We start from the raw sequence: 288,358 nt of genomic DNA, 5'->3' as shown, positions 1-288,358 counted from the left end.
TCTGGCCTAGACATCACCAATAGATTATGTAAAAAAAAATCCATTGCACTGTACTGAAAAAAGAAAATCATTGCTTAGAAAAACAGGGTGATGAATCTTCATTCCTAGAATCCCAAGCTTCCCATTTTCTACATCATTAGCAATATACCTGATAAAAGGACCTTCACTTGCTTCTCTGATCGATGATAGGGATCTTATTCTGAGTAGCCCCCCCAAAAAAGAAAAATATAAAAAGCAATATCCCTGCCCTGTGATCATAATAGAAGGTAGTGTAATATTTGCACAATTTTAAAATGTAAAGAATATATAGTGAAACAAAATTAAATCAACAGCTGCATAAGGTACTCAACTGATTCTTTCTAGGGGACATCAGGCCTTGATTTAAAGAGCCCTGTCCCTTTTTACAGCTAAAATGAAATTGTAGAAACAATTAATAGACAGATATATTTATGGTTCTAAGTCTAGCTTTTAGACAGAACGAGGCAAGTTGCCCCAGCCGACTCACCCCAGCTAAATTGCCGCAGGGCAACCATAGGACAACTCGCCACCCATTCAATGTGGGATTACTCAAGACAGAGACAAGTCAAATTACAGATCGCTATAGACTCCTAAATTGAGAAGGTTCAAACCTAAAGCAAGGCAGGTCTCTGCAATTCTCTCTTGAGTTATCCTGCATTGAATTGACCCATGGAAAGTTGGCTGGAGCAAGTTGTCCTAAACCCACTTTTGGATGGTTTGACTATAATGTATTATGTTGAATGTTTGAATGTTTATTTTATTTATATGCTGCCCTTTTCCCCCGAAGGGGACTCAAGGTGGCTCACAACTCAACCAAGGGAGGGGGATGCAGACAAAAATTAAAACGACACACAACAATACATAATTTAAAACACACAACAGTCATACCATTCGAGAAGGGGGTAGAAGCTTTTTAGCCCCAGGCCTGTCGGAATAGCCAGGTTTTAAGGGCTTTGCGGAAGGTCTGGAGGGTGTTGAGGGTTCGAATCTCCATGGGGAGTTCGTTCCAGAGGGTCGGAGCGGCCACAGAGAAGGCTCTCCTCCGGGTAGTCGCCAGTCGACACTGGCCGGCGGATGGAATTCGGAGGAGGCCTAATCTGTGGGATCTAATCGGTCTAGAGGAGGCGATTGGCAGCAGGCGGTCTCTCAAGTACCCAGGTCCAATACCATGAAGGGCTTTATAAGTGACGACTAGCGCCTTGAAGCGTATCCGGAGACCAATAGGCAGCCAGTGCAGCTCGCGGAGGATTATCTGAATGCTTTGTAAGCACTGGTTTATGATTTGGCCTTAGAGTGATACTTGAAGTCATCCAGTTATGCCTTAGCCAACAAAGTAAATTGTGGCTTATCACAATGAGAACAGAGGCAACAATCTTAATAGCTCATCACCTCTGAGGACACAATCCATCCGCAGAATACATGTCGATTATCATGTTCTGAGGGATTTGTACCTGCCTATTTTTTACAAGGAAGCAGCTGTGCAATTGCACAATGTACCCATTCCTAATGATGGCATGTCCACAGTTCTTAGAACCTGATCTTCATGGTCTTTGTGAGAGGAAGACAGCGAGCAAAACTTTTAATCCTTTCAACCCACACAGTTCTTACTTATTCATGTACTTATTAAATTTCCTCATCTCCCATCTCACTGTTGTACAGCTCTGGGAAGCTTACAATTCGATAAAACTATAGTATAAACATTAAAATGTAAAGGCGAAAAGTTCCTATTTCCAGTTGTGTCAACTTTAGAGGACAACGCTCATCTCCATGTCTTAGCTGAGGGAGCCAGCATTGTCCAAAGACATTTCTATGGTCAGGTGGCCAACATGATTATGTGCCAATATGCAAGGAATGCTGGTATCTGCCCACCGAAGTGATACCTATTAATCTACTCGCATTCGCATGCTTTCAAACTGGTAGGTGGGCAGGAGCTGGGGCAAATAACGGAGCTCGCCCCGTTGCGCAACGCTCAGATCTGAAACTCGGGCTGTCAGCTTTTCAGCAGAGTAGCTCAGCATCTTTAACCACTGAGTCATCGCACCTTCTCTTGTACAGTAAAGCAATAAAACTAAACATTAAAATTAACAAGAAATAGCCAAGGTAGCTGGGAGGAGGATAATAGAGTGGAGGTAAGATCTTCCAATTAATCCAGTAACCAGGATGACACTCCCCTACCTGGGCCACAGGCCAATTGGCAGACTCGGGTTTTAAGACCTTTACTATGGAAGGCCAAGAAGATTGGGGGCAGATCTCACCCAAAGGATATAACGTTCCAGAGGCCAGACCCTGTGGCAGGAAAGGCTTTTCTTGGACACTGCCATGTGGTCCGCAGCATGCCCTTTCTGCCGGTGCACATGGGATGGGCCAATCCCATTAGGGTGAGACAGTTCCTCCGGTAACTTGGCCCCATGCCATAAAATAATAACTAACATCTTGAATTGGAGGTTGTATTTATATATAGAATTCTATTTGTGGTATTTATACGTTTGCATTTGATCACATTAAAGCAAAAAAAAAAAAGATATTTTCCTGCTTTTTGAATTTATTGTTTTCACTGAATAAATATAAGATAGGAGCAGTTTATACGAGTGTCTGTAATTCAACAGGCTACTTTGCTGGGCAAATAAAGTGAAGGGGTTGCAGATATTATTCTCTTAGAAAAGTCTGAGTAAATATTTTTGAAACCAAAACATGAAGAAATCCAGTAATCAGTGTGGGTTACTAGATTGCCTCTATCAAGCATGAGTCAAAACAAGGAGGATAAAATGAGAATGTTTGCCGTTACCTAGGAAATAACATTTCAAAAACTGTAGTCAACAACTAATGCTACATGCACCAAGCAATGGCTCTGTGCATTTTTGGAACTGTCACCAAAAAAAACACAGCTATGGGAATTAGTAAATTGTGATTTATGGCTTAAGTGCAGGACAGGCAATTTTGGATTATGGAAGAGTCACATCATATTTTTGTGGTATGTTAAAGACTATACCCCAAAAGTAGTAGAATTGAACATGAAGCAGGGCAATTTTTCTCTGTTTTGTGCTTACAATTTATTTCTGCTATGTTGTTTTAGGTGCAGTAATAGTGAATTGCTTTTAAAACGCCACTTTTCTATCAACAGAGGGAGCTGTGATTTTGCTTGTTATAATCCTCACTTCTTGAAAATTACATATAATGTTTACATTTCTGGTGAAGAACCAACAGATGCATAGCCCACCTTTCTTTCAAGAATTGAGGATACCTTACAATGTACTTCATCCTCGCTTTTCCCTCCATCACAATGTTGTGTAGCAGACTGAATGTGTGACCCGTCAAATGCGCGCCCGACAAAAGCGCGCCGACAAAACCGTGGTGAGAAAACTGTGAGGTCGAAAGTGCTCCCACAAAAGAGCGCCGACAAAACCGTGCCCACAAAAGCACTATTAGGGTTAAGGTAAGGGTTACGGTTAGGGTTAGGGTTATTACGTTGTTTTCATTGTTTTTTATGTTGTCGGCGCTCTTGTGGGCGTGATTTTGACCTCGCGGTTTTCTCGCTGCAGTTTTGTCGGCACGCTTTTGTCGAGCGCGCATTTGTCGGTGAACCGACTGAATGTGCCTAGCCCAAAGTCACCCTGTGAGCTTCATGACTTGAAACTGGATTTCCCCAGTGCCAACTGTAAACTGCTACTTGCTACCGTGTTATTAGTAAAGCTGGATGTAATTGAATAGGTTTAGTTGAAGGATTGGGTGGGGGGGGGAACTACTCAGACAGGTTTTACAAAGTAGCCTGCCAGAAAAGAACAAGATTAAACACATTCCTACCTGTGCTGAAACAAATATTTGAAAATGAGCACAGGTGAAATTGCCTTTGAAGTAGCTCCTTCCTTTTTCCTATCTCAAGAACAAATGTGATATTCCGTAAAAAAAGAGGAAGGGTTGTTTCTTTTTTAAAGCAGGCAAGTAGAAAAAGACTGTAATACAAATCACACATTTTGACATACTGTATGTAAAAATTTGATTTAAACTTATATTCATTCTCTGTGGACTACTTCATATAATGTTGTGTTTTCTTTCGTTTTGATTCAGTTGAATGTTCCCACCCAATTATGTTGATTCAATAAATTGTAGCTTTGGCACAATAGATTAATCCGGCCAAACTTCCTCATACTAGAATCAGCAGAATCTCCAACTTATTGGGGGGGAAAGGGATCACAAAAATAAAATAAAGTATCACAGAAATAGGGGGGGGGGAAATCATTCTGATCTGCTGATACCCTGAGGTAGCTCTGCAAAACTGGCCTGGTAATCTGATGTTTCTTTCCTGGTAATTTTATTAAAGATTATAATTTACAACAGTAAAAACTAATGCAAACTGAAAAAAAGATAAAATAAAAAGGAAGCGTTGAAGGTACAGAAAAGAAAGAAAACAAGGGACAAATAGTAAAATAGAAAAGAAAATAAGAGTGCCAAAAGGAGAAATAAAACAAATACATACAGGACTTTCTATCTTCATTTCAACTATTATAAATTTTAAAAACTTATTGCCTTCTCTTTAAATCTAGCAAATGACTTCTTCCATATTTCATGTCTAATCTATAAACAAATCCATAAAACATCATTTCAGTCTTGATGTCAACAAAGTCTATTAAGAGTTACCAGAAATAACAACATATCTATTTTAACTTTGATCAAATAAACCAACTTTTATTTCTTTCTTTTACTACTAATCATCTTAACATTTTTATTTGTATTGCTTCTAAAATACTAACAGAAAAATGAATAAACACAAAAATAATTATAATGCAGATATATGCATTCTCAAAAAAAGAGAACAATATATAAAACCTGTTTTAAAAAGGGAAGAAAGAAAAAATGCAACAGAAAAAATACACGGTTGTAACATTTACAATGTTACGGAAGGTTCTTTGAAACATTAGCAAGCCTCTTTTGTAAATCCAATATAGGAAAATTAGTCAGGTGACTCTCTTGGTTTATTGTTTGCATGTCTCTTTTAATTTAATAATTAAGTACGTCGGTTTCTTTTGTACATACGGTGTAACACTTTTCCCATGTCATATCTGTAGCCTGTCATTTGTAAATCTTTCAACTCAGTCTTAATCTTTCAGGTAGAACATGTTCCTCTTTCAAAACAACTTTTAGAGCCAGTGTCTCCACCATCCAGAGCACAAGTAGACAATCTCCTGTACTCTCCTTATCCAAAGATAAGGAGATAAATGCTACTTATAAAAGAAATATTTCCAAATTAATGTTATTATTGTGGTAACTGTTAACTCAGTGGTTATTATCTCTACCCAAGGAGTGCTAGTGACTGGAGGAATTTGAATAACACTATGAAACATACAGTACCAAAACAATCAAACCAAACTATTCTTTAGGAAAGAAAGATCTTTCAGGAATAGTTACTTTAGCAACAGCAGTTAGACTTATATACCGCTTCATAGGGCTTTCAGCCCTCTCTAAGCGGTTTACAGAGTCAGCATATCGCCCCCAACAATCCGGGTCCTCATTTTACCCACCTCGGAAGGATGGAAGGCTGAGTCAACCCTGAGCCGGTGAGATTTGAACAGCCGAACTGCCGAACTAGCAGTCAGCTGAAGTAGCCTGCAGTACTGCACTCTAACCACTGTGCCACCTCGGCTCACTTTAGGCTAAGTGCAACCCACACATTTGGAAAGTACTAGTTTAGAGAAATCTGTGTTAATCCTTGCATGGATGTAATGTTTCTAAAGCTTTCCTCAGACCTCTGCAGGTAGTCTTTTGTTTAGCAATCAGAATTGGGACTGGTAATTCAGTTGTTAAGCCACGTTAAGGGAAAACATGACTGTACTTATGATCATTTCAGCTTTCCTTTACAGATCTATGAAGGTTGAACATATCATCATAAAGTTACTTTTTCACCACTTTTCTAATTGCAAGTAGTCTCTAAAATAGGCCTATCTGTACTTTAGTGGATATCAATATTTATTGCTGTTGATCCATTAGTAAACATTCAGCTTGATGAAAAATATAAAGATATGCTACTGCCTTTTCCATTTTTACCAGATTTTGGAGAATATCTTCTATAGATATTGCCAAACAGTAAGGATAATTTCCTTTTCAGCATTGTTCAGCTGTTAGACCCACAATGATGTTGACATTCTCTATTAGAGTACCAATGTGTCTGAAAAATCAGGTCCACCATCTTCGGCTTGGCATCTTGTTGGCATCCTGCCATCAAAACACCGGGGAAGGGAGGGGGAACACATGGGCAATAAATATGTGCCTATGGTGGGAATTAGGGAGGGAGGAATGGAGAGCAGAGCATTTTGGTCCATGCCGGGCATCTTCAAGGCCATTTGCCTGAGAGTGGAATTTCACCAGCCTCAACACCTCAGCATTTCCCAAAACATCTCGGCAATGTCAGATTGGCTAAAGATGGACTGGTCATGGGGGGAGGAATAGGGAACCAAGGAGCATAGTTCTGTATTGTTGCTCAGGAACTTTAGATTCCGGCTGGCTATTGCAACAAGCATCTCTTAGTAAAAGCGTGACCCGTCAAAACCGCGGTCCACAAAAGCGCGATCGACAAAAGCGCGCATTTGACGTCATCACAGCGCAACGAAAAAAATTAAAAATTGAAATAAAAATAAAATTAAAGCAAGCCGATTCACATAAAGGTAAGGGTTAGGTTTAGGGTTAGGATTAGGGTTAGGTTAAGGGTTAGGGTTAGGGTTAGGTTTAGAGCGTTAGGGTTACGTTTAGCGTTAGGTTAAGGGTTAGCGTTAGGTTTAGCGTTACATTAACGGTTAGGTTTAGGGTTAGATTTAGGGTTAGGTTAAGGGTTAGGGTTAGGGTTAGGGTTAGGGTTAGGTTTGGGGGGGTTAGGGTAAGGTTTTCGCTTTATTTTTACATTTTTCGATCACAGCGCGATGTTTTCGTCGCGCTGTGATGACGTCAAATGCGCGCTTTCGTCGACCGCGATTTTGTCGTCCGCGGTTTTGTGGTGGAACCAGTATAAGTGCTTTTCGCTTCAACCAAATGGAATCAAGAGTTTTCCTTCTCTAAGGGATCAGAGTGGGGCAGATCTGACACAGGGCTTCTTGGAAGACATTGGGATGCCTCCAGTGAAAGCAAACTGGTATTCACCTAATTCTATAAATTGACTGATGACTAACCCTTTTTTCACAGTTGGGATAGAATAACATCTATCACTCAACTTGAAGAAAACAGGATAGCTGAGTGTGCAAGACAGATGCTGCCCTCAGCTTTCTCTTTCCACAGCTGCTGCCATCTCCCAGCATCTGAGCCTGAGGCAATTGCCTCAAACTGCCAAATGATAGAATCATCCCTTCTGAGGATGGAAATGCATCAAACAAATATTTGGGAATCAAGCTGTACTCTCAAAATTACACAGAAGCTATAAATAATATATGTCTTCTTCATTCTCTTTCTCAAGTTTCTGTCTATGATATTATAAGATTAATGAATGCATTCTATTCCTTTGCATGCGTTGACTAGGTTCGAACATAAAAGATAGGGGAAAAAATCTGATAGATATACAAATAATAGATCACGATGCATTTATAGGATCAATTTATCTCTGCTTATTTTCTTATGAGCTCCCAAAGAGGGAGGAAATGCCCATAAGGTATTTGCAAAGGAAAACAAAAAGTAATGTATGATAAGTTTGTTCATAGAGAATTCATTATTTAGCAGGGAATCACAGCAAAATATAACTATCAGGTCCTAAAGACATACAAAGTATCATCATTGCCCACCCATTAGTACATTAGATCTCTATCTATAGCAGAGTCACTACATGGAAGACAAATGTGTCCCAGTAGAAATGCCAGTTGTGCCACTAACACAATATGACCCACTAACTGTTCTTATCCCCCAAATCATCGTTCATAGATGGTGCAAATGAAACAAATGAAATGTTAAAAGGTGATTATTTTTATGTACCGTGTTTCCCCAAAAATAAGACAGGGTCTTGTTTTCTTATGACCCCTGAAATAAGCGCTTGGCCTTATTTTCAGGGAGATCTTATTATTTTTGAAGTGCAGGAGGCGGTGAGCGTGGTCACCTCATGGCTGCTGCTATGTTGCAATATTTTCAGGGAGGGCTTATTTTCAGGGGAGGGCTTATTTTAGTGCATTTGCTCAAAAGCCCAATTGGGCTTATTATCCGGGGAGGTCTTATTTTCAGGGAAACAGGGTAGTTACATACCAAGCACATCTAAATTATATTAAAGTAACCAAAATATCTTTACAATCCCCAAGGCACTTTTGAGCAATTCTAATATTTGGAAATTGAAAGTTGAAAGTTTTTGACACGCCCTAAAATTGGCCCAATAGGAAGAGAAAGAAAAGTGCCCTCAAGTTCCAACCCTTCAGATAGCCCAAAAAGACGCCATGGTCAGGATTGTTCCCCAAATGTCTTCTGTTTACAAAAAAATAGATTACTGCTTCTTCAGATCCAGGATCAATGGAAAGACTGAGGAATCACGGGAACTGTTAAGGAAGAACTGCAGGGAAACACTTCATGAAAAGCAGAAACAATTGGTAGCAATTCTTTCTGGTCCTAGAAAACGGCACTTTCTCAGGCTGCAGATGGTGTATGGCAGAGGGTTCCACCACAAAACCGCGGTCGACTAAAGCGCACTCGATGAAACCGCGTACCTGACGTCATCACAGCGCGACGAAAAAAGCACGCTGTGAGCTGTAAAGCTAAAATTAACGCGTAAACCTAAACCTAACCCCCCGAAACCTAACCCTAAACCTAACCCTAAACCTAACCCTTAACCTAACCCTAAACCTAACCCTAAACCTAACCCTAAACCTAACCCTTAACCTAACGCTAAACCTAACGCTAACCCTTAACCTAACCCTAACCCTAACCCTAACGCTTAACGTAACCCTAACCCTAACCCTAACCCTTAACCTAACCCTAACCCTAAACCTAAACCTAAACCTAACCCTAACCCTAACCCTAACCCTAACCCTAACCCTTACCTTAACGTGAATCGGCTTGCTTTTAAAGCGCTTTTTAAAGCACCCTTTTTTCTCCGCGGTCGTATTTGTCGCGCTGCTGACGTCAGGTACGCGCTTTAATCGGGCGCGCTTTAGTGGACCGCGGTTTTGTCGTGCCACAATGGCAGAGACCGTCCAATCTGATTAACCAAGTAGCATCTGGGAAAAGATGCCCAGCCTGGTTGATTTAAGCAAGATCATTGTACATTCCCACTATTGTTTGGACATGAAATCTTTTCTTATCATGGCTGTGCACATCCCACATCAAGGAGACATTGATCACCTCTCTCACTTAAGCATGAGTCCAATAACCCCTTGGACAATTTAATTAGCCCCCAGGAGCAAGCATATGAGTATTTTAAAGGAAATATTTACTTTAGATTAAACCTCTTAGAAGGTGATCATGATGAAGAAGCTGAGCAAAGTTGCAGATTAAGAAATATAAATATAGTACAAAAAATATTGGGTTAACTAATTCAAGAGTCCCCCCCCACACACACACACGTTTGTTTAAAAACAGATGACGGATATTCCTCAAGTTATGATGATTCATTGAGCAATCATTTGAAGTTTCAATGGTACCAAACGAAAGCACTTGCATTTGGTCCTTTAAGTTCCAACTGTTGCAGTTTCCCTGTAGTCACATGAACAATATTTGGGATCTTGGCCACCAACTTTCACTTATTATCAGTTGCAGTATCCTGCAGTCATGAATGATCATTCACAGTCTTCCCTGCTGGCTTCTCACTAGCAAAGTCAATAGGAAGTTGGCTCAGGTAAGTCTCCCACATCCCAGCTTGGGCTTTTTTTCTCCCTTCACTTTTATGTATGCACTACACCCTCCTTTTCCCCTTCGTTTGCACATCCATTCACCAATGCTTACTTTCCCTCGTGGCACAACAAAACCGCGGTCCACTAAAGCGCGCCCGATTAAAGCACGTCGCTGACATCAGCAGCAGCGCGACAACAGCGACCGCGGAGAAAAAAGAGCGCTTTAAAAAGCGCTTTGAAAGCAAGCCGATTCACGTTAAGGTAAGGGTTAGGTTTAGGGTTAGGTTTAGGGTTAGGTTAAGCGTTAGGGTTAGGTTTAGGGTTAGGTTAAGGGTTAGCGTTAGGTTTAGCATTATGTTAAGGGTTAGGTTTAGGGTTAGGTTTAGGGTTAGGTTAAGGGTTAGGTTTAGGGTTAGGTTTAGGGTTAGGTTTCGGGGGGTTAGGTTTAGGTTTAGGGGTTATTTTTAGCTTTAGCGCTCACAGCGTGCTTTTTTTGTCACACTGTAATGACGTCAGGTACGCGGTTTCGTCGAGCGCGCTTTAGTCGACCGCGGTTTTGTGGTGGAACCCTTTCCATGGGTTTTCCTGTACTTATACGCACACATGCACCCACCAGTGCCTTCCTTCCCTGGGGCCCCCTGTGCTTGCACATACACATGTAACCCATGCTCTCTTTCTTGGGCCTCCTTACATTCACACGCACTGTGCTGCCCCAGCAGTATATAGCTAGTGTAGGAATTAAGAACTGTCTTCTTTAAGAAGCTACCTCATGGGAAATGCAGGCAGAGACTGCCTTATGGGAAATGTAGTTCCATGACATGTGATCACATCTCTGTTTATGATTGGCCACCGGGGCATCTTGCCCACATGCAAAGTTTATAGCCGGGTAGTTCAATTGCTTTTGTGAACCGGAATAGTAGCTTTCTACATCTCCACTCAGCATGGGGATAAAATCATCATCTTTTTACACTACGTGATGGGATAGATCGTGGAAAGTCAGAAGAATCTTAACACTGAACTGTAAGTTTTGTTATTAAGGATGCCTGATAATAAACGTGGTCTGAAAGAGATTCCTAAGCATGGAGTTAACTGGCTGCCCGAGCAGAACCTCATTGCACGGGGCAGAACACGCATTCTACATCTGGACCCTCCTTTCTGGGCCTCCCTATATTTGCATGCACCCCCCCCCTTTCTTGGGTCTCTCTGAATATACCATGCACCCTCCTTCCCAGGTCTTCCTATACTCACCGACAGACACACCCTCCTTCCCTGGCCTCCCTGCATTCCTATGGGTTGTGCCACACTGCAGCAGCCTTCTCCCTCCACTCACATGTGGCCTGTGCTGGCCCTCTTAGGGTCTCCCTCACACCCTGAGACATTGCCACAGCTCCTTATTTGGGACAACCATTCTTCCCACTTGATGACCCACACATCTCAGGTGACAATGACACTAGAGACTGCCTGGATTGCCCCCATTAGCCAATGTGGTCACATGACATCATGCTTTATGACCACACTGTTTAGCAATGGTCCCCATTGCATCACAACTCAAGGACTACCTGCAGTCTAACTGCTATTGCATTTTTGAGGGTTTTTTTAAAGTCTATTATTGTAACAGAGTGGGGAAATAAGGAAATTGAAACAATGGATTTTATCTTGTATGAAGCTTTTATTATAGCTAGATGTTTTGCAAGTTTAACTCAAATCTTATAAAAAATTTTCCTAACATTGCTTATGTGTGCATGAAAGTCGATCCTGAAAAATCTGTTTTAACTAAACCTGAGGATTACAAAAATCATTGTTGCACTTTGAAGCAAAGCTCCCTCTAGCGTTCACATGAAAAAAAATTCCATTCAGACTATTCATAAACACAAAATCAAAATGTCAAAAATTCATACAATGCCTCTTTCTGTCATTATAAGTGATCCTCATTTAATGACCACTCATTTAATGACCATTCAAACTTGCAATAGTACTGAACGAGTGACTGGACCTTATACTTACAGATAGCACAGTATCCCGTAGTCACAAGATCAGAAAACCAGATGTTCATCCCACCAATCGTGATCATGACGTTAGAGCATCCCAAATTGCAATTGGTGACTTTCTCTGCCAATTTCCCACAAGCAAAGTCAGTGGGGAAACTGATAGGTTGGAAGTCATAGTCAGGTGCTCTGTCCCCACTTCTCCGCTTGTTAACAGACGACAGGCAGACAAACGTAAAAGGAACTCACCTTATCAGTTCTCGGCTCAGACTGGCTGCGAGCCCAAAAATAAACATAAATAAAGTCTCTGACGAGATAACAGAATACCAAACAAAAACTCTTACAAAGCAATGCACTTCTCCAAGTGTCTCCTTGAATCAGGGTTACAGAAAGCAAATCACTTCTCCAAGTGTATCTCAAATAAACCACGACTGATGATCAATGAATGTTGAACGTTGACTCCTGCAACCAGGGCGTGGCATCATCTGTCCTTTTACCACCAGAAGACCCACTAACGGGCCCCAGCTGCATTGGTAAAACTTGCATCCCGAAAAGACTCACAGAAGACTGCTGCTGAGTCACAACAGTCAGGTAAGATCCTTGTTAAATAACCTTCATGGTCCTTACTTAATGACAGCAACTGGGACTGGCTGAACTGCTGTGTGACTGAGCAACAGTCCCTTGGATTTTCAACTTATGACTTCATGCTTAACCACAGAGTTCCTAGTCCCAATTATGTCCAGTAAGTAAGGAAGACCTGTATAACTAAGCACAAGGCATGGAATAATAAACTGTGAAACTGTTCTGAAGGATCTGGAAGCCTAACAGCTCAATGAGAGGTTGAGAGCACTGAACATGTTCAGCATCAGTTAAAGAGTGGGGGGAGGATAGCTCTCTTCAAACACAAGAGGGATCACATAAAGCAGATGTGTCCAAACTTGGGAACTTTAAGACTTGTGGACTTCAACTCCCAGAATTACCCAGCCAGCATGGTTGGCTGGGGAATTCTGGGATTTGAAGTTCACAAGTCTTAAAGTTCCCAAGTTTGGACACCCCTGACATAAAGGAAGGTCAAGATCTTGAAACAGAAGATAAAATGTTTAAAAAGCCCATGGTAAAATGGACTGCATGATATATGAACTTCAAATTTTGCTTATAAATATAGATACATGGCGAAAATGTGTGATACTTGTGTTAAATTTATGCCATGTCACAATTTAAGATTTTTTTTTATAAAATGATATATCGTTGAACACTAGTCTGTTTCACACTAGCTGTGAAAATTGTATAAAGGAATACCAAACCTGTGTTGGGGGAGTAAAAATAAAAAAAGGGGATCTTCTCTCATGCATGGTGGACCTGTGAAAAAGGAAAGAGATCTGGGTACAAATCCTAATTAATATAGCAAAGTAATGGTACGATGAAACCAGAATTGTTTCTATTGGGTTTTATGGACATTGAATAAGAAAAGAATTATGAGAAATCAGTACTGTGTATGGCATTTGCGGCAAGATTATTATATGCACAAAAATAGAATAATGAAATGGCCAAAGTGATAGATTAGATCAGAGGTGTCAACCTCAAGGCCCGTTGGCTGGTTCTGGTTCATAGGGTACTTAGATCTGGCCCGTGGGGACGCCCTGGGAATAGCAAAAGACTGGCCTGAGGTGCCTCTGTCAGTGAAAATGGAGCTCAGGAGGGCCACACATGGTCTTCCTGAGTCCCATTTTTGGCTACAACGGCCTCCTGCAGCCCTCTGCCAGCAAAAATGGAGCTTAGGGGCCACATGAAGCTGCCCCCAGAGCCTCCTGCAGCACTCTGCCAGCGAAAATGGGACCCGCCTACCCTGGCCACACCCATCCCAGCCGAGGTCAAACACAACCCTGATGCGGCCCTCAATGAAATTGAGTGGTTAAATGCAGCACTGCAGGCTATTTCAGCTGACTGCAGTTCAGCAGTTCAGCGGTTCAAATCTCACCGGCTCAGGGTTGACTCAGCCTTCCATCCTTCCGAGGTGGGTAAAATGAGGACCCGGATTGTTGTTGGGGGCAATATGCTGACTCTGTAAACCGCTTAGAGAGGGCTGAAAGCCCTATGAAGCGGTATATAAGTCTAACTGCTATGGCTATTGCTATTGCCACCCCTGGATCAGATTATAAAAGAATCTGGAAGAAGGTGTGAAAATGACAACGGTGATCAGTTAGTTTAGAGAAAAACAATAGAGGCTTTTTGTTGAAGGAGGACTGAATTGATGATTTGGGGACCAGCTACATAATTCTATGGGCTAAATCTTTTCACTTAGACTAGAGCCAGTGGTCTCCAACCTTGGCAACTTTAAGACTTGTGGACTTCAACTCCCAGAGTTCCTCAGCCAGCTTTGCTGGCTGAGGAACTCTGGGAGTTGAAGTCCACAAGTCTTAAAGTTGCCAAGGTTGGAGACCACTGGACTAGACACACCCAATTAATCTTTGCTTTGTGCAACTCATTTAAGCATAGACCAAACCAAGAATTCACTTATCCGCTTCTTTGGGATAAGTTTCGTTTCCCAAGCTTTTCCTCCTCTACTTATTCCGGGTAAATAAATCACGTACTTCCCCACGAAGTTTTAAAGGGGGAGGGGGGGAAAAAAAGCTAAGCCCTGAGAAACGATACCCTGCCTTCCTCCATTCTCTGGATTTGGAAGGGAATGCAAACTTCCACTTCACAATTAAGAAGGGGGGGGGGAAAACGCGCGGGGAACTGCAAGCCGCCTGGCGAAGCTCCTCACCCGCTTCAGACAGCCTTCCGGCTTAGCGCATGCTCCGTCGACTTTCCTCGAAAATTCCTCTCTTTGACTTGCTCTCCTGCCCATCACTTTCTAACCCCGCCTCTTCGGGACTACGCCTTGAGCAGCTATTGGCCGGCCCTTTCCCGCTTCCTTCTTCCCCTTTGACAACCCGCCATTTTGAAACGTTGTTGATTTTCTTGTGAGGAAAGCCAGTAACGTCAATATCACCCCCTCTTCTTTTAAACGTGCCCTCCTGAAGCAAGTTTTGTTTTGTCGCCCGTCCGGGGGCCGCCTCCGTCGCTGCTGGGCCCGTTTTCTTAGAAGCGCCCCGAAGTATCCGAGGTGGGTGTTGCGGTGTTGTTGGGATAACGGCCGAAAAGAAGATGCATGTGACAGGCCCGGCGGGTGTGCTAGTGTCCGAAACCCGGCCGGGGGAGGGGGGACGGCCTACCACGATGCTCCATAGAACCGTCAGGGAAGGGGAACAGTCCCTCAGCGCCTTTCTTCCCTTCTCCCCTCAGAGTGGACTAAATTCCGGTCAGCGCGAGGCCTGACGTTTTCCGCGGCTCCAACTGTTTTTCCCGCCGGAATTCTGCTCCCTGTCACAGTCCTCAGCAGCTGCCCGAGGCTGGGTGCTCTGCCCTCTGAGGCTGCAGGAGCCTATGCTCTTTAAGCAAGCAGCGGTAGTAAAATGAGATAAATCACGGTAGAAGAGGAAGGCGCCTAACTGATCAGTTCGCCTCTTGGGGACGCCGTGTAATTTCTCGGCCGCGATATTGTGTTGTTATTATTCTCTTCCTCATTCGTGTAATTCCTTAGCCTCGGTGCTCTTCCTCTGCTTCACGGCCCTGTAATCCCTTGCCTGCAATCTCCTCCTTTAAAACTCAGGCGAGCAGACTTAATACTCCTAACCTCCAATTTTCCCCATAACAAACAACCCCCTCGAAGTAGGTTGGGCTGAAAAAAAAAGCGACTGGTCAAAAGTCATCCAACCGACTTTCCCAAGTTACTGGGGTTTGTAATTCTGAGGGGAAGATGGGGGTGTTTTGATTTCCCATTTGTAGAGCCTTGATTTTTTTGAACATTATTATTGTTGATGTTGTTATTATTATTATTATTATATACTTTATTCATTAAACGTGAAACTCAGTCAATTGTACTTTCAAAAATGCATCACAAATACCATTGACTGTGCTAATGGTTGATACGGATTGCTGCCAGTCTCCTAGGAACCAAGGAACCAAGTTCCTTCTTAAGATGTGCGATGTTCCAAGTAGTAATAATAAAATTATTATTACTACTACTACTACTACAACAACAACAACAACAACAATCATTTATGGGCAGCCTATCACATCAATGTGCTACTATCTCCAAGTATTAGCTACTGGAGAATTTGTTTCAAAATAGCTGCTAAAAGTTAAAAAATTGAAGCTGAAAAGTACTGTGCAACTCAGAAACTTTCCTTTAACTAAAAGTTAAAAAATTGAAGTTGAAAAGTGCTGTGCAACTCAGAAACTTTCCTTTTTGGTGTTATTCGAAAAAGATATTTTGTTTCTATGAGCTGACAATCTGCAAACATCAATACTGCATCAGAAAATGACCAACTGTATTTTACTGAAATGCTGTGAGAAATGTACCGGTATAGTTAGTTTATGGTATGGAATGGAGTATTACGCAAGACCAGATGATTGGTTATTTCCATTACATGATCCAGTTGGTAAGGATGTTGTACAAATTCATCTGTTGCACACTCACTCCACTAACTGCATGAAGTGGCCTCTTAAAATAGTCTGCTTATTGCAGAGATAGCTAGAATTGCCTACTTCAGTGAAGAAAACATGTAAGTGTGAAAATCAGACACAGAATGTCGTATTGGTGTTTATTATTAGCATTATACAGAATTCTCCTGTGTCCTTATTCAAGCAGCTTGGTTTTCAGAGCTAGTAGTTTGAATTGTACTGCCTTATCCAAAGTAACCATTGAATTTTATGGCTGATGCAGTTTTTAAACTTATATTTCACTTCTCAAAAGTTCTGAATATTGTAAATAAACTACATTACTTAATGCAAAGCTTCATTAATTTAGACAATTTTAAAAGGGGATAAATGCATTCAAGGAACATAAGGCTCTCATCACTGCAAAACAGTATCCCTCTTGACTATCAATTTTTGCATGGTGTCCATATGTATCCAAGTGATCATGGTCTAAATTGATCTTTATTATGTTCTTATGTATAATAGTGACTTGGTCAAAATGAAGGGTTTTTAAGTCTATCTTGGTTGCTATATCTATACGTCTGAAATTTTTTGGTATTGATTCTATACATATTAGTATATTAATAAAGCCAAGAATTGACTAATTTCAGTATAAATATTTATTTGGAATTCTGTCTGTCCCTATACGAAATTTACCAAGCAGATATATACCAAATACCTACTTAAATATGTATTGAATACATTGCCATTTTTTATAGTGAGACCAAAGTCTATCTAGTTCAGAAGTATTCACAAAGTTACAGTACAAAACACTTTTGACTTGCTTTATAAAGCAAAAATTTCCTAACTTATTTTTCTGGAAGTAAATAAATAATTGGTTTAGTAATAGTTTTCTACGTCATTTTGATTAATTTCCTTTCATATGTGGGAGTCATATTGTCCAATTCTATTTAAGTACAGTAACTGGAAATCTTTAGAATCAGGATATAATAATGTGAAATTGTATGCTAAAAATTATGGAAAGCATTATTTTGAATGCATTTTTCTGTTCTTTTGTGTGTTTAATGCGGAATTTATTTTACTTAATTTGCAGAACAGCTTACTCTAGAGCAAAATTTAAGTTTTTGGATTCCATGACGTATTTGGGTGCTTCCATCTTCCTATATGACAGGATATATGCTTGCAGTGCCCTAGCCATTAAAGATATTGTTCATATTTTGTTTGTTTGTGAATTGCATGTCCCTTTTAGGCTTCAATATTTTCAATCCATATGTGAAAGGATTGCCCACTGGGACTTGAATCTCATATGGTCCTATTTCCTCTTAGGCTCTAACATATACATTGTTAGCAGAACTGCTAAGTTTACAGACAAGGCAGTTCAGCTCAGAAATATATTAAATAAGTCAGGGTATCATGCAGAACCAATGTATTTCGATTCAATTCAATTTTCTTTATTGGCCAAGTGATTGGACACACAAGAAATTTGTTTCCAGTTTTTTCCATTACCAATAATAGAAGGTAATAATTGATTCTTTATTTTAGCATACTTGTGGTGAGATGGGGAACAAACAAATTTAATATATAATAATGTATTATATTTTATTTTATCTAGTTTATCCTGAAATACACCTTGTATTTTACCTTTGATGTGGTCATAAAACTATTCAATAGATTATCCATCTGTTTTATTTACCAGTAGTTTGTCTTTATCTGCATGTTTATTAGCTATATGATTTACCTACCAGATAATGTTGAATTTATAGCAAAATATTTACATGAGATTTGGGGCTGTATTTAATACATATCTATTCTTAAGAAAAAACTACTTCTTATGAGGTAAGAAAATTTGAAAGGCAGTAACTGACTTTATATAATGGTAGAGCAGGACTTTTCAATCATTGTTTGTTGAACAAATATAAGTGACCTAATAAGTGTATAACATTAAATGGTAATGAGTAGGCTCACATATAATTCTAAGCCAAAAATAAACCAATTATGACTATGCACATTGTATGAACCTTTGTGCTAGAAGGTGCAAAGTCTCAGTACTACTAGTAGTAATAAAATGCTTCATACTAAGTGGATATTTTCCCCTATATCGTCTATGCAGAAAGAAAGCAGCTATGTCTTCTGTTTCTGAAAAAGATGATTTACTTTCTACTGAACAAAAAGAAAAAAGAGAACCACGAACTGAAAACAAAGCTGAAAATAGTGAGGATGATGAAGAGGAAGAAGAAGAGGAAGAGGAAAAAGGTGAGTGGAAATTATTCTGAACAGAGATTCAAATGACTATAGACAGCAAGCTATTTTCAGATCCCATCCTCCTTTGGCTCCTTGTCACTTTCAAGTGGAAACTCTCCAGAATGGAGTTTATTGTAGATTGTAGAGAACAGTGAAGATTTTTTTTCATTTATTTTCTGTTCATTATATATTAAGATGAAGAACTTCAAATTGTGAGATGTGACCCTCAGTAGTCATGTTTAAAAGGTGAAGGATCATGCTCATTCTTTGGAGAAACTGGCTGTCACTTTGTCCTAGCTGAGTGGAAGTATGGTTTGGCATTGATAAATAAAGCTGTTCATTTACAAGCCAAGCTTGCACAAAGAGAATTGCTACTTTTAGACAGGGGATAGAAAAGAGAAACAGTAACAGTAAATCTCAGTGAACCTCACCAGATTTGCCTGAAAGGGAAAGCACTTTTCAATGGGGAAAGAGAACAGAATATCATTTCTGCTTACATAAGAGGAGCAAAGATACATTCCTGGTACAAGCTCCAGCCTCATTTCACTGTTGATGCTTGCAGATCTGCCATAGGACCAAGAAAAAAAAATCGACAATGTTTTCCACAGGTCTTTCCTGTTGCTAAGTTACTATCCTACTGCAACAGGTACTGGCATGCCCAATGCTTATACAGCCTAGGAATGGAGACAGGCTATCTGGGAAGAAATGTGCTGAGGAGAATTCTGTAATGTCAGCGCCAATCCATCTGTGCAAGTTTCATCAAATCATGTCTCAGGTCAAGTGCCAGGCCTGGATCTGATTGCTATCTTAATTTTGCTTGCCTGTGTGGGCTGACTTCTAAGCTAGCTAAGCTTTCCGTTAAGTGGTCATGCCCTATTTTATTACCTTTTTTTGCCGCATTTGTTATGTGAATCACTGCAGTTGTTAAGTGAATTATATGGTCACAATGAATCTGGCTTGGGAAGGTCACATATGGTGATCACATGACCCTAGGACAGTTCAACCAACAGAAATGTATGCCAATCTAATTTTTGTCATATAACCACAGGAATGCTGCAATGATCATGTGAGAACTGGTCATAAGTCACTTTTTTTAAACTGGCTTTCGAACAGTCACTAAATGAATGGTTGTAAGTCAACTACCTTTAAATAATAAATGAATGTATACAACTCACTCTCCCTGAATAAGATTGTCAGTCTACATTTTGACAATGCTCCCATTGTCTGGCCTTGTCCAGGCATATGAACCATGTCACTTTGTTATGATAGTTCTGTTTATGGAAAGGACTTGTCACACAAATGCATTTAATTTAGCAGGTCATGGCACCAGAACATTTGAGCTTTGCATTATGTTTCTAATAAGTTTAGTCTTTTATTTGAACTATTTATGTAAATGCTTAGTTGAATGTCAAGCAATATTTGATTACATATTGGGAGGTAATATTTTCATTTCCAGTGATTTAATTCAAAACATTTTTATTAATTATATTCACGCATCATGCTTAAGAGAAATGAAGCATGACTCTATAAACAATGTATTGAGAAATATTTTGTTGCTAGTTGTTCATTGTCTTCTAACTAAAAAAAGCTTTTGAATGTATAGTAATTCACATTGGTGTTCAGTATTCATTAAATACCTGCTAGTCAATTTGTGATTAAAGATTCATCTGTTGACATTGCATCTATCTACAAAATCCTTTGGTTCCCAAAAACCAAACAATGTACTTCCTAATTTGTAGGCAACAGTGAAGAAAGTATAAATATACTTGAGGTATTTAAAAAATTAGAAGTATCAAAACAAAGTAGAGAGTTTTACTCTTATAGAATTGTTCAAAATTAAATTTATTCACTTCTAATGCCTGGAAATTATTTTGTTAGTTATGCAAATATAATAAAATTATTTTTAAAAGCTTATCAATATTTCTACTAGCATCCCCAGTTTAACTTTTTAAGTTTCTTATTTTAAGTTATACTTTTAGTTCCAAACTTTGTTATAAGAGACAGTATTTTTAATCTATGCTTTGATGTTTTAAAGTATCAGAACATACAGAAATCAGCATTTGATGTTAAACTACAATAATTATTTTCTGTATGTATAATGCCAATGTTGAGTCATGCAGAAAAATATGTTGATTTTCATTCATTTATTGCATAATCCTATGGTTGACAGGAGATTCATCATACTCACTAGATTCATTCTATGGTGTAGGATGCAAACATCCAACCAGAGGACCTGTTACTTGGTTAACATAACATCATAAATTATGCTATACTTTCATGATCCTTAAATTTCAATGTGTATTGGAAGTGCTTGATAGATAATGCATAAAAACCTACTGAATCATCAACTGAATGTGTTCTAGTGTTGGTCTGAGAGGAGATAACTGTCATCTACCGCTACCTTCCCCACCTCATACATACCAACAGTACCCACATTTTCTACACCTATCTCTATCCCTCTGGCTACCTCTGATGAGCTTAGAAAAAGATGTGTTCCTAGACAAAAGATCAGAAAAGCACCACCCTCAAATAGTAACTTCTTGTTTGAAAGCTTGTGCTGAATAATTGGCCCCCATCTTCCCCCTGATCTTTAATAAATCACTGGAGACGTGTTATGTCCTTTCTTTCTTCAAACTCTCTACCATTATCCCATTTCCTAAGAAATCCTACATCAGGGAGCTGAATGACTTTAGGCTAGTTTTTCTGCATCTGTAGTTATGAAGACATTTGAGAGATTACTGCTGGCCCACCTGAAAGTCATCACGGATCCACTGTTAGACCCCTTGCAGTTTGCCTATAGCAAATAGAATGACAGATGATGCTGTCAATATGTAATTGCACTACTATTGCAACACCTTGAATCTTCAGAGACTGTGCACAGGTCCTTTTTGTAGACTTCAGCTTGGTATTCAATACCATCATTCCAGAAAAGTTTTCTTCTAAACTGATTCAGCTCACTGTGCTTGTCCATACTTGTAAATGGATTATTAGCTTTTTGATAAATAAGAAGCAACAGGAGAAGGTAGGGAAAATTACATCTAGTACCAGAGCTATGTGCTCTCTCCATTGCTCTTCTCTTTCTATAGCAATGACTGCATCTCTAGGGATCCTCTGTTAAAGTACTGAAGTTTGCAGATGATACAAGTGTCATTGGCCTCATTCGAGACTGTGATGAATCTGCATATATAGATGGGGGTTGAACAACTGGCCATGTGGTGCAGCTGGATTCTGTTGCTTTGCATGTACACTTAGAGCTTCTGAACTAGAGACAAATTCCTTCTGTGTGTGTAATTATAGTTTATCAAATAAACCTATTATATTCTATTCCATTCCATTCGGTTCCATCTGTGGATAAATTGTTAAATTATTTGAGCATCTGACTACATCTGGCTCTAATTTGCCAGTATTTTAGGCTAGAATGCTTTTTCAAGTGACACATATACTCTTACTTAGCCTACATATTATATTATTTTTGTTTATTCTGTGCAGTAATTTCAACCACTTTCCTGACTGCATGAAACTATCAATTGTCTTTCAGAAAAGAGCCTCATTGTTGAAGGAAAGCGAGAGAAGAAGAAAGTAGAAAGATTGACAATGCAAGTGTCATCATTACAGAAGGAACCTTTTACAATTACACCAGGCAAGCTTTTTGTTTTGCATATTACATTTTTCTTTCTTTAATTGAAGAGAAAACTTTTGTGTATATAATATGAAAGATCACATTTGTAATTTTCTAAACTATCCTATGTTTAGGGATTTGGGACATTTAATGTTTATTTTGAAACAGTATTGCAATAAATGTGGGGATGGGCTTTGGTTAAAGCAAATAACAGATTGGCTAAAATAATTAAGTAACTTTGTTTATAACATAATATTTGCCTTTTCAGGAAAGGGTCAAAAACTTTGTGAAATTGAAAGAATACAGTACTTTTTAAGTAAGAAGAAAACTGATGAACTTCGAAATTTGCACAAACTTCTTTACAACAGGCCAGGCACAGTAAGAAATATCATAACATGCTTTTCATTCATACTGTTTTAAGTTGATATATAATGATTCTATGAAATCACACCATTTCCTAGATTGATCACATTTATATGCTGCATATTACCATCAATGGAGGCCTACAGTAATTTAGAATATAATCCAGTAAATTCCAATCACATCCAAAATTAAAAATATAATACATAATGCAAACAAAATAACAAAACCATAAATAGTTAAAATTATCAGAAAATGGCTCCTAAAAACATATCATTCTTAAAAGCAGATTGAAAACAAGTCTTCTACAGGGAAATACTTAAGCTATAAAAGTAGAAGCAAAAGCTATACAAGTACATTCCTCATAAAGGCCCTAGTCCTGGTAAATATCAGATGAGCCTCTTTCACTTGAGGCACATATTTTATTTATGCCTCTTAGAATTACATGGTTTATCTTTAGTCCTTGACTTACAATGAGTCACTCAACAACCATTCAAAGTTATGATGGATTTCAAAAAAGCTACTTATGTTATGACCCATTCTCAATGTTAAAACTGCTGCACCTACAACCCCATGTTTGCATGATCACATATTGGGTGCTTGGCAACTGACTCACATACACAAATGGATGTGCAGAGTTGCCCAGTTGTGTGGCTGTGATTTGCAGTATTTTCCAGTAGAAAATGGCAAAAAAAAATCCCATTGGATGTGTTGGATTCTTTTAATGACCACACAATTCACTTAATGACTGCAGTTACAAGCTTTACAATCATTGTAAACATGGTCATGATGACAGTTATATGTGCTTCAACCTACAATTGCAACAACTTATGACCAAAATTGTGGGCTCCACTATGGTCATAAGACAAGGACTACCTGTATTTGCTCCCAGTTTCCTTTCATTTCCAAAACAAATAGTGATTGTGACGAAAATTGCGGTTCAAGAGAAGTAAGTGTTCATACTTATTGGCAATGCAAAATTGGCTACAGGTTGAATCCTTGTCTCTAGGCTTTCAGATAAATATTTTTTCTATTTATAAAATATTTTTCTGTTATTAAATGTAATTTTGATAAATATGGGATCTGCTGGTGCTGGGTCAAAGTACAGTTCAATTTTTGTTACAGATCCCAAATATTTTTTATTATTATGGTTCATCACGCAGCCAGATGTTTAGACTGGATTTGGCATTTTTGTCCACCTATCGAGTCCTTCCCAAGGATAGGCAGATGTTGTTTGATGATATTAAATGTAAAAGGTATTGTGGCAAAATGTAAGCTGTTCTGAGTAAGGCTGCCTTTTGCAATTGGCTGATGGTGATTTTGTCAAAGCTGATCCTCTTTTGTTCAAATGGTATTCCAGATTTTTTGGTACTGCCCCTAAAGTGTCTTTTACTATTCATACTATATTTGCTTTCTTTTGCCACAGTCATGCTATTTCTATTTGCATATGTTTCTATTTGTTATTTTCTCCAGTTCTTTCTCTTCTATTTTGCTGTCTCCAGGCACTGCCATGTGCACTATCCAGACATTTTCATGTTTCTTATCCACAATGGTTATGTGGCAGATGCTTGTCTGCCAAAGCAATTTAACTTCTTTTAACTTTTTCATTTTCTATTACATTGTTTCTTTTATGGTCCTAACAATTCCTGCTTGCAAATGGTATTTCTTGGAGATCTTCCTATGTATTTGTTGCTACTTGGTCATGTCATTTTTTGCAACAGCTAACTAGGTGGCTCACTTGTTTCTTCAGCTTCTTTGCAGAGGCAGCATTTGTATCTGTTGCTCTCTTTTCAGTTCTGTCACTGTGTGCATTTGTTCTTAGGCTTGATCTTGTGCAGCCAGGTTTAGCCCCTCTTGTCTTGTTATGGATGGGCAGCCTCTATTATGATCATTTATCAAGGACCTCTCTGTAGTTCGATTGTTATATATTTAGAATTTAGTCAAAGTTGACATGACAGTTTGCTGTCTGATTTTAAGGCTACACATTTGTACTTTGATATTTTGACAATTAGATGAAATAAAGAACATTGTTTTATACTGACCAATTGTATTCTTTTTTAGGTTACTTCACTGAAAAAAAATGTAGGACAGTTCAGTGGCTTTCCATTTGAAAAAGGAAGTGATCAATACAAGAAAAAGGAAGAAATGCTGAAAAAGTGAGGCTTTAACATATTCAATCAGTATAATTAATGTTCAAAATATTTGGAGCCTAAATGTGTATTCCCAGGACAAAATTCAATTAGTAACTTCACTGTACAAGTATTTCAAATCATATCTGTGAATTTAATTTTATATAATTTGACATACTCTAACAGAGCATGTTTTAAAAATTAAACAACTAAAATATAATCATTATCTTAAATTATATTAAAATATTACATTGTTGCTGATATGTTTATAGCAGCATAGCTTTCAATATAATTTATTGAATAAAATACTGAAGGTTTTTACATCTGTACATTAAAATGCAATCTAGTCTAAAGAGAACATATTAGTTCCTTTTGTACTAGGTTTGGAAATTTTAGCTTTGTAATTTAGCATAATCATATTTGTATATAAGGATTTGATGAAAGACCAACTTTTCTTTTGAAGGAAATATATGGTCCTCTACTGTCAAATTGTAATGTTTTCTCTATTTATTTGCATTAACTGTAAGGTCTTCCATAGTTTTCAAGTTGCTATTGATATTTATGATTAAGAGAACTTTTTGTGCAATTTTATTTCATGTATAGGAAATGTAACAATCAGAAGAATTGTTAATATTTGAATTTTCATTAATTTTAAGAATACTTGATTAATGTGAGTGATTTGGATATGTTGTGTGGAGGCTAAAAAAGAAGCATAAAATATTAATCTAGTTGTCTATCTGCAAAATGATGGTTGGTAATACTGATAAGGAGTGTTGATTAAAATGTGAAAGGACTTGGAGCCTCTGCATTTTAAATACATTGGTCTACCAAGGTGTGTGTGTAGAGAGAGAGAGAATGTGCATGAGTATGTGTATATAAATCTATATACATATGTATGTATGTATATAAATCTCACACTTTTATATTACCTATATTTAATATATTGTCTATTTGTATTATATATTTAGTAATTACTTTTACTAAACGTTTTTAAAAATGTGTTTCTCAACAGATACAGAAATGCAATGCTAAAAAGCATATGTGAAGTTCTTGATTTGGAAAGATCAGGAGTTAACAGTGAACTGGTAGCAAGAATCTTAAATTTCCTAATGCATCCAAAACCTTCAGGCAAGGTGAGAGCTATGCTTAGATCATTGTTTTGATCTAAACTAAAATGGGGTTTAGGACATAATTTAAACATATTAGCATTAACAAAAAAGATTTTGTGCCTCGTTTTTTACAGCTGTTCCTCCTGAGCCTAGCTGTTAGCATAAAATTACACTAATGTTTTACTTATTTCATGTATATCTATGTGCCATGGCTTAGGACACAGTTATATGAGTGAGATATTTGAGATATTATTGATATTAAAGTTACTTAAAGTAACTCTCAACCTTACTGGCCTCAGTAAGGTTATTAAGGTTATTAAAGATTGTTACTTTCAAGAGTTGCCCTGCATCTATAAATGCTTATCTGAATGTGTTGATTATGTCTTCATGATTCCATTAATAATACAAGTATATGATTTGAAACCATTTTAATTACTGTTTATTTTAGATATATTTGTAAGGTCATATTTTCTGAAAGCAAATGCAACAAACTGATAACCTATAGTAGTTCTGGGGAGTGGAAAGTCATCTAAATATTGAGGGCAAGTGAAGCTCTTAGGGTTACACTAACATCCCTTGAGAATTAAAACATTTTAGTGGACCCTATTTTCAAACTATTAAGTTATCTTTTTATTTTTCCCTTTTTAAAAATGGAAAATACTGTAATTTTTGCACTATAAGATGCTCCGGACTATAAGACGCACCTAGCTTTTGGGGAGGAAAATAAGAAAAAAAAATCTGCCTCTGCCTCCAAGCATCCATAAGTATTAATCTGGCTAGTGTCCTTGCAGCAAGCAGCCTGGTCAGTTTCAGCATGTTATCAGAGCCTGATTTAGCACGAGCAGCTCATTGGTGGCTGGACCGGCCTCCCGGAATACTGCCAATCAACTATTCCAGGCTGTGGGGATCGCCGCCGCCCATCGTCGTTGCTTATCGCCGCCTCTGCACATTCTGTTTTCAGCCTCTGCACCCCATTTTTGGCTGCGTGTCCCATTTTTGGCCTGTTCCAGGCAGGGATCACCGCCGATTGCATTTGGCAGTGGTGGCGATTCCTGCCGCCTGAAACGGGCAGAAAACGGGACGTGTGGAGGCAGAAAATGGGCTATGTGGAGGCAGAAAATGGCTAAAGGGTGGGGGCCAGCAAGTGGGCGGGACTTCAGCAATATTAGCTCTATAAGACACATTTCCACCCACTTTGGGGGGGGGAGTGTGTCTTATAGTGCGAAAAATATGGTACATGCAAATTGAAATAGCCAATTACAACAAAACCACAATTCATTAAGAGTTGTTAAGATTCGTTCTGTAATAACATTTAAATTTTATAAACCCATATTCTCCTTACCTCTTCAATCTTCCCTAATCTCTATAAATACAAAATATCTCAGATCACCAGAGTCCATGAGACTGAGGACTAAATGCAAATTATAAAGAAACAATCCTCTTCAACAAGGAAATAGAAATCCTTAAACTCTACTTTCAATAATTAATTGCTGAATTTGGTAGAACCGACTCTGGGAGTTACTGCCAACTTAACAGAGCAGCTCTGAAAAATGTATCAAAAAGGTCACAGATATGTAACATTCAATATTTAATCTGAATAGGAATTAAATTCTTACTCAGTTCTATTTCTTTTTTAAAAACGAATGTGTTTACTCATCTAATGTATATCATGACTTTCCATAGGAAAAGAATTAGGAGTCTAACACAAAAGTAAAAATAAGTTGAGAATTTAAAAAAAATGAAAACACAAAATACATGATGACGTTTGTCCATGGTGACCGAAGAGGACCTTGACATCTAACAGGTTATGAGCTGTCCACAAAATATATAATATATATTAAAAGCTAAAATTAGCACAAAACAATTTATAAAAGCCAAAACAATGTTGATTCACTTAAAGTAAACCTATAATCCTATGAAACTATTTTCTGAACAAATTTTCAAAATAGGAACAATCATTAAAGTTATTTGATAATTTTTAAATAAATTACTTCATTTTCAATATTTAATAGCCATTGCCAAAATCCAAGAAAACTCCTAACAAAGGTGGTAAAAAAGAGCGTAATAGCTCTGGAACAGCACGGAAAGCCAAACGCACCAAATGTCCTGAAATCCTAACAGATGAATCTAGCAGTGAAGACGATGAAAAGAAAGGGAAAGATGAATCATCTGAGGAAGATAAAGAAAGTGAAGAAGAGGTAAGAATTTCAGTATAAATAATATGTGCTAAAGAATTATACTCTCACCAATAATTTAAGTTAAATGGCAACAGCATGGAATCAGATTGTTACAGATAGTCCCAAAATTCCTTAAATTTATCGCTTATAAGCTATATTAATTGTTGTGGCCCAGCAGGATCTGGTTGAGCTGCTGATGGACTTGGATAGCGAGGAACCATAGAAGTCTGCCAGGGAAAATGTGGAGGACCCTGGGCAGGGTTCAGACTCAGAGCAGGGACCAGAGAGGCTGGTTGGCCACCAGGGGGCGCCTGAGGCATGGAGCAGTGGGGAGGTCTCAAGGCAGTTTGTTCCTGATGCCAGGCAAAGAAGGGCAGAGAAACGGAAGCAGCAGCTGCGGAGGCAGACTCAGAGACGATAATTAAGCTCAGGTGGTTGTGGCTTGGCCCCTCCCAAGAAAGTATATAAGTAAAGAAGTGGGGAGGAGTCATTTGCAAGACCCAACTGTTTGAAACTGTATTGGAATACTCTGTCTGTGATGAATGTGTGCCTGTTGGATTTTCAACTAGTCTTGCATGTTGAGTCGTGTCTGGGCCTTCAGCCAAAGGAGTTGATAAAGCCGTGATTAAAGAGTGGCAAACAGCCAAGCCTGTGTCTGGGTGATTTGCAGGTCGGAGTGGGGAGGGTCAGAACAATTAATGTTATAAATGGTTCTTAAGAGAATTGGCTGAATAATAGCAGTTATAAACTGCAGTTTATATTGTTATAATATTGATATTTTAAGGTCATAATTTAAAATTATCTGTGTATCAGATTTCTAGGCATGAGTCTACATGTTCTATAATGTATCTTTTGCATACTGAAAAAAAAAGAAACACCTCTTTTAACAAGCCACAGATATTTGGGACAGGTAGAGCATACATAACAGTGTTTAAATGGGTTACACTTTTATTTTATTTCTTTAGCATTAAATTTGCATTAGTTCAGTATGTTTAAAACTGATATTGAAATAGATTTTACTCTGCTTTCTACCTACTTCATAGCCACCTAAAAAATCAACAAAGAAAGAAAAACCCAAACAAAAAGTAGCTTCAAAAAGCAAAAAGGGTTCAAAAAACGCTTATGTCAAGAAAGCAGATAGCAGTACAACCAAGAAGAGTCAGAACTCTTCCAAAAAAGGTAAGTTCACCACTCATCAAATCTCAGTTATTATAATCTGACAAAAAACTAATTTCAAACTCTGTGGGTTTTTTGAGGAACCAGGCATCCTTAATATCTCAAAACATTTTGGACTATTTCATGGCTTTTAATGTTCACTTTGGCTGTTGGGATCAAAAAGGAAATATCCTGGCAGGCCAGTTAGAAATACTAAACTCAGTTTCTATTAAACAACTTCAGTCACATGATTTGGACTATTGTATGGAAACTTAGGGCACTTTTGAATTTCATATTTTATACAAAAAGAATTTGTTCCTATGTTCTGTCAAGTTAAGAGGAATTTTTTTTAGTGCAATCAGCCATATTAGAAACATTATCTTGATTATCCTTTCTTGTGTATATTGGGTGGAAAGAACCAGAGATGACTGGGATGAGAAATAGTAAAGTTGGAGGATATGAAAACAGGAGAGAAGAAATCTAAAACAGTAGTCCCCAACCACCAGGCCGCAGCCCACTACTGGGCCTTGAGTAGCAGGCAAGAGTGTGCACCACTTGCATGGGCTTTGGGAAAACACAGGCATGCCAAATGGAGCTGCTTGTGTCCATGCACTTGCCCGCCACTCGCCCCTTTCCCCCCCTTCCCCCGGCCAGTCCGCAAAGCCAGAACGGTTGGGGTACTCTAATCTAAAAGATACCTTTTTACTATCTGAATCTTTCTCTTTGAAAAATCCCAGTATGTAAAGCTTTCTTTAGTATAAGCTAATTCACAATTTTATTCAAAGTTAAATTTGACTGGTGGAAGGAAAAACCAGTTATCTGCATTTTTAACAAAATATTTTTCATTTAGAAAGTGAATCTGAGAATAGTTCAGATGATGAGCCTTTAATTAAAAAATTGAAAAAGCCACCCACAGATGAAGATTTGAAAGAAACTGTGAAAAAACTACTTGCTGATGCAAATTTGGAGGAAGTTACCATGAAACAAATTTGTAAAGAGGTATATATTTGCCATTTATTTTGTGTACTATTTACTGTGTACATTTAGTTTTCAAGGCTGCAAATAAAGATCCATATACAGTATTTCTGTAGTTTTTGCCTTTGCAGCAAGGATATAAAGTCTCTTCCTCCCTAAACCCAATCAGCCCAATGAACAGCCGAAATTTAATTAGTTAACCAAACTTTATTACAGATTACAGACAACCCTACATAAAAGAAAATACAGTACAAAATAAAATGCAGCATGCATGATAAAAAGGCCTGTACTTCTGTTGTCTACTTTGCCATCAACAACAGATGAATTCTATAGAAATTAGTATGGTTTTGAGCTGAGGTACACCGACAAGCCCAAGGTCATTAATGAGGCTCATAATGGAACAGAATTCTGAATATGAGCCTTCCAGTCCTAATTTAACATTTTCATTGAAAATATTTCCTCTTTCATAGCTCTCCTGTAGCACATACTAGAGTTTTTTTAATATAGGATTCAAAATAAATAAATATTTTTAATGAGATCTCAAGCAATATAAACACAAATCTTCATTTATTTTGTCCCTGCAGCAATTAGCTTCTGTGGTAGATTAAATGGAGTAGTTGGCCCAATTTCTGGCAACAACTTTGTGTGTTAACATCTCCCCGCACCCTTTTTGTCTTCTTTTATTTGATGGACTCCTTTGGTTTGTACAGTCTCAGAGTCAGCTATACAAGAGACGTCTAAGGAGTCCAGCAGTACAGCATTTAAAAGATAAATATCTAGGTCGTATGAACCCTGCCCTTTTAAGTTATAGGGAACATTAATCCATTCTTAAATGCCTTTGTCAAATCAAGCAAGAGTAGTAAAACTTCAGGGTAAGCATTTATTTCAGTTTTCTCTTTTCCATATATGAAGATGAGAACTGGAAAGGATTCACTGTGAAATAAAGTGCAAGTCATTACTAGTTTTCCTCAGTTTTGTAGTAATGGTTGTGGACATGAGTACTTTTTATTTTTATTGCATAATTTCCTTAATGCAAATAATTGAGGGAACAATTTTAATAATGAAAATACTGAAGGAAATCGTTCTTAAAACAGAATCCTTCCTTTCTCCCATCATAAGTAGGTTCATTCCATTTCACCTGATTAAACTTGTTTTAAATTGATCATTACAGGTATATAAAAGCTATCCCAGTTATGACTTATCTGACAGAAAAGAATTCATCAAAAAGACAGTGAAAGAGGTAAATACTTGATCAATGAGATATCATATATTAAATTTCAGTTATATGTCTTGCTTTGCTAAGATGGGTTTGGTAAATAAATATATTTAAATTTTAGAAATCTTAAAAACTGAATACTAAACTCTGAAACTCAGTTCCTCAGGCCCAAATTTTATTCAACTTTGTACTTAATACGCATCTTGGTAATTTGGCTTTAATGTTTGTTTAATCACTTGATCCTATGCTATAGGATCAACAGCAAAAATCTTAATATTAATTGAAAATCCTGTTGAGTTTTTTGGAATTTTTTCTAAAGTAAGATGTTAAAATTTCAGCCTGAGCAAAGTGTTCATGGAAAGGTGGATTTATATAGAAGATGAAATGTTTTCTTTTCTTTTTAGCTCATTTCATGATCTAATGGGAAGAAAATGAAGGCCACGGACTTGTTCTCCTGGATTTAAATATTTTACAAAAACCAGCAAATTGTAAAATTTATTTTGGTATAACAATATTGGTCGGAGATGACTATTGGCTTAATGTTCTGATGGGAATTACCAACTTTTTAAAAATTGAGTTTAATATAATTCCTAAATTTTGCATGTTAATACATGTCCTCTACTTTTGTTTTGTACATTATGATATTTCTTTGTAAAAATAGTCATATAGCTATTATAGGTTTTAGTGTTTGTAATGTAGAGATTTTTTTAAAAGAACAATATGAAAACTGTTGTATTAGTACATACACATGCAGAGACTGTTAAATAATGCAGTATTGGGCATTAAATTTATTTTGAATACACACCCATTTTCTATCAGGAGCTAGTCACATGCCCTGACTAGGACTACTGTTATGTTTTACTATCTTGCATGTGTATACAACTGAAAGTTGTAAAGCATGATCAATCACGAATAGATATTATTTTTGTACTTTTAAAGGCTTTTGTATATAAGCTTATTTCAGATTTCTTTGCTTAAAACCAGGTTAAGAAAGAAAAATATGTTTTAGATTTATGACCAGTATCAGTGTTTATGAATCATGTTGTGATTAAGTAGGAAGTAAGTATAATCACCATACAAAAGATAGCACATTTCTTTTTTTGTAAGGAATTTCTTAATTGCACTCTAAAGACTTAATGTGATACCCCATATTGTTAATTCATAAAAAATAGATTTGATTTTGATTTCTAAAATACTTTTTCCAAGGTGGTGTATTGACCATTTATCTGGTGTCTCTTAAGCAATGTAGTATTCTTGCAATACTATATCCTTGTTTTGGATTCTCAGAATCTATACCTTGGGAAAATACATATTTAAATATGTATCTTACAATTAATCTTAGGAACTCCTGAATATTATGAACTAAATTAAAATCTCAATTCTGCAAATAATTATTTATGAATTTTTATTCAATTCCAGAATGAAGTATCTGTTCACAAAAATCCTTTAAGGGATCAGATCATCATGTTTTAAAATTTCCAGCAAATGCCAAATAAATGTTGTCATAAAGTGAAATCAAGTATAACTAATTTCTCCATGACTGTATTGATTAAAATGATTGCAGGTTTTAAATAAGGTATTAATATGTAGTTACAGAATCATAGATCTATATTCCAAAATATTGTTAATTGATTAACATATCATTTTTATCACTTTCTTTGCATGCAATCATTTTTACTAAGCTGAGTGTAAATTTTTTATTCAATAAATGTCTTTTAAGGAAAATGTACACTGATATTTTAGTACATGTACAGTAAACGATACAGAATGAAAGGTGCTTGTGTGTCATCTAGACAAAATATTCCTTGTTTATGCTAATTGGAGCAAAATTTTAAGAATATTATTTTTGTGTAGACAATGCGTATACATTTCCCTAAGCAAAAATTATTCCAGCGGTTCTTAACCTGTGGGTCGCAACCCCTTTGGGGATCGAATGATCCTTTCATACGGGTCGCCTAAGACCATCAGAAACACATATTTTTGATGGTTTTAGGAACAGCGTAGACTGAGCTCAAACTACAGCTCCCGGCGTCCCCTTCTGAGCCAGGAAAAGGCTGGGTGTCAGCTGGCTGCTCCTGCTCGGCAAAGCTTCTGATATGCTCTTTGGGAGAGCCGCTCTGAACCACAAGCGCTGAGCGGTCATCCCTCCTTTCCTAGAAAGGGAGCCTCGCTCGGCCACGGTAGCCCCTTGTGGTCCGGCAAAGATCTCGGGTGAGAAGAGCGGGCTGTGAAGGGAGCGGGGCTGGGACTGATTCCATTGATCTGCTGGGAGTTTAGAGTGCCCGGCCCGGGGATTGCCATTCAAATAACAACCACTGAGGAAGGCCAATTTGAGTGTTATCAGCCCCAAGTCAGCCACTTTCTGGTCCCTTCAGCCCAAGCCATAATCAGTATTAATTCTTGCCTTAGCCCTGTATTCATACATTGTACTAGTGATGAATCAAACTACTGTTGGGTTCGTGGCAAACTGAATTATAAACTATATAATTTGTTATGTAGTCCTGTACTATGGTAGCTAAGTACACTGTGAGCCATAATGATTTTGATAGTGGCTGAACTCATTCAATATGTTGGTGACAATAGAATTATTATTACAGGGACGAGATTTTGCAATTGTTTGTGATGAGTTTAAAAAGGGTAGCCTTCTAAACTTATAAAAATTTTTCCAGAAAGCCTTCTTTCTTCTAGTTACATACGTTTAGTTTATACAGTATGTAAGTGACCTGTGAAAAGGACCAGTCACATCTGTTGATGCTATACAGCCGAGAAGAGCCGAGGTGGCACAGTGGTTAAATGCAGCACTGCAGGCTACTTCAGCTGACTGCAGTTCAGCAGTTCGGCTGTTCAAATCCCACTAGGCTCAAGGTTGACTCAGCCTTCCATCCTTCCGAGGTGGGTAAAATGAGGACCCGGATTGTTGTTGGGGGGAATATGCTGACTCTGTAAACCGCTTAGAGAGAGCTGAAAGCCCTATGAAGCGGTATATAAGTCTAACTGCTATTGCTATTGCTATTACAGCTGAAGTTCAACTACTCTTGAATCTGAGTGGTTTCATTATCCAGAAGTCATAAAAGTCTTCACAGTGGGCCTTTCAGACTTTATGAAAATCATCTTTTCTGTCTTTAATCAGATGCAATGATGTGGCAAAATATCTCAATTTGATGGTTGGATTTTCATTGTGTAGATACAAATGTGAACTCTTACTAGTGGTTGGACTCAAAATGGGTCTTTAATTATGTTCAATTTGTAATAATGAAAATACATCCTGCATATCAGATATTTACATTACGATTCATAACAGTAGCAAAATTACAGTTATGAAGTAGCAACGAAAATAATTTTATGGTTGGGGGTCACCACAACATGAGAAACTGTATTAAAGAGTCACAGCATTGGGAAGGTTGAGAACCACTGAATTATTCTGAAGAATAAAAACGAGTACTAATGATTAATTCTCCAAATATTTCCAAGGAACTGACTCTTATCCTATTTCTCAGTTATATCCTTTAGTCGTTTGTAGGTTTTGCCTGTATATAATATTAATAGTTCTAAAGTATAATTGTTTAAGCAAGCTATAGGATTAATTAAAATCAGGACTTCAAATTGATTTATAATCTTGACTTTTAAGTATGCCATTCTAAGAGAAACAAAAGGCATATTTCATTTGTCTGTTTGGTCAGTAAACAGTGACAAATGTTCAGTTTGGAGCTACAAGCAAATTATACTTAAATAAAAAAGAAGAAATGAAAGCTAACTTACATGGTTACACCAGTATGCCCAAGTACCACTATATCCAACTCTTTTTCTAGTCTTTCTCTAGTCTTTAGTCTTCTATTTTCATGAATTAATGCCAGCAGGTTTTCTTTAAATAGCTAAGAAGCTGGTTGACTTCTTATACTATTTCTATTTTCCAAACAGCCCAAGCAGAGAACAGGTACAAAGTCACATGTTATATACAGACACTGTACAGCTAGTCCTTAACTTAAAACCATTTGTTTGATGACAGTTCAAAGTTACAACAGGACTGAAAAAAGTGACTTATGACTCTTTTTAACACTTAAGATCGCTGCAGCATCCTCATGATCACATGATGCAAATTCAGATACTTGACAACTGGCATGTATTTATGACGGTTGCAGTGTCCTGGGGGTCATGTGATCACCTTTTACAACCTCCTAACGAGTAAAGTCAATGGGGAAGCCAGATTCACTTCACCACCACATTATTAACTGCAGTGATTCACTTAACTGTGGCAAGGAAGGTCATAAAATGGGGCAAAACTCACTTAACAAATGTCTTGCTTAGCAACAGAAATTTTGGGTTCAATTGTGGTTGTAATTCGATACTACACCTGTGTTAACACAGATGAGCATTTTTTTCAGTTACTATATTGCTCTTAAGTCATTTTACTTATGATCACTAGTAAATACTTCAAAATGTTTTACAAGGCATAATTTGCTATATGTAAATAAATGAACAAGTTTCAAAAGATCTTTGGGATTTTTCCCTGAATATTTTAGCTCATTTAAATAAATGTGAAAAATATTCATAACTGATCTTTCCTTGTAAAAACAATTCAATATCTAAAGCAGGAGTTCCACATTAATGACAATAAAATACCTACAGATACCTAGTCCTCAGTATGTAAATGCTCCACATTATATAATTTGGGTTTAAGATGTGTTTCCTTTATTTGCTAATACCATTTGTTATTTTTTTTAAACTTCACATAAAAGGATTAATAAGTACCAAAGAAAATAAGTTTTAGGTAAAAAAAAAACCAGCTAAACTGCTTTAGATAAACATTCGCATAATTTGAGCATTTTAGATCAGACAAAATTTCCAGAAATCATGTTTGTTTTTCTTTATATACATGTTTTCATCATTATAGTTCATTTAATGTAGTAAAATTTACAATATTATAACTTGTCTATTTTAAAACAGTATTTTTTTTCCAGTCTGTCCTCTACTTTTCAAGTCTTCATAGAATCACAAAGCTGGAAGGGGCCCTGGAGGTCTTCTAGTCAACCCCCCTGCCCAAGGCAGGAGTCGTAATACCATCTCGGACAAATGATTGTGCAATTTTTCTTGAAAATTTCCAGCAATGGAGCACTCAAAATTCCAGGAGACAAGCCGTTCCATTATATATTTAGAAAATATTGCATATTGCATGTTTGTAGCAAGTAAAGAAAAGGTGTTGATGCTGGCATAATGAAATTGTCACACTACATGTTATTACATCATCTTAAATTTGCTTCTGGATAATATCACATCCTTTAACTTTTCAAAAACAAACCAAGCCCAATTTTAAGACCCAATTTTTTTTCTCGCAGAGTTGCCTACTACCATAATATTTAATTAAAGTTCTGATTATTAAAACTAAGTGCACAGAAAGGAAATGTCCACATATTTTTATTAGGCCATTTACATGATGAGCAAATACTAGCTTCATACAGAAGCTTTTAATGTTATTTTTTGCAGGTCAGTAATGAATGTTATTGTTTATGTGTACTATATAATTGAATGGTACCAAAGGCCTCCAGGTTTGTATTTCTAACCATTTCTTAGACTTTTTTTTTCACCCTATACATGATTGGAGAAAACCTATCCTTTTGAAGAAACATTCAACTACTATTTGACAATCCATCTACCACTATTTAAGGTTCATTACAGTTCCACCTTTCATAATACAGACTTCCTAGTGAAAAAATAAGGGATGAAGTGTGTGAAGTGCATCTTCAAGGCATAAACAATGAAATCGCTTTTGTCTTCACAAATTTGAGCACCACATGGATTTAGGATTTGTTTTAAAATGTAAACTAGTATTCAAAATGCTGATATTTTGCTTGCTTCTCGAACACCACTCAAGTAGGCTCCTGTAACAGTCTGCGGAAAGTGCCGATTTGTGGCCTGTTTAAAATAAAAAAAGTATTAGTATATATTTTGAGAGAAATACAAAAGGCTCTTCTAAATTGCACTTTTATGTCTGCATTGCTTAGCAACAGTAATTCCCTATAATAATTTCAGGAATCCCACAACCTATTCAAAGCGTGAATATGTCTTTAGAGTTTTCAAACTTCATTCTGATTTGAACAAAGCTGTATTTTTTTTTAATATATGTAATTTGAGATTTCACCTCTCCAGCAAAGAAGATTTTTCCCTGTATGTCTTCAGCAAGTATATCATATGCTTCACCGCTGCCCCCTGTCTTTACAAAACTATATGCCATTTGGATCCAAGGGTCTTTGCTCCATCTTGTAATAAAATATTTGATTGGATCTGGCACTTCCTGAATTGCAAAGATAAGCAAAATTAATACCAATAAAATGAAACTATCTGAATCCAGACACTTGTTTAAAACATATTGAATGTTTTAACATCTTGTTAAAACATAAAAATGCATAATTGTCTCGTGAATAATTAACAAAGCAGACTTCATTAATCATGTACTCTGAGCTTCATTCAACACAAAATACAGGAAAAAACTAGAGTATTATCATTCTTATATAGTTATGATGCATGGATTCACAGGTTTTGTCTTTGTGGAACAACTATAACCTAACAAATTCAATCAGTCAGTCACTCCAGTCATTTCCTGCAAATTTCAGTTTCTTAGGCATCCATGATAGTGTTACGTGCAAATCTCAAGTTGGAGTTGTGTGTGTGTGTGTGTGAAATGCTCTTCCCTAGTGTGCTAAAAATAAGCACAATTTTAAACTGAAGTCATGTAGAAGTGGACCAAATTGAATACCAAACGTTTAGAAAATGACAGATCATATAATAAATTCATCCAGCCCTGATTTTTTTTTTTTAAAGTCCTGGGAAGTCTCTGCTTTCCACATGTATGGAATGGATGTTATCATCTCTGAGAAAGAAACCAACCTGTTCCTTAAACAATTCCCGAAGCACGGCCATGCACTGTTGCAGCACTTCCTTGTCATCTAAGTTCCTTATTGTTCGCACAGCATCTCCAGTTACGACAGACATTAGAACACTGCATTTACGCTGAAAACATAAAGGAAGGATCAGCTATTGTTTCCTCTACTGGTGGCTCCCTTGAATGCTGGCCAGCCCATAAAACTGAACTACTTAGAACATGTGCCGGTGCAGAATAATCACAGTACCATTTTTTTTAAGTGCTTGCCTTCTTAACAACAAAACACATTCATTTTAGATGACAAAAGTCAAAATTGTCAAATGTTCTTAGCATAAAATGTACCGTAAAGGAGTGAGATATTATATAGGAGCCGAGATGGCGCAGTGGTTAAATGCAGCACTGCAAGCTACTTCAGCTGACTGCAGTTCTGCAGTTCGGCTGTTCAAATCTCACCGGCTCAGGGTTGACTCAGCCTTCCATCCTTCCGAGGTGGGTAAAATGAGAACCCGGATTGTTGTTGGGGGCAATATGCTGACTCTGTAAACCGCTTAGAGAGGGCTGAAAGCCCTATGAAGCGGTATATAAGTCTAACTGCTATTGCTATTGCTATATTGGGGGGGAAATGCCAATCTACATTAAAACAAAGAGGAAAAGTATTCTGAAAAGTATTTTTTTTTCCAAATCTGAAGAATAGGAAGATACCGATACCTGTGGGTCCATGTCATAGAAAACACTGAAGAGCCCACGTTTGCTTGAATTAGGTGGAATATGGCCAAAGTAGTCGGCTCCTTGGATTTTGCTCTCCCAGAATCTGTAAGGAAACTGTAGTGCAATCTAAAAAAAAAACAGTATTTATCCTCTTTGTTCACAAGCACTGTCATCCTGCATAAATGTAGTATATAGCAGCAAGGAGTAAAATCCATCTCTTTCCGTAAATACAGATCCGGTTATAGGGGCGTAAAATCAATACATTACTTTCAGATATTTTTTTCTCATCCAAACTAACATCAAATAAATTTAATTTGAATAGTACAGATTTAACATCTGAGTACCTTACAATTTTTAGGAATGTATACAGAGAAGTGGATTGATCTTAGCTTAGCTCCAACTTACACCCAACTAATGATGTCAAGAAATCTCAAGACTGGTTTTGAAAAATAAAGGGTTTTCCTCCTACTATGGATTAGTTTTTATGAATACATACATGTGGAATCCATTCTTACTGGAATAAAACTGTCTAAACCAGATTATGTAAAGAACATAATTTCTAAAAATGTTATGAAGGAGTCCATAGGAACTCAAGATTAGTTTTAGGACCCTTTACCAGAAATATTAATACAAGTATATGGACCTATATCAGTATTCAAATACCGTATTTTTCAGAATATAAGACGCACCTTTTTCCCCTCAAAAAAGAGGGTGAAAATCTGGGTGTGTTTTATACAATGAATACAGCATTTTTGGCCTACCAAAACCCCGCCCCCTTTGCGAAAATGGATGTACAGGGGGTTTGGGAGGCTTGCAAAGTGCTCCTAGGGCTAAGGAGGGCAAAAAAGAGCAAAACATGGGCCATTTTGTCCCCCCCCCCCCAGCCCTCAGGAGCACTCTACAAGCCTCCTAAAGCTCTGTATGCCCTTTTGGGTTGCAAAAAAGGGCCTTTTTTGCTTATTTTTTAGGGGGGGGCAGCCCCCAGGAACACTAAGAGCTTCCCAAAGTTCTGCTTGCCTTTTTTTTTTTTTTTTTTTTGCAAAAAATGAGGTGTGCAGAGGGTTTGGGAGGCCTGCAGAGTGCAAAAACTTTTTTAAAAAAATTTACCTCTTCAAAATCATGGTGTATCTTATACTCCGGTGCATCTTATAGTCCGAAAAATATGGTAGTAATTTATCTACAGCACAGAGTTGGAAGGCCTTCACTGGCCTCTACACATTTCTATTGGAACACATTCCCTGCAAATATTTGCTGTTTGTATTCTATTTTTTAATAACAAAAAACAATACCTTACCTTCTCAATAACCCCAGTTCCTAAACTGTTGATAGCTTTCATTTTTCTATCTGATAAAGCTGGCTTGAAATGAATTGCTGGTTTTTGAAGAATAGTTAAAGGTACAGCAACTAGAACCTTTAGAGAGAGAGAAATAGCCCAAATTATATTATAATAGAATGCTAAAGGATTCTATCTCTAATCCCATATTTTAGCCTAGAATTGGGCTAACAAATTAGTCATGAAAATAAAAGGGAGAGTGGCACAGAATAGGTTGAGTTTTCCCACTTCTGAACTATGGTTTACATTTGTGAGGGCAGGTTGCAGGATTTTGAAACACAATAGATATTAAAAACTGCAGTGCATATTTTCTACTTCTTGCAAAAACATTTCTCAAAAGCACAGATCATAAATCAGAGGCACACAATATTTGCTCTAAAAAGTTTTTTTTTAAAAAACATTTAATTCATCAACTGCATTTAACTTCCCTGCTCCTCCACCCAGGAGGGAATGAATAAAATCTGTTGGCTCCCTCCAGTATGAAGATCTCATGATATCAAATATGCCACCTTCAGCTGTCAAATGGAAAAGTACGATAATAACAAAATAAAAATGTTTTTTTTTTAAAGTTTGCCACTCCAACATGGGCCAGCCTGATCTAAACTACAACCCCAAAGAATGGGAGATCACCTTTTGTGCTGTCCACAGAGTTCCATCCTTTGTGGTCACTTTTACCTCTTCTCCTGAGTAATCGATGCTACAGACCTTTTAAGAATGAAAAGGAGATGGTAAAACACTTACTTATACTGCATATCAAGACATTAACACAGAGTTCTCTTCCCTATATATTTCAGCTGACATTAAAGAAGCTGAAACATTGTCCACAAAGAAGCAGGAATATTTCCAGCAAAGGGCACAAGAACAACACAAGGAAGACCTGGATTAGCAGGAGTACAAGAAAAGGATCAATTCAATTCAAAGCTTTATTGCCAGAGTACAACATGTGTACAATGAGATTGGCTGAGCCTCCCTTCGTGCTCCCCCCACCAACCCAATACAACTCACAGTGAAAGACCAAAAATCTCTAGCCCAGTGAATCCTACTAACAAACACCCAATCCTATTGCACCATGTACTGCACGTCGCGCTGGCTCCGGAAGTCAATCATACTATATTGTTGTAGAGTTATGTGTCGGCGTTCCAAATATCATGCAGAATTAAATCAGAGTCCAAGGCAGATCTATCCTTAAGGTTCCAATTTAATAAGACAGACATGTTGGCATCATGCTATGGATCCCAATACTGGAAATGACATCACAATTCCACCTAGTTAAAAGTTCATGATCTTGTCCCCACACCCACAATCCATCACATGGTCCAATCTTCTTCTTCCACGCTGGCGTCCACACCCAGCTGCTTCCGATCAGGTGTGAAAGTACGGAGACAAAAGATGACCTTGAGCTTCTAGTAAAGAATGAAAACAATAACACATTCCACAATCCTACTCCTTCCATTCCCCCCTCCCATCAACTATACTAAAGAAACAGCATAATGAAATAAGAGAAAGTGTGGCAGGCCAAAATTCTAAAAGGGATATAATTGCAGGCCTGGCATTATGTTTCATTCAGCAGTCTGACAGCCCACGGATAAAAACGGTTCTTCAGCCTGTTTGTGATCCTGATCTGTGCCTTCTAGTACAACATATGTTGAACATGAGCCACCGGTGTGATTCAGCTACTGCAAAAGCAAATGCTATTTCTGATGAATCAGCAGAACTTTAAATGATGGAGAAGCACTGAGAAAAGTCAGAGTTGAAGTTTGGAACAGGGTGGAAGATGAGAGCAACCGTGACCCGTCAAAACCGCGGTAGACAAAACCGCGCTCGACGAAAGCGCGTACCTGACGTCATCAGCAGCACGACGAAAAAAATTAAAAATAAATTAAATTGAAATTAAAATAAAATTAAAGCAAGCCGATTCACATAAAGGTAAGGGTTAGGTTTAGGGTTAGGGTTAGGTTTAGGATTACGTTAAGCGTTAGGGTTAGGTTTAGCGTTAGGTTAAGGGTTAGCGTTAGGTTTAGCGTTAGGTTTAGGGTTAGGTTTGGGGGGGTTAGGGTAAGGTTTTCGCTTTAATTTTAAATTTACCGCTCACAGCGCGATGTTTTCGTCGCGCTGTGATGACGTCACGTACGCGCTTTCGTTGAGCGCGCTTTTGTCTACCGCGGTTTTGTGGTGGAACCGAGAGCAACAAGCTAATTTGGTTTGAGGTTGTAAAGGCAAGCAGCATCTATAAGTTGACTACAGGAATGAATACACAGTGAGTGCACATATATGAACAAAGGAAACTATTCTATGTCTCCTTCCCCCTCCCTCATCTACACCACCCTGAATAGTGGCACTCAATGGCAACATCGAGGCTGGACCTAAAGTAGAAGAAAGGAAAAGGAAGAGTCCTTGTGGATTTTAGTCTGCTAATCATTGCTAACTATAGGGGGCAGCACTCACCTCCATTTCAAGGCCATCGAGCCAGCGCTGTCCAAAGACATTTCCGCAGTCATGTGGTCAGCATGACATCACAGAGTACTGTTTCCTCTCCATGGAAGTGGTAGCTATTCATCTACTCGTATTTACATACAGTAGAACCTCTGGTCACAACCATAATTTGTTCCATAACTTTGGTTGCAAACTGATTTGGTCATAACCCGAACCTAATTTTGGAAATTTGGCGCTTAGAAGAAAAATGGCGCAGAAGGGGAAATCGGCCACAAAACAAAAACCTGTGAATTTTTGGGTCAGAATCCGATTTGGTCGTGGTCAGAAGCGTTCGTAACCAGAGGTTCTAATATACTTTCAAACTGCTTTGTGGGTAGGAGCCAGGCGAAGACGTGATTGGGTCTTATAGGAGAGGCCTGGGCCTCAACTTCAGCTCTAGTGCCACAGCTGTCATCAAAAGGCCACCTCATACTGTCTCTGCAATTCCAAGCACTTCCCGGGATCTGCCATGTGCCACTTATTTTGGGGTAATCTATCTGAGGCTGCTCTGGGTCGCATAAGGCCTTTGCCCCTAAAGAGGCTTCAGACCTCTTCTGCAAACCACATAAAACATGCCCTGTTCTCACACACTTTCTGGAGGCTCCAGAGGCCTTGAGAAAGCAGGGCCCTTCTGTGCAACTTCTGGAGTGTCCAGAGCCTCATTCTCAAGCAGCTTCAACAATTTCCAAGCATGGAATGTCCTTTTGAGAATAGCTATCAAGTGTTGATGAACACTGACTTCCCATCCAAAACATCATGGTGTTCTCACCTGTGACACACACTTTAATACGTTCATCATCACTGCTGTAGACAATTAAGAGGCCTAGTATACATTTAAAATAGGCTCTACGAAGCCCTATTTATATTTCTTTCAAAATGTCTATTAAATTGGGCATTCGTACAAGCAGTTTTGGGAAGTTTGTGTGTATACTATAATTCAAACAAAACTAACTTGAACATCAGCGAGATGAAACACCCCATGACAAAGCAAGGAAAACGATTCTTCCATGTTTTGATACTTACTGGAACCTTTAACCGAATATCCAGGCCTTCGGCTAATTTTTCAGTGAGGGCTGAGTATCCTGAGCTCAATAAGGTGTGGTCACCAGCAAACTGCGCAAAAAATTCATTATGATCCCAAGACCGTGCAGAAACCTATGTAGCAAAAGAATTCTTCATTCAGGTGCAATTCAAGGTAACTCTTTTTAGCATATTTTCTTCTCCCCGTGTACATAATGAAATCTCCCCATTCTCCTGACTGTCCTATATGTGAAAGGCTAATTGTGCTAGGTCGTAGCCATATCATCCCTTCTTGCAAGCCTAGCACTTAGCACATTTAACACTGCAAGCCAGTTACCTTTTTCCAGCTTTATTTGAGCATGAAATTATATTTAAAAAAAAAAACACCTTCCAACACGCAGTACTGTTTTTTAAAGCATTTTTATCCTTTTCACCCACAGAGGCTCCCAGAGTAACTTATACGGAGCCAATGAAGGGTAATTTACAAATTAAGAGAGAAAGCAAGGCTGACAATGAAAGGAAAAATGTGAAGAAAGAAGGAAAACACCCCCATATTCAGCCACCAGTGGTCATTCCTCTACAAAGAACAGCTGAGGTTCAAGGAGAATAGGATAGTTTGATGTGGGTTTTCAGCAGGGCAGATACAATGATCTGGCCTATCAACTCATCTCCCTTTTTTTTTTTGCAAAGGATGAAATTTGCACTTGCCAGAATTTTGCAGTCATATAAAATGGATTCTACTGCTTACTCCGGCGAGTCCCTTGGACTGCAAGACGATCAAACCGGTCAGTCCTAGAGATCAACCCTGACTGCTTTTTAGAAGGCCAGATCCTGAAGATGAACCTCAAATACTTTGGCCACCTAATGAGAAGGAAGGACTCACTGGAGAAGAGCCTAATGCTGGGAAAGATTGAGAAGAAGGGGACAACAGAGAATGAGGTGGCTGGATGAAGTCACTGAAGCAGTAGACGTGAGCTAAAAATGGACTCCTGAGGATGATGGAGGACAGGAAGACCGGGAGGAGCATTGTCTACGGGGTCACGATGAGTCGGACACAATTTCTCTGGAACGAACTCCCTGTGGAGATTCAAACCCTCACCACCCTCCAGGCCTTCTGCAAAGCCCTTAAAACCTGGCTGTTCCGACAGGCCTGGGGCTAAAGAGCTGTTGCCCCCCTCCTCGAATGGTATGACTGTTGTGTGTTTTTTTAAATTATGCATTGTTATTTTTTGTTTTATTTTTTTTTGTCTGTACCCCCTTCCCTGATTTGAACTGTGAGCCGCCCTGAGTCCCCTTCGGGGGGAAAGGGTAGCATACAAATATAATAAATCAAATCAAATCAAATTTCGCAATTAACAACAATAACAACTTCTTACTAAGCTCTGGGAGGCGAGTTCGCTAACTTTCCCCCTCCAATCATTTTATAATTTTCTTATAGGATGTACAGTTAGAATCAGCTGGTTGGCAGTCCCACATTAATTAAAGCCCTGAAACATTTATAATTTGGAACATGTCTGCTTAATAAGAAAATATGGATCTGGATACATTGTTATGACAATTGGCAAGACATATTTTAACCACATTGTTCTGTCACTGTAAGAAAAATATTTCCACTCACTTCATGGAGGTTACTGCCACAGGCATATTCTAAATTGCTAACATGGAACTGGAGCACTTTTTCCTCTAGTTCATTGAACTGGATACCAGATTCCTGAATAAAAACTTTATAGATCTCCTTAATTTTATCTGCAAATGTTTTAACAATCCAACAGTTAGTAAAAGTATCCATTTATCTCAGTGTCCCGTTATTCCAGCAACAATTTAGCACATGTATTTAAATAAAGTCCATAGACACATACATACTTCTCTTTCTACAGCCAAAATGTAACAAATTTGAACACGTAAATTGCAGAAATTCCAAAAAAAGTTAAACTAACTAAATATCACTAACCTGATATTTATACCAGAATTTTAAAACTCTCAGGTCTGTGAAAGTGGTGGGTTCCAGATCCCGTTGCAACCGGTATGGTGCAATGGGGCCCGGCATCTTCCACATGAATGTGCGCAGCGTGCATGCATGCATCCTTACCTATGACGCTCCGCAATGCCTCCGTGACACTCCAGCTGCTCGGCGGGAGCATCGCGCAGGCACCGTATAATACGTGCGCATGCACGGAAGCCCCAAAGAGCTCAAATACAGGTAAGGATGGTGAGCGGGCGGGTGGGCCTTCCGGAGCACCATACCAGAACGGTATCCGGTGCTTCCGGCAGGCACCGGTACGCCCGTACTGGGGCGTACTGGTCGTAACCCACCACTGGTCTGTGACCATTTTATGGTAGCATTTTACTTGCAAATGGACAGGTCACACACAGAGTCAACTGCCTCCACCAATACACACATTCATGTGTTAATCTGGTCAATATAAGGCCATAGCAAATCTAACAAATGCAAAACCTTGCTTATTTTCAAGTTCAAGATACTTGTTACAATTCTACCAGATCCTGTACAAAGGTGCAATTCTGCACTTACAAATGTTGTATATTTTCCTAGCAATGCAATAATTCAATGAAATCTCTTAACAACTGGCCTGGTTGAGTTTCAGCTGTTCATACATGCAAATGATGAATTTAAAAAGTTTGGAGAAGGGACTGTTTTTATTTTCTCCTCAATAAACAACACATGACCAAGCTTGTATTCTCGACATTAAAAGTATTTTGGTTCCCCCACCCCTACTCCGGTATGTTTTATAAACTTGGCAAACTATCCTTATTCAATAAACCATGTACACCTAGCTAGGATTCAAACCGGCCCAATTCATGAGTTCCAAGTGATTATGCAAACATATACATTAGACAAGCTAACACACAACAAATGCATACTTCTAATGGATGCAATATTCTGCTGCCACTGTTGCACTTTTTTTTTACTCTTTCATGATTCTTTCTTACCTCCAAGAGGAACGTCTTGATGTTGACTTTTATCTTTTCTCCAATTTGCCACAACATCCAGGATAGAATTGAAATGAAAATCCATGCGCTTATCTATTGCAGGATCAGTTATCCTTCCACCTTCTTGGATCAAGTCACACTTCTCTCCAATTTTGTGCATTTTAATGCCCAACTTTAGAAAAAGAAATTTTAAAGGTGGAAGCATGTGAGTAATTCAAATTTCATTTTCATCGGTAGCAATACACAACAATCCCAATGTTGCGGCCCACCGGCAGCCTGTGAAGCTGGCAGCAGAGTCGGAGAGTGAGGTGGTTGGGGAGGAACATGGGCCAGTCTTGGAGTCTGGGGAAGGCTTGGCCGAGGGCTCTGCGTCAGAGGCAGAGAGGGGGCCAGGGCCATCTGGGAGTTATATGCTGCCTCCAGAGCTTCCAGAGTCAGAAATCAGTGAAGCAGAGGAACAGGGGGAGCCTGCTCTCAGTGTGCACATTCGCAGAGCTGCCAGAAGGCAAGAACAGTTAAGACAAAAGGGACGACTCAGGAGTAAGGCTTGGAGGTTATTGGCCCCTCCCATAGGACATAAAGGAAGAGCAAAGGCATGGGACCCTTTGCAGGAAACAACTTTGTTCGTTCTGGTCAGTTTAAATTCTGAAACTCCGTTTTGACTCTTTGCACCGTATGGCCTTGCAAGATAATTGCCAATTAGATCTTTGGCAGCATTTCAAGGAAGACAAAAGTGGGAGCTTATCAGCCTTTTCCCGAAAGACTGTGACAGACTACTATCAGACTCTTTACAAACTATTTGTGAAGGTGGAAGCTTATCAGCCTTTTCCCGAAGGACTGCGACAGACTACTATCAGACTCTTTACAAACTATTTGTGAAGGTGGAAGCTTATCAGCCTTTTCCCGAAAGACTGTGACAGACTACTATCAGACTCTTTACAAACTATTTGTGAAGGTGGAAGCTTATCAGCCTTTTCCCAAAGGACTGTGACAGACTACTATCAGACTCTTTACAAACTATTTGTGAAGGTGGAAGCTTATCAGCCTTTTCCCGAAAGACTGTGACAGACTACTATCAGACTCTTTACAAACTATTTGTGAAGGTGGAAGCTTATCAGCCTTTTCCCAAAGGACTGTGACAGACTACTATCAGACTCTTTACAAACTATTTGTGAAGGTGGAAGCTTATCAGCCTTTTCCCGAAAGACTGTGACAGACTACTATCAGACTCTTTACAAACTATTTGTGAAGGTGGAAGCTTATCAGCCTTTTCCCGAAGGACTGCGACAGACTACTATCAGACTCTTTACAAACTATTTGTGAAGGTGGAAGCTTATCAGCCTTTTCCCAAAGGACTGTGACAGACTACTATCAGACTCTTTACAAACTATTTGTGAAGGTGGAAGCTTATCAGCCTTTTCCCGAAGGACTGCGACAGACTACTATCAGACTCTTTCCAAACTATTTGTGACTCGTTACAGGCTGTGAATGAACATAATTCACAGTCTTTGAAATAAAAAGAGGGTTTGGGGGACTAAGCGTGTGCTTTTTACTGCATCAGGAAACCTAGGTCAGAACTCCCAACCTATTGGGTATTTGCTATTGCAAACAAAAAATATTTATCGATATTTTAAAGACAAGTCATCAGAATGGTATCAAAACAGGCAGCAAACAAAAACTAAGGACACGTTTGAAATCTTGAGAGTTTTCTATTCTCTGAATCAACCATTTAATTCAGTGGTTCCCAAACTTGGCAACTTTAAGACTTGTGGACTTCAACTCCCAGAATTCTCCAGCTAGCTCTTCTGGCTGGAGAACTCTGGGAGTTGAAGTCCACAAGTCTTAAAGTTGCCAAGTTTGGGAACCACTGATTTAATTCATCATAAAGTATTTGTAAGCCTTCCGTGTGTTTGAAGGATAGGCATTCTAAATGACAAGGGTTATTCATAGAAAAAGAATAATCTGTTATTTACTGCAAGAGTGACATAATCCATTATAAATTTAAATACATGATGCACGAAGAAACTTTGGATACATAAGAGCCATGGTAGCACAGTAGTTAGAATGCAGGTCCCCTTCCCCCAGAGATGGCAAACCCCCATCGGGGTTTGACAGCAATATTGCAGGCTAATTCTGCAAACTGCCAGGAGTTCGATCCTGACCGGCTCAAGTTTGACTCAGCCTTCCATCCTTCTAAGGTCAGTTAAAGCGAGGAGGCTGATTGCTGGGGGCAATATGCTGACTCTGTAAACCACTTAGAGAGGGCTGTAAAGCACAGTGAAGCAGTATATAAGTGCTATCGCTATTGTTAACGGTATCTTAATAGCAAAATCTAAAATTTTAAAATATGATTTATTTGCTCTTAAGAATTGTATTTACCACCTCATATTCCAACTCCTTTATACAAACCTTCAGATCAGTTGGATGTCAAACTGGCGGCTTATGGGGCAGATGAGTCACGCATAGGCCACACACACCCAGCCCCGCAAAGGCAAAAAAAAAAACCCCATTGTGATACATCACGTGACACGATCGTATTTGACACCTGTGCTTTAGACAAATCCTTGCTCTTTTCCAAGTGATAAAACTAAAGAAACATTCCCAAGCTTCTCAATAAACCTACAATTAGAACACCTTCAGACCAAATCCTTAAGTAGAACATGAAAGCCCTTGTAAAATGTATCCAAAATAGAGATGTACGTTTACAGGGATCAATACATAGTAAGCTATCTGCAATGTGTCATCTTCAAAAGTGCAACCCACTTGCTCACACATTAGTGCTATAGGATTGTTGATACAGCCATTCACAATCTGAGCTCCTTTTCCCACAATGAGCCCCTTGAAGGTCTTATCGTCCCAGACTCGTCCACCAATTCTATCCTTTGCTTCCAGCACAAGGACCTGTAATATACAAACAAGGTAATGGAAGTGGTGAGAAACATTTTACTCTGGATGGGGTGTTTTTTTTAGCAGATAGTATAACTTCTCAGAGTCATCAAGAGGATAGACGATATTATCTAATCATATGGGTTGTTTAGCAAGCTTTTGATATTAATTACAAAAAGTGAGATGAGAACTAAATAGGTGAGCCGTGGTGGCGCAATGGTTGGAATGCAGTATTGCAGGCTAATTCTGCCAACCGCCAGGAGTTCGATTCTGACAGGCTCAAGGTTTGACTCAGCCTTCCATCCTTCCTGAGGTGGGTAAACTGAGGACCCAGATTGTTGGAGACAATATGCTGACTCTATAAACTGTCTAGAGAAGACTGTAAAGCATTGTGAAGCAGTATATAAGTCTAAGTGATATTGCTATTGCTAAATATAGGCTCTTGAAGTGTTAAGCAGAGACATACTCATATGAAGTTTTTCTTAAAGAAGGAAAGTGTAAGAAAATAATTGAATCTATCATATCCCAATATTGGCTAAACTCTATGTTACATATTGAAACCACACCATAACAACTTCTAAGTCATTCTTTAGTCTCTCCAACTAGATACTAACTCTGCTCATAATTTTGCAATAGAATAATTCACTAGAATACTTTCTGGATTGTAAAGGTTCATATTCAAGTAATTGGAATGTAATAAAATTATGCCAGGAGACAACAGTATTACAGTATCTTGATTTATATGATTAGGTCTTACTTTAATTCCAAAGTTTTGAAGTTGTCTTGCAGCTGCTAATCCTGCTGGGCCAGCTCCAACCACAATGACAGATCTCTGCAATGAAAGAAAGAAGGAACTACAAATTACAAATACTATTTCTCTAAAGCTAGTCAACCTTAACAAGACTTCATACAAGTTGCATAAAGTATAGAGATAATATTCCCACTGAAGCGAGCTATTGCCAACTAAAGAATACAGGTAGCCCTCGACTTATAACAATTCATTTATGTTGGACTCAATTATGGTTGTTTAGTCAAGGATTTCCTAAACTTAAGAACGTACCAGAAACGGTTCCACCACAAAACCGCGGTCGACTAAAGCGCGCTCGACGAAACCGCGTACCTGACGTCATCACAGCGCAACGAAAAAAGCACGCTGTGAGCGCTAAAGCTAAAATTAACCCCTAAACCTAAACCTAACCCCCCGAAACCTAACCCTAAACCTAACCCTAAACCTTAACCTAACCCTAAACCTAACCCTAAACCTAACCCTTAACCTAACGCTAAACCTAACGCTAACCCTTAACCTAACCCTAAACCTAACCCTAACGCTTAACCTAACCTTAAACCTAACCCTAACCCTTAACCTAACCCTAACCCTAACCCTTACCTTAACGTGAATCGGCTTGCTTTCAAAGCGCTTTTTAAAGTGCCCTTTTTTCTCCGCGGTCGCTGTTGTCGCGCTGCTGATGACGTCAGCGACGCGCTTTAATCGGGCGCGCTTTAGTGGACTGCGGTTTTGTCGTGCCACGACCAGAAACATATTTTTTTACTTTGGAAATCTTTGTGGGAATTTTTCTGTGCTTTCAGAATATTCTGACATATAACCAATTTAACGATATACTAAATTTTAATAGACCTACATTGTGGTAGTCTTTGGGAAGCAGGGCTTGGTCTCGATTAAGTGACAAAACTCCTGTATTAATCAGACCTTTCCTGGTCATAAAATGAAGAATTCTTTCTGTCTCCCGAACACAGCGAATGCGTACCAGTCCTCGAACAATTATGTGATGAGTACATTTCTGTGGGGATAGAGGTGCCTGTAGAGTGAGGGAAGAAATCAAAACCCAAAATGAGAAAAAGAGTCAGGAAATAGCTCCAAACCATGCACCAAATTGTCTTGCAACCGAGGAATACTGACTTATAATTATCTATATTTCTGAAATATAATGACAGAAAACCTTATGACACACTCAAGTTTTACTGCATAATATTGACATCACTAACTAGATGTTTCCTGACTTTTGGAGCAGAAAGGAGGACCTATAAAGCAGGGGAAAATTAGCCCGATTCTGGATGTTTTCAAGAAATGGAACCAATTCCTTAAGATTGTGCATGACTTTTTTTCTCTCTCTTACAACCCCCCTTTCCCTTCCCTGGGAAACAAAATTTTGGTTCAACCTATCCTGGAGATACACTGAAAACTTTATTGCAGCTTGTAAGCCACAGGTGAAATAGACCAACTATAGATATGATGGTGAAATAGACCAACTATAGATATGATGGCTTCCAAAGTTGTTGAAGTGTAAAGCATTATTTGAAGTTGTAGGAATCATCGCTTCCACACATGTGGAGGACATCACAAAAAGAGCCGAGGTGGCGCAGTGGTTAGGGGTGCAGTACTGCAGGCCACTTCAGCTGACTGTTATCTGCAGTTCAGCGGTTCTAATCTCACCGGCTCAAGGTTGACTCAGCCTTCCATCCTTCCGAGGTGGGTGAAATGAGGACCCAGACTGTGGGGGCGATATGCTGACTCTGCAAACCGCTTAGAGAGGGCTGAAAGCCCTATGAAGCGGTATATAAGTCTAACTGCTATTGCTATTGCTCTTGCTATCAGGTTGGGAAAGGTCGTGATGTAGCTTTCATGTGAAGAAATTATTCAAGTATATAAAGTGAGATTATCAGAATTAAATGAGTGGGAAACACATGCTTCAGAAAATAGTACTTTGCACTCCTGTATTTCCTATTCTGCAAGAAATATATCCACCACAAAAACCTCATGAATAAATCAATAAAGTAACCAGTGAAAAACTTTGAGATTAAAAACCTCTGCGTCTAATGAATGAAGCACAAAGGAACAAGAATTAGCTTGGTCTTCCTCACAAGAAATTTCAGAGTCCAGGAACAATGACAAAGAAGATGATGGCATGGACAGACAAGTTATCAAAATATTAAACTGGTGTTCACTTGATCAATCTTTTTGAGAGTGTGTAAAACGTACTTTGCAGTTTGTGTACCACAAGGCCAGAATGAGATTTCGCAGCGCTAGGTACATGGTGGGGTCCCGGGAATATTCTGGAAACTCATAGAGTTCATCTAATTCCATGACATCTGGCCTTACACACAAGGCTTTACCGCATTCATTGGGCTGATAGAAAGGTTGGAAGTATTTGTTCATCCCTGAAACACAAGAAAGAATCAATCTTCCATGGAACAGCAAAAAGTCTTCATTCGGTAAAGATAGTGCGACATTTCTGCTATGCCCCTTCTGAAGCCAATATAAGCCACAACTATACTCAGGGGTGGGCTGGTTGGGGTTTGCAGGGGTTTAGGAGAACCTCTGGCTAAGGTTCTGTGCTGTTCAGAGAACCCCCCAAATCCCACTCCTGGCTGGCCCTTCCCACTCCAACCCTCCCCTTCCAGGAGTCCCCATGAGGCATTTTGTGCAGGTAAGGTGCTAGTTGTTACTTTTAAAGCCCTACATGGTAGTGGACCTGGCTACCTGAGAGACCGCCTCCTGCCATTTACCTCCCAACGACTAATAAGATCACACAGGTTGGGCCTCCTCCGGGTGCCGTCAACCGGACAATACCGGCTGGCGGCCCCCCGAGGAAGGGCCTTCTCTGTAGCTGCGCTGGCCTTATGGAATGAGCTACCCGCGGAGATCCGGACCCTTACCACTCTCCCGGCCTTCCGGAAAGTGACCAAGACTTGGCTGTTCCGGCAGGCCTGGGGCTGTTGAGTAATATTCCAGCCCCACGTGACTGAATGGTGATTTTGTTTTAAACAATTGTATTTTTAATATTCCATGTCTTTGCTTTGTTGTGAGCCGCCCAGAGTCCCTAGGGAGTGGGCGGCATACAAATAGCAATAGCAATAGCAGTAGACTTATATACCGCTTCATAGGGCTTTCAGCCCTCTCTAAGCAGTTTACAGAGAGTCAGAATATTGCCCCCAACAATCCGGGTCCTCATTTTACCCACCTCGGAAGGATGGAAGGCTGAGTCAACCCTGAGCCGGTGAGATTTGAACCGCTGAACTGCTGATCTAGCAGTAGCCTGCAGTGCTGCATTTAACCACTGCGCCACCTCGGCTCTAATCTTATTAAAGTTACAAAGTTACAAAGTAAGTGCAGGGCACGCGCAGAAGCTCGGGAAGGGCAAAAAAACTGGCCTACCAGAAGTTCGGGAAGGGTGGAAACAGGGCCATTTCTGGCCTCCAGAGCCTGGGGTGGCCATTTTCACCCTCCCAGAGGCTCAAGGAAAACCTCTGGAGTCTAGGAATGGCAAAAACACATCTCCTGCCACGGTGCAGGAGGCCGACTAGGCTACGCCCACCATAGCCATGCCCACCCAGCAACTGGGCAGAGAACCCCTTGCTAAAAACTTTGAAGCCCACCCCTGACTATAGCCACACAAAAAACCAAGATCAAGTGGAATGGAAAACACACAAATGGCAGTGTTGACTGATCACTGGGAGAATAAATCTGCTTGAACCGACAACTGATAACGCCTACTCCCAGTCATAATTCAGTTCTAAATACAGAGTGTTTAAGGGAGGACAGAGAAGAAATCCTGGCTTACCAGTTATGGAAGGTGGAGTCTTTAAGTTCTCCATTTTCATCGGACTAGATTCACTGACCGATCGGTGAGTACTAGTACAAGAGGGGCTCATGCCCACACAGTCCGGGTAGTACGCAGACAGTAGTGGAGCAGCCACACTGTCCTTCAACAGGGGAGGAAGGATAAGCATGGAATACCACCAAGGATCTGAAACTTCAGCCACTCTCTAGAAAGAAGCATTAGAGAAAAAAAGTCAAGAAGAAAAATCTTAGGAACTAATCAAGTTTCTTCCCCATCCCCAGCATTATTTCCCAACCCTGACTGAATTTCACATTAGAAGATAAATTGGACCTGTGCATGTTTGTGTATATAATTATATATGTAGGTATGTAATGATCAATGTGGGAAATTGGGCATTTCATGGAATTAGCAGTTGGGCAGTTAGACTTATATACCGCTTCATAGGGCTTTCAGCCCTCTCTAAGCGGTTTACAGAGTCAGCATATCGCCCCCCACAGTCTGGGTCCTCATTTCACCCACCTCGGAAGGATGGAAGGCTGAGTCAACCTTGAGCTGGTGAGATTAGAACCGCTGAACTGCAGATAACAGTCAGCTGAAGTGGGCTGCAGTACTGCACCCTAACCACTGCGCCACCTTGGCTCTTTCCTAGGAATGCCTAGGACATCTAAAGAATGCCAAAAGTGGGATGTCAAAGGAGGAGATGTTTATTATTTTACACATCCCCTGGGCATTCAACGCAATGCCAAAAGGCAAAGTGGCAAAATACAAAAAAACTCCCGCAAAAATCCCATTCTAGCCTTTCTTATTGCAACGCCGGTCGATACTGGTCGTTTTCTCTTGTTTGTTTTTTTTCCCCAGTAAGAAAGTCCTGTACTTTACTTTGCATTTCTTCTTTTTAATATACATCTTTTCAATATAGGGTAAGAGTTAAGAACAACTCCCGCCTTAACTCTTTTCTCACTTTGCCGAAATAAATCTTGCCATTCTGCATAAGGCCTAAATATTATAAACTGTAATTACACTCAGCTGATGGTCATTAAGCTCCTCTCCCAGACTATAAAAGAGACTGCTTGTGCCATGCCCTTCTTGCAGAAGTCAATGCTTTGACTAAAGAGAAACTAACTTGGCAGGCTGGATTGCCAGAGTTTGTTTGCATTGCTGCCAAGGTTTGTAGGACTTGCTGCCAAAGTCCTTACCTGTTTGTTTATTTGGCTTTCAGCCACCGACAGTCTGGTCTTGTTATTAAAAGACATTCCATTTTACCCTTGTCTCAGCTTTCGTTATTGGATGGAGAAGGGGGTCAGAACACAAACATATAACAAGAATACTAACCACATCACTGTAATTCAATAGCTCTGCATTCTCAAAAAGTAAATCAGTTCCAAAATGCAGGCAGTCCTCAACTTATGATAGTTCACTTAGTGACCGTTCAAAGCTACAACAGCACTGAAAAATGTGGCTTATGACTGTCTTTCCCACTTACAACCTTTGGTTGTAAAATTCAGATGCTTGGCAATTGATTCATATATATGACGGTTGCAGTGTCCCGGGCTCATGCGATTCCCCCTTTTGCCACCTTCTGACAAGTAGTCAATGGGGAAGCTAAAGTCACTTAACAACTGTAGCATGAAAAGTCGTAAAATGGGGGCAGAGCTCACTTAATGCATGTCTCATGTAACCACAGAAGTCTTAGGTTCAGTTGTGGTTGTAATATGAGGACTACCCGTAGAATTGTTTGACCACATCATGTATTCATGGCTAAGGCTGCAGCCTCTATTAATCCATCCATTTTAATATCACAGGCATTGCTTACCAGATCCTCAGGCATGGCACATTGGTCCGAACCTTCCACCTGGAATAAATATAAGTAGTGTGAATCTTCCCAGCTAGAACAAAATGCCCACTCTGACCAGCACTGTAAATGAAGCAGCTTTTTAAAAAGTTGGATAATATTCTGTGACTGAAGCAAAGGTATTTGTCAGCCTCTGCTTTGCTGCTGCTTCGGCTGCCATTGAAACGGGGAGGGGGGGCATGGTATTTGGGAGGGGAATCATTGATGTGCTGGAGGAAGTTCCTAGATGCTGAGCTGACCACCTTACTGCGCATGTGGAAGAAGGGAGTTTCCCGCCAAGGCCAACGGTCCAGCATTCCATCCTGGTGATGCCTTTCGAAGTTATCTCACACCTGACATTTGGGGGAAATATGATTGGACTATGCACAGGGATGCCAAGGGGAGGGGAATGAATTATACATTATAATCTTAGCTTTCGCGCCTAATTAACCAGACTCAGCTTTGCTTCGCAACTGTTCATTTATAATTAGTAAAAGTACACTTGATTTCAACCCAAATGGAGTCGAGTGGTTTCTTTCCTGATTACTGAATGAAGTCAAGCTGACAGTATTGCTGATGTCCAATATCACACAATATTGCACCTGACACTCAAAGCTAAGGGTGTGGAGTGTTGTTTTTTTCTAAGACACGGGAAGCATTTTCTTCAGAAGGACAGAAATTTTAAAGAGAAACACTTGCAAGCAAGAAACAAATCAACGATTACGCTCAAAAACAACTGCTGTGCCACAGATGGTCCCTGGAACAAGTGCCAACGTAATTTCTTACAGCGGTCTTAATATAGTGGGGGATCGCTTAAAATCTCACAAGACTTTTTGGCATCCCAATATTAACAAGATTTCCAAAAGGAACACTAAAATCTCTTGGCTTTTCCTTTTGTAAAACAAAATAAAATTCTGATTTAATCTGTGAACTTCCTCTAAAATACACATTAAGTCATGTGCCTGTAACACACTGTTGACCCCGCAGAGACCCTCAACAGTGGGAATGACCACTTTGGTGCAAACTACAGGAGCTGCTCCTGTGAAGTCATTGGTGTGAATGGTTAGTGAGTATGAAGAGGCGCAACAATGCAACTGTTTATGGAGCCACTGAGCATCAGATCCATGTATAGTACATTGCGTGGAACTGGGTATGTCTAGTTTGATGAAAAGAAGGACCGGGGTAACATGATAGCAGTGTTCCAATATCTCAGGGGCTGCCACAAAGAGGAGGGAGTGAAGTTTTTCTCCAAAGCACCTGAAGGCAGGACAAGAAGCAATGGGTGGAAACTAATCAAGGAGAGTAGCAACCTGAACTAAGGAGAAATTTCCTACCAGATAGAACAATTAACCAGTGGAACAACTTGCCTCCAGAAGTTGTGAATGCTACAACACTGGAAGCTTTTAAGAAGAGTTTGGATAGCCATTTATCTGAAGTGGTGTAATGTTTTCTGCCTGAGCAGGGGGTTGGACTAGAAGACCTCCAAGGTCCCTTCCATTATTCTATTCTATTTTATTGCCATCTACCTAAAGGCAAGCTCACAGAAGCACCATATAGCTGGGGTAGAAGTAGAAATAACCAAGTCACAAGCCTATTCCAATTGAAATGGATATTGAGGTACCTTAGCAGAATTGTTCAGTTTCATGCCACAGCGATATGCTTCGGCTATTTGTGAGGTAAGTTGAATTTCCTTTGTCAATTGACGCCACTTCCCACACTCTGCCTTTGTGCACTGAACCTATGGGGTTAATAAGTGACATTTTAAGAATTACAAATGTAGGCAATGAAATTGGTTGAGACAGTTCAAACAAACCTGAATTACATTTAGCCACTTTCTTTCAGAAATATTGCTGGAAACTACTTGAAGCTTCAACAAGAGAACAATACAAAGCAGGCACAAAATATTCAGGAGCAGACCTCATGCTTTCCATGAAGAGGTCTTTTGAGTCAGGCCCTGAGTAAGGGCTGAGTAAATCCCCTGCTGGAAACCTTAACAGCCTGTATAGCCCACCTTTGTTCTGAGAGCTCAAGGCAATGTGGGGATCTTTATCTTCTTAAACAAATTAATTTTTGCAGAAGGTTATTTTATCCAATGGCAAAATTCTAAGACACTCTAGGATTATTTACGGTGACACCAAATCAGTGGTGGGTTTCAAAAATTGTTCAAACCTACTCTGTGGGTGTGGCCTCCTTTGTGGGAGTGGCTTGCCGCCCATGTGACCGGATGGGAGTGGCTTGCCGCCCATGTGACTGGATATGAAGATGCCGACGACACTTGTCAGAACCACCTTAAATTACCTCACACACAGCACTGGCTTGCATAAGAATATGATGTAAACTTGTTTTTTAAAAGGCATCTTTGGTTTGCCTTAAAACAACTTCGACACACGCAATGTTCTGATTGCACCGCAAACGCAGTAGTCATCCTTACCTTTCACAGAGGCACTGAGTTTTATAAATATGAGCATGATAGTGTAGAATAATCATATCCAAGGACCAGTGATGGGTTTCAAAAAATTTTGGAACCTCTTCTGTAGGTGTGGCCTGCTTTCCGGGTCCACTGGTGGAACCTCTTCTAACCGGTTCGGTAGATTTGACGAACCGGTTCTACCGAATAGGTGCGAACTGGTAGGAACCCACCTTTGCACCAAATACATGTATGCAGACAGTGTTTATCCATCCCTATTACATGTTCTAATGAATTGAACGAGTTACCTATTCTGATTGTTCACTGTAAGAACTCAAAATCTACAGCACAGCACTTGTATCAGGAAGGGCTACTGAGAATCGATTAGGCGTCAACAAGTTTTTCTTTACACCTTGCAATCATGTGGAATTTTTTAAAAAATGAAAAAATGTGCTTGCAGAAAGATGCATCATTATAAACAAAAAAAGGCTGTTACCCAGTAAGGAAGCTGTTGATCAGCCATAAAAGCTTTGGGGCTGGGTTCACTTTTCCCATTACTGGTCCAGATCCTTTTCCATGCGGTGTATTTTTCATAACCATCTTTATGACTAACAAAAGTAGAAAAAGTAAATGATGAGTATAAGGAATAAACAGACCAAGATTTCTGTAGCTTATTGAAATGGGCAATATTCATGAAAAAAAGGCAGTCATTAAAATAATAGGACTATAGTCATCAGGGTTTTCCCACAAGGCATTATTGTCTTCTTTTAACGACTCCATAACCCCATGCCGAGTGGAGTCTGGGCAACTAAATGGAGCTAGCAGAGTGTTTAATGGCCGGATGCCCTTCCTGTCGCCAATGCAGAGTTTTTTTGTTCAGCAGATATATTCTCATTGTGCCGAGAGAGAGAAATATCTGCCTCTACCTAGGATCGAACCCACAGCGTCCAGATTGTGAGGTGAGAGCTCCACCTCTAGGCCATCTCACCACTCAGGGTTTTCCCATAAGAAAATGGGGGGGGGAATAAAGTCTCCACAACAAGACAAATTTCTGGTGACCCCCCAGAAAGATCTATTTAATTTTCTTAGTAATAAAACAAAATAGCTTTGCTATTGCTGCCATCTGGCATTTTATTTTCATTTTGACTCTGTTCTAGACTGTGACTGGGGTTCTCCCAGCCAAACATTAACCAGACCTGACCCTACTTAGCTTGTGAGCTCCAACAAGGCCACTCAGGTATTTCCACTTGCTGAGGCAAAACTAAGCAAAGGTTCTAACAACTACCGTATTTTTCAGAGTATAAGACGCACCTTTTTCACTCAAAAAAAGAGGCTGAAAAGCTGGGTGCGTCTTATACACTGAATACAGCATTTTTTGCCTCCTGAAACCCTGCCCCTTCACCAAAATGGCCATGCATAGCTTGTAGGAGGCTTTCATGGAGCTCCTGGGAGCTGGAGAGGGCAGAAATGAGCAAGAAAATGGGCCGTTTTTTGCTCAATTGTGCCCCCTCCCAGCCCACATGAACACTCTACAAGCCTCCTAAAGGTTATTCATGCTCTCTTTTAAAAAGGGGGGGGGGCATTTTTGCAAAAAACAGGTTGTTTTGGGGAGGTTTGTAGAGTGCAAAAACTTTTTTTTTAAATTTGCCTCTTCAAAACCTTGGTGAGTCTTATACTCAGGTGCTTCTTATACTCTGAAAAATATAGTATTTGATGGCAATACTATGTTGGTTAATCCAGGGGTGGCTTTGAATTACATCTCCCACAATCATGGATGTCTAAATCTACACAATGATTCCTCTGTTAGATTTGGTCCTGTCAGAGTGCACACAGCATGACTACTATTTTGAGACAAGCCAGGAGCAAAATACAGTACACAGAGGTTTGTCTTTTAAACAATGGTTTATATACAAGACTTATATATACATACATGTGCTATACCAAGCAAACAAGCAAGCAATCTTCAACTCTACATGGAGAACTACAATGGAGAGAGATACACAAGGAGAGAGATATACCCTCACCTGGCCTCTCTTATAAAGTCAGCTTCTTAAAGTGGCAATACCTCCTCTGACTCATCCTCATTTCATCATCTTAAGTTACAGCCTTATGTTGGCTGGTCACAGTGATAGGATTCAGCCGGTTCGCACCTATTCGGGAGAACCGGTTTGTAACTTTCTAAGCAGTTCGGAGAACCGGTTGTTGGAAGAAATCTTATATTATTTTTTTCCCACTTTACAGGGCTAATCCTGTAAGGAAGGCAGGAAGGAAAAATTCTGGTGTTGTTTCTAGCCTCATCTTTATTGTCCTGCTTACAAAAACTGCCTCTCCAGTTAACCCTTATTACATTGCAACAGCTAAGGCGAAGCGCCCATCGACATGAGTTGGCCAAGGCCACATTGTCACATGACCACCGAGCTATGCCTACCCAGCTGGTCATTATGGCAGAGAACCGGTTGTTAAATTATTTGAATCCCACCACTGGCTGATGAGCTTTAACCAAGAGCCAAGGTGGCGAAGTGGTTAAATGCAGCACTGCAGGCTACTGCTAGATCAGCAGTTCAGTGGTTCAAATCTCACCGGCTCAGGGTTGACTCAGCCTTCCATCCTTCCGAGGTGGGTAAAATGAGGACCCAGATTGTTGGGGGCAATATGCTGACTCTCTGTAAACCGCTTAGAGAGGGCTGAAAGCCCTATGAAGCGGTATATAAGTCTACTGCTATTGCTATTGCTATTTAAATCATCATTACCCTGACAGTTTCTTCCAACTATCTTGGGTCGTAGCCAACTTCAAACATCAGCCAGCAGAACTGGACTTCCTAGTAGATCAGATTTTTTCTTTCTCCTCTGTAACTGGGGTCCACATGACCCCAACCTGCTTGGAAGGGAAGGTTCCTGGGGGGGGTACAAACTGAAGCACCATGGAAAACATATATTATAGAACTCCGTGACCCGTCAAAACCGTGTTCCACAAAAGCGCGGTCGACGAAAGCGCGTATGTGACGTCATCACAGCGCAACGAAAAAGATCGAAAAATTGAAATAAAAATTAAATTACAGCAAGCCGATTCACATAAAGGTAAGGGTTAGGTTTAGGTTTAGGGTTAGGTTAAGGGTAAGGGTTAGGGTTAGGTTTAGAGCGTTAGCGTTACGTTTAGCGTTAGGTTAAGGGTTAGCGTTAGGTTTTTCGTTAGGTTTAGGGTTAGGTTTAGGGTTAGGTTAAGGGTTAGGGTTAGGGTTAGGGTTAGGTTTGGGGGGGTTAGGGTAAGGTTTTCACTTTATTTTTACATTTTTCGATCTTTTTCGTCGCGCTGTGATGACGTCACATACGCGCTTTCGTCGACCGCGCTTTTGTCTACCGTGGTTTTGTGGTGGAACCATAGAACTCTACTGTTTTGATTCTTGATGTTGCTTTCATAAACAGCCAGGCTTTAAAGCAGATGATTATCTCCAAACACTTCCAATTGAAGGAGATATCTGAATACTTTATGGTCCCTCACAAGTTCTAGTTGCAAGTATTTGTTATGTAGGGCAAGGTTGCAAATGAAATTAAGCTCTATTAAAGTCACCTGTGAGTGAGCTGGGAGCAGGTGCTGCTCCTGCTTCCCATGTGCATTCAATACATACTTAGAAACAGTGAGGTAAAAAGGACCAAATTCTAAAATATGTTTTGCCTTTTACTGTGACAGCTTTGGACATAGTTTTGAAAGAGAATATCTATTAATATCTTAGTATTGCACCTTCTAAGTACTCAGGTTGCCCAAGGCACCCTGAAATGGTACTTGCAAAACACCCAAAATTTCTGTTAAAGGGCAGATTGCCTACTATCTCCCAAGAATTTAACATTCCCACATGATAAAAGATACTAACATTCTTGCATTAAATTCATAAACTCTTAGCAATAGCATTTAGACTTATATACTGCTTCACAGTGCTTTGCAGCCCTCTCTAAGTTGTTTACAGAGTCAGCATTTTGCCCCCAACAATCTGGGTCCTCATTTTACCCACCTCAGAAGGATGAGTCAACCTTGAGCCTGGTAAGATTTGAACTGCCGAACTACAGCTAGCAGTCAGATGAAGTAGCCTGCAGTACTGCACTTTAACCACTGTGCCACCTCAGCTCTTAGGATGGAGATTGATACATTCTCAAAATATTTCTGGTTCTCTTGAGATTGGGCTTTCATGGTATTGGACCTGGGTACTTGAGAGACCGCCTGCTGCCAATTACCTCCACTAGACCAATCAGATCCCACAGACTAGGCCTCCTCCGAATTCCATCCGCCGGCCAATATCGACTGGCGACTACCCGGAGGAGAGCCTTCTCTGTGGCTGCTCCGACCCTCTGGAACGAACTCCCCGTGGAGATTCGTACCCTCACCACCCTCCAAGCCTTCCACATAGCCCTTAAAACCTGGCTGTTCCGACAGGCCTGGGGCTAAAGCTTCGTCGCCCCTTTTCGAATGGTATGATTGTTGCGTTTTTTAACTATGTACTGTTCTGTGTTGTTGTTAAACTGTCTGTATCCCCCTTTCCCGTCTTTGAGTTGTGAGCCGCCCTGAGTCCCCTTAGGGAAAAGGGCGGCATACAGATGAAATAAAACTCGTAACTCAAACTATTGGGGTGGGCAGAATCTGAACCTGAATATAATACCAGCCTGGTTCTAGAAAGAAGCCAAATGCCTGGTTCACAATCTTTAAAATGTTGTGATTGATAAAACAGTACTACAAATGTAGCAGTTACATTTAATCTCTTTATTAAAAATCAAATTCAAATGGGCAAAGCACAGAACTATGGATAATAGACAATCCCAACATTTCCTCACCTGGGAATAGATCCCATTAAACCTAGGGTGGTCCACTTCCAAGGAGTGAAGTCTTGCCAAATCTTATCAATTTTCTTGTTTTAAACTGTTAATGACTGCAGGATATGCACCTCTGAATCATTTCAGAGCGTAGACTCTTACAAATAAGATTTACCTTCTGTAGTAATGATCAAAGCATTCGTTACAGAAATGTTCCCCGCAGGACAGATGATACCACCTTGACGTATAGCCGTTTTTAGCACACCTAAAACAGAAAATATTTAAGAACTCCGTTTACCAAAAGTGATATGCATTGCTCTACAATTTCAGATCGCTTTTTGCATTTAGCCATCAATGAAGCACTTCTACTTATTCGTACTTGAAACAAAAGTCACCAACAGGAGCTGTAGAACACACGTATATGGCAGATTTGAAACCTTTTCCTTTACAGGGAGGAAATGAACTGTACAAATAAAAACGAATAATAAATAAATAAACCCGAACCTTTCAGCGGCACTAGCAAAGCAGACTGGGCAAGTTGCTGTACACCCGGCCTTTTCACATTTCCGGTATTTCTTCTCTGATATTTCTTCGTCCTCCTCAGCTACCTCTGCTGCTTTCCTCCTCACCTAATGTGACACAGAGAACTTTGTGACTAAAGAGGCTTGTGCAGTTGGTTCCACCACAAAACCGCGGTAGACAAAAGCGCGCTCGACAAAAGCGCGTACGTGACGTCATCACAGCACGACGAAAACATCGCGCTGTGAGCGGTAAATTTAAAAATAAAACGAAAACCTTACCCTAACCCCCCCAAACCTAACCCTAAACCTAACCCTAAACCTAACCCTTAACCTAACCCTAAACCTAACCCTAAACCTAACCCTTAACGTAACGCTAAACCTAACGCTAACCCTTACCTTTATGTGAATCGGCTTGCTTTAATTTTATTTTAATTTCAATTTTATTTATTTATTTATTTTCGTCGCGCTGCTGATGACGTCAGGTACGCGCTTTCGTCGAGCGCGCTTTTGTCTACCGCGGTTTTGACGGGTCACAGTGCAGTTGCCCTGTCTGTTTACCAGCACATAGGATGACAGCCGTGATTGGCAACCATCTGTATTCATATAGAAATGCTGCATGAGTAGCTGGGCACAGAAGAAATTTTTAAAAAAAAATCTGCCAAGACTTGGTAATGTTGTGCATACAGTATGTCTTACCTTGAGTAAAACAATAATAAACAGCAGCCTAATAATCCAAAGATCATAACTAGTTTTCAGAGGGAAAAATGAGCCCCCCCCCCAAAGTAGTATTCCCGATGTTAGATTAGATTAGATTAAGAGTTGGAAGGGACCTTGTAGGTCATCTAGTCCAAACCCCCCCCCCATGCAAGCACGCTATTGAAGCATCCTGGTCTTCCATAACCCCTCAGCAGTGCCACAGGCTGATAGCTTCCATGCCACGCCGCATTGAGGCAGTAATTGCTGCAAAAGGGGCCCAAACCAAGTACTGAGTACATATGCATGCGTATACTTGAGAGACCGCCTGCTGCCAATTACCTCCCAAAGACCCATCAGATCCCACAGACTAGGCCTCCTCCGAATTCCATCTACCGGCCAATGCCGATTGGCGACCACCCAGAGGAGGGCCTTCTCTGTGGCTGCTCCAGCCCTTTGGAACGAGCTCCCCGCGGAGATCCGGACCCTCACCTCCCTTCAGGCTTTCCGTAAAGCCGTTAAAACCTGGCTGTTCCGACAGGCCTGGGGTTGACGAGTTCCCTTCCCCGCTCGAATTGTGTGACTGTTGATTGTTTTTAAATTTTCTCTGTATCCTGTTTGTTGTTTTTGCCTTTTTTGTATTACTCCCTCCCCTGGGTTTGTTAGCCGCCCTGAGTCCCTCCGGGAATAGGGCGGCATATAAATGAAATAAAACTATAAAATAAACCTATACTTTTCATTGTTCTATGTACAATCCTTGTTTTATTGATTGCATGTAATATTCTAATTTTCTGAGATGGTGGATTTGGGGTTTTCATGAGCTGTAAGCCACAATCATCACAATTGTGACAAATCACGGCTTGAACTATCTTGCTTTGCATGTAATGAGTCTTATCTCATATATTAGTTTCACCTTTTAAGTTGCATTACTGAAACAAATGAACTTTTGCACGATATTCTAATTTTTCAAGTTTCACCTGTATATGTGTCTTATGCATGCGTATGGGTAGATATACTTTCTTTTCGAGAGCAGGCAACAGAATTTCATTTTTAATGTTTCTCAGTGTGCTCACAATAAAAAATGACAATAAAGGTTACTTTATCTATCTTATTGTATCTAATGCAAGGGTTGACAGGAAATAATTTCTCTTGCCCCTTCCATCCGTAATTGTTGCCTGGCTTCTGCCGTCTATTTATTTGGGAGATAATGGTCAGCAACAAAGGGTTGTTTTGCGTACACACTGCTGTCCATGCAACGTACATCTATACGAACTCAGTGTTCTGAATCTACTACAAGCCTTCACTCTTCCAACAGCTGGATAGCAGTAGAGCAGTAGGCAACAGATACAGACAAATATGGGGAGTATGAGGGGATGAAAATGTATGCTCAACATAAAGAAGATTTAAGTGATTACCATTTCCATTTCATTTATATATTTTGAAAGACATACAGTTACCTGTCTCCCAGAACTTCTCAATGGAAGATTATCAGATGCTTGATCTAAAGTGGTGACCTTTTTCTTCGTTCGGATTCTGCCAGATGACATGGTACTGAAAGGTTTTAAAAAAGAGAGAGAGGGGACGTTAAGATGTCTTCTTAATGGAGAGTTTGAAGTGCTCTTCTAGGCTCCCTAGGTAAGGCCATATTTGTTTCCTACTTACAGGTACCATTCCATAAACTGATCCATCTGTCAACTGTAATGGGAAGAAGAAAACTAAAGAATTTCTATTTAGGAGCACAGCATATAAAGAACAAGGAGTAATCCTAACAAAGCTCCTCATTCCCATCCCTCAAAAGAATGTAACATCCATGGATTGCCTAAACCCGTGATGGCAAACCTATGGCATACGTGCCGGAAGTGGCACACAGAGCCATCTCTCCAAGCACACCAGCCATCGCCTGTTGCTCTTCTGGATTCCTGTGCACGCATGTGCACCAGCCAGCTGGGTTTCGTGTGCAGGGGAGTGCCGGAAACTGGAAGAGCATCTCCCTGGCATGCATGCATGCACTGAGAAGCTGAGCTTCCAGTTTCTTGCGTGCACATGCACACCAGCCGGCTGGTTTTTGTGCATGCATGCACACCAGAAACTGGAAAACCAGGTGAGTGGCGTGCATGCACACATCGGAAAACTGCCCTTCCAGTTTCTGGTGCTCCTGCATATGCACACCAGGGAGCTGCTCTTCCAGTTTTGGCCATTCCCCTGCACGTGCGTACTCCTGTTTTGGCACTTGGTGCCCAAAAGGTTCACCAACACTGGCCTAGACCTGAAGGAAATCTTTGTTGGTCTTGGCAAGAAAAGGGAAGAATGTTTCTTGAAGAAAATGAAAGAAGCTCCTTTACTGGTTGCATCCAGTAAAACAGATCTAAAAATTGTTGGAAAAATATGTACATTTAAAAAGTTCCTCTGCCGAATTTGTTTTCATCTGCCCAACTTGCAATTCTCAGGAGATCCTACTAGTAGCTTCCTATTTTTGTAAACGAAAGGGGAACCGAAGCCCACAGACACTGTTTCTCTGCTCCTTGGGATGGTGTTTTGGATCCCGTTCCTACAAAAATTCAACCAGCCCCTGTTTTATCAGTTTGGAATGTATTAAAGGCAGAATTATTTAAGAAGGCCTTTAAGAATTATGGATGTAGGCCATCTGTTTATATATCTATTTATATTTTTGACTGGGCTTTTTTTGGCTTTTTATTGTGTTGTGGTTTTAATGTTACTTTGTGATTGTTTAATTTAGACCTAGGTTTAGCCTTCTTTAATGAAGTGACTAAATTATTGGATCAGGGAAAGGCTGTGGTGTACTGGGTCTTCAATAAAGCATTTGACAAAGTAGATCCCAGCCTACTTCTTGGTAAAACAGAACAATGTGAGAATGACTATCACTTAAGTATCAACCAGCAGTGGACTGCAGCTGCCAAAAAAGCCAATGCAGTTCTAGATTGTATCAACAGAAGGGTTGATCAAGTTCACTAGAAGTGATAGTACCACTCTATATTGCCCTAGTGAGGCCACCCTTGGAATACTACATCCAATTCTGGTCACTACCATACAAAAAATATGTTGAGACTGTAGAAAAACTGCCGTGAAGAAGAATAAAAATAAGAGATCTGGATCAAAAACCCTATGATGAACAGTTAAGGAAATTAGGTATATCTATCTTTAAAAAAGAAAAGGATTAGGAATGACAGCTGTCTTCCATTACTTGGGGGGGGATATCACAGGGAAGCGGGGGGATTAACTTATTTGCCAAAGTACTTGAGAACAGGACAAGAAGCAAAGAGCGAAAGCTCATTAAAGAGAGATCCAATACTGGAACTAAGAAATTTCCTGACAGTGAGAACAATTAATGAATGGGGCAGCTTGCCTCCTGGACTTGTGGATCCTCTGGAGGTTTCTAAGAAAAGACTTTGTCTTTTGTCCAGGATGAAATTGACGTTCAGTGGTAGGTTGCTGTTTTTGTTTTGTTTTTAAAGAGAAATCAATATACCATAGAAGATTGTCAGGAACATTTATAGCTCACCAACTCCACAATTCCTTATGGACTATACAAGCGTGACCTGACAAATGCGCACACGGCAAAAGTGCGCCGACAAAACTGCGACATCATAAATGCGCCCACAACAACGCGCCGACAAAACCACGCCCACAAAAGCACAATTTAAGTTAAGGTAAGGGTTAGGTTTAGGGTTATGTTTAGGGTTAGGGTTAGGATTAGGGTTATTAGGTTGTTATTAGTTGTTTGTTGAAGGCGCGCTTTTGTCGGTGCGCTGTTGTCGGTGCGCTTCTGCGCACATTCGTCGGCGCGATTTCAACCTCGCGGTCTTCTCGCTGCGGTTTCATCAGCGCGCTTTTGGCAACCACGCATTTGTCGGTGAACCCTATACAAGTAGTCCTCAACGTATAGCCATAATTCAGTCGGCAACTGTCATAAGCATGAAAAGCATGTCAGTTTTTCTATGACATTGTAACGTCAATGGTCACTAAATGAACTGTCATAACTAAGAAGATGCAATTGCATGAGAAAGAAGAAAATTATGGTTCCCGTTAAGTCACATAATACAAAGGGCAGTTTTCTGTTTACCTAGGACTCCAAGAAGTCAATTTTCAGATGTTCCGTCAAGTCAATCTGTAATAATACGAAAAAGGAAGAAATCACTGTAAAGACAAAGGAAAGTGGCATAAAAAGCACTGAATCCTCTTTCTTGCCTCCCTCCTCCCAATTTCCTCTTTTCTGCAAGAAGTAGAGACATCACATCCATTTCAGATCATAATAATAATGATAATTAAAAAGCTCTATTTATACCCTTTTATACCCACCTGCCTTGATAAATTCTAGGGAATTTATTTATTCTTAGAATCCCCCCCCCCTTTCACTGTCTCCAAGGCGACAAAAACCCTGCCTGGAAATCTTACCCTCCTCTGGTCTTCTCCAAATCCTGAGGAGCTTCTGGTAGAGATTTATTTTATTTCATTTCATATTTTTTTTTATACCATCCTGCCCCTTGTAAAGGAAAGGCACTCTGCCCATGGCTCAGAGATGAGATGCAGTGTGTGTCTGTCTGTCTCTGTGTGTGTGTGTGTGTGTGTGTGTGTGTGTGTGTGTGTGTCTTTGTGTATGTGTGTCTATTTGTCTCTGGAGGGGGGGGGAAGGTTGTTAACAAGAAAGACTGCTGCGCCCCGCACTGAAATTGCGCTCCAAGGCGAAGTCCCCGGCTATCGTCCCTTTCAAAATTCAGCCTCTGCAAGCCAAGGAGCAACCCCCTTCCTTGCGCACATGTCCCCGAGTCGCGCAGGCACGCATTTTATTTTATTTTATTTTTGCAACAGGATCCCCCTGCGGAGGACATGCAGCTTGGCGAGGGAGGGGAGGAGAGACCGCGAGTCAAAGAAAGGCGAAAGACCTTCAGGATCACTTTAACGTCCCCCCCCCACTCCCTCCCCAAGAGGGAACGGCCGCCTCGGTGCCTCCAAGCCGTTCGATCACCGTCCCCGCGCTCTTACCCCCTCCGGCCGGGCCAGCCCTTCCCCGCTGCTCGACCCAGCACTCGGCTCCACCGCAGCTGCTTCCGCTGGTCTCAGCGCGGGGCGTGCCAGGCGAGGGGAGGAGACAATGTTGCCAGGCCTCTCGCTTCCTCTCTTCTCCGCCCGCCCATCCTGAAAGGAGCGGCGGCGGCGGCGGCGCGCAGTGCAGCGGTTGCGCCTCGGGAGGAGCTGAGCCGCGCTTCGCCTTGACTCGCCGTTTACTCCTCGCTCAGGTTGTTTTGGGTTCCCGCCGCTTTTTCTCGGGTTGCAGGTCCGAGGGAGGAGTGGGGGGGGGGGGGGTCCTATGGTGCTGTCTTGAGCCTTGGTGGTTTTCTTGAAGACGTTTCGTGACCAACCTAGGTAACATTATCAGCGTTTATCCCAAAGGTGTTGTTTTTTTTTTCAAGCGGCAACTGGATTTTGGGGGTTTTCTTTGAAGACGTTTCGCTTCTCAGCCAAGAACCTTCGGAAGAGCTGAAGAAGCTTCTTAAATAAGAAGCGAAACGTCTTCAAAGAAAAGCCAGAAAGTCCAGTTGCCTCTTGAAAAAAAAAGGGGACAACCATGACTGAGAATCTCCAAAGACATTTATCAGCGTTAGTGAGGAAAGGAGGTTAAAGGGCAAGGCCATCAACTCAAACTAAGCAGTTTGTTTATTTCTATTTAGGTTTCTATCCCTGGTTTATTTCCGTTTGTAGGAACACCAGGATAGGGTTCAGGATAATCTATGGAGATTCTCAATCATCCAGGTCAGGGTTGTCCAAAATTGCTTTTCCAAGAGGCAACTGGGCTTTCTTGGGGTTTTTTTCCTTGAAAATGTTTCGTTTCTCACCCAAGTTCTGAACTGAAAAAGCTTCTTGGATGAGAAGCAAAATGTTTTCAAAGAAAAGAAGATAAAAGTCCAGTTGCCTTCTGGAAAAGTATCTTTTGGACCCAGGAGAATTGATATAAAATGTACAGTAATAGTAAAATCGGTACAATAAAATTTAAAAACATGTATTATCATCTGAATGTGTGGCTGCATCTGATTGATCTTGGCTGAAGTTCAACAGTTGGCAGGGTCAGTATTTGAATGGTCAACCACCAAAACATTTTAGGGAAGTAGAATAGCAAAGCAAAGCAACTTCCTTAATTTGTCATCTATACTGAAGTTACAGTGGAGTCTTCACAAATTCAGATCCACTCAAGGAAATTTATGCTGGCTTGCATTGGCTACATTTAAATTCAATGGCTGCAAGTTTACTCATGTTTGTTTAAAAAAAATGCAATGAAAGTTTTACTTTTGAGTAGAAAAAGGTACAACTACAGGAATGTTATAGCCTAAATGCAGCTTTCAGTTTTAAAACTTTAGAAATAGTTAATGGATCAATAAAATATCTAACAGCAGGAAAACTATAATCTGAAGTTCGGAGGGTACAACCGGTGTATTTTAATGTGCTGAACAAAGCAGCATTTTAAAAGAAGTTTAACATCTTCTTCCAAAACAAAAGAAAAAAAAGACCCCTGGGAATGTTTTAAATAGTTGGCAGAATCGTACAGGAGGAGATGAGTTTTCAGGTATTTTGTTCTGCAAAAAAACATTGAAGGCTTGCCATGGTTTTCAAACAAGCCCAGTGAACTTTTGCCACATTGTTCTATCTGAACTTTCTGGATATTCTAGGAGAGCAATTCTGCATCGACTGGGACCTTAAATTAGAAAAGCACCCAGGAAAATAGTGGCTAACATCTATCTCTTTAATGTTGGTTGGGGAAAACACATTTTTAATCTATTGGAAGTAGGAAGCCACCCCAGGAAAACAGTTGAAAAGTAGTGCTAGTAGGAAATTGGGAAGGAGTTAGTGAATTATTTGAAGCTTGTCTTCACTATTAAAATGAGCAAGGAGAATTGATCACAGTTTGAATCAATTTAGGATGCTATGAAATTTGTTTGGGTCTGGTAGCTGTTTGGTAGCACTTTTTGTAACACGCTTGGGATTAGAAATCATGCTGGAGTCTTCTAATCATGATTGCAACCCAGAGAATATCATCCTGCCCTTTGTCCTTTCCCTGTCCTGCAGACATTCATTAACATAACCTTAAATCATGCTCTTGTTTTTTCTTCCTTTTCTTCCCCCCCCCCCTTTCTCATACACACACTGTTTTCATTTGTTCAGGAAATCAGTAATCCTGTACATTATTGGATATATGCTGTGAGGTGAACTAGGAGGAAAGCCAAATATAATTCTTTAAATAACTATTTCCGCAAATAGTAGCTCTCTGCATTTTTAGCCTGAGGGTGTGAATCCCATTATCTTAGGAATGTAGACAAAGGTTTTAAAAAGGATGTTAATAATTTATGGATAGTTTTTGAATATGTCAAGCTGTACAAAGGTGGTCTGGACCATGGAAAATTCCTCCAGCTCCTCTAAAAATGAAGATTGCGATGATCCAGAGTTACAGTGGGATCGAGTGATGACTGAAAAAGACTGGCTGAATTGCTGGGAAACAAACAATATTGGATTTCATAAAAAGGAAGAACATCAGTAAGTATTCTGCCAGCCAAGGAATCCTCATGAGTTTCAGCCTGATGGTCACTTTAGAAAAAACATCTCCACTTTGCAAAATGTCTGAAAGACGCTTGGCCCATTCATAGCATAGGTGCCAAGGGGCAAATGACCTCTTTTAAAATGCCAGTTCATATTTTGCCATCTTTGCTTTTGACTGAGCTGCTGTCATCAATTAGGTGTATGTATGTATGTATGTATGTATGTATATGTTTGTGTATATGTATGTGTACACACACACACACAAACATACATACATACATACATACATACATACATACATACATATATATATATATATATATATATATATATATATATATAAACATATACCGTATTTTTCAGAGTATAAGATGCACCAGAGTATAAGACGCACCAAGGTTTTGAAGAGGCAAATTTAAAAAAAAGTAGATAGGTAGGTAGAGGGATAGAAAGAGAGAAATACAGTAGATAGGGAGAGAGAGAGTAGTTAGGTAGGTAGGTAGGTAGGTAGGTAGGTAGGTAGATAAAGGGATAGAAGAGAAAGAGAAATAGAGAAATACAGTAGGTAGGTATGGAGAGAGAGTGTGTAGGTAGGTAGAGAGAGAAATAGAGAGAGAGAGAAATACAGTAGATAGGTAGGGAGAGAGAGTAGGTGTAGATCAGTGGTAGTCAACCTTTTTTCTACTTACCACCCATGGATCTTTCTTGATGGAAAAATTTCCTTACCGCCCACGAGTTTTTGCGCAAGTGTGGAACGTGAGCATATTTCTTTTTTTCAGACATGGGTTCTAAATTTGTTTCACAATTTAACAACTACTTTTACTCTTACGTTTTGATCTGCACTCCACACAGTCCTTTTTCCCCTCCTCTTTTCCCTTTTATTACAAACACCAAAAACAATGCTGTATTAGATGCCAATTTTTATTAAGTGTCACCATCAAAACAAAATTCCTTTGCCTGCCTTCTTCTTCTTTACCTTTCTTATAGTATTTCACTAAATCAAGGATCTCTTTTTCCCTTTTTTATTTTCTCCTTCTTCTTCCTTCACTTATTTCTTTTATTTTATAAGATAACAAAACTTAATTTATGAGCCAGACTAAACACTGCTTACTCTCCTCCTTTATTTTATCCCCTTTTCTCTATTTTTCTTCCCTTTTTTGTTAATTTTTTTTATCTTTTCCTTTTTATTTCCTTTTTTTTACCTTCCTTAGGGCAATGTACAAAAGTAAGGCTGAGCTAGTTAGCTCACTTATTATTATTAGCCAACAACAATTCTCTCCTGCCTATAACTTTTCTTTCTCCTATTTTGCAACTGCTCTGCTCCGCTTTATTTTATAAGATAACAAAACCTATCTGCCTGTCCCTGCTATCAGTTTCCACTCCTCCCCTTCCTCTTCCCATGTGTTTGCGTGCACGCGCACATTGGTTTATTGATGTGGTCACTCGCGCTTGTCCACTCACTCAAAAGGAGGTTTTAACCTCCGAAGTCCCTACCGCCCACCTGGAATCCCAAAACGCCCACTGGTGGGCGGTAGGGACCAGGTTGACAACCCATGCTTTAACTGATTGATGAGAATTACATTGATCAAGTGCTGTGCCAGCAGAAACACCTACCTATCTACTGTATTTCTCTCTCTCTCTCCCTACCTACACACACTCTCCCTACCTACTGTATTTCTCTCCCCCCCCCTTTATCTATCTACACTAGTGGATACACGTGGGAAGAGGACTGGTGGGCGGTAAGGAAATTTTTCCATCGAGAAAGATCCATTAGTGGGCGGTAAGTAGAAAAAGGTTGACTACCACTGAGTTAAAGAGCTTTCCAAAAGGAAAAAAAAAAGTTTTTGCACTCTGCAAACCTCCCAAAAATGGGCCCTTTTTTTTCCAAAAAAAAATGTATGAATAGCCTTGGGTGGGCTTGCGGAGTGCTCCTGGGGGGCTGGGGGGCCAAAAATGAGCAAAAAACAGCCCGTTTTTTGCCCTCAAAAATTGCATGCATAGCCTTATGGAGGCGCTTAGAGTGCTGCTGGGAGCGAGGGGGGGGGGCAAAAGATGACCCCTTTTTTCCTCATTTCTGCCCTCCCCAGCTCCAGGAGCTCTCTGAAAGCCTCCATAAGGGTATGCATGGCCATTTTGGTGAAGAGGCAGGGCTTCAGGAGGCAAAAAATGCTGTATTTGGTGTATAAGACACACCCAGATTTTCAGCCTCTTTTTTGAGGAAAAAAGGTGCGTCTTATACTCTGAAAAATATGGTAAGTTTGGTGGAAATAATTCAAGTCCTAAGCAAAGGCCTAATAATTCTTAAGACAGCATCTAAGAATATAGACAGTTCCAAGCAGGATAGCAGGTTTTTGTGTGTGTGTAAAATTATGTGCTCAGGTCTTGAAATAAATAATATTTCCAGATATCAAGGAAGGTATTGTTCCAAGGGTTCCATCACAATTGGTATAACAAAGGATTTCTTTTTCCCTAAGCATTCAGCTTTGATCTGCAAGTTCAAAATTATATTTTGTAATTTTTTCCAGTTGTTTTTCCTCAATCCTAGTGTCACCCGGAATAGCAACATCAGTGAACCAGACTTTCTTCTTTTCAACACTGTTATATCAAGCCTATTATGAACAAGTTGCCTGTTTGTTTGGATCTTTAAATCCCATAAGATCTTAACCTGCTCATTTTCCAAACCTTCTGAATTTGATTGTCCCAATAATTTTAACATATTCCAATCCAAAAGTTTCCAATGAATAATTCTGGCAACTCAATCACGATGCTGTTTATGGTCTGTAAATTTGACTTCAGCCCACCAATCAAATGGTCAATTCGTTTATCCTTTTTGCTACAAAAGTGACATGTGCTGTTGTTTGTTACATTTTGAATTTTTCCCTTCACGCCAATTAGTTGGCAAAGCTTGTTCTTGAGCTGATAAAATAAAGCCTTCAGTTTCTTTCTTTAAGACTCTTTATCTTAACCAACTCCATGTGGGTTTTTAAATCATTGTTTCTTTCTATATATCCTTCAAGTATTGGCCATATATTTGTTTGTTCTTCCAGTTAACAAATTGCTTTGCAATTGTGTCTTTTCTATATTCAGCCTCCACCTTTGTTGTTTTGAAGAACTTTCCTTGGTTGACTGTTTTCAGCAAAGGTCCTTAGCTTTTCTTAATATAGTTCGTCAGGTTGTGCTGAAGAAAACTCATTATTTGAATTGGCATTTTACAAATTATTAAGGCTGTATAAGAATCTTGAGTGTGAAGATCAATTATTATATGTTCTTTTTAAAAAATAACATTTTATTTTCTCTTTTTTTGTTCCAGGTTCCTGAAGAAATACCTGGATACTTTTGTCAATGGCAGGAAGGAATTAAGAATATTTTTTCCACTTTGTGGGAAAGCTGTTGAAATGAAATGGTAAATGAATTGTCAGATCATTTCAGTTTTATCTAAATTTTCTTATACCACTTCATGGATATAAACAAATAACAACTAATGAAACATGGGGGTGGGGGGAGATTGGGTAATTTTGTGGAGTCCCTCATATATTTTCAGTCGTGTGATATTCTCCTTCACTAGGCAAACTTAAGCCCTGTATAATGGTACCTTGCAACTCATCAAATATCAAACTCATCAATGCATTTTAACACGATAATTTTGTCCCTGTATTCAATGCACAAGTTAGAACTTGTTGGTGTCGGCTGTGACTCACTACTTTACTCCTTATGGGAAAAAATTGTTTGGTGCTCATCATATTCGGTTCTCGTTATGCCTTCTGGAACCAATTGAAGATGAGTACTGAGATACCACTGTGTTTCAAAATCTTCACGTTGCTAAATCGTTCTTCTCAAGATGAGAAATGAGCCAGCTTTCTTCAATCTGTCATCCTTCAGAGCTTTGGATTTTAGCATCCATCATCCATAAACATTAATAGACCAGATGGGACACATGGAGCTGGAATCCAAAACATCTGAAGGCTGTCTGGTTGTGAATATGGATTAGAATTTAAGCAATTTAATCTTAAATCCAATTTAAAATGTCTTCCTTTATGCCTTAATCAATTTATTGAGACACGTCATTGTCTGTTAAAACAAGCAGAAGCTGTGCAGAGACTAATAACCAGTTAAACCCCTTACAGATAGCCAGAGGTGTTAGCTGAGAATGATAGTCAATACGGGGTTGTGATTAGAATAGTCAAAGGCTGAAAAACATGTGACTGTCCAGATATTATGCAGGGAGTCCTCAATTTACAACCATTTATTTATTTAGTGATGTTCTAAGTTACAACGGCACTGGGGAAAAAGTGATTTATGACTGTCTTTCACACGTGTGACCATTGCAGCATCCCCATGATCACGTGATCAAAATTCAGCTGCCTTATCAAGTGGCCTGTATTTTTTTTTCAATTGAAGTGTCCCGGGGTCATGTAATCCACCTTTTGCGACCTTCTGAGAGGCAAAATCAATTGGGAAGCCAGATTCACTTAACAGTCATGTTACTCGCTTAACAACCGCAGTGATTCTGTGTCAAGAAAGGTTGTAAAATGGGTCAAAATTCACTTAACAACTGCCCTACTTAAGAATGGAAATTTTGGAATCAATTGTGGTTGTATGTTAAGGACAACCTGTAGTTCCTAAGCTCCTAAGCCTAATATCCCAACAACATCTAGAGGGATAATTGCCCCCTGTTCCTAGAGTAATCAACAAAATATGGAAGTTTTCTGTTTGAATAATAACGCAACCCATTTGCATGCACGTACTTTATAATGTATTATAGAAGTAAAGTCTTTGTTATTCACAACACCGCTTGTATCAAAATGGATTTTTCTATGTTTGTTTGTTTGATTGATTGATAGTCACCAAAGGAATCAATGTAATTTGGCATGTTTGGGGGCAGGGAGGGGTAATCTCATTTATTATAGCAATAGCAATAGCACTTAGACTTATATACCACTTCATAGGGCTTTCAGCCCTCTCTAAGCGGTTTACAGAGTCAGCATATCGCCCCCACAGTCTGGGTCCTCATTTCACCCACCTCGGAAGGATGGAAGGCTGAGTCAACCTTGAGCCGGTGAGATTTGAACCGCTGAACTGCAGATAGCAGTCAGTTGAAGTGGTGCTGCAGTACTGCACTCTAACCACTGCGCCACCTCGGCTCTTAATTACCTCAGTGCACTGATGGTTTATGATGCCATGTTTCATCAAATGTTCCCCCCTTTATAAGAATTCATCATCGGAATGAATTTAATCAACGTGGAAATAAACTTTTAAAATGTAAGTTAATAATCTGGACCAGTTTTACATTCAAAGCAGATGCTGTACACTCCTTCACGCGTCTACATCTTCATATTCCAATTTTACTATATCGCTATTGGGGGGGGAAATGGGGAGGAAGGCACCCTATGCTTTTAACAATGGGAAAAAAATCCCCATGATATTTAGCAGATTAAAAAGCCTTACAAAAAAAGCAGAGAAGAAAGTAGGACAGTTCAGTGCTGCTTCTTACCATTTGTATTGCATTGTGCTTCAGTTTCTTCAGTCCAAAGTTTTATTTGCTTTACAAATAATAGGACTTTCCACAGACAATATCCTGATTGTTATAATATGCAGTTGCCCACTAACACAAAGAGGACTTTGATCCGTCTTCTTTTATTGTAAAAAAAAAAAACAACACCTCAGTAACACATGAGCAAACATGGCATGTTTTATTGTTCTATATAGGTTAGCTGACATGGGACACCATGTGGTTGGTGTGGAAATTAGTGAAAATGCATTGAAGGGCTTTTTCGCGGAACAAAATCTTTCATTTTCAGAAGAAATAGTTCCAGAAATCCCTGGAGCTAAATTATTGAAGGTATGTATTGAACCCTCTGTTTTCATTGTAGAAATGTAATTATGCTTATTTGTGTAGCTTAGCCTCAATTTTTTTTTATCAGTAGTTAAAGTAGATACGTCTCTGTTTATTGATTTAAAGTATGGATTCTTGAAAACCGTGAATTAAAATAGCAACAATGAGGATTGGGCATCATTAAAATGCACGTAATGAAGTAATGGTGTTAATTTTTCCAAAAGTAGTATAGTAGGTAATTCATAGCATTAGGGCAGTGATGGCTAACCTTTTTCTAAAGGTGTGCCAAAACTGTGTGTGTCTACGCGTGCCCACCATCTGCAAATGCACGAGCAACCTCCATGCAAGGGGAAATTTTCACCCTCCCTAGGCTCCAGAGGCTTTCCTGAAGCCTGCAGAGGGCAAAAACGCCTCCCCCAGCCTCCGAGGGGGAGTCTGGGGGGCATTTTTGCCCTCCCTAGGTTTCAGGAAAGCCTCCAGAGCCTGGGGAGTGTGAAAGACAGGCCCAACGGGCTAACCGGAAGTTTGGAAATGAACTTCCGGTTGGGCCTGTTTTTTGCCCTCTCTGGGCTCTGGAGGCTTTCCTGAAGCCTGGGGAGGGCGAAAATGGCCTCCCTCTGCCCTCTGAAAAGCTGAAAATCAGCTGCGCACCGGAGCTGAGGGCTGCCGTGCCGGCAAATATGTGTGCAAATATGGCTCTCTGAGTGTATTAATAATGAAAGTGAAATTAAAATTATAATTATTATTGAAAGAATAGAATGTCTTGATGATAGAACTGAACTCCTTGATGAAAACTGCAAAATTCATCCCTGATTCTTCTTCTGAAGTTCCTTTATTTAAATGAAATGTAAATAAACACCTTGCATGTTTAAGACTAGATAGTTCACTAATTCTTAAGCATTATATACAATATATGCATATGGACATTTATACCTATTAAAGCTCATCTTAAATGAAAATTAAAACACTGCTTTTTTATGTGAATGCTAAATTATTTTAATGCTTAATTTTGTTTTATGCCTATAGAAACAGTATAGCACGGGCATTAAGAAAAAAACAACTAATAATAAAATAAGATAGTATGTTTAGACGTTAAAAATGTTAATTACATTTTTGTTGCTTTATCTTTTTTTTAAAAATCATTTATTTTTCATTGTAGTGCACATCTCCGAATATTTGTCTCTATTGTTGCAATCTATATGATTTAACCAGGTAAGAAGAAATTAATACTGAGTCTTTCCACACATTTAACATATTTGATGGTTTTCAACTCTACTTGCTATGAATCTATGGAAAATCTTTCTCTGGCTCAGGTGTGTATATGATGGGTAATGAGCTTTCATGCCATGAAAATAGACATTGGCTGAGCTCACACATCGTGCTAATATTTGATTAATGGGCTAGATTATATAGCCAGGGATCTATCATTTTCTTGAGCACTGAGCACTGTGACTTAGACCACAATTGAGCCCAAAATTTATGTTGCTAAGTGAAACCTCTGTTAAGTGAATTTTGCCCCATTTTACAACTTTTCTTGCTGCAGTTGTTAAGTGAATCACTGCAGTTAAATTAGTAACATGTCTGTGAAGTGAATCTGGATTCACCACTGACTTTGCTTGTAAAGCAGTTGTAAAAAATGATCACATGACCCCTGGACACTGCAATCGTCATAAATATGAATATTTATGAAATATTTGAAAATACTTTGAAATGGCCCAAAATTCACTAGTTCATTAAATCTCCTGATACTTTGATACTTGTATTATAAGGCAAGAATTTTGACGTTTTATAAGATCTAGTGCTCTTAGCAGAGTTTGGGGATTTGTGAGAAAGCTTAGTGAGGACTTCCTGGATGCCAGTTAGGGGTTTTGTAAGTGCAGTGGCATATGTCATAATGTGTTTCGGTTCACAAATGATCTTAGGTCAGAATGAACGCATCATATTGCAGCTTAGAATTATGTGCAAATGAAGCAATTATATCAATTCATTTTCTGATTTTTGGATTATCTCAAGCATATTGCAGTAAAATACATTCTCCCTAATTCTGCAAAAGTTTCAGCATCCATATCAAAGCTGTACCTTTTAGGCCAGGGGTAGTCAACCTTTTTATACCTACCGCCCACTTTTGTATCTCTGTTAGCAGTAAAATTTTCTAATCACCCACCGGTTCCACTGTAATGGTGATTTATAAAGTAGGGAAGTAACTTTACTTTATAAAATTTACAAAGCAGAGTTACAGCAAACCCCTACCGCCCACCATGAAAGCTGGAATGCCCACTACAGGGCGGGGCATAACCTTTTCCTAGGGGGTCACAGCAACACTTGTAATAACAACACAAATAATTCATACACCATTCGAAAGCCCATCAAAAACTGAGTTTATTGACACGATTTAATAGTCAGTATGACCACCATTAGCCCTTCGAACAGCATTCAAACGAGGTGGATAAGAACGCAACAAATCTTCAAACAGTTCCGTTCGATTTTCCAGATTTTTCAACACAGTTTCCAAATTCATTCTCAAAGTTTCAACCGAATATCGATTTTGACCTTGCTCCTGAATCATCAGAGCTTCCACTTCATCCTTAATTATGGCCCCAATGTTCTCTGCCGGATTGAGATCTGGCGAATTTCCCGGCCAGACGTCATTGCCCCAAAATTCGACATTGTTTTCCTTTAACAATTGCTGAGTCGCATTTGCACGCATGCAAGGAGCTTTGTCATGAAGAAAGACAGCCTCACCAACCACCAAGACATTGTCTGGATCACTGAGAAATGGAATGACATTCTCCAATAAAATTTTCTCACGGAAATAACTGCCATCCCAGGATTCCCCTTTATCCTTCAAAACCCAATGCAGTTTCTTGGCTGTGAAAATGACGAAAATCCCGATGCAAGTCGGATTGCGAACGATTTGTCGATATCGTTCATGTTTGGCGATGTCGTCGACGTCTTTAGCCCAAATTCGATCGTTCTGGAAATTCGGTTTTCGAATGGCATAAACGAAGAATTCGTCAGATGGCGCCAAATGAAGAAAATCTTCCTCGGTCCATTCAGACAACCAATCGCACAACCAAAGCCGATCTTGAACGTGTGTTTGAGTTTTCAATGGTTTGCAAATGACGTGGAATGGCTTCAAACCTTCTCGTTCTCGATATCGGCCGATTGTCCTTTGATCAACTCGTTTTCCACGAATTTGAAGGATTTCTTGGGCCACTTTTCGGTTTCCTTTTCGTTGTTTGCGACTGCCAGTTGCAATGATGGCTTTGCTTTCTTGGGACAGTTGCAGAGGACGCCCTTCTCCAAATTTTGTGAAACATTCTTGGGCTGTTTTGTTCCAATTATCAGTAACCCAATCCGGATGACGTTTCAATTTGTTTGCAATCCATTTTCGATTGATAAACGTCGCTCCAGCATCGCGAGCCTCTCGAAAGGCAATGCATTTTATTCTGTCAATGATCCTTTGTTCTTCCGAATCGAATTTTCCAGCCATTCTTAAAGCAAATTTAACATTTAATAGCTCATTCAATTCAGTTTTTTATGGGCTTTAAAATGAGGTGTCGCGGAAGTTGTAAACTGCTGTCGATCTTGCTGTGACCCCCTAGGAAAAGGTTATGCCCCGCCCTGTAGTGGGCGGTAGGGACCAGGTTGACTGTTTGTTTGTTTGTTTGTTTATTTGTCTTGTATGCCGCCCACTCCCGAAGGACTCCGGGCGGCTCACAAAAGACAAGGGAAAGGGGGGAATGAGACAAAGACAACATATTAAAAACAAAACCAACATTCACAATTTCTGTGGAGGTAGATGCTTCTCAGCTCCCCCCAGCCTGCTGGAACAGCCAGGACTTGGTGGCTTTGCGGAAGGCCGGGAGGGTAGTAAGGATCCGGATCTCAACAGGGAGCTCGCTCCAGAGGACTACCACTGCTTTAGGCTGTTTCTTGCTCATGTAGATTTTTAAAAGTCTGTGTGTGTCTGTGTTTAATGTAACATTGCTTTTCTGGTATGACTATAAATAGTGCTTACTGTGTTAATGTGACTTTTTTTTCTCTCTCACCCTGTAGCTCTGTCACTGGTCATTTTGATGGGATTTGGGACAGAGGTTCCCTAGTAGCTGTTAACCCTTCTGAGAGAGAACGGTCAGTAATTGGGGACTGCATTTTATTCCACATCAGGAACTACAGTGTTGCTTGTTGAGGCCTCGGAAATTGCTCTTTCTTACTGAGTGATTAACTTGTTCCAGTCATTCTGGACTGGGGTTACCTTTACTAAATAACTTTTGCAATATTAGATGAAATAATTGTTAGGATACTTGACATGATGAGGTCATTACATTTAAATCACAAGCGCACTTTCACAGGTAACATGTAGCATGTGGTTAGGCTTGAATGACAAAAGGACTCAAATATTTTATTCCCCTTCTATTGACAGCATTGCCTTAATAGGAGAGGCAGTGCAACATGTTCGTGCAGTGGACTGAATATACTGAGAGATCGATCAAGATTTTGCTGATGTATATGACTGTTTGCTTCAGAGTTGGTTTCCCATAAGAATAGCTTGGTATCTAAAATAGCTTCTTGTTCTGAACCCCCGACCTGTGAATAAACCAGAACACAGGCTTGGCTGTTTGCCACTGTTCAATTACTGAGATAACGAATCCTTTGGCTGAGGGCCCAGGCAACTCACGTTCAATAGAGTAGCTCTGCAGCAACCCAGATAGTTCAAACGAACAGACACGGCTAGAATACACAGATAGATTTTCTTAACTACTAATTCGAACGGTTGTTTCCTGCAAATGTCCCCTCCCAACGCCTCACCCATAATCTCTCTTGGGAAGGGCCAATCAACAACCACCTGTGCTTAATCATCTTCTGTGAGTATGCCTACGGAATTGCTGCTTCCGTTTCTCAGCCCTTCTCAATCTAGCATCAGGGACAAACTGCCTTTGATCCTCCCCACAGCTCCATGCCTCAGGAGCCTCCTGCTGGCCAACCAGCCTCTCTGGTCCCTGCTCTGATTCTGAACCCTGCCCAGGGTCCTCCACATAATCCAGGGCAGACTCATATGGTTCCTCGCTATCCGAGTCCATCAGCAGCTCAACCGGATCCTGCTGGGCCACAACAGCTTCTCTACAATTCCTTGAAACTTTTCTCCACGATTGTTTCATTATCCTTTTAGCCCCTGTATTGGGTATTGCTCACAACTGGATTTTTGGAGTGTTTTGCTTTTTTAATTTATTTCTAATCACCTTGGATAATGTTACTTGTTTCTGGAGATATTGGTTGCTATCTCTAAACTGTGATCTGTGTCTTCTCTGGACAGTGCTACCTGTCTTTCGTTGCACAGGCTGAGGATAGGTAGTCCTCAACTTATGACCACAATTGAGCCCAAAATTTCTTCTGTTAAGTAAGACATTTGTTAAGTGACTTTTGCCCCATTTTACAACCTTTCTTGCCACCGTTGTTAAGTGAATCACTGCACCTTTTTAAGTCAGTAACATGGTTGCTAAGTGAATCTGGCTTCCCTATTGACTTTGCTTGTCAAAAGGTGACCTTAGGACAACTGATTCATAAACATAAATCCGTTGTCAAATGTCTGACGTTTGACCACATGACCATAGAATAGAATAGAATAGAATAGAATAAGTTTATTTATAGGCCGCCCTTTTCCCTGAGGGGACTCAGGGCGGCTAACAACTTATATGGGAGGGGATACATACAATGACATATAACATAACATGTTATTAAAAAATAAGCAACATTCATTCAGCATTCGGGTGGGGGCGAGTTACTGCAATGGTTGTAAGTGTGAAAAACGGTCATAAGTCACTTTTTTTCAGGCCTGTTGTAACTTCAAACAGTCACTGAATGAACTATTTTTAAATTAATCTGCAGTCCTCATCTTCCCAAACTTGAACTTAGTTAAGGCTGACTAAGTAGGCTGTTCTGTAAGTAGAGCATGGATCTACTATGACATAAGCAGGGGTTTAAACATATATATTGTGTGCACGTAAAATCAAATATGCTGTTATAGCACACAAACCGAGCCAATATAAAGCCTGAATCTGAATATTTAAGTAACACCCTGCTTCTCCCCACCCCCCACCCCCCGCACACACACATATGAGTGAGATCCAGTATGCTGTTGTGCTTTATTTGTTTGTTTGTTTGTTTATTTATTTATTTATTTATTTATTTATTTATAGGGTTTGTATGCCGCCCACTCTCGAGAGACTCAGGGCGGCTTACAGATAAAAAAGGAAGGGGGAACATACAAAAAATAAAAAAACAACATTAAAATTCCACAACATTCATAACTTAGGATGGGGCTGGATAAATCAACAGCCCCAGGCCTGCCGGAACAGCCAGGTCTTGGTTGCTTTGCGGAAGGCCGGAAAGGTAGTAAGGGTCCGGATCTCCACGGGGAGATCGTTCCATAGGGCCGGAGCAGCTACAGAGAAGGCCCTCCCCCCGGGGAGTCGCCAGCCGACATTGACCGGCAGATGGAATCCGGAGGAGGCCTAGTCTGTGCGATTTTATAGGTCTCTGGGAGGTAAATGGCAGGAGGCGGTCTCTCAGGTAGAATGTGCCTCAAATGTGCCACAATGTGTATTAATGTTGTGGGGAAAAAATTGAACACTTGGTATATATGTCCTTCAGCTCTTAGGAAAAGGAAAAGGAAGCTGTAGCAGCTGTGTTGTTTCACACCATGCTAAGCTGCAGCATAGTTTTGGCTTGGCATAATTATAGCAAACAAACCTTTTCAGCAAGTCAGTTGTGCTTTAGTGTGGTTAGCAAGGCAATTGTCTGCCTCAATTGTGACTTAAAAGGATTCAAGAATTATAGCTCATCATGTCGCGTGAATCCAACCTTTCTCATCTTCTGCATTTTCAATTCCTTCTTTGTAATAAAATATCAGTTTTCCCCAGTATGTGTTTCTTGTCTTTTCCTTTTAGCTATGCTCAGTTGATACTATCACTAATGAACAGAATGTGTCGCTGCCTTCTAGTTACTTTGTTGTATGATCCAAGGAAACACAAAGGTAAGACATTGGGATTAAAGTCTCAGCTAGATATTGGGAAAACCCTGCATTCTTTGTAATTGGAAGCAAGGTTTTAAGATTAGAGATTAGCATGGGATTGGTTTGGCACAGTGTTTATAAACTTTGGTGACTTTAAAATGGGTGGACTTCAACTCCCAGAATTCCCCAGCCGGCAAGGGGAATTCTGGGAGTTGAAGTCCACCCATCGTAAAGTAGCCCAGTTTGAGAAACACTGATCAAGCATGATTAGAGGGGAGACTTAGCAAGTCTAAACAGATAGGGGCCCTCAGTGAATGTTGGTCTGAAAACCTTTCTAATCCTTTCCACTACCTTTACTCTATTTGTTCAGCGATTTGCGTATTTTTCATGGCAATAGAATAGAATAGAATAGAATAGAATAGAATAGAATTCGTTATTTGCCAAGTGTGATTGGACACAGAAGGAATTTGTCTTCGGTGCATAAGCACTCAGTTTAAACCAGCTTTTAAACTAGGCAACCATGCTAATTTTGTTTTTTAAATCTATTTAAAGACACGATTTAGTGCAAAAAAAAAAATGATTAAAACAAACCAGATCATGAATGTATAAGAATATAATATAATGAAGAATCAAAATATTCATGATTCTCCGAAGTATGGCAATGGCAATTTAATTTTTTTTTAATCTACTATTCAATATTCTAGGAATCTGCCATAATTTTATTACATTCAGTTCAGAACTAAAACTAGGAGTGCCGTTTCAGATTTAAGAGCAAGCCTTTGCATAAAGTTTCTCAAGTGACTGTCCTTTTTCCCCCCCTCACATTTTTACTGCCATTCATCTATTTTTCGAAATAGAAATTGACTGTTACAGACTGAATTGACATTAAACTAAATAAATCCCTGAATTCTCATTTCTTAAAAATGAACACTTAGGGCTTTGACTGGGTTTTCTTTAACTTCTGGATTCCTAACTTCCTCTTTTCTGTTGTAGGCCCACCATTCTATGTTGCTGATTCAGACGTGAAAAGTTTATTTGGTGAGTCGATGAAAAAAAAAAGCCCAAATGTGCTTTAGAGAGGCACTTGCACTCTTCAGGAATGAAAATGCTTATTGTCACAGACTAGGAGGGAACAGAGCCATGTCAACTATTCCCCGAACCAGTATCTTAATATGGTATTTGGGGAAGGGGCTGCTGTTACCTCCAAATGTCTGATAAATCTAAAGTGAGGGGCATTTGTGTCAACCTACATTATTTCCATAATCAACGTAAATGGCATCATTTGTACACAAAAAATCTAAATTTAATAGACAAAACATTCAGTGCAATGAAACATTTCCGTCGCGTGCAAAGTCCACTAAATTGAGGTCTTTGAAATAGAAAGTTGTTCTGACCCCCCTCATTCCACACCAAAACACACCCCAAGCCAGAGATAAATTACAGCATTTAATTAACAGACAAACAGGTCCTTGGAAGCAACCCGGCACAGTCAAGCTTGGGCAGCAATAAACACAGATAAGGCTTGGCAGCAATCCAGCCTGCCAAGCTCATACAATGTTCTCCGACATTCAATCCTGTGTTGACTTCTGCAAAGAGGGGCGTGTGCACAAATAGACTTTTTATAGTCTGGAGAGGAGCCTAATGACCACCAGCTGAGTGCAATTACCTCCTGTAACTGCGCAACTGTTCCTGACGCCTATTAGCTCTTCGATGCCCTGCGTCCAGGAACAACTCACTACTGTCGTCTGGCTCACTTTCCCTTGTCTCCTCCCCACTGGTCCAAGGCTCAGGTGCCTCCTGGTGGCCAACCAGCCTCCTTGCACCCTGCTCAGAGTCGGAACCCTGTCCAGGGTCCTCCACATCCTCCAGAACCGACTCATAGGGCCCCTCGCTGTCGGAATCTGGTGGCAGCTCCAACGGTTCCTGCTGGGCCACAACAGAAAGTGTACATCAAATAATGCATTCTGCTGATGTGGATATACATTTGCTTATCAAACGATTGTTCTGTTTGGAGGTCAACTACTCAGGCTTATTCTTCTGACCTATTGTTCTACGTACTCTTCTTAGTAATGCCTGGGAGCTGATGTTTAGAAACAAATGCAGCATTTTCTATATTGAAAATATGCAGGGATATTATGTAGGAACATTTATTTCCCATCTAGGAAATCCAAAACAAAAACAAAAGCTCAGGATTAATATCAACGACCTCAAGCTATTTCTGCCAATTTTTTGTGCTAGGAATAAAAGAAACTTGAATCTGCACATCTAGCAAATATATACTGTATCCTTCCAGCTCAAGGTTACTGCTTCCATGCTGAGTTCTAGTAATTCAATCTAGATTCTTGAATTTATTCTAACTCTTTTTAGATCCCAGAGTCATACTATAAATCTAACACCCCTTTGTGTTCACCTTTCCTAACTACTTTGGACAAAATTCATTTTGCAGACTTAAGACAGGAAGTTTTCTTTTTGCCTCAATCCATACCCAGTCCTGTTATCTTGACTGTGCCACATGGAAATGACGCATTTCTCTGCACTGCTTCAAGCTAGTTGAATCTAGAGTGATGCCTGTGGAAAACGTTCTTGTTGCCATGGCCCATGCTTGCAGAAAGCTGTACAAGGGACAGTAAAGAATACCTCATATTTGTGGTAGCCTTGTGTTACCATGTCTCATGACATATTGAGCAATGCTCTGTGAGAACAGTGCTTGGGCGGTTGGACGTTGACAACAAACATGGTCCGTAAGGGATCAGAACAGAACAGAATAACAGAGTTGGAAGAGATCTTGGAGGTCTTCTAGTCCAACCCACTGCTCAAGCAGGTAGTCCTATACCTGTGATGGGAACCTGTTCTGACCCCTCTCATTCCACACCAAAGCACACTCCAAGCCAAAGATACTTTACATAATTTATTAACAAACAGGTCCTTGGCAGCAAACCGGCACAGACAAGCTGGGCAGCAATCCAGCATAGATAACCCATGGCAGCAATCCAGCCTGCCAAGCTCACAAAAAATGTTCTCCAACATTCGTTCCTGTGTTGACTTCTGCAAGAGGGGCGTGTGCACACGCAGTCTTTTTATAGTCTGGAGAGGAGCCTAATGACCACCAGCTGAGTGCAATTACCTCCTGTAACTGCGCAACTGTTCCTGACGCCTATTAGCTCTTCAATGCTGTGCATCCAGAACAACTCACTACTGGCATCCGGCTCACTCTCCCTTGTCTCCTCCCTACTGGTCCAGGGCTCAGGTGCCTCCTGGTGGCCAACCAGCCTCTCTGTGCCTTGCTCAGAGTTGGAACCCTGTCCAGGGTCCTCCACATCCTCCAGAGCCGACTCATAGGGCCCCTCGCTGTCGAAGTCTGGTGGCAGCTCCAACGGCTCCTGCTGGGCCACAACAGGAACCTATGGCACACGTGCCAGAGGTGGCATGCAGAGCTCTCTCTGTGGGCATGTGTGCCATTGCCAGCTGCTCTTCTGGTTTCTGGTGAGCACATGCCAGCTGGTCTTCACAGGTGCTGGAGCACAGGAAAATGGCCCCCAAAACAGGCCAATTTTGGCTTAAAATGGCCTGAAAACTGCCCCAAAAGTGCCCCCAAAACAGGCATGCACACCAGCCAGCTGGTTTTCAGGTTTCCGATGCGTGCAAGCGCAAACATGCACTTCCGGTTTGGGCACTCGGTTCCAAAAAGGTTCACCATCACTGCCCTATACCACTTCAGACAAATGGCTGTCCAGTCTCTTCTTAAAAAGCTGCTGTGATGGAACACCCACAACTTTTGACGGCAAGCTGTCCCACTGGTTAATTGAAATGGTGCAACTGCTTCTACTACTGTGTATCTTAAAATGCTGGGCGAGTCCTTTGCGTGACATGCATTTTGAGAGACTGTCCCAAGGTTTTTGGCATGCACAGTGCTAAGAGAAGCACAGCATTATTTTAAAATCTCATTTCTCATGCAAGACTCTTGTCTTAGTTGGAAAATGCCTTCCATTTATGGAGGGGCTGTCCCCTGTTGGTTGGCTACCTCTGGTAGAAGAGGTAGAATAACATCTCTCAATATAAATGCCCATAATTGTTTTCTCATGCTTGCTGCTATTTGCTATGGCTGCCTGGCTGCATTCATAGTCTTTCATTCAGGGTTTGTTTTTTAGCTCAAAAGCATGCAGAGGAAATAGCTTCACCATCATACACCAATATTGCAAAACCTATTAACAGCCTCCCTATTAATTAAAGCATTAGGTGAGAGCACAAAGTGATTAAAACAAATTTTATCATAGCAGGGTATAAACTTACGAATCCTATTTTGACAAGAGTTATTTAAAAATAAGCACTTTTTTCCCCATATGAGGCATTTATAATGCGCAACAGAAGGGGAAAGAATAGTATATTCAAAACCCAAATAATAATGAATAGCACTTAGCACTTAGACTTACTGTATATACTGCTTCACTGTGCTTTACAGCCCTCTCTAAGCGGTTTTCAGAGTCCACATATTGCCTCCAACAATCTGGGTCCTCATTTTACCCTCCTTGGAAGGATGGAAGGCTGAGTCAATGTTGAATGTTGTCAAAACCATTGAAAGTCATTTTTTTCTCTCTCTCTTCCCTCCCAGGAAACGACTGCAATATTCAATGTCTTGAAAAAGTCTATAGTTTGGAAGACCGACATAAGAAGTGGGGTTTAGATTATTTATGGGAGGTTTTATACTTGATTATATTGAAAGAACCGAGATGACTCCTAGGCCTACTCCTCGGAGGATGAGAAAAGCCACATGGTTTACAGACACCATAATGTTTCTGATCTGAGGATTGATCATTCTTCAGATACTTTCTTCTATTATCAATATCTCTGAGAATAATTTTCTTGAAATTTGCCTTTGCAAATAAACCTACATTGTTAAAATGGAATGTCAAGAGTCACATCCAGATTTGTGCTTTCTCCCCATTTCCCCATCTATTGGGTTAATCCTAGTAATTGGCATTATGCCGAGCTAAATACATTTGTAATATTACACAATATTGACTTTGCTTGGAAAGATTCCTTGGCTATCGGATGCTCAGTAAAACGTTGATTAGAGGCCTCCTGTTGTTTGTGTGTGTTGCCTTTTCCAGTATTTCTGCTTGGTCCACCACCTAGTGTATGCCACACAGCTTTTCTCTTCTTTTTAAAAAAAATAATATTTCTCTTGTATAAGGTAAAGATTTCTGTATAAGGCTATATAAGGTAAAGACTTCACTCAAGTCGAGCTTAAAATTGGATGACTATATGGATGTGTATGTAGTTTTCTGACAAGAGTATGGAAGAGACTCCCCACAGTTGTTTTCCAAGATATATTTTTCCAAATACTATTGTGAGATCTTGATGATCTCTTATCCAAGGATCAGCAAAGATCAGTTTTGCACCGGCATCTGCTTTGAGGAACAAGTTCAGCCAGGCAATCTGAGGCAGGAAGAGAATGTGCCAAAATGAAATTCCAGAAGTCAGAGTCATTGAATTAGTTTGGGCAGATTTCCCTGCATGCAATCCTATTGCTGATATATTTTTAAGCAGTGGTAGGAGTGCAAACGTTTGATCTTGCTTAGGAGAATGAGTCATTTTCCCTGGTAAGAAATCACTAACTGGGTGAGGGAGAGATAAATAATAAATTATTGGCAAGGCTCAGGAGAACCTTCAACTCCAGTAACTTCTGCTGATACTATCCCTGTTTGACTGCTATCACCTGTCACTTATACCAAGCTGTTTGGAAAAAGAGAGCACAATGTGTCAAAAGCTGGTTCATACTTTATGGGCAGTTCAGTTTGTGATTGGTACACAAATAGATAACACAAAGGCCTGGTTTTGTTTGGTTGGCAGTTGTTTATTTGAAAAGTATTAAGAGAGTAGTTTATGAAAGATTTCCAGCAAATAAGAACACCTCACCTGTTTATAATTTGAAAAGCACAATCTCTCTCTATGTAAAAATAGCTGTGTGTGTCTTTCTGTGTTCCAACAAAACTCCGGAACGTCTCGAGCAATTTCAACCAAACTTGGTACACAGATGACTTACTCTCTTGAAAAAAATACTGTGGGGGTAAGACACCCTTAACACCCCTTGAGGGGGGGGTTTCTGTTAAGATACAGCCTGTTGTGCCTTAAAATGGCTTCTACTGTACAGCACAGTGGAGTTGCCATGATAACAGCTTCACAGTACTCCACAAGGGGGGCTCCCTGTGGTAAGGGAGAAAATCCAACATTAGAAATTACATTTGGTCCGGACATTTTCCCCCTATAAATAAATACCCGGGCAACGCTAGTATAAAAATATAAAAGGAGGAAGAAAATAAATGTGAGCATTGGTTTTTTAAACATTTATTATATTTAAAAGAAATGATATATTATTATAAGAGTTTATTGTATTATAAATTACAAATGGAAATAAGGATCAGAAGGGATAAGGAAAAGAAATGTGAGATGAAAAGAAGAAGGAAAAAAAGCAGTGACTTCTGACTCTTCAGTACCGTTGAGTACAAAATACAGTTATGGCCTTCCCTTTTTGCTTTATATTTCTCTTAGAACTGATAAGCCAGATTCACTTAAGAACCATTTTACTAACGTAAAAACTGCAGCAATTCACTTAACAACTGTGACAAGAAAGGTTGTAAAATGGGGCAAAGCTCACTTTGAGTTGGCCTCCTCAGGGTGCCGGCTGGCGACTCCCGGGGGGAGAGTCTTCTCTGTAGGAGTGCCTTCCCTCTGGAATGAGCTGCCCCCGGAGCTTCGCATAATCCCCGACTTCCGGTCCTTCCGGCGCGCCCTAAAAAGTTGGCTTTTTCAGCAAGCCGGCCTGGCCTGAATAGAATAAATAATAGAATAAAATAAATTATTAATTTTAAAATTAATTATTAATTAATTTTAATTAACAATTAAAAATTGATAATTTTAATTCTAAATTTGATTTAAATTGTCAGTTGAAGGTTATTGGATTTCCTATTTAATCTTTTTAAACTTTTGTTATATGTGTTTTTATATTGTACGCCCCCACCCCCGAGTCCTTTGGGAGAAGGGCGGCATATAAGTCCAATCAAACCAAACCAAACTTGCTTAGCAATGGAAATTTTGGCTCAGTTGTGGTTGTAGGTCCAGGATTACCTACCACTCTATGGTAGTCCCAAATCAGAGTCTCACAGTACCTTTTAAAACAGATTTTATTATAAGACATAAGCTTTGGCTCATCTGATAAATCAAGTGAAGCTCACAAAACCTTCATACCTTAGTTTAGTTTAGTTTAGTTTAGTTTAGTTTAGTTTATTTGTCTTGTATGCTGCCCACTCCCAAAGGACTCCGGGCGGCTCACAATAGACAAGGGAAGGGGGATAAATAGACAAAGACAACACTTTAAAAACGCAACATTCACAATTTCCGTGGGGCTGGATGTTTCACAAGCCCCGCCCAGCCTGCTGGAGCAGCCAGGACTTGGTGGCTTTGCGGAAGGCCGGGAGGGTAGTAAGAGTCCGGATCTCCATGGGGAGGTCATTCCAGAGGGCTGGAGCTGCAACAGAGAAGGCTCTCCCCTGGGGAGTCGCCAGCCGACATTGGCTGGCAGATGGAATCCGGAGGAGACCTAACCTGTGAGATCTAATCGGTCTGAGGGAGGTAATCGGCAGGAGGCGGTCTCTCAGGTATAATTATATTATTATATAATTATAATATTATCTTATAATAATTTAGGGTTTTTTAAATCTGCTACTAGACTGAATATGATATGAGCTTTACTCAGTGAAGTCTAAGTGTTGGGAAACATTTTTTGTCTTGCTTTATTTCAGGAAACAATAATAGAGAAGCCACAGAAAATACATAAAAGTGATGTTCTGATCTCCAATATTTTCTTTTAAATGCAGTATAATCCCAAGCCAGTTATTGGCACTTGTGAATGGACAAGATGTTTCACTGCTGGGAGTTATTCCCTCTTTAGTCAATTTATGGGGCATATACTATAGCCAGCTCCTTGCCATCTTCTCCATCCACCTCCTGATGTGTGGTTCTGTTTTAAGGTGCCGTGAAGGAATTTCACCCAGAGAAGAAAGAAAGGTTTGGCTTATATACCACCTTCTTATCATCATTGCATCTTTGATGATGGCACTGGGTCATCAGATACATTTCAGGAGTAATTGGTAATTATAGTACTCTGATCTTGAAATGTGAGATTCAGAGATCCATTTCAGCTTAAGGGTGAATATAGCCAAGTAACAGGAGACACTTTTAATGTTAGCTTCTCATCAGAAGTGGGTTCCTACCATTTTGCACCTATTCGGTAGAACCGGTTCATCAAATCTACCGAACCGGTTAGAAGAGGTTCCACCAATGGACCCAAAAAGCAGGCCACACCTACAGAAGAGGGTCCAAAAAATTTTGAAACCCACCACTGGCAAGGATCTTGTAACTTGACATCTTTAAGACTTGCATGCTTCAATGCCAGAGTTTCTGAATAGCTACTTGGACCGACCTAAGTACTAATTCATAATTTCATATCCGGTCACATGGGCAGCAAGCCACTCCCATCCGGTCACATGGGTGGCAAGCCACTCCCACAAAGGAGGCCACACCCACAGAGTAGGTTCCAACAATTTTTGAAACCCACCACTGCTTCTGTTATAGTGGTAAGTCCACTATCTCCCCATAACAATCTGCCATATTGAATGGATAGTAAAATTGAATTGCACGTGGCCAAGCCTTTCTTGTCCTCTAGAATTAGCCCCTGAAAATACCAGAATTTTTACTTTCTAGCCTGTTTTTTTCTCTCTCTCTAAAAGGCACAATGAGTGCATGTAAAGGTGTGCTTACAAAAGAAAGATTGTTGAACCAATTATTCTGTATATCAGAATGTTGATATTCATTCACTGGATTGTCTTTCTACCTGATCTGTTGCCTAAAGGAATCCAGAGCAGCAGTTCCATTGATCTCTATCCTTGCAGCTTTTTTCCCTAGCAGTCTTCACTACATGAGGACAAGGTGGCATTTAATCTTATGTCAAGATAATGATTCACAATTGACTATGTAGCAGATACCCAACAGACAGAAAGAGCTGGAAGGGTAGAAGATTGGTTGACAATAGCAATAGCAATAGCAGTTAGACTTATATACTGCTTCATAGGGCTTTCAGCCCTCTCTAAGCGGTTTACAGAGTCAGCATATCGCCCCCACAGTCTGGGTCCTCATTTCACCCACCTCGGAAGGATGGAAGGCTGAGTCAACCTTGAGCCGGTGAGATTAGAACCGCTGAACTGCAGATAACAGTCAGCTGAAGTGGCCTGCAGCATTGCACCCTAACCACTGCGCCACCTCAGCAAACTGATATAGGGGAATTTGAACCCACTTACTCTCAGGTCAAATAAGTGTTCTGCAGATCCCAGATACTTGAACCAAACTGCCTTTCTATGTAATAGCAATGGTGAAGACCTTGGGAAATAGGGCGAAGAGATGCTTCCTAGGGAACAGGTTAAGAGGGAGCATAGCAGGGGTGGGTTCTGGCAGGCACTACTGGCGGTTCATTCATGTGTGTGCTTTGCGCACGCATGCACAGTGCAATTAAAATTGTTCTGCGCATGCACAGAACTGAAAAACAAGATGGTGCCATTGATGGCGCCACCTAGGGAACTGGTTCGGGGTGTGGCAGGCCTGAGTTGCTGCCGGTTCCAGCGACCCAGGCCGCCAAACCACTACCAGTACGGCCAAACTGGTCCAAACCGGTAAGAACCCACCACTGGAGCATAGCCTCCAGCTGTTATTATGGGCAGAATAAGAGGTGAGGAGGAACCCTCCCTACAGTATATTATTGGGCGCTGAAGGTAACCGCAAGAGAATTGTGATTCAGACTTGGTAGATTCTATTAATGTAGCATCACAATAAAGGGGAATTAAATTATTTAGTCATATACCCCACCTGATCTACCTGGTAAGGTTGATATCCTATTCTTATCCTATCTGTCGATTTAGCAAGACAGAGAGGTTAAAGGCGGTGTGCTTGCTTTTATTTTTTAACATATACTGCTTCCTAACACAATAAACACTAGGAAGAGCTAGCCATCTTTAGGAAGAGCTTCTGCTAATTCTATACCTTTTTCATGCCAAAATTTCCTTTATGTTTGCTGTAATTCCTTTGGTAGCTAATTTGTCCCAGTGCCTTTTTGTAATTCTGTTTTTGATACTGATCTGTTCAATGGTCAACCAAGTTCTTTTAAAAAGAATATTTCCCTTCTTATAAGTTGTGTAAGGCATCTTGGTAAATAGAACTTTGTTTTCCTCAGTTTAGGTATAACAACTACATTGAACATTAAACTATCGAAAGTACAGGGACTTATTTTACCATTGCTTTTTTCCAATATCTTTAATTATTTTATTTCCTAATTCAAGCTTGGATTTCCTGGTTACCCTATCTTACTAATATCCTTTTGGGATCAGCCAAGAACAGTGTTTCCACCTAGTCATTCCTGGCTTTTTAGATTTGTATTTATTAGTTTGTTTGTTTTTAAAAAGCTACTAAAGTATTTTATAGGTAATGCATTTAAGAAAAGAATCTTTTTTAGCAAAACTATGAATACAAGTACTCCTTGTTTAGTGGCTGTCTCATTTGGTGTCAAATTGCAGTTACAGTACAATGATGATGAAAAAGAAGTTATGCAACCAATGCCCACATTTACAATCTTTGCAGGTCTGTATAAAGTAAAGAAAAGTTGTAGTAATATCATAACCACAGTTGCAGTTTCACATAGCCACCACTTTGCTTAACAACTGAATTGCAGGTCCCAATTGTGGTCGCTAAAAGAGGATTACTTATATTGTTAGTTCTAATCAGCTGAGACTGCCGAATCAACTTTCACCCTTCCCTGTTCTGTCTGTTTTAATCTCACGTGAGTTGTTTGCGAATCAAATCAGACTTGCTAGTTTCCCAAACTCACTGGAACAAATGCGTTTACATGGAGGATAGTACAAATGTTGGGATTCCTCTTTCAGTGATTCTGGTGTATAGCTCTAGCTCCTTTTTCTCACACTACAACCAATAAAGAAAAACTGAATGCATCGATTATTTGCATCCAGATGTTCCTCGTGCAAGAACTTTTGTGAATGTCCTCAAGAGGGCAGCAAATGTCAACACAAGCTTGCATTGTGGACTGCAGCCATCCGTCAAGGCCTCTGAGAGGGTCTTGTGACCGCACCAATGTGACCAGATGGCACAGCACTCCCCCTCCCTCCCTCCCTCCCTCCCTCCCACTCCTCAGCAGCGCGACAATCAATCCTCTTAGACTTCTCCTAATGACTGCCAAAGCCGCTGATCAAACAGAAATCATGACGGAGCTGTTGGATCAGTCTGAGAACAATCTGCTCGAATGCAAAGTGTGCTTCGAAAATTTTAACCCCGAGAAAAAGCATCGGCCGAAGAACTTGCCATGCGGGCATGTGATGTGCCTGGAGTGTGTCATGTCTCTGGCCCACCCTCGGAATTCCAGGCTGGAGTGCCCTTTCTGTCGAAGGGCTTGCAAAGCTTCAGAGACTAGCGACTGCTTGCCGTTGTTGCACCTGATGGAAATCTTGAATCCTTCAGCCAACCGGACTCCGGTTGTTGGGAAGACAGTAGGGAGAAAGGAGGCTGTGGCTGCCCCTGGATCTCAGCTCTTCACCTTTCACCTTTCTTTCGGAGGCTGGGGGACGCTGATCAACCCCACAGGGCTGGCTGTGTGTCAGAGCTCCAGCTGTTTAGCCGTGGCCCACGATGGCAAGAAGCGAATCAAGCTGTTCAGCTTCAGTGGCAGCTGCATACAGCAGTTCGGAGAAAGAGGGCAATCCGGAAATGACCTCCGGTACCCGACTGATGTCGCAGTCACGCTGGACGGTCACATTGTGGTCACAGATAGCGGGGATCGTTCGGTCAAAGTGTTCGATTGTGACGGCAGAGGCAAAATGGTCATCGCGGAGTCCTTTTCCTTGCCGTGGGGCCTTGACACCCTGCCCCAAGACGACATCCTCATGACCGATTCGGAGGCAGGTGCTCTGTACCGCTTGTCGGCTGACTTTAAAAATGGAGAATTAAAGGGAGTGAAGAAGTTGTATTCTAACCTGTGTTATCCGAGGAAAGTGGCTGCTTCGCCCGTCTCTGGAGCCATCGCTGTCATCGAACACTTGATGGCCAGAGGGCCCTGCTACGGCAATACCAGGCTGAAAATCTTCAACAGAGACTTGCAGCTAATCGGTCAGGTGGACAGTTTCGGCCTGAGTCTTGTCTTCCCTTCCAAAGTCCACGCCAGTGCTGTGACCTTTAGCAGGGAAGGGCAAGTAATAGTAACGGATGCTTATAACCAAGCCGTTTTCTCTCTTGGAAAACCCGAAGAATTCCCTATGTGTACACCACTGATAACTCAGGGACTTTCCTACCCTTTGGCATTAACTTTCATATCAGATAATTCTCTAGTCATTTTAGACGGGGGCGATCATTCTTTAAAAATATATGCTCTCAGCTAAGCAGTGGCCTCTGGGTGGGACTCAAACCAGCTGGCAATTTCAAGGAAGATATATACAAAATGCTTAATTCTCTGGCTGGTGGGTTTGAATCTTACCTGGCTTAGCTGTAGTGGATTTTGGTTCCAACAAGTTGAGACGTACTTAGCTCTGTAGCTTTGTACCTCCCTCCCCGAATGGAAGGCAATTTATTTCTGAGTGAAACTGCACCGCAAAATCATCGCCCCGTACTAGAATTAATGTAGTAAAATATATGGAGCCACACGTGGCCTACTTTGAAAATGGATATATTTGGTTCTGGATAGGATGAGTTTCTCTTGGGTTATTGATGGTACAAAGCCTTGACCCTTTCACCGGGGTTTCTTAAAACAAAATAAAGGATTCTTTTATTTTCTACATTAGAAAACAATTCTGATTTCCCTTCGTTTTCCTAACCTGATGCCCTCCAGTTGTGTTGAGCTTGCCAATCACATTATTTCTAACCAATGTGACTGAGGATTCTGGAAGTTGATATTTCATTTAAATTTGTAAATTTAGAAATACATGGAGCAACATGTGATGTACTAAATTTGTAAATTTAGAAAGGGTGGTTTATAACCTTGATGAAAGAAATGTCCTTCTGGGTTCAGCTCCAAGTGGGGAAGACGACACTGGAGACATGGAGGCTGCTTGGAAAGATGGTTTATTGTTGGACAGGACCACATGGCTTGAGCCCTGAACAGAAAAGGTGATCACATGCTTCAATGTTGGTGGAGAAGAAGAGAAGGGCTGAAGGAGGGGCTTGCTAGGCTTCTTATAACCTGTTTAGTCCCACCTCTCTGTTTCCTGTTCCTGTGTAAGAAATGTATTCTGATTGGTTGTCAGACTCCTATGGTGCCATGCAGGGGACTACTCTCTAGGCTGTTTTGAATACAGGTATGAGTTCTCAGATGCCATGTGGAGAGTTGAGTAATATCCCTTCCCCCTGCAGCTGCAGTGGGGAAATCTTTATTATGTAAAGTGGGCTAGCCTGGCCTTCTCAGAGGCCTAATGACAAAGTGTGGATGGGCAGGAAGCTACAGGAAACTATTCTGTCTTTTAAAGCATGTTTCTTTCTTTGCACATCCAGAGAAATATTCTGCCTTTTCAATATTTCCTAGGATATTTCATTTTTCTGGGAGAGGGCTGGATGATAACTTCCCACATAACCAACACTAACCCATGAAACATCAGGGAAAATGATACTTGTTAGTTATTCTGGGAAAAGTTGCCTTCAGTAAATACTTTGCAGTGTCATCGTGTAAATAATTTAAAGTGGAACAAAGCAGGGTATTGGAGTGACATGTTCACAGCTAGTCAAGGCATGAGGATGACTCACTTCCATATAATTACATTAATTTCTTTTAAACATCTTGCAGCTACTTAAACCAGTGCAAACCTGCATGTAGAGAATGTTAAGGATTAAGCAAAGTGTTAAGATAATTTAGTACTAGCTACAGAATTTCTTTCAAAGAAGAGATATAGTTTAGATCAACCATTTCATCAATGTAAGGGACAAACTACTGCACATATAAAGAACTATATTTTATATCACATATTCCTTTAATAGATGAATGAAATATCTAACACATTCAGTAATAAATAGTGATATTTTTAATGCATTCATATTCAGGTAACTTATATCAATGTATTACAGTAACTACATTTTTGTGTGAGAAAGGGAGGGAGGGAGAAATACAGTCTTCAGAACTATTTAAATTTAAATTCCATTTAAATGGAAATCTTCCTTCCAAAACAACAAGGAAATCCTGGCAATTTTCCTTGGAGTTATTTTTCTGCTCGCTATTATGGTTTCTTTCATCCAATAAACATCCAGGAAATTACCTTCAAAGAATAAAATATAATTGGAGACCCATTTTTACTTGGGGAAGGGAGCAGGAGGGGAGATAGCTAATGGAATTTAAGGATTTTCATCCTACCATCTTTTCCTTTAAAGGGTAAAATCTCAAAAATCATGCTCTTTAAAAAAAAAAACAGCCACCCCAAAATAAATATAATTGCTGCTAACATATATTTGACTTACATTTAACAAAAAGCAGACTTAAACGACCTTCAAAATCAGCTGGAGTTAACTTCATGAACACATCCATGGAAAATGAAGGAATAGTTTGCTATTGTTTTGTTTCAGTTTTTTTTTTCTTCAGTTTTCCAGTCGAGTCTGCAACTGGGTTATTCTCTGTGATCTCCCATCCAATTACCAACTTGACCCAATCCTACTTAGGTTTTAAAGTTACACGTGATTAAAGCAGGTGCTGCTTCCTGCTTTTTCAGTCTTGGCGTTGTTAGGATTCTAGAATTCACAACCAGAGGTTCGAACCAGTTTGGCAGAGTAGAGAGTAACTCAGCCGCCCACGGACCCGAACCAGTTCTATTGTCAGCTGCGTCATCGTGATTTTTGGTTCTGTGCATGCGCAGAACAATGTCCATTGCAGAAATGTAATCCCCCCCCTCTTTTCTAATGTTCTGTGCATGTGCAGATTTTTTTAGGTATAAATGTGCATGCATACCAAATCGCCATAATGCCAGTAGCAACCCACCCCTGTTCACAAGGAATGAAGATGTATTCCTCATAACACAAGACACACTGCTGTTGCTGTTTTCTTAACAAGAACATACAAGTGATTCTATGGGAAGAACTTAAAAAAAATCTGCGATAGCAAATAATTTCCCAACTCCTGGGGTGTTAAAAAAAAATGCAGCACATTGTTCATTGGTTAATCTGGTGGAATTTAACTCTTTACCTAGCATCCTTATGTAAATTAAAATTGTTACATATGAAAAGCTCATGAGAGGCTATAAAAACACAATATTCTTGGAAACCCACATGGAAAAAAAATACTGAGTCAAATGACTGAATTGCATCCAGAGTTCTTCTGAGTGGAGGAATAAGAAAGGCAATATTTGTCATTTCCCCCATCTCTTTTATGCTCTGGAAGGCTGGGACATTCCCTTGAATAGAGAAGCACTAAATTAGGACTCACTGCAATGTATGACCCATCCCCTACTCTCAGAGCAAACTGCTGTTAAATCTTGGATCCTTCTGCCAATAGAAGAAAACATTTTGATTCTCCGGATGCTGATCCTGGATCTTTCCCATGATTTGTACAAAATTTACCATCTGGTATGTTGTAGTTAGAAAAGGAATGGAATTAGGATAAAAATAATATTTTCTTTTTTTTCCCCCTTTGGTTTTTGAAGAAAAAGTTGGCAGTCAAGTATCCTCTTTTTACTTCTGGCAAAAAAATACGTTTCACATCAGTACAGACAAGATACTGTCAAAAACGTATCTCCATGTTCATTTACAGAAGTAAAGCTATAGGCATCTACCAAAACTGACAGGATTAAGAAGTATTTTCAATACTAGTCATGCCATTGGCTTCATGTACTGAAAAGTAAAATAAAGATCAACAAATTGACTTCACGAGGCAAGAGAAAGTTTTGTACTGTACACAGTTTGGATTAGTGTGTACATATTGCCCAAATTCACAGAACACGTATTCTGGTTATTTTTAAAATAACCTATAAATAACCACAGTAGCATTTGATTCATTTAATAGCTCTGGGCCAAAAGAGATGTAGTGCCAGTAAACTGAGTTGGATCTCTTGAATGTTGTTTTCATTTTAAGTCATGAGGTTTAATTTTCGTATTTCTGCCTAGGAAGCCTTTCATTCCAAAAATCTATTCTATAAGCAGGGATAATGAAGTGCAGCCTTGAATAATGTTCAATGTGCCAGCATTCCTATAGTTGTGGCTTTCAGAGTCCCCCAGAGTAGAGGGGAACCAAAATTATTACCTCTTTTAAAAAAATTTGCAGGCAGGTAAGGAGAAAAAAAAAATCTTAAAACACAGGAAAAGCTTAAGATACCTATTGCATGCGACAATGTCTCTTGCCTACTTCCCCATATTGGGAAAAAGAACACTTTTTGGAATGAGATTCTTAACACAAAAATTACACCAAGCATTTCCTTTTTCATCTGCCTGCTATAACAAGGTGGACAATCTTTTCCTGTCCAGTACCCATGGATTGTGAGTAAAAATGAGCACCAAAATTGACAAGGCCACCCTTTACTTATTTTATTTCTCTTTCTGCTATCTTCCTTCCTTCCTTCCTTCCTTCCTTCCTTCCTTTTCCAAAATTTCCAAAATTTCCATTTCCAAAATTTAGGAAACAGAGAAACAACATATTGGATGGCTTCCTACAACATTCTACACTAAGCTAAAGTGGAATTTGATTTGTTTGTTGTTTTGAACACTGCAAGAACTTAAACCTTTTATTTTAGCATGTATGAGAAAGGCCAGCATTTAAGCCATAATATTGTTTAGTTGACTGTATGAGATCCAGGTTTTAGTTTTAATATGTTGTGTGAAGTCCTCCATTTAAAAACACCCTTGCAGCTTTTGCTCAGAAACGGTCATCCTGGAAGAGGGGGTAAAACAGGGCACAAATGATGAACAGGAAGACAATATGGAAGAAAGAAGAATTGAAAACAAAAAGCAGATAGATGATTTCACTGGGATTTACAGTCACAAAGGAAATGCAAACAAGGGGGAAGTCCCCTCCCAAAAGAAATCACCAAACAGTGAAGAAGGGAGGATAGGGAAAACCCTGGGGGAAAATATCAGAAAAATAAAATTAAATACCTTGAAGAAAAGATACAAAAACCATAAAAATAGGAAAAGAAAAAGAAGTTAGGAGAAAGGGGGAGAAGAAGAAAAATGATTAGAAGTGGAATTCTTGAGAGCTAAAGAGAAAATGGTTAAAATAGGAAGAAAAGGAAAAAGAGTTACATTAGTAGACTAAAGGGTGTAGGAAGTTATCACCCAGACCTCTCCCAGAAAAATGAAATATCCTAGGAAATATTGAAAAGGCAGAATATTTCTCTGGATGTGAAAAGAAAGAAACATGTTTTAAAAGACAGAATAGCTGCCTGTAGCTTCCTGCCCATCCCCACTTTGTTAATGGGCCATTAAGAAGGACCAGTTAGTCCACTTTACATAACAAAGACTTCTCCACTTCAGCTACAGGAAAGCATGATAATATTGGCCCCAACTGACCACATGGCATCTGAGAACTCAACCAAACCTGGATTCAAAACACAGCCTAGAGAGTTGCCCCTGCATGGCCCCATGGGAGTCTGACAACCAATCAGAATACATTTCTTATGCAGGAACAGGAAACAGAGAGGTGGGACTGAACAGATTATAAAAAGCCTAGCAAGCCCCTCCCTCAGCCCTTCTCTTCTTCTCCACCAACATTGAAGCATGTGATCACCTTTTCTGTTCAGGGCTCAAGCCATGTGGTCCTTTTCTACCAATAAACCATCTTTCCAAGCAGCCTCCATGTGTCTTTTTCCCCACTTGGAGCTGAACCCAGAAGGACATTTCTTTCATCAAGGGAATAGTAGCAAGATTGTTAATGTTATGTAACTAATTAAGAAATAAAGTAACTATGGTATATTGTTAATTGTGGATACAATAATGAAAGAAATGCTCTCTATGTTAAAATTGGATTAGAGGATATATGTTGTTTATAGTAAAATAGATTAATGGAGAAAATATGAAATGAAAATTTGGTGCAACTTTGAAGGGGCAATTGAAGATATTGTTTATATATTAAGAAAAAATAAGCATAAAGATGAAAAATAATGGAAGAGTATAATTTGGCAGAAAATAAAACAGTATTATGATGTAAAATAGATTATTGAAACGAGAGGATGTAAAAGAAAGAACCCGGACAATACTTTGTTTATATAACATGTGAAAAATTGTATTAAAAAATAAAAACCTTGACATTAAAAAACAAATAAACGCTCAACCTTTATGGATGTCCTCTTTTTCCAGTTCAGGGACATCACAATCACATGGTACACAATGTAGCAACATGGTCTGCTTTGTTCCAAAGTTTGCACAGGGCAAAATTAAAGTCAGAACAAATTGCAAACAAAATCCTGCCTGAAACATGATTGTATACAGTGTAACATTGCTGTTGCAATACTTTTACAACACAATACAATACAATAGCAGAGTTGGAAGGGACCTTGGAGGTCTTCTAGTCCAACCCCCTGCCTAGGCAGGAAACCCTATTCCGTTTCAGACAAATGGCTATCCAACATCTTCTTAAAGACTTCCAGCGTTGGGGCATTCACAACTTCTGGAGGCGATTTCTGTTCCACTGATTAATCGTTCTAACTGTCAGGAAATTTCTCTTCAGTTCTAAGTTGCTTCTCTCCTTGATTAGTTTCCACCCATTGCTTTTTGTTCTGCCCTCAAGTGCCTTGGAAAATAGTTTGACCTCAATCTGTCTCCCTCTTCATGCGTTCTAGTGAAACAATCATCCACGTTCAAGAAACGAAGATCATTAGATTTTTGGAATCAACAGATTGTTCGCTTAGATGATGATGTTGAACAAGGGGAATTGATTCTAGCAGTTCTACCCGGAGGAGAGCCTTCTCTTTGGCTGCTCTGATCCTCTGGAACGAGCTCCCCGTGGAGATTCGAACCCTCACCACCCTCCAGGCCTTCCGCAAAGCCCTTAAAACCTGGCTGTTCCGACAGGCCTGGGGCTAAAGAGCTTCTGCCCCCCTTATCGAATGGTATGGCTGTTGTGTGCTTTTAAATTGTGTATTGTTATGTTCGTCTTTTTTATCCCCTGTCTGTATACCCTTCCCTGACTTGAATTGTGAGCCGCCCTGAGTCCCCTTCGGGGAAAAGGGCAGCATATAAATGTAATCAATCAATCAATCAAGTTCTTACAAAATGAAGCAACCAATATCTGGGCCATTCTACATGCTATATTTGTACTAATCTGGGACAAATGCACCCTCTGTGTACTTTTAGCATGCAAGTTCTTTGGCAGTTCTCCAACTCTGTTGTGATATAGGAAAACACAGTAGAGAGTTTTGCAGGGTTAATGTTGGAGTTGTAAGACTTCCATCGGGAACTCTTTATCTTATCTCCTCCCCTCCTTGTTGAAGTCAAAGAACCATAGTGCTCCATCACTCTTTGTGTTCCTTTTTTCCCTTCATTGGAAAATAACAGAATGAGACAGAATGTTAACTGAACACTTGACTTTATATATTTATAGTGCCTTAATCGATGCATCCAATTTGTTCCATTTAGGTCATCAGAATTATGATAGGAAACCATATCCCTGGCCATATGTTGCAATAAATAGGTGCTTCTATCTTAACTAAACTTTCCACTGGTCAGCTGCATAGAAAAACGTGGTTCTATTATTTGCACCAAAATATATTTTTAAATTCCCTTTCACCTTTTTCTAAACGTTGGTCCATCAATTTTGATTGCAACAAAAGATCAGAAATGATTTAAATTGTTTAAAGTTAGTTCAGCAAGAAGAAGCTAAGGTCAATGTAGAATGTCATTAATTTCTTTATTTCTTTTTTCTCAATAGATTATAGACTGTGTTTGTTAAAAATCCATACCATGTACGGGTTCTGGGAAGTCGGGGGGGGGGGAAGGAGGAGGGGGGTTGGGGGGTGGAGGGAGGGAGGGGCATACAAAAAAAAATTGTACTTCAATGTTTTACTGAATGATGAAATATTTGTGTTTTAAAAGAAATCAAACTTATGAATCAGTTAATTTTGATTACCACAATTGCTTCTTTCTGCATTTCTTTACAACTCTATAGAATCCTTTGTAATATACTATATATTCTAGTTAGAACTGCACACATTCTAACTAATGCATTCTAACTGTGGCCAGTCTAGAGATTGTATAAAGGCAGTGTAATACAAGGACTTATTTTATTACTTTTTTGCATAGTTTTATGGAATAGTGTGCCTATTATGTAAGAATTCGTTATTTTTATATAAATCTACAATGATACACTAATGGACTTTGTGTTAACCGAAAGGCATTTTAGTTTTAAACAAGACTTAAACATGTAGATTATCTTGAAATGCAAAGTGCTATGATTTGTACTGTTATGTACAGAATATGATTTCAGAAAGTGTCTTTGAAAATTACCGTATATATTTAAGGAATCTGTCCTAAATTCTTAAGCTTTTTAGATCTTGGCCTCTTTTGTCAGGAACCTCTGGTTTCAATTCAGAATCCATGTTCATAACAGTGTGATGGGGATGTGTATCTTGCATACCAGACATTCTTTTGTCATAATGATGAAGATTGGATGATTTAAGGAGGGGCAAATAATGGAAGTCTTGTTTTCTCTATAGTTCACGCTAATTTGTGTTGAATATGTCAGAAACTGAAAACAGGTTGCTAATGGTTTTGTAGACCAAGCAGTTTATCTTCCGGTTCCAGGAGAGAAATTAGAATTAAAAGTGAAAACAATGACCACCCAATTAAGCTTTAATCATTATGCTTTGCAATAGAAGGAAATAGCATAGTGTCAGTTTCAGTACGCCAGAGGTGGGTTCCTACCAGTTCGCACCGGTTCGGTAGAACCGGTTCGTCAAATCTACTGAACCTGTTAGAAGCGGTTCCACCAGTGGACCCGGAAAGCAGTCCACACCTACAGAAGAGGTTCCAAAATTTTTTGAAACCCACCACTGCAGTATGCTAATTTCTCACCCACACTTACTTTGTTGACTGCCTATCATAAATCATACCACCATAGAGACATACAGTATATGGAATTGCCATAGCCGCGATGTGAACCTATGGCACGCGGGCCACAGGTGGCACATAGCACCCTGTGGGCAAGCAAGCTGTTGCCCCAGTTCAGCTGCACCATGCCTGCGCGCACAGCTCCTGCTGGCCAGCTGGTTGGGTCTTTGCTGCTTATGTGTGCACAGGGACCACATATATGTGCACAGGGGGTAGGGGACGTGTGTGTGAGGTGCATGTGCATGGAAGGTGGGGCAGGGCGCGTGCGTAGGGCCACACATGCATGCACAGGGAGCAGGGCACATGCGTGTGGTCCCACAACACATGTGCAGGAGCTGCACGCGCATTGCATTTTGGGGTTGGCCATTCGGTCCAGAAATGGTTAGCCATCACTGTGCTATAGTATTGGTTAAATAACATAACTTTTCCTATTGTTTGAGAGAATGGTGTATGCATTTGTTTTAATAAACCACAATGCCTAAACCGAGTTTCTTCCTCACCAAAATGCATGGCTTCAAGGGACAAATAGCACCCATGTGTTTTAATGACCGTGTTGACTTTTAAAAAAAAAAAAACCTACAATGTACTGAAAAAGCTCTTGTGGTTTTCTTCATCAAGAAATAAGCTGTAATTTGGGTAGTCCGTTTGGTATAGTGGTTAAGGCACCAGGCTAGAAACCAGGAGAAACCAGGAGTTCTAATCCTCCCTTAGGCATAAAGCAGGCTGGGTGATCTTGCATCAGTCACTCTCAGATCTAGGAAGGAGGGAATGGCAAACTGTTTCTGAAAACTTGCTAAGAAACCTGCAGGACTCGTCCAAGCATTTGCCAGGAGTCAAACCGACTCGAAGATTCACACACACTCATAAGCTATAGTCAGATAATACATAGCCATCAACAAATCAAAACACAGTGTACAGTGGGCAGACCTAGTCATTGTCTAAGTTCCCATACTGTGCTATGACATGTCCCATGCAGTTGGTACTCCTAAGAGTTCATTGCTCCAAATACCTGTTGTTTCAGAGAGAAAATGAGAAGCCCCACTCTGCACTATAGCAGTGTATAACATTGATACATCTCGATTACCACAAAAGAGAGACTATCCACATTTTGTACTAGCTGCGGTATTTCTATGCAAATCTTTAGTTTCACCTCCATCTAATTCAGCAACATGAATCTATTTCAGCAAATATATCAGTCTATGTCAGTTAGGAAACTGTAGCAAATCCTGTTGGTTTTGTATTCGGATTCAGTTTTTTTTTTTTAAATGTAGCTTTGTTTAGTAATGTAAAATTGTACCTACTTAATTTTTAAAAAAGCTATCAGTCCCTACATATGTATGTGGTGGGTTTTGTTTTTCCCTTCTAACTGGATTCATTTTATGAAAGCAAATGATGATATTCAAATAAAACAAAATGTGAAAGAGTAAAAAAAAAAAAACAGAGAATTTGAGGCATTCTGGAGTTTTATTAGCCACGGATCAAAAAAAGAAAAAGATTTTCCCTAAAACGTTTAGGGCAAAACACGGCATAATAATTACTGTAAGGGTTAGGGTTCAGAAGGAGTGGAATTTACTCTACAAAATAGCAACCTTTCAGCTGCATGCATGTATTTAGGAAGGGAACAAATCCACATTCTTCTCCCAATAGGTCAGAATTGAGGGCTAAATCGGAGGTATACAGGCAGTCCTTGACTGATGACAATTCAGCCCAAAATTTCTGTTGCTAAGCGAGATAGTTAAGCCAGTTTTGCCCCATTTTCTGACCTTTCTTGCCATACTTCTTAAGTGAATCACTGCAGTTGTTAAGCTAGTAGCACGGTTGTGAAGTGAGCCTAGCTTTCCCGTTGTTAGAACTTTGCAAAAGGTGATCTCCGTGACTTCAGGACAGTCCAACTATCACAAGTCGGTTGCCAAGCACCTGAATTTTGATTACCTGACCATGGGGATGCCACCATGGTGATAAGAGCCGAGGTGGCACAGTGGTTAGGTTGCCGTACTGCAGGCCACTTCAGCTGACTGCTATCTGCAGTTCAGTGGTTCTAATCTCACCGGCTCAAGGTTGACTCAGCCTTCCATCCTTCCGAGGTGGGTGAAATGAGGACCCAGACTGTGGGGGCAATATGCTGACTCTGAAAACCACTTAGAGAGGGCTGAAAGCCCTATGAAGCGGTATATAAGTCTAACTGCTAACTGCTATCAACAGAAAGCCCATCCTGTACGTCAGGATCCCATTCTCCCTTTCTTTCAGCAACTTTACCAGCAAGGAGAAAAAGGCTTGACAGCAGTTAAGACACAAACATTCCTTGTGGGATGGATAAATAAAAATAAAATAAATCCACCCCTTTCTGGCCGATGGGGGGGAGTTGATCACAAGAAGCAGCGGACCCAGAAGGAGGAGAGAGGCTGACAAGTGAAGAAGGAGGTCAGAGAAGAAAGCAGAAAAGGGGACAAATTATTACGGCCCCATCGTTGCAAACGGGGTTACAGGCGGCTCCGTGATCTCCCAAATTCAGACCAGTGCCGCACCCCAATTTCTTAAGTCAATTATTCAATCCTGACGAGTCATAGCTGAAAAGAAACGAAAAGCGCAGCAGACGGGACCTGTGTCCCTTTCGAACGACAGGTAGAGTCCTCAACTTACAACAGTTCATTTAGTGACCGTTTCAAGTTACAAGGGCACTGAAAAAAAGTGACTTAAGACCATTTTACACACTTATGACCGCTGCAGCATCCCCATGGTCACAGGATCAAAATTCAGATACTGGGCAACTGACTCACATTTATGACGGTTATAGTGTCCCGGGGTCATGTGATCCCCTTTGCAACCTTCTGACCAGCAGAGTCAATGGGGAAACCAGATTCCTAGAGCCAAGGTGGCGCAGTGGTTAGAGTGCAGCACTGCAGGCTACTTCAGCTGACTGCAGTTCAGCAGTTCGGCTGTTCAAATCTCACGGGCTCAGGGTTGACTCAGCCTTCCATCCTTCCGAGGTGGGTAAAATGAGAACCTGGATTGTTGTTGGGGGCAATATGCTAACTCTGTAAACCACTTAGAGAGCCCTATGAAGCGGTATATAAGTCTAACTGCTATTGCTATTGATATTCACTTAACAACCGCGTGACTAATTTAACAACCGCAGTGATTCAGTTAACAAATGTTCACTTTTAACATTTAAAAGTCGTAAAATGGGGCAAAAAGCATTTAGCAAATTTCTCACTTATCAAAATAGGTTTTGGGCTCAATGGTGGTCGTAAGTTAAGGACTACCCGCATTTCACTTTCCACGCTTTGCTGCCGCGCTATTTCACGCCCGTCCATTTCCCCATCTTTCAACGTCGGCCAAGGACAACCCGCAGCCTTAAACTTGCTGCTCCGCTGGGCGGCTCAGGCTGTCCCGTCACCGCCCGCCCCACTTTTCAGTCTTGACCCCCTCCCAGGAGGAGAGAGGAGCGAACACGACACTTCTTCTTCTACCCTCGCCGCTCCACACCCTCCCCCCCCCGCCCCAAAGCCTTAAGAGACGCGCTGGACTGCGCTTGCGCCAGACGCCCTCCCGGCTGGCGACCCTGGGAAACTTCGCGCATGACTTTTAGCCGCCCTTTCGGCCAGTTGGCTGTGCCGGGGAGTCTCCTCCCGCCCCCCATCCCCGCCCGTCGCTTCGCTTCTCAGGGGCGAAGTCGCTCGGGTATTTCCGACAGCGGCCCGCGCTGCCCCTCCCCCCCCGGAATCTCCTCAGGGCAGAAGGGACTGAGGGAAGAGCCGCCGCCGCCGCCGCCGCCGCGGAAGCTGGAAGATGGCGGTGGCGGGGGAGAGGAGGAGGAGGAGGCGGCGGCAGAGGAGCTTGTCGCGCAGGCGAGGCTGAAGTGAGGCGGCCGCCTCGGCGTCTCTGGGAAGCTCTTCTCCTTCTCGACCTTCGCGCGGCTCCCCCCCCCACCCCACCCGTGACTCCCTCCCCCTCCCCTCCCCTCCTCCGGGCCGGGATGAGCCTCGTCGGCGCCGCGCTCGTCGCGCTGCCCGGGCGGGCGCGGGAGAGTCTCTGCGAGCGGCTGCCGCGGCTCTGAAGGGTCGCGGCGAAAGGGCGGGGGGAAAGGAGGCTCCAAGACCTGCGTTTTCTCTTCTGCGGCGAGGATTCACCCTCGCTCGCCGGGAAAGATGTCGGATACCAAGGTGAAAGTGGCCGTCAGAGTCCGGCCCATGAACAGGCGAGGTAATAAATCCGATGGAAGATTCGGAACGGTCCTGAAACGGTCCTCTGTCTTCTTCCTCCTCCTCCTGTTATGTTCCTCCTCCCTGGCCAGGCTCTTTGCAGAATCCACTTGTTTGCAAAAGGGGTTTTTTTGGGGGGGGGAGGGGGAAGCAAAAAAGGGCTGCAGAGTTGCAGCTTTTGGGGAAAAGGGGAGGGGGGGTGTTTTGTCGTCCCACCCTTTCAAGCCAAGTCTTTGCAACGGCGGAAGGTCGTGGGAAGCGGGGTGTGGAGAGGGTGCGAACCTGCGAAAAAACGGAGCTCTTCGGTGTGTGCGAGCGCCGAGCGTTTTTGCAAGCAGGAATTCTCGAGCGTGTCTTGCTTGGGCTTCACCCCTTTCAGCATTTTGGAGAACAACGCCCATCTCGTTTCCTATACTTTTCTCTTAAGTCGCAAATGGGAATGGTTTTTTTGCTAGGATCGGGGAAAGTCCCGCTGGCTAGCGATGAATTGTGTGTATCAATCAATCAATCCGAAGAAAGCTGGAAGGGGAAGGATGCCTTGTGGGGAGACAAAAAGTTCTGAAGTGCCCCTGTGTTGCATTCTAGAGTTGGAGTTGAATACCAAGTGTGTTGTGGAAATGGAAGGGAATCAGACTGTCTTGCATCCTCCGCCTTCAAACAACAAGCAAGGAGAAAGCAGGTAAAGAACAAATCCAAACTTGCCTTCTGGAGCCCAGCATCTTTTGTTATCTGCACATCAGCTGCTTCCATCATCTGCCTTTAAAATGTCAGTTTTGGCCATGATCCCCTTCTGGCTCAGGCAGGTGCCAAATAGAAATAAGGTTACTTAACCTGTGGAGTGTCGGGCTGCATGAACAAAAAGTTAATGCTGTCTTCTAAATGATTTGCACTGCAGTAGTATGTGCATGGTGTTTGGGGTTGATCTGAAGGATAGTTAGAATTTCAAGCAAAAATGGATGTTTTTGGTGCTTAAATGCAAAGGTTCGTAAATATGTGCAGATGCTTCTCCTGGATTCCTTATTATTTGTGGTTTATTTCAGTTGTGAGAATATATCTGGTATTTATTTATAAATCCCTGAAAAGAGCAATTGGAAATAATCCAAAATACTGAAATAATTTTAAAAATAGATTGGATTCCCCCCCCCCCATTCATTTGAGATTTATAAGGAGGACTTACACAGCAAAGGTGCAGAAGGAAAATTTACATTTTTCTACTTGTTGAGAGTGATCTTCTGACTACAATATGAATCTGTGTCTTTGTGTGTTTTTAGTCAGTGGACCTGAGTTATAGCTTTCTTATAAAAAAGGGAACTTATATTATTTGAGCCTACCTTGACATGTCTTAATTATGGAGATGAGAGATAAGTGACTATTAGATGTGTAAGGGATACTTCTGTATAATTTTAGAGCTTCTTGTGATACTTATATATTCCAGTATTTTATATTATCAAGACACAGTTCCAGGGAATTAAAGGAAATATTAGGGCTGTGATAAATTTGGATTCAGAGATTTCATTTGAAGGTTATTCATTTGATTCTTCTAGTTGAATTAGCTTTCCAAATCTAATCAGAATGCCAAAATGGATGGCTTTAAGGTAAAGGTAAAGGTTCCCCTCGCACATAGGTGCTAATCATTTCCGGCTCTAGGGGGCAGTGCTCATCTCCGTTTCAAAGCCAAAGAGCCAGCGCTGTCCGAAGACGTCTCCATGGTCATGTGGCTGGCATAACAAAACACCAAAGGCGCACAGAACGCTGTTACCTTCCCACCAAAGGTGGTTCCTATTTTTTCTACTTGCATTTTACATGCTTTTGAACTGCTAGGTTGGCAGAAGCTGGGACAAGTCATGGGAGCTCACTCTGTTATGCAGCGCTAGGGATTCGAACCGCCAAACTGCCAACCTTTCTGATCGACAAACTCAGCATCTTAGCCACTGAGCCACCTTTGGATGGCTTTTCATTTATCTAAATTATGTCAAAGCCTCAGCATAAGCCCAGAAATATTTTTTTTCATTCAAATGACAATTCAAAGCAAATAGGCCCAGTTAAGGTCAAATAACTGAATTGAATTGATTTTCTGAATCTCTTTGATTCATCACGTCAAATCTGTTTTCTAAATCAGATTCGTTTGAATTGAATCAAATTGATTATATTTTTGAGCAATTGAGACTCTGTCCTCTATATCAATGCAATACCAATTGTATGGATTGCTGTTACTGATTTACAACATACTAGGAATGTGGCATTGACATCTGAATTTATTAAACAGTAGGGCTGCATATGGATAGTTTGCTTCGATGAAAGATTAAAAAAAAAGCTCACTCTGGAATCTGTTTCATGAAGAAACGTGGCTCCTTCACTTTTCAGAATAAACTGAAGTGGCCATATTGCTTTGCTCTCTTCCGCAGCATCCTGCAGTTCCTCTGGCACTCATAATTGGTAGAAGTCTTCCAAGTCAGCTAGTAAAACAATTAGAAGAGGTTTCTACACAAGTACAGTATCTTACAAAAACTGTACTAACTTCTGCAAGCGCTGGAGGAAATTGCAAAGGGATGTGTAATGCTTGTTTGTACAAATGTTAGTTGCTACATGTTACTAAGTACGTCTGCAAATAACTCGCCAGGTAGTTTATACTGTGCTGAAAACATATATGCATAATCCTCCACTCATATTCATTTAACTATGGTTCAAAGTATTGACAGCCTTGGAAAGAGTGTGTCAGGTGTAAGAAACCAGAATCACTAGTGAATATACCCAGGTAGATATTTTTGTTGATCACTTATCGGAATCCTGTCAGATTGACTGCATTCCCTTGGGAATGGTCAGAGAAAGCTTCAGGGATTCTGAGATAGGTCATGTCTGTGGAGATTTCTGCACTGCGAGGATTCTAAGCTTGGCTCCCTCTACCACACTTAATGTTAGAATTAGAATTAGAATACTTTATTTGTATGCCGCCCTTTTCCCTGAGGGGACTCAGGGCGGCTCACAATTCAGAGGGAGGGAAGGACAAAACAAGTTACATACATGAAGACAATACATCGTTAAAAGCGCAACAGACATACTATTCGGGTGGGGTTGAAGTCTTTAGCCCCAGGCCTGTCGGGACAGCCAGGTTTTAAGGGCTACGCGGAAGGTAATCTCCATGGGGAGTTTGTTCCAGTTCCTTCGTTTTGACCTCAGACATTTTCTTTCCCAATCTGATTCCATGCTGGAATGTTTATTCCCCCTAAAGGGACTCCCTCTCCTTCTGTCGGTGATTCCACCATGCTTCCATGCTTATAATCTATACTCCACTTAAAACCGTTGTATCACCTCTACAGTCATGTGGTCATAATTCAGGCAGTTGGCAGCTGGCCAACTGGCATTTACAACCAGTTAGAGTGTCCTGTGGTCATGTAATCATGATTTGTAGCTTTTTTTGCCCATTTCTGGTAAAAAAATGTCTTTTAGGGAAGCTGGATTGACTCAGTAACTCTGTGAGTTGCTTAACAACCACAAACCCTGTGGTAAAATTGGGCCTGATTCAACCTATGACCACAACAAAATCAAAATTCTGATCTCAATTCTGGTCAGAAGGCGAGGATTGTCTATACAGTATAGTGCAGTTTAATAATTGAACAATGAAACTATTGTGAAACAATGAAATAGGCAAATTAAATACTTGCTTTACAGCTTTTTCAGAGAGACAAAGATAGGACTTGCAGTAGGTAATTTCAGAGTCTGCTATCCATTGATGAGAAATATTCACTCCCTCCTGTCCATTGATAGAACTTCAAATGGAAGTAAGCTGTGAACAGACATTTCCAGAATATCATAACAATATTAGGTCTGGCTGCATTTTATACCAACCACGGATTCCAAATATTTCTGAAAGCAGACCTGTATTTGGTGATAATATACTTGCTTTAGTAACAGCTCTAGGTGTAGTATCACCAAAAGCTGAGTGGAAATTTTTTGAGCCATAGTGGCTATTAGCTCAGGAGCAATGACGGTTCCAGAAGTGCTCTCAAGATTCTCATCTATCCACTGACTTTGTTGTAGTTCTTAATTTGTTACCAATAGCCTAATGAAGCCCTAGCTTAGTCTCATCTAAAATTAGATATATCCAAAGATAGTAAAAGTAATAAGCTTCAATATGTCCAATTTTGCTATCAAGATACTACTACTTACTCTTTCTCTTGCTTAGTTGCATGGTCCATTTCTTTTGTATTTCACATGCTCTTCTAGTAAAGCTTACAATGTACAATGTGAAAAGGCGGATTGTTTATCAGATAACTGACATTGATTTGGCTTCTATGTCTAAGATAAGACTAAACTTGGGTCTTTCCACTCTGAGTTCACTATTAATCATTACACCATGCTGGCACTTACATAGAATCAAGTTGATAACAACCAAATAAGTCCTATTGTAACACAACAATTTATATGTCTTTAAGAATTAATAATAATAATTTATGTGTGCTTAAGTCCTAAGTCCTGTTTTCTGTAGACTACAGTGCAGATTGAAATGATTACTATATTTTATGTAGGAATGTGCAAAACATTTTGAGTTGAAACACCCAGTATGAGATTCAAAGTGGGTTGTTCAGACCAATCTGAAAGTGTTTCAAACTCAGAAGAGTTATTTCCACATTCAAAATAATTGCTCTAAGCTTGAAACGAGGGCTTCTAAACATTTCTACGGTGATTAATACAATATATTTTGGACATGAAATATTTTGATTTTAAAATGTGGATATCTCTAATTTTAATCAGTTAAATATTTTGCATTTTTCACAGAGTACATGTTATGCAGATATTTTTAAAAGATATGTTTAGATAACATTTTTAATTATAACTTTTTAAAACCACTTTTTCATTAGAAGCAATATATGCCATTTATAGTGGCTGATGTGGTTATTTATCATAGCTTCAAGCTTTAGACCAAGTTAATAGGTAAAGGTTTTAGCTGTGGTGAGTTGGTAGGTCATTGTAAAACCCTCAGTTTCATCTTATCTAAGTGGAGTGTCTGGTGAAATGAGACAGATACCAACTGTTTCTTTATCCAACATACTATCAGCCAGATAGAAGCTGCTATGCAAGCCCTCTTAAAATCACCTGCCAGAAGCAGCGGATGGAGTAACAGCTGACTGCATCCTTAGCCTTTATTTATAGAAAACTTAAATAAAAGTTATTCTGATTTCTTTTAAAATGTTCATCCTGTTCATTTCTTCAGTTTATAAAATATTAAAATATTGTTAAATATAAACTTTTCCCCATTGACCATGTTGCATTTGTTTCAGATGTTGGGTGACATTACAAGGAATGTTATTCTAAAATTATGAATTATTAAAACCCTGATCCTAAGATGGCATATCTATGTCAATACTATTAAGATATTAAAATAGGGATCCTTTTTAGAAAAACTTTCTCTTCTGGTTGTAGCCCTTATTTAGAAACATCACGGTAGATTTTTTCCCCCCAGCATCTGTGGAGGTAAATCTCAGTTTAAATAAATTATATCTTCTGATATTATCTTTTGAGTTTAATAGATCATTTTCTCCAGAAGTTGCATTTTTGGCTGTATGAAAATTTGATTCATTGAAAGGAAAAATGTTTCACAAATGTTGGAAATACAGTTTAGTTATAAAAGTGCAAGTATCTCACTTTTAATAGTGTTTTTCAATATTTATTTGCAGTTAAGGATGAGTTTGGTTAAGATACAGTGAGATATAAAAGCAAAAATGATACATAAGTCGGGACAAAACTTATCTTACATAGCATAAGGATGATTCTTTTAGGGATATCCGACTTACAATGATGCAGGGTATTTGGCAATAGCAAAACACAAAACAAAACCTTACAGGTAGTCCTTGACCTATGACCACAATTGTTCCTAAGTGAGACAGTTGTTAAGTCAGTTTTGCCCCATTTTATGATCTTTCTTGCCCCAGTTGTTAAGTGAACCTCTGCAATTGTTAAGTTAGTAACACAGTTGTTAAGTGAATCTGGCTTCCCCAATGACTTTATTTGTCAGAAGGTTGCAAAAGGTGATCGTCCCTGGGATATTGCCACCATCATAAACATGAACAAATTTGGAACACATGACCATGGGGATGGTGCAACAGTCATGAGTGTAAAAAACAGTCATAAGTCACTTTTTTCAGTGCTGTTGTAGCTTTGAACGGTCACTAAATGAATGGTTGTAAGTCGAGGGCTACCTGTAATTTGTAAACATTCAAAACAAAACAAAAAATGAAGTGCTGCTCTTCCATTATGTCTTGACTCTGTCTTGAATCAAAGAGAAATAAGTTCTAATTTTTTCTGTTGAAAATACAGTAGCATATGAATAACTGCATCTGTTAACTTCAGACATAAAGTTTCCAAATATAACACTATATTCAGATAGAGATTTTGTGGATCTTCAAGAGAGATTTCAGAAAAGTATTCACTCAATCCAAAATAAAAACTTTTGTTGAATTCTTGGACATCTTGCTGTACATAGACATCTTGCTGTAGTATAACTCTCTTTTTGACCAGAAATTTTAAATTCAGATTTTATATATATCTTTTCTTTAAAACCACTCTGGCATTCCCTATCCCTAAAGAAATTAAAAATTGGATTGAAAAACCAGTGATAGATATCCACCATAGAGAATGAAGCATATATTTTTGAAACACAGACATTACCAGCACATTTCCTTTGTGGCATGTTTTATGGCAAAATTAGTTATGTAAGGACTGGCATTTCAGGAACAATTTAATTTTTGATATCAGTCATAATATCTGTCGGCATGAAAAGTACAGATAAGTCCTCACTTACCAACCTCAGTTTGGACTGGGAACTCCATTGCTAAGCAACGTGGTCATAAAGTAAAAAATGTAGACTCTGCTGACTTACAATATCAGTTCCAGCTATGGTCATTAAGCATGATTTCATGTAACACCGATTTTCGACTCCCTGCTGGCTTCCCCATTGATCTTTGCTTGATAGAAGCCAGCTGTGAAGTTGCAAATGGAGATCATGGGTCTACACGAAACTGCAGCTGCCACTTGCTGGCTGTTTACGACCTGAATTGTAGTCACATGACTTCAGAGATTTTGCAATGGCCGGGTCTTCGAGTACTGGTCACAGATTTCCATTTTCAGTGCTGGCTTAACTTTTGCTGAATGAGTGTCGGTAAGTGAGGTCTATCTTTATGTAGACTTATGTATTTGACACTCCATATATTTTAAAAGGAAATTTGATTTTCTATTACAAAACAGGTATAAATATTTTTATATCTCAGGTATTTTTAACATGAGGTTTTCTTTTTTCTTCAAAATGCCATGATTTGTATCAGCAACGCTGGAAGCTTTTTACTTAGAAAATTTTAACCTCCATAAAATATTATTTCATTAATTCTTCAGAAAGATTGTGCCCATTACTGTTGTAAAATCAGGTGTAACTCAGTTAACTATTGCATTGCAAGTTCCAGTCCCAATTGTGGTCATAAGTAGGGGATTTCCTGTATTCAACTTTTCCTTGAACAGATCCAATGAAGGAAAATCTACTTTTCTGGGTAATTAAGCTACATTATAAATTAATTATCTTCTCTTAAGTATTTTCTCCACCTTCTTATCCAAATTGTTTATGAAATGTTAAAGGGTTCAGAATCTGACTGAGCTTTGTGGCACCCTATATTATCCATTCTTCCAAAAATAATTAATTAATATAGTTTGAATTATAAATTTAAGTCTGCTATGTATTATCTATCTGAAATTGCGGAATTTCATGCCAATTAATATAAATGATCTAAAATTGGTGAAAATTTAACTTAGAAAAACTTTTCATTCAGCAGCAAATAATACCAACAATATATAGTCTCCTTTTGGATAGTGAAGTTTTCACTTTCCCCATTGTAATCTTTTACATGCAGTTGAGTATGGACATATTAAGATATTCTCTAAATCCTTAAAATAATTTAACTTACTAAAAAGCACAGTGGCAACAGCAAATGGCCTATTTAACAAAAAGACACTTGAATGCATGCTTAAAATATCTTCCAGTGTTATAATCTTGTTTCAGAATCCTTTTGTTTCAAGTGTACAGCAACTGAATGTAGCCCAAAACTTTGGACCTGCTGAAACCTTGAACTTCCAAAAAAAGCATTATGTTGTCGATTACATAAGATTGTGGGCCAGATGGACACATGCAGTAAATAATCACTCCCATACTGACATGAGGTTCATTAAATAGTAAGCAAAATATAATATTAGTGTTACTAATGTTAGTTACTGAACAACAAAATTAGACTTGAAGGAAAATTGATGCTTCCAGTGTTATCACCCATAGATGGCAGTACTGACATGCTAGAAACTCTGATGTGTTCTTTCGCTTTAGTTGGCAAGAAGTTAGTGAGGAGAAATTGCTATTATTTGTGAAATTGAAAGCTAGTGAGTACTTGTCAGCTGCTTTAGTGATATGCCATGATTGAATTTTTTACTGCCAAAAGAGGCTCTCTTAATGATATTCATTGTCGAATGAAGGTTATTTATGGTGATGATGATGAGTACTGTGCACTACTGGGCCAAAAAATAAAGATGTGAACCAGGAAGAGCTGATTTGTGTGATTAAGAATCAAGTGGAAGACCTATTATGACAGCTAACAAGCTTCATATGGAAAAGGGTTGATACAATTAGACAGTCAGCAAAACAATCAAAAGAAAATTTGTGTCTATCTTGATATTTCACAGAAAAGTAATGTTTCCATTGTTAATGTTCTTCAATATTGGAAAGTTTGTGCAAGATAGGCTCTTCACATGCCTATGGTAGAGATGAAAGCTTTACAAGTTGAAATTTGCTCATAATTGTTGTCATATTATCAGCATAAATATGAGGAATTGTTGATAGAGAAAGAGAGAGAATTAGACCTCAGGTCTAATTGCATATGGGAGGTATATTGGATATTTTTCACATTGATTTCTTTCAAACTGGCACCACAGTCAAATCAATGCTATATTGCAACCCTCAGAACTTTGAAACAACAATTTAGTAGCATTCAGAAACACAAAAAGGAAATTTTTCTGCAGCATGAAAACACTGTGCCTCACAAGTCACTCAAGAGGCAGTTGTGATGTTAATTTTCACTGCTACATTATGCAGACTGGCTGCCTTACAAATTCTACCTTTTTGCACAATAGAAAAAATACCATTGTGGGTATCTTCTTTGACTCAAATGAAAGACTGGAAGGTTTGTCAGGATCTCGTTGAAAGGGCAAAGTGTGGAGTTCTTTCACTATCGCTGTAAAAAGTTTGTCCTTTGTTGGCAGAAGTGTGGAGCAGGTGGTTGTGATTATGTGGGAAAGTAAATACAGCGACAAAAAGCTTATTTCAAGAATTATTTTCCTGTTTTGTTTATTAACACACCCCAAATTAAAACTAAAGATATGGAGGTGGAACAGTACTTTTCATTCAACCCCTCATATAGTAGTATTTTCTTCTTCCTTTAAATCATGTCTGGTTCTTGTTCACGCTGCCTGGACAAATCCCTGCAGTTTTCTTGACAGCATTTTTCAGAAGTGGTTTGCCATTGTCTCCTTCCTAGGTCTGAAAGAAGTTGGCTGGCCCATGATTACCCAGATGCTTTGTGCCCAAAGCAGCACTAGAACTCGTGGCCTCCGGGTTTCCTGCTGCCTTAACCATTGTACCAAATTGGCTCTCAGTAGTGCTATAGTTACATGCAAATGTTTAAGCACCTCCGAATTTCAGAAGGGCACAGTCATAATGGAAAGCAACAGTATACCCTGTTTTCCCAAAAATAAGACCTCCCTGGATAATAAGCCCAATTGGGCTTTTGAGCACATGCTCTAAAATAAGCCCTCCCCCCAAAATAAACCCTCTCTGAAAATATTGCAACCCAGCAGCAGCCATGAGGTGACTACGCTCGCTGTCTCCTGCACCTCAAAAATAATAAGACTTCCCTGAAAATAATGCCAGGTGCTTATTTCGGGGGTCAAAAGAAAACAAGACCCTGTCTTATTTTCGGGAAAACACAGTACATTCAGATTTACTGAATCACAGCTTGAATATAATTTCTGCTTTAGTAGGTTTCACAATTGCAGCTAATAATTGAAGATAAATAACATGGTTTTTCCCAAGCAATGCGGTTCTCTAAATTAGCCATAGTTACCGAAAGTTCTTGCTGCTCTTTCATTTTAGAAAGCTAACCCAAAGTATAGAAGATAGCAAGAAAAAAAGCTGGAAAAAGCAGTAAGAAAATAGCATGCTTAATATACACATATGTACATAGCTTACAGTTCTTCTTTTCCACTTTATAACCTAAAAATATTGGACTCTGACCAACTGGTTTTTATCAGTCTTGCCTTGGAATAATGTTACAATTTAAAATTTCAGGAGGGGTCTGGCTCTTTTTAAGCAGTTCTGTATCATGGAAGTTCATGTCCTAACACTTGGCACTTTAATCCATTAGTCATACCTGACCAATTTCTGGTTTGTGAATATCATTGTTTCTCTCCACCCTAAGGTGAAAAGATTATTTGCTGGACAAGTCTGCAAAGAGGTTTCATTCTTCTGAAACATAAATTCTCTCTGGTTTAGCTAGCAATGTCCAAAGTACCCTTCCAAGTAGAAGAAGCTGATGCAACGTCTACATACAGTATCTCTGCAAAGCTGAATGCAAACTTACTATTTACTATTTAAGATGTTGAATAAGAAAATAATGAATATGAAATTGCAAAGTTTGAATGCACTCCCAGATAATATACTGTCTACTACTCAGATGAGCCTTTCAAGTCTTTTTGTTGGATTCCCCCCCCCCCAAAAAAAAAATTTAGTTGCAGAAATATTCTTTATCTTCTTGGGTGTACCACATGTTGAGATTGCACAGATTTTCAATAATAATCAAAAAATTCCAAACTCTTTACTTTTTTTCCTTGTAAAATACTTCATGTAGATGTGGAGGCATCTTTCACCTATTTGACTTCGGAAATATCCAATATCTTTTCAGCTTCAGTTTCTTCACTGAGTGTGGGACATCAGCTTCTAGAATAGGTTGATATACATTTTAAGACACTTTTATTTATCTGTGGAAAAATTTGGCCAAGAGTTTTCTGCCAGTTTTCAGTTGAATTTACTATTTTTTTCAGACTAATTTAACCATAGAATACCCATTATCATAGCATTTTTCATAATACACTGTTTCCTTCCACGGAAAAGCTGTCTATCACATTAAATGCCATATGACAAATCCTTCTTATGTTCCATGTGACTCATCTCTCCACGCAAAGTACATACAATATGTACAACTCATCACTAATTTTTCTTCAGAAGGAACAATGAGGGGAAAATGGTTGATCAAATATTTTCTCCATCTGTTAAGCAATCATTAAAATGTAAACTACAGCAGAAGTCATTTTATTGTTCAAAACCTGAGGCTGAGCTTTAATCAGAGGTTCCAGATAGAATAGTGTATTAGGGAGATCTGAAGCACATACAGGTAGTCCTTGACTTACAACTGTTCATTTAACTGTTCAAAATTACAGTGGGTATGTGAATGAAACAGTAGCAACCAGTGATCTTTGCAGCATTTCCCTCTCCCCTTCTCCCTCCCTCCCACCCTCCCTCCTCTCTCATGTGTTCTATTAGTGACCATTTTGTTTCTTATTTAAGAAAGGAATTGTAGTCACCAAATGAGGAGAGGATGTAATGTTACTAGGGTGCTAAGCAGTTATTTTTTTAATCTAAATCTTATTGGTGTTACTTTACCGTAGCTTTTTTCCACTATCAAAACCATGTTTCCATTATCAATAAATATTAAATTCAATTATCTTTCACACTAGAAAAAAGTATATTAAAGTGATTTAATAGTTACCAACACTAATCAGATTTCAATTCTTTTTAATGCTTACTCATCTTCCACTTGAATTTCCACACCACAGAAAATTACCAAAGGTAGGCAACTTATTTCTATTCTCTTTGATTTTGTAATTCCAAATCAAGATCATTTGCTTATGGTGATACATAATACAGGTCTTAGTTTCGGCTGTGACCAGGGGGGCCTTTGCCCAGGTTCGCCTGGTGCACCAATTGTGACCCTATCTGGACCGGGAGGCCCTTCGGATGGTCACTCATGCCCTCGTCACCTCAAGACTGGTTTACTGTAATGCGCTCTACATGGGGCTGCCCTTGAAGAGTGTTCGAAGACTTCAGTTAGTCCAGAATGCAGCCGCGCGAGCGATTGTGGGTGCACCTAGGTACACCCACGTTACACCTATCCTCCGCGAGCTGCACTGGCTTCCCATTGGTCTCCGAACACGCTTCAAAGTGCTAGTCGTTACTTTTAAAGCCCTACATGGCATCGGACCTGGCTACCTGAGAGACCGCCTCCTGCCAATTACCTCCCACAGACCTATTAGATGGCACAGGCCTCCTCCGGATTCCATCGGCCGGTCAATGTCGGCTGGCGACCCCCCGGGGGAGGGCCTTCTCTGTAGCTGCTCCGGCCCTTTGGAACAATCTCCCTGTTGAGATCCAGACCCTTACTACTCTTCTGGCCTTCCACAAAGCGACTAAGACCTGGCTGTTCCGGCAGACCAGGGGCTGTTGAATTATCCAGCCCCATTCTAAGTTATGAATGTTGTTGCAATTTTAAACTGTTGTTTTTATTTTTATATCCCCCTTCCCTTTTTATCTGTAAGCCGCCCTGAGTCTTCCGAGAGTGGGCGGCATACAAAACTAATAAATAATAATAATAATAATAATAATAATAATAATAATAATAATAATAATAATAATAATGCCACTTTGCTCTCAGATCAATATTTTGGTAATCTAATATGATGTAGTGCAACTTCCTGTATTTTGCTAATTTGTTAAATGGGTACACAGAAAGGGCTTCAAGATATATACAAGAGTCTGTGCTTGCCAATGAACAAAGTTTCAAATAATAGTAAATATTGTGATATTTTTTGAGGTGAATGTTCAACCATGTCTCAGTTTGTTCAGTGTATGTACTCGATTATATATTACTCAGGGTCAGTTCAGATGGAATAGCCTCTAGATGTATGTCTATATTTGCTGCAGTGTTCTATGGTATATTTAAATGATTATATGAATAATCTTGATATGCTTTCTTTTCACTTTTGTTTAAGAAATGAAAAAATGGGAAAATACTGTACATTTATACATGTGAATTATGTTCTCTAATAAGCAGAAACATATGTATTTCTACTTGGATTTAATTCTCATCCATAAAATAGAAATGAGAGGCACTTAAATTGGAAGAGCAGACTAGGGAATAGGAATATTAATTTTCAGTTCAAATAGTGCCAAACCTCTGAAACTAATACTGAAAAACATTTTAAATACATATACAGTGGTATGAAAGAGTTTAGGCACCTCTAGCAATATTCCACGTTTTAGCTAGTAATTTTAAAATGAACAAAATCTGAGACAATACACATTTTAATATTAAATATCTTTAATAATAGTTTTGGAGTGCATCTCAGAGGCCACAGATGTGAATATTTTGGAGATTTATAGGAAGATCCCAGACACACAGTATATACCAGGAGTATTAAGAATCTTTTAAGCTAGAAGATTTCTGGAAGTAAGAGTGGGAACAATTGCACAATCAGGTATAGAAATTTTTTTAGGAAAGATTTTGGAAGCTGTTATTTCTACAAAAAGAGATGTGGTGTAAGATACAAATTTAAAGGAGCCTAAACTTTGCTTGTCATATCCAATTTTCTTTCCTTGAATTTGCACACAATTGCACATAAAAAGTAAATATATATTCCAAATTGCAGAAAAATGTTCTGTTTAACTTTATATCATGAAGATCTTACATTCTGTTCACATATGAATTCATTGAAATACATAGTTTTGATTAGGAACTGGATGCCTAAACTTTCACATACACCGGTATTCATATTAACCTCTAAGTATGAAGGACCTTATTACTATCATCCTATACACTGTAGCTATTTAGAGAAGAATATAGGACTAATATGAAATCTTCACTAGGAATAAAGGATATTAGATTGGATTTTAGTGTCTTATTTTTTATAAGAAATTAGTTGAAATAAAGGGAAACTAAGACCTAAGTATGTAAGCTTAATTAACATTTTAAAACATGGTTTGAGGCTCATATAAGTGTGTAGTGATCTGAAGTATATTTACCTACAGGTGTTTGCCTTTGATTACTGTTTCTGGTCTATGGATGAATCAAACACTGCCAAATATGCAGGTATGATTTTTCATTACTACTATCTTTAGCTGATTCAAACATTTCTTTTCCATTCCTGTTTAACATAAAACATTGGTTTCTTGCTTTCTCAATTGTTATGATATTTGGGCTAATATATTTGGGCTGTACAAGTAATCCTCATTTAATGACTACTTGTTCAGCAGCTGTTCAAAATGGTGCTGAATGAGTGATAAACTGTTTCTCGAAGTTTCATTCATTACAATGCTGCCACCACCATATAAGTGTGATTTGGGAGTTTGGCAACCAGCTTACATATACATTGGTTGCAGCATCCTGTGGTTATGTGATGGCCATTTGTGACCTTCCCTGCTGGCAAAGCAAAGTCATTAGGGAAGCCTGCAGGGAAGGTTGAAAGATGATCTGTTAAGTTCTATCAGCCCTCCAGTCATTGGCCACACACCTTCAGCCAAGGATCAATCCTAGCAAACTGCCATTTAAAGCCTCAATTGCAACAAGATTGCAAGAACATTTGCAGGGACTGGGTATGTCTAGTCTGATGAAAAGAAGGACTATGGGTGACATGATAGCAATGTTCCAATTTCTATAGCAATAGCAATAGCAGTTAGACTTATATACCGCTTCATAGGGCTTTCAGCCCCCTCTAAGCGGTTTACAGAGTCAGCATATTGCCCCCACAATCTGGGTCCTCATTTTATCCACCTCGGAAGGATGGAAGGCTGAGTCAACCTTGAGCCGGTGAGATTTGAACTGCAGAACTGCAGTCAGCTGAAGTAGCCTGCAGTGCTGCATTTAACCACTGCGCCATCTCGACTCTCGCCACAAAGAAGGGGGAGTCAAGCTATTCTCCAAAACACCTGAGGGTATGACAAGAAACAATGAGTGGAAACTAATCAAGGAGAGAAGCAACTTAGAACTAAGGAGAAATTTCCTGACAGTTAAAACAATTATTCAGCGGAACAATTTGCCTCAAGAAGTAATTAATGCTCCAACGCTGGAAGTTTTTAAGAAGATGTTGGTTAACCGTTTGTCTGAAGTCATGTAGGGTTTCCTGCCTAGGCAGGGGGTTGGACTACAAGACCTCCAAGGTCCCTTCCAACTCTGTTATTCTGTATTCTGTAACTCATGTGCTAGCTTTGCATTAACTAAATTTTGGCTACTATTAAATGAACTGGTATCAATTTACAATTCACACTAAATTGTATACTATATTATTTGTATTTGTTCCTTCCATATATCACTAGGCTAGCCCAAGCTTTCTGCCAAATTTCCCTCTGCCATCTTTAGCCTCTTTATTAAGCAGGGACAGTGAGGGTTCTATCCTTTTCTTTCCACCAGGCAGTGGGAACATATCAACTTCAGCCAGCAGAGCAGCAAGAGACTATGGTTGATTCTCTGACATGTACACATCAGTAAAAATTAAAAACAAACTAAATTATGGCTCAGCAGAATCTAAGTCACTTAGTTGAAATAGGCAGCATAGAAATACAGAGAGTTCTTGACTTTTTTTGACAGGTTAGTCCTCGAAATACTACCACAATTGAACCCAAAATTTATGTTGCTAAATGAGACAGTTTTGTCCCATTTTAGGACCTTGCTTGCTTGGTTAATGAATTGTTTAATGAGTTGTTTAATGAATCACTGCAGTTGTTAAATTAGTAACACAATTGTTATGTGAATCTGGCCCTATTGACTTTGCTTGTCATAAGGTTGCAAAGCGTGATCACATTACCTGGAACTCTGCAACTGTCATAAATATGAACCAATGTGTTCCAACAGTTAGAATTGCTTTAGGTGAAAAGCAACAGTGGAAGCTCCATGAATGATTGATTGATACAGAGGGAGCAAAGTGCATCACAATATAGATAATTCCATTTCAGTTATTTCCCCCCCCCCCTTTTTTTTTTGTAGATCAACAAGCTGTGTTTAAGTGCCTTGGAGAAGGAATTCTTGAGAAAGCCTTTCAGGGATATAATGCTTGCATTTTTGCATATGGACAAACAGGTAAGAGTTGTATTTATAAATTCCAAATGGAAATGATATATTTTGCAGAGGTTGTCACCATCTTCTGGGAAAGGAGAACCACTCACCAGTGTCTTCTTCACTGTGTGAACCTCTCCTTAAGGGCAGGACTTGGCTTAGGTACAATAATTTCATCCTCCCTCCCCACCATTCTGCCTTAATAGGGCTTTTTAAAAATATATAAACACAAAGGCCCTGTCCTCTCTTGAAATCTCCTTCGTTCAGGGTTTTTTTTTCTGGATTTGTCAACCTGCTTTTCTATTGTTATCTTGCTTTAACCCTGGTGGTTCTCTAGAATGGGCCCCCAACCCACGGTCTGTGGACTGGCACCGGGACGCAACATGCCAGAAACCAGGCTGCACAAACAAGCATCCATGGGATGTAGGCAGCATGGGAAACCGCACTCCCTCTGGTCTGCTGAAAAACCTCACTCCACACAACCGGTCCCTGGTGCGCAAAGGTTGGGGATGCTGTTCTAGAACTCTTGGAAGCTTACAATACAATCAGGCATAATAATTTTCTGAGTGAGCGATCAGGTCTTGGGGGCATAGTTTTGCATTGTTTCTGATCTGCCCAGTTGGGTGGTAAGGAAAAACTGTTTGGCAGGGTTATGTGGAGATCTGGAACTAAAAGGTAAAATGTGATTGTGAGAATGTTTGGACATACATGTAGCATATTTTGGGAACGCTTTAAAGCAGCCATTTTTCCTTCTGAGCTTATGAATCTTCCCTCTGTAGCTAACATGCATTCTTGGGAAATGATACTTTGTTGAATGCTACCTCCTTAACTCAAATACACTTTTTTCTGAGATGGTGCAATTTGTACTGTTTATTATTTGTGACTTATCATTTTTGAAAGAGACAGCAATTGATAACTTGTATTATGCATCTTTACGTTTCTCTTTTAGGCTCAGGAAAATCCTTCTCTATGATGGGAAATGCGGAGCAGTTGGGTCTGATCCCACGGCTCTGCTGTGCTTTATTTCAGAGAATCACTTTAGAACAAAATGATTCACACACTTTTAAAGTAGAGGTGTCTTATATGGAAATATATAATGAAAAGGTCAGAGATCTACTTGACCCTAAAGGGTGAGTGACCCTCCAACCCTTTTTTAATTCTAAATGTATAGTATATTTGAGGGAACTTTGGTACATATTATTTAATTTCACTTTATGGTTTGTATTTTTCATTGTTTTTCTAATAGTATATAAAAGCAACAATGATAATATTTGTTTACCCTGCTAGTTGCTGTGGCAGGTTCAAAAAAGAATTTCTTTTTAATTTGAGAGTCAATTACACATCATGGCTGTGTTAGTCCATCTTTAAACTTAACTTTTCTTAATGGGGAAAATATATATGGACAAGAATGGAAACTATTTTTTTAACTGATAGGTTTAGGTTTTTTAGGTTTTATTTGCATTTGTAGGCCGCCCTTTTCCCTGAGGGGACTCAGGGCGGCTCACAGAAAACCAGGGAAGGGGGAAATACAACATTGAGACAACAACACATAATAAAATAATGAACAACATGCATACAACATTCGGGTGGGGTAGGAATCCTTATCCCCAGGCCTGACGGGCGAGCCAGTTCTTCAAGGCTGTGCGGAAGGCTTGGACGGTGGAGAGGGTACGAATCTCTACGGGGAGCTCGTTCCAAAGGGTCGGGGCCACTGCTGAGAAGGCCCTCCTCCTTGTGGTTGCCAGCCGACACTGGCTGGCCGATGGAATGCGGAGGAGGCCTAATCTATGGGATCTTATAGGTCGTAGGGAGGTAATTGGCAGAAGGCGGTCTCTCAAGTATCCAGATCCACTGCCATGTAGGGCTTTATGGATGATCAATAGCACCTTGAAGCGCATCCGGAGATCGACAGGTAGCCAGCGCAGCTCGCGGAGGATAGGTGTAATGCGGGTGAATCGGGGTGCACCCGCAATCACTCGCGCGGCTGCGTTCTGTACTAGCTGAAGTCGCCGGATGCTCCTCAAGGGCAGCCCCATGTAGAGCACGTTGCAGTATTCCAGCCTAGAGGTCACAAGGGCCCGAGCGACTGTTGTGAGCGCCTCCCGATTCAGGTAGGGTCGCAACTGGCGCACCAGGCGTACCTGGGCGAATGCCCCCCTGGTCACAGCCGCTATATGATGGTCGAATGACAGCTGTGGATCCAGGAGGACTCCCAAGTTGCGGACCCTCTCTGAGGGGTGTAAAATTTGACCCCCCAGCCTGAGTGTTGGATTATTGGCCAAATCTTTGGGAGGAAAACACAACAGCCACTCGGTCTTTTCTGGGTTGAGCACAAGCTTGTTAATCCTCATCCAGTCCATGACGGCTTCAAGCCCCCGGTCCATCACGTCAACCGCTTCATTGATTTGGCACGGGGCGGACAGATACAATTGAGTATCGTCCGCATATTGATGGTATCTGATCCCGTGCCTGCGGATGATCTCTCCCAGCGGTTTCATGTAGATGTTAAATAGTAGGGGGGATAAGACCGAACCCTGTGGCACCCCATATTTTAGGGGCCTTGGGGACGATCTCTGCCCTCCCACTAACACCGACTGCGACCTGTCCGAGAGGTAGGAGGAGAACCACCGTAACACGGTGCCTCCCACTCCCACCTCCCGCAGTCGTCGCAGAAGGATACCATGGTCGATGGTATCGAAAGCCGCTGAGAGGTCAAGGAGGACCAGGATGGAGGGATGTCCTTCATCTCTGGCTCTCCAAAGATCATCCATCAATGCGACCAAAGCGGTTTCTGTGCTGTAACCGGGTCTGAAGCCTGACTGGAAGGGGTCTAGATAGTCTGCTTCCTCCAAGGACCGTTGGAGCTGGAAGGCCACCACCTTCTCAACAACCTTCCCCAGATAGCATTTCCATTTGTTCCCCTCTACCACCACTTTATCTAAATTGTAGAAACCAGTTTGAAGTCACATCTCTGCTGCTGGGATGTGTAATGTAATCCTGACCCTGTTTATTACAGAGAGCTATAACTATTCAAGCAGAATTGCCAAGAGTCTCTAGTGAGTAGTGTTTATTTATTAAGGCTGCTAGTTGTAAGATATTGTCTTAAAAAGTGTATATAGGCGCCAATTTTAATGGAACAGTGGGATTTTTTTAAACATTTATGGAGGTGTTAGAAAGGTTACTTAATACCTTTACAAAATTTGTAAAGGAACCAGATTTTTTTCAAGGAGGGTGTTAATTTCATTGTTTCATTTTCTGTTTCATATCTTTTTACCATGTAAATATGAACATATTTTTAATGAAAATAAACCTTTATATTTCTGTTAAATGAATTTTCCTTTTGAGAACAAATTTATATGTTCAGTGGTCTACAATGAGTTAATTTTACTGATTCATTTTCCTAACAAAGTTTAAATTATAACAACATTTTTGTCTCAAAGGAGTCGGCAATCCCTCAAAGTTCGTGAGCATAAAGTTTTGGGTCCATATGTAGATGGTTTGTCTCAACTAGCTGTTACTTGCTTTGAAGTAAGTACAGTGTAAGAATTTGGTCAATATAACGGCATTCTTGGGTTGAAGAATTAAGCTGCACGTCTATGCTTGTACTGCAGGGTGAAGAAATAACAATGGGAGCTAATTTATATAAGGACAGTATTTGTAAGAAAGTTATTTGTGGTAAGACAGATTCACTTGCATAAAAATATGCATGTGTTAAACATATTGTTAAAAAAAGACAAGGAAAATATGCATTAGAGAAAATATAAGTTATTTATAGTAATGAGTATTTAAACACATTAACCACTAATACATTTTAGATGTACTAATAACTAAACAAATTTTGTTTAAAATTTTTAATTTATATTAATTTATATATTTTGTTAACTAAGCTATTTTGGAGGTACGTTTTGAATTAGGTATATCAAACATTAAACAATTTTGCAAATCATATATGTACAACTGAATTTTAGTTGCAATAACTTTGAGCCATTAAATGAAGTTAATATTAATGTAAGTGGGATGACACATTGTTTTCATCTGAAATTATGAAATGGGTTTGTGTTGGCCTCTTTGATCTATTTTGGAATATGCACTTGGAGATGATTTATAAGTTCAATTAAGGACAGGCAAAAGTGTTGTGAGTTTAAATTTATTTATATAGCACATTATAAGGGCCTAGGGCAAGTGACACAACTCTCTCTTTCCAGTCAGCATAAAATTATATTTACAAACGGGGAAATATCTCCATCTTTCTAGGGTTATTTTGAACAGCAACCTCAGAGAATAGATCTTAACCGTGCTTTTGAAAGTACTGTAGATGGAACTTTAGCAAGTGTAGAGTAGAAAGGCATTCCATAAGAGTGAAAAAATACACATATAATATGCATATAATGTTTTAAGTTGTATTTGTTTATATACATCTTAAATGATAAGTTGCAAATGTTGCAATTGGAAAAAGGAAATTATTGTGTCCAATGTTTTATCTTATTCATCAGGATATAGAGTCACTAATGTCAGAAGGAAATAAATCCCGGACGGTTGCAGCAACCAACATGAACGAAGAAAGCAGCCGCTCTCATGCTGTATTTAATATTATCATCACTCAAACACTTTATGATCTGCAGTCTGGTGTAAGTGAATTGAACATAAAGATATGTTATTATTTGGGTAACATGTTGAAAAATTTAAATCTTATCCAGTTGATTTCAGTGGTGTTTGCCTAAAATTGTATAAATGACAATGTAAAATATTAAGAGTGTTGGTCAGTAATCATATCTTAGGTCTGTGATGGCAAACCTTTTGGACTCCACATGTCAGAAAATGCTGTGAGTTTTTACTTTTGTAAATCGTAATGTCCATTAATAAAATTGAAGTTTTTTCCACCTGCTTAGAACTCTGGAGAGAAAGTGAGCAAAGTTAGCCTGGTTGATCTGGCTGGTAGCGAGAGAGTATCTAAAACAGGAGCTGCAGGAGAACGTTTGAAGGAAGGCAGCAACATAAACAAGTAAGGCACTGATGAAACTATATTATCCAAGTAAATTGATTCCAGCTGCATTTATAGGAAGGCCTTCAAATCAGGTTTCTGGTCATTTTGCTACATGCTAATTGTATTTTTATATCGTGGATGTCTTAATTTTTTTTCTGCATTTATTTTATATTGATGATCTAGAAATATAATTTAGACAGGATCCTTCTGCCTTGAAGCAAATTCACTGAAATCAACCCAAGCAGTTTTTGGTATGGCAAGAAGGAGAAATTAGGTTCATGAATACAGAGTTTTTCAAACTATTCTTTCTAGGGGTTTTTAAAATACAATTATAAAATATAAGAATAATTAACAGAGTACAGGAACATGTTTTCAAAATGTATAGCTGTTAAATAAATGGGAAGAATCATAACTAAAGGGCTCCTTCACACAATTAATGTACTTTTCAGAAACAAGTAAATAAAAGAAACAAGTTTTAACTAAATAACTTTTTTTTTCCAAAAGAAAAGAGTCTGATCCAGAAACTGCCTTATTTGCCTTAAAACTGTCTTATTTGATTCCACTAAAGCTATTTGTACTGTGGTCTTTTTTAAATGAAAGAGGATGGCTGATTAAATAATTATTTCTTATATGCTTTTTAGCAGACCTATTTTATTATATATTTGAACGTGCATGCCTATTTCTTCTTAATTCATTTTTTCCCTGAGCAGTGTTACCGTACATTTAGAATTGTTGCAGAATTTGAAAATAGCCACAGATCATGTTTTCTGTTTCTTCAGCCCTGTCTTGTATGAAAACCTCTCTCCTTCTTGTCTGGGTTTGTTACGATGGCGCATTTTATCTGGATCAGCACTGTCCCAATATTTTGATCAGTATAAGGTTTCTAATCAGGCTTGTAGCTTCTGCCATTATTAGAGGCATTTTCCAGAAACTTGATCAAGCAAGTATTTTCACAGTATAATTCCGTGCATAATTACTTGAAAATAAGTCCCAGTGAGCTCATGCAGGTTTTTTTTTCAGGAAAGCAATTTTATACTACATAGGATTGGAGTATTGCATTGTGAAAGCATTGCATTTGCCAAAAGGCCTGAACTGCTTATGTATGTCTTGATTTGAATTTTGATTTTATGATCCTTTTTTTTTTGCAAGATGAGATAGTAAGTCTTTAAAAGCCTTTTCCCATAATTATTCTTTAATCTAACCTGAAAGTACTTCAAGTCAGCCACAGTAATTAAACTTGAATTATTGAGTATTTATAGCAGCTCTTAGTATTCATTTAGTTCTAAGGATATAATGATAACTGTCCTGGGTTAGCCTAAGGGCATTTTTACCTACTTTGCTTCTTTCGGAGGCTCATAAGCAATAGGTGTATGCTCTACCTGATATTTGAGGGCTACTACTACCCCTCAACTGAAGGTAATGTTGAGGTTTCAGAAACAATAGTCTTCAGTATACTTGTATATCTTTCCAAAGATTGTATTGCCAGATCTTCTTTAATACTACAGGCTGATTATATGGTTCCACCACAAAACCGCAGTAGACAAAAGCGCGGTCGACGAAAGCGCGTATGTGACGTCATCACAGCGCGACGAAAAAGATCGAAAAATGTAAAAATAAAGCGAAAACCTTACCCTAACCCCCCCAAACCTAACCCTAAACCTAACCCTAAACCTAACCCTTAACCTAACGCTCAACGTAACGCTAACGCTGTAAACCTAACCCTAACCCTTAACCTAACCCTAAACCTAACCCTAAACCTAACCCTTACCTTTATGTGAATCGGCTTGCTGTAATTTAATTTTTATTTCAATTTTTCGATCTTTTTCGTCGCGCTGTGATGACGTCACATACGCGATCTCGTCGACCGCGCTTTTGTGGAACGCAGTTTTGACGGGTCACGGATTATATGCTGTATGCTGTATGACAGGCAAAACATTTTCCCTGTTTTAAATTGCTTCCAGGATTTTCTTAATCTGCTACAGATCACTGGCACAAAGAGCAAGTTTGGGGTTCAAAACTCTCCTCCCCAAAAGCTGCTTTATAGAAAATTAAACTATTATATTTTACTTCTTCTACTCTTAAATGCTAATTCTATGCTTGTTTCTATTTTCCTACCTATCTTAATCTAACAACTTCCTGTCACTATTACAACTATTTTTTTTTACCGCTGCATACTGTCTCTATGTTTGTAGCAATACATTTTTCTGCCTTAACTATTTCCTACCTGTTGAAATATTTCCCTTTCCTCCAACTCTTGTCACAGAGTCATTTGAAGACCCTTTCTGCTCCATTCTAGACTTACAAAAAAAAATTTCTCCGGGATTCAATCTGGGCTAGTCACCGGGACCAGAGGTTTTGTCTTCCAAGCCTCTAGACTCATTCTGGAGACCATCTTAAGGGAAAAGCAGAGTGTGTGCTGTTTTTTCTCCACACCCCCAATCCTCAGAGTCCTTACTTTCTGGAGCTGATTTGTGGAGCTCCCTGCCAGGTCGTTGCACCTAATGGGCTTTGTTAGGAATATAATCTAATGGTTGGGTTGGCAATAAATAAATCATATAGCAATGCTGTACCTGTTTCTTTAAACCGTGCTGTAAAATGTGATTGGTTGCTGTTTTCCTCAATCGGCCATAAGAGGGAGCCAGAATGAACTGTTTCTTTTGCAGAATCTGGTCACTTTTCCTTCTCCTTTCTTTCCCCTCTGTCTCTCGGCAGGTCTTGGGGCATCAGGAGTTGCAGTTTTGTTCCTCTGTCTGGAGGCTGCCGCTGAGTTGCTTGCCTCAATGCTTTCTCTGCTGTCTTTCTGGCTTGACTCCTTTTTTTCCACACCCACACACATGCCTGATTCATCTGATCCATTTTATATACAAAGGAAGGGTTGGGGCTGTTTTAACCTTCCTTCCTAGGCAGCCTCAAAGCACTGGATCCCAGGAGGAAAGGAGTAATGCCTGCTCACTCTGGGTGGTGAGTTCATTCTCCCTCCTCAGGCAATTTTATTAGTTGATTTCTGAGCCTAATATTTTGAGAAAGCGAGACATTTTCCATATGGTTTTATATGATCATTGATTTGTGATATGACCTCCCGTCTCAAATATAATACAAATGAAGGTGAGTATACGTGTCCCAGAATAATGTCGGTCGAACCAGAGGTTTTGTCTGCTGAACTTTTGGACCCATGCTGGAGTTCATCTTCAGGGTCTGCTAGAGAGACTCTGCTAGAGAGAAGTTTCCTGAAGATGGGCTCCAGCCCAAGTCCCGAAGCTTGAAAGACAAAACCTGTGGTCCCGGTGACAAACCCAGATTGGATTAAATATAATAATTTAACAGCAGTTGCAACAAAGACAAATAACTTTAATTGACGCAATTCAATGCCATTGGGATCTGAATCAGCCCCTCTTCCTCAGATATACATCGTAAAACCAGGTTTAATTAACATCCTGCCAAGGCCTGGGGAGACAACTAGGTTTTAAGAATTTGCAAAAGACCCACAGTGAGAGACCATCCAGATCACAGGGCAGGCAATGTGATGGAGGAGGCACACTTCCAGGATCCCACATTTTCATGGTCACTTTCTTTGGGTCACTCTCAACAGTCTTTAGTTAGCTTTCTATGGACATAGTAAGAGTGGAAAAATATTTACCTTTTGCAACCCATATGGCCACAAAGTAAGCTTTAAGAAAAATTCCTATCAATGCTTGGTCAAATTTACTCTTCATCTATTCTTCATCTTCTCTCAGTGGCATTCTAGAGCCAGGTTTCTCAACCTTAGCAACTTTAAGAGGTTTGGACTTGAACATCCACTAAAACTGTTCTAAGCATAGGGACTTGGACAGATCACTGCTTACCCTATTTCTTAATTCTCTCCATTAAGGATTCTCAGGTGGATGGCATTTCAGACCCAGGGATTTGTTAATTGTGTAGTGTCTCTCACGATATCCCAAGATACCTTGTTATTTTATTTCTCTGTCATTGTTCCAATTCCCTCCCTGAAAAAGTCAGAACTAGTTCAAGAATCACAAATACTAATGCTTTCCATATGTATTTGAAAGGATATGCATTCCAGTGTATCTTTCCTCTGTTCTATGACAAGCTTATGTGTACAGGAATGTATTAGCGTTGTTAAGCTTTACATTACATATAACAAAGTTTTACTTGGGCAAAAAAGGAGAACAAAATGCGAAGTCTTAAAAAGGCATTTTTATAATGTGACTGGTGTTGTTATACTACAAAGGATTTTTTTCTTATTGTATGCATGCTATATGATACAATTTAAATTACAAATAAACATTGGACATCACACTATACCAAAACTCATCATATTTGTCAATAATTCATAACATTGCTACACTTAAAGTCTTTAAATAATTGATCCTAAAATAGATTCATTTGGATATATTTTTTTGTTATAAAGAAGTCTTAAACTTGCATGTATGAATAATGTCTTATGCTTCCACAGATTCCTGATCCTCTTCAAAAAGTTTATTACATATGTTCAGTCTGCTTTTTTAGACTAAGGCATTGTTAATTGTATACATTTTTCTGAATCGTAGGCACATGCTCAAACTGATCACATTTGCTATTTTCTTAGGTCCCTTTCAACACTAGGTTTGGTTATTTCATCCCTTGCAGACCAAGCAGCAGGAAAGGGGAAAAATAAATTTGTGCCTTACCGAGATTCTGTACTCACTTGGCTTCTCAAGGTAAACTATAAGAATAGAATAACAATATTCTATTCCTATTTAAAAATGGAGATATCATTTATTGCCCTCAAATAACCTTGCACATACGTATACTTAGTAAAAATGGCTAGTATTTAGTAAAATGAGCATATTTAGTAAAAATGAGCAATACTGCAATAAGATCTCTTCGGGGGGGGGGGGGTTTCCTTTATGACCTTTGCAACAAAACTTGTTATTCTAATTTTTACATAGTCATTTTTAATGCTGAATGTTAAAAATGTCTAAGGGTAAGAGGATCAATAACAATCAAAATAGATTTTAAAATGGCATGTGTTAAGAAGAAATAATATATTTCAGCCGTAAGAATAATTTTGTTTTACACATTTTATCTATTCCCTAATAATCCTTTTAGGACAATTTGGGAGGAAACAGCCAAACAGCTATGATAGCTACAATCAGTCCAGCAGCTGATAATTATGAAGAAACTTTGTCTACATTGAGATACGCAGATAGAGCTAAAAGGATAGTAAATCATGCTATAGTGAATGAGGATCCCAATGCTAGGGTTATCCGAGAACTACGGGAAGAAGTAGAGAAGCTGAGAGAGCAACTTTCTCAGGCAGAGGTAAAACAGATAAAAAATTAGTTTTGTTCAGTAATTTGTATATAAAATGAGTAAAATGGAAATAAGAGAAAAAGACATGCATTTTCATTCTGAAATTTATTTAGATAAGATTAATTATTTGGAGTTTTTTGTAAACTTTGTATCAGAAAAGGGTTTGGATGAAGATTGCGGTTCTAGTGCAGGGGTGTCAAACTTGATTTCATTGAGGGCTGCATCAAGGTTGTGTTTGACCTCAGGGAGCCGGGGTTGGGTGTGGGCAGGATGGATGTGGCCAGCTCAATGTCACTCGTGTTGGGGATGCCTGTGGTGGCCCAAGGATTCTGCCAGCGAAAACGGGATCCTGAGCTGCATTTTTGGCTGCAATGGCCTCCTGCAAAGCCCCCCCCCCCCCCCCCCGAGCTCCATTTTTACTGGCAGAGAAATTGCAGGCAGGTCCTTTGCTGTTTTTAGGGCAGCCCTGCGGGCCAGATCTAGACATCTCCCAGGCCGAATCTGGCCTCCAAGCCTTGAGTTTCACACCCCTGTTCTAATGGAAAAGAAAGAGAGAAATGTAATTCAGTATTGATTCTATGATTCTATGAAGGAGAATGAAGAATATTGTCTGCAGTTTACAAATATACCCTAAGAGAGTGATTTGATCTGTGTTCTCTATTTTCCAATTTGTTTAATTATAATTTTGAAATGAAAATATTTTGTATAAACCATTCTGGAATTTTGAGAAAGTTGTAACAAGTGTATTTTGAATATTAAAGTCTATGAAAGCACCAGAATTAAAGGAAAAATTGGAGGAATCTGAAAAACTAATAAAAGAACTCACCATTACTTGGGAAGAGAAATTAAGAAAAACTGAAGAAATTGCACAGGTATTTATGCATTTAGTACTTAAATGAATTGGCCTACATTTGTATTCCTAAACATGCTCCAGGTACAACATATTTTTAATTTTTGTAATAATATTATAGAGCCACTACACAGTGCTGGGGTTGAAGAGACTTTGAATCTTATATATGTTGTAGGTAGTCACAGCGTTTTGAAGGCAAGTATTTCTCATTATAACAGAAAAATGCAACTGTTCATTCTACATTATATTAAAATTAGTATCTGTACAGGTTCTTCAAGGAAAACTGAGCACTTTTAGTTTCTCCACATTTGCTGTTCTTCTCTATCTCTTACTGAAGAACAGTGATTCTGCTCATAGTGAAATTGGGTGTGCGGGTGTGTGATAATTGAACACTATACCAAAAATGGTTCTGCTCGAATGGCAAATTAATACAGTATCTTACTCAATACCCAACACTGTATTGCATGAACTGTGGCGTAGGTATTTATAGAGAAGTATTAGCAAGTATACTTGCAATTTTTTGGACACAGTTTATAATAATTAAGTTCATAGTTGTGAATATAATTAACAGCTATTACTTCAAACTTTCTATGAATTTTACAGGAAAGACAAAAGCAATTAGAGAGCATGGGCATTTCTCTTGAATCTTCAGGCATCAAGATGGGAGAAGACAAATGTTATCTGGTGAATTTAAATGCAGATCCTGCTCTCAATGAATTGTTGCTTTATTATTTAAAGGTAAAAAAACAGTAATAATCCACACTTACAAGTTCTTTAAAGCTTCCTTTTATTGATGTTTGTCGAACAGGATTTGGGGAGGGGGGGAGGAAGATTACCATGACTACTGCACCCAGGTATTACAGGTATTGCTCGACTTAAGATCACAATTAAGCCCAAAATTTATGTCGCTAAGCAAGACATTTTAAAGTGAATTTTACTCTATTTTACGATCCTTCTTGCCACAGTAGTTAAGTGAATCACTGCAATTGTTAAGTTAGTAAATGGTTGTTACGTGAACCTGACTTCCCCATTGACTTAGCTGGTCAGAAGGTCACAAAAAGTGATCGACTGTCCCTGGGTGGGGCATTGCAAGCAGCATAAATATGAACCAGTTGCCAAGCGTCCAAATTTTGATCACATGACCGTGGGGATACTACAGAAGTTGTAAACATGAAAAACAGTCATAAGTCACTTTTTCAGTGTCATTGTAACTTGGAATAGTCATTAAACAAATTGTTATAAATCGAGGACTACCTGTATTTTGAAAGTATGAAACACTAGTTAGTGTTTAATGAATCCCTTATGACAGGCTAGCATATGAAGCTTTCTCATGTGATTGTCAAAGATTTCAAAAGAGCTGTTTCTGATATACTTCCTCTCGGTATACATGAGGCACGGAGGAACTAAATAAGAGAAACTTAAAGGAGTTTAAGGCAGTGCTCTGTAGAAAGATGCAATATCCCCCATTTCACATTTTACAGTAAATATAAACATTTTGAGTTTGGATTAGATTGCACATACATTGTAATTTATAAATCTTTACTTGGGATGATAGAAGCAGCAGATTTTATTTTCACTCTGTTTGTCTTAATCAGGACCACACCAGGGTTGGTGCGGATACCTCACAGGACATACAGCTATTTGGGATAGGAATTCAACCAGAACATTGTGAGATAGACATTGCACTAGATGGAGAAGTTTCTCTCTCACCAAAAGAAAATGCAAGGTAAGGGAATCTGTAAAATTGGGAGCCTTTGTAATTTAAACAAAGGGACCTTGCATTAACAAAGAGAGGAAGACTCTGTAAACTTCCTAAACTTTGAAAGCTACAGTTTATTCTAGCTAGTACTAATTTCTGTTCCTGACTTCTTCCCTCAGAAAAAACTTGACAGCGTGCATACATTTCACAAAGTTTGTGCCTAATGGTTCCAAGTAGTTTGGAGGTTAAGAGCCTTCCTTATTTCACATCATGCAGAATTAGTATCAGTAATTTTGGGATTTAGTGCTGATTTGTGTTCCCCTACACATTTATCTTTAGTTACACTTTTGACACTTTTGAAAGCCAAAACAAAGCAGGAAAGTATTTTTCAGGAGGATTTTAGTATAATTGCTTTAGAGAGAATTTGCACAAATATTATTACTCTTTAATTGGAGAAGGCCTGCTGTTTGGAAACATGTAAATATATAGAAAATTAGTTTGACTGTGGTTTTGTATAAGACCTGAGTTTGTCACCATGAAAGTTTCAGGCTTAACAACAAAAATATTCCAAACAGATGGAATTCAGTGTTATGATAAGAGTTGCATTGTGCAGAATTAGTCATTTTGACTGGCAACAATAAAGAGGCATGTCATTGGAAAAAATGTATAAATAAATAAACTTTGTTTAATTTATGTTTCATCCAAGATTTCTAAATAAGCACAAACTACATTACAGAATTACAATGACAATCAATTGAGTCAGTTCATTGTTGATTCTTATGGAAAAAGCAATTAAGTTCTTTATGATTGGAAAATGAATTTAAAATGAGGATTTTTTTTTACAGTTGAAGTACTAAGGATTATTTATATTGTCAGACACAAAACAAAGAAATTGTGCCTAAATATCATCTGCTTGAGAAAATTAAGATGGAAAATTAATTATTTTCCTGGTTTATGTGCCTCTGTTTATGAGCAGAGTAGAATATTATACAAAAGCTACTTTTTAAAAATTACATTGCAAATTGAAGATTAAAAGGTATATTGTATTTCTTTTAGCTTATACGGGGAATAAACTTTACTTTCACAGAATAACCGCATATTAGAAGAATTCATATTAGTTGAAGTGATTTAAGTAAATGTTTCATTAAGGAGATTTAAACTAGGTTTCTGCAGATGGCTTGCAGTAAACAGCCTGTGACCCAGTTACTTAAATACATGCACTGCATTGGCTATTTCCCCATTTTTTTTATAGCAGGGATGTACCGCAGGCAAATATGTTTTTGTCAGGAAGAATTGAAGTCTTAATTAAATCCTTGATGATTTAACACTGAACACAAAGTTACTATTTTTATTTTATTCATATTTGTATTAAGAAAATGAGTAACATATTAATATGCTCCCAAAACTGGAATATACAAGCTATTAAAAATTCTGTCTCATTAGTTTGCAAAATGTTGTAAAATACAGAAAGATACCAGTAGTGAAAGTTAGTAAGGGATAAAATGGTAGCCTTTGATGGGGGCTGCTCATTATCAAGTAATTCTAGTTGTAATTATAAGACCTCAGTAGAACTTCATACAATCAGCCACCAACAATCAGATTCAGATGGAGCATCTGCAGCATGAGTTTCTCATGACTTTATAGGTCTCATTTCAATGGGGAGTTGGGTGGTCTAATGGAGAAGTATCGTATGATTCTACTATGGGGTGTGTAAGGCCATAATTTATACCTTCCAACTGGTCACCTGTATGTGCAAGAGTCAAATCATTTTTTCTTCAGGACTGCCCTTGTTTATTTATACAGCCACACACCAATTCTGCCCCCCAAGCATGTGCAGAAATCCCTATCTCCACTCCATTGCAACCTTCACTTTGAGGTGGCTTAGAAAGAGCTCTCTATACACTTTCCAGAAGAGCAGAGATATTGAAATTCAGGGGTGTCCTGGTTAAGATATTTTCTAGAAAGTTTACGCAAGTTCTCCTTACCCACTCATTTCCACCCCTTGTGTGGCTCACCAGATGAGCTAAGCAGTTTTCTGATTTTCAGCTTTTTATTTTTCTCTTTGCTTCTACCATACATGCTACAAGCAGCTTTTCTGGGTTGAGTGTAAGCTATTCTAGCATCAAATCAAATCACTTGGATGAAGTCTTGGGGCAGGCAGCCTACAAAGACACTAGGGAAGTGAGAGATTTGTAACTTCTGTATTCCATTACATTTAATGGCCACATAATTGTATTTAGCCTATCAAGCAGTGAGCTGCATCAATTTAGTTTAATATCATAGTGACCCAGCAGTGATTTGAAATGGCTGGTCAATTCAGCACTTACTAAATATAGCCTGTCTAAGGGGACATTTGGAACCCTTCCCAGATTGTTGGGGAATGAGGGCAAATTCACAGCCAAAACGGCAGTGATTATACACTCTTTCACTAAAGGACAAAAGAGGGAAGAGACATAACCAAGCTTTCTGTTTCTCCCATAGAAAGAGGGAGCAAATATCTAGTGCTTACTCATCCTGCTTGATCTTACAGACTAGAATAATTCCCTGGTAGACTGGACTTCGTTGAAGTACTATCCACACTAGAGTGTGGGAACTTGAATATGAAGAGTGATTTTAGTCTTATAAACGTGTTTTATTTTTCAGATCATGCGTGAATGGCACACTGATATGTTCCGTGACTCAGCTGTGGCACGGAGATAGAATCTTATGGGGAAACAACCACTTTTTTAGGTACTTGTTTTTAATGTTCCATAGTAGTTCAGTTGTAATACTGGGCAGCAAAGCAATACCTAGGCAACCCTTTTCTGATGTCATAAAGTTAAGCATGAGGGGAACGGGATTGTACTTTGCACTGATGAGAGACCCCTGAGAATACCAAAGGCCAGACTTTGAAGTCCAAAAAGCATCCCTGAAGAAGATAGCAGCAAAGCACGTATTTTTCCTGTGAAGAAAAATAACGTGGACTTGTCCATGAAACCACCAAAAGTCAAGGTCAATATTTTGTTTAGTTTACCTTATTTATATAGATAATATACAAGTGAATGGTTTTGCTTTGCTTGCAAAGGATAATTCCAAATAGCATTAATTCCAAAGTTACTACATTTGAAAGTTCAGAATTAGTTTTTCTCAGTTTGAGATAGTGGTACAGTATATAAGCTCCAGCAACTATTTCTATGATTTTATTCAGCCCACTTGATATTTTTAAGCTATTTTATAACTCTGACAACTATATAGAAAAGAATTTGAAATTAATTTAATCTAAATTCAGTTAGATTGGTTATCAGCTTTTAATCCATTGGGTGTAGGAAGACTGACACTTCAACACAGTGGTTTTTAGAATGTTTGACCCAATTATCCCCTTTCAGAGATTAAATAATAACATTATCCCCACAAAAAAACCTAGGGGCTTTTGCTTTATACAAGTATCTCCGAAGTAGCAGTTCCAAACTGGATCCTTGACTCACAAGAAACTATAAATTTTTCCGTTATCCCCAGGCTACTCCTTGGGTATCTCCTTGGGGAGTAATTTTCCATGATCTAAGAATCTCTACCATAATACAACCTGGCTTCCTGCTACTAGTGTAAGACTGTCTTCCATAATGATCCTCCATAGCAACCATTTAGTGACATTTCAAGGGCTTGATGGGCAGCTAGTAGTATACTTTTGTATTCACATTTCATAGGATGAGCAAGGACTATAATCACATGTTTTGCTTCCTGTGCTTTGGAGCAAGTATGTCTGTTCCTGCTGCCCCCAGTTTCTTCATATGTTTATTTAAAAATCATGTTAGCAATTTTATACCTTTTTATTTTTCACATAGAATTAATCTTCCTAAGAGAAAGCGTCGAGATTGCTTTAAAGACTCTGAAAAAGAAAAAGAACATGAAACAGAACTGGATTTAGATGCAGCCAGCGAAGCTTCTTCAGAACCAGACTATAACTATGAATTTGCACAAATGGAAGTTATAATGAAAATGCTAAACAGCAATGGTGAGAAAATGGTGTTCAAGGATGCTGATAACCAAACAGGAATAGACAGATTTTTGGTTTGTCTTGATAAATAAGAAAAAAGAGACAATCTGTGATTATAGTGATTTTCTGTAAGTAGATGTTCTAATAGAAAATTTGAAGTACTTTTTCCCAAGGTTATTTTTTCCCCTGATAGATAGAACCTAATTATATTTCCTGAAAATTTATGGGATTTAATCTTTGAAATTGAGTCTGTCTTGTGCATTTTTCTAGAATATATACTACTTTTTTGGGGGAGGGGGAGTGTCATGTCCTTTATTCCACTTTAAAACATTGTAGCTATAAGAATGTATGAAAATGTTCCATGTTAAGTAATATCAGAGCCAAAATATGCAAAATGCATATAGGGATGAGTATTTTAATCAGATGAGTGCATAAGGTGGTGTAGCCTAGGAGGATTTTCAGAAAGTGATAACATTAGATTAAGCATTCCCACAGGAAGTAATTTCTAAAATGGCGTGGATTCATTTCTGTCTAGATCCATTGCAAAATGTGGTCCAGGTATTGGAGAAACAATATTTGGAAGAAAAACGTAGTGCTTTGGAAGAGCAGCGGATAATGTATGAGCGGGAGCTGGAACAGCTCAGGCAACAGCTTTCTCCAGAGAGGCGTTATCAGCAGTGTGATGGCAGCCTTTCAGATGGTAACCAGACTGTTCAGCAGAAGATAAACTTCTGGTCAGAAGAAAGGTAAGAATATTGTTTTTTAAGTAACCGAGAGATTGCGCTGGAGGACCAAAAATAGTCTTGAAATCATTTTGAATCAATAGTGATATGAAAGCTTATCTACTTAATTTGTTGCTCAAATCTGTGGCAATTAATTTTTTCGTATGCTGTGTCTGTGAGGCCTTCTGTGCATTGAACTGGGGGATTTTTTTTTTTGCATGATCTCTTTAAATATTGTGTAATCCAGTTTACTAAGAGGCTGTACCTGCCTTGATTCATTCTAACAGCCCTTGTTTAATAATGGTAATTGGGATTAGCCATCCTGTCGCTCAGCGACATGGTCATAAAATGTGATGTCACCTGATCGCATTGATTTACCAAAACAGTTGCAGCAGTTCCCTTGCTATCATTAGGCAAATCTCGAAGAATTTCAGCATCCTGTAGTCATGTAGTCACCATTTGTGACCTTCTGCCAGCTTCCCCATTGACTTTGCTTATTGAAAGCTGGAAGATCACAAATGGCAATGATCACATGATCACATGATAATTGAGGGCTGGCTGCCAAGTGCCTGAATCACAATCCTGTGACGGCAGAATGTTGTGATGGCTGCAACTGTGAGGAATGATTATAAGTGCTCTTGTTCAGAGTCATCATACCTTTGAATGGTGCAGAGTTAGGCCTATTGTATGTCTTTGGAGGTTCTCAATAATTCAGGTCATGGTTGTCCCAAAAGTGCTTTAAAAAAAAGGCAACTAAACTTTTTTGATGTTTCTTGAAACTGAAGAAGCTTCTTGGATGAGAAGTGAAACATCTCCCAAGAAAAAGACCAGTTGCCTTTTTAAAACATTTTTGGAATTAGCCGACTGTACCATGTGGCCATTACATACTAACGTTTAAAATATTTTATTCTGGTTTGTGGTATAATTTAGAGAGACTTTTCTTGTTTGAAATCATTGAATAAAAACAGATTAAATATTTGTTTAAAAATAGAAAATGCTCTTGATTTTATCAGGAGGCTCTAGTTTGCCCTAAACCTTTGTTCATGTGTTATTTGTAAAATAATAAAATATAGAGTCTGTAGACAATATTGCGTGGTTTAAGTTTGGTCCCATAAATCAAATAATCTAAATTCCAGCTTTCAGGAAAATTTAGTTGTAAATACTGTCTCTTAAAACATCTGTAAAAATATATTACCATATTTTTCAGAGTATAAGATGCACCCTTTCCCCTCAAAAAAGAGACTGAAAATCTGGGTGTGTCTTATACACTGAATACAGCATTTTTGCCTACCAAAACCTCGCCCCCTTCACCAAAATGACCATGCATGGCTTTAGGAGGCTTATAGAGTGCTTCTGTGGGCTGGGGAGGGCAGAAATGAGTGAAAAATGGGCCATTATTTGATCAATTTTGCCCCCCCCCCCAGCCCGCAGGAGCATTCTATAAGCCTCCTTAAGGCTACACATGCCCTTTTTTTGGACAAAAGCGGACCCGTTTTCACAAAAAACGGACCCGTTTTCACACAAAAAAGGGCCATTTTTTGCTTGCATTGGGCCCCCACCCCCCAGGAGCACTCTACAAGCCTCCTAAAGGCTATTCATGCCCTTTTTTGGAAAAAAATAGGCCGTTTTTGGGAGGTCTGTGGGATACAAAATTTTTATTTTATTTCGCCTCTTCAAAATCTTGGTGCGTCTTATACTCCGGTGTGTCTTATACTCCGAAAAACACAGTACTTTATGCAATTTGAATTTTAATTATTAATGCTGCATATATTAATGTTAGTACTATTATGCCAAGGTGGCGCAGTGGTTAAATGCAGCACTGCAGGCTACTGTTAGATCAGCAGTTCAGTGGTTCAAATCTCACCGGCTCAGGGTTGACTCAGCCTTCCATCCTTCCGAGGTGGGTAAAATGAGGACCCAGATTGTTGGGGGCAATATGCTGACTCTCTGTAAACCGCTTAGAGAGGGCTGAAAGCCCTATGAAGCGGTATATAAGTCTACTGCTATTGCTATTGCTTTCCGGATGCATGATTATTCTAATTTTCATCAGAACTCTACATCTGGTGATTAAATTCATGCTTTTTCATGGAGAATTTATTAAAAATAATGTACTAGTCTCCTCAATAGTATTTTAAATAATGTTTAGAAACTGGGTTTCTAAATTACATTTTTTGATATATTTATGTCTTGTTTCCCTTGTAGAGATGAATTATTTCGACAAAGCTTGGCAAAACTAAGAGAACAAATAGTTAAAGCCAATGCATTAGTAAGGGAAGCGAACTTTTTAGCTGAAGAAATGAGCAAGCTAACAGATTATCAAGTCACACTTCAGATCCCTGCTGCTAACTTGAATGCCAACAGAAAAGTAAGAAAATTTACTACTTATATAAAATAGTTTTATATAACATGTCCAAAAGTCCACAATCATTTAGCATTCAAGATAAAATTTAGAGGCTGATTTTGTGCAGGAAGTGGATAGAATGAGAACAGTTATACACCCAGAATAAGCAGCTTCTTTCATTTTTGTCTCTGTAACCTGTACATATCAATATAAATAGAGATTAATACATGTACTGCACTGAAGTACTGAAGTATCCATGGGTAATCACAATTGCACAAAATTAAACTAAGAACTTGTTGGTGATCATTATGTTTTATTAGTTCACATTTGATAAGACTTGTATATACAGTGAGAGCACAGACCACATCCATTAATGAATATGTCTGGAATACTCAGAACATAGAATCTTAACATAAAATGAGATAAAAGCTTTCCTTTTCCATGCCACTTTTCACATGCAGATACATTCTGGTATGGTCATACAAAACAGACTGTTAGAAAACTCTGTGGTACTTTGCCCGCATGTTCAGTTCCCCTAACAAATAGCTGACTGTGATGTATTCAGTGAAGTGGATGTAACCATGAAAGATTATGCCAAAATAAAGGATTCTTTGTTGATTGCAATACATTCAGTAAGGGCGATTTGTATTCATGCATGAAATCTTAAAACTACACTTAATTGCAGTAGTTCCATGTGATTAATTTTGAAAGATTCTCAAATATATTCCTTCAAATATAAAAAGAGAAAGAAATGTATGTTGAGCATCTGAGAGATATACATATTTTTAAAATGCTTTTGCCACTGAACTTTCATGTTTTAATAAATTAATTTTAAGTATTAATGTTACATTGTTATTAAATGTTTTGCTATTATGGTAATGTTACATTATTAAATATAAACAATTTGATCAACATTAATCAACATAATAATGTATTATTTTCTTATTGAGGATGTTTTCAGTGTTGATTCATGATTTTACAACACCAGAATACCTTGGCAGATATTGGAAGTACGCACTTTGAATAAATACTGTAAATAAAATGTTTGTGTTTATTCAGAGAGGAGCAATTGTCAGTGAACCAGCTATTCAGGTAAAAAGAAAAGGAAAAAGCACTCAGGTGTGGACCATTGAAAAGCTAGAAAACAAATTAATTGATATGAGAGAATTATATCAAGAATGGAAAGAGAAATTTCAGGAGGTATTTAACTATTTTTCTAATATGTGATTTATAAAAGTATGCTTGCACAAAGCCCCCTGTAGACTCCCATTTACCTCATTCATTTTTATGTTAGTTTATTCTAAACCAGTGATGGCAAACCTATGACATGCTTATCAAAGGTGACTTGCACCACTATGTTTTGAGTGATGTGATACCTGAAAACAACTGATTTCAAAAGCACACAACATTCTCATGATTTTCGGAAGCTGTAGTGGCTACATGAGAGTGAAATACGGTCTTGTGTAACTCTGGAAGTTCCACAAGAATGGAGCCTCCTTTCAGGTGGTTTTCAGAAGTTGCCGAGGCAGCAGAAGAGCATCCTCTGAAGTTTCTTCAAGGGCAAAGGCCATCTGCAACCTGGGCATCTTCAGATAGGGCCAAGTGTCAGTCACCATAAAGAGAACACTTCCTGCAAAAGGGCATGCAGCAGATCCTGGAGACTGCTAGGACAGCATGCAGCTGATCCTGGGGAACAATCATATCGTTCCACAAAACTCATATACCTTGTGGAATTGCATGAGGTGCCTTTTTGAGTGGGAGTGGTGTCACTAGAGCTGAAGTCAAGGCCCGGGCCTTTGACTTCAGGCCCAGCTTCTGTACTTGCTCCTCAGTGTCGCTGTTCAGGGTGGCCCAAATAGCGCATGAGGGGGAGATAATTGTTCCTCCTTTTGGGAGAGGGTGGGTGACACCCCAATGGACTCAAATTAGAGATTTTCAAAATTTTTGACACATTGTGGCCAAAGGGTTCACCATCACTGGTCTGGTTCAGTATGCTACCTATATCACCTGGTTAGTACTCTGAAATATCACTGTTTTTTGTTGGGCATTATAAGATAAATTGCCTGCCTAACAATAAGAAATAAGCATTATTATTATGTTTTATTATTACATTTACATTTCTATGCTGACAGTTAAAATGATCCTAATTACTACATTGTGTTCTGTATTTGGGAGAGAATAGAGATGGTTTGAAGTCTTTATATTATTTCTGTTTTAAAGATAAATAAACTGTTGGTCCTTAAAAAATTTTTTTAACTGATATAAATTTTGGTGCAAATAATATGTATATTTCTGCTGTGATACATAATATAATTATTACAATGAATAACGATAAAATGAAAATAATGTAATTGTTTACAATAAATGATAAATATTTCAAAATATAGCTTATCATTTCCATGTTGAATCATTCTGGTAAACCCTTCATGCCTTTGAAATTCATATCTTCCTTTAAAAAAAAAATAGATGAAAAGACTCACGGGAAAAAGAGGCGACCCTTTCTATGAAGCCCAAGAAAATCACAATTTAATTGGCGTAGCGAATGTCTTTTTGGAGTGCCTTTTCTGTGATGTTAAGCTTCAGTATGCGTTACCAATAATTAGTCAACAAGGAGAGGTGAGGCTTAATCCATAATAAATATTGCACTTCGTTTGTGAAAGGAGTATTTTTGTTATACATGTACATTCCTGCCCTTTCAGCTTTCTGGGGCGCCTTGAAGACTTGGCTCTTCCCCCAAGCATTGAGCTAGGATGAGGTTTTTGAGGGGAGGGTTGTTTGGTCTGGTGTCTAGGGAAAAGGGTACTTCTGGTCTGTGCCTTTGTTTTATTGATGGTTATGAGCCACACGGAACCATTATATGAGATAGGCAGCCATATACGTCCTGTGAATGACTGCTTTGACTGAATGCATGAATTGCAAATAATGGCTCATGTTATGTATAGCACAGTTGGAATTGCCATCTGCTGTATTCCTGTTTTTCTCTTTGTTTATTTGGTGGTGGTGGTGCTGTTTGCAGTCTCTATTAGCAAAGGGTTGGAAAAGGCAAAGGATGTGGCTTAAAGGAAAAAATGCCAGACACACTACATTGTTGATCTGCGGAGTGAAAAAGCCTGATGGAAAGAAAAATCATCCGTTGATATCCACAAATCAACAGGACGTCTGTGGGACATATGGAGAACAACTAAATTTCATATGCTGACAAATAGTTTCTGCACACAGAGTTCTAGTGTGTTTAATTTAAAGGCCATATCAGTGAAAGAACAGTATCTATACAAAAATTTTAAAATAATTATTTATTTTAGAATGTGTAAATTAACATTAGGTTTAAATACACTGAAATTGGGTATACAATGATATACTGTGAGAATATATGGGACTTCCTCCTCTTCCAAGGTCATTTCCATACATAGAAATCTTTGTAGTATTAGTTTATCAATGTTGTTTAAGAAGACTAGTGTGTCAAACTTGAACATATTAGATATGTATTTTTTTTCTTTTTTTAGTTGCTGAAGATAGAGTTGTATGATATATAAATTGTGTGTGTGTGTGTGTATCTCATCTGCATTTTTGATATTAGATGTTAGGGACCTCTTTAACAAGATACTGTTTTTGTAATACAGGTGGTAGGCCGTCTGCATGTTGAAGTGATGCGTGTCACTGGTGCTGTCCCAGAACGTGTTATGGAAGGAGACGATTCTTCTGAAAACTCTAGTGAAAGTGGAAGCTTAGAAATCATGGATAATAATGGAGAAATTATTCACAGACCAAAAAAATTCACATGCAGGGTAAGGGCTGCATCATCTATGTTCAGATGTTTTTTTAGGGATAGATGTTTTAAAAAAAATACAATTTGGTAATCACACAGCTTAGAATACTGCAATAGGAAATTGTTTTTGTTGTCAATATATTTAGAGCTTCAGTTGACTGACAATATTAAAACCTATGTGATACATGAAGCCACTGGGAAACGTAGTCAGGCAGTTCAGAGCTGTAGAACATTTATGTGCTTGTGTATATCTTCACCTAAGCTTAGCAGCTGATAGTGTGAAAAGTCTTGATGGAGTAATTAGGGTTTGTGTGAGACTAGATAGGAAGAAACAAATAGGGGTTTAATTCCAACAAGATCAAGTGACTGTTGATCCTGGTCTGATTCCAAGATAGGCCAATCTTGAAGAAGCAACTTCAATTTAAGATGTTGGTGATTACTTATAATGTACAGCAACACAGAAATGACAACAGAAAGGATTCCAACCCTACAGGAAATAGGTGGAGCGGAACCTTGGAAACAAGCCTTTCTTTTCTCTTGGAATGCTTGCTTCCCAAAGACGGGTGGCTCCTTCCGCATATATGCTCTGGAAAGTACTGGTTTTCCAGCTACATTTTCTAGGGTTAAATCTATATCCGAGTTATGTTCTGCTAATTGCCAGTTACATGGAAATTGTTAATAAGAGGTTTTCAGATTGTATTCTGTACTGACCGGTTGCATTCTGTGCTGAAGACAAGAGACAAAAATGAAACTTTGGGTGGGGGAGAGATTCATGCCCAACACACATCATTCCTTAGGCCCTGCCCCTGACCATAGCACTGAAATAGAAGAAAAGCTCTGTCTGCTTTGTAATCAAATGGGTAGGATGGGCAACAAAATTATTTTCTCTCTGTCACCATTTAGAAAGGGTTGAAAAATAAGTCAGTTTCTTTGGCCCTGAACTGAAAAAGGAAACTCATCTCACAACTGAGCAAGGAAAAATTTCCCTCAGCTGCTTTGTCTGAGCGAATAGAGAAGTAGGGCTGGAAATATGTGTCTATGAGTGAATATACATGTGTTAACAGGGAGAATATTCATGGTTGCCTTACCTTCTCCTGGTATGCAGCCTCTAGTGACTTCCTCTCGGGTTAACTCAAGTTCAGCTCCTTGATTGGAAATAATTCCCAATCCTGTTCTTATAAGAGTTTTGATTTCTTTCTCTTGGAGATGTATTCATATTTCAACCAACACTTTCACGATCAGTTTTAGAAAAAGCTGCTGTTCTCTGAATAAAAACAAAAACAAAAACACCCCAAACCCCAATTTGAGAGTCCATTTGCTTTAGGGATCATTTTTAATTGATATGTAATCAGTTGACCCTTTCCCACACATCCCCTGCCTTCTCTGTCTTTCTATCTCAGGTTCATGCAACAATCTGGATTCTGTGTCAAAAAGTGTTTTGGAGCACAGACATAGCAATTTTCTGCAGCTCATTCAAAGCAGCTGTAGATGACAGCTTGGGAGGGCAGCTGCATAGTTCCAGGAAAATAAATAAACATTTTAATAATTTGCAGAGAAGGGCCATGTCTGAATCCTAATATGCCAAAAGTGCCTTTGGAAGTACCAGAAGAACCTTTGGAATCAAAACACTAGTACTGTGCATATTTCTGCATTTTTATAACTAAATACTTGTTTAGAAATGTAAATATTTTGGTTTATTAAATTTATGTTTCATAATTGTCTAGGTAAAAATCAAAGAAGCAACGGGACTACCACTGAATCTTTCAAACTTTGTCTTTTGTCAATATACCTTCTGGGATCAGTGTGAACCAACTGTTGCAGCACCAGTTGTCGATCCAGATGTGCCTTCACCTCTGGGCAAAGATGTCCAATTTACGGTGACTTTCTCTCATTGTAGGGTAATTATTTATTTCTCTTTAGACCATCATGGTTATGTTTTCGACTTGTATATTGCATATATACTGTGGGGTAAAGGGATTTGAGTTAGTCCATTTTTGTAAATGCAAAATCCTCAATATTTATTCATATGAAAAACACGAAGAATGCAAATTATTTAGTATCTATTTGCAAGCCCCGTTCATTTTATTGTCTACGTCAAATGAAGAATAGTGTCTCAAAAACAAATACCCACAATGAGCATTGCTTTTGCAACATATGTACTTTTGTTTTTAAGATGGAGGCTTCTCTTCGCTAGTTTTAAGAGTAGTCTATGAAAAAAGAAATTATTTCAGAGAATAGCTCATTTTTCTGCCTATTTAAAGTTATTAATACATTTTTGGGACTGCCTGTATTATAATTAATTCTATGTTTTTCCCTAGATTTCCCATCTAGAAATTCCCTACATTTCCCATCTAGAAACGTTATCAATTGTCGATTTTATTAAACCACCAGAAACTATAAGCTATTACATATATCAAAGAGAGACGTTGTGTATCCTGCTTCTAGTAGGAATTCCTACAGATAGGTCTTGACTTACAACAGTATTTTTGACTGGAATTTACATCATTAAGCAATGAGGTTGTAAAGCATGACCATGTTGCTTAGCAACAGCAATCTCTTCAGTCCTGGTTGACATCATTAACTGAGTCCCATGGTTGTTAGGTGAGGCAAGGAAGGTGCAGGTAAGGGAGGGTGTGCAGGGGTGAATGAGTGCAGCACAAGCACAGAGAGGTGGGGGTGGATGCCCAGATGGGGAAGATTTATCCCAGAGATTTCTAACCTTCCCTAATGGCTTTCCAATTGACTTGATGACTTGACTTGATCAGTAAAGGACATTGCAAGTGATTTGCAAGTGATTATTATGGGGTGCTGTGATTTGTTGTCAGTGGAAACAGGTTGCCAAACACCCAGATCGCAATCTCATGACCACAAGGGTGCTGGAAAGCTGTAACTCTTGAGTGCCATCATGCAGTAACTTTGAATGGTTGCTGAACAAACGGTCATGGGCAAGGATTAACTGTAGGATCATTTAAACTTTTGAGAAAACCAATGAATAAAGGAAGTTTTAAGAGGAGTGAGAAGCCGTTTTTTTTTTTTTTGAACAGTTGGTATCAGAGGATAAACATGAATCCAATGTATTGATTCGACTTACATCTACTGTTCAAAAAAGCTTTTCTCAATTTTCAGTTAGTTTTAAACATATGCAATTAATATAAAATAATTAGTGAAGGGAACTAATTTGGTATAGAGGTTAAAGACCGCCTGCTATAAAACAGGAGGACATTCTCTTCCTGCCTCAGTATGAAACCAATTGAGGGTCCTTGGACCGCAGTCTCCCTCTCAACCCTAGGAAGAAGGCAGTGGGAAAACCACTTCCAATTTTTTTGAGAAGATAAATGCAGGGATTAATTAATACAGTATGGCCAAAGTCAACCCTGACTCAAAGGCACAAACACATGCACAAACACTTCTAGCTAAAACCAACAGAACCAATGAAAAAGATATTTTTATGTTTTTCATTGGTTTTGTTGAACTAGTGAAAAGCTGAAAGAAATCACACATTATGGTGTAATTAATCTTATAATTGTATAATTTAAAAGATAATATAAGTAATCTGGTAATTTGTAAATTAAAGTTTATGGGAAAGGGGTAATAGAGAGCAATCATTTCAAGTTCAGCTTTGTCATTCTGAGGTACAGGTTTTCAATACAAAATATATTGTATCCGCCGCTATAAAAACTTTTTTTATTATTTTTAAAAACATTTTATTGTTATAAAATAGAAATTTGTTAACTATATCTTGGAATCTGCATTGTACAACATGTTGGTGCAGATGAATTGATTCATGGAATTATCCATACAGCTTTAACTGCATTTTCTCTACATTTGCAATCCAGTTTGAGTCTAGGAATTTGATTTATTTCTTCTTTACCATACAGAGCATACATTATGTTTGCTGTGGTCAATGTTCCCATTTTTTTAGGATTATGTAGTGAATGTAACAGAGGAATTTCTGGAGTTCATTGCGGATGGAGCTCTTGCTATTGAGGTCTGGGGTCACAGATGTGCTGGAAATGGGACCTCCATATGGGAAATAGATTCTCTTCGTGCAAAATCTAGAACCTTGAGAGACAGGTATTTTATTATCCTTGAACCTTTATCAGGAATTAGTTGTCTTGAGGCTCTTGAAAAGTTTATTTATTGATTTCTTTTACACGTTTTTAGGTGGAATGAAGTAACACGTCGAATAGAAATGTGGGTTTCAATTCAAGAACTAAATGAAATTGGTGACTATGCAGCTGTGGAGCTTCATCAGGCAAAAGATGTAAACACAGGAGGAATTTTACAACTTAGACAGGTATAGTGGATGGGATTTTCTCTTCTAAAAAAATAATGTTAGTGTGTTAGTATATTTTAAAATATTTCTTCCCCTCTTCCTTTTTTTAATGGTGCAGGGTCATTCTCGTAGAGTCCATGTGGTAGTTAAGCCAGTGCAACATTCAGGAACATTGCCCCTTATGGTTGAAGCTATTCTGTCTATGTCCATTGGCTGTGTGACTGCCAGATCAACCAAATTGCAACGGGGCTTAGACAGTTACCAGGTAGGCCTTTTTAAATATTGAAATATTAAAGCACGGTGCAAATTTAGTCTTTCAGTGGTGGCATGTAACACAGCTGTCAACATGTGTATTTGACATGCTTTCTTGAAGTTTATACATCGTAACTTATAAATGGAAGATTGCATCAATATCAGAATGAGTACTGTGAGTCCTTCTGACTCACTTGTGACTTTCGGATCATTATAAGATCAGTAGTTCTTTATTGGGAGATATGGAATGATAAATAGACAAGCCCTGGGCAGTATGGAAGAAATATATGTGCCAGCCAAGGCAAAGTCATGGGCTCTTGATATTCTTATTTTCTCTCTTGTTCCCCCTTTAAATAACTTGGTGATTTGTAGCTATTTTGAACTAAAATTCCCAGAGTTTCTGACCATAGAACAGAGTGGCTGGGGCTTTTGAAAGTTTACCTCCAAAAACTTGGGGGGAAAAAACAGGTTATCCTGATGCAAACAATGACTTAGACGTTCTTAAACAAATTATGTTAACACTATGAGTACATCTAGCTCTACTTACAGAATACCGTAGGCACATAGGTGTTAGCTTCTTTTTCAGATGTGAATGGTAAAAAGTTAGAACACTTTCATTTTTTATTTAGAATGAGCTATAGCTCTCTACTATGTACATACTTTGAAGTATGGTTGGTACTAAACTACCGTGTTTCCCTGAAAATACAACCTACTCAGAAAGTAAGTCCTAACTTGATTTTTACACGTGCACCTAATATAAGCCCTACCCCCAAAATAAGCCCTAATTAAGACCCCGCCCACCGCAGGGTGCACAGGTAAAAATTAAGCTAGGGTGGGGGTGGGGAGGTGAAGCTGCCCTACTACTTACTTTAGGATAGTTGCAGCCAGACCTCGCACACCTCGGCCCATTTTTTTCTACAGCTGGCAAGGCTTTCCTGAAGGCCTCTCTAGCTGATAACAGAACTTCGGAGAGGAGACATACATGATTGCTTCCTTGCGTGTTAGTCAACTACTAAGATTAATTTGGTGGGGGTCCCCCCCAAAAAAAATCTGTGTTGCATGTATCTTGCATTTGTTGAGGTGTGTTACCAATAATGCATGTTTTATGTGTTTATAAAGCTTGTTTTTTTCCATCAGAAAGGAGATGATGATGATGGTGATATGGATAGTTATCAGGTATTGCTGCTGTTGCTATTAAATCACATGGCATGGGGCACAGCTAATGCTAATTGTCATGAAAGCATTTCTAGAATATTAGCACAAACAGTACTAGCTTTTGAAGTACTCTCTGACTTTAAAGACCTTTTTAATTATTTAGATTAAATTTGACCATAAACTATATTGTTTCACCTGACATCTATAACTATCAATATACCATACACTTGTATTTGTTTATGGAAAAATGCTTTTAGCTAAACTTTTTGTTAAAAATTCTCTTAATGACTTGCAAAATAATTAGAACAACAATAAAACAGCATATAAAATAAATGCAATAGATTGAATAGGTGCTTCTTTTATAGATAAAAAAACATGAGAGGTTTTTGTACATTGATGGAGTTCAGGCAAGCAGCACTAGTTTTCTTATGAAAGCTGCCTATATAACCTAACCACAACTCAACAATATTCTCAACAATTTCCAACACCATTCAGATTTAGTGAATTGCTTAATAGAATAATTCTTGCACAAAGTTGAAAGCTTTTTAAATGTATGGATATCTACATTTTTAATCTCATACAAAATCCTATTAGATTTTCAAACATAGTAATCATCCAGAATTTATTTTAAGTTTTATTCTGATTTTAATGCTGTACAAATCCAATTTTTAATCATATATTAACTTTTTAAGATATCAATGAATGCTTTAAAAAAAACACCTATAAGAGACTTCAGAATTAAATAATACATTTTAACGCAAATCTAAGAGAGGCTTTTAACTTTTAGGAAGCAGCAGAATTAGCCCAAGTATTAGTTTCAACATATCCTCCTAAAATAGTTTAATAGATTGTACAGTTACTTATTATTTGAAACTTAGCTTAACTACTTGTAAATCTTTTTGCTGAGACTCAGATTTAACTCTTATCATGTACAAATCTGGATCTAATTTAAGGGGTTTATAGGGAATGAGATTGGAACCCCATTTCCTTCCTCCAGTGCAAGGTATTAATAAATTTCTGCAGACCTTTCCCTAGTCAATCCTCTGTGATTAGATACCTTCCTGATTCTAAAATAGATTGAAGGGAAGGTGGCTTCAGAGTCAGAATGTGGGAAAGTAAAAGTTATATACTTTTACTCCTGTTTGATTTGCATAGATCCAAATTTAAATACACAACCAAGCTGCTCTCACAAGTAGTCTGAGCCCAAATTAGCTACTAATGTGCTTCAAGCTGCTTCTTGATAATATATGCTAAGGAACAGATGAAACATTCCAGTAATGTCAAAAAGCATGAATGACTGCATGGTTTTTGGTTTTGCATGGGGATGGTTTAGTTGCATTGGTAAGAGCCAAATATGAAAATTGATGCAGTTTTAAGGGTTGTTATATTGATTTAATCAACACTTCTTAATGCTATTAAATAATTTGTTGACTGCTGTATTACTTTCCTGCTTAGATTGAAACCAAAAGATTTACAAAAATAAATTTGAAATAGAGAAATATTTTTATGAAAAATCTGGTGCATTTTCCAGCTTTTCTTTCTCTCTGCTATTTGCAATTTGGGTGAGCTTACCTTTTGGGGCAATTTATTGTGACTGTTGTAACTGAAGTATTTATTCTTTCCTGTATCAATAAAAAAATGATTAAATAATCTTCTCCAATCAAACCTGAAGCTGCAGAAAACTAAATATGTATATTTTCATTTCAAATTTATGCTTTTTTCTACTAGGAGGAAGATTTGAACTGTGTAAGGGAGAAGTGGTCAGAAGCGCTAATCAAACGCAAAGAATATTTAGATGAGCAAATTAAAAAAATCAACAATAAAGAAGGTTTGTGAGTCTTGTGACTTAGCTTCCTTTATAACCCTTTATAATTGTTTGCAGATGGTGCATAGTGCTGTCATGGCCTCCTACAAATATTTATTTTAATATTTCAAAATCATATAGTTCAAAAAGAACTTTTAATATGGCAACCATGATGTTGTTTAGTTGATTATAATCTGAAACAGGATAGCTATTTCAGTGACAATCATTATCATCATCATCTTCATCAGAGTTAGAAGGGACCTTGGATATCTTCTAGTCTAGCCTCCTGCTCAAACAGGAAACCCTATACCAGTTCAGACAAATGAATGTCCAGTCTCTTCTTAAAAGCCTTCAGTGATGGAGCACTCACAACCTCTGAAGGCAAGCCATTCCACTGGTGGATTGTTCTCACTGTCAGGAAATTTCTCCTTAGTTCTAGGTTGCTTCTGTCCTTGGTTAATTTCCATCCATTGTTTCTTGTTTGTGTTCTTGGTGCTTTGGAATGTAGCTTTACCCCTTTTCTTTGTGGCAGCCCCTCAAATATTAGAACTGATACCATGTCATCCTTAATCCTTCCTTTTCATTAGATTATTCTAGGGCAACCAACAATTCCTGCAACTGTTCTTCATGTTTTAGTCTCCAGCCCCCTAATCATCTTTTTTTTTTTTTTGCTATTCTCTGCACCTTTTCATGAGTTAGGTTAGAGCTGAGTTTTGTCCAGGATTAATTTAAAAATAATCTGCCATATCTCACTCCACCATATTAAACATATTGTTATCTTTTTTTAAAATTGCCTCTAATATGCTGTCTCTTGCCTCTGTGTGTTGCTTTGCATTATAGAGAAAACAGACGATGACATAGAAAGAGAAGCCAGGCTTGTAGAACAATGGGTGGGATTTACAGAGGAGAGAAATGCTGTGCTGGTCCCAGCACCAAACAGTGGTATTCCAGGTGCTCCTGCAAACTGGTAGGTGGAGAGAGTCACTGTCTCACATTGCGCATTCAGTGTAAAATAAGTTAACATGAGTATCGAAATGCGGGGATAGGAGGTTGCTGTGTTACAATGCATGTGGGATTATTTTTAATGTTAAATTTTATATCACATCAAGCTGAGAAAAGTTAGCAGCATAAAACAATGCAAAGACAAACAGAAGCAACCCAATTGCAATAGGGTAATATATCATCATATAATAAAAAAATAAATCATTTGATCTCTTTTTTCTCCCGTTTTCTAGAAGTGCACTTAGGTCTGGTGATGTTTTTTAGTGCTTATCTTTAGAATAGTTTTTACAAGTCTGATTGCAATAGAAATTTGGGGGAAATAAAATATATATATTTAATTAATTAATTTAAAATAGTTAATTAGTTACTCATTCACCAGTTTAGTACAGTAGTTATAAATTTAGATTTATTCTACTTTGTCATTCGGGCCGGTGTGGTATAAGATGTTGGACTAGGATTTGGGAATTTCAGTCATGAATGGCTTTGGCTAATCACACACTCTCTGTCCAACCTATTTTACGAACTTGTTATATGATAAAATAGAAGGAGCAAGCATCTTTTGGGTGAGACCTTAATTTATTTTGAGACAAACAGTAATAGGCTCATCCAGATGATTTGATTGTCTTTCATCCAGTAATTCAAGATGACAGCAGGTTCTGCATAATGTACTCTTTGTTAATAGTTAAAGGAAGTGTTACTACATTTTCTAAATAGTCCTATAAAGATCTAAGGATCATGATTTTCAAAATGATTAGAATTTAAGGCTGTTAGAAAGAATTTAGAGGAAGAATAGCAATAGCAATAGCAGTTAGACATATACCGCTTCATAGGGCTTTCAGCCCTCTCTAAGCGGTTTACAGAGTCAGCATATTGCCCCCAACAACAGTCCAGGTCCTCATTTTACCCACCTCGGAAGGATGGAAGGCTGAGTCAACCCTGAGCCGGTGAGATTTGAACAGCCAAACTGCAGAACTGCAGTCAGCTGAAGTAGCCTGCAGTGCTGCATTTAACCACTGCGCCACCTCGGCACAGTGGGGGGAAAAGAATTAGGAATGGAATGGTCAGGTTTGAGGCATTAATGGCTTATTACCTAAGTCAATGGTGGGGCATCTGTATAATTCCTAAGTGAGAACATAGCTGACATCTATCTGATGAGCTGATCAAATCTCATCTGAAATTCCAGAGTTATTGTGAAACCTTTTATTAGGCTGCCCATTAGCCGGGACTAGTCGTTAAAAACATTAAATCAGTGCTCCACGCTCTGAATTGATATCCCCCATGTTTCTAAGTGCCTTTCAATATGTTGGCTTTAACCCACAATTTTTATGTAGCCTGCATCAAGATAGTGTCATGGTTTTAAACTATTCAGTACATTTATTCCAAGAGAAAGTTTTAGTGAGTACCTACTTTCATGAAGTTGGAGATGCTTTACTGTTCTAAGGTCAGGAGATAGTGTGTCTTTATTATCGGCCCAGTCCCTCCTGTCCCCAACCTATGGAGGATTACATCTGCAGACTGACAACCTTGTCCAAGTAGGGAAACTTGGAGATTGGACAATAGTTACCAAAAAGCATTGGGTCTAAAAATGCCCTTTGGAGGAGAGTGTGAAGCATTGCCTCTTTCATAACCCAGGAGACCTATAATTTACCATTAAAATATCAATGCAAATTATGATTCAATCTATTGATTGATATGTTTCTTTCTTATTAGGGTCCCTCCTCCTGGAATGGAAACACATGTCCCTGTACTTTTCCTTGATCTAAATGGTAAGTTCCATTTTGGTATTCATGATACTGAGCTGAATTCATGATATAGTTTAGTGCTGCATAGAAAATAGTAAGTTTTCAACTGGACCTTGGACCTGAAGTGACTTGGCAAGTACAGCATTTGTTGAGAATAGTCCAGTCTTGGGCAATGAAATCCCTTTCCAATATGGAAAGATATACTTAGGAATCTTAATAAAAAATATTGGCCATCTAGATGTCTTTCTGTTGAGGCAGTGCAGTGAAATAAACTATGGTAACTCATAAATAAAAAAGTAGCTTATGGAACATAATAATTTAAAAAATACAAATCTGTTCAAAAATTGCATGTAGGTTTTCAGCTTCTTCATAAAGGTGGGTGATAAATTAAGCAAGGAACTGGCTGTTGTTGAAGAAATCTATTCTGCTATATTTAGTTGGAATATGGATGTTTAGATGAAACATGGAAGGATTATTATAGACATTTGAATCAAGTTTTATCAAGTATTGTGATACATTTAGATTGCACTTAAAATAACTTGAATACCTCCCTATCAGCAATTGTCCTCATTCAAGAATCCAGCTGTTGATATTGATTGCCAATCAAGCAGAAATCTATTTCTCAGCAGTGCAATTTGTATTTAGGATTTATTTTACGGTTTTTGTGTGTTTTTATAGTTCTACCCACATGATGCTGGGTAGAATTTAAAATTAGTTCTGCCTTAATTGTAACTTCCTTTTCTTTGTGGGTAGCTGATGATCTTAGTGCCAACGAACAGCTAATAGGTCCACATGCATCAGGAGTGAATTCAATACTACCAAAGGAGCATGGAAGTCAGTTTTTTTATTTGCCGATAATAAAGCACAATAAGGATGAGGTAAATAGATTTATGGTTATTCTGGTTCTATTACTAGTGGTCTGTTATACAAATAATATTATTTCACTCAAAACTCTTTAATACTCATTATTTTCTTGCATTTTATTTGTTGAACAACTATTCCTTAAGAATAAAATTTAACATATCGAAGTTTAAAGAGTATCCTAAAAAAACTCTGTAGTTTTTTAAAATCTTATTATTGTAGCCCTTTTGATGAAGAAAGGAATGAATGAATGGATGGATATTAAATTATTAGTTATAATGACTTCACTCAGTTCTCTCAACATCTGACTGACTGCCATGGAAAATAAGATGTAGACTAAACTTCATTAATCTTCTGTTAGCTAGATATGTTCAGACTATATAACTTTTCAAAATACAGATATTATGGCCAATAGTTGGGAATTCTGGGAGTGGCAGTTCTAATAAGAGGACACCAGATTTACGAAAGCAGCATTAGTTAGAGCTTCACTGTAATCCAAATGACGTTGTATTACATTATGTTAAATAAGACATACGATAGCATATTTTTCTTAATGTAAAAATACGTAAAAGATCTTCCTTACACTGCAGAAGGATATCCTAAAACTAAGTTGCTCCTCCCACTTGGCCTAGACTTTTCAATGAGGATATGATAAATGTGAAAGCATTTAGGTCAACAAAAGAAGAGAATATTTGTAGTTTAGGGTTGAACTGTGTGGGGTTCTTGGTGCTCTCTTGAGCTTTGTTGTTTTCTTGCAGAGTTTTCATTACTAACATCAGTTTTAGAAGGGGGGGGATTAGCTCTCATTTTATATACAAATATATATTGCCCTGTCAGTGTTGGTGGGAGTGGTCTTAGAATGGCAGTTAGAAGCATAATTATGAATTCTAGCACCAGCCCCCTCTCAACTTTAACAGGTAATGGGGTATTGCTTTAGTTGTCTGTTAGATGTCTCAATGTACACTTCATTATCTATGATAAATGATTTTCTTCAAGAAAAGGTATCTTTACCCTTAAGATCCACATAGGAGTGAATTGCATTTTCTATTTCACCTTCAACCAAACTATCCCTTTAGATTTCAGCCACTGCAGCCTGGGACTCTTCTGTACATGATTCAATTCACCTAAACAGAGTAACACCTCAAAACGAGAGAATATATTTGATTCTGAAAATTACAGTCCAACTCAGCCATCCTGCTGCAATGGAATTAGTGTTACGTAAAAGGATTGCTGTTAATATTTATAATAGGCAGGTAAGTGATATTTTATATACCCTATGTTAGTGATGGCTAACCTTTTTCTAAAGGTGTGCCAAAACTGTGTGCGTGTGCTCACACACCTGAGCATGCGCAAGTGATCCCCCCCCACCGCTCAAGCAACCCCCGCGTGTGGGGGGGAATTTTCGCCCTCCCTGGGCTTTGGAGGCTTTCCAGCGGGTTGGGGAAGCCATTTTTGCCCACGCCAGGCTTCAGGAAAGCTCCCAAAGCCTGGGGAGGGCGAAAAACAGGCCCAAACAGAAATTTGGGAATGAACTTCCAGTTGGCCTGTTGGGCTGTTTTTCGCCTTCCTCAGACTTCAGGAAAGCCTCTGGAGCTTGGGGAGGGTGAAAAACGGGCCCAACGGGCCAACGGAAGTTCATTCCCAAACTTCTGGGTGGGTTGTTGGGCCTGTTTTACTCCCTCTCTAGGCTCCGGAGGCTTTCCTGAAGCCCGGGGAGGATGAAAACGGCCTAAACGGAAGGCATGTGCACCAGAGCTAAGGGCTGCCATGGGTTGCTGTGCCGGCAAATATGGCTCCACATGCCACCTGTGGCATGCGTGGCATCACAGCCCTATGCCATTTCCCATCATACATTTTAACATTATAGTTAAATCTCATTCATCCTTGAAAAGTTCACATTTAACTGTTTTATGTTCTATTACTTACTCTTTCTAAAGGTTCATAAATGTGCTGTGCCTGAAGTAGATTTGAGAAGAAATAATCAATATATCTTTGATCACTAGTTTTTGCTCAATTGTGGTTTAACTTTTTCCTTAGAGTTTTACACAAAGTCTCAAACGAAGAATATCTCTTAAAAACATATGGTATGCTTGTGGTGTGACCTATGAAATAGTATCCAACATACCAAAGGTAAGTACAGTTGTGCTCCGATCAAGAAAATGGAATACCTAATTGTTTTTTTTTTCCATATTAAGTCATTCTGAAATGAACCTTGTTGCAGACTGAACTATGTAAGGTTGGAATCATGCATTAAACCTAAAATTTACTTTTTAGGCCACAGAAGAAATTGAAGACCGAGAGACACTAGCTCTGATGGCAGCCAGAAATGAAAATGAGGGTACCTCTGATGGTGAAACATACATTGAAAAATATATACGTGGGGTATTACAAGTGGAGAATATTTTGAGTCTTGAACGCCTGAGACAGGTGAATAGAAAAAAAGCTTTAGGCTTTATTGCATTTGGTTGTTAGGTATGAGATGTATTTGAATCTGAATCAGAAAAGGTCAAGGGTTCATGGTAAAGAAGCACTCATATTTGAGACAGGCCTGGGCACAATGCTGTTAGTGCCTCCTTACTCAAACATGCATTTTCATGGGAGTGAATGGCTACCATGTGAACCAAGATAGGATAGGGTTTCCTTGAAGGAGGTGTCAACAGGTGTGGCATGTCTACCCATGAGCCCTCCAAAGCATTGTTTCTCCATCTGATCTGAAGCACTTTGAATCCTGAATGTTTTCGTAATGTTGTCATAACTCTGGTATCAGGTAGTCCTCGACTTACAACCACAATTGAGCTCAAAATTTCTGTTGCTAAATGAGACATTTGTTAACTGAGTTTTGCCCCATTTTACGACTTTTCCTATCACATTACTTCTGCTGACTGCCGGCTGCCTGCAATTTGGCAGTTCGAATCTCACCAGGCTCAAGATTGACTCAGCCTTCCATCCTTCCGAGGTCGGTAAAATGAGGACCCAGATTGTTGGGGGGGAGGCAATATGCTGACTCTGTAAACCACTTGAGAGGGCTGTAAAGTGGTGTATAAGTCTAAATGCTATTGCTGTTTGTTAAGTGAATCCCTGCAGTTGTTAAATTAGTAACATGGTTGTTAAGTGAATCCGGCTTCCCCATTGATCTTGCTTGTCAGAAGGTTGCAAAAGTTGATCACATGACCCCGGGACACTGCAACAGTCATAAATATGAACCAGTTGTCAAGCATCTGAATTTTTATCATGTAACCATGGGGATGCTGCAACAGTCATAAATGGGAAAGATTGTATAAGTCACTTTTCTCAGTGCCATTGTAACTTTGAATGGTCGCTAAATGAACTGTTGTAAGTCGAGGACAACCTGTAGATGGCAGATCACCGTAAAAACTTACTTTTTGAAATATATTTTAAAATGATGAGCAGTCATTGCTACATCTTGAAGTAATAAAAATGGTTATCACTGGAATGCAACAGCAAAGAAAGAACATGCTATAAATAAATGAAGTTCCTATTTATTCTGAAATATGATTTATGTTGCAATCTTCATATATTCTGAGAATGGAGCCTTGTTTCTAAATAGATATATAAACATATAATATTGCTTGTTAATTGTCTAGCTCTTTTTAAAAAAATATTTTTTTTCTTTTTTGGTTAAGCAGACAAACAACACACACCCAAAAATTCATCTTTCGTTACATATTGTAGAAGTGTGTCAATTGGTTACAAATAACTTTCGTGCATCTTTTCCACAGTCATTACTTATAGTTCATATCACATTGTATATTTTAAATCAAAAATCTTTATATATCTTACTATCAACATCCCACAATTCTCATTTGACTATAATTGTTTTAACGTCCTTTTGCATGAAATAATCCAAAATTAAAAACACAACCACATAATGACATTTCATTAATTATTTCTAATATCATCCAATACACCTTTATAACATGTTCTAAGTAAGAATTAATTATGTTTGTTAACAAAATGTCTAGCTCTATTAAAGTAAGTAGAATTCAGCATATTCCTTCTATTTTAACACAGGCAGTCACTGTTAAAGAAGCTCTTTCTGCTAAGACTCGACACCTGCAAAGGAGCATTAGCACACCAAATGTTCACAATGTAAGATAATCTTCTAAAACGTTGCACTCCTGTATTACTATAAATGTTAATGTCATAGTCAAATGTGTACAAATTTCAGATTGTGTAATAAGTGGGAATTTCCTGCAATACAAAATTAGCAATTTCTGCTAGTTTATTTGGGACATTTTATTTATTTATTTACTCACTTTCTAAATCTGCCCAAACCACAGAGCAGCGCAAGGTGGTTTACAGAGGATTAAAAACACATTGCAATAACAAGGAATAATAACAAGAATAAAAAAGATAAAGCATTTATGCACAAGAAAGAGAGAAACTTCAGTTATATCACGTCCAGCTGGTCCACAAACTGAACCTACCCAATATCTGCCAGCTTTTTGAAGGCATTCTGAATTAAAAACAGGGTTGGGGTAGGATAAGCATACTCCTGGGCTCATAACATGTTGTTTAATTGATGGGACCTTTATGTGCAAACTTTGCCTGCTCTTATAGGATGGGCATTGGGCAGAAAAGTGGTCCTGCTAATATCCAGATTAAGTTATAGAATGGAAAAATGGTTTAAGATAAGTAGTAGTTATAAGAAGAGCTATGGTGGCGCAGTGATTAGAATGCAGTATTGCAGACTATTTTGCTATTTGCCAGCTGCCTGCAATGTGTGTAAAATGAGGACCCAGATTGTGGGGCAATATGCTGACTCTGTAAACCGCTTGGAGAGGGCTGTAAAGCACTATGAAGTGGTATATAAGTTTAAGTGCTATTGCTATTGCTATTAGGAAATTTGCCTCTAAAATAAATTGCTTTCTAAGCCACCTATAATCTTTCTGTCAGTGGTTGTCTATGTCAGTTGAATAAATGTTTTAAAAAGTCATTTAGAAATCTCAGTTGTATTTTTTAAAAATCCAGGAACTATTTGGTAGATACGCTCAAAATTACATTTAGAAAAATCAATGCTAAATATATGATGAATTGTAGATTAAGCTTTGTTTGCTATGAATGTTAGTATCATGTACAAATATGTCCAAATTTAGTAGTAGATAGCCCGGGAGTGTACTGCAATTTCATAGCAGGTGGATAACATTCATTATATTAAAATTTGTTATGGTTGTTATTTTAGGTATCTTCTAGTCGATTAGATCTTTCTGGCTGTGATGAAGATAAGGTATTGGAATTATTGGCAATATATTTAGTATTTTAAAGTATTTTGAAAATATGATTACAAATCCTTTTTTTCTTCATTTTTAATACAAGATTATATAGTATCGTTTAAAATCTTATATAGCAACAATTAGGAAAATGATTGAAGATTGTTTAGAATAAGTATTTGGTATAAGTAGAAAAAAATTCAGTGAATACTTGTTAAATTCAACAGAATGTTTCCTTTTGATTGATGAGGGAAATTATAAAAATAGCTACAATGCAATTGTACCAATTACAAAGATACCTAGAAGGTTTTTTTATTTCTTACACACCAATAGTTATAGGATGTTTTTGCACAATAAGCCACTGTAAAGCATTGGATAGTTGGAACCATGTTTATTCAGTCAGTGCTGAAGGATAAGTCTTTTAGCTTGCAATAGCATTAAAACAGTTAAAACAATATAAATACTTGAATTTTTAATTGTTTCATAGGTGTTAAAATATATAATCAGTCACAGATTAGTCCTTGTTTAATCACCATTTGTTCAATGACTGACCACTCAAAATGATGATGGTACTAAAAATAGTAGTTATGGCTGGTCCTTGAAGTTATGACCGTTGCAACAATCCTGTGGTACTTGGTACCCTACCCATGTTTATGACTACAGTGAACACTTCAACTCCCCCTAGCCCCATGTCTTTTGGCCTTGTGAAGGGACAGTGGTTGCCTTGGCTGGGCACACCTCATCAGCAATGGAATCTTTGTCGCATAAAATATAATCTAAAATATATTGAAATGTTTGACCTTGATATCAATACTTCCCATGAAGTAGGTGAAATAGGAAGCTTTAATTTTTATTCCATTCAATCAATGAAAATTGCATATAAAATTGAATAATTGCTAACAGTGTTTTATAGAAGCAATTTTAGATTTCTTTGTATCATAAGATTTAATAATCACTTGTAATAGACCAGGGGTTTCCAAGGCTGAAAATGTTACAAATCCAGACTGGGATTATCAATAGGTTTTGTAATTGTAAATACTACCAGAGAGTCATACTAAATAGGCAACTTTTGTCATTGGATGGGATAATGATAAATATTAATCACTATTAACTAAGCGGTCCCTAACTATTTTGGCACCAGGACCGGTTTCGTGGAAGACAAGTTTTCCACGGGGCGGTGGCAAAGAGGAATGCATAACTTGGATCCCTTGCATGCACACTTTACAGTAGGTTTCATGGCCCAATTTCTAACATGTATGGACTGGTTCTAGTCTGTGGCCTAGGGGTTGAGAACCCCTATATTAACTGATCCAAAGCCATACAATCATAAAACATGATGTACTGCTCCAATCCAGCAGTGATGTGAAACTAGAGAGGAAAGAGGAATTTCTGTTGAAAGCAAATTAAAATGTTGCTATTTTACTTGAAAAGTAATGTATTTTTTTCTTCGTTTACCTCACAAGGTTTGGCTGGAAGGTCATCTAGATGCCATAGACTGTTCTAGTTATCAAGATATATCATGTTATGGTACTTTACCAAGGGATTCGCCTCATAAAAATAAAGATAACAATGGTAAGGTTTTCTTTTGTTTCATTTACTAGACTATTGATGAAATTATAAACTAGTAAAAGAGAATTAATAGTGTGAAATATAAATCCTGTTGCAGTTGTTTCATGTGCAACTTATACAGGCCAGACAAGTTTTATACTGATGTAATCTAAGCAAATAATATTTTTGCGCAGCCACAAATTTAGGACACTCTGAATTCCCAGATTAATCTGTCTTTCTAGGATTCTGTTGGCAACCTAACCCTTTTCAAGAAATAATGTTGCTAAACATAGAAAGTCATTTCTTGTCCGCTGTTTTTTTTAACAAAGCCATACCATACAGGATTTTAGATTCAAAGTTGAAAAGATCTTTTAAAACACACAGCTTTTCCCCCTAGCATCAATCTAAAACTCCTAAAATGAGCTGTATCTCTTTGAGATTGTGTAGCTGCCCTCCATGGCTGCAACATAATCACAGGAAAATATACATTTGGGGCAAGGAGTTGCAAATAGATATTGCACAATTACTCCAAAGTGCCTTTTGTCTTTGAATTCTAAGTGGTACACAGCCCTATTTCTTACCTTATCTTGATATATCGTTATTTCTCAGATTCTATATTTGATTTTTCCATATCCCATCTCTGGCTTAGATACAGTTTTCTAGATACTATTTTCTGATGTTAAGGGTGTGGTATTAATATGTACAGATCTGAATCTGTAGGACTCCAGAGGATTAATGCTTAAACTATGCCTTTAATTAAGGGAGGTTTTACATTCATATGCTCATCCAGCCAAGCAACACATCCTCCAGGCATTTTACGTTGATAGTATTATCTTATAAAGTTAATGAAGTAATAAAAAAGATGCATCACTGTTATCCTGGTCTTTTGCTAAAACATTTGAAATGGTAAAAGGCAATCTATTGGGGATCACTTAAATAGATACAGAAGGTGATCATTTAAATTAATAAATACAGAAAAATTCTTTTTATTATCTCATTATACATATGAGTATTTTACTGTTTCATAGTAGGCAATGCATTTTTGTTTTTATACTGTTCTTATTGCCCACAATGTTACTTTAATATAGGAATTTACTTATTTTTTAATTAATAACATGTAATATTTGTTGCATTTTCCAATGCGTATAAATGCCCCCCAATGATTAGCACATTTTATATAAGGCAGTTTCCATATTCATTTGAATTTGAGAACCTGGGTTACAACTTTTTCATTGTTTAACAAATTATTAGCAAATTATTCTGCGTTCTGCCATTAGTGCATGTTGCATTTGGCGTAATAACATTACTACAAAGAGAGAAAATTCTCTGTGAATTCTACAGGAGAAAATTCTATAGAAGGGAAGCATAGGAAGAATGTGCATATTTATGCAGTATGATTTCTTAAAAAGCTATTTAAAGAAAAAAAAGCTAAAGCAGCATTGTCAAAGATAAATGTTATTGTGGTGTGTTTTTAATTACCTATGTAGATAATATCAAGCTCCACATAGGTGACATGATAAAGGAAACAAAACCACAAAAACATATTTAATGAAGGTGTGGGGCAAAATACATAAATAAAAAGAATAGTGAGAGAGCATATTTCCATTCAGGACCATACTGAGTTAATTAAGATGAAATCTTTCTGAAAAGCTTGTTCCTGCAGCTTTGTGGTCTCTTCTCACCTTTAAATATTACTCCTCTTTTGTTCCTTCCCTCAGTGCTGCACACCACAAATGTTACTTTAATATGCTCTGGCTACCTAGTAACAGTTTAGTAAACTGAATACAAAATTAGAGGATGTTTTGGTGAGAAAGAATCTTATGGTTCAAAAAGTATTTGCTGTACAGAAATTTCCCAGGTGTTGGATACTATTCATGGAATATTTACCATCTGTTTGCATTAAAAACAAACTTTGAAATGGTGCTTATCAATTTCTGATGCTGCTCATTCTCCTAGAATGATAGGATGGATAATAGGATTAGTGAATCTGAGAAATGTAAATGATCAATATTCCTCTGTTAGTTTTCTGAATAAACAGTGCGTTGACTTTAAGAACAAAACCACTAGAGACATTAATAAACTCATGACCAGATATTTTGTGCAGCTTTATTTGCCTTTCACAACATTTGCTGATTTATTTTTAAATTGATGTTCAGATAATGAATGCTTGTGGTGTTTTTATTTTGCAATCAGAGAATCTACAGACATCAAGTATCAGTTCATTTAAAGCTTTCGCTCCACAACCACCCAAATTTTTCAAACCATTAATGCCAGTAAAAGAAGAGAACAAAAAAGCCTCTCTGGAGACGCAGCCTCTACTTAGCAAAGAGGTAAGTAGTACCTCTTTGTAGTAGGAAGAAATATAGGTATTAGTAACATTATATTAGTAATAATATTAGACCTTATATGCGGATAGTAATTATTTTTACCTAGGAAGAAGCTCACAGCTTATGAAAGCATTTGGAATTGGGTGTTAAACTTGGTCTGTTTATTTAAATGGGGTACTATTTCACTGTCACCTCACTTTGGTAAACATTCTTGCATGTATTATATTTTTGCTTAAACATGTTTGCATGTATAAATGTCTAACCTGAGCTGTCATATCTGTAGCATTGTGTTTGAAGCAATGTTTTTAAAGTCAAAGTTCATTTTGCATGTATTTCTATAATTAATTTAACTGCTACGCCTACATTATTTTAATAAGAGAATAAGATCCTTTTGTGTTGTGCTAACATGCATGGTTGAATGTCAGTATTTTCTTTGTGTGATGTTTTGTGTATCTTAACCTTTGCAGAGCATGCCATCATCTCAGGTATATAATGCTGATTGTGTTGTGTTGTCGTCAGGAAATAATGGCAATAGCATGCCATTAGAACTCAATAACATACAAGAGGCAAAGACTGTAAGTGTTGCATTCGTTTCTGACTTAAAGCCTGATGGCCATTGTAAATACGCATTTACGCTCCAGCTATAAAGGGAAAATGCATGTATATAGTATTCTTTATTGCATGGTGGTGCTTATGAAAGTGATAAAATGCATACATTGATATTTTAGACCGATCATTTATTTATAATATTTCACTTTTTAAAAAGAGGATATGATTTAAATATTTTTTTCATTCCCCCCCCCAAACTAGGAATGAAATCTGAAAAATTGACTCTGATTCAACTTTTACCAGTCTTCTAAAACTTTTCATTTTTAATTTATAGAGTACTTAATTGAAAGTGATAACTTACTTTAGGCTGAGCACAGTTAGTATTAAAAAGTATGTAACAGGCAGGTTTGGCGTTCACTTTGCATTCACTTTGTATGTATGTATATGTGCACACATTCATGCATGCATGGACCAACTCAATAAAATATAGAAGGCAAAATCCAGATTTAACACACATAACAGGGCGTTAAAATAGATTTTCCTGCTCTTCTCACAACCGGCCTTTTAATTCCTTGATAATAGTATATAGAAAGTCAAGGGACACTATTGAATAAAGATTGATGTGGGGCATGGGGCAGAGTGAGAAGTGAAAAGTCCTTCAAGAAGCAGGGTTCTTTCTTCCTTCTCTTTACCTTTGCTCTAGAGAACTAGGAATTTTTTTGACAAGTGTTTTTGGAATTTGAGAGGTTTCCTATCCTGTTTTTTTTTGTTGTTGTTTTGTTTTTGGTCAAAACCAACAGAAAATATATGGCAAATCTGTTTTAAGGCTCATCAACTCTAAACATACTTCAGAATGCTTAAAAGAACAATTAGAACTGTGATGGCAAACCTATGGCATGCGTGCCACAGGTGGCATGTGGAGCCATTTGCCAGGGCACCTGAGAACTTCCAGGTTGCTCGTAGTGTCGCTTTATGCCATAATGTCGTTTTCACCATCACTGAACTAGAACATGCTTGTTCTCTTCTATATTTAAAAATCTTAGCCCTATCTTTCTAGTTGCATTCCATTATATTAAACAATTATACCAGTGGTCCCCAACCTTCCCAACTCCATGGACTGGTAGTGGTGGGGGTGGCAGTTTTGGGCATGTGCACACTACTTGGAAATATGGAGCTTCATGTACCCACCCGTTCTGGCCACTTGTTCTGCCCAGTCCATGGACCAGGGTTTGAAGACAATAGTATAACTATATATAACTATAATCTATGACTATAGGTAGTCTTTGACTTACAACAGTTCATTTAGTCACCGTCTGAAGTTACAACAGCACTGAAAAAAAGTGACTTATGATCATTTTTTACACTTATAAACGTTGCAGCATCCCCTGTGGTTATTTGATTTACATTCAGATGTTTGACAACTGAGTCATATTTATGATGGTTGCAGTGTCCCAAGGTCATGGGATCCCCCTTTGCAACCTTCTGGCAAGTAAAATCAATGGGGAGGCCAGATTCACTTAACAACCATGTTACTAACTTAACGACTGCAGTGGTTCACTTAACAAATGTGGCAAGAATTGATGTAAACTGGAGCAAAACTCACTTAAATTTCTCACTTAGCAACAGACATTTTGGGCTCAATTGCAGTCCTAAGTTGAGGACTACCTGTACTACATTTCCTATTACATTTATAAGCGAATTTCTAGCTGAAGTCATCTAGCCATTCTTACTCAGTGTCTTTTTCTGCATAGCAATTCAGAGTATTACTGCTTAATGTGACAGGAAAAGCTGAATATAAAATGCCCAATAGATATTACAGCAATACATTAAAAATATACTTTTACAAGAAGTATATTTTGTATATAGCCATGTTTTTGCAATTTAAGATTGAGATGCATGAGATTTCCTTTAATATTTTTTATTTTTAGTGTAAGCATCCAGAATCCTTTGGGAGCTGGGAGCTCTAAATTTCATAAATAAATATGTTGAATATTCCATGTGAACATTTCAGTTCAGTAATATGAATATTGATAAACCCTTTATTCTTAAACTGTTATAAAAATCGGATGTGTGCACCAGCTAACTATTATGAATAGCAACCCTGTGACATACATACAAAGGTAACAATACATTTCTGTTAGAATCTAAATATATTATAGAAACGTGTAATGTAACTTAAACTCATATGGAGTAACCAATGTTCTAAATTATCATTCTAAATTTATAGACAGCTAAATATTATAGCGTATACCACAAATTGCGTAGTTCCCTTTTTATTTAAAAGCATTTATCAAATAACATCTTGGTCAAGATTCAGTGCTTTTATCACGTAAAACCACTTTATTCATGCACAAAAAATGTGGGTTTTTATTGTCTTGTTGATACAATGCTGCCAAAAACTAATTTTGCCCTGGCTTTTATTTCTTCTTTGGAAGGATTCTTCAGAGTAGAAGAGGGTTGCCAGGAATTTTCCCCTTGTTCCAGGACATTGATTGGATATATTGTATTGTTGATAACTTAGCTAATGAAGGATAAGACAAGAAGATTCTGAAATGATTAGACCATTTTGGACTAGTTTTAAAAAGTCTGTTGAATGGTGAGCCCATTTTATAGATTACTGGATCTAAGACATTGAAATAAATTTTAGTAACAGTATGACTGAAGTTTGGCCAGTATGTTTCAAACCACTTTTAGTACTGATATATTTCCAGAATGGAGTATTGTATTTAGATTACATAGTGTTGTTTTGACATGCTCAGATAGTTAAAATAGATAGCTATAATGTGTAACTTTGAATATATCAGAAAATAGCAACGTCTGTTATACTAATAAGTGAACAGTATTGTCCAAAAATCACTTGACGGGGAAAAATTGTTGGCCAGAGAATGTTGCTTTAATTTTTTGAAGCTGTCTCAGAAAACAGCACAAGATCTATGAGACTTAAGCCTTAAGACAATCATAATGTCCTTTTTAAAAATACAAGAATCCCCTCCCAGTGATAATAGTCAAGAGGTAAACAAATATAAAATAGGTAAAATGCAGTAAAGAAGAACTTAGCTTTATTATTGATCCTGTTCAAAAGGCCAGATTGAAAGAGAAAATTTGAACTCTTTTCTTAAAAGCTGAAACAGCAGATAAGGGCAACTTCTAGCTTGGGATTGTCTCCTCCGTGGCCACCCAACAGTAGATACCTGAACTACTGAAGGAAAGTCTCTTTAACAGTAGTGCCTTCATATTGAGACAAATTTGTTTGGAGCGTTAGAGATTATAGTTAACAGCATACATTCTATGTGAATTATCTGTTGATGGCTGCTGCTGATTTAGCAAAAATACACAATGATATTGTAGAAACAAAGAATCACTCTGCAATGGAAATTCTGGAGCTAAATCATAGATTAGCGGGTGTAATTTGCTTTGGTGGCCAAAGGCATAATTTATGTCTTCTGTCATGATAGAAGCTTTTACGTAAATTTTAATTTCCTTGCAATAATGATGGTTGCAAAGCCATATAAAAATTACACATTATTATGAGAGGTAGGAACATTCCTTTTATCTTGATTGCCTGTGGTTGATAATTGCTACCTACTGTTCATATAAGGTTTAGGTTTTTTAGCAACTGATCTTTTGAATAGTGCCATAGTAAGTAATATTTCACTTTAGGCCAGTTTAGATGGTAGCACCTAGCCAAGCTAAGCAAAGCTGGTTCCGGTTAGTATTAGCAATAGCACGTAAACCTATATACTGCCCTGACTGATATACTGCTCCACAGTGCTTTATAGCACTCTCTAGGAGTTTATAAGATCAGCATATTTCTCCTAACAATCTGGGTCCTCATTTTACTGACCTCAGAAGATTGGAAATCAACCTGTCAACATCAGCATCGAACTCCAGACTGTAGGCAGAGTCAACCAGCAATACTGCATTCTAACCACTGTGCCACCAGGGTTCTCACTGTTAGTCCCTAGATAGGAGAGAACTAGGAGGCCCCAGACCAGTGTTTTTCAACCTTGACAAATTTAATCCATGTGGCATGCATGCTGCATGTGGAAATCTGACAATTGAAGCCCACACATCTTAAGATAGATTAGGAAATTGAAAGAACCAACCTGGAAGAAGATAATGGCAGACTATTCATATTGTCCAGAAAACTGCTAGGTCTTATTTCTGTATTCACCAGGAACTGAGTATGTTATAAGACTTTTTTTTTCTAAAGCACTAAACATATTTTTGGAAGTGTGCATTGCTTTTCAAACTATAAATTGTAGAACAAAATTTCATTGGAAAAAAGAAAAATTTTCTAGTATCTGAATATCCATTAAATACTATAGTTTTATGAATGCCTGATTCATTGCATTCCTTTTACAATTCAGATTTTTAAAAGTGTGATCTTCTGTACAATTATGTTAGGGCATAAAGTTGTAAAATGGGTATGTTGTAAAAGGTGTAGGCATTTATGTTAGATTTTTTTCCTGGATTTTCCATATTTTATTGTAATTGTCATCCCAATACACTTGTGCTAATGGTTTTTTGTGATAGTTAATCGCATATTTTCATTTAATTCCAGCATTAATTCTGATTGTGTTGTTATCTGAATAAATAAGTTATAGGTACAGTTAACAGATTATTTGTATTTTTAGAGAATGATATTAACATCTATGTTGTGATAATAGTTTAATCAGAATGAAATAATAGATGTTAAATTAGAACCTGATATTATTCAAACTCTTAGATGCTGGAATCTGAACTTAGTTTTGCACCACATAGCTTCATGTTCATTTTTCTTAAATCATACTGTACACCATGTACCATTCTGGCAAACTGTTAAAACAGAATGAATATATTTTTTTTTTAAAGTATGGGGAGTGAAGGAATATCAAACATCTTGATGGATGCATACCATTTTCTGAATAAGCTTTATACAGCTTTGTAGATTCCAGCTGTAGAGCTTCTTAGACCTGGCGAATAGCAACTTTCATTAATACAAAAAACACATGTTGAGTATAATATGAATAGCAGATGCTCTTTAAAAGTAAGACTAATAAATTCCACCAAAGTAAAATAAAATGAAATTAATGCCAGGAGATTTTAGTATTTGGAAAAATAGCATTATTTTCCTATGTTGTTCCATTGTAACAAGGCTAACGTAATAAAGAAATTATTCTTCATTAAAAGTGAATTTAATGGGAGGTACCCATTACTGTTATTTATAAAAGAGTTTCAGGCATATATTAAACCCTTTTTTAAAGTTTACAACCTGAATATTTAATAGCTTCATTCTGTTTTACATAATAGTCATTTATAATTTTATTAAAATATAAGATTTTTTTTCCTTTTGTTTCTACATGTTGGAAACTGCCATAACCCAAAGCCTCAATTGAATTGAATTGAATGATAATACAATTAACAAAAGTAACCGTTTCTTTAGATCAGTTGTAATACTTGCATGCATAATTTGACGTAATTACAATTCAATATAATTATAATGAATGAAGTAAATAGTTACTATTCATGTTGTTTTATCTGATGTAATAAATTGCTAGTTTTGAAATGATAAGACTACTAGAATTGTTGAAACATTACACTAGGTTCTCACTATATGCTGACTAAACAATTAATCAATGGAACAACTGCCTCCAGAAGTTGTGAATGCTCCCACACTGGACGTTTTTAAGATGATGTTGGATATCCATTTGTCTGAAGTGGTGTAGGGTTTCCTATCTAAGCAGGGTGGGTTGGACTAGAAAACCTTCAAGGTCCCTTCCAACTGTTATTCTATTCTATTCTATTCTAAACAATATCACAGTAACTTCTTTACTTAGGCATTAATCATATCCCTTGTTCATTGATGACTTATCTTTCCTTTGTTTAAAATGTAGGAATATTGATATCACATTCTTATTCTTTAGCAGGACTCTGAGGAAGATGATGATTTGGAGATTAATAACAAGAAACCCTATGTGCCCGTGGAATTTGCTGACTTCAGTGTTTACAATGCTAGTCTGGAAAATAAGGAATGGTTATCCACTAAAGGAGATTGTACAAACTCTTGTGTTACTGAGAAAGAAGTATCTCGTAGCCCCACCACAAGCAGTATTACAAGTGGCTATTTTTCTCATAGTGCCTCTAATGCAACTTTATCAGATATTCTTATTCCATGTAGTGAAAGCACGGACCAACTAGCCAATCAGACGAGGGATTTGGATTCAAATGACCATTCTGTAGCACACCTAACCCATGTTTTAAAATCATCAAACCAAGGAGCTTCAGAGGGAGAAAGGGACTTTGCTAAATGTAAAAAAACAGTATCGCCAATCACAGGAACTTGTGCCTTAGCAACAAAAGTTCAAGTGTCTGAAAGCACAAGTGTAAATGCTCCAAGGTTACAGTGTTCCTCTTTGGATTCCTCCACTAACAAACTTGAGATTGAATTTCCATCTCGAGAAGCAACAGTTGAGCACATTTCAAATGTTTTTGAGGATCATGCATTTACAGAATTCATGGGTGTTGATGACGCAAAAGAATTTGAATGTTCTGCAAGTACAACTTCTAACAGAAAAAAAAAGTTCTTAGTAGCTGGAATGAACTCTGTCATATCTTTCTCAGAAAATGTTCATGACCAAGATAGTGCTTTCAGCTGTCTGGAATCCGGATCGGTGGAATATGAGCTGTCAAGTAGTGTTGAAAATCCTTCGTTGAACGCCAGAGAAAAAGAGTCTTCCAATTGCCAGCAGTGTGCAACTCTCCCAGCAGGTGATTTCGTTAGAAAAAATCATTTAGATGTCCCACATTCTGAAGATACTATTTCTGAAGGACATCCTAACTGGTTGACAGTAGGGGAGCAAGTATATATTGATGATAATAAGACTGGCACAGTAAGATACATTGGGCCTGTGGATTTTTCAACTGGTACTTGGGTTGGCATTGAATTACACATTCAAATGGGTAAGATTTCAATTATTTCTATAAAATATTTAGAATCTTATACCAGCAAATTATTTAGTAATACAGGTAGTCCTTGGCTTACAATAATTCATTTAGTGACCGTTCAAAGTTACAATGGCACTGAAAAAAGTGACATGACCGTTTTTCACACGACTGTTGCAGCATCCCCATGATCACATGATTAAAATTCAGATGCTTGCCAACTGATTCATATTTATGACAGTTGCAGTATCATACGCTTACCTTCTGCCAAGCAATGTCAGTGGAGAAGATAGATTCACTTAATAACAGTGTTACCAACTTGAACCCTGCAGTGATTCACTTAACAACAGTGGGAAGAAAAGACTTTTGGTGATTACACGGGCGTATACATGGAGATCTCTTGGCAATGTTTTCAGAACTGATACTTTCTTCTTAGGATTGAGAGAGTGAGTGATTGACTAAAATCAACTAGCTAGATTTGTGCCCAAGAGAGGTCTGGAAATCAAGATCCCTTATTTGTGGTCAGCACTTCTCATCTGCTAAGGCAAACTGGCTCTCTCATGTTGTCTTAGTAGAGTGGAATTATAAACTTGTTAAGAGACATCTTCAGCAATAAATTCACTATCTACTAAAACAGTTCTTCACACAACAGTTCTTCCTTTAGCTGGAGAATCTCAGTCCAGAGACGATAATATTTTAAGGAATATTTGCATAGTTCTAGAAATCAATTCCTCTGATGGTTATAAATCTTTCAATCTAATTCTTACCAAAATTGCAGCATAACAAGGTGATAGTGTAACTTTTATTTGCTTTCAGGAAAACATGATGGAACTGTAAAAGGCAGAGAATACTTCCATTGCAAGCCACAACATGGGATATTTGTTCGTCCCGAATGCCTTGCTAAATCACCAGCTCAAGTCAAGTTACGCAGTAGAACTTCACAATCTCAGGTATTGTCCAGTGTGGAAAAGTTGAAGAGTTCAACATTTCAAGGATCATCCTCTCTCAAAGCAGAAGCCTTCTGTCAATCAGGAGATGCAGCAGCTTCTGCTTTTTCTAGAAAACAGGAGATTAGGAAATCTTGGATTAACTGAAGTTGGTTTTGGTTTTGCACTTGCTGCACATATCACTGGGGGTTGGGGGGGGACACAGTTTTTTTCAAAACAGTTGTAGTTTTAAGATGTAATTGAATGTTTGAATCACAGATACAATTCTATGGTTCTTTTTTTAAAAAATAGACTATGTTGACATTGTATCATTTGTCTACCCGGTTGCACACTAGAGTACAATCCTACCATAAGCTGGATATGTACCCCGTTGAGCTCAATTGGATTCCTGAGAATGGATGTATATCAATGCACTGTTTGTAGATAAAACTGTGAGTTTTACTGAATGTTGCTGAACAAATTGGGTTACATTTTATACAGAATATTTTATTGGATGGAAAAGGTCACGGGATGTAAATATACATCTGAGGGAAAACCTACCATATGTTAATTACCAAAGAATTTGTATTAGATTAATACACATGCTGTTTATATCATGGTTTAATGGTATGGATACGTTTTAACTGACAGCTTGGTGCCATATTTCTAGAGATTAACACCTGGCATCACGCTACCGTATATCTTTTGTTTAATATGAACACTGAAGATACTGTTTTCACTTTGATTTTATGTTTTGTCTTCCTATGGGCCTGCCACTGTGTCAACTTGACATTTATTGGAAATATTTAAAATGCCTAAATATTGTACATATGGCATTTTTGTGTGTGTACATGCCAACCAGGCATTCTAAATGCAGGAACAGTATTACTGCTTTTTAAAAACATGGGCACAAGAAAGAAAATAGCAGTACAGCATCACAAGTACAAAAAAAATGCACTGTTTGTTGCTGGCTGTGTGACGAGATTTGGGTAAAATGTTCTGAGGTGATTTCATCTGTAAATATATTTTTATATGAACTTGTATTATGCTTTGAGGGTTTTAGGGAATTATTCCATGTATAGATACTATGTTGGATATATGTAAAGTAGCAAATGGTTCAAGAAAAAGGAAATATGAATGGCCTACTGTAGTTTTGACTTTTTAGAGAGTAATTGAGATAATGGGACCTTATGGACAAGCTGCTGCTACTGCTGTTTGATTTGTATGTATAGTAAGCTAACTCCTAGTATTTTGCAATTATTGTAAAGAATGTAATTTATATTCTATTTCTGCTATACTGTATTTAATTGGTATAGGACAATTGTGTTAGAATACAGAGTGTTACTTCAGATTTTTATAAATGTTTTTGCTTATTTGATTTTATATTCTGTAACAGACCATTTTATTAACTAAACTGTTCAGTAATTCAAATTTTAGCATATTCTATACTTTCGTCTGGATACACTTTTTGAAGATGATGAAGTATTAAAGTCGTAAAGTATGTTCATTGATAATTTCGTCATTCTCCTTTGCAAAACCATCATTCCTCACGTTGACTATGAAGCATATGGTCTTCTGTACCATTAGGCAGCTACCAGTTTATACATGAAAGCTGCTTCATCACACATAATTACCGAATTGAGTCCGAAATTGTGGATTTCTGCTGGTGATGAGAGAAAGAAAGTAATTTGGCCAATTTTTCCTAATCCTTTTGGAGAGCGCAAGGAGGATACTCATCAGCACAAAGGAGTATGGGAGGAACTGGTGATAATCATTTGGGATTGTGGGCCCCTTTAGAAGTGATTCTGCAGGGGTGCTTCACAGCACAAACAATAGCACTTGTCTGCAACTTCCACGTTTTTCTCAGGATTACATGCAGCAATGGAAGATAAGCACATACTTTCAGAAAAAGATTCAGCTGTATTAAAGGGCACAGACAGCTGCTCTTCCCACATTGAAGCACTTCACATATCTAATAAATAGTTTGTGAAAAAGATCATGAATAAGCATGAGGTACAAAGCACGATAGTACATTTCTTTGCTGAAAAACAAGGATAGCTTTGAAGATTAAACTTTTATTAGCCAGTTGCTTGACTAGCAAACAGAACCATTTTATGACTTTTAAAAACAGCTTGTCTTTTCTTTCCATTCTTATTTACCTACCTTTCTCCTTGCCTCACCCAGTTATGTACCTTCTCCATTTTCACTGCAGCTACTCCCACTCCTGAATGCATTAAAAGAGGGAGGGAAATGTGTGTGTGTGTGTGTGTGTGTGTTTGAGGGAATGGTTTGTATATGCTGGTAGAAGTTCACTTAATTTTATAAAGGGGATATATTATTGTACAGGCAATTTTAATCAGTAGTTTTGAGTTCTGTTTTGTGTGGATGTGGCTTCTAATGCTATACAGCTAATACACTTTAGATTTATATATTGCTTCACAGTGCTTTTACAGCCCTCTTTTATGTTTATATATACATAAACTCTACATACAGACACATAAATGCAATACCCCAAAGCAGTTATTAAGGAGAGAAATCGTATTTCAACTAGAGGTTTACAGCAACTATAAAATGCCATTTAAAAACTATTTTAGTATTCTTAATCTGCTACTGATAAACATCATTGTGAATGCCATATACTGTATGTATTTGTGGGAAGGGCATAAAGTAAGCTGGATACTGTTACCGTATTATGAAGACATTTCTTTGCGGTCACCCATCTAGCCTACTATCCAAAGAAGGACATTGAATATTTTTTGGCATGGCCCTACAGAATGAAATACAGTATCATTTAGTTTTTTTTTATTTAGTTTTGCATGTTTTTAAATTTACAGTATATGGCTACTTGGTTAACGTGTAGCTTTGCCCTTTGCTGCCCCACTATATTGTGCCAGGAAACCCACTGGGAATCAGTAACGTGCTGATATCAAGATTTTTGTTGAGGAAAGGAGTTGTGCAAAGGGCTGTAGCATGAGCAAACAACTCCATTAATGTGTTAAAATAGCCACATTTAAAAGTTCTTGTGTTTGCTTTTGACATTGTCTCTATATGAAAATAGTTCTGCCTGGGACCAAAGGACATACAGAAAGCTGGAAATGGGTTCCAAAGCCCTGCTTTTAAATGTTTTGCCCCAACCCTGTTAAGCAGTGTCAGCAAGTAACTTGGTAATTTCTTGTGTATTCTAAATTCAGTTTATCCTAACAACCGGTGCATAGAGCCTCACCAAAATGTTCAACATTTCTAATGAATTCTAGACTTCTTTTAATGTAAAAGCTACTTGCAGGTTCTATTTCTTCAGCAGCATTTATCTAACAATAATTCCCATTTGAACTGTTGGAAGGGAACATACATAATATATAGTACTTGATGAGTTTATTTAAAATATTAGTTCCTTAACTTTCTAACTTAAAAGTTCAATGGTAAGAAATCAAGACAATACAGAAAGAGTAAAAATAGGGTAAATATCAATTGCTTGTGTCTTTTTTTTAAAGAATAATAGACCTGAGTAGATAAAAGTATGAAAACAACAGGGAGAATAAATAGCCTTACAAAAATCACTAACAGTTTAAGGCCTTCCATAAAAATAAGATGTTCACACTGCAGCAGTCAATTTGCAAGAGGGAGTTTCACAACTGAAGGCTTATCTAGCCTCAATACATGCATAATTTTCTATAAAATTCAATTTTTTTTTACTAAATGTTGTATTAAATGTTTACTAAACTTTTTACTTTAATCCTGTATTCAAAATGCAAACCACATTATCAAGTTTAGCTTTGAAAACTACTAAAGTTTAGGGGGAAAAGTTATGATATATATTGCCTCTCAACACTAATAATCCTAAAAGTATAATAGTTATAAAACAGATTCAAATGAAGCAGATAAAAGAAATTGATACTGATAAAAGTTTAATGGATTTTAAAAACATGTTTTTTAAACATGACATTCAAAAATACTAGCCAGGCAGTTTTATCAGATTGGAACCTGAATGGTAGTAGAATTATTCCCATTTTGAAAAACAATGACAAGCATTTATCTGATTAAACTAACATTTGGGAGTCTGGAATGAAATACTTTCATTCTCTTTCATCAAGAAAAGAAAGTTTTGCTTTTCTTAAACAAAGCAAAGTCTGTCCTCTCTATAAGATAATCCACATTTCTCTTGGTTTCATGTCCAATCACGATTTCCTGCTAACTTCTTCAACATAGTATTATGGTAAGTTGCACAGTCAGTCAGATGTTTAGACTGGATTTGGCATTTTTATCCTTTTTATTATTATTGTTCATTGCACCGTCATTAAGTAACTTAAAAGTAGTGAACATACATAATACTCTCCTATATTCCCACAACAAGCCTATGAGATGGGTTGACCTCAGAGAGTGACTAACCCAAGATCATTCAGGCAGTTTTTGTGCCTAAGGTGGGGTAGAATTCATAGTCTCCTATGTTTTTAGGCCGTCATCTCTTCATAGTACATATCATTAAACTCTGTGTCATGATCTCAGTTTGATGAGCAAGTATATCAACGAACCAGAGGCACACCACACTCGGGACTCATAGCAGAGACTATAATGTACTATAGAAACTATAGTACTCCCATACAGGCCCACCAAAAACATGGATCTGATATATAGATGACACCTTAATCATAATAAAAAAAAGGGACAAGTAGAGAAGATGCACGAAACAAAAACATCTCCACTAAATAAAAATTCAAAAGGGAAGAAGAAAAGAACAGACAAACCTTCCTGGAAATCCTCATCAGCAAAAGAAATAGCAGCAAATTAGAAATGCAAGCCTATTATTAAAATAACAACCTCACATTATATACTCCATTACCAAAGTAACAACCCAACCTCCCACAAGAGGAGCAGTGTAAGAACATTATTTAGATCAGTGGTTCTCAACCTTCCCAATGCCGCGACCCTTAACTACAGTTCCTCATGTTGTGGTGACCCCTCAACCATAAAATTATTTTCGTTGCTACTTCATAACTGTAGTTTTGCTACTGTTATGAATCGTAATGTAAATATCTGATATGCAGGATGTATTTTTATTATTACAAATTGAACATAATTAAAGCATAGTGATTAATCTTCCAATCCTTGTTTGGGAGAAGATCAGCCAGGTTGGGATTTTCCAGGATAAAATGACCACCCTGCCTGCCTCCAGCAGCAGTTCGTGGTTTACACGAGTTTCACTTTATTGAGTTGATTTTTTAACATTCCGTTCCATCAACCCACCCACCCAGTTTTCTTTCTTTCTTTCTTCTTTCTTTCCATTCTCCCTTTTCTTCTTTCTTTCTTTCCATTCCTCCCTCCTTCCCTTTTCTTTCTTTCCTTCCATTCCTCCCTCCCTTTTTTCTTTCCATTCTCCCTCCCTTTTCTTCTTTTTTATTTTCCATTCCTCCCTCCTTCTCTTTTTTTCTTTTTCTTTCTTTCTTTCTTTCTTTCCATTCCTCCCTCCCTTTTCTTCTTTCCATTCCTCCCTCCCTTTTCTTCTTTCTTTCTTTCCATTCCTCCCTCCCTTTTCTTTTTCTTTCTTTTCTTCTTTCCATTCCTCCCTCCCTTTTCTTCTTTCTTTCCATTCCTCTCCCTCCCTCCCTCCCTCCCTCCCTCTCTTTCTTTCTTTCTTTCTTTCTTCCTTCCTTCCTTCTTTCCTTCCTTCCTTCCTTTCTTTCTTTCTTTCTTTCTTTCTTCTTTCTTTCGAATCATTACAACCAGGCGTGGGAGTGCGTAGCGGTTAATTCGTGCGAGCAATCAATTTAACACAGATTAAGAAGTTGCCCTTTAAATGGGATTTTAAATGGAGGCTTAAGCTACATCGAAGTGTGCTTCCATCCCGAGTGGAATTCCTCGGGATGGAAGGTCTGGGTGAGCGGGGCCTGTCCTCCCCTCCGGCCTCTCCTGACAGCCAAAAAACCTCCAAGCTCAGTTTAGCCCGCAGGATAGGACCGGCGGCGGGGGAGGCAAAGGCAGCATCCAGGCCCAAGGCGGCTTGAATCCCGGCATGTGCCTGCCTGGGCGAAAGCCCACCCCGCCAGCTGAAGTGGGTGGCCTGACTGCCCCGCTGGTCTCCTGCTCTCCGGGCACCTTCGAGCCCCTGTGCAAGTGGCTGGGTTGCGCCCGGAGCCGGGAGGAGGCTGCTTCGCCACCTGGCGTCTGCCGCTTGAGCATGGGCAATGCCGGTGGAGGTAGATGGTCTTAGGCAACCCCTGTGAAAGAGTCATTCGACCCCCAAAGGGGTCGCGACCCACAGGTTGAGAACCACTGATTTAGATGAATGCAAGTGCACTGCAACAACCTCATAGGGTTGTTGTGGGAAAATAGGAGGAAGGTGGGTTGGATATATGGGATATGATTCACTGCTTTGAGTTATTTGTAAAAATATTAAAGGTGGAATCAAGCAAGAACACAAGAAAAGGGAAACCAACTACCTATACATTTTCCAATAAAATAGAGAGCCACCAGTGGTGTGGTGCCAATTTTTTTACTACCAGTTTGGGCGTGTGCACACTGGTGCAGAAGCGTCCGGGTGGGTGGACGGAGCCTCCTACCGCTGCTACTACTGGTTCGCCCAATCCGGGCCGAACCAGGAGCAACCCAGCTCTGATAGCCACACAATTTTGTTAAAATTGCCTGACCATTCAACCCACTATAGCAAAATTTACACAAGCTATGAAAAGGATAACACTACCATATTGGAGGAACGTCGTCCATGGGGTTGCGATGGGTCGGACACGACTTTGCAACTAACAACAACAACAACAAACAACCATATGTCAAAAACATCTCAGAAACAACCAGCAGACTATTACAACCACACACCATCCCCCATCACTGTAGGACATAAACTTACTAAAGCTCTGCAAAGCATCTTATGTAAACTAAAGACCTCAACAGCCAAAAAAATAAGTTGTCTACAACATACAATGTAAGAATTGTAATAGCTACTATGTAGGACAGACTAGAAAAAGACTAGCAGAATGCATCCAGTAATTTCAAATAGCAGTGAGGGTTGAATGAAAATCTTTAATCTCAGAACATATGGACAGATTCATAGTTTCAACTGGGAAACTGTGAACGTCCTAGACCAAGCTAAATCCAAACACAGCCCAAGGTTGGCATTCAGACAAATTGGCCATCAATAGATACATAGAGATAAACCACATTTACATACCATTCAAAAAAAATTCCAAAGGCTAAGGAGGAAACAAAAAGATCAGAACTATATTCGGTATATTAGGTATAGTTGAATAATAATTGATAATGATAGTAATGTATATAATGTTGAGTTGCTATGATAAATAATAATTGGATATGAGAAGGGAAGGTTAGAAATATCTTTGGACTATATATAAAGGTTATTAATCACAATAATAATTATTATAAAAAAATAAAATAAAACTATATCTATATACAGTTAAATCTTAACTAATACGGGGAAAATGCTATGATATAGGATATAATTAAATAAAGAAAGGAGAATGATAATAAATTATATACATGGAGGATGAAATTTTTGGTATTAAATATTATGGATGTTTAGCTGAAACAGGATATGAGGATTTGATGTTAATGGAGGATTTTATAAATAAGTAAATGAAATGCCAGCATGTGGTTATGGATTAAATCTTTGGTATATTTAAGGATGAAGGATGTTTAAATAACTGTAGTCAATTAAAAGTGGAGGTATAATGATGTTAATATAGTAAACATTTGAGTTAAGATATTTGAATTAATATGAATTAATGGAAGAGATGCACAAAAACTTGTTATAACCAGCTGATATACTTTTATATAACATATACTTGGTTTTTTTTGTTTTTGCTGTGAGTGTGTGTTTTTCTTTTTTAATTGTTGTGTATATACAAAGTGTGTCTCTGGGGGGAAATATAGTTAGGATAAACTAGTAAAGGTAAGGGAATAAGAAATGATACTAAATTATACCTATTAAATGAAATAATAAATGTATAAGAATGATAAATGTTAAAACACCTGTAACCAAATGACATGCTATATGTGATGATGGTTTTTTCTTCTGTTTTGTTTCTTGTTCTTTTTTGCTTGTTTTTTTTTTCCACTGTTGTGGGTATGTATTGTTTATGTAACAAAACAAAAAAAATTAAAAAAAAAAGATCAGAACTATCCTCTCCAAAATCAACACTCAGATAACCAGATATTGACACCCCTCAAACAATCAAGCAGAAAACAATATCACAATACCACCCCCAGCAGTTAAAGATACTGAGTTTATCAGCTGGGAAAGTGACAGTCAGGGTTCAAAAGCTGAGTGCCATACGACAAGGTAAGCTCCTGTTACTTGTCCCAGCTGCTGCCCACCTGGCAGTTTGAAAACATGCAAAGCAAGTAGATAAATAGGTACCAAGAAGGTGGAAAGATAACAGCACATGACCACAGAAATGTCTTCGAAAAACACTGGTTCCTTCACAACACTTGACAAGGTTAACTTTCCCTTCAACTCTTCTAGGATTGGAATCTTTCCCTGAGCAAACCTAGACCGATTTCTGCATATATTTGCACCAAACATAGTTCAGCAGCTCCCTTCAACCGCCTACAACATCAAAGGACTCCAAAGGTGGCTACTTTAAGACTTTGTGGACTTCAACTCCCAGAGCTCCCCACGGTGGCTGAGGAATTCTGGGAGCTGAAGTCCACAAAGTCTTAAAAGTAGCCAAGCTTGGAACCTGCTTACCTAGACCAGGGCTTCTCAAATTTGGCAACTTTAAGCTACGCGGACTTCAACTCCCAGAATTCATTAAAAAAAAAAAAGGATCCCATAAAAGCCCGGCGCTAAACCCCGCCTCGTTGGCGACGCCTGTCAGTTCGAAGCGAGAGCGACAGAGAACGTGGCCGCCCGCCCTCTGCGCGCGCCCCCTCCCACCGCTGCCATAGCAACCCCAGAAGGGCCACTCGAGGGGCGACCGGCGCGCGGGGGGACGTGCCGCCCTTCACGCAGGGCGCGGCGGGGGGGTCGCTCTGGCGGCCGGGCCCGCTTGCCCACTTCCTGGCGGGCTGAGGTGGCGCTGGCTGGACGGGGAAGCCTGAGGTGGGGCTCGGGGGTGAGTATAACGCGGCCGCTCGGTCGAGACTCGCAGTCTCGGGGAACCGGGAGCGGTGGGGTCTCCGTGGGTTTCGCCAGTTGGCTCCTTCCCCGCTTTCTGACAACCAGGTGCGGCCCGAGGCGGGGAGGAAGGTTTTGTTCCTGGCTTTTCGGCTGCCTCATTACTGGAGGAGGAAGAACCAACTCCAGCCCCTCTTGGGCGAGTCCAGAAGTGCTGGCTGGCCTGTGTTGAGGGGGTGGGGAGGGTGGAGGCGGGCGCTGGTCTGTTTAGGCCTGCGTTATCTTTGAATAGCTATGGATATAAAGTTGTGACTGAAATCTAAAAGCCGTGCTAATCTGTGGACCTTATTTATGAAGTTCTTTCTTTGATGTATTAGCTTGAATATTCCACTCCAGACCTATTCAAGGAATGTTCTTGTTGTGGAAAATCGCTGTTTCATTAACTACTTGCATGAAGCAGGATCCATTTCCTATCTGTCTTCGTTCCTTTGCTATAGTTTCCTTGCCTACTGCCAAATCCTTGTAATAATATTTTTTATTCATGGTCACAGATAAGAGACTAGTGAGCATTTCAGAAATTCTTAACTTGGAATTATTTTTTCGCTAAAAAAGAAACGTTCATTTTGAATTGTATATCAATTGATTGTACTGTCAAATCAATAAAGAAATATGGCTAAATGAAAAAAAACACACAGATTAACAGAGTTGGAAGGGACCTTGAAGGTCATCTACTCCAACCCTCCGCCCAGGCAGGAGACCCTTCACCATTTCCAGATGGCAGGCCAATCTCTTCTTGAAAGCTTCCAGTGCTTTGATTGTTCTGCCTGTCAGAAAATTTCTCTTTATTTCTAGGTTGAATCTTTCCTTGGTCAGTTTCCATCCATTGTTCCTTGTAATAACAACATATTTATATCCCACCTTTGTAATACAGGTAGTCCTTGACTAGCAACCATTCGTTTGGTGGCCGTTTGAAGTTACAATGGCACTTTCTCACACTTACGACCATTGCAGCATCCCCGCAGTCATGTGATTGACATTCAGATGTTTGACAACGGATGATGGTTGCAAGAGCTCGGGGGTCATGTGGTCATCTTTTGCAACCTTCTGACAAGCAAAGTCAATGGGGAAGCCAGATTCACTTAATAACCACATTACTAACTGCAGTGATTCACTTAAAGATGTGGTCATCTTTTGCAACCTTCTGACAAGCAAAGTCAATGGGGAAGCCAGATTCACTTAATAACCACATTACTAACTGCAGTGATTCACTTAACAACTGTGGCATGATGGGGCAAAAGTCACTTAACAAATTTTTCGCTTAGCAACTTAAATTCTGGAGTCAATTGTGGTTGTAAGTCAAGGGTTACCTGTATGTATGTACGTATGAATTGTACGTCCCTTCAAGGTGGCAAATGTACGGTTATGCTCTGGTGTTTTCCTTCTTTTCCCTCCATTAATTACGTGCAGTAGGCAGAACTGAAAAAGATAGGACCCCACATAAAGGTCTGTTGAATTTAAATAGTCAATTAATCTAGTTTTTTTAAAGGTATCAGTTGTTCTTTGGGCTTCAAGGGACAGCTGCTGTCTCTACCTCCAGTCCTGTTTTATTGATTAGGAAGCTTTGAGTGGTTCAAATTGGTTTGATCAAAACATATCTCTCTGTATAATTTTTTTCTTCTTAAATTTTGTTATTTTTGGCTTTTAGAACTTCAGTTGGAACTGAATGGGATTGCAGTATTATGTTCCACTGGGCCATTACTCTCCCCACCCCATATCTCAAAACAACTCTTCCCCCTACTTATTTTGGCAATGGGCTTTCTAACTAATAACATCAGCATTCCTAGTTAATTTTCAAAACTAAAAGAGAATGTATGAATGCCTTAATAACGGATACATTGGGTGACATCTGGTAAGTTGTCTTGTAAGGATCTCTTAACTTGAACAATTTGCTTTGAGTCACTTATGACAGCAAAGTCCCTTTGAGTCATTTATCATCACAGCAAACTTTAGTCTCCCAAAGGTGCTTTTTCAAGAGGCAGCTGAACTTTCTGTTTTTTTCTTTGAAGACGTTTCATTTCTCATCCAAGAAGCTTCTTCAGCTCTGACTGGATGATGGAGAATGCAAGGATTTATACTGCTTGCAGACAGCTTCCTAAACCACTTCATAAACACATGGCACAACAAAGGAGAACAAACCCATTTGAAAGACAAAGGCCACTATTTTGAAAATAGCAAAGCCCATATTTTGGACAGAGAGGACTGCTGGTTTGAAAGAGGGGTCAAAGAGGCCATATGTGTCAAAATTGAACAGCCTTCTCTCAACAGAGAGGGAGGGATGCAACATGATCTATCTTCAGTCTACAACACAATCCTTTCAACAGTTCCCAAAAAACTCCACACCTAATTGCACCATTCAGGTGACCCTGACAATACAGATAAACTTCTAGGTGGCCTTAACAACTTGCTGTAATAAAACAAATGACCAGCTGTCTGCAAGGAGTATAAATCCTTCCATTCCCGACCATCCAGTCAGAGCTGAAAAAATTTCTTGGATGAGAAGTGAACGTCTTCAAAGAAAAATCAGAAAGTTCACTTGCCTCTTGAAAAAGCACCTTTGGCACCACCATAACCTGGATGACAGAGAATCTCCATAGGCAAAGTTAAATCTAGCTTTTGAGAGCAATTTGGCTAAATTAACTATTAGTTTTTAAACCATTTCTAAATCATGCTAAGAAAACTGCAAGGATGTGTCCATATAAATCATCATGTAAATCATCCTGATTCAAATGTAAGTATACTAGGCATTGGTTTAAGAAAATATGCAGTAGATCTTATAGATTTATAGAAAGGTTTTCTCGAACACAGTATGGATTTTAAAAAATCATGATAATAAGAATTTTATACCAAAATAAGGGAAGATGAAAACTATGGCTGCAAAGCAAAAAAAGTGGGCCAGTCTCTCTCTCAACCCTATTCACTTCACGGAGTTGTTCTTGTGAGGAAAAAGGAGGAAAAAAGGGTATTAGATATGCTTACCACCTTCAGTTATTTATAAAAATAACAGAGGAATTATTATAATAAAAAAAAACATAGCTAGCACCAGTACACTGATAAGGCAGGAAATGTGAATAATCTTATCTGAGTTGGTAGAATGTACAGTATATTGAGATAAATATTAGCATCAGATTAAAAAAAGGTTTTATAAAAAATTAAACCTAATTTGAAGGGTAGAATTTAAAAATTAATGCTGTAAATTGCATTGAACTAGTCCTTCAGTGAATAAAATTAGACTATTTTCTCTTCTGTGAGAAAAGATACATTTCAACAAATATGTCCAGTTTCAGGTATTCTGTTTACTAGTGTCAGTGGTGAATAAGCTTTAAAAAGCTTCACCAACTTCTATTAGCAGGAAGGCAATGGGCAAAATGAAGAAAGAAGGATGCAATCTTTGTGGAAAATTCTATCACAGAAGAGCTAACGTAAAAAGCAATGTATTCTATAATACATTTATGTGCTCTGGACAAGAATGGAATGTAACTCATAATGTATTAGGCCAATGTATTAGGGTGGTATTTACTATAGTACTATGGTAATGTGAAATATATTCAGGATAAATGCAGGCAAAAGCATCTTGCTTTTTTATTTTGTCAGATGGCTACTTTTCCACTTTACTCTTTTCAATCTCACTTAGCAGAATACAGGATCCTAATGAAGCTTTTCAACTTTACCGTGAGGAACGTGGTTTCTCAAGTATATTGCGGGCTTAAATTTGCTGCAGCCAAAAAAGAAAGGGCATACTTTGAAATGTCACGACCCAGTTCAAGTAAGATGGGATTCTTTTATTTATTCAAAAGTTTAAAAATATTGCTTCTTGTATAACGAAGGAATTGTGACATCAGAATTTAATTTATTTTCTGTTATTAAAGGAACATTTTGGGTACATTTAAGGTACTTTTAAAAGTAAAAATGGCAAATGCATTAGCTTGAATTTATTACCTTGAATGAAGAGAGCAAAGAAATTGTTTTTGACCATATTAAATAAGAGGGGAGGTGATTCCTTCTCCTGTGCCACTATATCTTCCTCATAATTTCTCTATCCATTCCTCTCCCCAAAATATCCAAAATATCCTCAAAACAATAATTGGGAGATTCATCTCCCCAAATTTGCCTGCTTCTTCCTTTCAGGTCAAAAAATGAGATTTATTTATAATATAAAATCTGGATGGGGGGGCATATTTCATACTGTATTAAACTATCCATATGAAATATCCTTGTTTCTTATTTCTCATTCAATTTTTAAAGCTAATCAAACATTTTTCTTGACTCAGGTTTGCAAGTTAACTATAGAAAGTTTCCAAAAACCAACTTTTCTCCTAGACCTTAAATTAGTGTGGGTGGCAAGCCCTTGTATCCCTTTATATGTTAAATGTAATGGTTTTTTTTTTCCTTTTGGATGTGCTTCATTCTTTTTCTTGTATTGTTTCTATTTTTTAATATTGTACATAACCCAATGATTTTACAGAGTTGGACCTCCTAAATTTGACAAACAAATAGCAATTAACATTAGCCCCAGAAAGAGCATTTTTAAAATAAATTGATTAGATATGCTAGATAATCACAGAACCAAGCTGTTATTTCTTTGACATATTTAGGTAAAAACAAGGAAATATCAATACAAATTGTTGAAAAGTCTGTTTCTAATTTTTAGGACATGTATGCCAAGCTACATTAGATTCCTTGGATTTTACCATGTAAAATAGGTTTCATATGTATCTAATTTTGAGTATAAATTATGTATGCTCTTTTTTAGCTCCAGTTTAAACACTCAAAAGACTAATATGCAAGCACAGTTTACCAGACATATTTGCCTGTCCTCCTCCTCATAAATGTTAAGATTCATATCTAATATTTAGGCAGAGCTTATTGGATTGAATTCATTTAGGGCCACCCAGAACAGGAACTTTTATAGTTGAAAAATAATTTCACTATAAATTTTCCACACACTAATCAAAAAGTGTGTATTAAGAACATGTTTTAAAAATGTACTAATTGCATTTTTCTTATATTTTTAAGACATCGCTGAATTTCGAGAGATATTTGCAAAAGCAAAACATATAGCAATTATCACAGGGGCTGGAATCAGTGCAGAGAGCGGCGTTCCAACTTTCCGAGGTGCAGGAGGCTTTTGGAGGAAATGGCCTGCACAAGTATGTAGTATTGGTATACTTTCAGGATGCTAAATATTATTTAAAAGCCTTAATACTTTTTAAGAACCTAATATGGCATGTGTTAAACAACAGTTTGCTTTGAGTCTGGTTTGATATTGTGGCCTGGCTCAGTGTTCTAAGTCAAAACCAAGTCCTTTGCTTAGAATGACATATCACTCTGTGGTAGACTTAAAATCTTGATAGTTAGCTAATCATTCAGTGTATTACTAGATGAAACACAACAGTGTAAAACAAATTATTTTCATTGGAATGCTTATATGTAGTAAATGTGAATGTAGTTCTGTTAGAATTATTAACTTTGATTAACATAATATAAAATCTTATTTTAATTGATTAGTTGAGAGGAAAAGGGTTCTCATTATTTATGAAAGACACTAACCTGGGGGTAATTTGCATAATATGCATAATAATTAAACTTGTATGCTGTGCAACTCACACTTCAGTCAATATTCCTCATTATACAAATGATGCAAATGATGCAAATGACAAAGTATTCAAGAATGGTAATGACACAAATGGTGTTTTCATCAATATATTTGCAAACAACACATTCTAAGAATTAGTCCATTCTAAGTGAAGCTTGTTGTATTAGGTTTGGTACATTGAGATTTCACCGAATTGACAGTATGATTTGATGAGTTATAGTAATACACCTTTTTGGACTCTCCCCCCCCCCCCCCCCCAATATTTGTAATTTCTTTAAGACTTTCAATATCATAAAGGAAGGACAGACAATTTTAGTGTCATTGAGATTGCCTTATTTGTGTACCTGTCCACAGATTAAATTTTTCTCAATGTATTTGTTTCTGATTTTAAGAATAGTTGATTAAGTTAAGGGCTAAAAATAATACAGTTTAAGCTATTTCAGATTTCACCATATCTACAATTTCACTGTATTTATTGAATTTTATTATGTATTTATTGAATAATGAATATTATTTATTTATTGAACCAATCTTATTTTCACACAGCTTCCACATAAGTTAGTGAAGATAGTCCTATCTTTGAACTATATGCCATTAAGTCAGTGTAGACCCTTATTGAGCACATGAATGGATCCTCTGCCTACGTGTGATCTGTCCTCTTAAAGATCCCTTAAGTTACTCCAATAGTGCATCTATTGTGCTGTAATCTAGTCCATTTAGCTTATTGCTGATGGTCCTCTTTTTCTTTCCTTCTACCTTTCCAAACATTATAAACTTCTGAGGAGAGCTCCTTTTAATTTGAGGACTACTCATGTTTTGTCTCATTTTCACTCTGTTCCTTGACTTTCATTACTGGAACGTCCAGTTACTTGCTTTTCCAGCTTTCAGAGTAGTAGTATAATGCAGATTGATGTTTCTTCCTCCAGTTTTAATACTATGCTCTCCTTCTTCCAATCCAATCTTCTTCAGCCAGTATTTTGCACAGAGGTTAAATAAATAAATAAATAAATAAATAAATAAATAATAAATAATGAATGAATGAATGAATGAATGAATGAATGAATGAATGAATGAATGAATGAATGAATGAATGAATATAATGGAAAAAGGTTAGTACAACTTTAGCCTTCTTTTGTTTTCTTTTGTTTTGTTTTTTGGATCAACCTAGTATCAATCAATGGGTTATGACAGGAATTTACTGACTGGTTTGTCACCTGAGCCTGACATTGTCTTAATTGGTTTTTCTAAGTGTAATTAGTAAGTGAATAAGTGTCACAAAAATCTAGTTCTTGAATAGACTTTGAGAAACTGAAATGGAAGTTACTGCAATGGAGATTCTTTTGATCTAAATTCTACATTTTGTAACATCCATTATCAATAGGCTTTACAATTCTATATTTTAAATGATACTATATAAACCTTATAAAAACATGCTTTGATATAATGTGTGGTTTTCAACAAACAGGCCAAAGTTATACTAACCTTTCCCCATGATATTCATAAAGCATTTTGAACATAGGAGTACACTGTATAAATGCAAACTGATTTTATATCATTGCAACTTCATATAATGTTGCCAGTCTTCATAGTCAGCTATGAATATTTCTTTCTTTTAGCAAAATAATAAACCATTTTTCTTCTTACAGGAACTGGCTACCCCAGAAGCTTTTGCAAGGAATCCCTCTAGAGTGTGGGAGTTCTATCATTACCGTAGAGAACTAATGATGACTAAACAACCAAACCCCGCACACCTTGCCATAGCAGAGTGTGAGGCTAAGATAAGCAAGCAAGGCAGGAGCGTTGCGATCATCACACAAAACATTGATGAACTCCACAAAAGAGCAGGATCAAAGCATGTTTTAGAAATTCATGGTAAGAATTCACAGAAAGTGCTCATTTAACCATATTTTATATTAATAAATCACTAGAAATAATTGCCAGTATAAATTCCACACTAAGATCTTGCACATGATATGACTGGATTCTTTCTTTGTCTTGATTCTCCCTCAGGAGAGTACCAAAATAGCTTTTATGCTTATATTGTAAAGATTGAGAGGGAAATTTTTCCCAATATTTTAGCTTGTGAGCAAAAATAATAAGGATTTTGATTAAGGAAATAATATAGAAGAATAAGATAATACAGGTAGCCTCAACTTACGACCACAGTTGAGCCCAAAATTAAGCAAGAAATCTGTTGAGTGAGTTTTGCCTAATTTTATGACCTTTATTGTCATAATTGTTAGGTGAATCGCTGAAATTGTTAAATTAGTGTCAAAGTTGTTAGGAGAATCTGGCTTCCCCATTGACTTTGCTTGTCAGAAGATCACATGACTATGATAGCCAAATAGCCAGATAGTGTAACCGTCATAAACATGAATCAGTTGCCAAGCATCTGAATTTTGATCACATAACCATGGGGATGCTGCAATTGTTGTAAGTGTAAAAAATGGTCATAAGTCACTTTTTCAGTGCTGTTATAACTTTGGTCACTAAATGAACTGTCAAGGACTATCTATATTACTCCTTTCCCAACACCTCTGCTCAAATAAATAGGCAATGTTACTGCTGAAAACAATTGTTTCCTTTAATATATAAGCTGAATATAAAATGTGGATTATAAATTAACATCTGAAAATAGAGAGTAAGAATTACATATATAAACTCATGTTTCAAGGATTATACACATAACAGAATATACAGAACCATTGGGGATCCTTTTATTCTCTCTGAAGCCCATTATTCCTGTCCTACCTCCAGCAGATCTTGAAGGGAGCCATTTCAGCAAGAAAGGGAAATGGGCAATATGGTAGCTCTAGAAATATGCATCAGCATTACATACACCCAAATTACAAGTATGCAGGAACTTAAAACATCTCAGTAAGGCAAGCATTTTTAATATCTGGAAATGTAAACAAATTTTTTTTGGCTATTTACCATTCCTTTTGTAGTAGTAATTTTATAACTTGTTCATGTTGGCCCTTACATTCCATTTTTCAAAATATTACAATTAACTTTGATTTTGTTGTATGTTGAAATTGTTACTTCTCATTTTTATAGGATGTATCATGTTCCTGTTGTTTTACCACAAATAAAAGTTTAAAAATTAATATTGAAATCTGATATTATTGCTTAATGTCACAGGTAGCCTATTCAAAACACGATGCACCAGTTGTAGAAACGTGGTGGAGAATTACAACAGTCCAATCTGTCCTGCTTTAGCTGGAAAAGGGTAATTATTTGTGCCATGATAGTCACAGTTTTTATCAGTGAAGAATGATAGAAATACAGGATACCATTAAATAGGAAGGCAAGCTATACTGTATGTACCTAGAGGGGGCAAACTGCTACTCTGCATAGCTCCCTATGTCATATATGTAGGATTTTACTGTTGCTGCTAAGTAGAATTGTTAGTGGCTTTATTAGTAATTTTGGGGCACTATTCCAAGAACAGTTGGGGAATATAAACTTCTGCTTGAGCATTTACACAGGTGAGCAGTTACGAGGACTGTGCAAATACTTATATTTTGCTGACTTACTTCCTTAATTTTTAAAATTTCAAGAAAATTATATCTCAAAAAATAAGATATCTAAAATAGGGAAAAGGAAAGGAAAAAGGAAAAGGAAATGTGCAAAATATTGTATTCATTTCCCATTAGAGTAAAACTTTTCCTTGTTGTTGCCAATTAAGCCTATTTCTTAAAATCATTGTTGCTTTTTTCAAACTAGGGTTCAAGACAAAAAAAATGTGCATGTCGTCGGTTATCTCACTAAAATAAGATCAAAACTAAAGATTTTATAGTATCAGGAAGAATATGATACTTATTGGGTACTTTATTATAGTAAAATGTTTGTTATTATTATTAACAATTCTAGCGCTCCAGATCCTGAAATGGAAGAAGTTACTATTCCTGTGGGAGATCTCCCTCGGTAAGTTTTGATCTCATGTCAGTCTTCTAAAAAAAAAAAAAAACCTCTCTGTGTGTGTGTTTATCCATGATACTATGATTTGCCCTCCAAGATCTGTGTTTCAGTTGAATGACCACAAGTTTGCAGCTTTCATGTTCATTACCGTAATATTCAGAGAGGGAACAGAATTATACATGCTGCCGCCTCTGTTCTGTAAGAAAATTTGTTGGACAGCATAAAAGAATGCACATGATGTACACTCTTGTTTAAACAATCAGAAAACATTTGCATTGACATTAAAACGCTTTGTACTTGAAAGTATTAGTAACATCTAACTTAGTGTCACACTTATGATAAAAATAATCCATCAGTGATATTGCAATTTGAAATGCAGTTGCTTAGAATTCAGCTGCTATTCTTGTTCTGTTCATTCTAAGAAGTTTTAGGATTAGAATTTTATCAAATAAAATATAAATGAAATCACATTTGTATTTAGGCTATCGTAGATCAAAATGATGAGTTTCATCTTAATATTATAAAAGTTCAACCTTTTGTTGTATGACTTATCTACGCCAAGTATTTTTTTTTTGTCCCAGTAGTTTTTAGCAGCATTATATGTATAATTTTCTCTATTTTAAAATCCAAAAACTTAGATTTGGTTCATTGGCTGGAATATTTATTTGCATAATAACAATATCAAGATTGGTGAAATATTTTGAATAATTTATCTGGATTAAATATACTGTATAAAGTATGAAGATTTTCCTAATGGATTTTTCTAGAATTCAAACAATATACAATAATTTTGCACTGAAGTTGATACATGTGCAACGTATTCTAAAGTATAGCGATCACCTCTTTTAAACTGCTTTACTAATCTTTCTGCTTTGCTTCAATTGTGTATGTATGTATATATATATATATAATTTCTCCATATTTGGGGGGAGACAGATGCGAACTCTGCAAAGGCCTCTTGCGACCTCATGTTGTATGGTTTGGAGAAACTCTGGATTCTAATATCCTTACAGAGGTTGAAAAAGAACTTGAGATATGTGATCTTTGTTTGGTGGTGAGTAGTTTTTTTAAACTTACTTGCTTTTCTTACTTGATTAACTTTGTATCCCACTTTTAATTCAGGAGTTAAATATCTGTATACATTGTACTCCCTCCTTCTGTTTTCCCTTCCACTAAACTTTGAGACAGGCTGGGCCAAAAGAGAACTCAAGGAGTTTTCATGACTGAAAGACAACTAGGACCCGAGTCCAACATTTTAACTACTGCACCTGTTTCTTGGTGTGTTAGGACATTTAACTATGTAAAAATGTATATAGTTTTTAGGAGAGAAATCTCTCAATAAATATTCATTGACAACAATATGCATGTAGTCCTTGATTTACAACAGTTCATTGCAGCATCCCCTTAGTCATATGATTAAAATTTGGATGCTGGGCAACTGGTTCATATTTATGACGGGTGCAGTGTCCTGGAGTTATTGTGACCTTCTTACAAGTAAAGTCAATGGGGAAACCAGATTCACTTAACAACCGGATTACTAACTTAACAGCTGCAGTGATTCACTTAACAGTTGTGGGAAGAAAGGTCATAAAATGGAGAAAACTTACTTAACAAATGTTTCATTTAGCAACAGAAATTTCGGGCTCTATTCTTGTCATAAGTCGAGGACTACCTGTAGATGATACACAGCTTTCTTCTGGATTGATTGTTTTTCATTTTTCCAACCTAATAACCAGCCCTGGGTTTTTCTGCTCCAGCCCAGCTTGATTATGTGCCATCAAGTCATTGTCAACTCTTAGCACCCATAGAATTTTCTCTGTGGTGATCTGTCCCTTTCCTGGGATTTCAGGTCTTCCAGCAGGGCACCCATCACCACTGCCTGCTGGTTTACTTCTTCTTCTCTTTCCTTTCATGTTTCTCAGGGTTAGAGCTTTCTCCAAACATTTAGGTCATATATCCAAAGTATTTGGAGCCTGGTCATTTTGTGCCTTGAATGAGAACTCTGGGTTGATTTGTTTGATAATCCATTTGATTGTTTTCTTGGTTGTCCACAATATTCTCATGAATCTTTTCCAACACCAATGTTCAAAAGTGTCAATTTAGGATTCCCCCCCCCCCAAAAAAAAAATCAGCCATGGTTGCTTAAAAGCTGACTCAGGAGTGGGCAAAGGTGACATTTATTAAGAGAGAGAGCCATTTGTCCATAATAGTATAGGATCTCCTGCCATGGATATGGGGTTGGATTAAAAGACCTCCAAGGTCCCTTCCAATCCTATTGTTCTATGTTTAAGAAATATTACTAAGTTGAGGCATCCCAAAATTAACATTGTATAGGTCAATATTGTCAAATTTTATTAATTATAATGAAATTATAATTTCTTATAGTCAATGATGGCCAGTTAGATGCAGTGGTTTAAAGCACTAGGCGAGAATATTGTCAGTTCGAGTCCCATTTTAGGCACAAAGCCAGCTTGCTAACCTTGGGCCAGTAAATCGTAGAAGAAAGCAGTAGCAAACTATTTCCATAATCCAAAACCCACACCAAAAAAGCTGTGTGGGTTTATCCAGGGAGTTTCCAGGGTCAAAAATGACCCAGACACACAGGTGCACACACACATTGGTGGGCAAAAATAATTGTATAAACTGATTTGATATTTGTGTTAATATACTAAAATTTACTGTACTGGGCTGCGAGGGTAACTTTGAGGAAGACAAGGAAGAGCTGTAGCCGAGGCAATGGTCAGATAGGAAACATCTGAGTACGAAGCAGGAATGGCATTTGATAAATGGCTTGTAGATCTGTGGCCGAGAGCTTTTATTACCATTTGTTTAATCCTAATGCTGCATTCCTAAAGTTGAGGTAAACCTTCCTAGTTTAAAAGAGATTGAGAGAGCAAATATTTGCCTCAGGTAAAGTTAGAGGGCAAGCCAGGTGAATGCTTTATTAGTTTTGTCAACCTATTGTTCACTTTGATGCAGCCATGTTTTGTTTCTCTTTCACAGATTGGAACTTCTTCTGTAGTATATCCTGCTGCTATGTTTGCTCCTCAGGTATCTGCCAGGGGAGTGCCAGTTGCAGAATTCAACATGCAAAGCACTCCGGCAACAGATAAGTTCAGGTAACACCTTTTGTTGTTATGGTGACGTCCTGTTTTTGCAGTAATGTAAATAGAATTGGAAGGATTTATCAATGCTTGTTAGAAAGACAAGGTCACCTTCTAGTTTACAGTAGTTTGTTATGTCTTCTTAGCAACACAGTAGAACTTAGTGGAAAAAACAAATGTAGATCAAAGATAAATGAATAAGAAAAACCTTAGTGGTCTCTCTTTTAATAGACTTCTTATAAGGGATCAGACGCCTCTCTCCAAAGATTGCCTGGTTTTTTGATTGAAGTTTTGATATAATAGCCAAAATGCAATTATAATAGGTACTGCTGCAGCAACTCCATAAATGGTTTAAATTAATAAGATATATACTGTGTGTATAATTTATTGAAAAACAATTTAAATCCCAAATTTTCTTTTTCAGATTCCATTTCTCAGGTCCTTGTGGTACTACGCTGCCCCCAGCCCTTGCCTCTGAAGAAACTGAGACCACCTCTTGAATATTTATGAGAAGTAAGAAAGAAAAAGAAAACTATAATTGCCCATTTCACTAATGGTGCAGATGTGTGGTTCTCCTGTGGAAAACGCCTTGCCTGAAACTGAACAATGGAATGTCAAGATTACAGTGAACAAAATAAATCATGATTCTCAGATGACAAGAATGAGGAGTGGAAAAGGATGATGGACAAAGACGTGAAAAGTAGTTGTCACTGTTGGGGAAAAAAAATCATGTGAATTGAAAGTATAAATATACAAACTGCCCAAATATGGTGAAAAAGAGATTTGTACTCTTAGAGTTTCAGATTGTATCTTTGATAAATGGCAAGCAAAAAGAGAATATTACAATTATTCATATTTCACAAAATTATTTTCTGAAAACGGGGGTAAAACTGAAAATGTTAAGAATAAGCTAGCTTTTAATAGAGCCTACACTCCAGTAATTTGCAGAAAATCAATAAACAAAAGAATTCTCTGTTACGAGATGAAGTGCTCAAGATTGTAAGCAATATAAAAATAGTAGATTAACAGCTTCAATTTACATATGGTTGCCTACTTCCAGAGTTGAATGAATATATGTATGAACTTTGTTACAGCTTTAATTCTTTGCTGTTCTAAGGCACTAAAATAAATCAATGCCTTTTTAATTGATTAATATTGTTTTGTTGATACAAAGTGAGGCTATATTATGTTAGCAGGTAGCATACAGTAGACTGATTTTATTCTGCCCTCCCTTATTAGAAAGCACATTGAAGGGGGATGAGCTTGATATACAAACACTCTAAAGCAGAAGTAGCAATCTTTTATCTGCATCACTTAATAGGTTCCATTTGATAATTTAATATTTAGACTTTGGATTGATTAAAAGGAAAACAATGCTTCTCAGAAGTCTGCTTTGGCTATAGGAAAGAGCGGAGAGGTAATGTTTTGCAGCCCCTGGTTACTTGTGAAAAAGCTGCTGTGGAATGTGGAAAACAAGCAGCAAAGTGGCTTCCTGCCCCTTCCTTCCTCCTCTTAGGATGCTCCACTGATTTCTTCCTCAGTGAGCCGTTCTGAATGCCTGTAAAGTCATGCATTTTTATAGAGATGCCGTTAGCCACAGTTGTTCCCCTCCCCTTTTTAGCAATCATTTTGGCTGCGTGAACTGGAAAGAAAATATATTTCACAAATCCTAAAGTTCCAAGGGGCCAATCTTACTCAGTGCAAGAATCCAAATTCAAGCATTCCACCGAAATTGGTATCAAGCCTCAGATCACATCCACCGTCTCTTTGGATTATTATAATTTTATAATGCGTGATTAGTGACCAGTTGTGTGACAAAAAGATGTGGAAAGCATCAATAATGTTTCGTAATTTCAAAATCCTAAAAGCAAGACTGAATCCTATCATCCTGAAAGTAGGACAGCATTTTCCTATGGTAGCTGTAATAATTGTGCTGGTCTGACAAAATAAAGCAAATAAAATCATGCTTGGAATAAGTGCAACGTCTGCTATCAAGTGCCATTACGAGGGTGCGGTACAACTTGCTCTAGAAAAAAACCCAAAGGGACAGAGTTTCAAGTTGCTCCAAATGACAAGGGCAAAGTTCACTGTGCAAAAGGAGTATTGTTATACAAATATATCATAGAAGACTAGATATTAAAGTGGGCCAAAGAGAGCACCACAGAGTTGGAATATGTGCTATCAAGTATGTAATCTTGCTGGTTCAAAGGCTTTTCTGTTTATGTCCTGTCACTGATTGGTTACTTAGATTGTCCTGGTCCACCTGAATAGACATTGAAAACCTGCTGACATATTACAGTTCTAGCTCTTAATAGCTTGATGGCGAGCAGAGGTTGGTATGAGAAGGAACAGTGTCATACTTAATTCTGGATTCTGGTTTTCTGGAAAGGAACGAATTGTCAAGAGTCATGGTTGGACAATAGTTGGAAAAATGAACAATCCAGTCCAGACATGCAGATTTTTGGCACCACCAGCAAGATCACCTCAGTTTTAAATAGATTGCTGCATTTGAAAGTTAGCAAGATACCTAAAATAGGGCTCTTAGGTATCTAGATTGGATAGTATTTTAAGGGCTTATATACAGCAATAATTCATATAATGAAAACCAAATAACATCTGGGAAATTACTTTAAAAGGTCTTAGGGCAGCGAGTATGAACTTACTTTCTCCAATATAAAAGAAACATTGACTTGACAATATGAGTGACCCTCAATGGGTTGTGAAACTTACTGTTAAGATTTTTTCTTTTCTTTTCCCTAACATTAAATTGAAATCTGCTTTTCTGTTACTTTATTATTGTGTGTCTTGCATTCTGTGATGAGAGAACAAGTATTTATTTTTCAGGTATTTGAAAAGTGATACCAGATTCAATTTCAGTTGTTTTTCTCAAGGCTTAAACTTCGTTCCTTCCAGCTTGCTGCTTTGGATTTACCTTCTAGGCCACTAACCATTCTTGTTGGTTCCTTGCTTGCTTATTAACCAATCAACCATATTTAGAGGCAGCCACCTCCCTCTTAGAATGAGCTGGATGACTGAGAATCTCTACAGACTTTTAGCTATATAGTTTGGGATGCACCCCGTTTGAATGGTGTGAGAGTAAGAATGGATTTCCAGAGGGGAAAAAATGCAGACTACAGGAACCATCATTGCTCAAGTGATCCTGAGGACACAGATGCAAATAAGTATAATCTTTATTGTCATTGTACTTAAATACAACAAAATTGGTTGAAATGACCAGCTTTCTGCAAAGAATATAAATCCTTCCATTCCCCACCATCCATTCAGAGCTGAAGAAGCTTCTTGAAGTAAAACATCTTGAAAGAGAAAAACCAAGAAAGCCCATTTGCCTCCTGAAAAAAGCACCTTTGGGACAACCATGACCTGGATGACTGAGAATCTCTACAGATTTTCCCATGGTCCTTATAAAAATCCTTTAACGGACTAATGACAGGTATTTTACACTGTAGTGTAAATCAGGGGTCCTCAACCTTGGCAACTTGAAGACCTTTGGACTTCAATTCCCAGAATTCCTCAGCCAGCATAGCTGGCTGAGGAATTCTGGGAATTGAAGTCCACAGGTCGTCAAGTTGCCAAGGTTGGGACCCCTGGTGTAAATGGTTTCTGCTGTCTCCACAAACCACCAAATATGATTTATTTGTGTGTGTTTTTTAAAAGTATCTAATATGAAGGCGAAGATCGCCTTTCGGGTTATTTCAAAATTCTATTTGCCAGCTGCCTGAAGTACCGTAGGCCACAGGTCTTCAAACTTGGCAACTTTCAGACTTGTGGACTTCAACTCCCAGAATCCTCCAGTCCACAAGTCTGAAAGTTGCAGAGTTTGAAGACCTTTGTGCCTAGCGAACACCCTCCCCCCTCCCAACCCCGTCTTTTTAGGTTCCGGCGGATTCCTTCCGGCGATAAGAGTTCGAGGTTAACCGGAAGTTAAGTTAGCAAGATGGCGGCGCGCAGTGGTGGTGCTGAGGCGATGGAGCCCTTTTCCGACGGAGAAGAAAGCGACGAGGCCCCAGAGGAGGTGACCTTCGAGAGGGCGCGGGAGGCGGCTGCGGAGGAGCGCCGGTTGGCGGGGGAGCGGGCCCGCAGGTAACACAAACCCTCCGCCACCCAAGGCGAGAACCGGGGCAGAGGGGTAAGGATGGCCTGACCGCCCTGCCCTGCCGTTTGCGCGCCTTCCTGGGAGCGCCGCTCCGGCACAGCAAAACCGAGAAGCCAAAAGGCAGCGGGAGGTTGCATTTAAAGCAGTTTTCAGGAGTGGCCCTTTGTCCGATATTGTTTTTTCTGGCCAAGCTTTCAGTAGGGATTTCCCTTCCGTACCTCCATTCCCCCCTGGCCTTCTTTGGCCTCAGTCTTCATGTAAGCAATTTGTAAAGTTGCCTCTCGTGTATCATTTTTAATGAGGTAGTCGACCTATTCTCCAAAGCCTTTGAGGGCAGGAGAGGAAGTAACGGATGGAAACTTATCAAAGAGAGACCCAGCCTAGAGCTAAGAGGTTTCCTAACAAAACAGTGAATCGGAGGAATGGCTGGCCTCCAGACGTTGTAGGTGCTCCATCATTGATTGTTTCTAGTAAGAGGTTGGACAACCACTTGTCTGAAATTGTATAGGTTCTCCTGCATGAGCAGGGGGTTGGACTAGAAAACCTCCAGGGTCCCTTCCAACTCTGTTACTGTTCTGGGTGTTGATTATATGCATTGCAATAATACAGGTTTTAACCAAAGGGACACATCCCATATTTTTAAAAACAGGAAAACCTTGAATTACATCCCCTTGTAGGTGTGCAGCATTTTGTGAAAGCATTCAGCTTTGTGGAGCCAATGCATATTTTTGTAATCCATTCATGTCTTATTTTGCTTTCTTAGAGAAAAGGCCATATTGAAAGAAAAGAGACGACATAGAGAAGAACTATTTAAGGAACAAAAGGTAATTTTGTATCTCATGTTAACAATGCTTTGTTAAACTTAAAAAGGTTCAAACATGTTTACACCCTACCTTGAATAAACTTCATTATAGTTTTAATCATGCTTCACTGTAAATTTAACTACATATACTGCCTCCTGATTATCTGAGAATTTGTAACAACATATCGAAATTGTTGAACAAGGATTTGTCTGAATGAAAAGCTGCCTAAGGGTTGCTATTGTATTGTAAATGTTTCAGCTACCATTTCAAGTGAGCTGGATTTGATTGAGTTTTGTTCAGCATATTCGAAGAGAATCAGATTGGACAGATTTAAGCAATGAAAATGAAAAGGGAATATGTGCTGAATATAGTAAATAATACAGAAATAAACTATTCTTAGGGATTTATTTCCCACCATGAAAACCATTTCTAATCTCAGAACACGGGGCAGTTTGCAAAAGTAAACTTCGTAGTGGCTCTTATTACCAACTAAAAATTATGGGACAATAACAAGCAACTTATTATGCAGATATTTTCTGCTAGCATCACAAGTGATTAGGGATTTTGGGAGTTGTAGATAGGAAACATCTGGAGTGCATGTGTCAAACTCAATCACATCACGTGACATTGCGATGTTTTCTGCCTTTGCGGAATCGGGATGGGCATGCTCTGCACATGACGCATCTGGTCCATGGGCCGCCAGTTTGACACTCAGATCTGGAGGATATGACGTTTCTAACCCATTTCAACATGTGCTTGATTTAGGTATTACATTAGTGTTATAATGTTATATTTTCATACTTAGATTTGCTGCCTTGAATTAACTAGATCTATAGTTTATAACTAATCAATGTCCCCCCCAAAATATTAGAGGACTACGTTAATGACTAGAAATAGTATTAATTGGAAAAATTTAATCTTCTCAGAAAAGAAAGCTGCTTCCTGAAAATGTCTTGGAGGAGTTGGCATCCACACAGAACAGGTAAGCAGATACGTTCTGGGCTACAGTAACTATTCCAAGTTTTGAGCTACAGTTTATATTTGTCTGTTATCCTGAGAAACAGTTAATTCCATCATTTTCTCAGGTTTGATTTTACCTAAATGACAGTACTGTATGTTTACCAAATTGTATTACAGGTAGTCCTTGACGCACAAGCAGTGGAGAAGCCACTTAAAAACTGTGTTGCTAGCTTAATAACTGCAGTGATTCACTTAACGACCATGGCAAGAAGTTGTAAAATGGGACAGAACTCACATAACAACTTTCTCACTTAGAAACAGAAATTTGGGGCTCCATTATGGTTTTATGACAAGGACCACCTGTATGGGGCATTTGTGAAATGAAAAGTAATTTGTGATGATTGAAATCTTTTGCTGTTAATGTGTCAAGTACTTGACTATTTTTGTACCTACCTGAAAGATAGCTAAATTATTTCCTCCAGTTCAAAACCTCCTATCAATTTCTGAAAAGAAAGAATGTGAGGAATTTACCTTCGGTCATATTAAATTCATGTATTTTAATTAGCTTAGTATTGATAATTTGACTGCATGTGATTAACTTTTTATTTATAGATTATGGAATCTCATCCTAAATTCTTCTCAACTTTTCTTCCATTAGCACCAATTCGACATCTGAGGACCAAGGTATATATGTCTACTTTTTATGTTACCTCTACTGTGTTATTGTGAATAGTATAAAAGTGCAATTTGAGATTCACATGTAATCTAATATGGCAAACAAAGATAGAGGTGAATATCACCATTTGAAAAAAAAAGGTAATATTTAATATTATTTCATATTATTTATAATATAAATATATTTATAATATGAAATAGATGAATATATAAATTCTCTGTCTCTGATCGTCTTTCAGATGTTTCTAAGTGGTCTAGAAAAATGATGTGAAAGTTAGTCAATAAGACACTACATAGAAAAATATTACTGTTTCTTCATATTGATCAGTAAATAATTCTAGGTATTTTTTTTTAAGTTGGTATTTTTGTGTTGTCACTCTTTTCAGATTAAAAAAACATTCCAAGTTGATTGTTAACAAGTTTGCCGTGGGAAGAATAGAACATCATGTAAACCTTAAGTTTTGGTTAGCAGAGTTGTCTCCATCCATGAGCACGTACAAGGGGAGGACTCTGGCTTTATCCTTGTAGAGGGACAAAGTTCTTAACAAAACTATTATCCTTTTGTTATTTCTGGGGGACTAAGCAAAGTTGTGCATCAGTAGGTCATGCTAAAATTAGCTAACCAAGCATAATAACCGTATCTGCCAGCAAATACTGAATAGAATGAATTATATTTTCTAAACAATATATTAATAAAAATGATTGAGGGATTTTTCCTAAGCAGCTTATCAAATTTTCCTAATTGATTCTATCAAAATTCAGGCTTATGGAGGATTTGTATCAAAGCCTCTGGAAATTATGCATGCAGATCAATTCCTGCCTACCATGGTATTATTTATTTATTTTTCAAAATTTCCATTTAGGCTGGATCCCAAACTTGTAACTCTTTCTGGTAACAAGAGTCATCAGTTTATGTCACACATTTATAAGCAAGGGTTTTGTAGAATCCCATTTAAAATTAGTTTAAGGCATTTAATATTTAGCAGATGTATTGATTTATAGATCAGAATGTTGAAGATGAAGTTGAAAATCAAGACGATTCAGAAAAAGAGAGTGAAGAGGACATTTTAGCAACCAGGTATGGCTTACTTTAGCTTTCCCAGTTCTGGATACCCTCTGGATATATAGACCAATGCTCTGAATTTATTAGCTAGCATGAGGATAATTCTGGAGATAGACATCCATACTTAAGAGGGCCCAGGTTTAGTAAGCCCTAACTTTGTTGTTCTTATTTGGTATGAGGAACTAAATTATTACAGTAATTTCAAGAAAAGAGAACATTTTTTGTGAAAACCAATTTCCAATTTATTCTCAAATAAAAGCAACATTCTCGTTTAGGCAGTTGTAGATACATTGTCTTCCGCAGGTTCAAATTACTTTGTGCTGTACTTTCATAACGCTCCAAATTAAATTTCGTTAAGAAGAGAGGCCACAGTTAGTTAAAATGGAAGTCGCTCTTGCAGTAACTTTTAGAAATTATTTTAGCTTCAAAAGGCTGTACCTGTAGCTGTAGAATTGATGTTGGTGCATGGTGAAGACGCCTGTATTATGGATGGTGGGGCTTTGCAGTGATCTGGAGTAATTCTTAAATGTGGTTATAACATGAGATTTGCTATTGCACATTCATTTTGTTTGGAGCAGGTTTTTGCAATCATTTAAACCTGAGGTACCAGTTGCAAATGAAGGACAAACTCTGCAAATGGCATCACTTTATGTAAGCTAAATATTTGAAACAGTAAAACTGTTGATAAGCTTGAGTTTGGTCAGAGTTCATGCTGCAACTTGCAATTCTTCAAATTCAACTGCTTAATCTGAACTTAAACAGGCCACATCTACCTACCTCCTTATCTAGCATTAATTTTATTGGAAACCTGCTCCAAGTCTTGGGAGTTGAACAGTCCTGCCCAAAGTCATGAGGGTGAGGGAGTGTTAAGTAGGTAAATACATGAATAATGGAAATATATTTAGATTAAGAGTTACCGTGTTTGCATATTATTGCTTTGAGTCAATTTGGCTAAAATATAGGAAATGTGGTTTTGCTTCTGTAAAATGAAGTAGGGAAGCAAGACAGTAAATATGTTAACTGTTCCTTTATCATTAGATGCCCCCCAAATTACATGGCTGTACGGTTAGAAGACCAGGAGCTAACCGATCAACAGCAACAGGATGCCAAAAACTTTATACAGAAACATCTTTATGGAGCAAGCTGCAATCGAACTACTGGTAAAGGAGCTTTGCATAATGAACTTAGAAAATACATTGTGTGACAAACTACAGTTCAGTTAAAATCCTCTTCTTTTTCCAGCAAATCAATATTTTTCGGTTGGAAACAAGAAAAATGCAGTTAAAAGAGCTGCGATCCAGTTTGTGAATAAATCTTGGGGTAAGATGATATTCCTTTGTCATACAGCAATTTAAGAGAGCTTTTGTGGTGATTGTGCCTTTATTGACTTCAATGTTTTAAGCTTAGGTTTCACTTTTAACTGAGGAACATGTACTAAAAGTGAAAAATATGGTCCAAAGCAATTGCTGTAGTTATTTTGAAGGACCTTCCATCAAAATGGTAATTTCCTACATGATCCCACATATGAAAAATATAAATATGGTTAAGTGTAATAAAAGCACAAGTAGTTAAAGATGTCTGTAACATGTGAGGCATTTATACCCCTGGGATATGATTATGAAACTTGAGTGTGAAATAAAGCTGTCCATGTAATTTAAGATAAGAACTGTTTACTACTGAGCAACTTAATGGTAAAATGTCTTACCATTCAAAGCACCTGTGGTCTTGAACAGTCACATATGACAACACGTATAGTTAATTTTAGTTCATTTTTAAAAAGCAAACAGGGTCAGACCTGGTAACAGTCAGATGCAAAATCATCAGGAGATTCCAGGATTGTAGGCTACCATGTAAAATGAAAGGGGGAGGGACGCAGAGCAGCACATGTCAAACTGCTTCAGTATTTTTGCCAGGAAAACAAAATAGATATGTTTATTTGAGAATTGTAGTTTATATATAAGGCTATTTTAAGTTTGTGAAGAGTAGAAGACCTGAATGAAAAACTTTTTAGTTTGCAAATCTTGTAAAGGCTTCCCAGGAACAATAGACATTTTTGTATTTATTCCTTCAAGATTGGTGAGTGAGTTCTGATATTAGTGGATGTCTGATTTGTCACATAAATATGAGTTTTGATACCAGGTGAGGAATACAAGAGGCAAGGTACTTTGTCTCTCTGGGCCACCAAATCCACGACATTACAGAAAGATACAGAAAACACAAATTCCAGAGGTGGAAGATTTTTTTTCCTTTCTGCTTGATTACCATAAAATGAACAAGCTCCATAATGGCAAACACAACCAAAATTGTTCATGAATACTATATGCTGTAGATTTATAGTTTTAGTTGTTTTTATATAGGTTCTGTTGAGAATAAATGGAAGATGTTTTCTTAAATGGGATTGCTCAAACAGTGGCAAATTTGCGCTTTTATGGAACGTATAGCAACAACTTTAGCATTCTTGACTTCTTTTTTCAACTAATTGTATGTTTTCTTGTTCCCTAGGTAAAGTAAAAAAAGAAAAAGCTACTCGATTTACAAAACATTGGGTATCTTCAAAAGTAATTCCCTGAAATATTTTGCTGTTGCTTATGTACAATATCATTGCAAAATATCTTGTATTTAAATTATGTAATGTCCTTGCTATTGTTTATATATTAACATTTTTATGATTTATGTTTTCTTTTAAACTTTGCAGAGAATTAAAAAGTATAACCTTCTGGAAAATAATTAGGGTCTTGCAATGGTATGTTCCAACTAAAAGTAATTTTATCTGGGTCTTTTGAATTCAGTTGAAATAAGGTTTGATTGAATGAGAAATCAGTTTCCTAAATATTTTGATACTCTTTTTGCTAAAATAATTTTTAACAAAAATGATTTTTAACTCTCCAACATATGTAACTTGACTTACTACTGTACCCACGATGTGTTTTTTGAAAGTACATTCCAGCTGTAAAAAGAAGATCTATCTTGAAATAATTTGTATATAGGTTTGCAAAAATGGGAAATATTAATAAAACATAAAACATTGAATCTGGTTTGCCTGAAAATAATTCCATGGAATTAGTATATGTTCCAACAAGCAGCTTGTTCCCCTACCTGATACTTAGATGCCTATGGGAGCCACAAGCAAGATGTGAATCAGTAGGAATACCTAATTCATTAACTGCCTATCCCTGGTTTATTAGGGTAAGAGGCGTAGCCAAATAGTCCAATACAAGAAGCCTTATAGCAGAATAAGAATACTTATAGCAGACAACGGTATAATTCTAATCCACTCCTGAATTTTTTCAGGAGTCAACTCCAAAGTAGGTCCAAAGAAGAAATCAGGTTGTCAGGAAATTTATTTCCTATTTGGCTCCTTTCCAGTAAAAAAAGTTAAACTTGGATGCTGATCTTCTTCATTGAAATGGATTTTATACTGATCAGAAATAACTGTAAAAATTGAGCTATTCGGGAACAGGTATCCAGTATGCCTATGTGGACTACTATTCCTAAGAGTTTAAGTAATTGAGCAAGCCTTTTTTTTCTCTGTCTTTTGTCTCTTGATGGGGTAATCCCATAATTCTTGTAGTCCAGATCTATGCATCTCGATCAGAATCCTGGTTAGAATTAGGTAATGGAAGATGGCTCCCCTAAGATCTCAGTATTATTCCCTGACATCACTGGATTATATTAATTTGGCTTTTTACTCAAATTCTGTTGTTCTCCCTATTCCTCCATGGGAATTGGGATAACAGCTGGCATTAAGAGACACACTTGCTGACTCAGCAACCACATAAATTTTATCTGTCACTAATCTGATGCTTCAGGTCTCTTAGCAGTGGTGTATTCATCACACTGTGTCTGGAGCCATCCTTTTTCCTCCCCATATGAGAGTCTTCTCGACAGAGCTGTTTTATTCCAAAATAGGATCACTGGAGCCTGGTCAATTGGCGCCTCAAGTGAGAAGTCTGAGTTGATTTGTTTGTTTGTTTTTTGGCTGTCCACGGTATTCTCAAGAGTTTTCTCCAACAACCAAAGTTCAAAAGCTTCCTATCCTACTTTTCAAAGAACAAAGATACTTACTTGGGAAGCTAATATATTTTAACTCTAGTGGTTATTGCATTCAAGGGTCACCACATAATCCCTTCGAATATGGAGACTCAGTAGATTGACTTTGCAGAAACTGAAGCCTTGCAGCTTTATATCTGTAGCTATAGCTAAGGAGTAGGCTGAGTAACAAATGGGCTGTTCAATACTGACAATGATGGGTGGCTAAATCTTCACCTTGCATATTCTGCTTATTGCAGCCTTGGGGATGTTCCACTCTGCTACTGATGATGCACTTTTCATTAGATTTTTTTAAAAAAAATTGCTTGGAGACATACGAGACTTACACTGTCCTTCTCATTCTATGAATAGACCTGAGATAGTGTGCTGTTAAATTACTGCTAGTAGTAACCCTTCTTTACAAAACCGAGCATAATATAGGTAACACAATCTTGCTCAAGTGGGGCCTTAATCCATAATTTTCAGCAGGAGCTAATGTTGCCCATGAGCCATGCCAACAAACCTGTCAGGTCAGAAAAGCAAATGGTTAAGAGCATGGTACAGTGAGACCAAAAGGCTTTACCAAATAAAAGCATCAACAATTGTTTATAAAATTGGACCATTTTGCCCAATATAAGTTCTTTACTCAATAATTCAGGAATGTTTCCTTGCCACTACATTAAGAGGCACAGGTAGATTATTGCAAGATCTCTTCTGGTGAAAGCATAAAACTGTCCTAGTTTAATATCTGAAAGAACTATTAACACTACTATTTTCATTCCCTTCAGACAAAAAAATGAAGCAAATGCATGCATTTGGATTCTGTCCTATTATAGGATAAGATCAAGTTTTGTATAACATCCAATCTTGCTACCTTTTAATGTCCAATACGAAACAAACGTTCACTCTTATATAGACCCCCTGTTGCATAATGTATAGGATAAGTATAGGGCCCGACCTATGAGAATCATATTTTGGGTATCCATTGCCTGCATTTATTAACACTTGGTATAGGTAAACATTCTGCTAACCACTTACATAACTATTTCTGTTTTTATATCAGTTATATATACTTATAAAAAGCAAAAGTTAACCACAATAATTCAGGGCACTTAATTTAGTTGCATCAGCCTTAAATCATAACAGGATTTTGGTCCAGGATATGTGACTTGATGTAGCAATAATACTTTAAAGGTGAAAGATTTATATGATCTGAAGAGAAACCAGAGTGTTTAAATTTAAATATTTAAATTTTATCTACTTGAATCCCAAATACAACACAAGCAGAAAAATAAGGTAGCAATCCTACCATATGTAAGTATTTAATGGCTGATTAATTATGGTATCACTACATTTTATTGCAATAGAGTACTCATTTAAGCACTTTTTAAAATGCAGGGTGTACAAAGATTAAATTAAGACTGAAATTGACTAAATATTTGGTTTTTATATAAATAGGCCATAACCACACTGTGTTGACATGTAATACTGTTATGATACAACAGTTAAACAGGTGAGTCTACAACATAAGTTGTTTGCAGTTAAACAGGAAACAGAGCTGAAACGACCATGTTAAAACAAAAATCACTAGGAAACAGATTGAGATTGTAAGTAGCAACAAACATATTCACTCAGCTCCTGAGTATTTCAAGTTTTACAGTACACATTAAAAATATTTCTTCCCATCAATACTATACAGCCAAACTGTCAGGTACATATGCAGTTTGCAAATTACATTTGATTGATCTATGTAATGAGGGTGAAAGTTGGCAAATTATCCTGCTTGAAGTTTACATCACCCACATACTAACACATCCACAACATTATCTATTTTGCCCTGTCCTCCAAGAGGAAGGCAGAACTTTTTGGTTTGTTTGTAACAATTCAAAGGTTTTTTCAATCTGATGTTACTGATGATATTTAACTCTGGTTAAAGATGGAAAATATCTCCTAACAGTAGTTTAGAAAATCATTTGCATCATGCTGTAAACTAGGAAGCAATGTAAAGCAACAGACCTGTCCTTAGTACATAATTAAAAAAAATCCAAACTCCCAATTGGCAGAGTTGGTCTACTTTCATGTTGAATATATGCCACATTATACACCATGGACACCTTCAGATGCATAGCTAGTGTAGATAATCTTCCACTGTGGCAAATGCACAGGATCCAATTCCTGATCGGGCCATCAGACCTAGACACTGTGAAGCCTGTCCCATTGCGAGAGCAAGAGGAGGTTGCTTTGGTAGATTGTGTGTCTCTGAAAAAATTCAACAATGCACTATTTTAACTTGTTTTACTTCTCAAAAAACGATATCCACTAATATTTCTACCCAACTCAAATGATTTATTTTCAACATTACTGGATGGGCTGTTAATTCCATACTAAGCAGTAGTTTAGTTCACTATGCAGACCATGTCAAATCATAAACTGTTAATGTCTCCAATATTCACTGAATGTTAATAAACTCTTGATAGAAAGTTCTGACGTTGGTGAAAGAGAAGGCCCATTTGTATCCTCTTAACTAGTAATGCAAAGGTGCTTAGCCTGGGTGACACAATACCTGAATGTCAAGACTGCTTATGGAATGATACTAATTATTTTAGGTGTAATAGAACAATCCTTCATTTCTAAGCTGAAAGGCCATTATATTTCATATTTCCCTATGACCAGCAGAGTGAAAAAGAAGTGAGGGTAGTGGAGTATATGTGGTGGGTGGGTGGGTGAAATGGCTCTCCTACTCTGGCTGCTAACAAGCCTCTGGATAGAACTGCTTGTTTGTATGATACATCATGAGCTTGATAATAAATGGCAGACCCAATGGAATACTAACATGTAGTGGCTTACAGTACAAGAATTATTTTTTATCAGAAGTTCCTTCAATAGTCAAGTAATCTGTTTCCTATGTGTTTAACGTACCTTTACAAATGTTTATAAGGAAGGAAACTTAACAGGCTTACCTAGTATTGCGCTGTTGAGAACTGAACATACAGGCTCTCTCTGAATGGGATCCAGCTGATTTCCAACAGGACTATTCCATGGATCAGAATATGCAAGTAAACTGAAAGCATCCTGTTGAGGAAACAAATCATTGAAATTAGTGGATAGCCATTTATTCTAGATGCTTCAATTTAAGATTACTGCATAAAGCAGGAGAATAGACCATGACTTAAATGAGCCCTTCTAAGTCTATGATAAGGCCGCGGTGGCTCAGTAGCTAAGATGCTGAGCTTGTTGATCAGAAAGGTCAGCGGTTCGGCAGTTTAAATCCCTAGTGCTGTGTAACAGAGTGAGCTCCCATTACTTGTCTCAGCTTCTGCCAACCTAGCAGTTCGAAAGCATGTAAAAAAATGCATGGTTGGAAGGTAACAGTGTTACATGTGCCTTTGGCATTTAATCATGCCAGCCACATGACCACAGAGACATCTTCGGACGGTGCTGGCTCTTCGGCTTTGAAACAGAGATGAGCACCACCCCCTAGAGTTGGGAACGACTAGCACATATGTGCGAGGGGAACCTTTATCTTTACCTAAGTCTATGATTCTATTAATTGTGTGAATTATGACATTTACGTTGTTCTTCCTACTGAAATAAACTTACCTTACTCAGATCAAATCTGAATCTCTCATCGAATGCATTTCTCAAAATATACACTTGAAATATTTGTACCCCCTCCCTTTAATATTGTCAACTGGTGTTACTTCTGTATAATAATAAAATAATAGTTTCTAGTATTAAACCTCAATAAAGACTGAAAATGTGCTAGTTAAGAGAAAAGGAGGAGAATTGCCTAAAAAAGAAGGCAAATGTTTTATTTAATTCCTACCAACCAATTCTAATAGGATAAATTCTACTGCATTCCCCTCAATACAATTCAATCTTCCAATCACTTATGCAAAAGAAAAAGTCAGCACAATTTCATGCTATCTATATTTTCAGTACCAAGAGAAGACAATTGATGTAGCTCAGGATTGAACTGGGGAGTGTTTGGTGCTCTCTGAGCTTAGAGTTTAGAGTTTTATTTCATTTGTATGCCGCCCTTTTCCCTAAGGGGACTCAGGGCGGCTCACAACTCAAAGAAGGGAAGGGGGATACAGACAGTTTAATTGTTTGATTGCAGACATTTCATTACCCAAGAAGGTAGATTCATAAGTTTGAGTAAGTGTGGGGTTTGCTATCTGTTTACAGCTTGCCTTGCCAGTTTTAGTGGCGGTATGGTGTTCTCCTTGAAAGGAACGATGGTGTGACCTAGAGGTTGAGATCTCGCCTCACAAGCAGGAGGCTGTGAGTTCAATCCTAGGTAGAGGCAGATATTTCTCTCTCTGGGCACAATGAGAATATATCTGCTGAATAAAAGTCCGCACTGGCGACAGGAAGGGCATCCGGCCAGTAAACACTCTACTTGCTCCATTCAGCTGCCCAAAATCCAACCTTAAAAGGATTATGGGGTTGTAAAAGGAGATGATGATGATGGTTTTCTCCTTGATAGTTCCTATTGTTTTCGGCGTGACTCTTTTCCTTAATTCATCCTTTATCTGGATGTTGGCTGCTGGAGAGGATATGTTCTGGTCTTTTTGTTTCCTTCCTAATGTTTTTATTGTGTCTTTTGAACAGCATGTAAATGTGGTTTATTTCTCTGGGTCAAATGATGGCTGATTTGTCTGAATGCAAAACTTCCAGATATCGGTAACATTTCTGGATTCAGTTTAGTCTAGGATTCAAAAGAGATAGTAAAAAAGCTAAGGAGGAAACAAAAAGACCAGAACACATTCTTCTCTAGCAGCCAAACACCTGGATAAATAGGGATAAACACCACTTAAGCAATCAGGCAAAATATGCTATCCTAATCTAGAAACTACTGCAAAGAAAGCCACATCCTCATCAAAACTGGCAGGGAAAGCAACTATATATACAGTAAGTTGGGTGCAAAACCCATACTTACTTTCATTGATGATGTTACCTAGCTGACTAATGAAATGTCTGCAAGCAAACTACAGTTTTCCTCTACATTGTATAAATGGAGTAGGATCTGAACCTACCATATTATTAGCAATTTCTACACAAAGGTGACATGACTTACTTTGAGCATTTTCTTGTTTTGTGAGTTTTTGCCACACTCCCTTCTTAGTTGTTCGCTCATAGCTTGTAATTCTCTGCCAAAGTGAATCATTCTTTCAATAGCTGCTTGGCTACCACCACACAGTTGGCGTCTTAACTGACTGGAATCCACCTCTTTAAGAAAAACAAGGTAGTAATTAGATAATGATGAAAGCAATGCAGGTATGGGATATGTTCAAATTTAAACCAGTATTTATATATATAACATATACAGTATTTATATGATTGCTGTACATTATGATAACATAATGATTCTCCCTCCCTCCCTCCCTCCCTCTCTCTCTCATCAGTGACAGTTAAAGAGTTATATGAGAACTTCTCACTAACTGTATTCCTACAATGTAAATTGGTCTGCGTGGCTAGTCTAAAAACATTTACGGACTTTGAATGTCAGTTGGGGATTTGTCTGTGTCTCCCTAGTCTAAATTCAACACCTTCACCACTATGCTATACTACCCTCACAGGAAACTTCGTATGACACACCAATTGAAAAAAATTCAAGGACGCAAATGCCCAGGGAAAAAAAGTTTTTACTGCTTTTCTGAAATCACCAAGGAATACAAACACCAACCGATACTTTGAAAAAGAGTTCTATGAAGCTGAGACCAAAGCCAAAAGCTGTGGCAAACTGAAGATCCTCTGCTTCTCTGGAATATACATGCTTGAGATTTTTTTTGGGGGGGGGGGGACTTGGGGAGAGGGGAAAAGGTTAAGGAATAAAATAGCTTCCTTGAACCTGAACAACGAAGGCTTATTATATTATTCTATCCCTTTATAAAATAAAGAGAATCAGGGAAATTTGGAAAATCCTTCAGACAAACAAAACCGCTGTTTTAAGCCTCTTATTAGGCTTATTTCAGTCCTTGTGTGAAAAATGCACACGACATTTTTGCAGGTTGCAAATGTTGCTCTGCAATATAGTCTCTTAAGTATCTGTTCACAGCTTTTTACCGTGTTTCCCCGAAAATACATGTCCTGATAATAAGGCAAAATGTAAGCCCTCCCCCGAAAATAAGCCCCCTGGACAACCCCCCCTCCAGCCAGGCAGAGCGCCACTCACCGACCTAGCAGTATCCTGAAGGCACCAAGCCACAGGGACGGGGAGGGGGGCAAAGGCTCGTGTTTCTTGGTGCCTTCGGGATACTGTTAGGTCAGTGAGCGGTGCTGTGCCCAACTGGAGAGGGGGATTGCCAGGGGGTTGCTCTCTTGTGAGCCAGCTCCCGAAGAGCTGGGCACAGCCTAAGGGTCGAAAGGCTGTGTTGCGCTGACGCAGCAGCACTACACAGCAGCGATGAGGTGACCACACTCATGAACAGCCAGGTAGGCACAGCGGCATTCACTAACCTAGGGGTATTGCCAAGCCGCATGAGCACCTGTTCGCCACCCTCCAACTCCCACGGCTTGGCGTCTTCGGAATGCCTTAGGTCAGTGAATGGGGCTCTGCATGGCTGGAGAGGGGGGGTTGTGCAAGCAGTTTTTCTGCTCCCCACTCGTCACCTCCGAGCCTCACGATGCCCTTGCCAAACTCTCCCTGCAGAGCCAGGGCATCTCCGCTGCCGCCATCGCCCACATGGCTTTTTCTACGGCTTCCAAAGCACGGAGCTAGGATGCCAAGTTTTCTGGAAGTTGCCACTTTAGGAATACACTCTATGGTTGTACGCTCTGGGAGTACGCTCTGCCTCAGCCAGCCCACAACCAAAGATCGTACTCCCAGAGAGGCCGCTGCCAAAAGACTCGGCTGCGGATCTCCGGAGTTTGGAAGCCGGAGAATAGGTTATGCTCATAGCGCCGTGGCAACACTGGCCCTGCAGGGAGAGCTGGGCCAGGGCATGGGTTGGCACACCAGCTGGGGAGGCACACCAGCTGGGGACGGAACAGGCGCTTGAGCAACCTCCCTTTCCAGCTGGGCAGAGCGCCATGCACTGACCTAAGGGTATCCCGAATGCATCAAGCCGCGGGAGCTGGGGGGAGGGCAGAGCACCATGCGGCTTAGCACCTTTGGGATATCACTTGGTCCATGAGTGGCGCTCTGCCCAGCTGGAAAGAGGGGTTGCCGAGTGGCTGCTTGTGAGCATGGTCACCTCATGGCTGGTATGTTGTGCTGCTGCCACAGCGCAACACAGCTGTTTGCCCCTGAGGCTGTGCCTGGCTCTTCAGGTGCCCGCTCGCAAGAGAGCAGCCACCCAGCAAGCCGAAAACAATAAGGCCCCCAATAATAAGACCCAATCAATATTTTGGGGGTCAAAAGAAAATAAGACCCTGTCTTATTTTCGGGGAAACATGGTACTATATCCCAACTCTGACCTCTGAAAATTCAACTGATCAGTCACAGAATTATTTTCTAATATTTCTACAGAATATCACATCTGTATCTCAAATAGTAAGACAAAGCATACAAAGAATTTAGGCAGTCACCAAAACTACAAAACTCTCCTCACATCTTGTCCTGTGGACTGCAATGGTTCTTTTCCTAAAACTTTTGTAGAGGGAGTACTGTAGCATCGTTCGGTCTGTGCCTTTTCATTTCACATCAGCCGTTTGCCAAGAAAATTATGTGGCTGATGCTAAGACATGCTTTTCAGCCCGGAAGAATCAAATGATGGCACAAAGAAGCATACCAAGTAGTATCAAACTACTAAGCACATCCGACTCTCCATTTTGAGCACATGCCTAATCAAACACAACACAAATGGAGCTTGTCCCCATTTTAATAGTCTGATTCCATCAGTACTCTGCAGCTTAGCTGAGCCATGGAACTGATACAGGTAAGGTATCCAACAAAAATAATGCTAATTCAAATATTTGAGATACTTAGTATATATGTACTTAGGGAAAGGTGGCCTGTATCCTCCAGGTATTTTGGACCTATTCTCATCAGTATGAATATGGACAAAACGCCTGGGGACAAGATATCTGGGGGAATATCATGCTGTATGTATGAGGTATACTTTGCATAAAATATTTTTATGATAATGTTAAACATAAACTGACACAAGAGTTAAATATCCTTATCATTTGGAAATAATTTCAAATAACAGTAATAAAAAAACAATAGTTGCAAAGGTAGATAGATAAAAAAAATTCATTGCAGACCCATTTCTGTGTCACATTCTTCCATTTCATGGTCATGTTTAGAACTACCATTTAAGAAACCGTTAGATGATGTCTCTGCAACTCCATTAGAGTAGTGGTCTGTTTCCATGTCTACATCATTGCTGTGAAGAAAGTTATGGATAATTTTTATAATTAGATCTTATTTATAAATATTCACATTGTAATCTACAACCTCAATGTGGCAGGAAACCACCATTATTTTACTGTATAGCCACAATACAGCTAAATTCTGTTTTGAGCAGACGATGTAGCCCCATGGATGGGGAATCTGCTGCTTCCAGGTTTTGCTGAGCTACAACTCCCAGCATCCTGTAGTTCTTGACTCTTTCAATAGAGCCTTTGCCAGGGTAAGACAGTCTTTCCTTACCCTGTGCCAAGGTAAGAGAATCAATATGGAAAACCTTGCCGCTCAACATGGTGTTAAATGAATTGTAGAAAAATCCTAAAAAATGATAAAAAATACCAAATAGCCCTAGCTCTAAATTTTAGGGAGCTCAAATGAAGCCATGGGCTTTCTTGCTGCTCTTCTTTGCAATCTGGAAGTTGGCAGGCAGGCAGTCTACCCATGCATGATGAGGGGTGGAGCTCTTGTCATGATACTTAGCCTATTAACATTGTCATATGTTGTCCTTGACATACACACATGGGAATTGATGCCAAGCTACTATCATCCCAATTCTCAGTGGCAGCCCACTTCTATCTCACCAGTGTGATACAGGAATACTGGTGTGAGGGTGAGGAGAACGAGAAAAGAGCGGAATAAAGGAGTACAATAAAGGAGAGCAAGAGAAAAAAAACGACAGCTGAGCGAAAAAGAATAGAACTAGACAGAATTACATTTATTTACCTGGAATAGTTGTTGATCTGTTGTGATCTTGTTACATTTATATTGTTGAGTTCTGGTACACTTAAACTGGTAGACTGATGTTTACTGTGACAATATGACTGATGAACTTTGTTTGATATCACTCCATTACTGCAACTATTTTCAAAACCTAAAAAAAGGCGAAGGAATCAAATAATAATTTGAATTAATAGAATGTGTTCTTACATGATTACAGTATATGTAACTCAGGTAGCACGTATGCATTAACTAATCATAATAAACTTATGCATCAAGCAATATAGAGGGTAAGCTAATTTAAAATACATCCTGGTTCTTGCCTCAAAATACTTAAAAGCCAGTCCTGCTCAAAGGATAGTTCTTTCCTAGAACGTGGTACCATAAACAGTCCGTGTGGACAAACATGGTGTAAGAGCACAGAGGAAACTTCCCTTCTTCTAGGTACACGTCACGACATGAATTTCTGAGAGATCTTTATTTTCACCATGAAGGCAATGGTAACACCTCTAGAAGTTTGAGGTGTGTTGAGTATGTATTCTTTCTCTTTTTCCTCCTGCCCTATTTCTTCCCCCCCCCCAAATTTTCAGAATACCAATTAATTTTTATTAAATGAAATATTATTGAAAACAAATGACATCACACAAAGCAAGAACTCCTCTAGTTTAAACTAGATCATATTATGGAACCTGTTCATAGAAGTGCAGCCTGCAGTGGGAACAAAGTATTATAAAACAGCTTGTAACCCTTGAAGGAGATACTGGCAAAAAAGGGTCAGTTTCTCCTATTTGACATTCCAGGCCAGGATGCACAACACAAATTATTCCACATACTAAGTGACAAACTCTGAAGAAGATAAGAAAGCGACGTTATCGCCTTCTTCAAACTCACCAGAACAGTGCGTGCTACTTCCTTTGCCCGTTGTTGATAGACTATGGATGTTCATTCCATGGCTGGGGCTCATACTAGGACTACTAAATGATCGTGGACTAACAGGATAGCTATCTTGTGATTTTGGACTGTGACCTCCTAGACACCGTACTTCGCTGTCTGTACCATTGACCATTTCTATAAATTGACGTACCCTGGAAAACATGAAGAGAAGATATTTATGAAGATTAAACAATAATTTTAAAAACCAAGCTTGTAATATTCGCACTAAAGATTTCTACAATGGGGGCTTACTGCTATGTTATATAAATGATAGCCAATTATGTGTCTATTTAATTAGGTGTCTAAATTGATGTATTAAAATAATGAAACAATAAAGGAAGAAGTCTTCTTCCTTTCCCATAGAAATCTGTACATTAGAGAATTAAGTAATGACAACATGCATATCCAGAAATATGTTCCATGCAATCAAATCAATTTTGCTTCTTGGGGGAGTAACTATTAGAAGGAGATTCTAGGCTTACCCTTTCACTTCTGGGGATTAAAAAAACATTTTGACAATAAATAAGCCTTGAAATGGTGGGACACAACTCTGTAGGCAAAATAATGAATTGCTGCACTGATATTATCTATGGGCAATATACATATAGAAATCAAGACTCAAATAAATGAATGGTTATTGGCACACTTCACAAATACTGAGTGTAAGGAGGTTCTATCTTCATCTAATGATCTATTATAGAATCCACGTAATCAGAAATGTTTTGTTTAAATTTTAACCTACTTTTTAATTTTTTTAATCTTGCTTTTAATTCTCCTAATTTTTAATTTTAAGATTAAAAATTAAGGCAAAGTTTGGAGCCATTATTTTGTTATTCATTCGGTGAACATAACTACATAAATTCCCAGATGATTAGTAAAGTAATTTGATGCTATAGGAGCTTGAAAACCATAAAATGGACACACAGAAACTCCCCCAGACTATTTATTTACAAATATCTGCCTTACATAAAAACTCACTTCAAAGCAAATAAAAGATTAGGATTTCTTTCTAACAGACTTGGATACAACTGCTGTGTTGTTTCAATGGCCTCTCCCATTCTTCCTGCTAGAACCAGTTTCTGAATTCCTATTGGCAGAAACAAAAGTACAAGTTTAAAAATGTATATTTCACAAGCAGTTTAAACAACAATCGAATACTTCTGGATCTCCCCTCTCCAGTCTTGATAAGAGTCTGAATTTCTTTCTTTGCTATGACAATATTGATGTTTTCCTTGGATCCCACAAATCTCTTTCTCATCATGTTTTACTAAAGTTGATGAATTACATTTAACTTTGATCAAATGACTAGGATCTAAAGTTAATAATTAAACTAAAAGAATTCAGACAATTTTTTTTAAATCTGCTTTAGTTCAAATACAGTGTTATCAAAAATATATAAAATATTCCAGATAGCTTTGATCATAATTATAAGCTATATATCTATTAATGTCTTGACAATGTATATAGTTTTAAACTGCAAATTGATATTAACTAATAATAAAGCATGTAAGCATTACTTCATTAGAAGTGTACTAAATAAATTTCTACATATTGCTTTTTTTAATCAGTTTGTTTATTCAGCTGTTTTTATAAACACATAATATAAATGTAAAAAAATTAAATTAAGTAAATAACCATTATTTTTATTAGGTAACAATCCTATCAATTTTTTGTGCATAATCAATTTCTGACAAAAGAAAATCATGCTTCTACTGATTATTCAGATATTTAAAACCGTGATCAATGAAATATAATATCTGAAATCCAAAGGCCACTTAAGAAGAAGCATTTCTATATCTCAATATTTAAATTCTTTTAGACATCACAGTACTATTCAAGCTTACTTTGTCTATTTTTAATGGAAGCTAATTCTTCTAGTACAGTCTGGTCAGTAGATCTAGCAAAAGCCTCTGCTGTTGCACAGTATCCATGGTGTACCAAATAAGATGAAACCATCCTGTAAAAGAAAGTTAATACAAAATATAGCATGGAGGCAGCTTTACCATTTAATCCTGCTGATTAGGCAATTTATTTACAAGTATTTCTTTTCCTTGAAGATTCACTTCAATACAAACTTTTTTCAGTAGGTTACGTAAATTTACTTTGAATAAAATGCTACATTTATTCTAATATACAGTTAAAAATAAAAATATTATAAAATATAATGACATAAATAAGAATATAATGATATGTATTTACAAGTTATATATATTTAACTTTCCGCAATTTAATATTGGATACATATGTATATTTAAATACATATGTACATTCAAGTTAGTTACCAGTTGAAACCTAACCGTTTAAACAGAACATTCAAGAGTGCCAAAGATAACAAAGACTATAAAATGGAATTACACACAATGGAGAAATCGTTTAGTACGGTGAGAGATGTGGTAGAAACAGTAACATAGTGATGTGTAACACACGTAATAATGTGCATGCAAAGAGTATTCTTTGTCCTAGACAAAGTAGTTTTGGATATTAAAGAGGAAATATTATCTGTATTCTCTATCCATTATTTATCCATTTATCCAAATGTGTCCACATGACTCTTGATTCAAAAACATACTATTAGTTACAAATGGCTTTGAATGAAAAGCAGCAACAGTAGGTAAATGGCATGTGTTAATTTAGCTTTCACTGAAAAAAATATACACAATTTTCCAACCTCAATCAAGCAGAATCAAACCTGCAGTACACTGTTCATAGAATAATTAAGAGAAAATAATTCTACACATCTTCCCATCAAATTACTAGAACAGTATCTTCTTAATCCACGTCAGTGCTAACAATTCACAATAACATGAAATACCCTATCCTGATTGTAAAGAATCCATAATGACAGGATTGCCAAACAGAGCTCTCTGCTTGATTGAATGGTATGGTATGAATTAAGGTATGTACAGTTGGAAATAGTGATTAGTCCTAAATGAAGTACCGTGTATTTAATTATCCTCTCCTGGTACGTGCTGCATACTCTATTAAAAATATTAATATGAAGCATGCAAAGCTTAAAAGAGCAGTACTTAAACTAAAATGATTTTGCCAACTACATTTGCATTTTATAGATCACTTTTAAACTTGAAATTAGCGCGCATACAATAATTCTAACATTTCCAAGCACAAAAATGATTCAAGATGTTCTCATAAAATAGACCTTTTAAATTAGATGCACTAGAACAAGTTTGGACCAGAAATCAATGCAGCCATCACCAAGTTACAGTAATCAGATAATGAGAGTTGTGCAATGCTTCAGGTATGAAAATGGGAAAAGTGCCTTGCAAGGAGTATATGCGAATATGCATGTCTGTGTTTGTGAGCTGTACCATCTATCTAAAGCTCTTTAAAACAACAATGTCTTTTTCCAGGATTACATGGTTATCCTCACAGCAGCCCTTAAAAATAGTTAAGAAACTCCGTCGTACCCTTTTCCCTTCAAATCCAAAGTCCTGCACAGCCCTACCACATACACAAAATGAGTAACATTTATTTAAAGGAGTTAAATGCATGGTGTTACATGGAGATAACTACATCAGATAAAATTATCCTCTCAGGAATAAGAAAGCATGTCTTAATTCACAAGAAATATAGAACAAGATTTGCAGGGCCGAAACAGACCAGTTTTAAAATCTCCCAAATTTGAATAGGAATTTAAACAGACACTCATTATAATCTTCAAATCATACTTTTGGATCATCGTCTGCCATTCTCCTTCCCGATCTCCTATAGGGAATCTGTCAATCTGAGCCTGAGTTTTGGTTCTCCATTCACGCATATAGTCTTCAATGTCAAATACAAATGGATGTTGTCCAAAATTAGCATCCACAACTTCTCCAGGTGTTTGAAGTCCAACTGTGGGGTACAGATTTGGCTGCAAGAGAGAATTACAATATAAAATTTAATTGTACAAAATGCAAATAATTTGAAGTTAGCATTAAAACCATATAATTAAGTTAATAACTTCTGCATGCTCCACCAACAGAAAAATTAAGTAGTTAATGTTTGAGTTTCAAGACTATTTAAGAAATCCTCAGGAGGAAAAATTTCACTCAGTGAAACTTGCAGAGTTCTTGCCAATCAGGATAGGCAATAGAGACTTGATAATCTTATGAACTGAAATGAAGCAACATCTAGGTTTCAAAAGTCTGAAGCAGGCCTGTCTCTCCAAGAATAAAAAAATTATAAAAACAAAAAATAATTTTTGTAATGAACAGGTTGATAAAACAAACATTCTAAAATAATCTACTGCTTTTGGGGGGTTGGGGGGGTGGGTGTTAATGTGTTGGGCAACATTTTTCAAATCTACCAGAACAAAAAACCGAAAATCAATACATCTCATAACATGATGTAGATATTATAGCATCATTTCTCAACCTGGATGGCCTCTAAAATGTGGACTTTGCATTTTGGAAGCAGAAGTCCATCCATCTTGAGGGAACTCAGATTGGGGAAGGCCAGAATTGGTATTAAGCTAGTGCAGTACTTTTACCTCATTGCTGTGCATAAAAACTAGCTATTGTTGCCTAGAGATTTTAGCACAAAATTTTCCTCTTGTCAGTACTTCTTTTTATATGTATGAAGATGCCAAAAACCTAATCAAAGATCTTATATAGGCAAAGGATGTGCTCTACTGCTAAACTTAAATTTCTGTATTTGCAAATCCTCCAGATAAAACATCAAAAGTTAGAAATACATAAATTCAAATAGTAATCATAATTCCTTAGAATCCTCTGCCATTATTATAAACAAATGCTTATTAATTAATTTTGATATTTTTAAAAAGCACTTTGCTCTTATGATTTAAAAAAAATAGAACTAACTGAAAAATGCATAATACGCAAGCAAGGAAAATCCTCTTTGGGCACATATATTTTATACTTTAATACAATGATCTTACCGGCAAGTCTGTAAAAGCAATACCTGTAATCAAGAAATATTTAATTAAAATCTGAGCTGTCACAGTCAACACAAGTCATGCTTCAATGGTCTTGTAGTTAAATTATGTCTCCATACGAGAGAAAATATTAACAGCTATTCACTTCTTTCTGCTAGAAAATAAATTTATATAGGCAAGATATCCAATAGCAACCGCATTCCATTATTTACATAATTACATTTGTAATGAACAAGGCCAGAAAGCACAGGATTGTCAAAGTATTTAAAAGCACCAATTTACCAAGTAAAATTCTTATTTTCAGCTTCAAGAAAAGCTAACTGAAAAGCTTCTTTTTAGTTAACTCTTATGAATCATACTTCCACTACTGTGTACCAAACTTCAAAGGGTTACCATTCTGTCCTTGCTTCTTTGTTTATCAAATTTGTATGGCCACCACTTTCTCATGGAAAGTGATACTGAGCAGCATACAATAGTACAATAAAACAGATATAAAACAATTGTTAACCTAAAGCAATTAAAATAATTATTAAGGAATATTAAAAACTAGAATATAACTGTTCTGTATAAAACAGAACTAAAGAAGAAAAGTAAAAGACAGTGGAGCAACGGTGGAGCAACCTTTGAGTTCATCCATCTCCTGGCGTATCCAGACCTGCTGGTATAACCAGGCCTTAACTATTCCACTTATGATACCAAATATATTATTCAAAATTTCAAAGTAATTGCAATAAACCTAACGTAGGACGTTTCGCCAATGATTACTTTGTCCAAGTTTAAACAAATACAGTATTATTTTAAATGTTACATGGTATTATGACTAATAAATGAGTTGCTACCAAATTGAGTGGGAAAATAACCACTGTCTCTTATATGTAGCAGTCCAGCTAACATTTTCTACTACTGCAGAAATGTAATTCTCATGTGGCAAGTTATTTTGGTGTTATCATAAAGACTATACCTTATCAAGTCAAATATGAAGGACAAATACATATAGGCAACTCTTTTCTCTTTCTGAATACAGTGGTGCTTAAATGTTTTGAATCTTTTTGGATTTTCAATATTTCTGTATAAATATGACTTCTTCTCCACAATGAATCCAATTAAAGATATGAGTGAAAAATATTCTTGTTCATTTTTATTGAGGAAATGATCCAAAGCCACCTAATTGTATATGTGCCTCTAGGATAATAAGCTCATTTGTAACGAAAATTAAAGCCAGGTCTTTCAATCAATGGGATGATAATCAGGTGGGGGGGGGAGTGTCCTGTCTAAAGAACAGTGTTCTGGATATTCAAAATCTGATCTTCACAACACAGTTATATAGAAATATGTCACGGCTCAAACAAAGGAGACTTCTGAGGAACTCCGAAGAACAGTTGTTAATGCTCACCAGGCTGGAAATGTTGTAAAACTATTTTCAAAGAAAGCAGATTGTTTATATATGGAGGCAATTCTCCAGGAGGTCTCGAAGAACAGCAGGGTAATAACTTAACAAACTAAAGGCCTCTCTTGCATTGCTGAAAGTCAGTGTCCATGAGATCACCATCAGGAAAAAACTGAACAATAGTATATATGGCAGGATTGCAAGGAGAAAGCCACTTCTTTTCATCAACATGGAAGCAAAAATCTTAGCCAAATTGTGTATTGAAATCTCTTTCTCTTTTCTCTATTGATGCTAGTTCTAGAGAATTAAGACTGAACTCCTCAAAGTCTTTTTGATATTGTTCTCAACAGTCAGATCTGAATGCCACAGCCAAATTACCAGTCGTGGGGTTTTTAGTTGAAAAAACTTTACACCTGCAAGCTACTCATTCTACTTTATTTGCCAGTATATTACCTGTAATAATACCTTTGGCTCATTTTAATACTTTGCCTTCAATAATATTAGATGGATGTTACAACAGAATCCCATTCACCAACTTAAAAGCCAGAAGGAAACCGAGACCCCAACTGGTATATTTTTTGTTGTCTCTCCCACAGTAACATACATGCAAGAATATTTTCACTTTCTCTCAACAAAAACTTAAATGTGTTTTGAAGGAGAGGATTTTTTTTCCTGCTAAAGGGTCACAATCCTGCCATCAATAGCATAGTTATCAAGTTTTTATCTGCACTGATTTCCATAAGAAGGGGTAAAGTGTCTTGATTATGAGGAGGGTCTTCTGATTTTTGTTTTGTTTTGAACTTGTAATTTCAAAGGTTTTACACAACTGTTTTATTGCTTCTGTTTAATTTGCTCACTATTTCAGTGTTTTATATTGCTTGACCATAATTCTATTTAATTAATACAAATCCAGCTCATCTTTGCTGTCCTGATTTCAAAACTCTGGGTTATAATGGCAACATATTATCTAAGATATAAACAATTCATAGAAAAGTCTAATTGTTCTACTAAATGCTATGTATTTTAACTGACATTCTCAAATCAAATACAATATTTTACCTTAAGAAACTGCCCTATAAAATTAGGTCTATTGGTTTTTCACTTTTGTTGAAGATGAAAATTAAAACTGTAATGCATTCATTGTACAATATTTACTACAATTACACATGAAACCAAGGGAAACCAAACTGGGAAACTATCACATATGTGTTCATTTCATGTTTTTTTCACTGAATGTATAATTCCACATCCTTATTTGTTTAATTAAGCTGTATTGAAAAATATTTAACTTACTCAAACATTAATTCTTGAGATAACCAGAGTAACTGGAAAGCAATCACATTAAAAGGCTATATTTACAATAAAATAAACTATATAAATTTCAAAGCTATTATCAAATTGCCATTGCCACTGATACTGACAGATCATAGCACCAACAAATAACAGCAATCAGCTGTTGCTTGTATTTCATTTTTTTTGTGTTTTTATTGTCTTTATTTGCTCCCCTGAGTCACTGGTTTGAAATGGGTGGCTATATGAACGAATGAATGAATGAATGAATGAATGAAGTTTTCTGAACTTTCATTGATAAAGATCAGAAACACTTTCAGAATTCATTTAGTGTTTCAGGAATGCCATTCCCACAGAACAGAAGCATTTCAAGCATGCTACTAAACTGTATTTTCAGTTCAAACTAATAATGTTTTATTCTTTTAAAATGGACAAGCGTGGATATTACATTTCTCCAAAACAGATCATAGTCCGCAGAGAGGTACTAACAAGGACCTTGCTTGAGAAACTAAGACCTGTTTGAGCCAAACTTTAACCGTTATATATTTTTGAGTGTTTATTTTTTGGTCAGAGTTAAGCTCTGAATCAAAATTACATATATGTAAAATTTGGAAAGATGGTCAAATTTGCTACCATTCAGTATTTGATATTTTTACAAAATAGAATCATTTTTTTCATACCCAAACTATGCCCATTCTTTGTGTAGAAGCAGGTATTGTTGATCAGGTTTACACAACAACCAATGACATCACCAGTTGTAAATGTTGGACCATAGGGCTGTCCAGTTCCCGAGGAACAAAATGAGTGCCCATCATCTCCATGGTAACCATATGAATGTTTATCCCAACCTAGAAACAAGACAAAAATTAGTATTTACTATATTATAAAATGCCCAGAAATAGATTGAGAGCTGCATCTAAATTTAATTATTCTTTTAATAGATTCAAATACTATATTAAATCCTACTAGTTTGTTTAAGGCTGGATGCAAACTAAACAAAATGTCTGGACTGTGTCAGCCTCAACATACAAGATTTTTTAAAAACGTTTTATAAAGACAGGAAGACAAACATTGTGCTTCTGAGCTCAAGAAAGGTACCATGGATATATAAGTTAGCTATGTGTATTTGCAGCACTATGAACTATTAGGATAGGAAGAATATATATATATATTTATTTATTTATTTATTTATTTATTTGCTATAATCTAAATGCTGCTTTAATCTAAACAAAAGTATAATTAACTTATAGAATAAGATAAATAAGAAACACTCCAAGAAATAGACTAAAGTTTCCAAACTTAGCAGGGAAGTCTCCATCACCACAAAGTTATTCCCAAAGTGGATTTGATTTAATGGCTTAATGGATTTCCAATGGGAAAATAGATTAGAGCCACACTGACCTCATAAAGAATGCTGTTCCAGAGAAGGAAGCTACAACTAAAATGGCTTATCGCTATGACTCCTGGATATAGTATTTCCTAAGGGCCCAGAGCTACTCTCCTTTTTTAGCAAATTGAAGCCACTAGAAGATGATCCCATAAATATCAGTACCTAAGCCATACAGAGCTCTAAGGTAACAACCAGCACTCAAGTTACACCCAGAAGAAAACTGGTAGTCAGTGAAGCTCTTGCCTTAGAGGTGTTAAACGGGAAAAGTTAAAGACTCTCATCACTTTAAAAGTGCTGCATTTTCAACCAGTTGAAGCTTTGGAGTAATTTTCAGTGACAGCCCCATGAAAAGCATATTGCAATAGTCCAAATTAAAGGTGACCAGGCATGAGTGACTATGAGCAAGTTCTCCAGGAAAGGCCTTAATTGGTGCACACGATGGTGTTACACAAAGGTTGCCTTAATTATAGTTGCCATCCATTCATTAAATAATTTGTCCTCTGATTCAGGTTTGGCATGTAAAAATTGACTGTGAAGTTCTTGTTCAATGCAAGATTTGAAAGCAGCAGAAGAGGTACTGAAATGTTCTCTTTCTACCTAGGAAACAGTATTCTCCCCTTCTTCTCTTCCCAAGTTATCTTCTCTAGTGTCAGTGCTATCAAGATTGTAATTGGCCTGTCCACCATGCTGTTAGGTTGAAATTTTCTCACACATTCCTGTACTATTTAGCTGTATCAGCCTTATACAAATAAATTAACAGAGTTTAGAAATCTCCAGTAAACTGACTTTGAAAATGAACCTGGTTCTGTCATTACAACATGAAATTGTGTGCTACATCTGAGGCTAGACAAACATAAAAAACAGATGATATATGGAAAGTTATATGTTACTCTTGGCATTCTGCATTCACATCAATAATTTGCTGAATTTTGTATAAGAACAAATGATTAAAATCTGACTCAAAGTAATGAAATTAATTACTGAAATTATTTTTTCCCTTCTCATTTTCCTTTCCACTACAATTTTTAGAAATGTAAATAAATGCACATAAAGAAGTTTATAAATATAATGATTTATTCAAGAACAGTTCTCCTGGTTTCAAGGAGACATACACCAAAATATGTGTATATAGTTGTTGTTAAACCTTTCAGACCAGGAATATTTTTTGCATTTCCTCTCCCATTTCCTCTTGCTTAAGGACAGTGAGAATACATAGTGCTGGGGATAAAATCACAACCAATCTTAGAATATATTAGTTATGTAATTATTATTTAAAATACATTTTAAGATAATTTTCCTAGTTTAAAACTAAATCTAGGATTTATGCTACTTTACAAAAATAACTGAACTTGAGACTGACTAGCAGTGAAGAATGACTGGCTATAAAAACTAATCTAGATTTTTGGACTATGGTTTGAGAAATTTTTAAAAACACTATTTTAAAATAGTATCATCTTAATTAATTCTCACTTAAAATCCAAATTAGACAAAATGTTTCTTCAATGTTTACATTAGCTGTTTTCAGCCACTGAATGATATGGTACTATTCTATAGTTCCACCTTCTATTCTCCTCATTCTACACATATTCAGTTGGAGAAGAACATAAGCATGTTTGCTTGAACTGGCATAGAGAATTTCATGTGATGAATCCTAATAAAACAGTTCCAAAATGTATCAGTAATAGTACTAAAACAGATGACTAAAACGTGTCTTCAGTTTTCAGGCAGAATGTATAGAAGTCAGGAGGAGAAAAGAGGCTAAGACCAATACAGTATGTACATCCTATTGTCTGCTCAGCCATTCATTCAGCCATACATAAATTAATCTAACAACTGGCTATATTTCAATTAAGAAAAAAAGGATTTAAATTTTTTTTTGGGGGGGGGGGAGAAGGTGATAATTTAAACCATCATGCATACAGAAAATGAAAACCACAGTGCAACTCAGGCAATTGCCAACACAGAAGCCTTTAAGCATTTTATAATTAGCAATCAATTCATCCAAAGCCTTAATTTCCAAGCAGAGTTTCAAATAACAGGTAAGGAAAACATATCTGTTACTGATAACTTTTTTGGGCCCAATTGTTTAGGAAGTGTTCCTCAAATACATTGTGAAAGTGAAATCAGCATCAGAATAGTGTAAAAACTATCTTTTCGAATTCTCTGTTAGCATCTCAACTCCTTCTCTTGGTCAATATGTTGCATTTTGAGACTTCCTAAGCAGAGCTAAGTTATTCACATAACGGTAGCATGTTGAATATTCCTTTTTTGGACAGAAACATCCATTTATATGCCTATTCCAAATGAAATTTATACTGAGTTACAGAATGCTTTTTTCAATTCTGTTATGCTAAATGGTGTTTAATTGATGTTTGCATGGAAGGCCAGCATTATCTTCCAGCAAATCACTCTTGAAATGTTGAAGTAAGTTTTGATAGGATATGACAAGCTATAGCTTGAATAAAATCCAACAAAAACCAGTCTAGGATTTCTAAATCCTAGATTACATTAAACATTTATTAAAGATAATTCTCATCTAGAAGAAAGAAAAGTTGAAAATCAAAACAATAAAGGTTTTTTTAAAATAATTATTCTTCATCATACCTGGTAGTCTGTTCATGTTCACTCCTTGAGCTGAGAGCCCAATTCCCATATATCTGAAAAATGGAAATTAAACAGGTCATCTTTCTCTGCTTTATATATACTCATTTCAAAACAGTAATGAAACAAAAAAGCAATTTTTCAATTTAGTTTTATATACAGCTTTTCAAAGATACCAAATATTTGTTTGGCTTTTATTATTTTCCTTTCCTGAGAGTATTAAAGACTGATAAAACATTTCCCCAATAGTCAGATATTAATGAACTATTGAGCATTTGTTCTGGTGTAACTAACTAATCAGGAAAAAAGATCCTGTGTTACATTTCTCATTTGGATTATATTTTGAGTTTGGAGTTTATTCAATTTGTAGGCCACCCTATTCCCCGAAGGGACTCAGGGTGGCTGAACAAAAGCCAAGGGAGGGGAAATTACAAAAAGTAAGACAGAAACAATCAGACAATACGAACAACTTAAAAGCACAACAGACACAGCAAATTCGAGTGGGGGGGGGGGAACTCAACCCCAGGCTTGCTGGGACAGCCAGGTCTTCACGGCCGTCCGGAAGGCCTGAAGGGTGGAGAGGGTCCGAATCTCCACGGGGATATTTTGACTCTGCAAATTTGACTCTCGAAAACATTTGCCAAAATTTAAGAACTATTTCAACAAGGAACAACCCCCCCCCCCATGTCCAACTTTGAATTTTGCCATTGCAACAATCTTCCTAAAAGATAACATATATAAGCTATAGTGGATGGAGCCTGACTTTGACAGGTAGAAATGCCTTAAAATGGTTCCAGGGGAAAACATATGAGCTTAGGAAGGGAAGAAAGGGAAGAAAGAAATCTGGTAGAAAACAAATGAAATGTCTTTTAGGATGAAATTCCTATAGGTTGTGGGAAAGAAATGCTGGTTTCTAAAATCTTTTTGTAGAATTATGAAAAACAAACCACATTTCATGAAAACGAGGGAAAAAAAGAAAGTAAGTTGATTTATAATGTATTAATTTCTACCTAGCAAGTAAGATTTTGGAAAAGGAGAATAATTTAAACATCTTTAAAGTGTATTTTGAATTATAATGTTAAAGGTGGATTTCCCCCTCATTGGTATGTTTGATTTTTGATGCAATTCAGAAAAATATATACTTTTCGAAGGGAAATCATCCTCCATATATCTATTATATGGAGGAGCTCATCCCCTAAAACATTAATAAAAAAAAAGAAAATACATTTTTCCAGAGATATTTAATATTAATGCTTTTCTTTTCTTCTGCTAAGCAGCTGAGAAAGTGTCATGCCAATATCCAGGACGCGGATAGGGAAATTCAAATTCAACATTTAAATTAAATCTTTAAAGACTGCTATAGGACGAGCGTGTATGGGTAAGCACATATAATCTATTTCAAATTAAACTGACAAAGAATAAAACTGGTGGTTGTTAATATTCAGCATCACAAAACTTGCTTATTACCCCTTGAAGCTCAATCATAATCTCCTATCCCACAACAATTTAACAATGTATTTTTGTGTAAGAGAACAATACAAATTTATCAAGTTATAAATTATAATGGCTAAAATAAATTATGCATTTTATAATTAATGCTATAAGCTTTACTAGAATTTAAGAAACTATAAGTGCTAGAATTCAGATGGATTACCTCTCAAGGATTATCCATCATGCCCTACTTTGTGCTCAATAATGGATTCAAATTCTAAAATTAGTATTGATGACTGCCAACAGAACTGTATAGGCATTCCCTATCATCCTTATGAAGAACTCTATTTTCGTAAGTTACCATTTTTATTTGCAGAATATGCGAGAATATGTTCTATTCCTGGGCTAAGCTTGTATATACTTATGCAGGTATTATTTTTATTTGGTGGAATGTGTTCCAAAAGAGGCTGAACAGATTCAAAGCCTTATTAACCTGAAATCAAGTTATTCTCTGGTTGATTGTCTTCCAGCCTGCATCTGGAAGTCCCACAGGATCTTAGCCCTATTATTCTCTACGAATCTCTCATCTAGACTTGGGAGGGTACTGCCCTTACACTGTGCAAATGTCCCTGTACACAATGCCAGCTACTTGGTTGTGCCTTTCAATATATGCTGTTCCTGCCTGAAATTTATATCCTGTCACTATGTGTTAAGCTGTCTCTGAGGTCTCTCTCTGCACAGTTTGCAACTTGGCTTAGTTTGGTTTTATTGGACTTATATGACACCCTTCTCCCAAAGGACTCAGGGCGGCGTACAACATAAAAACACATATGACAAAAGTTAAAAAAGATTAAATAGGAAATCCAATAACCTTCAGTTAACAACTTAAATCAAATTTAGAAATTAAATTAAAATTAACAATTAAAAATTAATAATTTAATTTATTCTATTCAGGCCAGGCCGGCTTGCTGAAAAAGCCAACTTTTTAGGACATGCTGGAAGGACCGGAGGTCGGGGGTTATTTGAAGCTCTGGGGGCAGCTCATTCCAAAGGGAAGGCGCTCCCACAGACAAAGCTCTCCCTCTGGGGGTCACTAGCCGACACTGCCTGACCGACGGCACCCTGAGGAGGCCAACTGTGGGATCGTACTAGACGGTGGGAGGCTACCGGTGGCAGTAGGCGATCTCGCAAGTACCCTGGGCCTAAGCCATGGAGCGCTTTAAAGATCATAATTAACACCTTGAATTGCACCCAGAAAACAACCGGCAAACAGTGCAGGCCATCTAAAAGGGTGTAACATGGGAGCGCGTAGGTACCCCCATGACAACCTGCACGGCCGCATTCTGGACCAGCTGGAGCCTCCAGGTTCTCTTCAAGGGCAGCCCCATGTAGAGAGCATTACAGTAGTCCAGGCGAGAAAGGCCGAGGGTGTTAGTGACTGTGCACAAGTCATCCCGATCCAGGAAGGGGCGCACCTGGCGTACCAGGCAGACCTAGTAAAAGCCCCCCCTGGTCACAGCCGTAAGATGTTCTTATAAACTAAGCTGCATATCCCAGAGGACTCCCAGATTGCGGGCCCTATCTGAGGGGCTAAAATTTCTCCCCCTATCATCAAAGATGGTACATGATGCACAAATCGGGATGACGAGAACCACAGCCACTCAGTCTTGGAGGGTTTAAGCTTGAATCTGTTCATCCTCACCCAGATCCGTACAGCCCCCAGGCACCAGAACATCACTTGGGTCCTAGCTAGTGCAGCAGACCCCTGCTTCTATAGATCTGATGCTTACTTCCTGTTCCTGTGCTGCTGTGACTAGTGTTCTCTTTCAGTCCAGCTCTTTTCAGTCACTGGCAGGATTTCCCAATGTTCAGCCACCTCAGCTATCTCTTTATGGTACATTCCTTGTAGGGCTTGTCCCGCAATGGCACTTCCTCTGCTTGCTCTTCCTCCTTTGTCCATTGCTGACTCAGATATTCTCTCAGCAACTCATTTTTGGGTGTTATCTTACTGATGTATTCCCAGATGCTATGAGTTTCATCCAGGACATTGGTTTAGATATTTTTTCCAACTGGTATACTATATCTGCATGTTGGATGTTGGGTGGAAACCTTTATAGATTGTGAGGAGTTTCTGGATCTTCACATCATTATCTTCCATGTCCTCCTTTGGCTAGGTCACTATATTGGCAGGGTATCTAATGACCAGCAGAGCATATATGTTGATGGCATGGAACTTGCTCTTTATGAGCTGGCTCTTCAGGGCCTATCTTATTTTTGGTGTTGGGGTCTTCCCTGCCTCCTCCTCATGGTAACCATGTGACTCTTGGATACTAAAGTACTTGTGGCTGGTCAGCATGGCTGTTATGTTGATTTCTGATCATTCCATCCATCAGTCAACTACCTTCCCTGTCTTTATTAGCATTTGGCTACACTTCTTGAGTCCAAATGACATCCGACATACCAATCTCCTCACTGTAGATTCATGGATGGATGGATGGATGAGCGAGTCAATTCACTCTTAGCACACAATTCAATGTCCTCTATGTAGAGGAAATGCCTGATGGTAGTTCCACGCTTGAACTTATATCCATATCCCTATGTGATTATCTGCCTATGCAGTACAGAGCAGGTACACTGCTTTTCCTTGATATATGCTGCATTTTACAGCTACTCAAATAAATCCATCTAGACCTTGAATTTTGGATGACTGTTCTATTTAGGAATAATTGGTGCGGTTTCCAATGTCCTTCTGAGTTGTGTTCATATTCTGGCCCATAAGCAATTAATAGACACTAATCAAAACCACAGCTGTCCTATATGTTTAGAAACATGAATTAGGCTGGGCTTCTTATGAAGTATAACATAAATTTGAGTTGTGTGTCAAATAGGTTGGCTATATAAATCAATTAAACCAAACAACCAAACAACCAAACAACCAACCATAATTTCAAGTAGTGCTCAACCTAAGCCATATGTTGTGGGAAGTTTCAGGGGTTAACATATGTATTTGTTTATTATTACTGTACCCATAAAAATACAACAACAATTTAAACAAATATTTAGGCAACTGACTTTTGTATACATCTCTAAATTAAAACATCCTCACCAGATGGCTCTGCATGGAACCAGCAAAAAGAATCCAATCTCCCAATATAATAGGTTTCATTTTCTTATTATTAGTTTTTTTTAATAATCAGGAAATGTTTCCTAATTTATGACTGTTATTCCATATCTTGCATCTTCAGATATAATAACCAAACACATTTAATTATTGATTAATAGTGACCAGTTTTATTATCAATATTGACATTTAAAAGAAGCCACTATGTAGCTGCAATCTAACTGTTTCTATTTGGTTCTCATCAAAGGCATCTCTACTGAGGCCTTATTTAGTTTCATATTAATATTGAAATCCCTGTTATTTGCCTAACAAAAAAGGCAGTTTCAGATTCGAATTAGAAAAACAACAAACCAAGAAAAGCATAGATAGAAATAACCTTGTTTACTTAGTCCTTAGTTAAGCAACTTGGTGACACCTCACAAATTCAGAACTACAACTTCCATAATGACAGATTTGGCTTCTTCTGCTGGCAGGAGTCAAATGGTGAAAGATTGGGCAGCATAAACCAACCAGTTATTAACAACGAGCCAGATTTATAAAGATTCTGACTGATTATTATATGCCAAGTGCTTTATTGTTAATAAACTGAGCATTATAAACAAGACCAGAAACTATATGCTGAATAATTCCCTTTCTGCCTTTATAATTCCCAAACTTTGAGATTACAATTCCAATCCAGACATTAAGATTAGTAACAATTGTCACTTCTTACGCAGTACAATTTTATATTAATCTATTGAGGTATGCTTAATTTATTAAAATCACAAATGCTATAATCAGAATACAAGAGCACCTAGATGATCTCACCCAGAGAGTTTATGTTGATATCAAACAAAAGATGAAAGAGCAACAAATTCTGCAGCAACCCTACACAATTGGGACCATGTGCTGACCTCTTCTCCCCTATCAACAAACAGCAAACCAGACCTGGAGGAAGGAAGATAATGAGCAAATTCAGTGTCACCCACACAGTCAGTCCAGAAGGATACCGTGATCAGTGTTATTGAAAACTTCTGAGAGATCATAAAGAGTAAGGACAGCATGCCATCCACCTCCCACTCTTGCCAGAAATCATCCAAGGGTGCAATCAATGCCATCTCAGATTTGAATAATGACTGAAAGGGATTCAGATAATCTACTTCTTCCAGAGATGTTTGAAGCTGCTGCACAATCTTCTCCACAACCTCCCCCCAAAATGGATGGTTGAAAACTGGCCAAAAATTGCCAACTACCACTAGATCCAGCATCTTTTGTGGAGGGAGTAGACCACTGGAAACACCCTCTCTTAAAGAGGAATTAATCACCGCTATGGCCAAATCACATGACATCTCCCAGTAGGCCTTAGCCCATTAGGAGGAACAGGGATCTAAAACAGAGGTGATGGAGCTAACAGTTTTTAAAGCTTGCCCACTTCATCAGACTTAATAGCATCAAACTTCCCAGATAACTTTGTCCACGTCATCTATGTAGAGATGCTTAGCAGTAAGCTTTTAAAATTTTATTTGGGTACTTTTATTTTGAGTCTTCTTTTTTTCTATTCTTTTTTCCCCTTCATTACAGTAATTAATCTTAGTATTTCATTAGTTATCTTACTGTTTGCCCTTTCTATTTTTATACCCTGTTTATTTTAATTTTTTTAATCTTGCTATAAATATGATAAAATAGTCTTTTCTCTGGAATCAGGGGGTAAAAGATAAAAACATAAGCTACTCAGGAAAAGGAATCTGTCACTTCTCTGAACAATTAATTTGACTGCCAAATTGTTCATATTGTTTTGTAAAAATGTATAATATTCAGTCAATTTGACCTTCTAAAACTGCAATCTATAATTTTATATTATCTGTTACACCAGATGAAGCAATCAAAACGTCCTCCAGGTCACATTGCCATCTGCTCATCAAGAAGGAACTGTAAGTTAAAGAGAACAGAAGAACGAGTTCCATGTGTCAGAGCAAAAACTAAAGATGGTATGCCTCTGGAATCAGCTACTGTATCTTCCAAATACAAAGCACTTTGTCTTGTTATGATTAAACTTAATAATATTTCTCTCCATCGAGACCTTCGGCCTCAGACATCCAGACAGTACTTCCTCACCTCTTTGGTCTAATTATATATTAAGATATATAATTGAATATTATCAGCATACTGATGACCTCTGACCATGTGTTGAACGAGTTTATTCAGTGACTTAATGTAGACATTTCAATACATACATTAGTACTGTAAAAAGGACAGTGGTGCTGAAGATGGGATTCACCATCACAAGATAAACTACTAACTCTTATGATTCAGAAATCATCAACTATTTTGCTGATATAGCCTCAAATTGTATTTGTTTTTTTTATCTGCAAAATATTATTGACTAATAAGCCAACATCTAATTTTCACAACTTCTTTGGCAACTAGGTTTTTAGAAGTATATAATTTAGAATCAAATCACATTATTTTCCTCAAAACCTTCTTAACTATCAAACAAAACCAGGACAATAGAGAAGGAGCCATATAGGTAACTGCTTTTACATAATTTTCCATTTTTGAACAATAAAATTTGCAGCCAGCCTTTGGACATTCTCTTATGTCCAATAATCTTTTGTTGAATTATCTCAAAATTAGAAGAAACATAATACTCTTTAAGACTCTTTGTCATGATTTGTTCATACTGATTATTGCAATTCTTTTTTTCCAAAATTATATTTAATATTACCATCTTCATATTACTCTTCAATTTTAGCTAAATAATTCCACAGGCTTTCCCATCTTAAATTGAGTTTACAATAATTCAAAGGATATTAAAACTTGATGCAAGCTTTATATTTTATAAAACATACTATAACTGAATCTATAATAAAATTACATTACACTATTTGTATAACACTGTGATATTTCTTTAATGGCTACTTTAAAAAAAAACCACTGATTCCCCCCACAAATGAAAATGGCAAAGTATCTAGATCCTATTTTCATTTTTATATTATAAACTGAATAATGAAATCCCTTCTGAAATTCTGTCACACAGATGTTCTAGTGTAATTTTCTAATAATACAGAACCCAAATTTCTATTGCAAATAAATTAATAAAATAAACCAATGAATATAATTGAGATGTGGAGTTAAAAGTATCAGGCCTTCATCCTAAACATCTATTCCAGAATTAAAATAAACTTAAACAGATTAAAATTCCTTCTTTACAAAAAGCCTGAACTTTGCAATGTTCCTTGAAAAAAAAATAACACACACACACACACACACACACACACACACTCACTCACTCACTCACTCACTCACTGTTACAGGACAATCCCGTAGAGTTCTACTAAAAATTGGTAATATACAGACTTCTAAGAAAGTTAAGAGGACTTTGTTTGAGTAAACATAGCCAAGTTCAGGTTCTAATATGTTCTCTAGAATTGCACAATTCAAGCGATAAAAACAATATGGTTAAAAATATCCACTACCTAGTATATCCACTTCTTCTTCTTTTATTAGGTGGCGCAGTGGTTAAATGCAGCACTGTAGGCTACTGCTAGATCAGCAGGTCAGCGGTTCAAATCTCACTGGCTCAGGGTTGACTCAGCCTTCCATCCTTCCGAGGTGGGTAAAATAAGGACCCAGATTGTTGGGGGCAATATGCTGACTCTCTGTAAACCGCTTAGAGAGGCCTGAAAGGCCTATGAAGCGGTATATAAGTCTACTGCTATTGCTATTGCTATTGCTATTATATTAAGATTTACATGCATTAAATTATACTAAGCTGTAAATATACTATTCCAAACAGAGAAAACTATAAGGAATGGACTTTCTGAAATCAACTTATTATATTCACAATTTGTACTACTGGCTTCTCAGATTCACCTTATCACATATTACTATTGGCATTAGTGATTGTTTAATATAGCAAAAGACAAGTGTTCTAAAGTGCATTTGCTAGTTTTCCTAAACAATGTTGTGCAGAGTTTAGCATGGTTTCACAAAGAACTCTGTTAAACTAAAAGACAAAAAGGATAAGCATAAAAAATGGAAAGAGGGGACACATAACTAATAAAGATGAAGTCAGGAAAGCTAAGGCTCAGAATGAGCTAAAACTTGCAACAAATGTAAAAAATAATTTTAAAAGTTTCTTTCGACATATAAAAAACAAGAAAAAAGTCTAAGAAACAATTGTCCCCCTAATGGGAGAAGATTGCAAGGAAGTGACCACCAGCAGGGAGAAAGCAGAGTTGCTTATTTTTTTCTTTGCATCTGTCTTCACACAAAAAGAAAACATAGTTCGACCTACCAAAAACAAAACAGCAAAAACAGCCAAGGAATTCAAATTGAAATAAGCAAGAAAATGGTAAGAGAAAACCTGTCCACTCTAGATGAGTTCAAATCACCGGGACTGATGGATTAGATCTGAGTTCTGAAGGAGCTGACAGATGTGATCTCAGAACCATCAAACCTTATCTTTCAAAGATACTGGAGCACCAGGGAATTACCAGAAGATGTGATTCCCATCTTCAAAAAAGGGAAAAAATTAGATCCAGGAAACTACAGGCCAATCAGCCTGACATCAATACCTGGGAAGATCCTGGCAAAGATAATCAAGCAACCGATTTGTGAACATCTAGAAGCACACAGTTATAACCAGAAAGTAACATAAGTTTGTCAAAAACAGATCATGCCAAACAAATCTTACTTTACTTTACTTCTTTGACAAAGTGACTAAATTAGTGGACCAGCGAAATGTTGTGGATATAGCACACTTGGATTTCAGTAAAGCATTTGACAAAGTAAACCACAATCTACTCCTTGGTAAGCTAGAAAAATGTGGGATAGATAGCATCACCACCAGTAACTGGCTGACAAACTGCACTCAATGTTTAGCCTTTAATGGAAATACATCTACATGGAAGGAAGGAAGCAGAGGGTTAAAACAAGATTCTGTTTTAGGCCCAGTACTCTTCAATATCTTCATAAATAATTTAGATGAGGGGTTAGAATAATTACATTTGCAGACGACACCAAGCTGACAGGAATAGTCAACACTCCAGAAGATAGGCCCAAGAGCCAGATGGATCCCCACAAACTTGAACACTGGGCTCTATCTAACAAAATGAAATTCAATGTAGACAAAAGCAAGGTTTTTACACTTAGGCAAGAAAAACCAAATGTACAGCTACAGATTGGATGAAACATGGCTCAATAGTAATAACTGCGAGCAGAACTGTAGTCCTATTGGACAATCACTTAAATATGAGACAGCATTATGCTGCAGCCATCAAAAAATCCAATCTAATCCTAGGCTTCATAAACAAAGGGATAGAATCAAGATCTCCTGAACAAAGGGATAGACTCAAGATCTCCTGAACAAAGGGATAGACTCAAGATCTCCTTAGTACCACTTTATAAGACTTTGTTAGATCACACTTGGAATATTGCATCTAGTTTTGATCATCACAATGTAAAAAAAATGCTGAGATTCTGGAAGGAATGCAGAGAAGAGCAACAAAGATGATTAGCAGGTTGGAGGCTAAAACATATAAAGAATGACTGCAGGAATTATGTATGTCTAGTCTAGCGAAAAGATGGACTAGGGCCGACATGATAACAGTGTCCCAATATTTGAGGGACTGCCACAAAAAAGAGGGGGTCAACCTATTTTCCAAAGCACGAGAAGACAAAACAATGGATGGAAACTAATCTAAAATGAGAAGCAACCTAGAACCAAGGAGAAATTTCCTGACTGTGAGAACAATAAGCCAGTAAAATGGCTTGCCTTCAAAAGTTGTGGGTGCTCCATCACTGGAGGCTTTTAAAAACAGATTAGACAGACCTTTGTCTGAAATGGTATAGGGTCTCCTGCTTGAGCAGGGGGTTGGACTAGAAGGCCTCTCCTTCCAACTCTGTTATTCTGTACTGCTCTGTTCAGCATGATCTCTAAACAGGGACAATTTATTAACAGAGACAGGTTAAAACACAGAATTTTGGTTACATTCTGATACCGGGGCTCATTTATAATTAACTTCTGCAAAATGTGATTCTGGCTGTTATTGAAATCCAAATTGGAGAAAGACCAATGGTTAACTTTCTTCTTCAGATGTAACAGAGATAGTGGTTAAGGTACCTGGTGAGAAACTGGGGGATTTTGAGTTTTAATCCTACCTTAGGCATAAAGGTGGCTGGTGATCTTGGGCTACTCATTCTCTCTCAGACCTAGAAAGAAGACAATGGCAAGCCACTTCTAAATTCTTGCCAAAAAATTTTTAGGTCTCAACATTCACTCCAAGATGCACACACATACACAGAATATAGAGCTGGATCTTTCTACTGCTAACATTATTATTATATAGCCATTTTATAACCAAGTTCAAAGAATTCTTGACAAAGAAATGTTATTATGGAGGGCGAACGGGCGGTTTAAAAATGTGATAAATAAATAAAAATTATCTCACCTATATGTATCAAACATTTATATAGAAATAGTAAATAATATAAAGCTTCCTGTGCACTTTAATCCCACCTGTTCCCGTTCTATTTTAAAAAAATCAGTACATACCACAGAGTGTATACATTTTTTAGAATTCCATTAAAAATCCAACTGTTAAAAATATTTTATAACCTGACTATATTAACTCTATCAATATCACGAATATAAACTCTCATATTATCACGTTCCTCAAAAGGAATGAAAGTCCCGTTGCCTTTTGGACAAGCATCTTTGGGACAACCATGACATGGATGACTGAGGATCTCCATAGACACTCAAAAGTAGGAGGAACTATTTATTATTTCTTTATATTTCATATTTCTAAATCACTCATTCCACTCAAAATGGGGTTCTGGGCGGTGTACAATTTGATTGATACATAAAACAACATATAAAAATTAAAATTAAAAATTAAATTGGGGTTAAAAACTTTAAAATTATAGAATAACAAACATCCAAAGGGGAAAAAAAATCCTAAAATGGCCATTTAACATTAGATTATTACAAGTGGAGGGGCTAACCAGCCCCACAGTTGCCTGGTCCTCTGTGCCTCTAATGCAAGGATGCAGAGCCAAATTTTGTTCCCTTTGCAGAAGGCCAAGAAATTGAGGACTTTCTTCACCTCTGGTAGCAGCATGGTCCACAAAGTGAGGCTCTTTTCCTGGACCCCACCAGTCAAAATTCTTTGCTACAGACAGGTCTGTAGCATACCTTCCCTGTCTGATTGAGTGAAACAGACTGATGAGATTGGATAGAGCCAGTTCTGGATGTAACCTGATCCTATGCCATGAGTTTGACACCCCTGCCCTAGACTTACTCACTTTTGGATCATGATTATCATCATGTTCTGCAAAGCCTGCTGTGGTTTTTTAGATAGTTGGAACTGTCTACTCTTCTATAGACCAAAATAAACTGAATAAAAGAAATCAGGATTTTGAAATAGTAGGCTGCATTAGATTATTTCACAAGTCACAAATTTACTAAATTTGAATTTACTAGAACACTATCAAAAAGCAGAAATGAAAAATATTTTTTTTTTTAAATCTAGGAAGTGGTCTGGTGGTATGCATACCATTAATTTAACAGTGTTAATGTATTAAATTACCAATGGAAACAAAAGGAATTTGTTTGTAATGTGAGTAGGCCAAGTATTTGATTTCTTTGGACTATACAGAAATTGATGATTGAAAGAAATGAAGAATGTCAGCCTATAACAATTCTTCAATTGAATAAACTGAATGTCTTTAAATATATGGAGAAAATTAGAAACAGAAATTGCAAGCACTTTACATTTTTTATTAAAATGTCAGCCTGTACAAATCAAAATATATTCGTAACAATATATATGAAAATCTTACCCATCTCTTCCTTTACTGACAATTTTTACTTCAAAATAATATATTCCACAAGCAGCAGGTATGGGGTGAGTGGCACGAACAGAAGCAGCATCTTTTGGAGTTTTCCCATGACCTGTAAAAAATATATTAAATTATATTCTAGAAATTGAAGACAATGTATTCATTAATAAAACAGCTACAAAATCAAGTATATGTGAGAGGCTAAACATCAACCCTAGAAACATGCATTCAATTTAGTGGTGGCCTGTCTTCTGCAATGAGGTCCCCCTGAGAATGGGATGGTCCCCCATTTTACTGATGTTTTGAAGATTCTTGTAGACATGTGTCTATGTCCAGGCCTTTGGCAAGGTCCCGTTAGGATTGTATAGGTTTATTGTTCACTTCTGTTTCAGATCAATTTCTATCATCCATCTTTTTTTCTTTTATTTTTACCTACTGTATTTTTTTGTTTTAAATATTTTTACTTGTGAATTGCCCTGAATAGTTGGAAGTTGGTTGTTATACAAATTCAATAAATCATTATCATTTTCATCATCATTTTGATCAGAAAAGAAGGAAAGATTCATTTGTAAAACAATTGTATTAAAACAATGGTTAATTTACAACCATTCCCTTGTACCTTAAAAAAATTACAAAGAGTTTAACATTAATTTCTTTAGAGCAAAGACTATTTTACTACTTCTACGTAATTATTATTTTTTTTGTTTTATTCTCCAGAAAGACATCTGCTCTTAGTACTTATTAAAAAAAAACTCTCAAACTAGTAAATAAGACTAATCATGGCTAAATAGTTTTACAGATATAAGACTATTTAGATACCTGTATAAGATTTGAAACCATTGATGACATTTGAAATGATTCTATGTATGTGTTAAAATACAGTGGTACCTTGGTACTCATCATTAATTGGTTCTGGGAGGTACAATGAGTACCAAAAATGATGAGTACCAAACATTTTCCCCCCATAAGGAATAACGTAGTGAGTCAAAAGGTAGCAGACACTGACAAGTTCTAGCTTGTGCGTTGAGTACCATGAGTATCAGGACAACATTTTCATGTCAAAATGTGTTGAGTACCAAATTCTATGAGTTACAAAACAATTTAGAGTACCAAGATACACTGTACATATATTTCCATATGTATCTCCTCTTGAATTGCCTGATTGGTGCTTTTTGAAGTGTTTCAGGCCCTACATTAGGTCTTTATAAAGAAATTGCTAGTGTTTTAATTGCTCAGAAGGTTGAGTTAAAAGGTTGGGGAAAAAGAGCTGATTTCAACCCATTAATTGTATGTTGCTGTCACCATTGTATGCATTGCAGGTTTTCCATTGCTTCTGCCAATGAAAGGTTCATGAAGCTGTACTTTTATGATGCTGATGGTGGGGGAATGCAGCATTATATTGCTAAAGCATTCTGACTCCATGGCTACTTCTAGATATCTGCATCAGTGGTGGGTTTCAATTTTGTTTACTACTAGTTCACTTGCACGCTCGCTCAACGCTTCTACACAGGCACAGATGCGTCCGGGCAGGTGGGTGGAGCCTCCTGCCACCACTACCGGTTCGCTCGATCCGGACCGAACCGGGAGTAACCCACCACTGATCTGCATGCCAACACTGATAATCCCTTGCAGTACTCAGGATGAACATTTTGCTTGTTATTGATTGTCCCTCCTGGTTCATCCTATGTTCCTTTTCTATTAGTTTAACTTATCAGGATTAATTTTAGATACAGATTTAGGGTTTTTTCATAAAAAGTGCAAGATGTGTATTCAGAAGTAATCTGTCTAATAGATTCTAACACCACAGCACCTTAGACCTGTTAGTTGAATAGTTGGACAAAGAGCGAAATTACTCAAGCACTTGTCTAAACTTGCTCAATCCCATTCAAACCATTTTCTCCAAATCAGGGAAAGTGAATTATATTTTTTTCCTATTGGCAGGTAACATTAAGTAGAAGGAGAAAGTAATCTATGGGAATCCACCGATCACTTTCCTTACTTTGTCCTGCATTTAAACAATAGGTATATAACCAACTATCAAAATAGGGCTTAGCAATTGAAATACAATTGTACCACATTATTTTATGCTGACATAGGTTGTATATGTCCTATGGTAAATTATAAATGTACATTCTTTTCTCACAGTAGAATAATAGTTTTAAAAGTTAAAACAAAACAAATATTAACAGTTAAACTCTTATATAAGCAATCATATCTGCTGCTAGAAAACCAAAATATAATAAACAGCCTACTAAAATATAGGGTTGAAAGATCAATATTCAGTTCATATTTTAAGTGGCATTTATGCAAGGGAAGGAACAGGGGAAAATGACACTGCTATCCATTCAAGCCCATATGCAGTCTGGGTTAAGCAATAACAAATATTTTTAATTTGTAATTAAGCTATAAAAAGACAATAAGCAACATGGCTATAATATTAGTTCAATAGAAGTTAATGTTCAGCTGGGATGGTTTTAATCAGGAGCACTTGCATTTCAGCTATCTGAAAATTAGTACAGACATTTAGAGAAAACAGTTTGTGTGGTTCCCACATAATCTTATTGCTGTAGAATCACTTTGAAAAATCTACTTATAATTTAGTGGAACATTTATTATAGTTTTAAAATGATATTTATGTAACTAATAACAAAACAGCTAAATTTATTATTGAACTTATTCAAAATGTTATTATATATAAAAATACAATGCCTTCTTCTGAATAAGTTAATCTTTCATTTTCTAGTTTGCAGTTGTTACACAAGTTTTCTAGATATCTTTTTTCATTATTTTTTAATATATGGTGTTTGACACTACTGGATAATGTAGCTTATACAGCAATAAGCTGTATAATGCATGAAGAATTGTTCTTTATATTTGAGAATTTTACCTAAGACTAATTAGGACTTAATACCTGTTTGAACTGAAATGATTTTTCATTTTATCTCTCTAAATATACTTTTTCTAAGAAAAAATTCAAAAGGTATCTATATAGTCAAATCTTCGATATTCTTCTCTATATAGATCCTCAAGTAACTAAATCTGTTTGAATTACAGTAATTATTAATGAATCATAGTTATGAATAATGAATTGTGTAGTTTTATTTCTATTTTTCTATAGGTGAAATCAGCTCGATCAAAATTTTCTGAACTGAAACTATTTTTGAGCATTGGAGAAAAAGAAAGAAACCACTATTATATTTTTATATTAAGCCAAACTACATACTATAATACTTGTTAATAAAATATCACACAAAAAGCATAATACAAAATAAAATAAAGAATATGGAATAGCTGCAAATTATTCTCAAAATATAATTCCTGATTAACAACACAAATCATAATAATCATATTAACTTAAAGCTCAAATCCATAGAAAGTTAAGCACTTGTCAGACTTAACAGTACATAAATCATGGTTAGGCCAACAAATTTAGCCACTACCTTCCCCCTTGCTATCAACTCATAGGTCAGCAAGGGTGCAAGGAGTTCAAAACCATCCATTATTTTAGTTTATCAGCAGTTTAGCATCTCTCCCAAATCCGATAGTATGATTATGGTTAGTGAGCTTAGATTCATAACACTCTCAAATTCTGAATATTTCTAATTATAACTAAGATAAATAAAAATTGATCTGGCCTTTGATGATATGAAAAGTTGTAATTAATAGAAACGGAAGCAATGACATGTCTTTCTCACAGGGATAAAGAAGTATGTAAGTTGAAGGACAAAACATCATTCTCTTTTCAGTTAGTGATAGTTTAGTACTTTTGCTTTACCTCTGAATCATTAAATTGTTACATATTTCAAATATACACTGTAGTACCACCATACAACATGCAAAGTAATCCAAAGAAAAACTTGGCTTGGAAAACTACAAACTCCTAGTTATCTAAATCTTTATGCTTGAACTTAAAAATATTATTTCACTATGTAGGAATTCGGCATAAAAACAAGGAACAACTTCTTCTTTCAGTGCTTAAAGGGACTGTCAGCATATCAGGACACTGTACCACTTTTTGTGAAAGATGCATGGTGATTATCTAAATATTTAGAATTTCATATTTGCTACGTACTAAGCTGAACAGAAGCTATATATAATAGATTATTTGTTTTCATTTTTCTGCATTCTAGGCAAAGTACTCCTGTTTCTGTGTGTGTCTATACATACACACATACTTTTTTCCAAAGCCTGTACTTTGTAAGTTCAAAAATTAAGTTTAGAATAGTGAGTCTTTTTCTACAATAACCAGTTCTCTCCTTTTTATCTTGCTTCATTTAAGTCTATCTTGCTTTCCTATTCCATTTTAGATGAATGAGTCTATGTGTGAAGCGTACAAATCTAAAATGCAGAAGGAAACATGATCTGTCCCAAATGATTTCAGCACAACAGAAAATATAGCTTCTTTTGTACATCAGTTTTTGCCTTTTTACTTCCTGATATTAACATCAGAAGAAGGAAGATAAATTCAATATATAATAGAAATCAAATTTGAAGGAATTGGTTTTTCATTAGCCAATATTGCAACTAATGTTCACCATCATGCAGGATGAATTTACAAAACAAAGGTTTTCTTTCTGCATTTTTACCCGTTTTAAAAGTTTTACATTTATTCTTCCAACTTCTGCTGACCTTTACTCTCTTGCTAAACAAACACATTTCTTGCCCTAACCGGTTATTTTTAATTGAACACGTCACACTGACTGACTTGCTTTCTCCTCCCCTGACCCCAAGTTGTTATTCAACAAGAGAAATAATCACTTCTGAAGAAAATGACTCTTTATGTACTCTTTCTCCCCACATCACACACAACCAGAAAATAGGCTCACCCAAGTGTCCCAATATTTGGAAGCTGGGGGGGGGGAAATGAAGCTGAGAGGGAGTCTACTTGGCTTCCTAACTTTTTCTCAAGAGGACCCAATGAGATTTGTTTCCTGTTGTTCTATTTTTTAACATCCACTCCCCCCCCCCAACATCGACTAAAACGTTTCCTCCCAGGTTAAGAAAAGAAAACCAGGGATGGGATTTTTTCTTTTAGAGATGGAGTATAGGGTTTAAAAACAGATAATCCCAGGCCTAGTTCCCTTAAAAGAACAGGCCCGATTGCTCTTAATCCGGTTGAGAGGAACCAAGTTATGGAAGGTGAAGGTAGATGGGACAGAAAGGAAATCAAGAGAGACCAGAACAAAACAAAAACAAAAAGCAAAACAAAAGGCGTCAAAACCAGGATCGGTTGTTAGAAGGGAAGAAGAAAAAAAAACAGGCCATTCGGGTCTTTTGGGAAGTGGGCAACGGAGACACTGTGGTGGCGTCAGTATTGTCTGCTGAAGGGGAAACAAAAAATGATGCACGAAGAAGCGGGGTGTCGTCCATCGACAGCGGCGGGTGCCAAGGGGGGGCGAACCGGGGTGGATGTTTTAGGGGCAGGGGTCGACCTGGAAATACTTGGGTTGGGGGCTTCGCTCTCTAGAAGGCAGCGGAGAAGAGATCGACAAGCTCCGGCCTTCTGTCGACCATCCTGTCACACAACCTGCTGGGCTGCCTGCCCGGGTGTCTCTCTGCCGGAGGGAAGGCCGGACAGCCAAGCGAGCTGGCCTCGGCCTTGTCCGTAGCCCCCTCACCTTTCTCTCCCCCCCCTCCTCCCCTCACCTTTGTAGTGGACGCGCAGGTTGTTCTGTGAGAGGCCGATGTAGCTGAATTTGTCTTTGGGGCTCCAAGAGCGAGGGAGCGGCGTTTCCTGCTCGTCCACGGCCGGATAGAGCCGCTTCAGGCGCCGCTTGAGCTCTTTCTCTTGCTCGTTGAGGGCTGGATCGCCGCAGTGAGGGAAAGGGGCCGGGGCGCTACTGCCGCTCCCGGCAGATATGGGCCCAGCTGAGGAGACAGCCGAGACTGTTGTTGTTGTTGCCGCCGTCGCCGCCGCCGCTACGGCGGGCGGAGGAGGAGGCGGCGGCGGGGCCGAAGTGGCCGGCGGCGGTGGCGGCGGCGGCGGCGGGTGAAGGAGAAGCGCGGCCGAGGCCGGCGAGGGAGTCGGGTTGCTCGGCGCCAGAGGAGACGTCGCCGGCAGTTGTTGCGGCTGCTGCCCGGACATGCCGGCCTTGGTCTCTCGGTCTCTCTTTCTCTCTCGCGAAGGCCTCTTTACAACGGGGGGGTTTATGCGAACCACCTCTCACCGGAGTGACAGTCCGAGATGCGGAGAGCACGGGAGCCACACAAACGGAGGGAAGGGGGGGGGAGGCGGCGGCGGCGGCGGAGGAGGAGAAGGAGGCGACTCGGCTGTGGAAGCTCGCGCGACTACGAGAAAGGGATTGGAAACGACGGAGGTGATGACGAGCGCGGGGGCGCGCGGGCGCGCGCGGAGGTGTGTGTGCCTGTATATGTATATATTTTGCGCGCGCTGGAAGGCGCGCCTCAGAGTTCGGGAGCATGCGCGCGCGACGCGAAAGGGAGCGCGAGACGGGAGCTCGGGCTTTGTCGCTCACTGCGCTGCGAAGGCTGCTGATGCTGCCGCCGCCGCTGCCGGGCTGCCCCCTGTAGTCCTTAACTCATTAGTGGCAGCAGTTGCCGCCGCCGCCGCCGCTTCCGAACGTGCTCCTCAATCAGCTGAGCGGCGTGGCGACGCCGAGTGGAGGCGCTTGCCTGCCAGTGACACGGAGTGCGTGCTGGGACCGTGCCGGTTGCCCCGCTAGCGACGGTGGGGCGGGCGAAAGGAACGAGGGGAGGAAGTGGGCTAGCGGGCCTGGAGCTGCAGATGAGCCAGGCGGCAACCAGTAGAGCTGACCGGCTTCATCGGCCCGCGATGTCGCAAAACAGGAAAGAAGTGGGGACGTAACTTACTCCCTTTCTCTCTCACACACACTGTCACTCTCTCCCTTCTCAACCATAACAGGAATGGACGTATTTCAATCTCTCCTTGCTGCCGTTTAGCGGCCGTCTGGATTTTTGCGGGACAAATTCCTCTGTTCTCTTATACGCATGCCAATACATTTTTTCATTCACTGCCTATTTAAATAAACTCCTTTTCAGTTACCATTGTGTCCAGTAATAGGAACAAAACGCCAAGGGGATAGTAAAATCCAATTGGATTTTTGCGGAAATGTGAATTGGAATCAATAAGCGCTATTTTGAGTAAAATTAAATATCAGTGTCGCTGCCAAATAGAAATCAGTTCATCTTGGCCTGCTGAGTTCAGTAGGTCTTCTCCCAAGCGGCTAGGATGGTAGTGAGCATGTATAGAATTAAAAACAAAAGAAATCGCACTGCAGGCCTTTCTAGTATAAATTTTCACAGTAGCTGAGTTGGTGATTTTGGAAAAGCCCAGAAAACATTAGAGCTGACACTTGGCCACTGGATTCCCCCCCCCCACCCGCTGTTTTGTGAAGGAAAGCAAACTGAAACATTCCCAAGACATGACTTTCCAACTTCTGCCGGAAAACATTTAATGAAGAAAAGCCTTTCTCAATAATTGATTAATATCAGATTTATCTTACTGTTAAGTAACATCAAGTATAGTATAAGTACATGTTCATTTACGTTGATATATTGTGCAAAGTATTTTTATGAGAAAAAGTACATGTATCTTAAAGCTGCCTTAAAATAATTACAATAATAACATAAAAGAAAGCATCATCTATCACATACATTTATTTAATGAAAGATGATACTTGGATGCTAATTTAGGAAAGTCAGATAACTATAGTATTTTTAACAGAATGGGTTATAAACAAAATGTAAAAGCACATGATACTGGATAATTTGGATATATGGAAGTCCTTTATCATCATTATTTTGAATTTGGTAGAATAAAAACAATACATGTAAGAAATAGTCTTAAAATGATAGAATGAATAGTGATATCAAACTTTTGCATTTAAACCTTCATAAAACAGAGAAAAAGAAATGGGAATAGTATCAACATTTGGTTTTGTCAATTAGCCAGTATTTTACCATATTTCCTAATAAAGCATATTGGTTATGGTTCAGGGATGCATCATGTGCGAATATAGAGTGGAGGATTAAGGCTAAGCACTGACAAATATTGGTGCCCCTCCTTTATATATACTGTACAAATTTCATTGATTTTTTTTTTCCTTTCTCAACTTGGTAGTGCCCCTTTGGGCCTGCTGCCCTAAGCACGTGCTTAGTCTGTTTAATGGTTAATACACCACTGCAAATATACCTGAGCCACAGAAGGCTGACTTTCTTGTGAATAATATCTGATAGTTTTTCAACAAATCAATATTTTTGACTACTATTTTTATCACAGGTATCTCAGCCTGTTTTAAAACAATGATCTTTCCCTGCAAGAGCAGTTTCTGCTTTACGGTTGCTTAGTCTGGATTAAATTACTTGATTTAATCTCATTAGCAAAAGATTCTCAGGACTGTTATTGAGGTAATTTATTTAAAGTTTGGGAGGAACATGATTTAGTTACAAAGCACTAATCTTTTTGGGTGGTTTTGTTTATAAATGCAGTAGATGGATGTGTTAATTCTATAATTTTAAAAACAAATGCTACCCCTTATTTACAAGTAGTGGAGAAATATGTTCTCTACGTACTGCAAAATGATCCTGCTTTTTTCCCCCAATTAAAAACATAATCTACTTAAAAGTACTTAAATTCTAGTTTTTTATTAAATGAAATGAAGAAAAGTCTTGATCCTTGCAGACATACTATGACTTTTGTTAGATACTAGCTTCAGTTATAGTGGTTTCTACCAAGGTCCTCTGTTCTGGCGGGTTGAATTCTTAGGGTACCCAATCGACGGCTCTGGGATTCACCCAACCACTAAATAAATTCAAGCAATAGCAATAGCAATAGCAGTAGACTTATATACCGCTTCATAGGCCTTTCAGGCCTCTCTAAGCGGTTTACAGAGAGTCAGCATATTGCCCCCAACAATCTGGGTCCTCATTTTACCCACCTCGGAAGGATGGAAGGCTGAGTCAACCCTGAGCCGGTGAGATTTGAACCGCTGACCTGCTGATCTAGCAGTAGCCTGCAGTGCTGCATTTAACCACTGCGCCACCTTGGCTCTAAGCAATTCAGGACGCCCCTACATCTCGCAATCAAACCGAACTTCAGGCGTTACTCGGGCTCCTTAATTTCTACAGCGTCTTTGTTAAACAGAAAGCCACCATTGCTGAGCCCTTACATCGTCTCCTGGTGAAGAACGTGAAGTGATCCTGGGGCAGAGCTGAGGCTGCCGCATTTGACGTGGTAAAAAGACTTCTGTCAGCGGACACGTTCCTGGTGCAGTACAGCCAGACCCTGCCGCTGCTGCTGACCTGCAATACTTCCCCATTTGGCATCGGAGCTGTCCTCAGCCACCGCATGCCCAACAGAACCAAGGCTCCCATAGCCTTTTACTCTAGGACCTTGTCTGCTGCCGAGTGGAACTACAGCCAGCTGGACCGTAAGGCTTTGGCTGCAGTGGCCAGAGTAAAAAGGTTCCATGAGTACCTATACGGCCATGATTTTGAATTAATTACGGACCACAACTGCTACCAAGCTTGCTGGCTGGGGACCGATCTACTCCTGTATTGTTATCACTGCGGATGACCAGATGGACCATTTTCCTAGCTGTCTACTCCTACCGACTCATCCACTGACCAGGGTCCACTTTGGGGCACGCCGATGCTTTGAGCTGTTGCCTGCTGCCAGAACTTCTTGCTGACCCTACCCCCGAGACGCCAGTTCTTCTCATTGACTGGTTGGAGACTGGTGCTGTCTTGTTGGTTTAGGTTTAGGTTTAATTTATTTGTATGCCGCCCTTTTCCCCGAAGGGACTCAGGGCGGCTCACAACTCAAAAAGGGAAGGGGAATACAGACAGAGTAACAAAAACATAAAAACCATACATAGTTAAAAGCACAACAATCATACCATTCATAGTGGGGCAGCGAATCTTTAGCCCCAGGCCTGTCGGAACAGTCAGCCTTGTCTACTGACATTTCCCGCCACTCTGCAAAAGACTCCACCATCAAACAAATTTTGAACTGGGTGTGGAGGGGGTGGCCCAACGGGCCTGTTGGGTCTGAATTCAAAATGTGCCATTGTAAGCATGACAAATTATCTGTTGTTAATGGCTGTTTGCTGTGGGGGGACCGGGTCGTTGTTCCACCCAAACTGCGCATTGCAGTATTAGAGGCTTTACATGTAGGGCATCCTGGAATTGTCAGGATGAAGTCTTTGGCCAGGAGTTATGTGTGGTGGCCTAACATGGACAGGAAGTTTGAAAAATGGGTGGCTACCTGCACACTGTGCCAGAAGTCCAGACCAGCACCCCCAGAGGTGCCCACTAAGGAGTGGGAGCAACCTCAAGCACCGTGGTCTAGGGTGCACATTGATTTTGCTGGCCCAGTTCAAGCTCAGACATTCCTCGTAGTTGTGGACGCCTATTGAAATGGCTAGAGGTAGTCCTGATGACCTCCACTATGGCAGAAGTGGTCATCAAGGTACTACGGAGACTTTTCTCCACACACAGCCTGCCCGACATCCTGGTCTCTGACAACGGGCCCCAATTCACGGCCATGCAATTCAAGACCTTCTTAGCAGCTCAGGGAATCAGACATGCCATGGTCGCACCATTCCATCCAGCCTCCAATGGTCAGGCAGAGAGAATGGTGAGATCTGCAAAAGTGGCCCTATCCAGGATGGGCCCGGGAGATTGGCAAACACAGGTTGACCACTGTTTGCTAATTCAACACATCATGGCAAGTGTCACTACAGGGAGAAGCCCCTCCGAGCTTCTCATGGGTCGCCGGCTAAGGTCCCACTTAGACCGGCTACACCCAAACTATTCTTCCGCATCACCCCCTGACTCCACAAGCAAAATTCAGAACTTTAGCATAGGGGATTCCGTTTACACCCACAACTACGCTGGGGGAACTCTGTGGATTCCTGCCACAGTGATAGGCATCACCGGGCCTCGCTCTTATCTCGTACAGCTCGAGGACAGTCAGAATTGGAGAAGGCACGTTGACCAACTCCGTGGCCGCCTCTCCACTCTTAGGCAGCCAGAGGTAACTCCTGCATGAGTTAGCCAAAGCCCTTCCCAAAAGGAGCATGAAGTCACTCCTTCCACAGCAAACTCAAACCTGAAGTCACCGGGATACTTAGATTCTTGTGTTGCAGGCCCACAGCGAGCTCCGAGCGAACCGGCTCTAAAAGTTCCAGCCACGGCCTGTGAAAGTTTCCAGGAGCTTCCACCAAGCGGAGCTGCGGAGCAAACAGGTCCATCCGACCTGTCCGAAGAACACCGTCCGACTGAACTGCACAGGTCAGGCAGAGCTACCAAAAGCCCGCCTACCTGCATGACTGCGTAACCAGTAGGATTATTCCATCTAAGAGGGGAGGGGTGTTAGATATAAGCTTCAATTATAGTGGTTTCCACCAAGGTCCTCTGTTCCAGTGGGAACAGAGGTTTAATCTCATTGGTCGAAGGGTCTGACAGCTCCTTATAAAAGGGCTGCTGTCAGACTCAACCGCTGGATTGTACATACTTGTTCTGTTACAATAAAGAGCTGTTGTTGCCTTTAGCCTGAGTGTGCCTTTCCATTACCTGATCTAACAACTTTTAAAACATAGTATATGTACTTATTCTATCTCACAGTTGCCCCATTTAAGTAAACTCTTGCATAGCCATCTGATTTTCTGAAAAGCTCTTTGTAGCTGTGTCCATATCTGAAGACTGGAATACCTTTCAGATATATTTTTCTGTAGAATATCAGAATTACCATATTTTTAATGTTGATTTGTCAATTGCATGGAAAATATAGATGTCTTATATCTTCTGTTATTTTATACTGATTTGAAAACTTACAGATCAAAGGTATGAAAAATCTAGAATCGTGGAATGTCTAAGACATCTAGGTTTAAATACTTTTTTGAACCAAGAACTGTATGTGACTTTGGAGTGCAAATAGTAAGATAAAATGCAATTTGTTTTAAATTAAGTAAATATAATTCTTACTGACATATTCATTAATTTGCCTCTTTTATAAAATTAAAATTTACAATATGATAGCAAGTTTTGAAGGCTGTGTTGTACATCCCTATTTAAGAATTAAAAGTAGATTATAAATATTATTTCCTCTTATCAGTACCTGTCTCTGCTGCCAGGACGATAAACTGCATGGGACGGTGTGGATGAGGAATTCTAAATAGATTTTTTTTTTTTTTTGCATTGTGGAAATGTTTCTTAACAATACATGTTGTATAATGCTTGGTTTTAATCTTAATTTAACATGCCTGGCTTTGTGTTCAGGACTTAAAAAGTTTATATTGTCTGCTTGTAGAAATGGGCTTTACCAATTAAAAATCCATAGAATGGGCAAGTCATGTAAAAATAGAGTAGAAGAGAATACTACACTTTAAAAGTATCATTCTCATTCTATTTTTTTATCTTTGAAGTTTATACCGTAATTTAAATAGTTTTCTAGCATTCCTAATCTTGATGGCCACCCAGATATATAGAAGCCCAATTCCTTCCATCTTCTGCTGAACATTTTTGGATAGCACCATACTAGAGAAAATCATGGAGAATCTGCTTTAGTAGAGTGATGTAATTTAACACACAGTACCCATTATTATCCTTTCACAGCACAAATACAATGCCAACTTTATAACACATAAGGCAACAACATTGTTTATTTTCATTATTTTCTTTTGCCGTTCCATTCATATTTTCAATAAATTGGGAGTTTGACTATCTTGTGAATAGACTGCGATCTCACAGTTACAAGTTGAAGCTTGTAATTATTTGTGCTACATCACTATGCTCTGATTTGATGACAGGCTATTTGAAAGCTTGACTTTCACAATTTAGTGCTGGACAAGAAGAAATTACATGGGAAAACTAGAAAACTACTATCTTCAGTTTAGAATTCTTTCTCACATCATAATGGGCAGGCTGTCTTGTTTATCATACTAAACCATGGATTACTTAATCACAACATACAGAATAAACCAAAGTCGAGTGCTTTTGTAAACTGTGGATTACAATCCAAATGGCTGGGTTTGAACAACATGTTGAAATGGGAACTTGGGGAATGCATGAACTCAATATTGCAGTATTTTCCCTTGCTACTATAAATAGGAAAAAATCTTATCTTTAACAATAGCTTAATAGAGAGACATGTTTACTGAATTAATGGGGCTTATTTATGTTACCCCAAGCCAAGGCACTGAACATCTTATATTTACTTGTTACAAAAAAGGTTAAAAATCAAAGTTGCAGTTGTAATTACCAAAAGTTTGGCACACAAGGAGCAAACAGAAACTCAGGATGGGAGATTATAGTTCCTAACAGTTGAACTGTCTTGAAAAGCCAGGATATAGTGGCTTTCGTAAAACGCAACAGGGTGGGTGCTAATTTTATTTTGGGAAGGGCGATGCCATTGAAAAGCCTTAAATCTGGGCTTTTGACGTTCCTTAAAGAAGAGACCTGCAGAGTCTCTCCCCTATCTATTATTGGTTATGGAGAAATCACTTAAAAATGTGACTTCATAGCAGTGACGTGCGGTGAGGTTTATGGCTGGTGAGGCAGTTCTCTCCCCCGACACCCCACTGACTAAAGTGCTTTCTTTCGCCCATCTGAGCTCGTGGCAGAGCTCAGGTGGGCTGCCGCGAGCTCAGGCGGGTGAAAGAAAGCGCTTTAGTCAGTGGGGTGTTGGGGGAGAGGAGAGAAAACTGAGCATTGCATTTATTAAAGAAAAAAAAGGAAATTTGAAGGAAAAGAGGGAGCGTGGGGAGAGGGTGGGGGCATCAGAAACAGAGAAAGAGAGGAAGAAGATTCAGCGCGATGCTGCAGCTTTAAACAGAATGACAGAGTTGAAGCCTCTAAAAAATGCGCCCTCTACTATGAGGCAGGAGAACTGTGTGCCTCAACTACAGTGGGATTTTTTAGGCTTTTAACCCTCACTTAACTCTGCTCGAGCACCTAAAAAGTCAGACTAGATGAGGCATGCAGTTCTCCTGTCTCATAGTAGAGGGCGCCTTTTTAGAGGCTTTTTTAAACAGGCAGTCATTCACGGTGTGGCAGCAGCTAGCTAGCCTAACCTCAGCACTCGCCTTTTCCCGTTTACATTTTTTTTTCCTTTTCATGATTGACAGTGGTGAGGCTGTGCCTCCCCTGCCTGCACGTCACTGCTTCATAGATATACAGTTCTTGAGCCATGTACAGCTTTAAAGCTGACAACTGGTGTCTTCTTACTACACCTGAAAGCAAATGAATAATCAGTGCAAACTAATAATCATGCAATGAAGCAGACTGTTACTGTACATGTGGTAGCTTTCATACTCCATCACTACTGGAGCCAGATGCACTCACTTGAAAATTTAAAGTTGTCTCCGAGGACAAGTTTGAGTTGAGTTTTATTTCATTTGTGTGCCGCCCTTTTCCCTGAAGGGACTCAGGGCGGCTCACAACTCAAGGGAAGGGGGATACAGACAGTTAACAACACAGAAACAATACATAGTTAAAACGCAACAATCATACCATTCGAGATAGGGGCAACGATTCTTTAGCCCCAGGCCTGTCGGAACAGCCAGGTTTTAAGGGCTATGCGGAAGGCCTGGAGGGTGGTGAGGGTGCGAATCTCCACGGGGAGTTCGTTCCAGAGGGTCGGAGCAGCCACAGAGAAGGCTCTCCTCCGGGTAGTCGCCAGTCGACACTGGCCGGTGGATGGAATTCGGAGGAGGCCTAGTCTGTGGGATCTAATCGGTCTGGTGGAGGTAATTGGCAGCAGGCGGTCTCTCAAGTACCCAGGTCCAATACCATGAAGGGCTTTATAAGTGACGACTAGCGCCTTGAAGCGTATCCGGAGACCAATAGGCAGCCAGTGCAGCTCGCGGAGGATAGGTGTTACGTGGGTGAACCGAGGTGCACCCACAATCGCTCGCGCGGCTGCATTCTGGACAAGCTGAAGTCGCCGAATACTCTTCAAGGGCTGCCCCATGTAGAGCACAAAACCTCCTTAGTGAATTATATTAATTCAAACAGAGATGTCTGACATGAGTGGTTGTTACAAGGTCAGGGATGTTCCAGGAATGGTTGTAAGGGGCACAAGACAACTCAACAAAAACATCCTTATCAGCAGCTGCCACTTGCTCTGTGAATCAAGAGGACTCCTAGATTACAAACCATTTCTGCAAGAAAGAATGCAACCCCAAAGAGAACTATAGGTTGAATATCCGTGAAATCAGAACATTTATGTATCCACAGCTTCTTTGTCTTGCTCAGATTAAGGCTGAGTTTGTTCTTCCCCATCTATATCTCAACAGTCAATAGGCACCAGAGTACGACCTCTATCACATCTCCTGTTCAGCCTGGGTCAAAATATATAACTGGGTTTCATCTGCAAACCAATGTCTGACCCCATGTTAACAGATATCCCTTGTGAAGTACTTACAACAAATACAAAGGAATGAAAGAAAGAATGCCATCTTGAGTTCCAGAGGAACAAAAGCAGGATATTAGAACATCAGATAATGAAACTCTTAATATTCCACATTAAACATTTTTTTAAAAAACAAAGCATTTGTCTCATTTAAATAAACCGTAAAAGTCCTTGCACCGAACAATAGAATAATGTCCCCAGAAAGACTGCATTTAAGAAAACAAGTATTGTGAGAATTGTTTTCAGCATTCCATATAATCAGCAGCACTTAGTCTTTCATAGCCCTAATTTGTTCAAGCAGCCTCTTATATTAGACTGTCAGCAATTACAACTTGGGATCAAAGGAAGAAACAATTTCAAAATTGTTTTCTTATGGTCTACTTCTGTAGATATCAATGAAACTGTAATTTATCTATATGTGGGTCTATATATTATATGCCAAGTAGCCAAGGTGCTGTCAACAGGATAAAGCAAATGCCATTAAAAACTACACTGATGCATCTACAGACAAGATTAAAACTATTTTTCTAGATATATTTTGTTACAGGTCAGTGCTGTTCTAAAATTGTATAGGCAATGGTACCCTTTCTGCCTGAATGGGAAAGAGTGTTTTGTCAGGCAAGAGTATTAAGGAGAGTATTCCTATAATGCAGAACAAAACAACAACAACAACAACATCCCTCCCACTTATTTTTAGATCGATTTGGGTCCCCTTTAAGAACATTGCAAAATTTTTCATTCATAGCCTCTAATGAAGAGATTTTTTTTTTCTTCACCTTATACATTTGATGGACAGCAACCAAAGGATTACTTAATGCAATGCTATTCTCTTAGGAAATTATTTATGTCCACAAGAGACAGCAATAAAAGGACATGTGCACAGAGATCGGACTCATAACTAAAAAAGGGAAACTTTAATTCTGCAGACACTATTCTGAGAGATGTTGTTTTGAAATGTTTTGCGTTGGTAACATACTTTTCTCTTTTTATTTTTGCATTTTTAAATAGTTAGGCTTCCTGCCACACAACTTTTGACAGTTGTCCAGAGCAGTTATATTGAAATAAGGGATTTGTCCAAGTGCTAATTATCTCAATAACCCTAGTTTAGATCTGAGTCTGGATCTTGTCCAGAACTCAGGAATTATGTAATAAAAGTGGAGTATTTTTTCTTCTCCATTGTGTATTGTTCCACTAGCACTGCTGTTAAAGATTTATATTTCCGTAAATTTTAAATAACTAGTATGCAAGTAGTTTGTGTATCCCTGTTATCATCTCTGCTGGGCCATTCACACTTAAAACAAAAACAGAGTAGCATTAGCACTTTCTAGCTGCCACACACTTTTAAAATAAAAAAGAAGTTGGAAAGAGTTGATAATATGACTACATGATGGGCTGCTGACATTTGAGGATAACCTTACTTTTAGGTTTCACAACACAGTGAAAATAATGTGTTCTCATGGTTATGTACAGGTAGTCCTTGACTTAAAACCATTTGAGATTACAATGGTCTTGAAAAAATTTGGATGCTTTGCAATTAGCATATATTTATGACAGTTGCACTGTCCCGGGGTCATGTGATCACCATTTCCCAGCCAGCTTCCAACAAGCCAAGTAAAAGCATATCTCTCCCAGTGACGTGCAGTCAGGGCCTCACCACTGTCATCGTGAAAAGAAAAAAAATGTAAAAGGAAAAAGGCAACAGCTGAGGTCAGGCTGAGCTAGTTGCTGCCAGAGTCACCATGGATGACTCTGCTTAGTGCTTAACTGTTTAAAAAAGCCTCTAAAAAGCGCCCTCTACAGGAGAAGGCAGGAGAACAACGTGCCTCATCTAGTCTGACTTTAGGCGTTTTATGATCACTCGAGCAGAGTTAAGCAAGGGTTAAAAGCCAAAAAAATCCTGATGTAGATGAGGCACGTCGTTCTCCTGCCTCCTCTTGTAGAGGGTGCTTTTTTAGAGGCTTTTTTAAACAGTTAAGCAGAGTCATCCACGGTGACTCTGGCAGCAACTAGCTCAGTCTGACCTCAGCTCTTGCCTTTTTCCTTTTACATTTTTTTTCTTTTCTTGATGGCAGGCAAGAGCAGAGTTGAAATCCTCTCTGAAACAGCTGGAAAAGGTATGTGTGGGTCGGAGGGGGAGGAATTCAAACTTCATCCTCCTGGTGCAGGGCTTTGGGCAAAGGCTGGAGGGAAGTGCTCTCCCTCCCCAAGTGTAGTTTGATTGCAGGCAGAGCCACGTTGTTTTTTCAAACCTGTAATCAGTGAAGCTGGGCTGGATCCTTCCGGGGCTGGGGGAAAGTGTGTGTGCTCCAGTATGGCCCTTTGACTGACTTCCTGCCTCCTCCTGTGGTCTCCCTGACTCCTTCCAATCCAACTTTGTTTGTGTGTGTGTGTTTGAGGGGGGGAGGGAGGGAGAGAGGGAGGAAGGAGGGGAAGGGAGAGGAAAAAGAAAGAAGGAAACTTATTTTGCAAAGGAGAAAAACATGCTGTCGCTTTAAATTGGAACTGAGCATGCCTGGCTATGGAATTCTGGGAGTTGAAGTCCACAAGTCTAAAAAAATTTGTGTCAGTGCCTCACCAGCCATAAACCTCACCACACGTCACTGAATTCTCTCCATATACTTAAGATAGAAGTATATGGAAGGAATAGCTCTCTACATGCTGGTAAAGAAACTTTGTCATACATCTCTAGTCTGCTTTGGTTACTTTAAAAGTGATCTATTTTTTATCACAACAGCCTGGTATAATCAATACCAGACTACATATTGGGTTTTCTTTGTCATCAGGCCCAATAATTTTATGCAAAGAGAGCATCTGTGGGTTCCCAGCCAAAAAAAATATCAAGAGTCCCAAGTATTCCAAGAACAAAGAATTATATAGATGAGGAAATTATACAAATTATCCAGATGTTGTGAATAATTTATAACATGATAGGTGAAAGGACATTTTCAAATAAAATAGGGAGATGGAGTTCAACCTGGGAACACTGGTGCCTCTGCTTCACTGTAGGTGGTTCCCTGCTTACACTTGTATATCATCTGTACAATTGTATAAATATTCCTTAGATTGCTCCATTTTATCATGTCAAGGGGATGACCTTTACTCTTCTACCAGGAAATGCCAAGTCTGAGGCCTGCGGTCTACAATCTCTCAAGCCCAGACCTTAATTTGAAACACAACACCTAACTCCTTGCAGGAAATAGCAAGAGGTTCAACAAAGTTCAATCCTAGTTTCCGTTTATATGCTAGTAAATCTAAATTCAATATAGTCTCAGGCTTTGCAAAATCAGTAGTTACTACATTTCCCTTATTGGCCATCTAAAGTTTTAAATCACTTCCATAACATTATTGAAATATCTCTTTCCGGTTAACTTCTTAAATTTTCTATGGGGTTATATTGTACTATTTTTTTATCTTGCAAATTCTGTTGGATGGAAAAAGCTGAGACCAACTTAAAATCATGCACTTCATAGCTGGTCTAAATATCTTGCGGCATTTCTCCTTTGACAAGTTAAATCCCAAACAAATAATAGTTTGTTGAATAAATCACGGTGATCAGGTTCACGGATATAGATTTGGCGTGCAAATTACTATAAACCAAAAGCAGAAAAATGCAGGAGTGTTAGATGCAAACCAAGTTTACATGTTGATTAGTACTATTTTTTAGTACTAACTGAAGTTGATTAGTACTAATTTATGCAGTATACAGGTAAGCATACTTGTGCTTTTCATGAGACTTTTTTCTTCTTCTGTTCAATTGTAGAGTTTGTAGAGTTTATTAACATTTATAGGCCGCCCTTTTCCCTGAGGGGACTCAGGGCGGCTCACATAAAATCAGGAAGGGGAATACAAACAATGACATAGACACACATAAGTAAAAATAATAGGCAACATTCATTCAATTGTATCTCAGAGACTGCAGTTTTCTTGGCAGAAGTGGTTTATTGAAAGAGCCCTGGTAACGTAGTGGTTAGAGTGCAGTATGGCAGGCTAATTCACTGCTAACTGCCAGGAGTTCGATTCTGACCAGCTCAAGGTTGACTCAGCTATCCTCCTGAGGTGGGTAAAATAAGGACCCAGATTGTTGGGGGCAATATGCTGACATATGTAAACTGCTTAGAGAGGGCTGTAGAGCAGTGAAGCGGTATATAAGTCTTAAGTGCTATTGCTATTATTGCCTCCTCCTTAGGGCTGCAAGAAAGTGACTAGCCCAAGGTCATTTGGCTGTCTTTGTGCCTAAGGCAGAACTAGAACTCATGGTCACCCAGTTTCATGACTGATGCTTTCACCATTACACCAAACTGGTTTTCATTTATGAGACTTATTCTGTGGTAAATGTACAAAGGACTGCATTCTTGTACTTAGGTAGCAGTCTGCTACTAATAGGGTAGTGGCACTGCAAAAGCTAAATTATAAAATTATTTTATATTATATTCACATGCTGCATATTATTTAGAGGCTAAAGGAGAAGCATCTTTTTGGACAAGGATAACCAGATTTCAGGTTGGTTCAAAGTTGTCTCACTGTAATATATCTAAATAAAACCCTACGTTCAACATAGCTTGTCTAGAGTATATGTTTTAATGAATGATTGTCTAAACATTGTGGGCTACAATTAGATAGCAGGTCGATGATATGAGATAAAATGCTGAATAAATAGAACAATAACAGGACATACTTAACACAATTTAAAACCACTATATATTTTAAAAATTTGCATTGTAAGCTCTTCTCCAAAAAAGTAATTTTGGAAATAAAACATTTCCCTGTTAAACTGATTATGGATCAACTTTTTTAACAACAAAAAAGCAAAGAAAGAAAGAACAAATAACATAGGACAATATGTTTTTTATTAAGTTAATTGGCATCGTTTTTCTCTTTCCATGGCCTCACTGGTTTATTTTCCAGCCCTGAAATCTTTGGGATGACATGGAAGAATTAGGTCACTTGGCTCAAGAACACATTTATTGTTCAAGGCAAAACTGTTAGCTGAGTTTTAAATGCACATTTATTATCCAATTGGCTTGGAAAGCAAAAACAGATTTCAAAGTCAGATTCAAGAGTGGTAAACATTAAGCCAGTATTTCTCAACCTTGGCGACTTTAAGTCCTATGGACTTCAACTCCCAGAATCCCCCAGCCAGCTGGCTGGGGAATTCTGGGAGTTGAAGTCCATAGGACTTAAAGTCGCCAAGGTTGAGAAACACTGCATTAAGCACACATGGGCTTATTAAGTTCAGTCGTATAGTCCCCGCTTGATCTGCAGCAAAATAACCATTCTTTACATGCAAAGGAAAGCAAATCCAAATTATTTATTGCTTTACATAACTCATTGTACTAGAAGGTAGTCCTCAATTTAAGACCACAACTCAACCTAAAATTTCTATTGCTAAGCATGACCATTGTTAAGTGTGTTTTGCCCTAGTTTACAATCTTTTTCTGCCAGTTGTTAAGCAAATCACTACAGTTGTTAAGTGAATCACGTAGTCATTAGCAAATATCCCCCAATCACTATACATATATCTTAATTGTTTCCTTCACTAATGACCCCCCTCCCCACAGTGTATTTTTATCCAGGTCAGGATCCAATGTCTTTAAAATCTCCTGTTACCACTCATCATAAATGCACTCATTCAAGTATTGAAAACATTGACAGAACATAATAGGAGAATCTAAATTAGGTCCATAAATATTAAGCAAAGCTATTACAGTTCCTGCTTCCTTACATCAATAATAATTTGTTTATCGATTGATAATTGCTATTAGAAAGAACAGAAAGCTCCTGTTTGTATTGTATTGTGTAAATGTGGTGTACGTCTGTTTTGTGTGTGTGTATTTTACGTTTGTTAATTAAAAAAAAAAATTGTTGCACATCGACTGATGTTTTGAAACAAAACAGCCACATATTTAGCTGTCATTGAAGTATTTGTAAGTAAATTTGTACCACGCAATATTTCTAGATTAATATTTATATTCATTCTGTACTTCATTAATAAAGGTTTATCCTATTCCACTAAATGTCTCTCCTGTAGATAAGAAGTATCTGTCCTTAACATATTTTAAATATGCTAGAATTAAATTTTGTTTTTTGGTTCTCGAAGCACTTTTTGTATTAACTCCATCCTTTAATTTTATTTTGGTGCACTTATCCATGTTTTCCGAATAGCAATTCACTGTATAATCTGCATCATTTCACGAATATCTAGTAATGAACTTCACAGTATTTAAATATGTATCATATTTTCTAATACTATTTACAGATGTAGGACCTTCATAGGAACTCAAATCAATATTCAAATAGCAATATATTGCATATGCAAAGAATCTATACTTAACAAAAGAATGTGATTGTAAGAAATTAAAATAACAAAGAATGACATCTGTAAACTACCAAAAGTCTTGTTCCTAGAACATTTTAAATGGGAAAAATGGTGCATCATAGGGCAACAATTTTTGAACCAAAGTACCTCAAATGGGCTAACTTACAAAATATGTCTAAAATCTGGAACTCATGACTCCTGAGGGAATGAAATGTGAGAAAGTTGGGGCTGCTTCAGCTCTGCTGGGCTGCTGGTGCAGTCATTGATGCTCGTTTTGAATGTTTTGTGACAGTTTCCCAGCCATTCTCGCAATGCCTTGCCCCTTTCCTCGCCCAGCAGCAGCCACTTACCTGTATGCTGGGAAGGAACAGGAAGGAAGAAATCCCACACACACTCCCAGCTTAAACCGCTGCCCCCTCCCTCATTGCTCTTTCCCAACCTGTGCCATCTCTGCAACGTGCTCTACATGGGGCAGCCCTTGAAGAGTATTCGGCGACTTCAGCTTGTCCAGAATGCAGTCGCGCGAGCGATCGTGGGTGCACCTCGGTACACCCACGTTACACCTATCCTCTGCGAGCTGCACTGGCTGCCTATTGGTCTTCGGATACGCTTCAAGGTGCTAGTCGTCACTTATAAAGCCCTTCATGGTATTGGACCTGGGTATTTGAGAGATCGCCTGCTGCCAATTACCTTCAACAGACCGATTAGATCCCACAGATTAGGCCTCCTCCGAATTCCATCCACAGGCCAATGCCGATTGGCTACCACCCGGAGGAGGGCCTTCTCTGTGGCTGCTCCGGCCCTCTGGAACGAGCTCCCCGTGGAGATTCGGACCCTCACCACCCTCCAGGCTTTCCGCAAAGCCTTAAAAACCTGGCTGTTCCGATAGGCCTGGGGCTGATGAGTTCCTGTCCCCACTCGAATGGTGTGGCTGTTGATTGTTTTTAAAATTGTGGTGTTGTGTTGTTCGTTGTCTTTCTTTTTTTCCGTTTGTCGTCTCCCCCCCCCCCCCCCGATTTGGTTTGTGAGCCGCCCTGAGTCCCTCTGGGAATAGGGCAGCATAGAAATACAATAAAATCGAAATCAAATCAAAATCTCTGACATATATGGAATTTCTTATGTACCCCTTAGCCTGGGGCTTGCAACTTCCAAGCTTTCCAGCTGATTCTCTTATGGCAAGATACCCACAAGCAAAGGAAGGGATAGAAAGAAGGAAGGAGGGGGGCAGGAGGAAGAAAAGAACAGTGGGGAAGGGAGAATGTTGTTTCCATCTACTGTTCCCTGCTAGCTTCCTATAAGTAAATTCAATGGGAATGCCAGCAGGAAGTCAAAAGTCATTCCCACTCAATGCATTTTTGCTCAGCTGTAGTCATTTTATGTCTGTGTTTAGGTAAAAATATATCTCTGAAACAATAACCCAATGGCACACGGGTTGTTTAATTCTTATAAAACTGAAAAGAACCTTACCTCCCCCCTCCCCAAGAAATAAAGAATTGCATGACTTCTCAGTGAGATAGTATTGTAGTTCATCTCTCTTATTACAAGTAAATATACAGCACAATTTCAAACCAAGCATTTAAACTGAAAGATGAACACTTAAATTGGCAATATGCCCAGACTCATTATCATGAAGTTGCTAAGAGTACAGAGACAAGTGGGGGTGGGGGGAATCAAGTACCTTTAGAGTGAGGCTTTTCTTTCCCTCACCTCGGGCAGATTCACACTTCTCCCTTAACAATTGCTATGAAATGAAACACAATCAAACTTATCCATCAACCGATTTCAACAACAAAGGTCTCTGCATTCATGTGGTTATCAAATCTGTGAACCTGATCTTGATGATTGTTGGAGGTAATTGCTGGAAAGCACATAAGATATTGTAGTTGTACTGATCCAGTGAATTCAGGTTCTTATAAACTTATTTTATCTTGAGACTTCTTTGGTGAAACTAGGATAGATTGATACTTTTCTATGGCTGGAACTCTGATAAGGATTTTACCAATTACACAAAATATACACAATCTCATGGTTGACTTGCTACGCAGCCCTGCTTGCAACCAGACAACAGTAACAGGAGTGGGGGGAGAGAGAAGGCATTGGATTGGAAGTTAAGAGAGGTTTGGGAGGGAACTCTGGAAAGGAAGTGTGCCGCTTGGAAGCGTGAGACACACCTAAACCCTAAGGTCATCGACTGGGAAACGAAAACGTCAGAACTGGCTTTTCTACTTCGGTACCCATATGGCTTTTCAGCGAAGTTATATTATTGAAGAAAAAAAAATGCCCCAGGAGTTTCTTTTCCTGTTTAATGCAATGGGACGGTTGACACATGGAATCTCATCTCTTGTGGTAATACGAAAGAAATGTACAATAAAGTTATTGGAAGTAGCTCTAATTTTTTTTCCGCCTGATTGGAGAAATTTTAAACACATGTTCAAACCTGGAAAGTCCATTGCTAAAATAGGGAGCTTTCTGAAAAAAAAAATCTTCCATAAATGCGGCTAGGTTTATAGCACAGTAATCAAATACATATTTATTTCGTTCTTATCCTGAACTTGCCTGAGACAAATTTCCGTTACGTCAAGAGCCATTAGTACAATTAATGAAAGACTCATCTCATCTCCTATCTATATAACTGTTAAGTTAAATAATTTTATATTAAATATGTATTTTCCCACCTGATGCTGTCTAAAAATGAGAGCTTTCAGAATTTTCTAACATAAATAGGTTTGTCCTGAATTTAATCTATACACCAGACTGGACTGGACTGAAAAGGGGAGTATATATTTAATAAATAGAATGCATTTTTGCATAAAACATGGTTAGCTTCCAATTTCATGTATATTGATCCTAGAATGAAAAAAATAATATAAAGAATACCTATTTTAAAATGTATTGCTATGCTGAGACTATAATTTGCCCAAAGAAAAGAAAAGGTAAAAGCAGCAGTATAATTTTCTCATAGTAGTACATAATTTAAGGGGCAATAAAGTTATCCTGAATAATTTATTATTTAAAGTACTTATTCCACATAGAATTATTCTGACACTTAATAGCCCAATAAATTTTATGCTGTGATAGAAAGCCTGATAACCTTAATTCCCATTTATTTTCTTGGGTCTTTACTGATTAAGATTATATTTAGTTTCCACTAAAATTATCCAAAGAGGAAATTTCAAGAAGGCAACCCTAGAAATGGTATATAAATATTTCAAATCAATCTATCCATCCATCCACATTTATTTAGAAAGACAGACACATTTATTTAGAAAGAAAAACCACTAATAAGATACAATTTAACAAACAATAACATTTAGAAGCATTGATGGCTTTTTAAAAATACAATATGTTTTACAGTGAAAAGTTAGTCACAAAATATAACTGCCTGGACTAAAAAGAAATAATAATCCCCCCCACCTCTCTCTTTCTCTTTCTCTCCCTCCCTCCCTCCCTCCCTCCCTCCCTCCCTCTCTCTCTCTCTCTCTCTCTCTCTCTCTCACACACACACACACACACACACACACACACACACACACACGGCTCACCAGATACACCAATCTCAGGCCTGGCAATGACAACTACTTCAGATCATTGTATTATTTTATTTAGTGTAATCTAAGGTATCTATTTATTTGTAAATGAATTTCCTTATAAAACATTTGCCACTAATTTGTGACAGTTTACATGTAAAGAGGCTTTCGAACTGCTATTACAAAGAAGTAATTACACATGTAGCATAATAAAAAAGGTCAAATGTTGTGGTAAACTATGTTGAAACGATCTTTCATAGTTTGTATTACTCAGTAAATCTTATTCATCAATATATTTCTTCTGAGTATTTTATATTTATAAAATTGATAAAAATAGTGAAACCACTCAAGTCACCTTTATTTTAAAAAGAAATTATTCAAGTCTAATCTTTCTTATGAGGTTAATTAAATGGATCATAATCAATGGCAATTTTGCTTGTGATTGACAATAAAAGTTACAAAAGAAGGGGAAATAAGTATATGTATGAACAGCTGAAAGTATTTTGCTGTGGGATTATTTTGGCATATGAGCTGAAAAAAACCTAGGCATTTTTCTTTTCTTTGGTAATAAAGTTACTATCAATTGGTGTTTCATCATAAAAGTGATAACTTCTTTTATGTTGCCAAATTTAACAATTAATCAATTGCTTATGTAAAACAAGCATTCTCTTCCACATTTCCCTAGAAGAAATGGACCTATGGATATATGTGTTAGGTTTAAATTTTGGCCTAGCTTGTACACATAATTTTCCAGTCTGCAAAATGACTATTCTTTTAATTTCATGAGAATTTATTTCCAGGTATGTATTTGTGGTATTTGGTATCTTCTAGCTGCAATCGCCAATACTATTTTCTACTTAGGAAAGTTTTCTCTTTAAGAACTTCTTATAGTGCTTAACTGCAGATAAATTTGGTCACTGATTTATAATTACTGTTATTCTGGAAATATTGAAAAAATCTCAATAGGCTACAACTTTGTAATCACTAGCTGAGAGTAAACCCGATTAACCTTTAAAAAAAAAAGGTTTATGATTATGCTGGTAGCCTTTTATTATTTTATTAAGAAAAATGCCTTTTTTCTCTAGCTGTTTCCCCAATATAAAAATATTGGAAGTACAACTTTAAAAATTAAACTTTTGTAAAAGTTTTTGCTTCCATTATTTTTCTATTAAGGAAACAGTTAAGATTTTGTCTACTGTTCTTTTGGCATTTTGTTATCAGCACAATCTTTTTACAACCGTTGCTTATAAAACATTTGGACGGAGGTTTATTAACAACAGATGACAACGGAAACATCCATTAAATACAGAAACAAAAAATCTTTAGAATCCTGTTTATCGATACATAGGAAGTAAAACCCTGACATAATTCAAGAATTTCTAGCTCTGAAGGAACATGATAAATAAAGGCAATTGAATTATATTATCCCCACTCACTTAGCATTAATGTCTGTTGTTATGATACCACTAATCTTCTAACTTAAAACTTGCATTTGATATAGGTAGTAGGTATTTTAAAAGCTATCTTTTTAGGATCATAATATCCTGGAGACATATAAACAGTCAGTTCTGAGTGGACATATTCTGTGCAAAATATGGATGCCCATAACACAGGCAAGGTTCCTTTCAATATTTTGATACCCATACATTTTTCAGGCGCCCATATGTAATTCTTTGATTATATTTTTCAGTGCAATAAATAAATAAAATGCTACTTTCTCAGATGGAAATAACATGTTATTTCTTACGGCAAGCTAATGCAAGATCCTTGAAAATAATGTTTCGTTATATCCATAAACGGTAAAATCCGAGTGCTACTGTAAGGCACGTAAATACTGAACCTAGATGAAGAAACAGAGAAAAAATATACATAAGGATTTCTGGGTATAAAAATAAGTTTAAATATGGTTGTTTTACTCCTTTCAAAAATACAATTCTATCAACATTAAAATGTTCTAACATATTACTAGAATCTTGCAAGCAATGGTGTATTATTAGACAACCTGGAAACTAATGCTAGGCTGTATATATCATATCCTATTATGATCTGCATTTCAGAGAATGAAGAAAATTGAAAAAAGGACTAATAATCAAATAAAGGGAAGAAGTACAAATAAGCAAAACTAGAGAAAATATTATTGTTTAAATTATTCTTTCAAGTTATCACAATTTTAAAAACAGTTTATGCTATTCAAATTTTATACACTAAGTTACATATATTAAAATAAATTTATTCTAATATGACCTGTTTTATAGATCCTGTTTTAGCAATTAAGCATCAAAAGTGAAAGCTATACTGTGTAACTAGTAGGAAAAATGTTATTTGCGGCATCAAACACATAGCCAGTGTAAACAAGAGATTATGCCAACAAAATATAGCAATAGAGGTTCTAAACTAATATACTAAACTAAACAGTCAATTTTTGGTACCAACTAAAAACTATCATATTTGACATAAATATTAAACATAAGCATAAACTGAGCAGGCATATAAGGAAATTGACCAAGCAAATATGTAGACAAAGGATAACTTACCAGCTAAATATTTGATATTGTCAAGTTTGTGTGATTCAAGCATTGTTTTCAGACCTGCAACTTCAGTATCTATTTTTCTATAAGTCTGTGTTAAAGCTCGATCTTGCTGGGCATGCTTAAAATAGAGAAAATACTTTAAAACAAACCTGTTAGCATTAATACAGTTTTAAGCATTTTATTAAAATATTAGGCAAACATATCCCAAAAATAATACTGTACATTTTTATGTAACAGATTCTTTTTGTATATATAAGGAAGGAAAAATCTGCTTTTGCTCTTAAATAATACAGCATATGTGTTTATAACTACATAGTGCTAATTGCTTGTGTACAGTATTAGGAACACATTGAAACACTACATTCTTTTTTCCAAGTCTTGCAATTAAAAATTCACTTCTAATAAAACTTATTTGAATATATGTATGTAGGGCAACACTATTTAACTATTTTCACAGATTTAATACAAAAGTTAAATCAAAAATTTTAATGTATATACCGTAATTTTTGGAGTATAAGACGCACCAAGATTTTGAAGAGGCAAATTTTTTTAAAAAAATGTTTTTGCACTCTGCAAACCTCCCAAAAATGGCCTGTGTTTCATGAAAATGGGGCTGTTTTTTTTCAAAAAAGAAAAAGAAAAAAGGGCATGAATAGCCTTTAGGAGGCTTGTACAGTGGTCCTGGGGTGGGGGCAAAAACGAGTAAAAAACGGCCCATTTTGTGAAAACTGGCCCGTGTTTTGTCAGAAAAAGGGCATGCATAGCTTTTAGGAGGCTTATAGAGTGCTCCTGGGGGTTGGGGGAGCAAAATTAAGCAAAAAAAACCCACGTTTTCCTCTCATTTCTGCCCTCCCCAGCCCCCAGGAGCACTCTGCAAGGCTCCTAAAGGCTCTGCATGGCCATTTGGTGAAGGGGGCGGCGTTTGAGGAGACAAAAATGCTGTATTCAGTGTATAAGATGCACCCAGATTTTCAGCCTCTTTTTTGAGTGAAAAAGGTGCGTCTTATACTCTGAAAAATACAGTACGTAGTATGAAGGTTTTTTTAAAATTTGTGAATGACATTTCATTTCAAACAGATTTAAACTTTCACTAACCTTCACCAATTCTCAAAAATCTATCAAGTCTTCATATTGTTTTTGGAGATACGTACCAGTTGGCGAAATTATGCTTTGGAAAATGTAACAGGACTTACTTATAACAAAAGGCTAAATTAGGGAAATATCTAAGGATTTTTCTTACTTCTAGATGATATTCATATTCTAAAATAGATATCAGTTTAAAGCTGATCTTTGCCATATATTATCATCCATCATTTATGATTTTTAATTTCCTAAAGCTTTAAAACTTTTTCATTTAAAGCTATTCATTTTTACATTGCACTACAATTTTACTAGTAATTCATGAAAGAATAAGAACCAGCTGTAATGGTCATAGATGATTATTTCTACACTAGTCAAGCTGTTTAGATAGCAACTCTACTATACCACAGCTTCATCTTGTGTATCAGTTGCGCTCATTCCTGGGTCGTTAAGCACTACGCAGAGTCAACCATGCTCTGGACACTTTCAGATTGGACTACTGCAATGCGTTCTACATGGGGCTGCCCTTGAAGACTTTCTGGAAATGAGAGCTAGTACAAAATGCAGCAGCATAGGCAGTTATGTGCACTTCTAGAGCAGCACATATTATACTTCTGTTCCGTGGGTTATATTGGCTGCCTATTTGTTTGCAGGTCCAATTCAAGATCTAGTTTTAATTTTAACACCCTTCATGGCATAGATTATCTGAGGGACTGCTTCTCTCAAATATATCAGCCACCCATCTAGATTGGGCAAAGCAGGCATGTTGTGGGTCCCGTCAGCTAGGGACCTTTAACTGATGAGTCCCAGAATAGGTGTCTTCTCTGCAACAGTACCTACTTTATGGAACATTCGTTCCCCCAACATTAGATCACCATAGCTCAGTGATAGGTAACCTTTTTGTCATTGGGTGCCAAAAGCACGCATGACACTCCCCCCCCATGCATGTGCGTGAGACCTTCACGGGCCTTGTTTTGAGCCTAGTAGGCCTCTCTGCAGCCTCCTGGGAGCAAAAACGAGCCATAGAGGTGGGTGGGAACGTTGCATCCCCTGCACCCCCATGTAGTAAGCCTCCCTGCAGTGACACCCCCTCCTCACGTATGCACGTGCGTCTCCTGCGTGCATCCTGCCCCTCGCACGTTCATAATAGGGACCTGAAAATCAGCTGGCCGGCGGGAGGCGTGTGTGCATGCGCAGTGCAACTGAACTGGGGCAACGGCTCATGTACCCATCTGTGGCACGCGTGCCATAGGTTCGCCATCATGGCCATGATAGGAGCTAAGGTGGCGCAGTGGTTAAATGCAGCACTGCAGGCTGACTGCTAGATCAGCAGTTCAGCGGTTCAAATCTCACCGGCTCAGGGTTGACTCAGCCTTCCATCCTTCCGAGGTGGGTAAAATGAGGACCCGGATTGTTGTTGGGGGCAATATGCTGACTCTGTAAACCGCTTAGAGAGGCCTGAAAGGCCTATGAAGCGGTATATAAGTCTACTGTTATTGCTATATATATTATTATTGCCATAGCTCCATCCCTTTTGCTATTATGAAAAGCCCACAAGTCTTACTTATGCTGTCAGGCATGAGGCTCCCAGGCAGCTGCTCAGATGGGTCTATTGTTGAGGTGGCCATTTTTATTTTTCCCCTCTCTGTGCTTTGTATATTTTGCTTTTAGGATGTTTATTATTTAAAGAGATGTGTATATTTTTTGTTTTTATTTATGGTTCTTATCTGATTATAGTGTGCTGCTCAGAGTTGCCTTTGGTGAGAGGGGTGGCTATAGTCATTTTTTAAATTAAAAAATGATGTCTAAATAAGTTTGAAAACAGATATGAAATGTACTTTTACTGTGATTAATAATTATATTTGTAATTCTTACCAATTCCACTATTTCTGTTCTCATTTTCAGTACTTTTCTATCATTCAGTGAATACTGAAAAAGAAGAGAGTAGTTAATTATCTTCTGCTTCTAAAAAAATTGGTCACCTTCCATTTGTCATTAATCATTAAGCTAAAGTCTTTGCCTCTTCCACATTCTATTCTCCCTTCTTTACTAGCGTGACCCGTCAAAACCGCGGTAGAATAAAGCGCGCCCGACGAAAGCGCGTATGTGACGTCATCAGCAGCGCGACGAAAAAAATTAAAAATAAATTAAATTAAAATTAAAATAAAATTAAAGCAAGCCGATTCACATAAAGGTAAGAGTTAGGGTTAGGGTTAGGGTTAGGTTAAGGGTTAGGGTTAGGTTTAGGGTTACGTTAAGCGTTAGGGTTAGGTTTAGGGTTAGGTTAAGGGTTAGCGTTAGGTTTAGCGTTAGGTTAAGGGTTAGGTTTAGGTTTGGGGGGGTTAGGGTAAGGTTTTCGCTTTATTTTTAAATTTACCGCTCACAGCGCCATGTTTTCGTCGCGCTGTGATGACATCACGTACGCGCTTTCGTCGAGCGCGCTTTATTCTACTGCGGTTTTGTGGTGGAACCCTTTACTAGCAGTTATATGAATGAAATGCTATCTAAATACCATCAGGTAAAGTTCCAAATGAGATACTTTCAAATCTACATTGGCCCAGGAAAACCATAAATATCTTCCAAAGTTTATTTTTAACTATGGTTCTTGAACTCATTAAGCACTCAGGAGAATCTGCGCAGCCAATGAGCCTAAAATAATTTATTTCAAGTTCTGTAAAAAAAGGGTTATCTAATACTAATGTTTAATCCATTCATTTAAATTCATTTAATCTAATGGATTAAAATATTAGACAGGTGTCATCCTCACAATACTATTTGATCAAATAGTGACATAATAATTATGAGAACCTGTTTAACAGTTATCACAGAATTACAGTACACAGTATGACAGTATTTCTGAATTATCTTTATATAAAAGGAAAGCATACATACCAATTCTTTTACTCTGCTTTTTTCTAGATTGAAATCTAATTTGCTATCTGTTCGCACTTTGGAAGTTTCATCCTAGAAAAAAAAATGCACAGAACTAAACTGAATGCCTGTATTCAGATTCCTTAATCAAAAAAGTAATACTATATTTAATGAAATGTTCCAGTCAACAGCCCTAAATTATTCCAGAAATATATTTCTTTAATTACTCTACCAAACTCTCCTCCTGCTAAATTGTTCCAGGTTTTTTAGAAACCCAAAGCAGAAGGAGAAAACTAAATAAAAGCATGAATGTGTATGTTTTACTCAAATTAATACCACTCTCTATATTACTTAGTATCCAATCAAGAAACCTTAACATAATTTATAAAAAGTGCCTTAAATTAGCTGAATTCTGAAGGTCTGCCACACACCCTTTCTGTTGCTATGATACAACATCTATTGAACACTATCACAGAAAGACCTGTCAATGATTTACTTTTTCAACAGCAGTATGTTTCACCACATAATCCAGTGCGAGAAATTCTTCTAATTTAGAATGTAGGGAAATACATTATTAGACATATTCAAAAGCAGTACTGGTAGTCCTCAACTTACAACAACAACTGAACCCAAAATTTATGTTGCTGAGCACAGAAATTGCTGTTAGATAGGTAAATGAGTTTTGCTTCATTTTATAACTTTCTTGCCGCAATTGTTAGTGAATCACTGCAATTGTTAACTGATCACTGTGGTTGTTGAGTGAATCTGGTTTCCCCATTGACTTTGTTTGTCAGAGAGGTTCAAAAGGTGATCACTTGACCCCAGGACACTGTAACCATCATGAATCAGCTACCAAACTTCTGAAATTTAATCATGTGACCATGGTGATGCAGTAATGGGTGTGAAAAATGGTCTGAAGTCATTTTTTTCAGTGTTGTTGTAATTTCAAATGGTCACTAACAAACTGCTATAAATTGAGGACTACCTTTATTTGAGAGTGTCATCTATCAATTACCTATAAGAAAATGTCTTTATTTTTTGCTAAAGATAATTTAACTACGGTAATTTTACTAGAATATTTCTACTACCAAGATTCTTTTGGCATGGTTTCCTATGGATTAGATTATAGATGAAAAGCAAATCAAGTGGTTTCACTTTATGTAGACAACTTATTTTGATAACAGAAGTCCCAGCCCTCTTTTTAAATTTGAAGCTTGTTAAATTTTCCCAGCAATTTCTTAGCGCTGCCAGGACACAGCCCAAAAGATACAAGATAGAGCCTTACATCAGTATTTCTAAGGTTCCATGTACAGATTGTTAGCATAAATGCATGCAATATCATGTATATTTACTAATTTGTTAGCATACAATTTCATTATCATTCTGAGTTGTAAGAGTAAAAACAACAAACCCTTTCTAGACTAATACAGAATTTGTATTTTTTGCAGTGTTTAAACTATCTGTATTTATAGAAATTCATACATAATTCTTCCTGATGGGTTAAGCAGATATGATGGATTTTGACAATGTTGCTGATGTGTTGGTTCTCACCAAGTGCTTGCTAGAATATAGAATATTTTAGAATATAATCCTATATATATATTCATTCAGAAGTAAGGGTAGTAGAGCCCAATGGCATTTGCTCCCATATACGTGGATACAGAGCAAAATTATAAAATAACGTCTTACAGAAAGTATTCATTTTATATTCTAAAGTTGCATTTTGAAAATAATGTAACTTACCATTACTTGCTTTTTTAGCTGCTGAAGTTCAAATTTTATTTTCTTTGCATTAAAAAAAGAGAATAAGCTTAGTTAAAACACCAGGCAAAAAGTAGTGAAGCATGTAGTAAATACAGATTTTAGGTTACAATCAACTCAGTTTGATAATAAGGAGGTAAAAAAGAAGAAGGGAACTTGGAATTCTCATGTAACTACATTTACTATTTATGAGTGTATATTGATATATTCAAAAAGCATCTACTGTATATGCCTGTACAAAGCTGAACTGAATGTAGCAAGCACATAGATCTTATTAAAGCATTCACAAATATGAACATGGAGGTGAAAAGGGTCAAAAATCAAGATTTCCAGTCTCAGAGAAACTATATTGTTTTGTATTTGTTGGTTTTTGTTGGACTCCAAAATCATAATGAAATGAAATAGGCACGGGCATAGCACATTCTTTTATCTACTGCTCTCAATGTGATTAAATTTTAAAACTCCTTTCAATAGTCTAATGGCAGTGATTTCATTTAGTGCAAGCTTTCTACCTTAAAACTGAAAACAGAAGTCTTTCCTTAATTTCAGATGGTAGCTAATATTAAATGGATTCAATATATTTTTGAGCTACACTACTAAAATTTCATCTACATATGTTCAAAAAATAGCCAATACCTTTTTAAAAAAATAATTACCTCATTTTCTGCTCGGAGTGCTGAAAATTCACTCTTTTCCAAAATAATCATATCCTTTTTTACAACACCAATGTGAGACATTATCTGCTGAACAGCAATTTCCTTTGGAGAAAAAAGGAAAAAAGGGTTTCTTCAGGCCATCAGTACAACCAGTGCTGAGATATCATCCTCTAGCTATGATGTTTATGCAATATTATGTAGTTTATTATTATATTATGCACAGTTATTTGCCAATTACAATTGTTTAAAATTCAAAGGTACCTGCTGAGATGCTCATATGACCTGTTACTACCTAAAATAGTTCTGTCTTTTCCTGGGAATGGCAGGTGCTTTCTGCAATTGTAGTGTGATCCCCCCAAAATGTTTATTTGATTTGAAGTGTTGTAAGACAGATGCCAAATGCATGGCCCACACTCACCTTGGACTCATGAAGAAGTACTAATTTTGAAGGTAAATATATATAAGAATCCATGCAAAATAAGGCCATATCAACAAAAGTGAATGCCTTTGCATGCTTTATGAATAGATGGAGATCAGAGTAATCTACTGTTTAGCGCAGACATATTTTATATATTTACTTTGCAACACATTTTATGTTAGTAGCATAGCACTATCAAAATCAGTTATTATAACTAAATGTCTTTAATTTAGATGGTTTTAATCTGAGACCACCCTAGTAAATATAATTATACATTAAATACATTACCAACCTGTTGCATTTTGGTGACCATGTCTTTGTGTATCATATCCATATTGTTTTTCATAATGTTCATTACAGCAGACACAATGATCTCAGATTGTTGAGTGGTGAATCCTAAAACAATATAAAACATTATTTGCTACATACAGATTGATTCAACAAGCATGATCATAAAAACAAGAGCTTTCAATAATAATTTGGTGAGCAGAAAAAAATCCATCCTTTCCCATGTAATTATCATTAGAGAACAGGTGTAACCCTAAATAACAAGAAAGAATTTTTCAATTTTGCTTCAAATACAAAGCAAACTATTGCAATCTGGAAGTTTGTTTTGCTGAACTTGCTCCTTGGTAGAAACAAAGCTAGAATATTTCATCTATCCAAACACTCATTGGATTGTTTTTAAGAAGGATGTAGGGCAAAAATGATGAGATTTACCGTTTCCTCCTTTTCTGCACGGCTGGTGCATCTGCTCCTTATTGCAATGGCCTTACCAGAGGTGGGTTCCTACCAGTTCGCACCTATTCGGTAGAACCGGTTCGTCAAATCTACTGAACCGGTTAGAAGAGGTTCCACCAGTGGACCCGGAAAGCAGGCTACACCTACAGAAGAATTTTTTTTGAAACCCACCACTGGTCCTTGTATATGATTATTCTACACTATCATGCTCATATTTATAAAACTCAGTGCCTCTGTGAAAGGTAAGGATGACTACTGCGTTTGTGGTGCAATCAGAACATTGCGTGTGTTGAAGTTGTTTTAACGCAAACCAAAGATGCCTTTTAAAAAACAAGTTTACCTCGTATTCTTATGCATGCCAGTGCTGTGTGTGAGGTAATTTAAGGTGGTTCTGACAAGTGTCGTCGGCATCTTCATATCCGGTCACATGGGCGGCAAGCCACTCCCATCCGGTCACATGGGCAGCAAGCCACTCCCACAAAGGAGGCCACTCCCACAGAGTAGGTTCAAACAATTTTTGAAACCCACCACTGGGCCTTACCGACATCCAGTGAGACCTTTTCCACCCATCTTTCCAGTACCTTCTTTCCTTTGCCTCCCCATAGCTGCTACCAATGTACTGGCTTGTGCCTTTAGTCCTTAACATCTAGATCTTAACATCTCCCAGCACGAGGTGTTGCCCCCTGGGACTCAAACCTCTCAACATTTTACCTTCCCTCTTTGCCCAGCCTTCCCTTAGCTACTGCCAAATTATGGCCTTTGCATCTGTTCTTATTGTAATGTTTTCTTCCCAGACGGCATGTTGCAATTTGGATATAGGACATCTAAAACGGATTGATATACAGTACTGTGCAAAAGTTTTAGGCAGGTGTGAAAAAATGCTGTAAACAAAGAATGCTTTCAGAAATATAAATAATGATTGTTTATTTCTGTCAATTTTCAAAATGTAAAGTGAGCGAACAAAAGAAAAATCTAAATCAAATCAATATTTGGTGTGACCACACCCTTTGCCTTCAAAACAGCAGCAATTCTTCTAGGTATACCTGCACAGAGTTTTTGAAGGAACTCGGCTGGTAGGTTGTTCCAAACATCTTGGGGAACTAACCACAGACCTTCTGTGGATGTAGGCTTTCTCACAGCCTTCTGTTTCTTCATGTAATCCCAGACACACTTGATGATGTTGAGATCAGGGCTCTTTGGGGGCCATGCCATCACTTCCAGTACTTCTTGTTCTTCTTTACGCTGAAGATAGTTCTTAATGACTTTGGCCGTGTGTTTGGGGTCGTTGTCCTGCTGCAGAATAAATTTGGGGCCAATCATACCCTGATGGAATTGCATGATGGATAAGTATCTGCCTGTATTTCTCAGCATTGAGAACACCATTAATCCTGACCAAATCTCCAACTCCATTTGCAGAAATGCAGCCCCAAACGTTCAAGGAACCTCCACCATGCTTCACTGTTGCCTGCAGACACTCATTATTGTACCGCTCTCCAGCCCTTCGATGAACAAACTGCCTTTTGCTACAGCCAAATATTTCAAATGTTGACTCATCAGTGCAGAGAACCTGCTGCCATTTTTCTGTACCCCGGTTCCTATGTTTTCGTGCATACTTTAGTCGCTTGGCCTTGTTCCCACGTCGGAGGTATGTCTTTTTGGCTGCAACTCTTCCATGAAGACCACTTCTGGCCAGACTTCTCCGGACAGTAGATGGGTGTACCTGGGTCCCACTGGTTTCTGCCAGTTCTGAGCTGATGGCACTGCTGGACATCTTCCGATTTCGAAGGACAATAAGCTTGATGTGTCTTTCATCTGCTGCACTAAGTTTCCTTGGCCGACCAATGCATCTACGATCCTCAAAGTTGCCGGGTTTTTTGTGCTGCTTCAAAAAAGCTTGAACAGCACATCTTGAAACCCCAGTCTGCTTTGAAATCTTTGTCTGGCAGAGACCTTGTTGATGCAGTATAACTACCTTGTGTCTTGTTGCTGTGCTCAATCTTGCCATGACATGAAATTGTCTTTCACAACTTCACCTTAGTAGCAGAGTTTGGCTGTTCCTCACCCAGTTTTAAGCCTCCTACACAGCTGTTTCTGTTTCAGTTCATGACTGGGTGTCAACCTACGTGTGACATTGATGATCATTAGCACCTGTTTGGTATAATTGGTTGATCATACACCTGACTATAAGCCTACAAAATCCCTGACTTTGTGCAAGTGTACCTATGAGAATGGATGCTGGTTTGAAGACAAAAGGTAGTAACACCAAATTTTGATTTGATTTAGATTTTTCTTTTGTTTGCTCACTTTGCATTTTGAAAATTGACAGAAATAAACAATCGTTATTTATATTACTGAAAGCATTCTTTGTTTACAGCATTTTTTCACACCTGCCTAAAACTTTTGCACAGTACTGTATATGCAGAATATTTTTTGGGGGGGGAAGCCCTACACATCAGGGGTGAAATTCAGCAGGTTCTGGAGAACCGGTAGCAGAAATGTTGAGTAGTTCAGAGAACCGGCAAATACCACCTCTGGCTGGCTCCAGAGTGGGGAGGGAATGGAGATTTTGCAGGATCCTTCCCCTGGAGTGGGAAGGGAATGGGGATTTTGCAGTATCCTTCCCCTGCCACACTTATCAAGTCACATCCACAGAACTGGTAGTAAAAAAAAATTGAATTTCACCACTGCCTACACATAAGTTTTACATTATTACAAGAGGCAACCATTGAAAAGATAGCATCTTAAATAAAATCGATCAACCATACTTGTATGACTTAATGCATTTCAATGTTTAACAGCATTCATTTCAAAGTATAGAAATGGACAGAAAATGAAATCTAGTTCTAATTTGTAACTAATATGCAATTGTGTAAAATCATTACTACTACCTTTCCCCCAAAACTCATGCTTACTATTACAGTGACATAAATACACTACAACTACATGCAAATGCCAACTAACTCCAGAAAAATGCATGAAAAATAGTATTTATGTAAGTGGTTATTTCTAGAGATAAAATGATAACAAAACTGTTACTGTTATTCAAATTGTAGATTAATATATTCATTACCATTTTCTTCCAAGAGGCACACAAAGGCATGGGTATCAAAATAAAGTGTTCTACTTCCCAATGGTGAACATCTACTTTTGCTGTTTTCAAACTGCAGAGCTGATGTAAAAAAAAAACAAAAAACAACTTTAATACAAACAAGTTACCATTTTCTCTTTTACAGTAAAATAGTGTATTTCAGCTTTAATTGGCTGGAATATGTTCTCTGTAACTACAGCTTCCACCAATTAAAACATTTATGGCTATTTTTAACCAAAAAAAAAAAAATGGAGTGGAATTTTTATAATTCTCATTCTTTCTTCCTTAAACAGTTAAATGCAAACATGCAGTGATGGAGAGTAAGTATAAAGATGTTTTTGATTTTACACACACATACATACACACACACACGCACGCACACACACAATCATTTAATTAAAAGTGTTTTAACATCAAGTTCAGCCTATTAAACTTTTTAAAACGTTTAACCCATTTCACACGGATTAAAATGAAGTACATACCAAAATGTACTTAGTTTTAATCCATGTGATCCGAAACTACTTAGCTTTGGTTAGATACAGTTTTCCACAGGCAGCTTCTTAAGGATGGGGGAAAGGTGACCTTTCAACAGAGCTCACTGCAGTTGTCTTTCTTCAAAGTGCATGTCATTATGCTAATTATACATTGTTGGTCTCTGGTCTCCTTTGCTATCTACCAAGAGGATCTTGTATTGTGACTCTGGCTAGACTTGGTCCGGTGTGCCTGCCTTCTGCCTTCTTCCTCCTTCCTTCTATGGTCCAGGGATTCCATATAAATTTTCTCATGGACAATTTACCATTTCTAAGATAAACTACCGATTCTTTTGGAAGTTGAAACATTAACAGTTCGTTATATTTCTTTTGCTATTGCTTTATTATTCATTTGATTTTTTTTTAAAAAATGTATTTTTTAATTAATGCACATTTTAAATTAATCATTTAAGCCACTTTTGTTGCGATTTTAATTATTTTAAGCCACTGCTTTAAGGTTTCTTTTAATAGGAAACAGAATACAAATCTTTTAATCAAATTATAGTGTAAATCGTTGTGGGATGCAATCCATTTAATCAAATCCTTAAATAAGTATCCTGAATAATAGATTAATAGTGTAATTTAGAGATCTAAATCTGGTCAGCTTGGCTCACCTAGTATGACACAGGTAGATGTTTGATGCAGGCAGCCTTTCTAAACACCCAGTGTCAGCAAAATACTTTTTCCTCCAAATGCTTTCTACCCTCTAAAGATAGTCTAAGAAAAATCCTGCTAGCAGAGGGAAGGTTGTTTCTTTTATAATTTAAACTTTGTGACCACGTGCATATATGAGAGGGGAAGCACATATTATAGACTTTGTGGGAGAGAAACTAAACCTTTGTTTTTTAAAAAAGATATTTACTGCTTTTCATTTTTAAGTCATTTTATTTTAAATGTGGTAATAATGGATGGCTAAAGAGCCTCCCAACAATTTTGTGATATTTTTGTACTTGCTCCAGTTTATTTTTGTCCTACAATAGGTTCCCATACACTAAATCAAAAAAACAAATATAGTTTGGATCAGACTGTCATTAACATTCCACTTTGTACTTTTGATTGTGACATTACTTACTGCTTAAAATTACTCTTCCTATTACAATCTGCTACCAGTTCTGCAGAATTGGATATTAATCAATTCTAGTAGGTGCTTATTTAACACAACATACAATCGTCAAATTGTGATTGGTTATTTACACGGAAGTCTATACAATACATCAATATTATGGTAATATATTTTAGAATTTGTGGTGAACATATTAAATTCCATAAATAATATATCATCCTTTGCCACTACACCCAGATCTTTATCATTTATTAACTGAATTATGTAATCTATGCCATTTACAATCAAACCGACACCCAAAGATGCTTTTTTTTTCAAGTGGCAACTGGATTTTCTCTTCCAAGAAGCTTCTGAAAGAATAATGGGGACTGGAAGGATTTATATTCCTTGTGGACAGCTGGTCATTTGCATCCTTTTAGAGGGTCATTGAAGCACTTGGAGGTTTTATCTGTGTCCTCAGAGTCACCTGAGTAATGCTGGTTATACCTTTGGGTGACTGAGAAGCTCTACAGACGTTTAGCTATACAATTTGGAATGAACCCCCTTTGAATGGTGTGGGAGTCGGAATGGATTTCCAGAGGGGGAAAAATGCAGACTACAGGAACCAGAAGCACCACTCAGGTGACCCTGAGGCCACAAATAAACCTCCAAGTGGCCTCAATGACCCTGTAAAACAGTGGTAGTCAACCTGGTCCCTACCAAAGTGGGCGTTCCAGCTTCCATGGTGGGCGGTAGGGGTTTTGTCCGATACTGAAGCACTTTCCTTTTTTAAAAATTAATTGACTTCCCTACTTTATAAATCACCATTATTGTGGAACCGGTGGGCGGTTAGAAAATTTTACTACTAACAGAGATACAAAAGTGGGTGGTAGGTATAAAAAGGTTGACTACCCCTGCTCTAAAAGGATGCAAATGACCAGCTGTCTGCTAGGAGTATAAATCCTTCCACTCCCCACTATCCTGTCTGAGCTGAAGAAGCTTCTTGGATGAGAAGCGAAACGTCTTCAAAAGGAAAAAAACAAAACAAAAGAAAATCCAAGTGCCTATTGAAAAAAAGCACCTTTGGCACAACCCTGCCCTGGATGACTGAGAATTCCCATAAATCTAACCGACACCTTCCAAATGTTTCGTCCTATGTAGCATGAACATAGGTCCTATGTTCATGAACATAGGTCGTCCTATGTAGCATGAACATAGGTTGACTCAGCCTTCCATCCTTCCGAGGTGGGTGAAATGAGAACCCGGACTGTGGGGGCAAGTTGCTGACTCAACTTGCTAAAAAATCTGTAAATCGCTTAGAGAGGGCTGAAATCCCTATGAAGCGGTATATAAGTCTAATAAATAAATAGCAATAGCAATAGCAGTAGACTTATATACCGCTTCATAGGCCTTTCAGGCCTCTCTAAGCGGTTTACAGAGAGTCAGCATATTGCCCCCAACAATCTGGGTCCTTATTTTACCCACCTCGGAAGGATGGAAGGCTGAGTCAACCCTGAGCCGGTGAGATTTGAACCGCTGAACTGCTGATCTAGCAGTAGCCTGCAGTGCTGCATTTAACCACTGCGCCACCTTGGCTCAGTGGTTAAATGGCAAATTGGCAAATAAATGAACTCCATGGACACGAATGGGGAGCGAGCGAGAAGTGCAATCGAAAACGTATCGGGGTCAACTACTCCGGAGCAGGACACTGTAAATGTAGCCTGGGAAAACAGCTGATTTCCCCCCCCCCCCGACTCTCCCGAGTATCATTACAGGGAAGCCGTCCATAGAAGCGGCGCACGGGCGTCCCACCCGCTCCGACCTCTCCCCGCCCGTCTCTCACCTCGTCCTTCCACCGCTCGGCAGCGGCTCCCGCTCAAGCTGAGGAAGCGGATCCCCGGCGCGGGGAAGCCTTCGGCACGCGCCGAGGAGCGGGCGCGCGCCTCGGAGCACGGCCGCCCTCCCGGGCTGATTCCCGGCCGCGCGCGCGCTCCGAAAGCCCTCCCCGCGAGGCCGCTCGCCCGCTTCCCGTCTCCTAGGCAACCGCCGGGGAAAGGGCAGCGCGCGGCGCCGAGAAGGACGGCGGGTTCTCCCGGAGCGAGGAGGAAGCCTTTCTGCCCGTTCCCCACGATGGCGGCACGGGCCAGACTTCTAACCATCCCTGCTTTGGCTTTGCAACAGCGGCACGTCACGGAGCCGTCGCTTCGCGCCGGAGGTCGAACGGTGGCTCCCTCCTCCTCCTAGAAAAGCCCTCAGTTCCGCCAAGTTTGCTCAATTCCGGCATGGACAGGTCCCGGTTTGGTGCGCGCACGGCGCATGCGCCTCCGCAAGAGGCGGGGGGGTGGTTTCCGAATGACGTTTGGGAGATAACACCCGCCCGCCTTCATGTCACAAGTTGTGTCCCCCTCACACACACACATCTTTTCTCCGGCTGAGTGGCGTGCACACTTTTAAATAAAACGAACACACGCAGATGTAGCACACGGGGAGACGCCAAGCACTCTCAAAGAGGCGGGTTCGGTATTCACACCCGCCTACAGTAATTACACGATGGGGAGAATGAACACAAACACGCAGGTATGCGTGTGAGGGAATCCTGCCAAGGAAAAC

The 288,358-nt window shown here is 38.2% G+C and overlaps 9 protein-coding genes and 1 long non-coding RNA gene across 22 annotated transcripts; 6 read left to right on the top strand and 4 right to left on the bottom strand.

Annotated features, from left to right (window-relative positions):
- The first annotated feature begins 14,687 nt into the window (after positions 1-14,687).
- On the top strand, positions 14,688-32,758 carry DEK (DEK proto-oncogene). 2 transcript variants are annotated; one of them, XM_032222824.1, is made up of 11 exons: positions 14,688-14,894; positions 18,381-18,523; positions 22,050-22,151; positions 22,399-22,508; positions 24,552-24,646; positions 25,632-25,752; positions 27,741-27,926; positions 28,949-29,084; positions 29,911-30,059; positions 31,207-31,275; positions 31,656-32,758. In XM_032222824.1, exons 2-11 carry the CDS (start codon positions 18,394-18,396, stop codon positions 31,665-31,667), a joined length of 1,110 nt encoding a protein of 369 aa, XP_032078715.1. In that variant the 5' UTR covers positions 14,688-14,894; positions 18,381-18,393; the 3' UTR covers positions 31,668-32,758. The 2 variants fall into 2 exon arrangements, with proteins under 2 accessions (XP_032078715.1, XP_032078716.1); XM_032222825.1 differs by lacking the exon at positions 31,656-32,758 and having other exon boundaries at positions 31,207-31,287.
- Positions 32,759-36,185: 3,427 nt separating this feature from the next.
- KDM1B (lysine demethylase 1B) lies at positions 36,186-69,413 on the bottom strand. Its single transcript, XM_032222770.1, has 22 exons — positions 69,330-69,413; positions 68,410-68,454; positions 65,786-65,879; positions 63,619-63,743; positions 63,290-63,379; positions 58,811-58,922; positions 57,529-57,645; positions 55,890-55,928; positions 54,077-54,281; positions 52,495-52,673; positions 51,137-51,313; positions 50,254-50,328; positions 49,374-49,511; positions 46,611-46,782; positions 45,280-45,407; positions 43,665-43,796; positions 40,800-40,874; positions 40,131-40,247; positions 38,837-38,962; positions 38,134-38,256; positions 37,388-37,540; positions 36,186-37,161 (listed from the first exon to the last, which is right to left on the bottom strand). Exons 3-22 carry the CDS (start codon positions 65,873-65,875, stop codon positions 37,078-37,080), a joined length of 2,457 nt encoding a protein of 818 aa, XP_032078661.1. The 5' UTR covers positions 65,876-65,879; positions 68,410-68,454; positions 69,330-69,413; the 3' UTR covers positions 36,186-37,077.
- Positions 69,414-69,475: 62 nt separating this feature from the next.
- On the top strand, positions 69,476-89,797 carry TPMT (thiopurine S-methyltransferase). Of its 3 annotated transcripts, none has more exons than XM_032223198.1 (9): positions 69,476-69,583; positions 71,719-71,870; positions 75,184-75,276; positions 77,580-77,712; positions 78,866-78,918; positions 81,766-81,840; positions 84,657-84,742; positions 85,715-85,759; positions 89,331-89,797. In XM_032223198.1, the coding sequence occupies exons 2-9, from the start codon at positions 71,731-71,733 to the stop codon at positions 89,450-89,452; spliced, it is 747 nt and encodes a 248-aa protein (XP_032079089.1). In that variant the 5' UTR covers positions 69,476-69,583; positions 71,719-71,730; the 3' UTR covers positions 89,453-89,797. The 3 variants fall into 3 exon arrangements, with proteins under 3 accessions (XP_032079089.1, XP_032079088.1, XP_032079087.1); XM_032223197.1 differs by having other exon boundaries at positions 71,709-71,870; XM_032223196.1 differs by having other exon boundaries at positions 71,692-71,870.
- A 5,402-nt stretch (positions 89,798-95,199) lies between these two features.
- Positions 95,200-97,600, top strand: NHLRC1 (NHL repeat containing E3 ubiquitin protein ligase 1). The gene has a single exon (XM_032222267.1). It carries the CDS (start codon positions 95,818-95,820, stop codon positions 97,207-97,209), a length of 1,392 nt encoding a protein of 463 aa, XP_032078158.1. The 5' UTR covers positions 95,200-95,817; the 3' UTR covers positions 97,210-97,600.
- An 11,881-nt stretch (positions 97,601-109,481) lies between these two features.
- Positions 109,482-179,952, top strand: KIF13A (kinesin family member 13A). Of its 8 annotated transcripts, none has more exons than XR_004255873.1 (40): positions 109,482-110,038; positions 110,623-110,716; positions 121,954-121,966; positions 124,202-124,262; positions 126,153-126,245; positions 127,171-127,351; positions 129,662-129,749; positions 130,715-130,849; positions 131,111-131,223; positions 135,791-135,902; positions 136,294-136,506; positions 137,259-137,369; positions 137,951-138,085; positions 138,943-139,073; positions 141,690-141,776; positions 142,868-143,037; positions 143,555-143,765; positions 145,944-146,106; positions 147,142-147,282; positions 148,549-148,698; positions 149,703-149,867; positions 151,573-151,746; positions 153,771-153,922; positions 154,013-154,145; positions 154,243-154,389; positions 155,514-155,552; positions 157,260-157,359; positions 158,176-158,302; positions 160,048-160,103; positions 160,833-160,957; positions 162,017-162,193; positions 162,978-163,070; positions 163,215-163,367; positions 164,973-165,050; positions 166,144-166,188; positions 167,635-167,743; positions 169,913-170,049; positions 170,514-170,621; positions 173,031-173,191; positions 176,502-176,536. XR_004255873.1 is itself a non-coding variant. In XM_032222807.1 (40 exons), exons 1-40 carry the CDS (start codon positions 109,984-109,986, stop codon positions 178,611-178,613), a joined length of 5,697 nt encoding a protein of 1,898 aa, XP_032078698.1. In that variant the 5' UTR covers positions 109,485-109,983; the 3' UTR covers positions 178,614-179,952. The 8 variants fall into 8 exon arrangements, 7 of the variants coding, with proteins under 7 accessions (XP_032078698.1, XP_032078696.1, XP_032078695.1 ...); XM_032222807.1 differs by lacking the exon at positions 173,031-173,191 and adding an exon at positions 178,336-179,952 and having other exon boundaries at positions 109,485-110,038; positions 176,502-177,345; XM_032222802.1 differs by lacking the exon at positions 173,031-173,191 and adding an exon at positions 178,336-179,952 and having other exon boundaries at positions 109,486-110,038; positions 176,505-177,537.
- Positions 112,275-114,814, bottom strand: LOC116512348. The gene is made up of 2 exons (XR_004255874.1): positions 114,205-114,814; positions 112,275-112,493 (listed from the first exon to the last, which is right to left on the bottom strand). It is a non-coding gene; the product is annotated as an uncharacterized LOC116512348 (long non-coding RNA).
- Positions 179,953-187,258: 7,306 nt separating the features above from the next.
- SIRT5 (sirtuin 5) lies at positions 187,259-201,847 on the top strand. Of its 2 annotated transcripts, none has more exons than XM_032222906.1 (9): positions 187,259-187,525; positions 191,222-191,350; positions 192,601-192,734; positions 194,827-195,052; positions 196,322-196,409; positions 197,054-197,107; positions 198,038-198,155; positions 200,105-200,220; positions 200,630-201,847. In XM_032222906.1, the coding sequence occupies exons 2-9, from the start codon at positions 191,236-191,238 to the stop codon at positions 200,703-200,705; spliced, it is 927 nt and encodes a 308-aa protein (XP_032078797.1). In that variant the 5' UTR covers positions 187,259-187,525; positions 191,222-191,235; the 3' UTR covers positions 200,706-201,847. The 2 variants fall into 2 exon arrangements, with proteins under 2 accessions (XP_032078797.1, XP_032078798.1); XM_032222907.1 differs by having other exon boundaries at positions 191,219-191,350.
- Positions 201,848-204,123: 2,276 nt separating this feature from the next.
- NOL7 (nucleolar protein 7) lies at positions 204,124-213,417 on the top strand. Its single transcript, XM_032223241.1, has 8 exons — positions 204,124-204,306; positions 205,083-205,143; positions 206,049-206,104; positions 206,741-206,766; positions 207,760-207,835; positions 208,859-208,980; positions 209,063-209,140; positions 210,323-213,417. The coding sequence occupies exons 1-8, from the start codon at positions 204,161-204,163 to the stop codon at positions 210,388-210,390; spliced, it is 633 nt and encodes a 210-aa protein (XP_032079132.1). The 5' UTR covers positions 204,124-204,160; the 3' UTR covers positions 210,391-213,417.
- RANBP9 (RAN binding protein 9) lies at positions 213,187-252,197 on the bottom strand. The gene is made up of 14 exons (XM_032223239.1): positions 251,440-252,197; positions 245,794-245,905; positions 233,421-233,473; positions 230,107-230,274; positions 226,753-226,775; positions 225,542-225,726; positions 223,700-223,812; positions 222,834-222,942; positions 221,814-222,007; positions 220,929-221,076; positions 220,061-220,182; positions 216,930-217,081; positions 214,810-214,921; positions 213,187-214,108 (listed from the first exon to the last, which is right to left on the bottom strand). Exons 1-14 carry the CDS (start codon positions 251,876-251,878, stop codon positions 213,978-213,980), a joined length of 2,061 nt encoding a protein of 686 aa, XP_032079130.1. The 5' UTR covers positions 251,879-252,197; the 3' UTR covers positions 213,187-213,977.
- Positions 252,198-271,598: 19,401 nt separating this feature from the next.
- Positions 271,599-288,063, bottom strand: MCUR1 (mitochondrial calcium uniporter regulator 1). Of its 2 annotated transcripts, XM_032223297.1 has the most exons (9): positions 287,592-288,063; positions 284,159-284,257; positions 280,640-280,743; positions 279,930-280,031; positions 279,256-279,297; positions 277,534-277,605; positions 276,517-276,570; positions 273,565-273,679; positions 271,599-272,870 (listed from the first exon to the last, which is right to left on the bottom strand). In XM_032223297.1, the coding sequence occupies exons 1-9, from the start codon at positions 287,905-287,907 to the stop codon at positions 272,815-272,817; spliced, it is 960 nt and encodes a 319-aa protein (XP_032079188.1). In that variant the 5' UTR covers positions 287,908-288,063; the 3' UTR covers positions 271,599-272,814. The 2 variants fall into 2 exon arrangements, with proteins under 2 accessions (XP_032079188.1, XP_032079189.1); XM_032223298.1 differs by lacking the exon at positions 284,159-284,257.
- Positions 288,064-288,358: the final 295 nt, after the last annotated feature.

The sequence above is a fragment of the Thamnophis elegans genome, chromosome 8 (genome assembly GCF_009769535.1).
Source record: "Thamnophis elegans isolate rThaEle1 chromosome 8, rThaEle1.pri, whole genome shotgun sequence".
In the NCBI taxonomy this organism is placed as follows: Eukaryota; Metazoa; Chordata; class Lepidosauria; order Squamata; family Colubridae; genus Thamnophis; species Thamnophis elegans.
Note: the sequence above shows the minus strand (reverse complement) of the source record. Positions and strands in the feature narration are given on the sequence as shown.

Excerpts from the sequence above, each read along its gene's own strand:
- DEK (XM_032222824.1), top strand. The coding sequence starts at position 18,394 with ATGTCTTCTGTTTCTGAAAAAGATGATTTACTTTCTACTGAACAAAAA. Across the intron at positions 18,524-22,049 it reads AGAAGAGGAAGAGGAAAAAG|AAAAGAGCCTCATTGTTGAA; the intron begins GTGAGTGGAAAT and ends ATTGTCTTTCAG. Across the intron at positions 24,647-25,631 it reads AAGGAAGAAATGCTGAAAAA|ATACAGAAATGCAATGCTAA; the intron begins GTGAGGCTTTAA and ends GTTTCTCAACAG.
- KDM1B (XM_032222770.1), bottom strand. The coding sequence starts at position 65,875 with ATGTCATCTGGCAGAATCCGAACGAAGAAAAAGGTCACCACTTTAGAT. Across the intron at positions 45,408-46,610 it reads TCAAGACGTTCCTCTTGGAG|ATAAAATTAAGGAGATCTAT; the intron begins GTAAGAAAGAAT and ends AAACATTTGCAG. Across the intron at positions 43,797-45,279 it reads GTGGCAGTAACCTCCATGAA|GTTTCTGCACGGTCTTGGGA; the intron begins GTGAGTGGAAAT and ends TTTGCTACATAG.
- TPMT (XM_032223196.1), top strand. The coding sequence starts at position 71,701 with ATGTCAAGCTGTACAAAGGTGGTCTGGACCATGGAAAATTCCTCCAGC. Across the intron at positions 71,871-75,183 it reads CATAAAAAGGAAGAACATCA|GTTCCTGAAGAAATACCTGG; the intron begins GTAAGTATTCTG and ends TTTTTGTTCCAG. Across the intron at positions 75,277-77,579 it reads AAAGCTGTTGAAATGAAATG|GTTAGCTGACATGGGACACC; the intron begins GTAAATGAATTG and ends TGTTCTATATAG.
- NHLRC1 (XM_032222267.1), top strand. The coding sequence starts at position 95,818 with ATGTCCTCAAGAGGGCAGCAAATGTCAACACAAGCTTGCATTGTGGAC.
- KIF13A (XM_032222801.1), top strand. The coding sequence starts at position 109,984 with ATGTCGGATACCAAGGTGAAAGTGGCCGTCAGAGTCCGGCCCATGAAC. Across the intron at positions 131,224-135,790 it reads GAAGGCAGCAACATAAACAA|GTCCCTTTCAACACTAGGTT; the intron begins GTAAGGCACTGA and ends CTATTTTCTTAG. Across the intron at positions 160,104-160,832 it reads ACTTTTCCTTGATCTAAATG|CTGATGATCTTAGTGCCAAC; the intron begins GTAAGTTCCATT and ends CTTTGTGGGTAG.
- SIRT5 (XM_032222906.1), top strand. The coding sequence starts at position 191,236 with ATGAAGCTTTTCAACTTTACCGTGAGGAACGTGGTTTCTCAAGTATAT. Across the intron at positions 191,351-192,600 it reads AATGTCACGACCCAGTTCAA|ACATCGCTGAATTTCGAGAG; the intron begins GTAAGATGGGAT and ends TATATTTTTAAG. Across the intron at positions 196,410-197,053 it reads CCTGCTTTAGCTGGAAAAGG|CGCTCCAGATCCTGAAATGG; the intron begins GTAATTATTTGT and ends TAACAATTCTAG.
- NOL7 (XM_032223241.1), top strand. The coding sequence starts at position 204,161 with ATGGCGGCGCGCAGTGGTGGTGCTGAGGCGATGGAGCCCTTTTCCGAC. Across the intron at positions 205,144-206,048 it reads AACTATTTAAGGAACAAAAG|AAAAGAAAGCTGCTTCCTGA; the intron begins GTAATTTTGTAT and ends TAATCTTCTCAG. Across the intron at positions 206,767-207,759 it reads TTCGACATCTGAGGACCAAG|ATCAGAATGTTGAAGATGAA; the intron begins GTATATATGTCT and ends ATTGATTTATAG.
- RANBP9 (XM_032223239.1), bottom strand. The coding sequence starts at position 251,878 with ATGTCCGGGCAGCAGCCGCAACAACTGCCGGCGACGTCTCCTCTGGCG. Across the intron at positions 230,275-233,420 it reads GAACATGAACAGACTACCAG|GTTGGGATAAACATTCATAT; the intron begins GTATGATGAAGA and ends TCTTGTTTCTAG. Across the intron at positions 226,776-230,106 it reads AAAGAATGGGCATAGTTTGG|GTATTGCTTTTACAGACTTG; the intron begins GTATGAAAAAAA and ends TCTTGATTACAG.
- MCUR1 (XM_032223297.1), bottom strand. The coding sequence starts at position 287,907 with ATGGTTAGAAGTCTGGCCCGTGCCGCCATCGTGGGGAACGGGCAGAAA. Across the intron at positions 280,744-284,158 it reads GTGCCTCTTGGAAGAAAATG|GATTCACCACTCAACAATCT; the intron begins GTAATGAATATA and ends ATATTGTTTTAG. Across the intron at positions 279,298-279,929 it reads CACTCCGAGCAGAAAATGAG|AAAATAAAATTTGAACTTCA; the intron begins GTAATTATTTTT and ends TTTAATGCAAAG.